The sequence below is a fragment of the Falco cherrug genome, chromosome 7 (assembly GCF_023634085.1).
Source record: "Falco cherrug isolate bFalChe1 chromosome 7, bFalChe1.pri, whole genome shotgun sequence".
Lineage (NCBI taxonomy): Eukaryota > Metazoa > Chordata > Aves > Falconiformes > Falconidae > Falco > Falco cherrug.
In genome coordinates, this window is record NC_073703.1 from 41,916,175 (window position 1) to 42,164,458 (window position 248,284).

The 248,284-nt window shown below is 43.2% G+C and overlaps 4 protein-coding genes and 1 long non-coding RNA gene across 7 annotated transcripts; 2 read left to right on the forward strand and 3 right to left on the reverse strand.

Moving 5' to 3' along the window:
• Positions 1-1,241: 1,241 nt before the first annotated feature.
• On the reverse strand, positions 1,242-5,059 carry LYSET (lysosomal enzyme trafficking factor). The gene is made up of 2 exons (XM_027804908.2): positions 4,886-5,059; positions 1,242-2,812 (listed from the first exon to the last, which is right to left on the reverse strand). The coding sequence occupies exon 2, from the start codon at positions 2,794-2,796 to the stop codon at positions 2,401-2,403; it is 396 nt and encodes a 131-aa protein (XP_027660709.1). The 5' UTR covers positions 2,797-2,812; positions 4,886-5,059; the 3' UTR covers positions 1,242-2,400.
• Positions 5,060-16,793: 11,734 nt separating this feature from the next.
• Positions 16,794-166,875, forward strand: ITPK1 (inositol-tetrakisphosphate 1-kinase). Of its 3 annotated transcripts, none has more exons than XM_055717210.1 (11): positions 16,794-16,933; positions 17,279-17,479; positions 50,815-50,839; positions 92,732-92,857; positions 102,324-102,441; positions 144,378-144,476; positions 146,323-146,363; positions 151,047-151,212; positions 153,425-153,492; positions 154,963-155,125; positions 160,310-166,875. In XM_055717210.1, exons 2-11 carry the CDS (start codon positions 17,385-17,387, stop codon positions 160,630-160,632), a joined length of 1,224 nt encoding a protein of 407 aa, XP_055573185.1. In that variant the 5' UTR covers positions 16,794-16,933; positions 17,279-17,384; the 3' UTR covers positions 160,633-166,875. The 3 variants fall into 3 exon arrangements, with proteins under 3 accessions (XP_055573185.1, XP_055573186.1, XP_055573187.1); XM_055717211.1 differs by having other exon boundaries at positions 16,794-16,914; XM_055717212.1 differs by lacking the exons at positions 153,425-153,492; positions 154,963-155,125.
• LOC129736562 (uncharacterized) lies at positions 17,515-41,226 on the forward strand. Its single transcript, XR_008733343.1, has 3 exons — positions 17,515-24,405; positions 36,600-36,979; positions 37,299-41,226. It is a non-coding gene; the product is annotated as an uncharacterized LOC129736562 (long non-coding RNA).
• Positions 166,876-169,083: 2,208 nt separating the features above from the next.
• CHGA (chromogranin A) lies at positions 169,084-182,802 on the reverse strand. The gene is made up of 8 exons (XM_055717257.1): positions 182,578-182,802; positions 182,037-182,083; positions 177,362-177,455; positions 176,873-176,941; positions 174,635-174,733; positions 172,498-173,016; positions 171,578-172,041; positions 169,084-169,622 (listed from the first exon to the last, which is right to left on the reverse strand). Exons 1-8 carry the CDS (start codon positions 182,621-182,623, stop codon positions 169,539-169,541), a joined length of 1,422 nt encoding a protein of 473 aa, XP_055573232.1. The 5' UTR covers positions 182,624-182,802; the 3' UTR covers positions 169,084-169,538.
• Positions 182,803-227,507: 44,705 nt separating this feature from the next.
• Positions 227,508-245,852, reverse strand: GOLGA5 (golgin A5). Its single transcript, XM_055716582.1, has 13 exons — positions 245,702-245,852; positions 244,290-244,905; positions 241,300-241,521; positions 240,011-240,230; positions 239,332-239,455; positions 238,300-238,503; positions 236,959-237,129; positions 236,169-236,297; positions 234,122-234,220; positions 232,391-232,616; positions 231,087-231,192; positions 229,782-229,845; positions 227,508-228,151 (listed from the first exon to the last, which is right to left on the reverse strand). Exons 2-13 carry the CDS (start codon positions 244,852-244,854, stop codon positions 228,071-228,073), a joined length of 2,211 nt encoding a protein of 736 aa, XP_055572557.1. The 5' UTR covers positions 244,855-244,905; positions 245,702-245,852; the 3' UTR covers positions 227,508-228,070.
• Between the last annotated feature and the right edge of the window lie 2,432 nt (positions 245,853-248,284).

Sequence of the window (248,284 nt, forward strand, 5' to 3'; positions counted from 1 at the left end):
TTTCCACCTCAAGCTCAAACCCTTACAGACACAGCACTTGCTCGAATTAGACTGTGCGTCTTCCTGTAGTTCGTTGTAAAGCTTATGCTTGTCAACAGCTTTAACCCAAAAGCAGGGTTCTGATGGAAGAGTCTACAAACACAAACCTCTGTTCCAAAGTCACTGCTCTGCCCAGCACATGTTCCACATCCAGACAGCTTGGCTCATCACATCAGGCACGCTGATGAATTTGCTAAAGGTCACATGCTTGCACAACAGAAACAGGCAGTTCTCCCTAACGTTTTCTATTTTTGATGCTTCCTCTTATGTTGCTGCTCTTTAAATAATTCCATCTAGACACAATGTAAGTGCTCGGTTTAAAAATTACAGCACCAAGTTAAAAATATAGTCCAGCCAGAGATGCCTCACTGTTACACAAAGGTAGAGAAATGACAAAGGGATTTTTATCCAGCCACCCCCAAAATTTCAGGCTAAGGACAAATAATTCAGGCAGAGAGCATAAAAGGACAACAGAAAAAGATCAACCAAACATACCCACCGAGGGAAGGACAGGAGAGTAAGCTACAGCAGCTGACTGCCAGCACCGCTATCTAGCAACAAACAAACATACACAAAAATAAAAAGCCATTGGTATGTATCTGCATTAATAGACTTTTGTTTATAAACATTGAAAAGTTTTTATTTTTTAGATAAATAGGACGGTGATTTTTAAAGTTAGGAAACTACACAACTTAAAAGCTCCGACTCTCAAAGATACTACAAGTCAGAGTTTATATTTTATTCTTACTCCAGCATATTAAGATGGCAGTTTCCTCCTTTTCATATTGCACTTAGAACTTAAGACCTTCTTGTACAGGCTACATTGTTTGCAGGTCCTAGCACCAATGCTGACATTAGAAACCAGTGTCTCAAAATACCTCCAAATGCATACAGAAAGTTTCAGGTATTGTAACTGCCATACTTAAACATAGCAACACTGAAAAAAAGTGTTCTCTTTCCAAAGCAAGAGAAAGCAGATATTCTCCAGGATTCCCTTGAAGTAGTCAGAAATGGATTAGCATTTGTGATGATTAGATACTGACAATCACATACAATTGAAATTATAACCAAGGAGTTTAGTTCATCATTGCTTTGGGCCTACTGCTTTTGAAGAGTGAATTTTGCACTGTTTTCATGTTTGGAAGGTTATTTCCATCATAGCTGGCTCAAAAATGTAGTTATTCTAAGAAGAAACAAAAAAGGACAAGAAAGAACAGATTCAATATTATTCAAAATACACAATCAAGTAGTTAGAATTAAAAACCATAGCACTGAAAAACAGAGTTGAAACTATGGCAGGAAATTCTAATGGAATTTCAGTATGACTGAAGAAATTTGCATTCATTGCATGAATGAGAAGAAGGTATCTTACTTTTCAAATTTCTGGAAGAAACATGATTATCTGTCTTACAACCTGTCTGTAGCACACACACCCCCCCCAACCTAATACCAGTTAACTGTCCCAAATACAAAGTTTCTCCTAGCATATCAGTGCTCCCTGAACACACTTTTGCATCATGTCTGGACTGACATTAGAATGGTAGTAAATTCCAATCACTTGTAACTTTAATCAAAGTAGATTTTTATAGATAGAAGAAAACACAAATGAAGTTTTGTGCAGACCACAGGCCAACACCAGCATAAGCTACTTTTGACATCATAGGAAAGAGAGTTTAAAACACCAACCCTCAGGCCATTGCCACTCCTCACTACCTACCTACTACAACATGGTAATGCTGCAGTCACTGGAAAACAGTATGCTACCATGGGAAAAAAAAAGTACCTTTTTTCCTTTAAAGGTTCACACAAACTTTATTCTTTGCTTCCTGTATTTATATCTAAACTTACTTTTGAAAAATTCATTAAAACTAGTACTGATGTAGGTATTACTTCAAAAAAAAAGAAAAAGCAAAAGAACTGTGTTAAGTGCCGTTTTTATAATCGTGTTCTGATTTTTCTTTTCACATTTACCACAAAAGTAGTATCTTCTCATTGATTTTACTCCAAGGGAAAACATTGGAAATCAGTTTTTTTGCACAGAGGAGTAAAGTCACAGACCAGAAACTTATTCCCCCACAGGATGTTTCAGATGGAGTGCTGCAATTTTGCATCATTAAGGCAAAATGAGGAATACTTCCATCAAGTGTCACACAGGACTCTCCCACTCTGGCCATTCTGATAGACCCATATTTAAAAACCTTTGTAGTTAACTTTTTTTTTAAATAGAAAACAGTCACTCTCTTCATTGCTTAACAGTTTGAAAGAAAAGGCTCTTTCAAGCCTTCACTCAGAACTTCAGTCTTATGATTAGATCAGGCATATGCAATTGCTTCAGAACAGCTACGGAAACTAGAAATTGAGCTAAGTGTCAATCAGTTGTAGTCTACTGATCTGATTAGAGGCCTTCACAAATGTTTGATGACGATTGCAAATAACAGCCAAGCAGATAGGAATGATGCAATACCCAACAGTTTTGGGGTCAGCTCTCGTACAGGAATAGAGAAACAAGAACATCTGTAAATACGGTATTAAAAATATTATAGTCCACAGCCAAAAAGGCAAGGATAGCAGTCGTACTTTTAAGGAGTGCGTCCATGTGGTTCCTTCCTGTGGTTCCTTAGGGTGTTGCTGAATGTGCTCCAGTGCTAGTTTGTTGTAAGTCTCATTGATTTCAAAGACATAATAAAAAGCTGCAGCACTCGCTAACAAGTACAACCCCACACCAATCCATCCCATCCTCTGGCGGAAGTTCATCATTCTCCATGCTCTGCACCTGGAACAAAAGGCAACATATACATTCAGTACAGTTTGGCGAAAGGGACACAGATGAAGCTTGGTGTTTGTAAGTTAACTTTTATAACTTTCCATTACGCATTAGTAAAAAGAGCGCACACACATTTTTGAAGACCCAAGTTCTCTCTACATCAGAGAAAACCATACTATTAGCCTGTTGTTGGCACAGTGGTAATTACATACAATGCTCCAGCAGTGGCTCTGGCTAGTTTAGGGCCTGCTAGCTATCAAGTTATACCAGGCTATACTCAAGTACTGTGTGAACAAAACAAATTACGAATTAGGTAAGTTACCCTATCTGCCCTCGGTGTCTCTTGCTGCAGGATGAGGATAATAAAAGACTTTTTATAAACACAGAAAGTTTGTAAAGTTCTTCGAAATCCGCAAGACAAAGATGCTACTAGCCAGCCAATAACAGGAGCATCACTGCTTGTCTGTGGTGTAGCAACACTCAGTTTTATTAAGCTCTAGCTAAGTGCCCATCTATGAACCATACAAACAGATGTTTTTGATTTGAACGCGAGAAGATAAGTACTGAAGGTATGCATTCGTACACATGTGTTTGCACACATGAAGATACTATAAGCATGTTACTTGCACCTAACTGTATTTGTGCTCTACCTGTGTCAACAGTTGCAGTATGCCTTCTGGAGGAAAAGAGATGAACATCTGTACTAGTAACTGACTCAGTGCAGAACAAACCAGACACCAATCAAATGGCATTTTTCAGAAGAAGTACAAATTACTGAAGCACCACAGACACTACTGGGCTTGATTTCAGCTGCTTTAAGATCTCCAGCTAGCCGTATGGGTGTAGGTGACCTGAAACACTCTTCCAACTAGTCACAAACACTGTAGCTGAAGCGCTTCTGCTCACACCAAGAAGTAATCACCAACTTCCCTCAAAATAGCCCTTGGGCAGGGCAGAGAGAACCGCTGCATCACTGCAGCTGGTTAGTTCTTCTAACAAATACGCTTTTTCAGATGGTTGCAGTTTTACCTTTCCTACCTTTTTTAAGAGAGGGGCAAAATTAATTTATGCAATACTATTTTAAGAAGCTATTTCAGGCTTTAAAAAAAACTAGGCAGAAATGCCTATTTAACGCATACAGAACAATAATTATTAAGTATCAGAGAGAACCATTAATTGATAAAAAAATCACTACACCTTTCTAAATCCCCCTTCCTGAGGCCAAACTAATCTGTGTTATTAGCAATCTCAAAAGGCTTCCTGATTTTCCACATCTGAAGGATATCCTCAATCCTGACCTGACAGAATGTGATCAGGATAGCCCTGCAGAAGTGGTTCTGGCCCTCACACTGCTGCATTTATGGTGGCTAAGAGTCAAACATATAGTGACAGTAAATACTTGAGAATGCCATTAATTATGCCTGTGTCAGTTATTTGTTGTTTAGCTTATCCTTCCATATCACATAACAGTATGTTTCCCTTTAATACACTGGCTTAATACTTTTAGTAGGACAATGGAAATACTTGTGTAAGAAGTTGTTGATCCAGTGGGTAAGATTTCCAGACGCCGTGTTTACCCAACGGCTAAGTCACTGTCCGTTCTTTCCAGTACTTGGGCATTTTAGAGATGGCTAACAAGTAGTCACCTTCAAATAAAATAAAACTTCAAAAGGAATGCACATATTGAAAGTACAAACACTATTACAAACCGCAGCAGATTTAAGATTATAAACATTAGTTGTTTTCTCTCCTGCCCTTGCTAGGCAGCAGCAGCCAGAAGAGGAGCCTCAGCTACGGGTTACACCGAAAGAGGCCGAGATAACGCAGAGAGATTTCTCGTTACTTTCCGTCTCAAGACACTATTTTTACTGGCAGCTCTCGGAAATACCCGCAACGGTCGTCAGAGTCATCCACCCCCGTTCCGCGGGTGCTTCGGGACTCTTCCCCCGCAGCAGGGCGCGCTAAACGGCTGCCGACGTCGCCCACAGCCCCCAGTCCCCCAAGCGCCGGACCCGCGCTCCGCTGCGAGACGAGCTCCGCCGCAACGCGACGGCTCCTTCACTGACGCCGGCAGCCCCTTACCTCCCTCTGGTGGAGAAGGAGGGAGCGGGAGGGCGACGGCAGGCGGCCCGCTCCCCTCAGCCCGCGCCGCCGCGCCGGGACGCGGAGGGGCCCACCGGCCCGCCGCGCCGCTGCCGGCCCGCTGCCATCGCCGCCCGGCCACCGCTCCGGAACCGCGGCACTTCCGGCATGGGGAGAACTACTTCCGGTGCGCGCCGTCTGCATCCGAGCCGGGGCGGGGCTGAGCTGGGGCGGGTTGGCCGGCAGCCATCTTGGCTCGGGCCCGCGCCCCTCTGTGGCGTGGTTGGCCTCGCCCAAAATGGCGGCGGCGGCTCCGCGGCGTTGTTCGTCACCCTTAGTCACCCTCCGGTTACTGGCGGCACGGCTGTGGCTGCCGGCCCCCAGCCGCCGTCGCTTGAGCGCTAGTGCTGCTTCGTGTGGTGGCGGGGGCGCGCAGCGCTGGCCCCAGCATGCCTTGGCGGGCAGGCCTCTGTCCCGGCTGGGCTTGCACTGCCTCTTCGAGGGCATTGCCCAGGCACCTGAGGAGAAAAGAAATTTAACAGGCGCGCTGTTAGCCGATAAACAGTTGGCTGTGTTAGCCAGGTGCAATGCGTTGAAGGCAATAAAATGGCGACTGATTATGTGTGGAACACTCTCCCAACAGCTGATACATATGTACATAAAAACCAGTATATATTTATAGGTAAACCTGTCTTACTGGCTTATTTCTATTAAATTAAATTATTAGGAAATACAGTACTAAGAAAAAGTCTTCACTAAACCCAAAAGATTACCTAAATTGACCAAAAAAATACCTGATTTGGTCAGATGTACGCAGTCACTAGTGTGCATCACAGTGATCTTTGGAAGGGTTACTTGTGCGGAAGGTGTTTCAACTTGTCTGAATTCAGCAACTGTTTAACATACACTTCCTGTGCTAGTTAAAAGAATTCTCTAGCTGCATAGCATTATACATAAAATGGAAACTTTTTACTGTGTTGTTGTAACCCCGGGATCATATTGCTGCTGGGAACTGCTGTAACTTCTTACTGAACTGCTTCACAAATTGAATCAACTATGAGCAAGATGGATTTCAGATCCATTTGATTTGTCAAAACCATGACTATTAACTGTCTGTTAGCATTGAAATGACTGACTCATTGGCAGTCAGCACTGAATTCTGTGCTCTGTAGAGAAACAGTGGTGGCCACAACTGACATGCATCCAGCTATAGTTAAAAAGAAGGCTAAAAGATAATTTAAAAGGGTGTGTCAAATAAATGAAAGGTGCTAAAGCAGTGACAGCTTTGTTTGGGTGTAAAAAAATACAGACATGAAGTATTTTCTGCCGTTTTTCTTGGGGGATGTAGCAGGATGAGGCAGTATATCAAAGCTGCTGCAAAATTAGATTTCTGATGGCTTATCCTGCTACGTTTGTTGTTTCAATGAAAAATGTTAGAAAAGAGTGTTTTGGATTATATTCAGGACAGTGAATGACTAAATGCACAATGCTGCAGATATCATTAGAGAAAAATGACACTGTTGAGAGCCCAGAAGAGTCAGAAATAAGTTCCGTGGCACAGAGCAACTTCACCTTAAGACTTGTACTTTGGTTGGTTTTTTGCTTTGATGGTCATCCAACTAATTGCTCCTTGCCCACTGTGGGGACACTAGATGGTGCTCAACACCACAGGCAAAGCCAACCTTTCGAGGCCCGGTGAAACCCTGACTCAGTTCAGAAGTTCCGCACTTCAGTTGAGTGAAGATTTCATGATCTTTCATGAAGTTTAAATAAACTGTTAGTGTAGTTCTGATGAAAGATGTAGGTATGAATAACTGTACAGCTAATTATCCCTGGGACACTGCTCTTGACTAAATGCCATTCTTCCCCTTCTTACAGGTGGTGAGGTCCCAGTTGATCTAGAAGTGAATATAGCTCCTGGATAGCTGACAAACCTACTCAAGTATGGCTTTATTGCATTTTCTTATATTGGGGTTAGAAGTAATGATAGGAAATGGAATAGCCACCACATAGAGCCTACTTCTTTTAAAATACTAACCTAGATGTCAAGGAGAAGGGTTTCAGTCAGAATTAATACATGACTGTGAATATATTGCTTGGCAGTGGATACACATGCTTAGTGTAAAGCCAGCAGTTTCACTTCAGATTCTGAAGAAAAAGGAGTGAAATGTGGGGCATATTCCTCCTACTTAACAAGTCTGTCCTCTGAAGGGCTGGAGTTGGAAAGGGAGGATGGTTTAGGATTTAACCTGCTTGGTTTAAGGGTCTTTTATTCTGTATTAATCGCAGGCCTGAAATTATGTTTATGAAAAGAAAGATCTAAAAAATTTGTGGAGTTCTTATAGCAAACACAAGCTGTCTTTGAAAGACAGAGTGATTTGTAGTATCTTTGGTCTAGATCTCAATTTGCATAGATTCAGTGTTATGCTTAACCTTTGGCAATAGTATAGGAAGGGACACAGCAAATTCCTCAGCTGAAGGTTTGTTTGGGTCTTTTTAGCAGCAGCCTTTGTGGGGGAAAAATAATATCAAAATTAGTGGAACAAGAAGCAACTATTCTCACCTTTAGAGGGGTTTCAAGCTAAATTCCAATCACCAGGGCTGGTAACAATAAGGGGGCAATAGCTCATACTTTCCATATTGAAATGGGCACACCCCCCTGGTGAGACCCAAAAGGGTAATACTCAGTTTGCGAACAGGAGGAGAAGTCAGAAGTCTGATGAATCAAAAGGAATTAACATTTAATGTTCAGGCCTAGAATTAGAGGGTTAATAATGGGATTTTTAACGTTAAAATAAGTGTTTCACTTAGTTTTGACATGCAAGTTATTGTTGGGATTACTGGGTTTATTTTGAAGGCAAAACACAAAGCATCAGGAGCAGTGAGCGCTGGCTGTTCCATAAAGGGCAGGAGCCAAGCATGATAACACAGGTGATAGGACAGAGCCTCACTGCCAGAACCCAGTCTCACACCACCCAAGCAAAGCAAGCAGGGCACACCAGATTCAGCCGAGAGTCCAGGTCATCAGGCAAGTAACGAGGTAGGTCCAAGGTCAAGCTGGGAAGGCAGCCCACAGGTTACAGTCGGGCCTAGCAAGGATAACTAGGGTCAGACATAACCTAGTGATTGCCAGGCAGGTCCATACTGATAAGAAAAGACTGAGGTCAAGCTAGGAAGTCAGCCTGTAAGCCTGGATCCAGATGAACGTGGCTAGATATAGGCACAGCTGAACTGGAGATCCCTACTCCTACATTTGGAGTTTGGGCTGAAGGCCTAGGGCTCAGATTAAATGGGGCTCCTGAGGCCATGGCTGAGGAGCACATGAGGCTTGTTAGGGTTATTAGGTCCTGACAAAGTACACAGGACATGTGAGGGCTTGACAGTAGGAAATAGAAGGGTTAGTTGTAATCTTTGTGTCAAACAAAGTTTTCATAACTTAGTATTAAAGGAAGATCTTCACTAAGCTTAGATTTTGGCCAAAATACAAGAGCAAAGGTAGAAGACCTAAGATACTTACCAAACCAAAATTAATTTGGCTTCTAAATGGAAGACAGAAGCTGAAGGACAGAACGCACCATGCATTCTTTGTGTAGATGAAGATTTACCATAGTCATAGGTAGGTTCTCATTATTGATAAGTAACCAAGAAGTGAAAATCTAACAGAAAAAATCTAAAAAAAAATCTACAGAAACGTTTCTTTCAAGACAGTACATGCCCTCCACTTTTTCAGACACCGATTTTTTGATTCATCAAGAATACCACATTCCTAGATTATTTTTTTCCATCTTAATCCTTTTAGACTAACTCTTGGCTAGAGATCTGGGATCCATACAGAGTCCATATGTGTTGGGATTCCAAGAAAAAAATTGGTGTAGGGGAGGAGAACGGCATGAGCCTATGTGCTGGTGCTCTGATGATCATACCTAACCTTAACCTTGAGAGTCTTTGACTAGTTTTAAGGTAGGGCTAAGCTTCTGAGGCTTAGCTCCTTGAAAATGCTCACTTGCTGGCTTGAGGAGGAAGGCAACTGACAGGAAGACTTTCTTCAGACCCAAATAGGCTCCCATCTCTTCCTTGTACTCAAACGGTAGGGCACAGAAGAGCAAACTGAAGAACTGCTGCTTTGATTGGGGAAAGAAAACACATGTGGAAACCCAAGCCTCATGTGGCATCTGCCTTTAGCTCCAGATGGGCAAACTCCCTTATGTGTTCAAGAAGAGTTAGTGCTGTGTCTATGAAGAAATACAAAAGGGAAAGGTTTTCCAGTGAATCTTAAGTAACACACCCGAAAAACTGAGGAGGCATATTGGGAAAAAAGAATGCCTTTAGGGTTGGGGTTTTTTGGTGTTTTTTTTTTTTTTCTCAAAACAATGTTTATAGTGCTCATGTGAATTTTTATCAGTGAGTGAATGAATGCCCAGTGTTTTCGCAGCTTGTAGCAGTTTTGTTTAGTTGCTGTGAATTTCATAGTATCCTGTTTTGGTGTAATAGCTTGTTTTGATCAGTTTTTTATCTTACATTTTTTGTGAATCAGAAGCATTAGTTTCCCTCAGCTTCAATTTCATATGCTTTATTTCAGATTTTATGAATTCTTGTTTTGTATAACTTCTTAGGAAAGTAAGGCTACAGTCTTCTGGTTCCTTTTTTGTTTTCTTGTTTTGTTTTGTTGTTGTTGGATCGTTATTTTGCCTTTACTGTTGTCTTTCTTTGAACTTCTCTGTTGGAAATGTGTTTTCTTACAGGGGGTAGCACATCAATATTTTGGGAGCATATAAGACACTTCTATATGTTGGCATTTTTATATTTTATTTCTTCTCATTTCGAATTGAAATATGATGTTTGTATGTTTTGGCTACACTGACTACATGAAGCAGAGGTATTCACTGAGCTGTGTAATCCATGGTGATCTTTTCCTCCTTTGACTTACTTACCATACTTTGAAATGTTGGGACCTTAAATTACCTTGATCTTTAATTCTCTGTTCCTGAAATTCTGCTCTACTTTTTGTTTCTTAGCAGCAGCCACATCTGAGTTAAGCTTCAGGCAATCCTGTTATCCAGGTTCTCCAAATAGCAGCCATACTTTGTTCTTGGTTCTAAAAATATTTACCATATTTCCAACAAATTTTTTGATACTTACAAGTTGAACAGCTATCTCATTACCCCAAATATCTACAGTACACATCTGCCAAAGCTAGAATTACACACTATTACCCTTTGTCAGAGTGCCTCTAAAGAACAGAGTCTTTTATGAAGAAGGTCTTTGGCATTTTAGACTGAACTTTTAGACTTTGTTACGACGCTTCTTGTTCTTTAGTTACCACTGAGTATAAGCTTCATGTCTGTGCTGTCTGCGGTCAAAATAATTCTGGCAGGAAAGAGGTAAAATCTTTGCTTTTACCTTCTGTTTTCAGCCAATTACAAAGTGGCCTCAAAGTTTAGCAAGAGCTGACAAAACATAGTAAAAGAATGCCAGCAGAGATGATGATTGAATATTTCTTTCCATGGCATTTATTTAAACAGAGGACAAATACAATTTATGAAGAAGCAATGCAGGTATTGATCTCACAGCTCCGGCAGTATGACCCAGCATTGTACTGATCTAGAAGGAGAGCTATCCTGCAGAATTTTGGTCAAGCAGTTTTCAGTTATAAACTGCATTTCAGCAAAAGCATTATTCATTGGAGTTTATTGATTTTTAACTAAATCTCCACAAATAATATACAACAAAAAGTCATTTCCAAAGCTGGCATTAAACTTCTGAGAAATCTGCTTTTTCATCATTTCAGCTAAAATCTGAATAGTCTGCTCATACTACCAGAAAGGAGCAGTTATTGAATTTCCATGCTGAGTTTGCTGCTGCTGACGTGTTTGTTCATGTAAACAAGTGAACTGAAAAGTCACCCATTTAAAAAAGAAAAACAGGTTCACAACCAGGGGTCTGCAGGCTGTGAAAATGCTGGCTTTGGTCAGCTGGCCTAAAAGTTATTTTTCAACCATCAGCAGAAAAAAAAAAGTAAAAAAAACCAAACCCAAAAAACCTTTCTCAAGGTCACTTATTAGCGATATGCACTGTCCCTCCTTCCCTCCATGTACATATTCCAAGAGAAACATCTGACCACCCAAGGGAGTGACAGCTCTGTCCTTGTGAGAGGAGGCTGTAATGACGCGCCTGCTTTTTTTTATTATTTTTCACTAATTATCTTCTGTACTACCTTTGTGAAGCAAGTCAGTAATACCATAGAATGACTTTAAAGAGATTTAGTTATTTTCTTTTCTGAGATTCCCAGTTCCCACGCTGTGCCTATCTTGCTTAGACTGTGAACTGTGTGCAGTAGGGGATATCTATATTTAGACTTTCCTGAAGCACAACTTTTACTAAACAAACACAGAGTGAACACAGTTTGGATTAGGCCTTTTCCCACGTTCAAAGAACCCCAGCTTTTTTGCACAGATCAAGATAGAAGTTTGGTGGTGGTAGAGAAGATATAGTTTGGGATTTGCTAAATCTAAGCTTTCATTAAAAAAAAATAATTGTTACGTACATGTGTGTGTCATTTTGTAGGAACGTCTCCCCTGTGTCCTGTTAGAGCTTAGGTATTAGCACATAGTTAGCCACTTCTGAGATGTACTGGAAGAGTCATGCGTGTCAGACATCCATCCATATGATGTGAGGACTGATAGGTTCTTAGTTACCTAAATGTTTGCATACATTATAAAAAAAACAGAACTCCCACTTTCCTACAGAGGTATCAGTGTCTCCCTTTTTCCATCACTTAAATTCATTCTGTTCTTAAAAGCTTTATTATTTCTCATTCTCTAGAGTACTTCAATCACCTAGTATTTAGCCGTTTCATAACATTTTATTATTTGAAGATTTTATTATTTGAAGATTTGAAGGTTTGTCTCTCAACCATCATCTTATGTGGTTTTATTTTCAGAACTGTTCTACGTATTCTGTGCCTATTCTTAAACTCCACAGTTTAGGTTTTGCATGTAAATAATGGAAAGGATTGTGTTGGGCACTTGAGAGTGACTGGTGCTTCATAACATCACACAGTCAGTCCCATTTATTGATGGTATTTATTTAGTCTAACCAAACTGATAGCTTATGCTCTTCTAGTAAACTCCACATTTCAGTTGCCTGTAGAGCTGCCCACTGGGTACAACGGGTGTCCCTTACAGTTCTCCCATTTTTTGGTCTCAGTATTCCTTCAGAGTCCCTAAAGAAATAAAATCTAAGCCTGGATGAATAAAAGACTTGTCTGAGGCAATGGAAAATCATTGTCAGAGGCAGGCTGAACGGCAAAAGTTAATCCTAGCATCAGACCTGGAGAGCACCTAGTTACTCATTCAAGTGTACACTGAGAGCTGTCAGCTCAACTGAAAGGCCAGCATCTGGGTGGGGGGCTCTCGTATAAATTTCATCAACTGGAAGTAGATCTTCATCCTCTTCTGTAGGGAGGGCTCGTTGTTACAGACTTTTGTGGAAGATAAAAACCAGTTCACTGTAGTCATGAAGCTTTTAAGTACTCACCTAGCCCTTACCTGAATTTGTTTTTTTCTGAAGCCCATGCTAGAGGTCTGTACCAGAAGTGGGCACAGAGACCCAGAATGACTGAAGCATTTGAATGGTGCTGTTAACAGCAGATGATGGTTACTCGCAAAGGGAGAATTTAATTAATTTATTAGTAAGTGATATTTGCATAAACATGTGCATTACAAAATGTGCATTAACAGAAGCACATTAATCAGTATTTGCAAATCTTTAAAATAAAAGGTTTTCTATATTTGTTCCTTACTGTGAGGAGTTTGTAAGCTGCTCCTCTTATCACAGCTACATGAAATTACATTTCAGGCAGTAATACCTACATCATGTTCTGTCATAAAGTTCCAAGTGAATATTTAAATGTCTCCATCTTAGCACACTTACTACCACATGAGCACTTGGGCTGTTGCAAAGGAGCACATGGCAGAAGGTAAGAACAAGAGGCAGTTTTTTGGGGAGACCGCTTCTCTAAACAGCAATGCCTGATTTACTTGACTGTAAAATGAAAGTTTGATTTCTAGCTAGCGAGGCAAATCCTCCTGTGCAGTCCCTATGGAAAACAGGTCATTTAGAGAAATGAAGCTGGGCCAAATCAGCCACTGGGGGGGCCTCTCTCCCATGAGCCGCTACCGGAACCCTACAGTGGCTGGCTGAAGTTTGTCTCTTGACTTGTTAACCTTTGTGATTTTGAACAGAAAAATCAGAAATAAGCTTTTATTCCCAAGTACTAACTTTCACTGGTTTATCATTTAAAAGCTGCTGATCTACAGTACCTTCATTAAAGTTTCCAGGCAGCAGCTGAGATTAGAATGTGTTTTGCCAGAAGTTAGGCAAAAAACAACCATAAACTGGAGAAGCTCTACTTCGCTCAGACATGTCCTTTAGTGAACCACTGTGAAAAGAAGTCATATCTGGCCTCTTTATGAATCTTGCAGTAATGAATCAGTTGTAGATACAGCAGAGACCTGAGGAAATGGTATCCCACAATGCTTCTCATGCCTTTATAGCTGCCTCACCGGTGATTACTAGTCCCAGATGCTGTGCGGCATCAGGACTCTTTAACTTTGAGTCTCTCAAAGGCAAGAAGCGGCAGTGAAACACATGCGTGGCGTTTTCATGCTCCCTCCCACCTACAGCCTCATTCCAGCGTGCTGCGTTAGCACAGGACCCGACTTGGCAGTTTGACCAAATGGAAAAAGAGGAGCCCTGCCCTGATATGGAAGGCTCAGCCCTTCCACCTGCCCATCTGCAGCAAAGTAACACCTGTCCTGTAATAATAAGAAATAAAAATAATATGTAAAAATCTTAAACTATAGGCAGTGAAAATTACCTTCTTCTTTCCATTCATTGCAAAAGATCCTATCATGACTTTTGCCAGGTGTTGAGAAAATTGCTCTTAATCATTCACTGAGAAAATACACTTTGATAACTAACAAATGAATGGAGATACCTCATCTTATTCTAAAATGAACTTTGATGGAATTTCACTAAAAAAGCGTCAAGCCTTGTTGAAACCCCTCTATTTGTTGAAAGGGTTAGAAGACAAGGTGTGAGAAATTCCAGCTCAACAAGGGAAACCTGCTTTGACCTGTAAATCTGAAGCTAAGATGAAGAGGAAGATAGTTCTGATTGCTGGAGGGCTCAAGATCTTAATCAACCCTCACCCCTTAATTAGCATGAAGCAGCTCATGAGTTGCAGTTTATAGCACTGGGCCACAAAAGTCACAGGAATGGTCAACTTGCTCCTGATCAGAAATTGGGTAAACGTTACCCTGGGGCTTCATGTGGTCACAGGTTTGGCTTTGCCTGAACTGGCTCTGCAATGTAAACAGAGGATTATAATTTATTTAGCAACATTGTGTAGCAAAACGCAGTACAGTGGCACAGCAGATGAGATGTTATTTCCCACACCTGAAATTTTTCAATGGTTAAAGATGAAAAAAAAGGTAGTTTAAAATAAAGGAATTTACCAGCTTTCTCCTTCCTGAGGTTGAATCTGGTCTCTGATACGTGTCATTCAAGTTTGTCTATTTTGAAGCAAAGCAAATTCCTCCTTTGTAGCTCCTGTGCTTCATTTCTGCACGAGCCAAGAATGTTCAACACCTTTGATAACCTGCTTTCCCGTATCTGGAATGAAATTCATAAATCTTTCTGCTCTTCAGACTGTGTTTTAGATTGGTCTGAAACCAGGACTTTTCTTAAAGAAAAAACATTCAGAAAGAAGTCATTTAGGAAGATGGCTTCAATAATGTCATGTTTCAAGACATTCGTATTCCATTCTGATGCAAATATAAATTTTGAGCTTAATATACTGATGCAAATTTTAATAGTCTAAAATAAGTCCAGTGAAATGATAGCTGAAATAAAGCACTAATATTAGCAAAATAAAACACTTCGAAATAGGAAACCCAGATCAATTTGTTTCAGGATTCTTACTTGATTTTGATAATGTTTGATCAAGTCTGTATTTGCACCTTTGAGTTACAAATTTTCCTGAAGTGTTTAAATATCAGTGTAACATTCTGCAGCAGGAATCATGCTATCAAAACATGTTTACTAATTCTAGTTACATTAATGAATTGTTTATAACATATCAGTGGCAAATAATGTAAGATGAAGGAGAAAAATATTTATTTCTCAAAGCCACCACAAATGGAGAAGAAGTACTATTTATATACATTGTCAAAAGACATTGGTATAAGCTCTTTGCAGGTGATTCCACTCCCCACCTACTTTCTAATATACTCTTGGTTTAGGATTACCTCATCGTTCATGTAAATAACGACAGGAATGTAAAATGGCTCTACCTACTCACTAGGTCAATGACCTCTTTCATATTTCTTAAGGTTTTCCCCCTTAGTTCCTTCGAATGGACGCTTCTAACGCCTTTTTGATACTCTGCTGAAGTTATTAAACCACGTTTGTTGTGGCACTGTGAGTCAGCACAACAGTTTCAGCTGCACGGGACTTCAGGCGTGGTTCACAGAAAGCACCATCACAGCGGCAGCATGCCAGTTCGGGACTGCAGGTACTGCCAACCACTCTATGAAAGACATAATTATTATAAAAGCTACACTTTTAGTTCCCAGAGAGACAGAGAAAAACATTCAGGCTGGGTACGCTCATTTCAGATGAAGGGGAGAAGCAAAGATGGGAAAATTACACTTGCGCTGAGATACCACAGTAATTCAGGCTGAAACATTCTTCCTCTGAAATGATGCACAGAACAGCTGCCTCAGTGTTTCAGAATGCACTGCCCAAAAAATCGGAATGCCAGCTCATGCTGGCATCGCCTGCCTTTTCCTGCCTCCTGCAAAACCGTTAAGGAATAGCTGTTGATGAAATTTATGTTAAATCCTTACAGACACATGCCAAATGCTGGAAGAAGGAAGCTAACATGCTTTTGCAGTGAAAGCTCTTATTTACAGGAACCTTTTTGCTGTGAAATATGTACACCTTTATACTGAACTACGAGTTTTAGTATCTCTAATAGAAATACAAGTAGCGGTATAATCGGTGCTTCCTTTGGAAAGCAAATGGAGATGGCTCATCGACAGGCCTCCCAGCCGGAGTGCACTGGGCGCCTCCGGCCCCCCTGGCCTGGTGAGCATGGTGGGACACACGGTGGGACACACGGTGGGACACACGGTGGGACACACGGTGGGACACACGGTGGGACACACGGTGGGACACACGGTGGGACACACGGTGGGACCCGCGCCGGCGGCAGCCGAGCAGGCAGCCCCTTGTTGGTGGGGGGGGGGGGGGGGGGGGGCGGGGGGGCACGGGACCCTCCCCGCGGGTTCCTCTCGCGGAGCAGAGGCGGGAGCTGCCACCCGCTGTCGCCTGGAACCGTTTAAATCTCCCAGGGACAGCATCTCCCTGGTTTTTGATGCGGACAGCCGAGCCCGCTTTTTTCCTTTCTCTAGGCTGCCGCTTTCTGTGCGAGGCAGCGGGGCGGGGCGGCGCGGGTCCCCTCGGCGGTCGGCCCCGGGCCCTCGGCCCTGCAGCGGCTCCGGCAAGGGCCGGAGGATGCCCCCGTCGTGCCGCCGGTGGGCAAGAGCCGCAGGGGAGAGCGGCAAAGGCGGCGCAAACACCGGCCCGAGCCCAGCCCGGGCGCCGTGACCCCGGCGGGGCAGAGGCCGCGCGGCACAGCCCGCCGCTAGCCGGCCATCCCGAAGGGGGCACGGTCTCTTTAAGGCGGCGGCGCGGCCCGGCCGCCCCCTGCTGGCGGTGGCAGGCGGGCGGGCGGGCGAGGTCCCTCGGTGCGAGCGGGGCCGCGGCGGCGGGCGTGTCCTGTAGTCGCTCGCCCGCCCCTGTGCGGTGGGCTGGCAGCGGGGAGAGGCGGGGACGAACCGGAGGAGGAGGAGGAAGTGGAGGCGGCTGCGAATAGCGGGCAAATGGGGAGCTGAGCGGCTGCAGTAGCACGGCAGCCGCGCAGCAGCAGCAGCAGCGGCAGCAGCGGGCGGGCGGGCAAGGAGGCGAGAGCTTGGCGGCGGGGTCCGTGCGGGCGGCGGCGGCCCGGGAGAGGGGCGGCGGGGCGCTGAGGCGGGTGTTGCTCGGCGGGCGGCAGCGGCACGCTTGTTCGGCTGGCCGCTTTGCGGCTGGCAGCGGGCGGGCTGGCGGCGTAGCGGCTTCCCCGCCGGCAGAAGCGCCTTCTCCGCCGGCCGCGGTGAGCTGCCTGCCGGTGCGGGACAAGGCCTGCCGGGGGCTGCACGCCGCTGGCCGCCGGCGGCGGAGGCTGCGCCTGGCTCGGTTCAGCGGCGCAGGGCGGGAGGGCGGAGAGTAGCGCCGGCGTCCTCCGCGGGGAACCGACTGATGTTCCTTTCTCTTCTCTTCTTAAAGCCGTTGCTTCGCAGGCGCCGAGTGCGAGCGGTAGCCGCGCTGCCCCCGCCGCCCCAGGCTGTTCCCCCTCCTCGCGGGGCGGCCGCCGCCTCTCCGGGCCGGCACCATGCAGACCTTCCTGAAGGGGAAGCGGGTGGGTTACTGGCTGAGCGAGAAGAAGATCAGGAAGCTGAATTTCCAGGCCTTCGCCGAGCTGTGCCGGTAAGGAGGCGGCGCTGGTTGCGGCGCGGCGGCCGCCGAGGCAGCTGGGGCGGGCGGCGGCCCCGGGATGGGAGCGGGAGCGGGGCCGGGCCGCCCCGCGTTCGGCCGTGGCCTGCGCCGGCCTTCGCGCGAGTTGTGCTCGGTGCGTGATTCCCCGCGGCCGGCTCTGCCCGCCGGGACCGGGGGGAGGCCGGGCTGGCCGGTGCCCTCGGGGTGGCCCGCCCCGTGCCCGCGGTGCGCTGCCCGCCGCTCACCTGGGCGGCTGCCGCGGGCCCGGGAGCCCCGGTGCGGGGTGGGTGCGAGGGCCCGGCGAGCCCGGCCTGCTGCCCGGCCGCCACCCGCTGCCGCCGGAGCAGCCCCGCCGGGGGCTCCGCAGACCTGGCGCAGGCGGGGAGCTGAAGCAGGGTTACCATTAGGAAGGGTCAGACTGCTGGGAACAGCCTTCCTTCGTGTTGTGTGAGGGGACGTGAAATTAGGGTACGTGAGCCCCTGGGCCAGCCGGTATTCGCCTGAGACATGAATGAGAGGTCTGGAGGTGTCTATTAATAATAAACTGTCTCTATTTTCTGCGGTCCCAAAGGTAAAGGTTAGTTTGATAAGCTGCAATTAGACTTTATCTGCATAGCTTAGAGGATAATATATGCAGCATATTACACAATTTTATTATTTAATTGGAAGCGTATACGCCATGTAGGTCCAAGGTCTTGTGACACACACATTACAGCTTCTGATACTGAATAACAGCTTTTTCTTATTTCATTCTAATAGTAAGCTTATAGCAAGTATATGAAATCAGTTCCTGGTAACTGAAAGTATTGTAAGTAACTGGGGTTCTGGTTTCTGTGACGTTTGTTCAGACTTTGAAGAATATATTTTACGAGACTTCAAATGTACTTCATTAAAGTGTGTCATGCTGAAAACACCAGTCCCTGTGAAATTTCTGTTGGCAGAACTTGCTCCTTCCTGTAAAGATGAAGGAGGCAGAAGAAACAGAGAACTATTTCAAGAAAGCAACAGAAGCTTTTACATCAGCTTGTGTTCTTGGTGTCCTGTATCTTCTCCTGTCAAACTTCAGCAAAACTTAGCAGAGTTTTTTAAAGTATGAAAGAGGGCACAGGTTCGGGTTTAATATCTCTTTAAATTTCATGATTCTCCAAACAAAATACTGCAGATGCATAACACTAAGCTGTGACCTTACCTAAGAGACTTTTGGTTAGTTTTTGTGACGCTCAAAAGTATGCTTCAACCTCTAATAAGCATAAAAAAATTTGGGGCTTTGAGGCTTGGTGTAGATTGGGTTTTGTGCCCAGAAATTAAGGGGAATCTCCAAAAACACATGAAAATGTTTTTTGTAGTGATTTTTCTTTCATTCTTGGTATTACATGCTGTAGATTCTTACATGTTTAGGAATCTCCAAAACTGACTTTCTGTCCTCTGCTGTCCTTGTTTCTCTTTTTCACTAGGTTCTTTGCTTCATTTTCTTCTACTTCAGAAATTCCTTACACTTGTGTTACATAACATGGATCTACAATTTCTTTGTGTACTGTGTAAATTTATTAATAGTTCTAGGTCCTTGCAGTGCTGTGGAAATTGACCCCAAAGTGTCTCTCTTGTTATACTTCCCTAATTTCTTAATGAAAATTAGGCTATCGCATTCTGTACAGGCTAAGCTCACTTAGAATAGCATTTGCAGACATTGGATAGATGTCTGTTCAGTCATGCTTCGATATTTTAAAAAGCATTTAATATTAGCCTTTCCGTAGAAGTGGAGTTAAGTGGTTGGTTTAAAGATCAGTATAGTCGCTGAAGCAGGTTGTGCTGATATCTTGGATGCTCCGTTTTTTTCTTCCTGGTAACTTTCATTGACACTGGTGGGAAGCTGTATTCATTTAGCAAAGATTTCAAGTGTTTTATGCGTAATATCTACTTGATTACTTGTGTGTTTGTAAGCTTTTTGTTGCTGCAGGAAAAGTGGTGCCAAGCTTAACATATATCTTAGCAGAAATATTGTCTATGGTAGGAAATAAGGCAAGCATACTCATTCCTGTATAGTGATTCATGTGTTAGAGTGGACTATGTGTCTGTCTGTCTACGCTGTGTACTTTATGGTGACTGTTACTTGGAATTTATTTGCCTGTTGCCTAGGGATATACTTTCTGGATGACTACAAAGTTTGGTTTTGTTTGTACAGGTTTGCAATGAAGCAGTTATATAATCCAGGAAAGTAAGAGAAGCATCCTCATGAGCTCCCACAGCATGCTGGGTTTAAGTGAGGGGTATTGTTAAGATGAGAAGAATCCTAATTTCTTTGCAGTGTGCCAGTGCATCCACTTTTAGTGCGAAGCACTGGTGTCCTAATAGGGAACATGGACAGACATTTCAAAATCTGTTTGAACCATCCTCTGAGAGAGTGAGTCCAGGTGTTGAACGGTTTTCTTAAGAGTGGTTCCAGGTTTAGTCTCCAGCAGTCCTTCTAAGCTGCAATGTTGTTGTCTCAGCTGCAATGAGACATGAGGGACCATGCAAGTGGACCAGCAGTTAAAGTGCTGCCTTGGGATATAGGCAGACGTGGCTTTGGCTTTCTGGTCCACAAAGACTGGGCAGGAACCTTAAGATAGTTTCCTCATGTTTGTACCCATCTTTGAAGTGCAGCCTAGGCTGCTGGGTTTCAGTAGGTTTCCCTGTTAAATTTTGGCATCTGAATTCTTCCAGTTTTGTTACTGGAGCACTTACAGACATCTGCCTTTTCTTGAAATTTTCACGTGGTATGTAAAGTTCTGGTAATACGTGTGACTGACATGGCAGCTGTCCTGCCTGAACACAGTGTCTTGGGGCTTTTGTCTAAGCTTTATATTCACGAAGTTATCTTCCCTGTATCAAAGGCCTTTTTGCTCACCTGCTCTTCTGGTCCTCACTGTGGCATGCTGGATGTGTCCTGCCTGAGCTGTACTCTTTGTACAGCATAACAGCCTTGGCTGTTCCTTCCAGGTGTAGACTAAGCAGATGAAAGCAATGCCTGTGGTGATACCTACCTCCACGCTTAGCGCCCAGACCAGTAGTTCCTGAGTTACTGGGTCAGAGCTCTCTGCAGCCCTTAATGCAGATTCTGCATCTCTTCCAGGCTTCTGAGCGGTGTGGTGAGCAAGGAGGCATTATGGTTTCACAGGCCTGTTGCAGAAGATCAGTGGTCCCTGGATAGCAGCATGAGAGCTGTTGACCTGGAAGATGGAGCACTTGGCCTGGCAAGTGGGAAGCCAGGTTTCAAGCCTGCAGCTGGTGTCTCCCAAGGGAGACCGAACCTGAAGATGGGCCAGGCTTGCTCCAGCCCTCTGGCTGAACCTGCCACTGTGTACAGAGAGAAATGTGAGCTCCCTCGCTAGTGCCAGGATAGCCATTCTTCCATGTTACATCTGTAGCACCATGGCAGGGGCATTTACTTGGGATGAGGTGCCTTCTCAGTTCTGGTTTCTGCTTCCCACAGCAGCGTACAGTTCTGCCCAGCAACTCCTTTATACATAAGCTGTTGATAGAATAAGGCTTTTATATTCTTTTCTGTGCATCGGTACAGTTTCATGGGGAGAAGAGAGTATCTCTCAGCCTTGCTGATATGAGGGCATTCCTCTTTGAGTTGGGAGGTGGAATTGAGCTCTTCTGTGTGGGCATTTGGTACAGGCTTCTTGTCTCCTCAGTGTATTTATTAGTCAGGAGGCAATTTAAGGAGCTACTACTACCAAGTTGTCCTGTGCTTTTAAGTGAAGCTGCTAGGACATTATGCTTTTTGTTGAACTCTGTATTATCTGCTTGCTAGCATATATGCTTTGGTTGCAGTTCCCTGTGTAGGGCCCCTTACGGGGCTGCAGCATCCAAATGTCTGGTTTGTGCATCTCAGGTAGACTTTCCTGTGAGCCTTTTACACTCTGCTCTACCAAGGTGATGGCACAGTCCCAGAGCTTTAGGTAGCTGGCTATTGGAAAAACATAGAGTATCTATAGCCTGATAAAATGTAAGGCAAGGTTTCTAGGGACTCCTGACTGAGAATTTAGGAGTCTGTGGTTTAAGTGTGTTTTTCTGACACTGTCATGTGTCCCTGCCACTGCTGAAAGGAACAGTTCCTCCATTCTGTAGCTGCTTGGTCTGGTCCCCTGTCTCAAGCAGGGTTTAGTGGTTATGCAGTTGCCAAAGAGGTCAATCCAATCGGTTCCCTGCTCATCACATTGACCTTGGAATGATTGTCATTGTGCAGGTGTGCAAGCATTTATACAAGGTTAGGGAAATGAAGAAGCCCTATTCCATTAGAGAGATGACAGAGCTGTGGTATGAACTGCAGATGGTGGTAAAGGCTATTGGATACCCATATTATCCTTTTGTAAAATATGCATAGATGTACTGCTAGGTCTCTTTAGACTTGTGCATAAAAAGACTCCTGTGCATGCCATATGAGAAGTGGTGGTGGTAGTACAGAAAAACGCATATATTTGTTCAGCAAATGAGTTGTGTGTGTTTGGCACCACTTCAGTTTAATGAGGTGCAGCCATTTACAAATGGCTGTTGGCTCTGTAAAAACCTTCGTTTCCCTGGTAGTTGTTGAGTATGTCATCTGTTAATATAGTCTCTTCTGGAAGCCACGGAGATGCGAGCCAGTAAAGACAGGGCAATGTGAATATGTTACAGTGATACAAGCTAAAGTGAAATATGCTTCATTGAAGAGGAGGTAATTTAAAGTCATGCCATTCTGAATGATAAGCTACTTCTCGGTTATTTTGGGCAAAAGCATTCACATGTGCAACTCACAAAATGGTAGCTTTTCTGTGTAGCTATATATGTAATGAGTCAGAATTTTCTCTTCATATTGTGTAGAAAATGAATAGTAAAGGAGTTGAAGAGTTGCCTGAATATGTAATCCATGTCACGATAAATCCTGCAGTTTGACAGACAGAAGAACTGTGCTTCTATATCTCTAACAACCAGATTATCTGTGGTCAGATTTTATTGTGTTGCAGTTTTTTCATAAAAACAGGGTGAGCATCTGGGAGGTAAACGTTCTCAGGAAATTACAGAAGTTCTCAGAAAATCAAATTTTGACCACAAAAGTAAGTGGAAATGAGGCAATTGAGAACGCCTTTTAGTAAAGCCCGATTTTCTTGATTTTTAGTGAACAAGCCAAATTGTCATCTTCTCTCCTTGGGAGATCATCCATGACAGACTGATGGCATTCACTGACACACAGGAAGCTAAGGCTTCTTGGTCTGGTTTAGGTTCCCAGGTGTTACCCACTGCTGAAGACTCTTCTGAAACTTGAGACCATGTTCTTGAATTGCTGCCTGCATCAGTTCAGCAGGTTTTGGTTTTATGCAAGGGGATGTACTTTTCTTTGGGTATGTAGCTCCTGTTAGAGCCTACGTCATCTGTGCTGAAGACCATTTGGGTATGACAGATCACTGTGGAGGGTTGGTTTGTTTTGTTTGCGGGTGTTGGGTTTTTTTTAATTGTTCTTTATTGAGTTGTGATGAAGCTGTTTTGATGCTGATTCTAGATCAATCTATTGAACATACCAACCAATGATTTTTTTCCTACCAAAATATTAGTATGCCTGATCTAGATTTGTGTGACTCAAACTTGTTTGTTGTTTTCCTTTTCTTTAAGCTAAATTGATTCTTCAACTTCTGCCCATTTAGTTTCTGTGATAGTTAAGCCTTCTGTTAGCACCTATGAGAAGGTACTCTCTTTACTAAATCTACCATAACATGGTAAACACTATTGTCAGGTTGTAGATCTGTATGGCTTTCTTTTTCTCTGCTTATCATCTCTTGTGTGCCGTGGCCTGTGCACAGGAACCTGTGCATAAGCATGAGTTTTAAGATAGATTTAAGAATAATGCTGGTTTGAGGGTATTAAATTAATCTGTTTCTTTATATAGCAGGCCATGAAGTATATTGCATATTTTTTCCAGGAAGAACTTGGGGGATTTTCTTTAACCCCAATTCCTCACAAAACCCCCTAAATACTGCTTTTGTTAAATGTCTGGCTTATGCCAGTTAGCTTTTACAGCCTTAAAAATAAAATATACATGTTTGGATCAATAGCTCCTATTGTTGCTTGTGTCAGTCTGAAATACTGTATCACAAGAAGTAACTGGGGGCGGGATGGGTGGGTAGGTTTCTTTAACATCAGCTCTAACAAAGGCAACTAGCTTAATGGTAGAAATTATACTAAGCCATGGAAGTGTTGATGGTAGTAGCAAAAAACCTGTGTATTTCTTGGAGGAAAAGCGCACTGTATTTCTGGGTTCCAGCTACTTCCAGTAGTCTATAGAGAAGATTTTTACACCCCAGAAGAACTGGATAGATGTGTGTTTTCTTAATCTCTGAGAACGCTTACTGGTAGGCATCCTTCTGACGGAAAGCCTACTGCATTGTGCTTGCAGAACTATTTCACGGGAACATGGAGCACAGCCACTAAGCAACAGAAGTGACTATAACAATCACCCTTTCATAGCCTCTGTTTTGTGGCCTAGCAATCATTTACCTCAGGTTCAGGAAGTTTGTGTCATCCCAGTGATAGCACGTCCCAGTGGATGTCATCTTGGGGTACGTAAGTTGGAACAGAACCTGCAAGGCACATGAAGTAATGCCACCATTCTGCACAGCACTGATAAGACTGCTGCTGCAGTAGCCTCACCTACTGCCTCTGGTTTGGGGCACAGCATTTCAAGGAAGAGGCAGATCAGCTGGAAAGTGCCCAAAAGAGAGCAGTGAGAAGGACTGGAGGTCTTGAACATTGTAAAAAGCTGTTGTAGGAGGAAAAAATAATATTACTCTGCCCCCCTCCCCCCCCCCAAAAAAAAAAAAAAAGTGTATTCCCCAGTGTCATTGTAGGTAGAACAAAAAGTAGAGGGCTTCGATTGTGCCAGGAAGGAGGCATGCTAGGTAAGTGGAAAAGATACTGCAGTTGTCTAGGTAGGCAGAGATACTAATTACTTGAGACTTCTAAGACCACGCTGGACAAGCATGCTGGGAATGACACGGGCTTGTGGTCCCGTTTCAAGGCAGAGATGCTGACCTCTTCCAAGGTCACCTGGTTTGGTCCAGTCTGTAATAGTGCAGAAGGTACCTGAGAAACAGTCCTTTGTGTACATTAAGTAGTTTGAAGCCCCTTTACTAATTTAGGAGTCATGACTTGGGAAGTCTAGGCACACAGTCAAAATGTGTGTAGCTCTTTCAAATATATAGGCTCAACCCGAGAGGGGTGTCAGAGATGACAGAAGATGTTTGCTCTGCCTTAATGCACTGCACCTGGGAAGTACTGATTGACAGCCTATCGCCTGATACTGGCCAGGTAACTGTTGAGATGAATAGAACATTGACCCTTTTTGGTGAGGTGACATTCTTGAACATGTCCCAAGTAACAAGGAAGCAGAGCATGTGAAACACGCTAAAGTAAGTGTGATAATAGATAAAATAAGCACCTATGCTGAGCACATCTGTGCCGTAGTGCTGTGGAACAAACCCTTTTCTCTCTGGTTATCTTCTTTTTCTCCTTTTCGAGTTCTGTGAAACAATGAAACCATGTGCTTTAGGAATGGCTTTCAAAATGACTGGGTTTCAATGAGGGGGATATCCTTTAGTTTCAAGTAAAATGTTCTTAGTTGTGGTTCTCTTCCTTCCAACTGCAGTGCTTGGGCTATTTCAGCCAGGGTGCGATTGCCACTCATACAAATTCTGTCAAATAATTCCTGTGAATTGGCAACCAAAGCAGGAGTCTCTTTCTCACAGCCAGGCTACTACCTGTGTGGGCAGGAGGGTGTGTGCTCATTGAGGTTGCTTTGAGGGCTCCAAGAAGTCTGATCTGTAGCGTGGAGCAGGTCATGTTTCTAGATCTAATGGCTTTTATAGGAAAGTAATTGGCAGAGCCAGGCCTGGAACTTGGAAGCAGAGTCAGTTCACGTTGAGCTGTTTAATCTCCCCTTGGATGCCAGTTGGTGAAGTGTCTTGTTTTGTCTTGTCACATACTGCTGAGTCATGCTTGTTTGCTTGCAAGATTGTGAAGTTGGTCCTTGGTCTTTGAAAAAACAGGCTTACTTTTGTTCTTCATAATATTCCTCACAGGCTCTTCTTCCTCCTTGTCAATAAGCCATCTTCAGTCCTTTCCCTCTGTAACACGTTGGTTCTGCATGTTTGGTCCAGGTCCTGAGGCACTGCCTTGTGAAATTGAATTCTCCGTGGTGCCACTGGCAAAGGAGGGAAAATACTTCAATGAGACATGTCTGTAGCAAAAGACAAAATGCTAAATCTTGAGCTGGGATGCTCCTGGCCATTGCTCTGAAGCCCCATGTTTGTCCCATCAGACCACACCACAGACGTGTGTGCACATCGAGGGAGTCTCTCCCCCTTGAAGAGCACTAACAGGCTGAAAATTGGTGCTTTAAGAGACCTGGTTTGACTTCAGTGTTTTGGCTTTAAGAAACATAGTTGTCCTTTTCTGAAATCACATTTTAAATTGCTGGTGACTTGAGGAAATAGTTTAGAGGATTCTTTGGGAAAAAGGCCTTTGGCACTGCATGTTGTAATGCTTCGTAATGACTCTCACTGCCTAGCCTTGATAAAGTTATCTACGTGTTGGGGCAACTGGTTAATAACTGATAGAACAAGTGATGTCTGGGGTGATTAATGGCACTGGAAGGAAATGATATCATAAAGGTCCACTTGTGACATGCCACGCCTGCCCCACTGGCAGCCACAACACTGCAGTCCTTTCTTCCTGACACTCTGAAATTAGTTCCGTGGTTAAAAGAATTGGTGTAATGACTAGGCTTATTTCTTATCTTGTCAGCTAGGTTTCTCTACAAGAATGGAAAGTGTTGTCATTTGTATAGGTGGGCTGTGAAGCACTGCCTGCTTCAGCAAGGTGCTATGCTTTAGCGAGCCCAGCAGTGACCACTTAAACCCCATTAGGTATGTTAGTTAGTAAACATGTCAGTTTCAATGAGTATGTTGGTTATTTCCTTGTAGTTAGAAAGTCTTTTAATGCATTTTTGAACTCACTTTCATTTCTAACATCACAGGAACGTAAGGAGGCTTTTGGCGCATGTTGGCTATTCTGTAGTTTTCCTGTAAAACAAGAGAAAAGATAAAGGTGCTTCTGCTGTGTTGTGGGTATTTTTGGGGTGGTTTTGGTGTGGGTTTTTTTCCTCCAACCTGTAAAGGAGCAGGTATTACTTATTTTTAGACATGTGTATACATGTTCATTTTACTAAAACACCCTGGCTCTTGACCAGTGTGTGTGTGTGGGGAACCAGTCAAGATGTCGTAAGAGCTTCAGAAGTCAAAAGTGCTTCCCCAAAGAGAAAAGACTTTCCTACTAAAAATAAAAAAGCTTGCAAAAGAGGGAGAAGGAGCTAAAAGCTGGGTACAGCTTAGGAGCTAGGTTCTAAGTTGATCTAGTGCATGCTAATCTGTGACTTACAACCAACAGCGGAAGGTTTTGTGGAACCTAAAAGCCTCTTGTAAGTGAAGGAGTGTCCAGATCCACATTTGCTGCCTGACCAGCTTAAGTGGCAACATAGCAGAGGAGCCCTCCCCAAAAGTGAACTACAGTAGTAGTACTGCAGCAGTGACAGAAGCCCTTTCGTGATGTTCAATTCATTTTGAAATAAAATCTGCACCCGCCTTTTGTCTGATACTGAGAGCATTGAATTTTTCTGGTCTTTCTGTTGGTTTTCAATTAACATTGCCTTTCTTTACTTTCAAGTATGGCTTTAAGAGTTGCTTTAACTCAGCATTCTTTCACACTGTTGTCTAAAGACTGTCTGGGAAAGAAAATAATTTTAGAAAGACTAGCGACATGCACCTGTGCCAGACAGCACAGTAACTCTAAAACCATGAGCCGAGTCCGAGCGCACGCAAATGTGTTGACTCATGATGTTTCTATCAGGTGTGGCTTAACATTAATGTCCTATGAGATAGTCTGAGTAAACCACGTTATCAGAGACTCTTTACAAGGTGCTGTATGGTATGACAGAGCTGTGTACGAAGCTCAGCATTCAGATATTCTTACTAGCTGGAGGAGTGGGAAGAGGAGGATAGAGGGAGCTTGTTCTGAGGTTGCCTGTGGTGCTGCTCTTGTTATGCTGACAAAGAGGGAGCTTAATTCACTGGAGCTGTCAATCTGGTAGTTTTCAAGCACTGAAAGAAAACTCCTGTAAAGTGTATGTGAGGGAGGCAAATGTAGTATTTTGATGAAAGGCTGATGGCGAAAAGAAATAGTATTTGTAATTGCTGACCTGCACCCTGTATCTGGCAGAAAAGGGGAAAGCGTAAGAGTAGAAGGGGAGAAGTATTGTTGCTGGCACGTTGGGTCAGAACACCATGTGCTGTGTAGAGTACGTGATGATAAAATCGAGCAGTACCCGTTATCAGTCAGTTTTCTTTTTCAAAGCTGCCACATTTTAAAACTGGTTTAATCTATGGGGAGAAAATGGTTTGTGCTTGTGCAGTGCCTTCAGCTGCTCCTGGTTGCTGGGACTGTAGGAGGAAAAGGCATCTATTTGCAAGCGGACAAGTGCTGGATGGGGTTATATTTTGACTTTGGGGCTTGACATTTTGGTGTAACCTTTTCTGCTGTCTCAATGAATAGATCAAAGTCTAGAGACTGTCCAGGCTGGAGTGAATTTTGAAGAGAGTGGGATTTTTTTACCCTTTTCCTGGCCTTTATAGGACCAAAATTTTAGCACGCTTTGAGGAATAGAAAGTACAGGCTTCGTGCTAGATAGGGGCTTGAAGCTCCATTTTCTTCTTTTTCTGATGTTATTTTAGGCCTCCAATTCTCAGCACCTGAGAGAATTTTTAAATTTTTATTCACAATTCAGTAGGGTGAAAAATCTTTGGTCATAGCCATCCTCAAGTTTAAATTGCTTTTGTTTGGAGCTAATTTTGTTTCAAGAACTTTTTCTTCTGATTCTTTTGTTAGTGCAACATGTCTGTAGCTTTACTCTTCATATATGCCATAGGGCATTGATCTTCATCACTTATGTTACTCACTAGTGATGGATTTGCATTTTTTCAAACAGCACTGCACCTCAAGTTAGGACTTTCTTGTGGATCAGAACTTGCTTTTTTTGTAGTAAAACCTGTGGATCTTACTATTGTCTGTTATAAATGTAATTTAAAGTATCTCTTGGCTATCTTTTAAACTATATAACAGGTTATCACTGGTTCTGGGTAATGTAATCAAACCACATGGACCTTTAGCATATAAGCTTGTATCTCCCTGAAAAGGCTATGGAGGATAGAGAAGACTTTACTTGATTTGTGCTGGTCAGCTGCTGTGTTTTAATTGTGAATGTTTCTAAGAGACTGGTGGGATATAAGTGGTCATTTGAGTCAACTGGGAATCTGATATTTGGAGCCTGAAATGATGCTGGAAGGAACCAGAAGTGACTGAACGAGAAAGGCATAGGGTCTTCGGAGAGTTCTGTCTCTTTTCTCCAAGTAAAATAAATTGAGGTGCATAATGCAGAATTACAGTTGCAGCAGACTTTCACTTACATGTGTACTGTGCTGACCACCACCTTTTCTAGTAAGACTTTTTTCTTATTCTTGTGCTACTGTGTTAAGCAGTTTCCTGATCAGTGTAAGTGCTGCATCTTGGCTCACAATAGTTATTGTTTGAGTGGGGGCTGGCACAATATTTTTGTGCTGTGATATGATCTCTTGTTTGTCTTGAATAATCTATCAAAATGTAATGCTTAATCCCATTCCTTTTTGGCAGATTTTCCTCTAGTATTGTTGCAGTGGTAATTAAACAGTGTAGCTCTGATTGCAAGAGACCCCTGAAGAAAAACAGTATTTTAGGCTGTTTCTTTTCTGTCTTTGGTTATAGAATAGAGAGAACAGCCACCCTGCAGGCAGAGTAGGTTGGACCTTTGGTCTGAGGTGCTGTGGCTGTTCACAAGTAACTTCCCTGGTTTTCCCTTGTTCCTAGTTTCTCCTGTTTGTCGTTGTGAAAAAGGTCTGAAGAACCAGACAGAAGAGCTTTCTTCAAACAGGAAAATGTGTTTCTGAAACCACGGAACACAAAGCATTTACTACAGCTAATACGTTTTTTTGAAGTTACTTTTCTTTCTTTGCCTGTCAGCTTTGGTACCAGTGCACTGTGGAAAAGCGTATGTCCTCCCTGCCCCCTATCCCAAACTACACTAACTGCAATTAGGTAAACCTTAATTAAGATGCTTGCTTCGTAGCTTGGGCAAAGAATTTGGAAACAGTCATTTATTCTAAGGCAGCTTTACCACAGATTTCTTCTAGGGCAAAGCTGTTTCCTGATGTGTAAGATCAAGATCTCTAAATCTGTTGTTCTGTAGACAAATTAGATGAGGGTCAAGTTCTTTGTACTAGTGCTTACTCCTGAAATAGTAATCCTTGCATATGAATTAGGCTAAGATTCTGAAAACTCCTACTTGTTAAGGTACTGAGTTTTCTTGACCTTGGTAATAGTTGAGCACATTTGCAGACCTTTGCCTAATCCAGCTCCCTCTGAAACTGTTGAAAACTTATGTGGTTGGATTCTTTGGGAACTGGATACATCTGTTGGTCATTTTTATTTATTTTTTTTCAATGGAAGGCCTGAGACAGGGATGGAAATTTAACTTGTTCACAGTAGCACAAGTTCCGTGGCATATCTGGGATCAACACATGGGCTGCTCTTGCTGGTTTGTTCTTGCTTTGTTGTACCGTAACTACTGAGAGCAGGCACTTAAAAGATATAATGGCTTGATAACTACGATTGATGGCCAAGAATCAAAAATGTGGTAGGTAGTAATTAAATCATGCAACCACAATGCCATTGAAAGTTCTCCGAATGCCTGCTTGGCCCAGGGAAGTATCCAGTAGCGTAATTTGAAATGTTTTTGTAGGACCAAGTATAGTATTTGAGTTTCCTGTTACTTGTTAATGCTGCCGCCACCTTTTCTTACGTTGACTGATATGTGGGTGTGAAAGCTCCCTGTAAGAATAGATCTTTAGTACACTTGCTGCTGCTGGTAGTGAAACCTGAAAGACAAAATTTTTGTTTCGCAAAAATGCATGTGGTCCCTGTAAAATCTCCCTGTTTCCTCTCCTGCTAAATTGAAGTAGATTGCCAGTTGAATGGGGCTGATCCAGGCAGAGTGGAACAGCCTAGCAGTGCTGGTGATATAGTAAAGGAAGGCTTGTGCTAGAGAATGTTTTTGGTTAAATATTTTTTGGTCTTTAAGACAGTAATGCTTCTGTGTGTGTGTGTTTTCAGCAGCCACTTCAGGTTCGAGGGGGTAATTGTTGGAGCCTTCTATAAGAACAGTGTGAAGGTTTTCTTTCAGTAAAGTCTGACCTCCTTTTTATGAAATAAAAACTACTAAAGTGTTAACTTTTTTCTTCCCATTCTCTGTATGTCTTTGTGAAAATTCTTTCCCTGGCTTTTTCCCTCCCTGCCAACATTTCAGAAAATTGTTTATTCAAAATGTCTTCATATCAGTGTTGGACACCTGTATGAGCTCAGGAACTTAGAGGCATTCCTGCAAGGCCAGTCCCAAAAAAACTTGAGGTGGCTCTTTCCTGCTGTGTACTGTAAATAGTTTGTCTACGAAGTTTGAAGCACATTGCCCAGACAGCTTTGAAATATGAGTAAAGTTTAAGTACATGTAAATGAGCTGCAGACAATTGAAATGTGTTTAAATCTTGCTGTCTTCCATCTATTCACTGGGGTGGGGGATTGTACAATGAGTTTCCAAGTTAAGGAATAATCTCTGATCCAAGAGAGAGAAGAGAAAGTCTCCTGAATCAGGCATAGGCCTTGCAGATAAAACAGGCTTGGCTTTTGGTTCTGTAGTAGGCTTCATTGCAACTTAAGCAAATCCGTGAATTTCCCAGTATAATACCTTTCCTACCTGTTAAATGCAGAAATAATACAGACTTGCCAGTTCAGCCACATATCAGCATTCTGAATTCATATCGTTCATAGATCATTGGATCTCAAAGGAAGCTAAACCATTTATTACTTTATTTTGCTGTTTGTCAGCAGCTCTTAATTTGCATGTGTCTGTTCCAAAGCATGGTTCCAAATTAAAAATTCAAGTTGTTAAAATTTGTCAGCTTGGTGGTGATTTCTGTAAAAGTCATTGAACCCAGTTGCTGAGGACCCAACATGTTTTAACAATTTTACCTCTCTCTTAAATACGTCTGAGAGAGAACGGCAGTTAACGAGTAAATATTTTCAGTTTATTATATACAGAAGAACAGAGAAACATTGGAAGATACAAATAAATTTGAGCTTGAACCTAAACCTGCTGCGGCTAATGGGAGGGTTTTTTAGTGATAAAAGTTTACTTAACACAGGAACTTTGAAAAAAAACCCACAACCACATGCTCTCAAAAAGTAGGAGTCTTTTGTTCTTCTTACAGGAGCTTATCTAAGAAGGTGCTGTGTAACTTACTCATCTAGCTGTGAGCTAAAAAAAAATCGCTTCTCAGAAGTGATTCATTTTCTTTCACATCTGCAGCTTGTTTACAGGACTGGCTCTTCAGGAAGTCTTTACTCCGTTGTGTTTATTATACACAATTTTACTTGTAATAAACATCTGAAAGACTCCGATGATTGGCTGGCTGAGGACTGTATCAGGAGTGGGTAGCAGCTTGGTTTTGTCATGCTTATTTAAAAATTAAAAGATCAGGTATGCTCTGCAGCAATTTTTCTGAAGGAATCTGCTGTTTACCATTGTACCAAGAAACTATTTTTTCTCCTCTAAATGAGGCCCTGGATCTCCTAGGAGATTTTAAGGCTCCCAATTTATTTTTCTGAAAAATAGGATCATTTCATGTGTCTTCTGAAGTGTTGCTTGAGAAGTAGCAGAATAACTCTTCCAAGTGACCAGCAGGCAGCACAGGCAGCGTTTTGGTGTTCCTTTACAGGTGAGGATGTAGCCGTGAACCACTGGCCAGATCATATCCTGGCGGTGAAAGTGGAGGAGTATAATATAGACACTCCCAAGAGAAAACAAGGGGGGCAGCTAACTTGCTTTAGATGAAGCTTAGTATTTTAAGGTGGGTCTCTCTTTATGTTGGTTGTCTCATCTACAGGACTGAAAACAGTATGTCAGCGGAACATACAGTTCATCTCTCTCTGTATGTGAAAGTCCCAAGGAGTGGTGTCTCTCACAGGAGAGAAGAAAATGCCTGAAACAGAATGAAAGCTATTTAGACTACAAGGCCTCGTATCTCCTCTCCTGGTTGCTTTTCAAATGGACAGCTGTGAGCCACTAAATCTAGGAAAGACGGCTGATGTCTTCTTTCTCTAATGTAGTGAATATGGTTTCAGTTGATCCGTATTAGGTGTGTTCTATGGGACACTGTCAGTCTGCGCATAGAGTAAGATTTCCCCTGCTCGTGACCAGTGGGAGGTTGTCTTTCTGCTGTCTCTGTCTTGCCTCTGAAGTATGGTTTTCTGCTGGTGGTTGTTGGTTTGTGAGGTTTTTTGGGTTTTGTTTGTCTTGAATGTGAGGAGATGTTTAATGTGGTCTCCTTTTTGGAAGGATTTCTGTATGGTCCTGCTTGTGTTGAAGAAATTAAGCAGAGCTGTGACTGCTTTATGAAATTCAGGATTGTTGTTGCTATGCAGGTGCCAGTTTGTGACAGGCAATGTCCAAAATAATCACTGGCCTCCAAAAGCTCACTATTGGTTATCTTGGGTATGAAAATGTGATGCTCCCTAGCAGATGTTTTTATCTTTCCTCCGAGGCCACCCTGCTGTGGAGGACAGAAAGGGCAGGACCACAGCTGCCACCTTGTGTCACAGGACCAAGTCTTGTATCACTGGAGTGAGAGTAGCTGGGATGGTTAGAATACCTTCCCAGACAAGGACTGGGAAGGCTGCGGACTCTTCAGCCTGCTGTCTTTGGGTCCCAGAATGAACAGAATAAATGTTCAGCTTTTCTAATAATGGCAAATGGAGACAGTGGGTACTGCAGGATGAGCATAGAAGGATGGAGGAAGAGAAGTTCTTTCCACACAAAAGGAGTGTAGGATAGATGGGTCTTTTGGGGTGAGATGCAGAAGTGGCCAGGATAACCATTGAGCCAGAGCCTGTGGGAAGCAGCCAGTGGAAGCCCCACTGCTCCAAGGAGTATCTAAGTGACAGAGCAGCGAGATGTGTGGGCATGTAAAGAATAGCATCAGCTGAAATAATGAGGGCCAGCATGAGAGGCAGAGGTTGTAGTCTAGCCTCCTGTCCCTGGGACGTGTTCTGATTGAGGCATTCATAGAATCATAGAATGGCTTCGGTTGGAAGGAACCTTAAAGATCATCTAGTTCCAACCCTGCTGCCATGGACAGGGACACCTTCCACTAGACCAGGTTGCTCAAAGCCCCATGCAGCCTGGCCTTGAACACTGCCAGGGATGGGGCATCCACAGCTGCTCTGGGCAGCCTGTTCCAGTGTCTTGCCACCCTCACAGCGAAGAATTTCTTCCTTACATCTAATCTAAATCTATCCTCTTCCAGTTTAAAGCCATTCCCCCTTGTCCTATCACTACATGCCCTTCTAAAAAGTCCCTCTCCAGCTTTCTCGTAAGACCCCTGGGTGTACTGGAAGGTCTGTTATACTGCTGAAAGGTCTCCCCGGAGCCTTGTCTGGGCTGAACAACCCCAGCTCCCTCAGCCTGTCTTCACAGGAGAGGTGCTCCAGCCCTCTGATCATCTTTGTGGCCCTCCTCTGGACTTGCTCCAATGGGTCCATGTCCTTCTTATGGTGGGGGCCCCCAGAGCTGAATGGGACTCAGTATGTTCTTTTCAGATATTATCAGTTTGGAAACCCATTTCATATGAAAACTCTACATTGAAGCTCTTAAAAAACACCTTTTTATGTGGGCTCAGGGAACAAATACAAACTTCTGCTATAAAAGAGTTTCCAAGAGGAACAGCTTGACTACTTTAGAGTAGTGCTCTGTAGCTTCAGTTCTGAATGGTGTCAATTCGTGGAAAATCTGCTAAGCTAGTTATTCAAGGACACCTTGGAGATCTTCTCCGTAGCTTAATTACTGGGAAGTGACTGTCATCTGTTGCATGTTTATGTAAAATGTATATAGCAAGTGGAAGCCTTGATGGATAGAATACCACTGTTCGTATGATCCTAATGTGTGCAGGTGGGAGGAATAGTTTCCTGAGTAAGACTCACTTCCAGACAAATCCAGTTAATCTCTCTATACTGGTATTAAATGACTTACAGAAATTTTGCTTTTAGTGTCATGGAATCAACACCCGAGAAAGATTGCTGTTACCCAAGGTAAAGCAGCATGGCACTGTGATTCCTGTGCTTGACTAGCTGTTTTGATAAAGACTTACGATGAGATATGATAAAAATCAGAGGGTTTAGCATATAGTTCTGCCTTGAGTGTGGTTTGAGTAAAAGCCCTTTGGTTCTGGTGGGATCTTACTGAGGATAGAAGCCTGCAGTGTTAATCTTGCAGCTGTCTGATACGACAGCAGATCTGTGCCTTACATCTCAAGGCGCAGTGCCTTACAAAGAAGAGCTCATGCAGCTCCTCTCCAAAACCCAGAAAGGAGGTAAGAAACAGTAGTGCTGTGTGAAGAGTCTGTGATGGCAAGCTTCATCCGCAGCTTCTGTCACCCGTATTCTCCTAGCACATTTATCATCAGTGGCAGTGTTTGGTACTTGGCAGTATAAGCATGTCATACACTACTAGAAAGGTGCAAGACCAGTGATGTTTGGCTTGGTGCCATTAAATTACAGCACAACAACTGTATGGCAGTAGGTGAATAGAGACATTAGATAATAAATGTATCTTGAGCAATCATAGCACCAAAGCAGTGGTAAAATTTGGGGAAGAAACAGAAACATGATCTTTGATAGTATGTTCCCTCTGTAGTTCTCTCTTGTGTATGGGCAGAGGAAGGAGTTCAGTGGGAGGTTTAGCATGCAGTTTATCTTTAGAAGCATCTGTAAGTAGTTTATTGTTAGGTAGGATGCAAGACTTTACGGGTTAGGGCCATAGTTGCAGTAAACAGTTTAGATAAATAATTGAAAAAGAGAAATCTCACTGCTTTTAACAATATTAAAATTTTGTTTTGACATAAGAGCATTTTCATTCTTTCTGAGTTTATAGCTTTAAATGGCCAAAAATGCAGTTTTAGATCTTTCTTTCATTTCCTAATTGTCTTATAGTTTTGTTTTTTCTCCCTAGTGATGTGAGTACATTCACCAGGGAGAGTCTTCCCGAAAAAGTTTAGGTATAACCTTACTGGGATTTTTCTAAGGAGAACATCACAGTGTGAAAACAGTGGAATAAAATCATAATGAAATGGTCTGTTAATCTTTCAGGCATCACTCCTGACTGTATATCCTGAAGTAAGACAAGGATATAAGGCAAGCTGTAGTATACCTCTGTGGTTTGAAAGTGCACTGGTGCACTTAGCTGCTGTTGTAAACTCCATCTGAAATTAGTGATCAGAACTGTAGGTGTTATGTCTGACCAATATGCAGGCTAGTGCTTTTGCGGATTCAAAAAATTTGCACTTTAGTACTTTGTACTGAAAATCATCTCTTTTGAAGCCAGGCCTTGAGAAAGGATTCTGGTGCAAAATCAGGGCTGGCCTTGATACTGTTGGAGTGACCTTGGTGGGCTGTTGGTTAGCTGTGCCTTATGGAGGGTGCTGGGTGGTCTGCAGGCTGGCAGGTCTGAGAGCTGTCAGTGGGGTTGGGGTGATGTTTGTCTGGTGACCACCTTGGGGCAGTGGTGAGAATGGGGGCTAGAATTCTGATAGAGGAAAAAAATGTAGGTGTTCAAGTTAGGCTTGGAAAAAAATTATCCTGGCAATTTTTTTACTTTTATCTGTAAACTAATTAGAGAAAATAATTAGGGGTGATGTAGTATTTCATTGAGATGTAAGGGAGTAGTCCAGATAAGATAACAACAATTTATGGCTTCTTGGACCGCAACTTTTGCAAGGTTTTGACTTACCAGTTTATAACCATCACAACTTCATTGTTCTGGAGGACTGTAATGATTTTGAAGAGGAATGTTTTTGCTAAATTGGAATAGCTTCTGCCCTTAAGGTGATGCTTGTGTGTTTTGCAGCTTACTGTGGCACCTTGGATTGTGTGCTGACCCAAGCATGAAACTCCCCAAGTACAAGTAGGCACGTAATACCCACCCAGTGTGAATGAAGTCAGTGAGACTGAGCAACTGCATGCGAGGGGGTTACGTAAAAGCTGGGTGTGGAGTAGCCTCCTTCTTTATGAAGCACGGCTGATTGCAGGGATCTGATGTGCAAAGTGCTGTGAAAACATGCTGCCTGGGAAAAAAAAAGACTTTTGGGATAAGAAATCCTGTTGTTGCAGATGTGCTAGTGGGGTGAAAAAGAAGATGCTTGGTCAAGGATTTTGTTTTGCCTTCACAAACAAGAATTCCTGGAAATATTTTGAGCAAATGTTATTTTTATTTACTAAGAGATTGAGGTAAATGTGTATGTTTCTCTGTGTGTAAAATTCTAATGGCATTATGTGGTTCAGGTGTTTTCATTAACTGTTACCTGATAACTCTTCAGTGACAGCAAATGGCATGCACAAAAATAACTTTCTTCAGCAGATGTAATTCAGGGATCAGTCTAAGGCATGCAGAATTTTCATCATAATTTTAAGTTATTTCACACAGATTATTTTTTTTTTTCCCCCAAGTGTAATCATTCTTCAAGTCCTTGTACTTATTTCAGAATTACAGCAGTTAAAAGGTTGTAACCTTTCTACAAGTCCCTTTCTTTGCTGCTTGTGTCTCCAGTTAACCTGTGATGTCATTCAGGCAGTATCTTTGACCTCATCTTGTGTATGACACCCCCCCAGTCAAATGTGAAAGCCCTGAAGAGAGAACACGGGAGTTAGCTGTGTGCATCTGAAGATGGGCAATGTGGAAAGCAACCTGAAACAGCAGAGGAATCATCAGCTTCTCCTTGCCTTGTGTTGTGCAGTCACCTATAGGTTTGACAGCCCAATGTGTAGTATAGCATCATCTCCACAGTTCTTATCTCTTATGTCCACAAACAAAAGAAGTGAGCAAAGAAAATGAGTAAGCTTGTTGAAGGGAGATCTGTTCTGTGATCATGGTTAATCAAACATGTAATCAGCATTTAATCAAACATTTAATAAACTGCTTGCATTTTGCCTTCTAATTAGTTGCTGCCAATTATTGGGACTGAAGAGTGAGTTTCAAGGCGGACCTGGACAAAAATAACCCAGAGGAAAACAGCTTGTGTGCCTTTGTGTTTGCCTTTCCAGCTCCTACTCAAAAGCTGGATCGGTTTATCTGCCTCCTTAGCAGTGGTAAGGACAGTGGTAATGTGATGGATTTGAGTAGAAATTTAGCTTTTTATTTTTCCCTTTAAGAGGGATTTATCTTGTATAACTCATCAGCTTGTTGTGATCACACCAATGTTGTAATGGGGAGGGGCAGGTACCAGAGAATCTGGGTAAGTCCATAAAGGGAAACAAATGTAAAAGATGTAGCTGAACTGTTGGCCTTAGGCTTTTTTTCTGGAGAGAGGGAGTGAGAACGAACCTATGAGTAACAGAGCTCTGATATGATAGTATGATTTAGCTTGTTGAGGCAGCTTCTGCAAAATCTGAGGAGGCCCAAGAAATTGTCTGGTTCTTCCAGTTATGCGGTGTGGCAGACCTCCCAGCAGGTCTGAATCTGGGCTACAAGAGAGTGTGGTTAAAAAATGCAATAGCATTTGGGGGGTTGTATATCAGCTCCTGCGTGCCCTGGCCAAATCTGGGAAAGTTGTAGTCTTAAACCACATGTGCTCTGTCACTGATGGAAACTATGGGTGTAACAGCTGCTGTCCAGGATAAGTTACAAAAAAATAGGATTAATTAGAGCACCCTGTGTGTGTGTACCCCACTGTGTCTTGTGAGAGATTAGTAGCAGGATGTACTATGGAAGGTCAGGGATGTGGGAGACAGCAAGGCACACGCTGTGGGTGTTGGCACTGCTGGGCAAAGTGGTGCCTGCTGAAGCTGATCAGAAACAATTGTTTGGTTCAGAGAGATGCAATGCTCTAAATTTCTTGTAAGCAAACAGGATTTACATTGAAGAACTTTGTCATTCACTTTACCTGATGGAGGGATGTGCATTTTGTCTTTAACACCTTGGATAAAAAACAGGCAGTAGTTGTGTTTTATGATTTATAAAAGGTGTGTTGTTTTTTTCTTTTCCCCTCTTACTGTGCTGTAAACAATCCACTTGAAGCAAACAAAAAAATCGGTATTCTGTCAGACATATACATATGCTGCTGCTTAAAGCATATGTATAAGAAACCTATGGGCTGAAAGAAATAGGGAGAGTTTTAATCTTTCTTTAACAGCAAACTTCAGCGTAATGTAAAGCAGATAAAATGCCTGATAAAATATATGTTTGTAACACACATATAGATGGCATTTCTCTGAAGTGTTCTGTATGCCTGGACAGGGAATTTTCACCAGCTGGAGTGGAGATTTCTTGGAGATACAGTTTTGCTCTTTTCAGATGCAGAAACTATCGTGAGTGATGAAGACATTTTGCCTTGCTGTCTGATCTCTGCTCCAGCTTCAGGTTTGCGCGTTATGACCTTGGCTGGTCCTGTGCAAAACAATCCTATGTCCATTTCTGCCCAAAGCTTTTAGTGTATTTCTATGAGTCTTCATGACCTACATTGTCTTAATATTAAAAGGTTGGCAGCAGTACCTTCTTCTGTGTATTGTATTTCCAAGCCCTCAAACTGCAGCCCCATCCAGTCGGACCAATGGAAGACTCTGTTCTCTTATCTGAACTTTTGGTAAGGTTTTTGCTCAGGGTGTGTGTCTGTGGTGGTTTTTTTTTTGTTTATTTTTATTGCCCCCTGCCACTGTTCACATCAGCTATTAATATTATTCTGCATGGTGTATAATAAAAAACATTTATTAATATGCTGTCACTTCATTTAGATCTTTTCTTCTTGTAAGTAGGACATACTCAAATATTGCATGTTGCAGGCGTTTTATTTCATTTCAAGGATCATGTGTAGTTTGTGCAGATCACCAAGATGATTCGCTGCAGCGCTGTCATGCGCTCTATTCTGTTGCCTCTTGGGGAGGCTGGCCATTTGTCAATAACTGGAATATTTTTCAAACAGTATGATCATCACTTGCCAAGCTTTCATTTTATTGCAAGCCTCTCTAGTGATGCTTCCAAATAAAGTAAAATAATTTTTCTTTGATCTGTTTTGCTGTAAACTCAAGCAGAATAGTCAGTTACAGGGAAAGGAGATGCCCATTATTGGTATTGGCATCTGAATCTGTTCAAATGGAGAAAAGCAATCCAGTTCACACTTATTTAATTTGTACCGTGTATTTTCTGCCAAACATCTTTTTCTTCTCCAACAGGGTACTAGGTTGCAGAATTGCACTTTTCAGGTTCCAGGTGCTCTTGTTTGCTGTTGACATGGTTCGTACATGTTTGGGGGGAGCTGTGTAGCAAAATAAAGGTGAAACCCAATTTCAAATTATATTGGAATGGCTTTTAGCCAGCTTGCCAGCCTGTCCTCTTTAAAATAACAGCTGCATTTGTAAGTGTCCCAAACTGAGGGCTGAAAATTGAAATGCATCTCCAAAGGAGCAAAGAAAACAGAGGAACTGACTAGAATAGTTATGTGACACTAAACTGATGCAGAGTTTGAGGAGAAAAGATTTCTAGGAATGTCTTTTAATTATGTTACGCTAAATCTTTCCATGGATGTCCTTTTAACCTGATGAAACATTGGATTGGTATCTGTGATGGTGTGTACGGCTGGATGCAGTATCTTCTCGGCATAGGATCTTGTCAGTTATGTCTATGAATCTATGAGTCTGGTTCCATAAATGAAGAGGAAAATTTGTTCCTTGCATGTGCAAGCGGTGGTCACTTGGTGAGTGTAGGAGAAAAGGAGTCACAAGTGCTCTCGAAGCTCATGAAACTTGAGGGAGACCTGGTGTCTGACTTGTAACAGTGCCAAAACATTAGGGCCATCCTTTATGGAGGGGGGAAAAAAAGTTGCAATGGTTTTTTTTTTCAGTGAGCAGACATGTTAAGTTTCCTGTGTTAACTTTCTCTTGTTTGTATAATGAAGTTTTGCATGAAGGAAAAAGCCCCAGACACCTATATATCTTACTTGAAGCTTGGCTGGAGATGAATGAACTCATTTTTGCGTGGCAAGTTGCTGAACTTAAATACATCTCTAATTTCTGCCAGAAAAATGCCCAGTCTCTTTTAGAGATCCAAGAAGTGAATAAAATAATACTGTGTATTACACATTTCTCATGTGTGTCTCAGTGGGTGTCTGGCCTGTATAAAAACTCCCAAAAGGTTCGTTTAAGGCTGGTTGCCAAAGTCTTGGAAAGCTGCAGTGGATGTATAACGTTTGGTTTCAGGGTTAGTGGATTAAAAACCATTTCTAGATGAAAGCTGACTTGGCTGACGTGCTTTTCTCCCTGCACCCCTTGGTTTTAGTAGCAGGAGACCTGTAGAACCTGCAGTACCAGCCTGGGGCCCAGCAGAGCCTTGTCTCACTGGCCATGCTGGACTGATGGTGTGGGTGCAATATGGTTATGTTGAAAATGAGAGCAGCTGAAGCTGCTTCTCAGAATGTCAAAGCAAGCCACTAGAGTGTTTTTATTTGAGTGAAAGGCAAGAGGAATCCAGGTTAAGACTTGTTAAAGTAAATGGAGCACCGTGTAGCATGCTGGAGAGAGGTGAGAGGGAGAGGGCAAAGGGAGGGGTGTGGAAGTGGCAGCTTCTAGCCTCTGTACAAGTCTGCTTTAGGTACCTTTATTTATTTATTTGTTTTTGTTCAAGAAACTAAATTCTGAGCTTTGAATGTGTGAGAATCTAGCAGATGCAGAGGGCTTTTTAGGTTGGCTTGCCATGCCTACGCCCTTTCTACAAATGCATTTGTAGGAAGGAGATTTCCCCCCAGATACCCATAATTCTTTATTGGCATTTCAATGATTATGACAAAATTTCTCCTTCAAAGCCTCTACGCTGTTACAACAGATGCTTCAAAGTGGTCTTAATATGCTGAGCATTAACTTGATAGGTGACCTGCAAACTCTTTGCAAACCTTCCAGACACTTGAAGAAGCCATACTGTTTTCTTGAATTTTTCTATTTATTTTTTTTCTGTCAGAGTTTACTTGCGTTGTTAGAACCCCAGAGTGCTGTGTTAGTTCTCTGGGTCAATGGTGTGGGATGCTTTCCAAATGCACTGCCTAGAGGGATGATGGTCTAGTTAGGATGAACTGTGGATAGTGGTTCTGGTAAATTATTGTGTCTAATATGGTTTCTTTTTCTGTATGTTTTTGTCAGGTAGTTGTGTGCAAGCCCCAACGAGATTGTTAAGATTGACTATGGCAGATATGTAAAACTAAGAGAAGTCCTGAAGGGGTCAGATTCCCAGAAAGCAATTGCGAGACACTTTCAGAAAGCCTGCTTACTGTAGGCTTATTGTGGGCGCTCAGCATTCCTAAGAATGAGCTTAGGAGACCAAACCAGTTCACCTTTTGTCATTTTTTTTGTTCTGTTCTTTCACTTTCCTCCTCCAAAAAAAAGTTAATTGCTGTCAGTACAGTTATGCACATTGTAGGTTAGCTTGCCAAATATGTTGCACTTCTTCAGTTGGAATTCTCCATGTCCAAGTAGAACAGGGAGGAGAGTTGATAAGAGTAATACAAAATGTGAATTTTTAGAAGCTTGGTTTCAGAGAATAAAATTTTTAAGTGTTTTATGGTTATAGTACCAAGAAGTGTTATCAACACGTGCAGAAAATGTCTGCCTCAGTGCGACAGCTAATTGAACATATCATGGTACTGGAGAGCAAGTATGTAATATTAAGCATTAAGATTGTAAACCTGTTAGTGTGAGGTTATTGCTCATTTTGTAAAAATGTAAATCGCAGAGTTGTAGAATGGTTTGGGTTGGAAGGAACCTTAAAGATCATCTAGTTCCAATTCCCCTGCCACAGGCAGGGACACCTTTCACTAGACCAGGTTGCTCAAAGCCCCATCCAGCCTGGCCTTGAGCATTCCAGGGATGGGGCATCCACAGCTGCTCTGGGAAACCTTTGCCAGTGCCTCACTGCCCTCACAGTGAAGAATTTCTTCCTTACATCTAATCTAAATCTATCCTCTTCCGGTTTAAAGCCATTCCCCCTTGTCTTATCACTACATGCCCTCGTAAAAAGTCCCTCTCTAGCTGTCTCATAGGTCCCTTTTAGGCGTGCTGGAAGGTCTCCCCGGAGCCTTCTCTTCTCTGGGCTGAACAACCCCAACTCCCTCAGCCTGTCTTCACAGGAGAGGTGCTCCAGCCCTCTGATCATCTTTGTGGTCCTCTTCTGGACTTGCTCCAGCAGCTCCATGTCCTCCTTGTGGGAATCTCCAGAGCTGAACCCAGTGCTCCAGGTGGGGTCTCATGAGAGAGGAGCAGAGGGGCAGAATCACCTCCCTTGACCCACAGTCATGTTTCTTTTGATGCAGCCCAGGATTCAGTTGGTTTTCTGGACTGCAGGTGCATGTTGTCAGGTCATGTTGAGCTTCTTGTCCACCGACAACCCTCCCTCCCCCCCGCCAAGTCTTTCTCCTCAGGGCTGCTTTTAATCCATTCTCTGCCCAGCCTGTATTTCTGCTCGGGATTGCCCTGACCCAGGTGCACAACCTTGCACTTGGTCTTGTTGCATTTCATGAGGTTCGCATGGGCCCACCTCTCAAGCCTGTCGAGGTCCCTCTGGACAATTTGGTGCCTCATGACCTTAGAAAGACCTTTTGAAAGGGATGGGTCATGTTAACACTGGAGTGACCAGGGTTGTGGGGAAACAAAGGGGGCTGGGAGCAGAAAGGACATGCACGCTCTTTGCAGTGCTTAAGGAACCAAGCAGTTTATTGAAGCCAAAGGATGATGCTAGAACAATTTAGCCTGCAAATTTGAAGGACTCTGACCTTTGGGAAATAAATGTCTTGTAATGGAAGATACAGTGCCAAAACAGCTTGGTTTGAAGATGGTTTTTAATAAGGTTATAAAAAGATCACATGGTGTGGCTGCCTGCCATAGCTGGGAACTGAATCTGATAATGTCTGGCAGTGTAAGCGTATGGCTGAAAGCTGAACCCTGCCCAATTGCTTATAATTGTCATCAGGTACTAAATATGCCTCAATGTCTGGTAGGACAAATAACTTACTGCCTTTAATAATTTTTCTGTGCAGCTGTTAATCATTCCTTCTTCCCACTGGTAGCTCTTCCTTTTTTTTTTTTTCCTTTTTATTTTCTTCCCCCTCAAAAGACTGTGATTAAAAGTTTTGTGTCCCTGCTGGGAAAGCAGTGAGTATGGGCTCCCAGAACCAGGGGTCACCAGTTCCAAGAAAAGAGTCTGGCACAGCTCAGCACTGATCAGTCTTAAATGCCTAGTATAAAAAGAAAACAGATCCTTTTGAGTTTATATTTACTGATTTTGTGGCTTTTCTATCTTGGGATATATAGATTTTTATTGCCACAATACCTGTTTTTTAATGTTGAAATTAGTAGCCCTGTAATGTTTCATTAAACCATTACTGAAACTTTGTCTTAATGTTGTGACTAAACACAGTTGATTTCCTGTGGTTACTGCTTACAGTTTTTCCGTGGCTTTTTTTCTCCCTGCTATTTGAACCTCTGAAGTTGTGATGTTGGATGCTTCACTTCTGTCATTGCTCTCTTGCAGGATAAGTGATTGGTGGGTTTCTGGCTGGATCTTTGCTGTGAGATGCTGGCAAACATTTGTGTCTGTTGCGGTGGGAATTTGTGGCATGTGGAAGCATTGTGGTGCCACAGGTTGTCATGGTTTAACCCCAGCTGGCAACTAAATACCACACAGGCACTCACTGGTATATGTCATACTAGAGTGATGCTGCTGCTGCCCTACCAAGATCTCTAATTTTCCAGTCCCTTTCAGGGTGCTTTGTTCTGATGCGGCACTCTTAAGAAGCACTTTTATAGCTGTAAATGGGGATGATATAATGCTTTGAAGATGTGGAGAAGATCAGATGGTTCTACCAAATGCCATGTATGAATGGGAAGGTGGTGTGAAAATCACTTATGGTATTGTAGTGTCTGATGTATGAGGGCTGCTATTGCTTGGCCCATTCTCTCCTTATAAAAACATGGACAAATGCACAAATGGGGCTACCCCCATAATTTTTTTTTCTACTTAAAAGGTTCTCTGTGGCAGCCCAAAGTCTCAGCTCTTTTCAACCCCTTTAAAGAGCACTTAAAACTCTTAAGTGAGACCTTTTTCTCCCCCATACTACAGTATCTGTTCCTACCAGCTTATAAAGGTGCACTTTTATTTCCCTTCTGCTTTGGATCTATGGTGCTTTACAGACTGAGAAAATGGAGGACTCCCTTCCCCAAATGCAAACTTTTGATCTATTTCAGTCATAAATCTTTCCAAAATACTGATTACTGAGGAAAAGCTTGCTGAAAGGTAAGAATAGTTGTATATAAACTGGTAATAATAACTCTGATTAATTGCCTGCTTGATAGTCTGTGTGCAAAAAACCAAACCACAAAAAATCCCCTCATTACAGCTCAGTCTTGCAAAGTTGCAGATGCCCTCAGTTAACTTCTGCATGCACTGATGGCTGTGGCTGCAAGCTGTCACCCCCGGACAGTGAGCACCCCTGTGCTGAGGTTGCCAGTTGGTTACTTCCCTGGTAGACAAGAAGATGGAGTTCATCAGTGATGAAAAATAATAAAAGCAAGGCTCCTCACAAATATTTAATAACAGAAATGCAGGGTATTCTGTTGATGGAAAAACTTCAGGCAAATGACCTGAACTTGCCTTTGCACCAGGAGGAGAAACGGGCTGTCTGCAAGGCTGTGGATAGCCCGTACTGGCTGTTTTTCATGCTTTGCTTTGGTATCGCTTGCCTGGTGCCTTCCTCAGTGTCTGATAATTATGGTGTGGCAGAAAGTCTTATGGCTGCAGGTGTTTGATTTATTAATATTTATACAGCTTCCTTTGACATCAACGTACTGCTTTTCTGGGAAGATGCTTTTATTTTTTATATCGAAGCAATACATTATTATTATTTTCCACTTATGTAGGAAATTCTGGAGGTAAAACGTTCTTCTGTCTGAGAAAATGAACCTCACTGCATGCACTAATAACTTCTTAGGCTAAAAGATTGGCTTTTACTTTGAAATGGTAAATTCTGTTAGGCATTTTTCGATCTATCACTCAGACCAGACAGCAAAAATATGTTACTTAATTTAACCATAGCTATGATACTTGACCTGATAGTCATTTTCTCTTTTAACTGTCATTCACTATGTTGTTCAGGCCCTAGATGCTTGTGGGGGTCTGGTCCAAGCTGTTTACTTTGGATGTTAAAAAAACCAAACACAACCCCAAAAGCCAGCTGTTCTATGTAGTTTGAGACTGTGGTAAAACATCAGTCCCAAAACACTAATTTGTGTGTTTTCAGTAACTTGATATTGAACTCTCCTCTGAATCCATACATCATTCTGACTTTAACCACGAAGTCAGCTTGCATGGTGATTATTTTAATTGCTACTGCATATGGTGAGGCTTGCGTTATCCAGTAGTTCACTAGTTTCAGGCATAGAACAGTAAGTCATAACAAGCTTCTGGGTTATATTTGGTATTGCAGGCTAATGCAGCGATTACTTAAATGTTTCTGGTTTTCCTTTAAGTGTTGCAATGTGTCATTCAGCAGAGCTGTGTACTGAAGGAAGGGAACATGCAAAGCACCAGTCAGTAATTTCTGCTGCACCTGAATAGGTTCCCATAGCTTTAGGTGTGCTATGCCAGTTGAAGACACTGAAGCTTTTCTGTAACTTAGGTGTTTAGTTTTGTCACCCTCAAACACTTTTCCCCTTTTCTTCCAGAGGTTTTCTAATGTTTGCTAGTAATTTTTTTTCTTTCCCCCTGGGCTCGTGATTGGAGTACAAGATTCTTGTCTAGGAGAATTAAATGTATTTTTAAAACAGTGATCTCTGGGTATTCCTGGTTTAGAACTGATAATTTTTCAAACAACTGTTCAGTGAAAGCAGGCAGACAGTCTCTTTTTGACCCAGTTGTGTTGCCTCTTTGGAGGGAGAAGGGAAATACAGCTAATAGTGATCTATCTTTTCCTTTCGGAAAGGGAGACTTGCTGTGGGTTTTGTATAGCCTATTGCCGATACCGGGAGGCAGCCAGGCCTTCCTCTGATAGGCAGTGGCTTAACAACAAGCTGCATGGGAATAAAGAAGGGTCATGTACAACACTGAAGGACACAAGAGTGGTGGTCAGTACTCCAAGTGAAATAGCCCTCCCGCCCGCACCCCCAGGGGACAGCATCTTTGACATAGGCTTTTGTAGCTCTGGAAGCATTCTGCCTAACCTGGACAGGATCTTGTATCCCTCATGTAATTTTTCTTCACTGTCTGGCTTGTCTGCAGCATTTCCAGTTCACTGCTTGTGTCTGAGCCACAGTCCTGTACCCGTGCAAGCCTCTGTGGTTTACGCTGGGAGAAGAATTTGTTGTAGTATCTCATGTATGTTAAGTGCATCTGTGGTGCATGTCTTGGCATAAGTAACAGAAAGCCTGTTCTTTGCTAAAGAAACAGCCCAAAAGAATGTACAGCAAGGTTGTACATGTATTTTTTCTTACTAGCTTTCTAAGCACCACAGAATGAAGTGGCGGCTGGTCCATGGTGCTGTCGGACTGCAGAGCAGTTAATTCAGCCACCGTCTTGGTCCATAGTGTGTCCTGCACAGATAGCCCCTTGCTGGGGAATTATTGCTTGTGGCCCACAGTCTGCTTCATTCTCTCTTTTTCCTTTTTTTTTTTTTTTTTTTAGCGTCCTAGAGTTTCTTGTGTGTAGGATCAGCTTTCAAATGTGATGTCAGGCAGTTGGCGCAGTTAGATGCTATTGCATGCTTGGTTGCATAAGGGATGTCTTGCTGCCCCAGCCTGCAACTGTGACCTGCTCAGCTGAAAAGCCTGGAGTCACTGACTTAGGAAATCTTTGAGGCGGAGAATGAGCTAATGCTAGAACAGAGGTGCATGGTTGCTTGACATCTTGATCGTTTCGATAACTTTTGTTTTTAAAATAACTTATTTTCAAAAAAGCTATTTCAGTAGAGGATCTTTCCTGAATTAACTAATCCTCAAAATCCACATACTTGAATGGTTTCTTGTCCCCTTTGGTTACCTGAAAAATGAGAACTTTTTAGTATAAAAGTTTAGTATAAAAGTATATATATTTTTATATATATACTAAAAAGTTGTCATTTTTCAGGTAACCAAAGGGGACCACCCCCACCACCCCTTTCTGAAAAAGGGGAAGACCCAGCAATACATGCCAGCCTTGGTAATTGCATCTTCCTTCCAGCAGCTTTTCAAGCACGCGTGACTTTATGCCTAACAGCAGGCACCCCTTCTCTCCCTGCTCGTGTGCTGGTCTGGCTTCTTCCCTTTTGCTGGGGCAGTACAATTGGTTTCAGTAAGTCTCGGTAAATTTGCGAAGTCCATTTTGGGAGGATTATAGAAAACCTTTGGACTGACTGTGTCTCAAGCAGGTTTGGCAACCCGCTTGCGAGTATTTTTTTTTCTTCAAAGTAGAACAAAGCTTATTCAGTGTGTGTGCAGGCATGGCAAGAAATGCAGCCCTTGCCACTAGCCTCTATTCTTCCAGGGGCTCTGGAGCAGTCCTGTCTAAAGCCTGGTGTATTTTAGTGGCAGTTTTGAGTTGTTCTATTTAATCCAGGGTAGACACAGCAAAAATATGGCTGGTTTGGTTATTTTAAGTTTTAGCTTACAATACTTGGAATGCTTCTGAGTAGGCTGTGCCCTAATTCAAAAAAAGTATTTCCCACCTAATATTTCTTATTTATCTTGCTTAGCTGTGTGAAAATTATGGTTTCAACAATTTGGCTATTAACTCTATCTCTACAAAATTTGTATTTTCTTCTTAAAACACAGTTGGAATGCATCTGGCCAGCCTCAGATGATGGTCTGCAGCAGTGCTTCCCACACTGTAATGGCAGTATATTAATCACTCACCACTTAACATCCTCTTGCAGATAACAGTAGCCTTTGAAATTCTGCAATAGGTGCTTGGTTTCATTTTCTTTTTAACTTCCTTGCTGAACAACGACAAGCTCTCTGTTGTGGCTGTGCACTGCATGCTGCTTCTAGGCTGGAGAAAACTCCAGCCTGGTAAAGTGGAAGAAGGAAGCAATTTGTGTCATAGATGCTGATTGATTGCCTGTCCCTCTGAGCATCTTTGTAATGGCTTCCCAAAAGAAAGACTTGCTGTATTGGGCAGAAAACTGGAGGAGCCATTGTGTATTCAGCAGTGTGCAGCACTTGCAGCTATGGGCAGCACCATGGATGCTCTTAGAAAAGTACTGAGGGCAGAGTTAAGCAGTCTGCTCTGTGACCTCCCCAAAAAGGATCTTTAGTTTTCACATAGGGAGTTAGGGAGACCAAAGAATAGAGATTCCAGTCTTGTGCTTGCTGAGGTGCTTGATTTTTAAGTTATATTTCCTGTGTCTTCCTATGTCTATATTTCCTATGTCCAAGTGAGGAGAAGGTTCTAGCATATTTTAACAGCCTGCATATATTGGGAGGATGGCATGGAGCAGGGATGGCTGGGCTTTGTGCCAGGGATTCAGTTCTGTTCTCAAGACTAGAGCAGAAATAGTTTGTTTTGCTGGACAACTTGTCAAATGCAGTGACTGAGCTTTGTCTGGCTGTAGGTACCTGAATCTCAGCTCTCGTATCAACAGAGGAGACGGCCATCTCTGCAGATATGCCTAATTTGGCTCTACCAATTGCAGTTCTCAACATTTTGGTGTATAATTAGCAGGCCTCTCCAGTCTCTTATCCCTGACATTTCTGGGTCACCAAAACTATTCCCCAAATGGTCAAAGCATCGTTCAGAGGCTTGCGCCTTTCTGACAAACCCCGAGTATTCGAAGTCTGCTCCTTCAGGAGCCAGGCTGACTGCAAGTCTCTGAACTGAAGTCCAAGTGTGTGTCTAAACCGTGTGGCATTGCACTCTCTGGTGTCCCCACATCCAGACTGCCTGCTGTCTAGAACAGTGTCACAGGAAGCTGTGTCCGTCTCCCTGCTCACGTACTGGGGTGTGTGTCCCTTTCTGTCCAAAGGAAATGACAGCATTGAGGGCTGATGCGCACACAGAGTCCCATCCCAGCCTGTAGCTTGATGCTTGCTGAGGCTGGAACAATGGAGCGTACTCACTTTATGGGGTTGAATCTTAACGCGTTTTGTTGTGTGGCTACTTGTGGAATTAATTAGATTTTCTTCGGGCATAGCTACATGATGTAGGGGTTGTTGCCTCTGCCTGAGGTCCACAGTTAGATCCATCTGACACAGTACAGTCCTAATCACCAGCTGGAGTTTTAAATAATTGTAGTTTTGAGGCACTGCTTCCAGAATGGATAATCTGTCTTGAGCGGTGGATCTGTGGAGATGTATCTGCAATGGAAGTTGCAGCAGGGTGACACATCTGGGCAGGGTGCTCCAGCTGCAGGGCAGTCTCTCTGTTCTGGACCTGACCTGTGCCTGTACCCTTCCTCTGTCTGCTTTCCTGCTCTGTTTGCAGGGTTAGTCTGTGGAGCAAGCCTGGGTGTCTTTGTGCTTGTGATGAAGACAAGCCATGGGACAGCTTCAAAGTTTCTTGGCAGGGGTTTCAAGTCACTGTGTGTGTGTAGCTCTGGGAAGCGTTCTGTGTACCAAGATGACTGGGTAGAACAAGGCTGTAAGTAAGAGGATAAATAGCTGCAAGGTGCTCTGTTCATTCTCCCTGACATTTATGCCTGTATACTTGGATCAAAATCAAAGATCTGTCCATCATATGGGATGTGCTTTGGTGCAATTCACACACTCTGAGGGCAGATAAGAAATGAAGAGCAAAGTAGAAGTGACTAAAATTAATGCACATCTTCCCTAACATGACCCACCTCCTACCTCTGCTCATCTGCAGCTGTATCAGTCCCAGTGGTGTGGCTGCTTAGTATGCGTCTTGGGTCACTTCTGAGGCCATGATCCAGAGGCTGCCCAAGTGCTTCCTAGGCAGGGAATGGAACTGAACAAGTGCTTTCCCAAATTTGAGTCAGGCCCATTAGTGCAGATTTTTATTGTTTGCGTTCCAGTATGAAGCAACCCTTTTCCATTGGTATTTGTTTTTAGATATTCCCTACATTTCAAACATTAATGATTCCTTTTTTTTTCCTTTTCTTTTCCAGGAAAAGAGGAGTAGAAGTAGTACAGGTGAGTAAAAATGATATTTGATTTTTTTTTCCCTCCTCTATTTTCTTGTAAAGAAGGTTTACTGATTTTTAAACGCTGTCATTTGGATGTCAATATGACCTGGGCTTAATTAATTTTGTTTTCTTTTCATCCAATTCTCCGATATGGATACTGTTTTTGGAAAAAAGAGGATCCCCCTTTTGTGAGGCATGTGTTGAGCCCATCTAATCTTAACTCAACAGGTGCCCTGGTGAAAGTGGGAATGCAGTTAGACTCTTCTTGTGTCTGTTAATTAATAAGATGTGGTAGTTGATTACATGATGTTACTCTGTGTTTATTGCATTCACAGTCAGGCTTAACAGAAGCAGGAGCTGGCCTTTGAAAAAAAAATACGGCTTAAGGAATGTTCTCTAACCCAGTGAGCAGAGAAACAATACAAAGTGCCTTCCAGTTGTAGCCCATGTACAGCGAAGTTCAGGTGTTGGCTACATTTGTTCTTTCCCGGGTCTGAATGGTCATATTTCACACGAAGTGTTACTTAAAGGGTGATGGCAACTTGGGAAAGGAATTATGTTACCGTGACAGCTGTAACATAGAGCATTATAGCCCTAACAGATCAAAAGGGAAGCATACTCTTTCCTTCTGGTTTATCTTATGTACTTAGAAGAGCTGTGTGTCACAGGTTTCACTCTTGCTGATGCTTACTGAGTGCTCGTTTTGCACTGTGGGCAGTGTGTTCCTCACACTTGTTTTCTAGTACCTCAGAGATGAAACTGCCTCAATAGAGAGGAGGAAAACGGGGTGCTAACCACTGATAGTTGAGGCTGCTTGTAAGTCCATGTGAAAAGTGCTTCTCAACAGCAGCAGGGAGTAGGAGAAAAGCTCAAAAAAAATTACAAATGAGGACATGTTATTTTAAAGAATTCACTATCAGAAAAGGCTTAAACAGATTCTTTTTGCTACTTACCTGAAAGATATATTTTCCAGTTTATGTGCTTGGTATCCCCAAAAATATGGGATACTGCATGGTATTACAATGAAAAGGGGCATATACTTTACTGGCTGCGTTTAACCTTTCATCAGTACACCATCATCTCTTACTTGTATCTCCTGTTGCTCAGAGCTAAGGAGCAGCTTCTTTTGTGATAATAGCGTCTCCAGATAGATACTTAGAAACCAGTATTTGCAAAACACAGCTTCACAAGCAGCACAGGGAGAAAGCTGTTTCACTGTCCAGGGGATACTGTTATTTTAGTAATACCCCAGCACATTATATTCTCATGTCTGCATTTGCACCTACGCTGTATGTTTAAGCAGCAAAGTGCTCATACGAGATCAATTCAGTGATGCACTGACCAGCTGAGCAGCGGGCAAATTCCATGTTACTTTGTGGATAAAGTAGTAACCTTCTGTGGGTTACCTGTTAGTCTTCTGAAGTCTGTGTAGCTTAATGGGTAGGCATCAGACACAAAATAATTGGAAAGGATTTCTTTATTGGAATAGCATTTTGGGAAGCATTTGGACAGAACTACAAAGGACTTTGTGACACAGGACTTTGTGCAAAAGTATTTTGTGGTCTCAAATGTCACAGTATAGTTGAGATGTCAGACTAACCTATACTGGGAATTTGTGCCCCAAAGGCATACCCTGAACACTGATGCCTGCTGCTTTGCTAGAGAGAGTGGATGGCTGTGTGTGATCACCCCTTGCCTATTGCTTGTGTGTTGCTTCCTTCATATATGCTGATGCGTGTACTTGTAGCCAGTAGGGGATGTATCAGAAATGGGTTCTTTCTCCATTCAGCATTCCTTAGGAAGCTTGCTTGAGTCACCTGACATAATCAATCCTACTAGCCCTGCTTCTAGATGGAGGATGTCTTGGTGTTGACCTGCTGGGCAAAGTTTATTTGATAGAGGGAATATTATTTTCCTGTGTTAAGCAGCAGTGTTTCTTGGATTTGTTTCCCCTTCCCCTTTAAAGAAACTATACTGTTCAAGAGAAACCAGCTCTTACACCTGACAACAGAAAGTAACACAAGCTGCATAAATACACAGGCTATTTATCTATTTCCTTCTCTAAATACATTTTTTAAAAATTCTGAATTTAGATGTACTTTCCAGTAATAAGTAGTGAGACGGAGGGTAAGATTCAGTTAATGACTACTAGATAGCAAAGCACGATGGACTGGTATGTGCTGACTTCTGTGAACAGACATCAGATTATTCTTTTCCGAAGATGTTTCACAAGAGCAGGAAAGAATTTCCTGCTACTAAAGGGAGAAGTCTTCAAATAAACACCTGTGTGACTTCTGTTTCCTTCCTGCAGTAGGGGTTTAGGATGGTCCTCTAGTCTTCACCTAGACCGATGAAATCCTCTTACTTTGCTTTCTTAAGGCTAATTGTGCTGGGCAGATTATCAAGCAAGCTGCTGCTAGACAGCAATTAACATTCTGTGATTTGTGTTCAAGTTCTGTGTTTTGTCTTAGACTTTCAGTTCCAGTAAAAAGAGTAGTTCTAGCTTTCTATTCTACTGAGTGGGGAAGCATGCGCATCCTCCAAAGAGAAATATTGGAAGAATAGGACTGGCAGTGGGGTGCTTAACAGGCATATTCCTTGATCCAGTGGTAAGACATTATTCAAGCATCGCATTGAAAACAAACAAAGAACCTCTCAAGTTGTCTGGTGATAGGTAATTGGAATTTTTTTAGAAATATTGATTGAATTCTTACATAGTGAGAATTCATTGTGAACTCAATGCATAGGAGCTGAAATGCATGATGTTATATAGTACAATTGAGTAACACCCATCAAGCTATCTGGCTTAAAAGATAGTACAGTAGATGAATTAATAAAAAGCTGTCAAGGTTATGAACTTGCAAAAGACAGTATGAGTCTGAGCCTGCACTCAAACACTTGGGAGCATTAACAGGTTAGCTTATTTCTCTTTTTTTTCCAGTGGCCAGTGGCAGAACTCTGAATAGCAGCATCTTTAAGATCTGGCAGTCTTTTGGAACTAGATTTGCTTTTTGCTGCTTAAATCCAAGTCAGTGGGGCAGCTACAAACCAGTGTTACGTTGCAAGACAAACCCATGTCTTCCTGACTTTTAAATACGGGCTCTTAACAGAATACAGTGTTGTATCTCTTACCTTGTAGCTGGTCATTTGCTTAATTGAAGTAGGCATCATCCTAGTATCAGGGTGTTTTCTGAATTAGGGTGCTTACTTGTTTGTACCCTGTGAGGTAAGGAAGCACTCCTGCTAAACTGGAGCAAGAGGGAAGACTGAAGGATGTGCCCGTGCTCCCCTAGGGAGCCTGCCTGTTGCTGTAGCAGCCCCAGTGCTATTGGGAGCTGTGCTGGCAAACCTGGGTGGCCGGGGGTCTAGCTGCAGGTGCCTCAGAAGAGGTGTGGGGCCATGCACTGCCCAGTGTTGGGGCTTCCCCATGTTGTTGTGTGGCACACAAAGGGAAAGGAAGAGCAGCTGAAGGTGGTCAGCAGACCTGGTGTTGCTGGTTTTCATCCAGTGAAAAACAGCACCAATTCAGCTGCATTTAAAGTATTCTGAATGAAATGCTCTTGCAGTTCCTGTAGCAGTTACTTACCTCCTCTTTCTTGCCAGGTCTTCCCACCCCTCACAGCTGCCTGCTCAGCTGGAGTGGTGTGAGCTGGTGGCCAGAGGAGGGGTGGAGATGCTCTGAGCAGGTGACAGACATGACCGAAGCCCATCTGCTGTGGTCTGCAGGCAGTTACTGGGCAGGCAGCAGCTGGCAAGGCTGAGACAGAGCAGCTCTTGCACTGGCATTGGGGTGACTTGCCAGTAGATACGTAAATTAAGGCATTTCTTAGTAAATTCTTTCCTCACCCTTTCAAGGGAAAGGCAGCCTCTGATGTTATGCAGTGGTTGTCTGATGAAGCATTTACCATTAAATAATTATTTTCTATAATGGAACCTAGCAAATAAGGGGTTTGGGTAGTTTCTAAAAGCTAAAGCTGGTTTTAATGTTTTTTAGTAAAAGCTTGATTTTGTTCAATTTCACCCCTCCCTCCCCCAAATTAGCATAAGGCCTAATTTAGAACTGAAAATTGTTGGTGGTTCTTCAGCCAGTAAAGTATCCATTTTCTTATGACTTTGCACGCTGGCGAGGGAGAGAGAGAACATCCCCATCTACCTTGTTTTTCAGGAAAAAATCTGTTTGGCTTAGTCTGAAGAATGTAAGATTGAAAACATGTGCAGCGAAGTGGAAATCATCACAAGTACCTCTGATGGGGACATGCATTTATTTTTGTTTCACAAGTTATGCAAATCCTGAATAATTAGCTGCAGCCCTTTGGCTTCTGACAAATTGCCAGTTTGGTCTTTGTGTGACAAAGTTTGGAGCCTTTGCATTTCTCACAACTTCAAAGCCGTTTTGAGCACTTCCACGCTCAAGTTTTCCTAGAGCTTTTGCCTGCATTTTTTTTAATTATAAATAGCGATTATTTCCTATTTTTGGTGGGTATTTTTGGTTCAGATGAACACTAATCTCTTTTATCTTAGAAAGATGTTCTAGTCAGTTGGCTATAAAAGTGGGATTAGTCATTGTATTTCAAGCTGCACATTTTTTAATAGCAGTGGGATGGGGAGGACAACATGTTTTCCAATGTGGAACAGCTGATTGTAGTAGTTACAATGGTCTCGCCTGCTGTTTTGTTTTTCCTTTTTCCCCCTACTCCCTCCGAATTGAGATATTTTAATTCTTTTTTTACTTTGGAGAAGAAAACTGTCCTTTGAGCTGTGGGTTTTACTGAAGCCTGTGAAGGAGAATTGAAGATCCCCTTCTCCCTTTTTAATTCTTCAATCAGAGTAAAATACTAATGACAACAGTTCCCACTAATTGTTGCCAGGGAACTGTTGTTTTCTTGAAATGGAGAGGTTTATTTTCACATGAAGTATTAATGGAATAACCTTGGAATAGCAGTGTTCTGAGAAAAGGAGCTTATAAAATATATATCCGATAGCATATACAGAAAGATAGGACTGGAAAGCTTCCAAAGCAAGCAGGGTTGTTGAGATGTTGGAGAATTGGCTGTCTAGTACAGGGAGAAGAAAGTTTATTTTTACATGTATGCCAGGCCCTCAGTAAAGTGCATGTTGTCCTGGGAATGGCAGTCTGCTTTGCCTTCAATGCATTTTTTTGGAATGATGCTACAAAAGCCCTCTAGCCCTCCCCAGTCTGGATTGTGTGAGGTACTTTGCATGTGCTTGAAGGTGAGGGGCTGCTGGTTAAAATCTTGAAAACATTCTGGTACTTCTTAGCATCAGCACTACGCAGAGTGTGCTGAGAACACAAAGTGAGGTCTTCGAAAAAGGTGTAATAATCTCACCTTTAAATCCAGAAATAGCAGGACTGTGGAAGAACAGAACCCTGAATCCTCTCCTTGGCCCTTCCCAGTAGGGGAGGTCCCTCTGTGTGAGGCTTCTTGGTACCCAAGAAGCAGCATTGCCCAGCAGGAGTGAAGCACGGGTTCCAGTGCAGGGAAGGGGGTTTTTGGCATGCCGCTGTATATTGCGTCAGCATGTTGGTCACTGAAGTACAGCGTGGCCCTTTTCTGGTCCAGTGGGGAGGAAGGATAAATACACATTTGTTGCAGCAGGGGAGGAAGACAAAACTACAGTACGTTTTCACCACGTGGATTAAGCAGATTAAATAAAAAAACTGTTATTCTTAAAAACTGGACAGAGTAAGCCAAACAAAAATGCATTTAGATCTGATTTATTTTCACTCTTGGTGAGTGAATGAGAGAACCATGAAGAAATTTTTGTGGCTCAGAGAGCTATAGGCTCTGCCATCACTTGCAGAAGTCACCTGGGTGAGTGAAAACATGACTAAGATTTAGAAATCTGTAACAGATACGTAATGAATGGCTGTCAGGTTTGAGCTTGTACTGCTTTGGCCCATGGAGCCAGCTCTGCCCAGCCCCTTTGTCTTCTCTTGACTCCTTGGTATGTACTGATGAGGCAGTGAGTCCTAACTACTAAAGGCTGGGAACTGGGATGTCCTGGGGTGGAAATCCAGTCTGCATGGGACCTCTGCCAAAGATTTTGATGACTGTAATGGGACCGAGATCTCAGTGTGGAGTTGCCTCACTTTGTCACTTACTGCAGACACTTTGGACAACTCCCTTACAAATTCTGCCTCTTGTTCCTAATGAAGGTAATAATATTCCATGTAGTAGAATGCCATTTAAGTTGCTTTGAGATGCCAGAATGGAGGAGTTGTAGAGTAAGATGAGTGTGTGAAGGAAAATGGGACTATTAATGGGGGCTGGTAATTTCTGCAGTTTGCTGTGTGTAATACTCCTTTAGTCATCAGCGTATAAGTGCCTCCCCAGATACTTTTGTGAACTGCAAAGCTTCATAATGCTTCCTTAGGAAACAGTGTGGGTAAACATAAGACCCTGACAGAAATGCTGGGGAGTAAAACTCTGTATTTGCCTCCTTTTGACTAGGAATATTTTGCAACATACAGTCTCAGTCTTTGCACTAAATGACAATTAGACATTGCATTTATTAATCATGATTATTGCAGTGGTGCCTATGGGCAACAAAGACTGGGACTTTAGTTTTGGGCTGCACTAAACAATAGGATTATTTGTCTCGCTGGAGGCAGATGTTGTGTTACAGTATCAAGGCAGGGCAAATGCAGTGTTTTTGGAGACAATGTGACTTGGGAAATGCCATATTTTAAAGCCAACCTGTCTCATCTGCGGTTTGCTGAAACTGCAAAGTCTGTGTTGAAGTACAAATATGCACATGGCTCTTTTGACCTTTTCTGAAGTTTTTTCTTGGAGTAGGAAGAATGGGGAGTTAGTATGACCAAGGGTAACACTTGTCTCTGACCCTAGTACTGAGGTGTCCTCCCAGCTGAATGTCCCATCGTTTGTCTGTTTTGGGGGCAAACTCATGCAGTTCTCAGCTTAGGCAGAGCTGCAAGCTCATTCCTGCAACAGCAGTTGTAACCCTGTCTTCAGTCCTGGGGTTTTGTTCCACTGGGACAACAATGTTCCTTTGGGATCAATGACTCTGGTATCCACCATAGCTCAGACTTGCTTCAAACCAAAGCTTTGTAGAGAGGATATTACCAGAACAGTAAAGGAGACTGTATGCCTGCCTTTCTCACTGAGCGTGGCTGGTAGGCATGAACTTCCAGAGGACTCTGCAGAACATCAGTGGAGTTTGTGGAAGTTGTTGTAGTGTATATTGTTGACTCTGCCTTTCTCCAGCTTCTGCAAAAGTTATTTACTCCTTTGGTCTGGGCTGTGACCTGAGATAGTTGTATATGGAGATCATTGCATGCTTGTTTGCTCTTCTGGCACTTCACAATTAAAGGAGATAAATGTATTCATATCACAAGATGGAATGGGGTTCCAATAAAACCTGGTGCTTAAAGACATTAGGCCCTGAAGTTTCTTAAGTTAGAGAAACTCTTAGCACACGTACTTCAGCTGCCCTTATATAAAACAGGGCACATTCAAACACAGTGAAACCTGGAAATGGTTTGCTGAACCTGATTGCCTTCATGGAATTACAACAGAAGAAAGTAGAGTGGCTTCAGCTTAATCAGAACAGCCTAACTTCTCCTCCACCCGCTCTGTTGTTTTTTCTTTCCTGAAGGGACACTTTTAAGAATGATGTATCTTGCTAGAAGGAATATTTATTATTCACTTTAACTCTGCATTTCTGGTGAGAGCAATACACTGGTGCTTTGTTTTCTTTGGTGACAGCATAGACCTTGTTTTGCTGTATCTCTGAAGGTAGGCAGATCAGACAGAAAAGCATATGCTGTAGATGTTTTCTATGCCTTTGGTTGTTGGTTTGCAGTATCTCTCATACTGACATAGCATATCAGTGGAAAACACTCATGGACTTTTTGACTGTTTTGAATCACTGTCTTTGTCTCGTTTTTGAGCATGTTTACTGCTAAAATTGATTTTGCACTGCTACCAAAAGCTGTGCAATTAATAGCTTAGAGTGGGAATTGTTGAATGTAGGATCTCAGTCCAAGGAAGAAAGGAGAGAGACGCGACAGTTAAATGATTACGGGCATAGTTTCTCTAAAGTGAGGTAGAAGTGGGTTATCCAAAATTGTTTCTTTAGCATAAGGTCAGATCTGTGGAAAATTTGAGAGCTGTAGTATCTTAATTTTTCTTTTCATCCTTCTTTCCTCACGTGACTTCTCCAAAAGGAGACTGCTGCTGCAGCTTCCTAGATAAGATTACTGTGGTTCTCTCCTGGCTATGCTGGGGGCAAGGGTGAGCCAACCACAGTTGTTAAATGAATCAAAATAGACATTGGATACCGAACGGTATGATCTGCCGTAAGCAGTCACTTAGCAATTGGTAGAAATAGAGCCCCTCCTTTTCGAAAGCTTTTTTTTTTAAAGAGAAGAAGTTTGAGGGCAGGAGTTGACTTTCTTCCCGTAGATTGGGGGTGGGAGCTGGAGACAAGGCTTCTCCGGCAGGTGTATATGAATATATCTCTGTTGCTCAGATTTATACTGGGGATGACATTGTTGGTATATTTAAAGACAGTGTGCTAGTGACATAATACTGAAGCTGTATGAATCTCAAAGCCAGAGGAGCCACAAAAGCCAACGAGCTTTGTCTGTGCAGTGCTGCAAGGCAGATTCATCAGTGGTCGTCACACCCTGTGCTCTGCTGCTTCCCCTCCTGCTCACCCATCTGTAGAGCACTGGGTTTGTTCATAGGAGGCTTTGTATCCATGCCTTCTGACTTACCTGCACATTTAAAAGCAAAGGAAATCCAAGCCTGCCTTTGGTATACAGCATAGATTTGTCACTGAAATGGTGATGCCATAGTATATTTTACTTGTTCCCTTCTTATGTTAAGGTTATTTTTCTAAAGGAGTCAAAATATTTTATTGGTTGCTCCTATTACAGGTCAGCAAAAGCATGTCAAGAGAGCTTGTCCTCTAGATTTGCTTAAAGTTTGCTTGTTGACCTGTAGGATCCTAAGGCAATGCTGTCAGTTAACCAGTCATTAAGATATCTGACATTCCAGCCACGGGAAAAAACCCCAAACCAACCTAAATTGAAATGTGGGTGGTGCTCCTGTGTCTTTGAAAAATGACACGACAGAGATTATGAGTAGGAAGGCAGAAACCACACCTTATACTCTTCTTTTAGCATCCAGGGTAGTTCAGAGTCTTACCCGAGTTCACTAGTAATTTTTTTAACCTGAGATTGCTCTGATAAATTATATCTGCCTCATTTAATTTCCCAACTGGTGTGCTTCCTTGAACAAAAGGTGTTTTGTATCTAATGTAAAGTTACTGTATAGGTTAAGTTACATGTATATTCTGTCCTCATTTGACTGTTTGTTATGAGTATTCAGTAGTCAGTAAGGACATTAAAAAATAATAATAATAAATTCCTCCTGGTACCTTGCCAGAGTGCAAACAAGTTATTTACAGTGTTTTGACAGAATCATCTGAAGACGAGATGGAAAAGATGCCATTGGGAATGAGCTAATACTGTAAGAGACTGAAATGTAAGGGAAACAACTGTTGTAGAGGAATTTTTGGCTGACTTTGCGAACTGAGAAAAGCTTTTTAGCTTTGTTTTTGTAGTAAACTGTTGGCTGGAGCCAGAAGCTTCCTTTACTCAAAGGTCTAAGTGCGTCTGAAATTGTTTTCTTGTACAAGAAGCTTCATTGCACAACTCCACTGTCCTGTAACCTCAGCAGCACAGTTACTGTGTTAAAATTGTTCATTGAATTACTGGTAACAGAGATTAGAGGACAAAGTAACTGCAGTCTATAGAGAATTTATGTTGATTGCAGAGAGATCGTTTGTGCTTTAGGTTAGCTTAGAAAATGTTCTTTCCTGTGACCTAGATGAGCTTATCTTGTAATACCCTTTCCTTTATGATAACATCCTTAAGTGGCTGAAAAAAGAACAGCAGCTATAAAGGGGGGGGGGGGGGGGGGGGGAAGTACAAGCAGTTTGAAATGGAGTCAAAGCAGATGTAATCATGTTCATGAGCCTGCTGTGGTGATGACTTGCATACCATTCAAGGCCTTTATGGCTGGTTATCATTGAACTAAGTGACTGAAAAGGAGGTAGAGATAACTTGCTCCCTGCTGGTGAGTGATCCTCCTACCTGTCCCTGCTCCTGATGGTTCTTCCGCCTCTGAGCCAAAACGGGCAGGTTGGAGTTGCTGGTGGGTTTCTAACAATGAAGCTCCTGCATTGACCAGAAGACCTTTTTTCTTGCCAGTCAAGTAAGTGCACCACCCTCACACTGCTTTCAGTTCTTGCTGTGTGAGGAAACTACACCCCAGTTGTCAGTCTCGCCTAACGGGTGTGTTGAATGCTTACTTTTGATAAACACCATGATGACTTGTCTTAGATGTTACTGCCTGCTGGGTCTCTTCTTAGATTCTTCAACCAGCTTGTATGGTTAGATCAATGCATCTCTATTTTTTTCTGTGCTTCCTAAAACCTGGGTATTTTTGATTGAGCCTGTAAAAGTTGATGCACACAAAAGTTGTGTTGGCTTTGGAGCAGTGTGCTGCATGGGTGTGCTGCTGCTTTACCTGAGCTGGTACGGCTGGCCTCTGATTTGTACGCAGCTGCCAGGGCTAGAGCATGTTCAGCGTATCCAGTACGGTCCAGGCCTTGCAGTGCCTCTTAAGGGGTGGTTGGTGTAATGTCTTTTTACTGATTTAGGGCAGTTAGCCCATTGTACAGCAGCTCAGTGGCTTATATTTACTTCTCTGTTAGGATCGAGTAGGTCCAGCTTCAAGGAAGGAAAGAGGATAGCAACATACCCTGGTGGTCAGTGGGTAGTTAGTTTGCATTATGGAAAGCTGGATAGCAAGTGGAAACGCATTTTCCCAGCTGTTACTTCAACTTCTGCATTGTCGTGTTCCTTTTTGCTTAAACGGCAAAGTGCTGATTTAGTCACTCAGAAGGTTTGAGTGATGTTTTCAGCAGGTCTGCTTTCATCATGCTCCTGGCTTTGGTTTCCAAGTCCCTGCTCTGCCAACCAGTGTACCCTCTGGTGTGCGAGGAGGACCTCTCCAGACAGCAGTGGAGGAGGGAGTGCCTTACCCAGAGGTTCCCCCAGCAAACCCCCAGGAAACCAGCTGGAAGCACCATGGTTGCAGCATTGCAGGGGGACTTTGGAGGGACTGAGCTCAAACCAAAGGTGCTTCTAGAAGACAGGTGTGGCCAGCCCACTGCCTTTGAGCCACCTGGGACTTGAAAGCAGTTCTCATGCAGCTGCTATGCCATGGTCATGTCCCAGGAGTTGTGGTAGTCCTGAATCAGCTGAGGTTATTGCGGGGTGTCCTGTTCTTTCTTAACAGCCAGAAAGGGCTCTGTTGTGTGTTTCTGTAGCTCTCGGCTCTGTGTCTCTTTTGATGTGTCCTTCTGAAATCAATGAATCTTGACTGCTTTTGCCTTTTCCTTAGCGCTGAATATTCCTAGTTCTTGAGGACTGTTTTTTTGTAACTATTGTTCAAGAGTCTCCTGGGATGGGTACAACTTAACTCTGCTTACAGCGTAAGTGATTTGCAAGTAATACTAGGCTGTCTTCTTTGCTTTGTGTAGGGAATTGCAATGTAAATGCTGCATAATCATGCATGAAAAATAATCTGTCCATGGAAATGCTGTCTTGAAGGTCGTCATTATTACTGCCCAGATATGGCTGTCTGTGGCCAAGGTTTGGTGCAGTAATACCATCAAGTTAATGTTTAAAAGAAGAGCTAACAGAGTTTACTTCATCTTCATTAGACAGGAGTACCAAGCGTAGTTGCTGATGATTAGGAATTTTAATTTCTTATAAATTTTCTTAAGCTTGATGTGCTACAACTTTTATTTATTGAATCTATCAGGATTGTTTATGATTCTGTCTGAAGAACTTTGTGTGTTTGCAGAGGATAACTTAGCAACAGCCTACAGCATAGTGAGGTTGCCTATGGCATGCTCACAGTAGTACGATGAACCGTAAAACAATGAGGAAACACCCAGGAACAGCAAGTAAATAGAACTTTAAAGCAAAACAAAGCAGTTCACTTACTGAAGAGTTCCATGTTTCTGTGGGGCACTGTTTGTAAAATTCTTTGCTTTTCAGTCTTTACTTGCATGTTTGTCATCCTGATCTAAGGATACTCTCTGCCTCTGTAGGTGTTCATGGTATGTCTGCAGTTGTTGTAATGGAGCATCTCCTGAGTATTCAAAATAGAAGCAACTATATGGTATTAAAGCAACTCACACTTTAATCTGCTAAATCTTCTTAATTAGTGCTTCACCAAGCTGAGGAATAAAAGTTTGCTGAAGGGGTGTGGGATCTAGGCTGGTATTCCAACTTTAAAGCTGTATGCTAATGTTGTAAGACTGCTGTTTCTAATAATCAACATTTCTTTTCCTGAGAGTGGTAGGGTTTTTATCTTGTTTAGGGTTTGGGTTTAGGGATTTGTTTGTTTTTTTTTTTTTTTTGAGATCGAGAGGGATTATAAATTCAAGTCTGAATATCTGCATATTTCAGACCACTTATTGTTGTATGTTGATACTGATAACTCGCTTGACTTAAATGACTTGGTTTGCATTGGAGGTGAAAGCTGAATGCAGTGAAAAAACATTTTCTTTTTTAAAAATTGTCCTCGGGGTCTGAGGTATGGACATGAAATACATGGTAAATACCCCACGTCTGTGTTTGGTAGGCAACAGTAACTTGACAGGAACATAGCTGACATTGTGGTTATGGATTTTACTGGTTCAAGGGGCACATAGTAGGTGGGGAAACATTGAGTGTTGAAAAGTCATGCTTTATTTTAACTATACTTTCAGATTCTGGGATGTAGGGTGAAGAAATTCTACCATTTTTTGAGCTTTTCAAGAACAAACCGAACTGCAATATTTGCATTTAGGTCTAGTGTTATCTGAGTTTTAAAAGAATTTGAGTATGAATCTACGTTTTAATAGAAAAGGTGAGATTTCAGTAGAATTCAGGTTGTTGCTGCTGGTATTCCTGCAGTCACTTCAGATTCTTCATCCCCTGACCTTAGAATCTGGTGTCTTCAAGGAGAAGAAAACAGGGAATGTTATTATTTTGCTCTGAAAATATCCCATGTAAAACAGACTTTCATAGTAAGGAAAGTATGACAGTACAGTGCTGAGCATGAGCCGTGGTACTTTCTACTAAAACAATGAGGCTGACTTAGTGAAAGACCTCAGGTCTTCCCTCTGTTGCTAACTTACACTGCCATACAACAGTTGGAACAGTTCAACATAAGAACAGTGCTGAATTATCTCTGTTTGTAAAACCATGTCTATAATATATTTTAACACTAGCTGTCTGAGATCTTTCAGTGTCGCATACTTCACTGACTTGAAGGCTGTCATGCTTGCATGCTTACTTCGTTCATAACACTACAGATGTTGAAAATCATGCTTCACTGTGTTGTCAAGGTTTATCTGAGATGAGCCAGCTATTAAGGAGGTAGGGCAGAGTCATGCCTTTACACATGTAGTCTGTTTGGGGCAGTCACACAGTTTGTTTAACCTGATGGGGTAAGTCAAACTAAACCTGTCTTGGTTGTCTTGTTCTGTGCATGGCATAAAGAGATTATCTAAGGTTGTGCTGTCCTTTGTCCAGATGCTTGCAGTAGTCAGGGATTTGAAGAATTTACATTTGATGGGAACAAGAAACGATTAATTGTGGCTAGAGCTTTCAGTTAAGTGCCCTCATTGCACTTGTTTGCATTTAAAAGCACATGCAGCGTTTCCTGTCATTTCAGTCTGATTTTGACTTTTCTCTCCTGTCTGTTTTCTGTGAAAAACAATGGATACTTACCTACTTTAATACCCATTGCCTCATGTTTGTCATTTCACCGATTCTAAAAGCCATACATTTGATGAATAAACGGGTAAAAGAATAAACTCTATACAAGCTAATTCTAAACCTAAAGCCCATGAAAATACGTTAAACTACATATATAAAATATGTAGAGTTAGCCTTCATGAAAACATTAGATGACACTTCCCTGTGTGTTGTAGTTTTGGGATAAAGTGCTTGAAAGAAAGCCAAGGCATTTCTACCAAAAAGTTTGTCACTTAATCTCCATGCTGAAAGCATTGTTTAAGTCAAGGTTACATAAACCTTGCTGGTCATAGGTTTGCATTTTGTCCCTTATTTTGTAGAGTTTTACTGTCTCCTTTGTTTAAGCTCTGCATATGGGACTTCCTTTTGAGCTGAATGTTTCTGCAGTTAGCATAAGCAGGTTAAGCCTAAAGGACAGAGCTTTTGAAGAGCAAATTTCAAACTTCAAACCACTCTTTGCACTGACTCGGTATCCTTCTTTGTTCCCCTTCACAAATGTCTGGGCTGTGGTGTTCAGAACAGGCTGTACTGAAGGACGTATGTTTAGGGCCTGTCCTGTGCTTGAAGTTGGCTGGAGGCAAGCCAGCTCTTCATTTTGAGGTTGCAGAATTGTGCTAGTGTGGCAGAGGACTGGCTTTGTTTCTCCATGGGACTTACTAGCCTCCTGAGCCCTGTGCCGTGCCAGTGAGGCCAGGCAGCATCCCTGGTAGAGCCAGGTTATGTCTGCTCTGCCTCTGCAAAAAGAGGCAGATTATACGTGTCTCTGCCCGTATGTGACCACAGACCTAGCCAAAATCCATGAATCCGTGTGAGTACAGTATTTGAATGACTGTTTATGTAGAGAGAGCATTGATGATGGGAAGCCTCCTGCAGCATGATGAACTATTAGGATAGTCCCCTCTAAACTGCTGGCTCCCTTCTGCTGCTTGCTAACTAAGTACCAGCTTATGCTGCTGTGTTTCTCGCAGCTTGTTTCTTGCACCAAGACAGGCAGAAGAGTGCTTTGTGACTCACGTGTTACCTGCAGCACACCCTGGGCTGTAAGCTAGGGGAAATGATCATTAAAAGATACTACTACTTACCAAATTAGCTTCATAGTTAGTTGAAACTGTTTCAAATCATGATTTTTGTTATTTTCACAAAGGTGTTTTGGCAGATTATCACTTTTGATGGAGGTCATGGTGAGGGGCTGGGGCTTGGGCTGTAGGACAAAGCATGACCATATTGGTCCTTCTTGTATCTGAATTCTGAGGGTAAGTTACTAAGTAATGAACCTGCTTTTCAAAGGTGTTGAGCAGCTGCTTTTAAGGTTCATGAAAAATGCCAAATACTGCTCTAGCTGTTTCCTCTGGGTGTAACAACGAAAGCAGCACTCCACTCTGTACAAACTTTTGTGTGTATGTGCGAGGCCCATTCTGTCTGTTGTGTCTGTGTTGTATCGTCCTGTTCCCTCCCCAAATCTTAGCTGAGAAATTCTTCTGAATGAACAGAATACTGCTTGTACTTGGGTTGATCTAGACCTCTTTTATTAGTTAATGATGTAAATGTGCATGGGTGACTTACAGTTTTGGGGTACAGGAAGGAAGAGCCTCTTGGGTCCCTCTGCTAAGGCTAATCTATTGGTCCTCCCCTCTATGAACATTCATATAAATTGTAGTATTTGGCCACTTTTGAGGGACTTTTACTTTTCTAACTTCAGAGCAAAATACACAAAATCACACGTGCAACAGCTTGTGTGTCACGAGCAGAATTCCAGTCTGAATGAGATTATCGTAGTTATACTTTGCAAAATAGCGTGATTTTGGTATTTGTGTTTCTTATGGCTCTATTAAAAAAAAATTACATTTGTAAATCTACTACTTAGTGGCAATGCAGTAGACGAAAGCTAAAATTACAGGCTTTTAACCTTTTATTTCCTAGTAGCTTCACAGAAGAAGTTGTTTCTCTTAATGTTTCAGTGTTTACACTGGTTTTCCTTTGCAGTTAATGAGATACTGCCATACGCAAAAGGGATGTGTACTCTATATGCATTCTAGTTACATGGGGGGAAAGGAGGCAAGTAATAGAAATTTCAGGATGAAAATTTTTTTTAAGTAAAAGGTTTTCCCCAGAAGATGAGATACTTTAAGTATTCAGTGAGGGACTTTGGTTCTGTGGGAACTGGTCAAATTATAGCAGACATAAATATAGAAGCCAAGTAGCATGGCAACTTGCCGAACCCCTGCCCCTATAAAGAAAAAAACCTGAACACCAGTAGCTTATTCCTGCACTTTTAATATGTTTTTTTGAAGGGGTGAAAGATTGCTCTTTCCAGTAGTACAGAGACATTTCTTGCCTGAGCACCTCTTTGCAAGCAGGGTTTCAGACCAGGTGAGTCAACACCAGGGCATGAGAAAATTAATAGGAAGGATCTGAAAGCTGTTCTCATTGCATAGTAGAGTTTAACATTTTAACTTATCCATGGCTGATATGGGTTGTTGCTTAGTTTTGTTTGACAGAGGGAACTAGGCCAGTCAGGTAAACAAGACAAGCTTTAAAATGCCAAGATCCATATCAGTTAAAAACCTTTTCTGTAGTCTGGTGCGTCCTTTGGTCAGAGGCGGTGGCTCTGGGCAGGAGCTGTGGCAGTGCTCCTGCGGTGTAGCTGAGAGAGTGGGGTTGCAGGATGAGCCATTATGGGTAGCAACAGTGGCATCATTTCCACATGGACTGTTTGAATCTGTTGAGGAGCATAAAATACATAGTTATGTTGCTGATCTGGACCAAATCGATGCCACTGTGTCCTCCTTTGCTCATTTTCTTAGGAAGAATCAGGCTTTTGAATGTGGCTGTGCCACAGCCGTGTCTCCTGTTACATTTGAAAATACCACGTATGGTAGACAGAGCAGTCCCAGACATGTTTTTAAGGATACTACCCATTTTCTCTAAAACTCTGGACAACTTTCTGATTCTGAAATAGCAAACTCCTGTCATGAGCTTGGTATGTCTAACATAAAGACTGGGAAAGAGAAGTTTTATTACCAAGAAAACAAAGGTCACCCCTCCTGCAGGCACAGGATGAACAGGAGAAACTTTATATTCCCCGGTAAAAATAATTATCTTGCTTTCTAGTTGGTTCCTAATGTAAAATCCAACCAAATAAAAGAGCCCGGAATAAGTCCAATAAATTGTTACTGTGCTGCTGCCACCTTTGTGTAGTAGGTTGTTAGCTTATGTCTAACTGTTTTTTGTCAATCTGATATATAAATAAAAATTATAAAATGCAATTTATTGCATGGGCTGGAAATTAATTGCTGTTAGGTCTTAGTTATTTCTCATCATGCTTGCTGGGAACTTTTCCGTAGAAGGAGACAGCTTGAAAGGCACCCATTTTTCATAAACTATTTTTAATACTTAAAAGTTACTTGAAGCACTTACTTGAGACATTTATTTTTGGCAGGGAAGAAAACAGCTGAATTCTCCTGTATATGTTCTTAGTCTCCGCTGCAGGGTGAATCTCCCTTCTTTTTTTCCATTCTTTTTTTTTTTTCCTTCTCCTCCTTGACAGGCTCTGTCTGTATTTCTGTCTCCTGCTCCCACTTGTCTCATGGAGAGTAAGAATTTGGAAGCTTTGCCATGAGAAGGAGGCAAAATGTGCTGCAACTTCCTATTCTACACACTTCTTGCCTATTGATCCCAAACATACAGGCATAATCATGGTTCAGGTTAACCAGGAGGACATTAGGTGAAGCATTTGGCAAGTTGCCTTTTATAAGCTTTAGTTTCTTAGCCTTGCAAATGCAGGGTTTGGAGTGGAGGTGCCTCTTTCAGTGACTTGCAACCTACTGGAGCAGAAGGGAAAAAAAGATGGGGGAAGTGAATGGCTGGGAAAGCTGGTCCCTCTGCATAGCGGGATAACACAGGAGGTTTCTGGAGGGATCGGGCTGGCTGGCTTGTCTGCAGATTTTATAGTTCCCTGGAGAGATGGCTGGCTAAAGGAAGCAAAACGAAACCCTAGCCACACATGTTTTAAGCCAGTTTGTGGTGGATATTCCAAGCAGTTAAAATACCTGGGTTTGTTCCCACGTTGGAGACCGGATTATTTTTGGGGGCCTTAATTTGACCCATTAGCAGTATTGGTCTGTATTTCATCAGGGATTTAGGAGCTTTTAACTGATTGAAGAGGTTTTAAGATCCTCTGAGAGGCAGTGAAACACTTTTCTCAACAGAATTATTACATAGTTTGAATTTTATATTTACCCTCTACTGCTTGGCACACCTTTGCACGATGAGAGCATATTTTTCCTAGTTAATTTACCATATCACCACTTGTTGCCTAGTTGCTTAGATAAAGACACAGTTTTCCTGCATCGCGGGCACTGGTCTGTTAGTGACTGTGGGACAAAGAGGTGACTAGAAGTGGCTATGAAAAGGAGGGAATTGATCTATTGGGGAGGAAAGCTACAGTGACACGTGGGGCTAATGGTCATCTGGGGTTTTCTTGGCTTAAAAACCCTTGCTGCAGAATTGCTGTCCTTCATTCTGCAAGCACAGCCTGTACCATCGGTGACCTGTGCAGCACAGCCTGGCAAGTGCCGAGCGATGGAGAGAAGAGCTGTTTGCTCCTTGCCCCTGCCTTCAAGCACTGCTCGTTACACTTGGGCAGCTGTTTACAAAGCCCGCTGCTGCGGTCGTAACTCATCTAGATTGCAGTGCCTCAGCTACACCAGTGCCGACTGCCCTTTCTGCAGGAAACCACCTGATTTTCCATTATACCAGCCTTGATGGTTCCAGCTGCTGCTTTCTCCTTTTCTTGAGTTCTGTTAGTTTTGCATGAAATCTCACAGAGCTGATGTTGCAAACTCATTTATGTTTTAAGAATGTGCTCTTGCAACTGTAGCTGCCTGAGAAGTTTTCTCACATGCTGCACCCTGCTGTGGGTGTTACAGGCCATGGTTAATTTTTGCTCTGGGAGGGTTCTACCTTTCTATTTTCTTGGTGCACCACTAACCGTGGCAAGTGTAAGTAGGGTGAATCCAAAATAAGCGTAAGTAACTCTCTAAAATTTTCTGGATAAACCTGTTCTCCTACTTTATGTTATAGGATGAGCTACATTAAAGGAGAAGAAAAAAAAGCTTGACTTATCTTCTATGTGTACATATGTTGTGTTGATTTTAATCATAGGAACAATTCCTGCCACATATTACTGTGATAAATTTAATGGTATTTAGCATGTTTTAGCTACCCTTCTACTTTGCTTATGTCTGCAGGCAGTAAAATATGTAAAACTGAAATTCCCACTGTTAGCAGGAAAGCCAAAGGTGAGCCTGTCCACAGACAGCATAGTACTTGTTGCCAGTGCAGTCTGAAGATGAATTGTTCATGCTTGTGCTTCCTAGCATCATCCTGGGTTGTGGGGTGAGGAAAGGGAGGAAAGATGACAGATTTCAGTGAGAAAAGATGACAAGCCTTGAAGTCTTACTGTCGGTTACTCATTGCAGTAATGAATATGACAGGGCATCCTTTTCATGACCTACCTTCATCTCTTACAGCATCTTTATGGGATGTAGATGCCCACAGGGTTGAAGTGCCTAACTTAGGATGTGCTGTGGAAGTGCATGTTCTGTAATCTTTCCTGTCTAGCTACTGGTGAACCAAGAGTGCCTCTGAAAGCTGGTCAGACAGTAAATGAAAAGAGTTGTGTTTGCACAGGGCGTTTCCTAACTGCACTGGTAGCCTGTTTGGTGTCAAAGTACACATGCTGTAGACACTATGAACTTGTCAAATATTAAAAACAGTCACTTCTTTAAGTTCCTTTGTGAAGGGAGAGCCTTTTGTCCTTTTGTGAAATGAACTGGGCTTTTAAAAATCGTGGTTGTTGGTAGTTGATACAAGGAAGTGCCTGGAACCACAGAGCACATTACAGCACTCACCAAAATACATTTATATTGGTATGTCTCTTTGTAAATAGCTATGGGTCACAGCTAATAAACCAGAGGTTACTCAGCCCTGTATGGCTACAGGCTAGTTAATGGGCTGAACTCTTAACTACGATAGGTTTTTTTGTAGTATTAGCATACTTAGATGTACTGCTGTCTACTGCATTCTGAATGCCGCTGAGCTGTGTAAGGGCTTTTTAAACCTCAGAGCAGATTTATTTGGAAAGCTCTAGTTAAGGCTTGAATGACGCATGTCTGTAGTAAGCAATACATTAATATCCCAGAACACTAACCCTGCAAGCCTGCCTTGGTCAAGGACTTGGCAAATGTCTGCAGTCACTAGATAGTGGATTCAGTCAGTCATTTTCAAATGCAGGAGGTAATTTTTATTGGTCTTACTTTCATGTCTTGCAGACCTGCATGGTCCAGAGCTGACCGCAGGCAACACAGGGATCAAAGCTGGGCAGCCTGTGGACGCACAAGTGGTGCTGCCTTACGGAAGGGGACAGGCCTGCTTCCCTTTCTGGGAGCAAAGCTGCTGTAGCAAAGAAAGGACCCAGTTATAAAAAAACCTGCGTAAAGCTTTTCTGGTTGGTTGAATTGGGGAGGGGGGCTCCGTAGATGCGGAAATACCGATGCTCTGTTTCCCTGAAGTGCAGGATTCTTTCCTATGTTTTGTCTATTGTTTGGTTTAAAAAGCTCCAACCGATTCAGCTTTCACCAGTTCCTGTGGGAAATTGCTCCATGGTCTAACACGTTTGTCTGCCAGGAAGTCTTTCTGCTAATCAGCCCATATGTTTCCTTCTTTTCGTCCCATCAGTCCTAGTTAACCCATTTTGTATGCTGCTCATCTTAAGCATTCTCTGTCTTCTAGGGCAAAGCTCCTTTCAGATGCTGATAGTCTTTTACCGTACTACCCGTTCACCTTGGCTGAAAGTAAGGTTGCTACGCAGCTACCTGGCTTCAGTGCTGATGAGCTGTAAATCCACAGACTTTATCTTATAGTAACTTGTTTGCTTAATTGTAACCTAAGAATGCCTAGGAAATTTACATACCTAAATAAGTTTAGCTGTGACCTGGGAACCCGAATCCTTATGTTACCTTGGGTATCTTAGCTATGTTTAGCTTTATTGATGGAAATCGAGCACTTTTGCCTGTTTTTTGTTGCTGGTCACCACGTTCCTTCCAGTGTTGTAGTGCCCTTTTTCCTGGCAGCCTTGAAAGGTGCAGAAAAAGAAATTGTTTCCATTCCATGTCATTAGCAAGGATATTGTATATTGACTTAATGATGTTTTCGAAAGGGCTATAATTTACTTTATATAAAGCTTGAAATTGTACAATAAGAAGTTTGTTCTCCTTTTTCTCCTTTCCCTTCGGTTTGCATTTCAGAACACTCTCCCAGTTTAGCTCCCACACCCCACAGCAGAAAAGCTTCTTGTATTGCTGATCTGGTCCTTTTTGCATGTTTGATTGTATGACCACGAGGGTGTATTGCTAAGACACCTACACTTCTGCTTTCACTTAGCATATTTGTTTTGAAGCAGCCATGTGGGGAGTGAACTCGGGTAGGAAGCACAACCGTGTTTGTTACATTACAAAGCATGTAGTGTTGTGAAGGATTTTATAGTTTGATTCCAGTCTTATACCTTTCCCCTAAAAGTTGATTCTGCTGCGGAGCAGGTTTACAGGTGGTATTACAACACTAATTTCAAAGTTGATAGTACTAATAAAGAAACAATCAAATACCAATGGCTTGCTGGATTTCCATTTCTTTCCCCTGCTATGTTATGAAATGCTCGAGACATTTTCTGCCACTCTGAATTTCCCACTGCAGTGTGTATTATCATCCTGCACACTCTGGGGAGTGTTTCAGAGGGTTCCCATTCACTCTTAGGAAAATAATCTGTTTTCACAGAATACCATTTGGGCATCTTCCTTGTTTTGGGATCTGCCCGCCAGTGTTTCTGAGCAGGATTTCAGGCTGATTCAAATGAAGCCTTTTGCATGTCTATTCATTTTCACTCTCAAGTGAATTTGACAAAACTCTGTTGACAGTTTTTTGCATCCTTAATTTTCCTGCTTCTCCTAAAGAACACTCAGTCCCTTTCTGAAAAGGTTCTCAAAGGCCATTCATCTAACTTGTCATCTCTTATTCTTCTGTATTGCACTGCTCATGGGAGTAATGCTCCAGCTGTAGTGTGGTGCTATTTTACCCCCACCCCCGAGTGGCATCCTCAGCTGCTGCTTGCCTCTGGCAAAGAAGACAAATAGTTATTGTTTTCTGGAGTCATGCCAGGTCTTCTGTGTCTGGCTTGGTCAGTATTGTTGTGTTTTATTTAGGATCTAGCAGTGTTCGAATTACACTGGTTTATTTTGAGCCCTCCCTCCCCAGCCCCCACTGATTTATTTATTTATTTATTTATTGTCTTTAGAGACCTGTAGTTATTGAAGAGAGACAGCCTAGCCCACTGAGCTCCTTAGTAACCTAAGAATAATACACATTGGGCTATTTTTCCTTCCTTATGTTTGAGGTTTTATAATAATTGTGAGGAGAATGTCTAGTCTTCTGTAGAAATTTCTGAGATGATTATGTTTTTGTCTTTAGTTCAACTATCAGGTTCAGAAGAGAAATATTACTAATTTTGAAGTAAATTGTTGAACCCAAATTTCACTTAGGAGTATGTAACAAAGCAGCTCAGCCAGACTTTTATGTATACTGTTTGATATTTGTTTCAGAGCAAACACACCCTCATCAAAAACTACTTCTGTTTTTTCTGTCCACCCTTTTACCCTGTGTTGGCAACCCTTACTTTGACCATGCAAACAAGGCTTCGGCTGTGGTCCCTCTTTCGCTACTCTGAATAGCAGCTGACTTTACAGGACTGTTCCCCTTGCTGCTTAAGGTTGGTTATCACACACACACTGGTGTAACCCCCTTCCTTGAAGAGCCTGTGCTGCTGGAGTAGTGATGTGAACCGTGTGGGCAGTTGCACAAGCAGCTCTCACGGAGTGTGCTCCTGTCTTCTCTTTAGCCAGACCTCGTTTGACAGTCGTAGCTGTAAGTAACGACGTGGCCTGGCTAAGGGTGTGATTAGCAGATAGTCCGCTCATTTTCTTAGGAAATTGGGAATGTCTCTTGGCCATCTTCTTAGCCATAAATTAGAGAAATTGTTTCTGTGCCAGTGTTGGAAAGGGCATAGTTGGTCAGCATATTTTAAATATTTCATGCAGGATGTGAAAAGCTTTAAACAGCTGAAATAACTGGAAGAAAAAAAAAATGGAATAGTGAAAGAAACCAGAATGTCAAAACTCAGGATCCATTGATAGTGAAATGACTTTGCTTTTTTTAAATTGCACAACTGAAAATGTCACATTGCAACAAATATGCTAAATGTAGTTACAAGTTTTCTGTCTTTCTGTCCTAAGGATGTCTGCTTATGGCTGTGTAGAGATGGGAAGGGAGCTTTCAAAAAGAGCTTTGACCTTTACCTGAACAACAGGTAATAGACATAGACAGAAATACCTGGTCTATGCCAGCCAGATGTTTTAAAACATTTTTCACTTCTAGTTTTAACACCATAACATGATTTTAAATCTGTGTTTACCAGCAGCTTGAGCTCAAATTTGGAAGATGCTCCATAGACCAGTGTGGTGGGTTGACCCCAACCAGTGGCTAAGACCCCAGGCAGTTGTTTGTTTGCTCAGGTAGGCTCAGCTGTCCTGGCTGTGTCCCCTGCCAGTGTCCTGCCCGCCCCAGACACGGGTGCAGGGGCGGCTGTGGAGGCAGAGAAGGCCTGGGCACTGTGCAGGCGCTCTGCAGCAGTAACTGTAACATGGGTGTGTTATCAACGCTGGTTTTGTCACCATTTAAAAACACAGTGCCATGCAGGCTGCTGTGAAGAAAATTAACACTATCCCCACCAAACCTAGTAGAACCAGTTACTGTGCTAAGCAGTCTGCTTTTTCAGAGATCGGTTCCCACTGTCTTGCCAAAGAGGGAACATTTAGTAGCTGCACTTAACGATGTGGAGCTTTGTCACAGGGAAGCAGCTCCAAAGCTTTCAGCATCCTTGGGGAGCTGGTCAAAGCATGAGGACTGCAGGATGGGGTTCTCTCCTTCTCTTTGAGAACATCCACTGCAGAAAGTTGCATTTCAGAGTCATCTAGTCCTGTGGCTTGTTTCTCATAGGAGAAAATGGTAAAGTTACCAATAAGTGAAACAGGATATTGTGTAGACCAAATAACCAGTGCTGAGAGGTGTTTTTGCATTTCTAATCAACCACAGCAGGGTGAGTTAGCTTATACTTTTGCCATGCATTTGGGAAGTAGTAACAGACTCTGCTCCTGGCTAGTTGCAAAAGTGGAGTAAACAAGTTACACTAAACACACCACTGTAACAACGTACAGAATCCTTGACTTTGGCTGATGATCCAGAGACCTGAAAAATTCCAAGAGCTGAGACCTAATAAAAGAGCCTGGGTGTCACCTCTGTTCTTGTAAGGCTCACAGCTGCTGTAGCTTCATAAACAACTCTCTGATGTCCTGATCCAGTGTTGAAATACCAGGTAAAATAGGTTAATGATAAAAATGCATGGTGGCAAAAGTAACTTGGAAGGGCTTAAATGACCTCCTGGATGGTGAACTTCCAGATGTGAGAGCACAGCAGGCACTGTAGCTTAAAGGAAGCCAGTCTGCTAAAACTAATTAAGGTAATGGTGGTAGTAATGGAACAGACACCAAGTCTTCTCAAGGTGAGTATGATGCCTTAGGGCATAGCTTATTGTGTTTCAGGTAAAATGTTGCAACTCGACCAGTTATAATCCTAGTATTTTTCCTCTGAAGTGCTGCTGTGTAGAGTAAAAAAATCCTTTAAGGTTGGCACTGAAGGACAGTCCCGGTGCCTGCAACCAGGCCCCACAAGCTGGTCCTGCTGTGGGGCAGTAGGAAGCCGGTATGGAGGATGCCTGCATTATTTTTCAGTGTTTGTGTTTTTCTGAGGACTTGGTTTGGGTTCAGCACTTCAGGACATGCATGCAGATCCTGCAGTGCTTCCTGTTTGCTAGCAGTTAATTCTCACTGCAGTGTAGCTCTTGTACACGTCAGACACTATATGGCTGCAGTTGCATACCAGGCACCAGGAAGGTTTATCTTTGGTTTTGCATGTAGGCCTCTGCCTTTCTCACACTGCCTCTCCCACACCCTGCCTCTTGCCTCCATGCAAATAGGAAGAAATAGGGAGAAATAATGGAAAGTTGCTCTTTATTAGCACAGCTATGGAAAAAAGTCCTTTATTAATGTAACATACATCCAAAGTTTCTTGACACAAGCAGCTTTCTGATTCATAGTTCTCCAACATCCCCTGTTCCAGCTCAGACAAGTCGATTGTTTCCTCCCACCAGCAGACATAGACAGGAACAATTGGAGCTGTGATAACATTATCTGTAATAGGGGCCAGCTGGGTCACACACCTCGCTCTTTCCTGTCTGTAAACAGCAGTGAGGGATGGCCCTGCGGGCTGCTGGTGGGGAGCCCCGGCTGCGAGAACTGACTGAAGAGGAGGGAGATGCAAGTTCAGCAGCCATGCTCAGCTGCCAAGGAGGGGTGGAGGGAAATAAAGGGGGCTTGTAGAGAGATGCAAAGCAGCGGAGAGGGAGGTCATGGTCAGAAAACTTCTTTGTTCTCTCCAGTAAGGTGAGAATCAGGAATTGGGCAGCTCTGGATCCACTGCCTTCTGGTGGGAGTCCCTGGCCAAACACAACCGTGCTCACATTGTAACACAGCTTAGAGGAAGCGGCCTTTGGAAATTGCCTTACTAGGCCCTGCTGGGAAGCAGTTAGCTTTTTTTTTTTACACTGCTGCGATGTACAGGGTAAACTTCATCTGCAGGAATGCTTTTTGCCAGTCATCTGAGTTTTTTAAGTCTGCTTTTCTGTGCTAGGGGATTGAGCAGGTGCATTAAGTCAGGGGATACAAAGGGGACAAATTCTGCCTTTTTTTTTTCTTTTTTTCCAGCACGGTCCATTAAAATCCTTATTAAATAGAAGTTTTCCCCGAAGTTTTATGAAGCTGATTATGTGGTAGTTGCTATAAATTAAAATGGGAAGTTTGAATTTATGGCAACAACTTCTGCTTTCAATAAGGAGAGGGATTTTCATATGGAAATTGAGATTTGTCCTGAAAGTTTCAAGTGTGCTTGCACCTGAAAGGTTTCAAGATACTTTGCTTAGACTAACAGTGAAGACCGAACAGTCGGTCAGGAAGCACATGGAAGAGGTTTTATCATCAGAGGCCCTTTTTTTTCAGTTGTATGTGAGAATTTCTGGGTGTAACAATTGTGCCAGCAAAGATATGTGGCTTCAGTTTTTTCTGCTCCAATGGCTCAAAGGTGACTGCTTGTGGTGAGGTGCTTGGCTTCAGAGTGTGGGACAGGCAAGGGAAAGAGTAAGTGCTAATGTTATAGCTCAAAGGGCTGGTGTTGGAGAGTACCTCCGGTTAGAGGTGATGTTAGTTAACTGCATTGGAATGGTTTTAAGGTCCCTTTCCTCCCCCAAATGCAGGCATTTAAATACTAAGTGGTGAGAGCTGGCTATGGGGAAATGCACAGAAGCTCACCATGAGCTCTCAGTTTCGGAGGATGACTTAGAGTGACAATGTGGTGATTTCATCTGTGCCATATCCTAAGTGAAAGTTGCCTAGTTGAGAAGGGAAGGAAAGGAAGAAAACGTGTATGTGTATTGTCTCTAACAAGGGCTTTTGGAGAGGTAGGAATGAATATATATATGTAAAAAATAAGTGCATTATGTATTTTTTATTTTTATGTTATACTTTTTTAAAAAAATACTTTTTTATTGGTCAGTGCTCTAACTTCAGCTGAGGCGCCTCTGAATGTTATTCCACCCTTGGGAGTTCAGTGTGTCTTCCCTGACTGCGTGGGAGCTGTGCAGCCACGTTAATTTAGGTGCAGTGTCACACCAGTGCTCTTGTTTCTTTCTCTGTATCTGTGTGTGGCCAACCTGGTAGATGGAGTTAAATAACCCTTCAGAGAAAAGGCAGGAGAACTCTGGGGGTTTGGCTGTTTTAGAAGTGACTTTATGTCCTTCTGGCAAAACAGGAACTGGAATAAGGGATGTGAAGTCTAGCAGTGACAGAGCTTTGTAAATGTTTATGGCAAGCTTCTCTGAAGTAGAAGCAGCAGAACGGAAGAAAATGCAAAGGCAGTGGTTGGATTGTTGAAGCGGGCAGTGGACGTTGGCTTTGTGGGTGGGTGAGAGGTGGGAGAGAATAAGCTGAAGAATTTTCAAGGTGAACAGGGGAGGGCTTCCCTCTGATCCAAAAGGAGGGTGACATGGTGAGGGATAGAAGAAATCTGGAAGGTCTGGATTACAGGAGGAGGAGAGCTTGAGAGAATTGATGATGTCTTCTAAATAGCAGGCCTGGCAGCTGGATGACGGTGGTGTTCAGGGAGACTGACAGAAGGTGGGAGCTCAGAGAGCTAACTGGGACAGGAGCCAGAGCAGAGGCTGAGGAAAAAGCCAGAGGTAGAAAAGCAGAAACTAGGATTATGAGCTTTGAGGTTCAATGGTTTACAATGAAAAGCAGAACTGAAGGGAGGAAGACCGAAGTGTCAAAAGAGAGGCTGCTGGGGATGTCTGGTGGAGTGGACGCCTCAGGGGAGATGGGAGCTGGGCTCAGCCCTTTCTGCCAGTTGGGAGGGTGCATCTTGCCCAGGTGAAAGCAGTGCCAAAGTGAAAGTGGGAAGGAGTTTGGAGCTAACCCTGTGTAAAAGAGTAGAGAAGGAAAGAAAGCAAGAGCAATAGAAGCATCATCTGTGCTGATGGATGAGTAGCAGCAGAGGGAGGTGGGAAGTTGTGGTGTCTTGACAGACCGCTGAGTGGTGGTCAAGACAAGTGCCTTGCTATCAGAGCTCAGGGAGAGAGCGTGTACAAACACACTTAGAAAATGAGGTTATGTGAAACTTTCTAGGAGTTTATCTGGTTTTCTCTGTCATGCAGTTATAAGCAACACAGACAGGCTTTTCACACTGAAGCTGTGATCTTATATTGTAACTATTTTCTGCTCTTCCCAGCTTTGCCTGTTAAAATTAGTATGAATACTAAGGATGGGATTTGGTGTATGTGGAAGGCATACCAACAACTTACGGACTCTATTTTCTGAGGATGTTTTACCTGTTGCTGTGACAGGAATGCTTGAGATTCCTGTAAACAAAGTTGAGTGAGGAATAAGAACTACAGTTTTAGCTGTTCTTATTCTAGCTCATTTAATTACCACAGCACTCACACCTTCCCTATTCAGCAAAGTCATTTTCCTGTTTGCTTGTAAGTCTTTCAAACAGCGAAAAGGAAAAGAAAATGGACAGTGGAGGGAGAGTAATGTCATCTTAAAGCCCCAGAATTCAGATGATAGGCTTGGGAGATAGCATCTGATACTATTATTAACCAGTTAAAATGATTGTCTGACCTAATTTTGTGTCACTGATATTCCTTTAAGTCAGTGCAGCCATCTTAGCGAGACAGGGTATCTGCAGGATCCTTGCAGAAGTCCAGCGAGGCCTGGGTGCCTTGCCAAGGAAGGAACTACAGCTTCCTTCTCCATCTGGTGGGGAAGGCTCGTCAGTCAAGGTGGGTGAGGAAAGAGCCTAGAATTAGGGAATGTGCCAGACTTTATTTACAGCTCGATGACAAAGTGCTTCTTTGCTGCTTCTTTCTTCCCGAGTGATATTTCTGATGGTCTTTTTTTAAGTCTTGCTTGTGTGCTGCTCACTTAGCACTCTGTTTATGATGGAAGTGAAATGTGAGTTTGAATAATTTGAAACCTGAGATTCTTCTGTGTGATCTCCATTCTGCATCTCCTAGTTCCTTTGCTCCTGAAAGAATATTGAGCAAACTCCCGGACCATACGTGTTCTTGGGTAGCAGCTATCTCTTTGTACTGCACACCCCAGAATGCCCATTTATAGCATGAAGCGTAGCAGTACTCGAGTGCAGCCGCAGTATTTATGATTATGGTAAGCTTTTTCTTGCCAGAAAGTGGTTAACACTCTTAACAATCTGCATTAGCCCAAGTGCTCCTATTCATAGTTTTTTAAGGACCCGTGACCATGGGATCCAAGTGTGGCAGGGATTTTCTAGGCTCTTGAGCTGTAACTTACAAAGTTTGGCTGAATTCTTAAGCATTTATTTTGATTTTGAGTTTATATTTCTAGATACAGATGCCCTAAACTGGGTGCAGCTGTTCATGGGGTGTGTGTGTGCTCAGTAGTGCCTGCTATACTGGCTTGACTCTTACAAACCTAAAATACCCTGATCCTGGTGAAACAGAGTTTTATCTTTGTCATAGTCATACTTCAGCTACTATACTAGCATCCTTCTCTGAGCATAGGGCAGACTTTTTTGCACCATGAGTCCAGCTACATGTAGCTTTTCATTTTGTGTTTAGTCATGTCCTATTTCTGTTTCTCCCTTCTGCATGATACTTTTGTCTGGCTGCTGGTGGTCACTTACACTTCTGTGTAATTGTTAAGGTCTGTCGGTAATCTACTTACACTGCTAAGACCACTAATGAAGATACTAAATAAAACAGTCAGAAGACTAGTGCCTGAGGAATGTACTAGTGCACAGTCTCTGGTTTGCTTTCAGCATGTAAGCCTTTGACATATTCTCTTTTATTTACCCTTTAATTCCCCTTCCTGTTCTTGTTCTGGTCCTTGTCTTTCCAGTTTACCTGACTGCATGCTTTACTGAAGGCTGAGAAAATAGCTTTGCTGCATTTTCTTTGTCTAGAGAATCGGTGGCCATACAGCCAGTTAGATGGGTTTGATACATCTTTTGTAGATTCATATCATGTTTTACTTTTTGTTGTTCTTGTTGTTTACCTCTGGAGATCTGGTTATTTTTCAATATCTTCAAATATGCTGAAATGCTTGCATTGTAGTAGGTCAGATGAACAGTCAGTAGCTGTCATTTCCCCCCCTCCTACTCTTTCCCTAATATAGTTGCTTTTTTTTTTTTTTTTTGATCCTTGGGAAGCACTCCATAACATATACATTCATTCAGAACTCTTGTGTGGCCATCCTGTTATTTTCTATACCATGTTTTGGTTAATTGGATTTTGTTTTCTAGAGGGTGTGGGGTTTTTAATGGTTTTGTTTGTTTTGGTTTTGTTGTTTGTTTGTTGAAGTATCCGGTTATGGGAAAGAGACAGCTTCCTCTTATCACAGCACATTAAACTATTCGGTCATCTGACGTGTGCCACTCCACTAGACTCCCTCCGATCAGGCATGTTTCAGGTGCAATTCCACATATCCTATAATATGAATGTAAAGCAGGCTGGATGATTTTAAAACTTCAAGGTATTTGTTCATTTCTCTCGGACCGCAAGGAGAAGCCTGAAATTACAGTGTAGTTATTAACTCTTTAAAATGAGATGAAGCGAATATCACTCTGAGTTCTGCTTTGACTGCTGGTACTCATTGATATATCTGTACCCCTCACTGTTTACCAGCTTGCCTTGTTCTCATGGTCAGCATCTTCATTCTTGCTGAAACCCGAGGCCAAATATCTCTGTAAAAGTTTGCGACCATTCCTACATTATCTTAAATACTAAACCTTCACTTGCTGCACTGAGATCCAAATTTTTCTTGGTTTTTATGTATTCCCGAAATGAGTTTCACTATTTGGCATGCCTGCAAGAAATGCCTAGCGTTCTTTGTGATCAAATCCTTGAGCTTTTCACAGCTCGGCAGTCTTTACTAATTACTTCTTTTAATTTATCAATTTGTCATCCTGAGATCATTAAAAAAAAATGCTTAAGCTGTACACCATTTTATCCTGTAATTTAAACTAACGCAGCTTGATGTAGTATTCTTTGTATTGCTAAATTTTATGTTAGTTTTCCTGCTTTGGAATAGCTGGGCTGTAACCTCAGTCCTAGTGTTTGTTCTCGTGAGTTTAAGAAGCTAATCTCCCCTAATGATACAGTTCCTTTCATTTTAATTCTCATTAATATCTGACTATGTCCAAATAATACTGTGGGATTGTCAGACCTCCTCAGCACAGCAAAAGCAAAACTACTACTCTCTCTTGCTTAAAGGGAACTTTGCCTAAAATGTCCTGTACGTGTTGGGCAGGTGCTGTGTTGGAAGGTAGTTCACTTGGGTGGAAAAAGATGTCTGATGTGTGGTTGAGCCATGGAACACTTGCAAGGACTTTGGCAGACATGGTAGAAAGTAAAAAGCAGAGACATCTTCCAGTTGCTGAGAAATGAACTGTTGGCCATTGTGGTTGCCTTTGCTATGCCAGAATGTTTGCTGAAGCAGTGAGTCAGACCTGCTGTACTCCTGTTAGAGCTTTGCCTGTGTCGCAGCCACCTTCTGCTGCCTTCACTTTCTGCCTCTTTCTCCAATGCCTTCTAGCAGTGCAGCACCTGAGAGGGTGGTCCATGGTGGTTGTGTTCTCCACCAGTTACAAATGCCTTTAAATTCATCCTTGGAACAAACAGCTTCATCATTTTGTCTGACTGGGAGCAGTGGTTTCAAGCTGAAGTAGTACTTTGTAATTGAAAGCCAACTACATTCTCCCATACATACTTGTTGGAACAGGATGGAAGGGAATGCCACGATGTCTTCTGTCTTTTCACGTTGTCTCTTCTGATTTCTGCTCATGTTGTGTAGGGATACAATACAGATCAGCCTAAGCGTGGCCTTCTCTTTTTTAAAAAAGCAACCTTACTCATTTTTACTCATTTTTATTCCCCTCTTAGACTAAGTCTTCTAAAGGTTTTGTGTTTCTTCCCTGTCGTATTCCAGCGTACTTTTCCCTTCTCCTCCTCTATCCTTTGGAGTTGCAAAAACATTACTTAGCTACCCAGTGTCTGTGAGCAACACTGTAAGAATGTGTTCAGCTGAAGTGCTGTAAAAATGTGTTCAGCCGAAGGAGGATCTTTTGTTGAGAGAAAAATGTTTCAATTTTGTTCTGCTTTTCAGAAGGGATCCTAATTAGTGTAGTTAGGGGGCGAATAAAGAGCATAAAAACTTTCTACCCTGACAGCTATTGCTCTCTCCACGTGTATTTAAACTCCTTAGTATACAATAAAGACCACATAAATTCAGCGAAGTGATAAGTAGACTGGATTAAACGTACTTGGGGTGCTCTGCATCATCCAGAGTCTCTTGAGAAAGGGAAATACACCTAGAAATTCAGCTCTCCTGGGACTGGTAGCTAACAGAAGTGAAGAGGTTGCCGGCAGCCTGGCTGTGCCTCTGCTCACCAGCTGGGATCTTTGTTGAAGGGAAAATTACAGCAGAGACATTAGCGATCTCTTGGGAAGTGCAGCCCCGCATACAAGAGCACTGACTGCTCTTGATGTTTGACAGGTGCTGCTGAAGAATTATCCTTAAAGCTGAGCCTGAGCTGTGTGGTGTAAGTCCAGAGCTGAGCTTCCTTGGCCCTTAGGATAAAGGGTGGTAGCCAAGCTTTCTGGGGGATGTTGCTTATGGATCAGCTTTTCTACTTACCTAATCCCACAGCCAAAGGGAGGGAGGTTATGCAGTGCACGTTTATGTGGCTTTAAGAGAGACTTTCAGAAGAACACGTTTCATTCATCTTCATTTTCTCTGTATCCAGTAGTTAATAAAGAAAAAAAAAAAGTAATTGTAGTACTGTCAGTTCTTGATATTTTGAATGTTCATATGATGTTATAATTAAGCACTGAAAGTTTTGGAGAAATGGAGCCCTCTTGCCCTCTTCCCTTTGCTTACCCAGGCTGTACTGGCTGTAGTGCTGCAGTATTTCTGTGTTCTGGATTAGCTGGAGTGTTCTCCATGGATGGCTTCTCCATTCCAGTCCTCCTTTAATGCCTGCTCTCCTACAGGATTGATTGAGTTGTCAGTTTAATAACTGGGCTACATCTGATCCAGTTTACTCAAAGAAACATTAAAAAAAAGTCTTCCTTGTGAAGTCTTTTTTAGATTTCTGGATCTCATTTGTCTGTTCCAAAGCTTTTAAGTTCAAGAAGTGAGCCAGAAATCTTGTGAGCCACTTAGTAATTGTCCCATACTTTCCACTACTCAGATTACCCTTTTAATCTGGTATACTTGAACACTGTCTTTCTGACAGTTGCACGAGGTAAAGCAAGGCAGTCTCAGCAGCAGGTTATGCCAACTGCTTTTTCTCCTGGGTTCTTGTTTTTCTGTAACTTGATTTGCTTCTTTGGAGCGTTAATCCTCCCATGTCACACATTCACTGTTCAATTTTCCTCTTCTGCTAATCTCTGGATTTGTTCTGCCCATCCTAATCCACAGGAGCCTTGGTAACCTCAGGCGACACCCTTGGCTAGAAGCTTTTTGGATTTGAGGAACATTGATTATTCCTCCTGCAATGCTGAAAATCAGCAATTGCCTTTCAGACCATCCCTGAACAAGACTGAGCTGCTTAACCACTTGCCTACCAAAATCTGCTTGCTGTAGTCCAGCCCTAATGAGACATGTGCTCTCATTTTGATACCATGCTCAGAAACAGCTGTGCCTACATCTTCACAAGTTCTGAAAAGAACTGCCTGCAACTGCTAAATTATTGTACAGGAGATAAGGAGATAAACCAAGCTGAGTTATTTAATTTCTAGAAATTTTTTTTTGCATTGGGCTGTAAGTCAAAAACAATACAGTAACAGAAGTTCCGGTCTTGGGTAAAAAAACTCTACTGAAAAGAAAATAATTTCTGTGAAGAGCTTTAGCTGTAGCCCAAAGATGGGATTTCTTGTTTTGCTTTTAAAGAAGTGAAAGGACAAAACTTGGTGCTAACAGGAGGGTAATGCTCAGTGGAGGTTTATATGCCATGGCAGAGGAGTGAGGAGCAGGGGCAGCAGGCGAGGTTTGAGTAGCTGAGGTGCAGGAGCTTACCCCGGCGATTCACGGTCTGTCACTGTTGCTGCACAGGCAACAGCAGTGTGGGCTCACTGTTCGCTTCTGTCGGAGGGTGCAGGGGAGGCTGTGGGGAGGGGATGCTTGCCGGGGTCCTGGGGGATTGTGTGGCTGCAGGACAAGGTTTGCATGTGCGAAGACTAGTCAGTTTAGGTGGTAGCTGGGGAAGTGATCCATAAATGGTGTCCGTGTGTGTTAGTACATGTAGGGTAAAAAAAAACATCTATGCAGTTCCTTTTATCTCATTTTATCTAGAATACAGCTAGAAGTGAGAACTTCCCAGACATTTCGGAGATCATACCTAGCTTCCAGGGGAGCAGCAGCATGCGACTCCTGAAAATGTGCAGTGCGCTCACACGTACTTTCTGGCAGCTTGTGCCAAGCAGAATGCAAAGTAATCTGCTCTGGCACCAGTGCAAGAAAATGCAAAGAAACCATCTGTTAAGCCCAGAATGTTCTCTTCTGGTGTTAAAATAAAGGTATCTGAGAAAATGGGAACCCAGCAGGGCTTCATAGCTTATGTTGTCCTGCTCCTCACCTTTAGGCATGTCTCACTGCTTGGGATGTCACTAGCATGTGAGATTCTGAACGATGTGTTCTAGTGTGGGACTTGCTTTCCTTCTCCTTTGGTGGTTCTCTTAAACTAGGCTGGGCAGAACAACAAAAGATAACCCGCAGAGTTAGCATCGTGCAGTGGTAGAAAGGTGAGCTCTGTGGTTGGTCTTTTAATTTCCTTAGTTCAGAGAAGACTTAGCAAAAAGGTAAGGTATTTTCAAGCTATGTTTCCTTCCTGCTCGGGAAGGAGTTCCTCTCCGATGTGGTGGCTGTCACCGATGCTGCGATGCCCTCTCCTCTTGTCAGTGTGCGGGGAGACCAGAAGAGCTGAGAGGAGGGGGGGTTTTCCTCACCACAGCGGATTTCCGTTCCCAGATTGCTGCCACTGCTACAGGACGTGCAAGTTAATTCGGTGCTAGGGAGGGGGAGCGTGGAGAGAGAAAATAAGGCCTCTTGGTGAACTTGTTGCTCTTTCATTACAGCTTTTGATGGTCAAGTCCATGTTTGCCCTTTGCAGTGGGGCAGAGGTGGTGTTTCTGTTACCTGGGGGGCTTGTGTTCTCCCTCAGCATCCCTTGGTCACATTAGCAGCAGCAAGCGCTGAATACTTGCACTAGCTGTGCATGGCGACAGCCTGGATCACTTTCTTCCTTGGTCAGAGAGATGAGGAGGAACTCTCTTAAATATGTAAATGTTTAGTTTGAATATGTGAATGTTTTGGGAGCTATGGAGAGCCTGTGTATCGGTGAAAATACCAGGTAACATAATGTCTTTCCTCATGAGAAAATGTGTATGGATACATCCTGTCACCTTCCATGGGCTTTGGCTGGCAGGCAGGCATTTGTGTTGGTTTTGCGCTTGCATAGACCTGACCGTGGGGTTTGTGGGAGTGTAGTCCTGGTGGAGGGACAGGACTGGACTGCTCCTGCAGGATTTAATTTGGGAAAGGAGGACATGCTGGTCTTGTTTGGTCCTGTGGATTGCCCCTGGTTTGTCCAAAGAGCAGGCAGGCTTCTGCGCCGTTCTGTTCCGTTGCTTCCACACAAGTAGGTCTCACATGTATGGATGGACATGTGCAACTGTTTACCTGATTTCTTTCAGGACACTTCCCCATTTTCTTTCAAATAAAAGCACTTTCTCTCCTGTAATTAGACTATCCTGTGTATTTTTGTTTACTTTTTACAATAAAGTGAATCCGTGAACTGGACAACATGGATTTTTGCTGCGTTCCTTCCCTCTCCAGAGCACTTAAGATACATTTAAAGGCTTTCATCTCTGAGGTTTTTTTGGGGAGAGAACAGTGTCCACCGATTCATCAGCTGTCAAGGTTTAGTTTCTTGAAGACTTGGCTTTCCAACCCAGAGCTCATGGCTTTTTTTCATGATGACTTGCTCAGCATTGATGCACAGTGAAGGGAAACACTGGGGTTGGGGAAAGAAGGGGAGAATCTGAAAAGCTTTGTTTTACAAGCCTTTTGATATAAATGTTGTGAGGAAGGTAAAGGACAGAAAATAGCTCCAGGAGAGGAAAACGATGACTAAAAACCTAAAGGTCTATGTACAGTGCAGTTTAAGAAGGTGAGTTAAGGTTGAAGTAAACCCCACGTGTTTTGGGGTCAGTGCAGCCATGACTGGGTATCTGGATAACAGGATACAGTAGATTTGTGTAGAAAATTCCACATACAGCCTCAGGAGTCAGGGAGCGGAGAGGTCGGTCAGGCTGGTGCTGTATGTCCAGTTCACAGGGAGGAGAATAGTTAAATTACTGCAAAGGGACTTTTGGACTGTGATTTCTGAAATGTGTAGCAGACCATTGACAAGTCCCTACCAGAAGACTGGACGGATTCTTTTTCTTTTCTGGTATTTTATTAAGCTTTCTAACACTTGAGATAATGTCTGATGATTTGGTGGTTACTGCGTAGTGAGACGGCTCAGAACAAACCTGTCATCTCAGATGATTTTGTCCTTATCTTCATTTACCTCCTTCAGGTGAAATTTTGAGCTTTTTCCACCTGCAGCAAGACCGGCTGCTGTGGAGGGACATGCACCCCTATTCTTCTGTTGCTCCAAAGCAGTGCATCAAGTAAAAACTGAAATGTAGCAAGAACTTAGTGCAGCATCCTGGCGAGTGGAGTTTGTTAGTCTATTGGAGACTGTGAGGAAAATGCTTAAACAATAGATTTTTTTTTTTTAATGAAAATATTTTAAGAGAAAAGTGAGGATAAAAAGAAATGGGAATCTGTGTTATAAATTCCTTAGGGATATTGCTGTGGGCAGATCTGTCTTTAGTTCAGAGAACAGAACAGGTTGGTATTAAGACTTCATTTCATGTGTATGATAATCCGAAAACTATGTCTGAAGAAGAGCTTTTTTTTAAAAAAAAAACAAACAAAAAACACAACACAAATCCTGCTCAGCCAGATTCTGAAATACAGTTGATTATAGCATGGACTGGAAACACTGAATAAAACAAAAATACAAAACTCTTTTTAATCATTTAGATAAATTATATTTCTTTTTGCTAAACGCAGCATTAGCAGTTGTTCGGGTTTTTTTCTGAGTGAACGAATCCAGGGTTTTTTTTCACTTGGACGTAGTTTTATTTTTAAACACTGCTTCCAGAAATGTGTGCGTGTGGGATTGCAGTTGGGACCAGTGGAGAGCTGTGGCACTCTGCCAGGCTCATGCTCTGTCCCTGCAATATAGATGGATTGCCAGTGTTCTGTACAAAAACAACCCCAGAACTTTAAACAAATTATGCTTAATGGAAATAAACTTTTTTTGCTCTCCTTTGTAATGATTTGGGTAATAGACAGTGCAGGCTGTGTGTTTCTGGAGGACAGAGGAATTGGGAAGGGGAGAGGAGGGCAGAGATGGAGCTCTGTATGCCTGTAACTTGCTCTCCAGTGGATGCTCTGGGAAGTCTGTAGGGGGGAACTATGATGTATCTAAGCGCAGAGCATTTTTTTTTAATTCCCAGATAGTATTTCTGTTAGAAGGTGAGCAGGCTAGCTACAGCCAGCTATGATAAAACCATTTATCTAGCAGTTGTTTTCTGCCATATATGGATTTGTAAGACCTGGAAAGGCATATCAAATCACAGAATCGTTTAGGTTGGAAAAGACCTTTAAGATTGTAGAGTCCAACCATTAACCTAGCACTGCCAAATCTGCCGCTAAACCACATGTGGTGACTCAAGCGTGGGCAACTTCTTCCAATGCTTGACAACCCTTTTGGTGAAGAATTTTTTCCTAATATCCAATCTAAACTTCTCTTGCTGCAACTTGGGGCCGTTTCCTCTTGACCTGTCACTTGTTATGTGGGAGAAGACACCAACACCCACCTCGCTGCAACCTCCTTGCAGGGAGCTGTAGAGAGCGATAAGGTCTCCCCTGAGTTTCCTTTTTCTCCAGGCTAAACAGCCCCAGTTCCCTCAGCTGCTCCTCATGGGACTTGTGCTCCAGACCCTTCACCAGCCTCACTGCCCTTCCCTGGACACGCTCCAGCACCTCAGGGTCTGTCCTGCAGTGAGGGGCCAAACCTGGACACAGGATTTGAGGTGCAGCCTCACCAGTGCCCAGTACAGGGGGACAATCACTGCCCTAGTCCTGCTGGCCACACTGTGTCTGATAGAAGCCAGGATGGCCACCTGGGCACACTGCTGGCTCATGTTCATCTGGCTGTCTTCCAGCACCCCCCTGGCCCTTTCCCACCAGCAGCTCTCCAGCCGCTCTTCCCCCAGCCTGTAGCGCTGTGTGGGGCTGGTGTGACCCAAGTGCAGGACCCGGCATGGAGCCCTGTGGAACCTCATACAACTGGCCTCGCCCCATGGGTCCAGCCTGTCCAGATCCCTCTGCAGAGCCGTCCTGCCCTCCAGCAGACCAACACTCCCCCTCCCTGGCAACTTGGTGTCATCTGCAAACTGACTGAGGGTGCACTTGATCCACTCACTCAGATTGTCAATAAAGATACTAACCAGCACTGTCCCCCATACTGGGCCCTGGGGAACACCGCTTGTGACTGATTGCCAGCTGGATATAACTCCATTTACTACCATTCCTTGGGCTCAGCTGTCCAGCCAGTTATTACAGCCAGCAAAGAGTACAGCTGTCCAAGCCGTGTATGTGTCTTGTACCTGGTGTTCTTTGTGTACAGCTTTAACACTGTCTTCCATGTCATTCACTTGAGCTTTCCTGGGTTTTGGTGGTAAGTGATAATGACATGAAAGCAACACCTGATTGTTCTGGTTTTTTGGTAGCTTTTTTTTTTTTAATATGAAAATGGGCAAGCAGGGTAGGCTATAGCCTGCCTCACAGAAGAAAAGACAATAGCCATATCTCTCTGTTTTTTCAGGCTGGTATCGATAAATCTTTTCTCTTGCTTCTGTTGCTATGGTGTTAGTTCTGTGCAAAAACAAACCTTTGGGTGATCATGTAAAATTCAAAGATCGTTTGGAGAGAGAGATGCTGAAAGAGAAGGGAAGTAGGAGGGCTCAAATTCCAGTTGATGACAAACAATGAATCAGTGTTTGTCTCAGTATAGGGCCATCAGAAATTTTGTACTCTGCTTTTACTGATTTCTGCTTGGGTCTGATACACGATTTGAAAAGGTGGGGGTTTTTTGTCCTCAAAATTTTCTTTTCTTCTACGTTTTTTTCTTCTTAGTATACAAAAGGAAGGTGGATTGCTTCCAAATTCCACACAGCCCAGGAATATTTGCTTTCCGCAGCATGCCCCAGAACACAGAGAACTTATTCTTGTAAATGGCTTGATCCTCCAATCCGCAAAATACTGGATCAAATTTTGAAGGTTTGTGTAGTTGAAATGTACCTGCTGTCCTCATTGAGCCACTTGAAGTGATCATTGAACTTCCTACTGGAGGAGCTGCCTTACGTGCTGTCATTTCTAGCATAGCTTTCCTGGTGAAGGGGAAGCAGAGCACTGTGATGGGGGCCCCTGCTTAATACTTTCTGATGTGCAAAGTAGATGCATTTGGTTTCATTTTCAAAATATGCCGGTCGCTTTTAGCTGGCACAAGTGTTGTGAAGATGTTATCTTGCCTAAATGTCTTATGCTTCTGGAAAACACTGCTGAAAATGCCTGGATATGCCTTGAAGGCTTATTTCTATTCTTGGGTCAAGGCTGAAAGGGAGGACTGTTTTCTTGATTTCTGAATGTTTCTGTGCAGATTGAGCTGCAAGTGCAGGGAGAATGTAGAGGGGTAACCAATCTCAAATACTTATTTGGTTCTCACTGTTTTTCGAGCTGGAAGTCCTGAAAATGGATTAATTCACATTTTTGTCTCTTGGCAACTGGGAACTTTGTGACCTAGTTAAACAGACACTTTGTTTTGCTGTTTCCTTCCAGATGTGATAGGCAGATGAAGAAACCACAGGAAAAGCAGTGTGGTCATCTGAGATTTCTTTTAAGGATAGTAAATGATTTTTCTGGAACTTGGTTGCAAAAGTAGATCATCTCCTTCCATGTCCTTAGCCAATCTGCAGTTCACTTCCTTTTGCCTTAATTTTGCAGATGCTTGTGCTTGCCCTTAGCCTTTGTGCTGCACTACTTGTGACAGTAAAAATGCAAGTGCCAGGACAGCCAGACCTGTGGATTGCCTCATCCAGATGCAGCTTACTCATCACTGAACATCCACATCAAGTCTGTCTTGTCTTTACCATTGCATAATCTTTGCATATAGAGTCTGCTGCCCTGTGAACAGTGCCTCTGTTGGTCTTCTTGGAAGACAGCTGCACAATGTTTTCCAGTTGAATTAAAATCTATGTAATTACTTCAAATACAGTACTAGAGCCTCAACCTGTAACTGTTAGTAGGAGCATATAGTAATGGGTAAGCAAAGGTGTTTCTGTTGCAGAGAATTTTCAGTCTTTCAGTTTGCTTTTGCGCCATGGGTAACTTAAGTTATTCTGCTCAAGTAAGCCTAGCCCAGATAAAAGAGTGCTTACAAAAGAAAAGCAGTTCGGCTATGTGGATCAATTAGATTAGCAATTGCAAGTTATTAGAAGGCTGCTGTATCTCTGCTGTTGTAGTTTTATTGGTGCTTGAACTCCAGCCATCCTTCCTTATTGTTACCTTCACAGGCACTCCTTAATTCAAAGCAGGGCCATTTCTGTAAGGTGGGAAATTTTATTAGGACAAAACTCAAGCTCGTGAGACGGTGAAGACCAAGCTTCTGTTGAAACAGAGCATCAGCAGCCTCTTGTGCCCAGCCTTCCTCTCCCTCCTGTGCCCCCTACCCCCTTCTCTGTCAGAGTTGAATAAAAAGGATAGCAGCAATTGAAAAGAGCATGCATGTAACTGTAAAATCAGGTGCTAACTTCAGTTTAGTGAGCACACATCTGTTTTACATTTCAAAGATGTTCATGTTTTGAAGTTTGCAAGGTTCAGTTGCCACTGATGCGGTAGGTCTCACAATTTGTCGAAGAGCAGTGCTTGATAATGTGGCAGCTTTCGTGCTGTAGGAAGCCTGGTGTGTTGGCTAGGACATGAACCAGTTCTGGTACTTAGACTGTACAGATTTTCAAATCTGGTAAGTAGCTTCATGGGGTCATGGTTTGGTAGGGACCTTAGGGGTCCGTAATACATCATCAAAACAGATCCAGCATTAAATTCAGACTAAGTTGCTTAGGGCTTTGTCCAGTCATGTCTTGAAAACCTTGAAGGATAGAAATTCTGCAGCCTCTGTGGGACTCTGCTGCAACCAGACTGTCCTCACCGTGGATTTTTTTTATCCTGCTTTAGTTAGAATCTCTACAGTTTTGAGTTATGTCCTGATAAATCTAAGCCCTCACAATGATATTGGCCACTTCTTTTAGTACCCTTGCATACAGCCCATCAGGTCCAGTACCTTTTTTGCATTAAGATTTCCTCAAGAGATCCCTAACTTAATCCTTTTCCAGTACAGGTGGTTCCTCTGTTCCTTGAACCCTTTCTTGGTACCAAGGACCAAGCCCTGTGACACATCACCACCACTTTTGTGCCTTCCCATGCTGTCTGGAGCAGAGTTTCTGCACACCCCACCCCAAACCTTAGTCCCCTATCCAGCTAACTGCCAAAGTCTGCTAGTGGGAGTGTTCTGGGAGCCGTGTTCCTCCTTATCAGCTTAATAGCTGTCTCTGCAACAGATGAATTTGCGAAGATCCTGAGTCACTTGCTTTTGTGTTACCTGTATTACTGTCCTGGGTGCTGTTTTGTGCAATCCCAGAGGGCGAAGGGCACAGCTGACATTCCTTTTATTAGTTGTGATAATCTTTGTTGGCCTATTCCTTCTGCATGTATGTCTTAAGTACCAAGAAAGAGAGCTGAAGAGGGAGATGTTGTCTCACGGTGAAGCCCAGGGAAGTGTTTGGATGAAGGATGCTTGCCATTGATTTCGCTGCTTTTTTATGGAATTAGATGTACACTGCTGAGGAATAAATGTCTGAGTAATTTATTCTGACATTTAGTGAAATGTAAATTCTCAAGGATTTGGGTAACATAGCAAAATAAAGGCAGCATGTAAAGTAAATGCCTTTTGTGTGGCAGCAACACCTTGGGTGGTGGCAAGGACAAGAGCCTCAGATCTTCCATGTATTAATAAAAGGTTTCTCTCTGGTTTCTTCAGCTTGACCTCACCAAACCCATTGAAGATCAGGGCCCTTTGGATGTGATCATACATAAACTGACAGATGTCATCCTTGAAGCAGACCAGAATGACAGCCAGTCACTGGAGTTGGTTCACAGGTTCCAGGTAAGTGGTTCTTTCATAGTCCTCCGGCATTTCAAGCAGGAGGATGATCTTGGTGCAGCAGATTCAGTCTGTTTGCTGTGCAGTTGGCATAGTTTGAAAAGAGCTCCCTGGCATACTGCTGCCCTGCTACTGATAGCCCAGCAAAAATAGTTTTCTTAGTCTGAAATAAGCTTGCACCTTTGTATAGGTTTTATGTTGTATTGGTAAGGTTAGTAAGAACTGGTTTCCCACCAGATGTTGTCCTGATGTCGGTCCAAGTGCATGAGTGCTATTCACAAAGCGGAACAGGTGTTTGCAGAGTCCTTTACGTGCATCTCTCCATAACAGAAGCCACTAAATGAATTTGGGCCAGTTCTGTCTAGTCTTCCCAGATCCTGGAACGCTTATTTCTGTAACATCAAGGTTACTGTGAGTGATTCTGTCCTCTAGTGCTGAGAATCCTGTTCTGTTAATTATTTTTTTTCCCCTCAAGTTTACATTGAAGGTCAGAAATACACAGGGCATAGTGGTACAGAGAACTCTTTTCCCAGAGAATTCTTTGCAGTAGTTTGAATGCCAATGAAAATGATAAAACAACACTTCTATCATTTTAAAAGGTGTTGCTTCTGGTGGGTAACTGATCAAAGCTATATTCTTTTCTTCTTCAAAGAGAAGCAACATTAAAAAAAGATACCAGAATGTTATGGAATGTCCTTATGTCAGATGGAAAACCGACTCAGACAAATTCTGCAATTTTGACAATTTTGCTTTCTTGGGAAATGATGTTCTCTTTGCTCTGCTTAATGTCCTACAACTTGTAATCCAGAAAATATTTTACTTAACAGAGTCAATATTCTCTTTGCTCTAGTTACAAAGCTTTTTTTCTTCTTCCTGCCTGTGTATTACTGAAACACACAGAGGAGACAAAAAGGTTTGACTTGTGGGTCTGGCCCTCTGGCACCATTTCTCTGAACAGTAGATGACTGTTCGTCACTAAGTAGTGCAGGCATCTGCTTTCTACAGCACTGGAAAATTGTAAATACCTCTCTCCACAGTAATGCGTGCTCCATATATGTTCTTCCAGAGCTCAGGCAGTAGGACCATGTGGAAGTGAGGATAAGATTGAGACAGTCAGATGGAGAAGAAATAGTTCCTTGTCTCCTTACTTGCTGAACAAGTTCTACTGTATTTACTAATCTAACAGTATGAACTATTTATGACGGATATAAATCTGTGAAAAGCACCCTGTGGATACAGAGCTTTGTCTTATACTAGTGTCTTTTGTGCAGTGATGCACAGTGTGATGGTGGTGAATTCTGCTCATTCTTTGAGAACTCCTCTAAATTTTCATCTTCATTTCACGCCTCTGTTGATGTTGGTTTTAGTCTGGTTTTGAACGTTCTGCCTAATTCCAGTTTAGCATTGCTGTGTTCACAACAGCAAGCTTCAGCCAAGCATACTCTAGAAAGGCTGTTGCAGGGCTACACTAAGAAACTTGTTTAATTCTTGCAAAATGCTTAGATCCAGCTGGCTGGTGCCTTCAAGGCCTTCATTTTTAGGAATATTAAATTTAACCACAAAAGAAAATAATAAAAAAGCCAAGAATGTTAGAGGAGAACTTAATGTTCTTTCTTCTCTCCCTGTCATTAGTTCTTGGTTGTACGGTAAACACCATATTATCTAATATATCTATTCTTTTTGAGGATGCCATCTTCCTGCAAATAAGTGCAATGTAATGCCTCAAGAATTAGAAGGGGACCCTGGAATGTGAGTGCAGTCTCATGCTTTTCCATAGTTTCGGTATGTGATACGGACCATCCTGTTTGCATCTCTATGCTTTTGTTTTGCAAGCTGTAAATTAAAGGGAACGGTATTAACTGCCTTTTGAGATTAATATGAGAAGCCCTTTAGGTCAGCTCAGAATGGTTGTCATAAGGGTTTGTTTGTTTCTGTGTGGAGCTCTGGTATGAAATTGTAGTAGCTATGATGACATCAGATTAACAGAGCAAGTTACAAGTCACACTGATGTCTGATGATCTGTCTTTACAGATAGTGTTCTTTAGCATAGCCCAGTGGGTGACTTGTCCACAATCATGTAGTTGAACTAGGATGTAGGTTTCCATCTACTGGACTACATGTATTTCTGACTGTGGGTATGGAATCATAATCTCTCAGTATCTTCAAAGCTCATGGATTAAAAAAAGATCCTCTTCCAGTGCCTTCCAAACTGGCAGAGGATCTTTTTCTAGTGAGTGGGATAGAGGGCAGGGACCCCTGTGAGCAGGCTGCTGAATGATACCCTCTCCCCAGTAAAGCAAGGCCTTGAGCTTCTGGTTCTGCACATGTGACTGAGCTGTGCTACATCACTGGCACACAGGAAACTGTCCTTGTAGTAAAACATGTACCCAGGAACCAGCGGAGTAGTGGAGAGGCCAGTCAGCATTGAGCTGCATGCCAAAGTATGTTTAAAGGGTATACTCAGGTAATTTTTTATATGGGGCAGAAACTGGCAGGAAGTTACTGCCTGTCTCCATCTGTCCTATATTATTTCTAAGATACTGAAGACTATTAGAAATGAAGAGAAATATTCCCTAGAAAAAATAAATGGTAAGACTCCATCTGTATAAAGTGCGTGGGGGGTGGTTTGGTTTGTGGGGTTTTTTTAAACTAAAATCAATGAGCAACTTCAAAAATGTGAAGTGACCACCTTGCAAGAGAGCTACTTAGTGTGTGTGATGTTGCATAAGCACTGTGGTATTTCTGGCACCTGCACACAAGTGGAAATAGTGTGGTTCCTTTACTGTGCATTTAATTGACCAAAAAAGTTATAATGATCTTAACCAGACCAAACAGTGCAAAATTCATCATGCTAATTTTCCTGCTATTGAATATAAACATAACAGCAAGATCATACCTGGCACTGTTGGCTCCGTAAAGTAGTCTTCCAGGAAGCAGGGGCAAGGGATCCTTGACCGCAGGAGGAGGAATGATATGCCAGGCTATATTTATGACCTTTGTAAGAATAACTTTTTTTTCAGAGCTGTATTGTAGAGGCCTTGACCATCTCATCTGCAAGTGCTGAGGAGGAAACTGGTTTCACATTTACATGAGTCTGTGTGCCTGCTCTCTGGAGTCTCTGATGAACTGTTGCACGGTCTGGTGGGAGAATGGTCATAGACTAGGAAGTCTCTTAGCATGCCCTTTTAGTCTTGCTGTTTAATGACTGTTCTCAATTGCTTTGTAAATTGCCATTACAGGAGACTCTGAAAACAGCAAGGAAGAATTGCCTGTAGCCAGTGGGCTTTTTAGCTGCAGAAGACCTTTAGGTCTGAACTTTCTGAGGTCTTCGTGCTAGCTGGATGTGGTCTGGGCTGCAGTTTCTCAGGAGAGCATTGGTGGGTGGAAGCTGCTCTCACTGCGTTGAAGATCAGTGATGAATGCCTAGTGATCTCATCCAAAGCCCAAATGAAGACTGCATGCAGCACCTAGTGTAATGCGTGAAGTGCAAAGTAGAGAAATCTTTCAATTTCCTTCATAGGACACTTGGATCCTTACTTTGGGGATGATGATTATTTGTAGAGATGATGAAGTCTCCCTACCCACTGTAACACTTGGCTGAACTGACTGAACATAGTTTATTTGTTGCCTGGCAAAAAAAAAAAAAAATTGTTACAGTCCTTGGTGGTTCCTTCTTGACCATTGGAACATGAAGAGAAGTCAGGTGGGAAGAGGCGTAGTCCCCAAGGGTCCCTTTCACTTGCTGGTGCTCCAGTTCCTGTCATCTTGGTGGGAAAAAGAACCTAACTATGCCAGTTCGTGCCTTCTAGACAAAGTTTATGACTTTGAGTATGTTTTAGTTTCTGTAAGACATTGACTGGGAGATCTTTGTTATGTTCTGATCAGAGCAAAGTACTGTCTGGTCAGCTGCTAGTCGTAGCTGTACAGGGGCTTGAGTAGCTTCATTCATTGCAGCTTCACACTAGTCTGTTCCATTCAAAATGATGGCCTCAGTGATGGAAAATCAGTAAGGTTATTGATTTGTCTTTCAGAGCTTTTTCTGAACAGCTTCTTTTTGTATTAGCTTTCTTTAAAAAAGATAATCAGAAACAGGTTTTATTCCTAGGCTTCTGCTATCAGGTAGATGAAAATTTAAGGTGTCATGTCCCGCTGCCCCCAAACTATTGACTCTCCCACTCTGAAGTTGTCCAGGAAAGGCTCTTCTATTCTTGATTCAGAAGCTTTCTTAGAAGGACTTGAGACTGAGAAGAAAGAAAACTAGGGAGATACTTTGGAAGGGAAGGAGTTAGGGCATTGTTCTTGCTGCATTGCTTGCTTTCTTCAGAAGTCTCAGCTGTGAGAAGGTGATTTGGGTACATACTCAGGGAGGTTATGCCAGTAGATTTTTAATGCTGCTTTTTTACTAAAGATACTAGTCCATTCTGTTTCTGGTTTTCAACTTCGTACTTGCAGAATACTTACACATTTCAAATTTCTTTTTGCATGCTCTGCTGAGAAAAGGCAAGTGAAAAATTAAAGGAACCATCAACTCTTAGTAATTTTTTTTTTCTTATTGGGGGTACAGGGTGAGACACAAAGTTGAAATAGTCTGTTTGCACCTGAATTCACAGACCAGTACCTGTGTTTTTCCCATTTGAAAAATAACTGGTTTACATTTATTGGAAGAGCCTCATAAGGAGGCAAAGTTAACTAAAAATTTGGCATTCAAGTGCTAACTGGTATGACAGCTTCCTGTGGGTAGATATTTGCAAGATGAAGCAGTGGTGGACCTCTAAAGGCAAACCAAGGAAGCTGAATACTTAGAAAGTTGCTTTGAGATGTACAGTGAATAGAAATTTAAAACAGAGGAGATTTGTCCCCACTTCCCTTTGCTATACGCCTCATCCCTCCCAGCCACTGCAGGAACCTCCTTTAAATTTAGAGAAAAACAATTTTGAGATGAGTTCAAGATCCAACTTGCCTACACCTTCCCTTTTGGAAGGAGGTGTCCATAGAAAGAGACCAGCAGAGCCCAAGACAGAAAAAAGGAACTTGTAAGTCTGAATCTGATGCAAACTCTTTAGACAAACTTGTGTCTGTCTTTACATATGTTTCCCCTTGTTGCAGTCTGTTGTTACAAGCAGTCAGCTTCATGTTTCTGTACATGTAAAAACACAAATCCAAACGCTGTTATTGTTTCATTTGCTTTTTTTTTTTTTCTTAATCTGGAACTTTTGTTTAGTATTAAACGAAAGATTATAGATGTTTTATTACTTAGTAATTAAATGAATTCAATGAGTCAGTGAATCTCTGTGATTGTCTAATGACCTAATATTTGCAGTAGATACTATTATCAACATTCTGTTAAAATACATTAAATAAATAAATAAATCATGAGCTACCTTTTTGGATAAAAGCACAAAAACCGCTATTCTCATCTATACATGGGCTTCTCAGGAAAAGTTTTTTTTTAAAAAAATCTCTGGGTTATATCCAGAGGTATTTAATAGGGAACATGAAATATTCAGTCTCTCTTTGATTTCAAGTTACATTGCTGGCCTTCTGCCAGTAAAAGGGCTGGTACAGAGCAGGACTGAACGCCAAGCCTGGAATACAAACAAAGGAGGATCTGCTAAAAGTCTTTGTTCTTTCTTGTTTGCTTTTATTATGTCAAAGATTGTAAAGAGGAAAAGATAGACCTTGTCTGGGTCAAGCTGAACTGCAGCCCAAGGACAGAGCCCTTTCAAAATATCGTTGGGAAGCCTAAATATCCTCCAGACTGTTGCCTGCATTTTTGAGTCTGCTGTTGGATACTAGTCTCTGGTAAATCCACCAAAGGAGAGCACAGAGTTGTTTTGTTGGACTGACCAGAGAAGATTTGAATGTTCAAAGTTGAAAGACAGTGCTGTACTGAAAACTATCTCTTGGCTTCATTGTTTCTCTTTTCCTTCTGTAGCTGCTCCATTTTTGAGTTCATGTGTGTAATAGCTCATCTGCTATCCAAATTCTTAGACATAAACCTTTCATGTTTATCCAGATCTGTATTTCTGGTAGCGGAGCCATTCTGTGCCATGGGAAAAGGGCTGCTACTTAGGCTACATCAGCATTAACATCAATCTGTTAAGTGATCTTCACATTTATATATTCAATAAAACGTGATGCCTGAGTGTGCAGCAGTTGCTAGTAAAGAACCAAAGCTTATGAAAGGTTTCTCATTGGCTACCATAATTGTTCCTGTGAAGCGAACAAAATTGATTTCTTCTTATTGTAATTTCCTCTTGGGAATTGGTTTACGGTTTGGATTCTTAAATTCTTTACTTCTTTTAAGTAACTTTCTGTGCATAGATATTGGAACTCTTTCTTTTGCGTATGCTGGTGATGTATGGATGTGAGGTGTGGGAGACCGGTAAAGTGTTGGTAGCATACGTGCCCAAGGGGAGGCTGTGTGATTTGCTTTGGGGGGATCCTAGTGCAACTTGATGGTTCTGGATCTGAGTGCAGAGTCAATGCTTTTGTGATGGAAATCAAAGCAATGCACAATACATGAGAAGAGATGCAGAGCTGTAAGAGTTATAATTCCTGTGCCCTCTGGCTGGCCAAGTACCTAAGCCTGTAAATGGAGAAGAGCTCTTGTGTGTGTGTGTGAAGGGGCTGTTGCCTTATGCTCAAGTGCAGTTCTTCACCTTACAGTAATTTGCTAAAGTCCTCCAGACTCTAAATGGCTTCTGGAAAACAGCACCCATGTCCTTCATCTTCATCAGTTCTTTCAGGTTTGCCTTAGAGAGCTTTTTGAAGGTTCCTTAAGGCAACAGGATGAGAAATCAGTCACTGGAAAGTCAGCTAAGATGTTGACTTCTGTTGACATGTTGCCTGGTGGAGAATGGCCTTGGGATCATGCCTTCATTCCTGTTAAACTTTGTTATGCTGTGTCAAGCTTACTGCTTGAATGATCTTTTAATACGATTTAGAGCTATTATCATTATAAAGGACTGTGAAGTTCCTTAGAGAAAGCATAGAAAAGCAAGGCTCCCTCTGGAAGTATTTAATGTGAGCCAAGATAACGAGTAAAACCCACCTAACCCAAGGATGTGAGGATAGTCCTCAGCGCTGAGGTGAGCATTAGGAATATTTGGGAAAGGTGCACAAGGAGCTAGGAGAGGGAAAAATCATTCCCTCCTTGGAGGGGAGTGAAGGGGATGGAGGCCACAGGCAGGTTGAATGTATGCGTGAGGTGAAGGATTAGTATGTTCAGAGTAGGGGCTGGGCCAGGGCGGAAGTATGGAAAGCTTGATTTCTAGGTGAAACCAGAGACCGGTTGAGGCAGAAGGGTGGTCAGCACAGTGTGAAAGGAAGAGCTAGTACATCCATTAGAAACGCTGCAGGACCTTTGCTGTCAGATCTTTGCTGAGGTCACATTTTGGAGCTGTGGCTTGTTCAGTCGTTACCGTGCATGCTTACCTGCTGCCCCACCAGGCTGTCTGCAGCTCATCCTCTCAGCGTGCTCACGAACATGCACACTGTGGTAGCTCCCTATCTTTTGAGCTGAGGCACAGAGGGGCTAAAAGAGCTGTCTTGTTTTGCTTTAGATATGTTGAGATACTCAACGCAGTTTCATGATCAGCAAGTTTAAGCTAGTGCCATCATCACTGGATAATCCTAACTCCACAAGGTGTCCTTTAGCTGCTGCGTAAAAGGGCACGTATGCATAAACGTAGGAGTTTAAGATGCATTAGGTAACAAGTTTCTGTGTCTCTCAAAAAAAAAAAAAAAGTAAAATCTCTTCTGTACTTCAAAGCTGACTGCTCTGCTTGAGACTCTGGAAGTACTGGGGGGAGGGGACTCAGGAAAACTGTTCTCTGTATGTTCTGGGTATTAATGACTTGAAGCGAACTCGACTTCTGTGCCAGTGAGCCAGAGAGGCTTTTTATCCAGCCTGCACTGCAAGAGTACAACAGCAGGGTCTCACAGTTTTGATGACTGACTGTGCAAAAGGCTCTGTCCCTTATTTTCCCCAAGTGGTAGCAAGGGTGAGCATGTCTTTGGGGAACTGACTCTTCTGTGTTCTGTGAGGATGATTAAATACATCAGGTACACGTATTACCACTGAAGGGTGCCTCATGCCGTGTCAAGGAAAGCTATTTGTGTGCTGTGGGTGATGCAGTGGGTTCATTAAACCCCAGTGCTGGATCCTCTTTGCCTCAAAAGAATAATCCCTTTTCTGCAAGCCATCAGTTCAGACTATGTAGTCAGAAGAAAGCAACAGTTAGCCAGTGCTAGGATTAGCACGAGGAAGTCTGCATTTCCAGTCAGTCTAGAGCAAAATCACTTGTTGGGAACAGATGATGTCGTTCTTTTCTCTTCAGCTCAGTATCTAGCAAAGCGTGTCTCCTCAGGCCACCTCATACTCCTCTGAAGTATCTTTTGTAGTATGTTTTGTTCTCTGAAGTAACCAACTTAAGGGAAGTAGGACCTGATGGAAGTCCATGACTTGCAGGAGCATTTACTATGCATTTGCATGAATGGATTTAAAGAAATGAGTGGAAGCATAAAGATGGCTTTGGGAAGTTGTGTAAAACGAAGGCAGATGCTAGCTTTGGAGATATTTGATTTTGGATAGGGTAAGATGGATGCTTGTTTCTCCCATTGACTTTATGGGGCCAGGTTGGGTCAATGATGAAGGAACTCAGCATCTGTTCTGAGCAACAGAAGGAAGTTTTGTTGGGTTTGCAAGGGCAGTGCCTCGCAGCTGTGTCTGTGTTCATAGCCAAAACGCAGTGGTGCAGTCATGACCTGAGTGAATGGGGAACTGAGATGAAGATCTATGAAAACACTAACTTTGTTTTGTTCTTGTAGTCAGGAGAGTATGAACTTAGAGAAGTAACAAGATAGATGCTTTCAAAACTCAATGAAGACACAGTGAAGCAGCAATCTCTTCAGCTCTGCCAAAAAAAATTTCAGCCCCTATCGTCCAGCTCTTAACACTGCCTTCAGCCCAGCTAGAGGACAGCAATAATAATAACATTAAAGAACCCAGATGTATTTCTGAGCTTAGTTCAGATAGTTGTGATGTCCATGTACAGTAATTCAATGCAAGGCTGACCCCAGGATAGCAGTGTGTCATTTTTCTTCTACTAATTGGTTTTCTCAGCCTTGCTCACAGCTGTTACTGTGGCACTTTGCCATTGGCTCCCTTCTGAGTTGATGTGGTTGAAGAACAGGTTTCACTGCTGATGGTGAGTCCACAGGAGAAGTTTTCCATCCTAAAACATGACAGTTAGATGTCATGTTTGTGTTTGTTTCACTTGTCAGTGAACTGTCAGACTGGTGACTTCTGGCATTGCCAGTGTCTGCTTGTGTCCCCTTGAAAAGAAGCTGGACACTGAGGTTTTTAACATTGTCTATTCTCTTCCTGTCTCACAATTTTTCTACAGTCTTCAGCCAACCTAATGCCTTTTTTTTTGTTTTTTTCTCCTATGTACTTGTTTTGCAGGAGTATATTGATGCTCATCCAGAAACCATTATCCTGGATCCTCTTCCAGCTATTCGTACGCTTCTGGACCGATCCAAGTCTTATGAGCTAATTCGGCAAATAGAGGCATACATGCAAGGTAGGCCAATACCTGCTCTCCCTCAAGACTTTTATTGTGACTAGAGAAAGAAACAGCTGGCTTCTGGAGGCTGGATGTGAGGTTTCCAATAGTAGTTTTGGGCCCCTTGCATTCTGTCTCTCCATGGGAGCAAAAACACTGAAGCATTCCTGTGTCACACGATTGCCCTCTGGAATCCCATGCTCTTCTTTTTCTGTATACACAAAGGAGGTTTGCATCTTGTTAAAAATACGATGTGGGTTTAATGGGGAGCATATTTACTACAGTGAACACCAGCAGAAATCTTCTGGAAAACGTTGTCTTTTTGTGCATATGCTGGTAAATGGAAATGACTTTACAAACTTAGCAGCTTGTCATAAGAATCCTGAGGCCTGAATTTGGGGGAGGTTTATGGAAGAAGAAAAATTGGTTTTGGAAAGGACTGAAATAAATTAAATTGTAAATAGAGCTAAGGTTTTTGAGAAGCACGGGAAGCCGGTTGCACAAGTTAATTGCTGGGGGGAAAATAAATGCATTTCTGGTGCTTGCTAGTTACCTGACAGAGACTGCTGCCTTTAACTGCATCATTTGAGTTGTATTCCCATGTTTAGAAGTCATGCCTTTTCAACCTGAATAACTCTAGTATCTCTCATTTTAACCATTGTAACTGTTGGGTTAAGTTAGTCTTTCATTCCCTTTTTACTTCTGTTACTGTCATATTCTTGAAACATTTATTGGCTTTTGAGTTTAAATCTAGGGTAGCTCTTTAAGTAACTTTCATATGTTAGATGACGGTGCTTAGGGGAAATTGCATTGCTGAACTATGTTCTAATGGGGTGTTGTTGGAATTACGGTTGTGTTTGTGTTATCACTATCTTGATAGGCCGATAAGAAGCTCATCAATTTGTATTTTTATAATTGTGGATTTACAGACATACTGTTTGCATCTGACCTGCCTGACCCCATTGGCTGTGTCTTTATATAAAAATAAGACTAATAACTTGCAGCACTCTCCCTTGTCTTTTGCAATCTCTTCAGGAGAAAATGTTCAATTAGTTTAAAAGGATTTTGTTTTGGAGTCCTTAATGCTGTCTGTGAGTGGGAGAGAAGTGCCGAGGGAAACCTGTGCTCTGAGGAACTATTGAGATTTTGTTTAGCAGTGGAGAGATTCAGTAGATTTTGGGTTTTTTCCTTAAATTGCTATCAGTACTATTATTGTTATCTCTATGAGAACAATATGCTTGGGAGAGCATCCAGTTTTTGCGAGTAGTTTGTCTTGTGCACATTTTGGCCTCCTCTGGTCAAACTGATGAGAAAAAGGAATAAATGCTTAAGGAAGAAAAAAAAGTAGGTTTGTATTCCGTTAAAACTGACACTTTAAAGAGAAGCTGTTAATAAAGTTGAGGAATGAAGTAAGGAAAAGCTTCACCTGTTCTCACTGGCTGCTGCAGCGTTAGATGACCATATTTCCCTGTGTCCCCCTGTGCACCACCACCCCCAACTTATTTCTGTCTCATCATCAGAAATAGCATAACAGAGACCTTGAACCAACTTTGTATTTAGCAGGGGAAGTCTCAGGAGAGCTGAGTAGTTGGCTGTCTTCTAGTTCTGGCCTAGTGACCAAAAAGTTATGTTCCTTTAGACAGTGTTTTTTCCCCCCCCTCCTTGTTTTCACCTGCTAAATCGTATTTTGTACTTTGCAGCTGTCATGGCATATCCCAAGGCATGAGCACTTAAAAAACTCAAGTAGGAATACGTCAGTGATTAGCACTGCAAGTCATTACCAAGAAAATAATATTGTAGTCTTTAGCTGTAACTAGAAAGCCCAGTTTATCATAGGATACCAAAATGATGTGGTGGGTTAAGGTCAGTGCAAGGGATTATCTCTTCCAAAGGAATGCCATAAACTCTGGAGGGTTGAATACAGAGAAATCTGCTGTTGAAAGTCTTTCAAAAGAAAATTCAGTGTTTATTTACAGACCAGTTTTGGATTCAGGTGATCACTACCTCTATTTGAATTATATTGAATTATATATAAATGAAGTATAGTCTTTTTTTATGATCTTAAGTTCACATTTCATCTCAACCCTGTAGACCTTACAAGAACTGTATAACTAACAATTTGTACCAGTTGGGTTAAAGGGAGAATGACCATGTGCTCTGCTGACTCCAGTGTGTATGGTGCTGAATCCTTCTCTGTCTGTGTTGCCGGCACCTTTGAAAATGGCAGATGTTGCTGAGGAGAGTGTGTTCTGCAGCAGCAGGGTCCCGTGTTCTATCAACAGCTTGATTTTAAGTATAATTCTCTTTCACAAGTCCATGTTAATAATGCCTTGCCTGCCCTTTTGATAGTAAATTCTCCATGCTTCCTGAAAACGAGAATCCCTATTTGAAGTGTCTAAAACTGACCATCTGGACAGCATCAGGCTTTCTGAAAGTCCTGTAGCTAGCTCTTTGTTGAGTCAAATGTCTGAGCGCGAAGTACTCCTGAGAATGGGCTGGAAAGACACTTGTGCCACACTGTCTCTGTTACCAGTCTGTGGCCATTAAAGGAACTGAGGTGGAGAACTAGTAACAAGGCAGAAGTTGTATGTGTAGTCTGAGGGAAAGCATGCGGCTGTGCTTGGCCTTTCCATGTCCTAGACTAACCCTGTAAGCACCCAGGCCTTGCGGAAATAAAAGGTTCACAGATTTGCAGAATCACTGAGGTTGGAAGAGGACCTCATGAGAACTCATAGTCCCACTCCCTGTTCAAAGCTGGATCCTCTAGAGGAGGTTCCCCAGGTCCACGTCCAAGTTGGATTTTGTATACTTCCACAGATGGAGATTGCACAACCTCTCTGGGCAACCTGCTCCAAGGTTCACCTTCAGCATGGGGTGCTAGCATGCCGCTAGCAGTTGCTGGAGGTGACCTGCAGAGATTATTTTCTTTGGTATAGGTAGTGATATCTCCCTTGGAAGAAAGTGGGACTGTCTTCTGAAAAAGCAAAAACTTTAAGAGATACTGCAGGATTGATTTTAATGGATTCTGTTTTGGAAGCAAGAGTCTGGCCTTCCAGACTTCCTCTTTTTCCTGTTCTTTGTTAATTTAAGTGCAACCTCTAAAAGAGCTAGTCATTCTGAAATCTTCACTTTGGAGTCTTTTTTAAAAGATTTGAAAAAATAAAGGTTACATTCCCAACTTGCATCTTGCATAGCTGGCAGGTCTATCTTGAAATAAATCACTGAATAGATTTCTTTTTTTTTTTTGTATAGCAGTTGAGTTCCCTCAGCAGCTGTTATTGCTTTGTTTACTTAGCTGTGAAGAATTGCTTCTGATATAAAAGTGCTCTAGATCAGGTTCTGTAATGTTTGGTGAAAGATTAGGAGCATTATTCAATGGAAAATTCAATTTTAGCAGGCTATTGTATGGTTGGAGCTGTGCCAGCCTTTTTTAAGCTTTAACCTTACAAAAGATAACTGAATTCTCTGATGCTGTGTTGAAAAGATGTGATCCTACAGCCTCAGAATTCAAGACCTGACTTAAAATTACACTTAAGATGGTAATAGAGTGACTAGACACTAACTAACCTTTTTATATTATATTTTTAGTTTTAGGGTTAAAAACTCTTAAAATTCCCTACCTATCTTACAAATAATAATCTACACTGAAGGAATTTAAACCAAAACTGAAGTAAACATGCTACACGGTGCTCCACCTAGTTAGTGTTCCCATCTGCCACTCAGCTTCCTTTGCTGTCTCAAGTGACTTACAGGTTTCTTTGATAATGTTTGAACTTCAGATATTGCAGACCCTGGAGTTAATTTCTTTAACCATTTCCACCTGGCTTTTTTCCATGATTTAAAAATCTTCTTGTTCTTAGATTCTTAAATTTAACTCCATATCTGAAATTTCTACTGAAACTAGTCTCTGCAGAGTTCCCCTAGAAGAGAGAACTCCTGCGTGAGCCAAGCTGCAACTCCTGAATTTCTTTCTCCTAACAGTCTTTTTTGAAATATGGGAACTATTCCCTCAGGTCTCTAACAGCATAAAACCCTTTAGCTGTGATATTTTCATCCCAGCATGTAATCAAAATCATTTATGTTTGATTGCTTACTACTTACATAAGATGCTTTTGCTGCTGTGTGCACTCCTGATTTTGGGGGATGTTACAGAACAGATCATAGTATCTTTCTGTTTTCTCTGGGTTTCTTCTTATCACATTCTGTCTGCCTGTCTTAGAAATACTCCTTGAATAGCTGCATGTATCTTTTGTGACCAGGGGAGAGGCTCAGCATGATGCAGTGGATCAGGGTTTTCTACTTGGTGCTAGTTCTGACTTGCTGCATGACTTTGGGCCCAGCATTTCACCCCTTTGCATCTCTTTCTTCTCTTAACACTCACCTGCATGTCTCTTTCTTTGAGATACCACATTTTTCTGGGCAGAAACCTCTTTTCCAGATACACATACTCTTGATACAGTGAGTCTCTGATGCCAAGCAATCTGCGTAGGTTTGTTTTAAAAGAAATTGTAGATCTCTTCTTGAGTAGAAGACCGCATTTTTACAATTCAGTGCCAACGCAGGTAGTCAGGTTTTATTTTCTGGAAGTTTCGGAGCATGTACATTGCTGGAGTGATGCATACCCGGAACTTCTCCAAATCAGGCCACCCAGTTAAAAGCACCTGAAAATAGCTGTATATATGTAGCTCTAGGCATTCATCTTTTGAAACTGTGGCCTCTGCTGTGTGGCCTACTTCTCATAGAAATTTTGGTCAGAGAGGAAGGAGAAGAATAGTCACACAGGTCAACTTCAGGCACTTCTATCTGTATTTGAAGCTCCCATTAAAATGAAAAATATAGTTTTAATTTAAAGGCTCTAAATCACCTGCCTGAGGCTCACTTGTTCATGTAGGGACATACCAGTAAAGCATCTAAGTTAGAGGGCTGATGTTAGCTACTGCAAATAACTGTGTCAGTTTTTGGATGCAAGTGTCTCCCTTGTTGATTGTATGCTCTCTTTCCACCAAGAACACATGCAAACAGATATCTCATTGCCTCGCTCCAAGTGTTGTGTGTGTTCACTTACTGCATTTTAATTTCTCTCTGAAAACTAGCATACATGTGTGGAGGGAAGTAATAGGAATTGAATTAATATTCTCTGTGACTGGAAGGAGTTTGTCCAAAGTGCACCAGCACACAGCAGTGCTGCACGTGGCGCTGCTCTGTACCCCAGTTGTCAGCACTCGGTAGGTCTCAGCCCTGCTCTGTCAAACTGGAAAGATTCTGGGACTTTTGACCCAGGGAGGTGCCACGTGACATCTTTCTCATAAAAGCTCATTCATTCATCTAGGAGGGGGTTGACAAAGGGACATGGATGTGTCGGTGTTATGATAAACAAGCCCTGGCTTTGAAATTTAAAGTAGACAGCTGCTTCCAAAGGACTAGATCCTACCCTGAGAGAGGTGGCAGGAAAAGAAAGCAGGAAGCTCCGAAGGGAACCTGGAATCTTCTTTCTTGTACCATTGCATGCTCTTGTTAAGGTAGTTTACAAAAGGATTTTCTAAGGTAAAAATGCTGAAAGCTAACCACTTCTTAAACAGAAAATGCAAACAGACTCTCCTTTCCCTTCTTGCCTCTCCTCCCCCCTGCCAGGTTTTCATTATTTTGAGCTGTCAGCTCTGTCCCAGTGCGGGTAGGAGGGACCAGAGAGCTGGGGGCCTCTGTGGAAATGATGGGCACAGTCCCTGTTCTCCCAGCCAGGAGGGAGCGTCTGCTGGCCTGCTGCTTCTGGCCTGCTAAGATACATCAGCTTGGTTTAGTTCAAGCTGATAGAGCAGTCCAACAAACAGAAAGCCTAGAAAATAATATAGAAAATATTTTTATCATTTTGTCTCACAGTGGGCCAGTCAGAACTCCTTGAACCAACAAACAATCTTCTCCTTTAATCCTAGTAGTCCTGATGGTTACTGAGCTTTCAAAGTAAGCCTGTCTGTAAAGTTCAGATGTTACTTTTGGGTGCACTTAAGTTTAATCTTAAAATCTTGCGGGTTTTTGTGGTCAGATATGGGCAGTCTGCATCTCACTTTGTTTAGCTGTATCTAAAAAGAAACAAGACTGGACCTTTTATCCATTTATTTCATACTAGTGTTGGAGACTTTTGGTTTGCATCTATATGCATCTTTTCAAAGCATTTGTGTACTTGATAAAGCCAAAAACATGGAAAAGTTTATAGCGATTGAAGCAAGATCTTCTATGAATTTTGTGTTTGGGGCTTGCATGGATCTGAAGAATGACCAGATCTGCTTTTATGGGGTAAACATATAAGTCATGACTGCACTCTGTTGTCATGGGGCTTTCCTATGACATCTCCAAATTGGGTTTTAAGAACAGAACATGGATTAATTCTTGAGAGTTACTGTCTGTCTAGAATTAGGAAAGGAGGAGCAGGGATTCTTCTGGTCATGAGGAAGTCTTTGCTGAATAAACCGGATGTTTTAAATTCCAGCACAGTTGTGTTTCAAGTTATTCTGATTCTCTTGAGTAGAAATTTCCTTGGCTGGCATCCAACAACAGAAGATACTTTTCCCAAGTATCTAGGTGCTAGAAAAAGTAAGGAGGGGGCAACAAAAGATAAATTGCTTACAATATCAATGTAAAACTTACCTGAGAGTACCTTTTGCAGTGAATGGCTTTTCCCCTGATGTTTCTACTCATACTGTCATAAGATCAGAAGTCAAGAAAGAAGTCTGGAAAAAGACAACCTTTCTTCTGAATTGGAAACCGGGGCTCAGCTGCTGGAACATTATTCCAGTTGTGGCATAATGTGTTCATGTCAGTTTTGCTGCTGAAGAAGCATTTTATGTTAAGATGTGTTACAGTAGTATAACATGGACAAGAAAAGTAGCATTCCTCACATTTCCTCAGACAAGTGTCTAGCCAACATGTGAGACCCCTGATTAGATTCTAACCCCCCTCATGAAGAGTCCATCAGGACCTTAAGTCTTTATCAGGGTGGCATGGGGCCTACTGATGATAACAGTAAATGAGAGATTCGTGAAGATCATGCTTTCCTTTGCCAGGGTCACTAACATCTAGTCTAAAAGCACTGTCACCTCCTGTTTCACTTTTCTGCTGGCTTTGTGGAACTGTTACGACATCTGGGTGTATCAGCAAAGAAAATATGAAAGCTTTTATGTTCCTTGATGTCAGTAGTTGATTCAGTCTCATGAATTTTCCAGGTGGCTTTCTGAAGTTAGAGTAGAAGAGGCTGCAAGTGTAAAGGTTGATGAGAGGGACTTGAGACTATCTGAATTTCTTGTATAGTTTATGACTGAGTGGAATCAAACCTCTGTGGTCAGGTGCTTGATAGTCTTCCAAGACAAGGTTATTTACTTGTCGTTTGGTACCCTATACCACTAACATCTTGCTTTTCTTCTTGTTTGGCTATGCTTCTTACAGTAGCAATTGGAAAGTGCTGGGTTTTGTTTTTCTAATGTGTAAATGCTGTGTATGGGGTGGAAATAGATCTATATGCATCTGTAAGCTGGTATGACTGTATGGACACACTCAGCTCTCCTGGGTGTGTCAGTAATTGCAGTTCAGGTCACCATACTGCATTTGTGTAAAAGAAACAAAACTGATTCTGCAGGATACAGCTTAGCTCTGTGAAGCAGAAGGGTGCTACGCTAGAAGAAAGAGTGGTAGTGTTACAGGCATATGTTGCATTGTTTCATTCCATGTTTGGTGGGCAAGGTGTATGTGGAATATGTTTCATAACTCATGGTATTTGTAGGGAAATACACAACTTCTTTAGTTCTGTACACAGAGTGAACCACTGCTTGTTAAATTGCGTTAAAATAGTCTGAATAGTAGAAATTGTGTCCCTCAAACAGCACTGTGTGGCCATGTTGCTTAAGTTGCCTTTAGGCCTTCTGTCCTATTAGAGTTCTTCAAAGCTGTCAGCTAGAGATGGATAGCTGGATACAAGTCAGAACACTGGAATAACTTTCCAAAAAAAGAAAAAAAATTACTCCTCAGAGGGCAGATGTTAAGTAAACTGAAGCATCAGAAAGTGTGAAACAGAAACCAAAGGCAGATAAATAAACTGCTTTCAATGTGGCAAGTCAAGCATCCCATACTAGTGGCATTCCAGGACATTTATTAATAACTCTGGAAAAGGTGGATGAACACAGGATGGCACATATTTCAGATAAATGCAAATTATTTAACTTTTTTCCAGACAGTGGGAGACAGCAATATCAGAGGGATCTACCAAAAGTCAGTGAAGAGTCAGCATGATGATAGATCCAGTTTATTGCAGTCTCTTGGGACCATAAAGAAATAATATGGACAGCTCATGCATTGTTAATGTCTACATTGACTCACTGCTCAGGAAAGACCTTGGCGTCACAGTGGGTAACTCAACTGGAAACTTCTGCCCCCTCTGCCTCAGTAGTCAAAAGAGAACATGCCAACAGAACCAAACAAAAAGATTATGGTGGCCAAAAATATCATTGAAGATACTGAGCATACAGTTATGGAAATAAAGCGCTTTCTTTCCCAGTGAAGACTGTTTTCAGTTCTGCTTTCCTGAATTTAAAAATATGCATTAGAAATTAAAGGAATCCTGGAGAAAAAGGACACGGTCACTGCCAAGAGACAGCCACACAAGGGGAGAGTGAGATCAATCTGGGGCTAGCAGAGGTGGAACAAAACCTGAGAAAATAAAATATGAATAAGTAGAGAAACATTCCCAATTTTCTCTTCCCTGCCATGTCAGAGTAGAATTTCACTGAGTATCTGTGCAGTTGCCGGAACATGTCAACTAAGATCATAGCTGGACTGAAAAAAGTAGGATACATTCACAGCTAGATTTAAAAGATTTACAGACCATCGTGGTTGGGGGTATATGGTACTGACTGGTTGGTATTAGAAAGAAACTCCATTTGTGAATGCTGAACTCTGTAACTTGGGATATGTTGGGGGACTATGTATATTCCCTTTCATCTGATTTGAAATCCACTGCCAAGTAGCAGCAGTGGAGATGATACAGTATCAGCTGAACTGTGGTCTTACTTGGTTTTGATTATTCCTGTGTTCATTTCTCGTCTCCCAGGAAGCAGGAGTGCCTGAAACTGCAGTGATGATGTAAAGTATTTTCTAGTTCTGCATAATGTCCTGGTACAAGTAATAACGTTTTGGCATTTTTACCATATTGTGAATAAAGTCTTGAGATTTTACATTAATTATTATGAGCACTCCACATGTTAAATGGGAACTTCAAATACAGCCTGATTTGTTAAAGGCTGTTGTTCTTCCAGAAATATGGCTGGATGAGTTTATTATGAGTGTTTTCTCTTTGATAAGAGCACTCTTCTGCTATAGTAAAGCCCCCACAAGACCCTGTAGAGTGAGGCAAAGGGGTGTGCATGTGGGGACAGAACTGTGGCACAGTGGGGCAGACACTCATAATACACAGCAGGGACTTAATGGTACTGAACGCCCTTGAAGAAGTTTCTGTTAACTCTTGTTCTTCTGAAGGGTCAAGGAGCTAATCCTCCAGACCACGCTGGTGCGGTGTGTGACACAGGGAGTTACTTAGCACACTGGGACTTTTCAACTTTTAAACCTTTTTTTTTCATTTCCTCTTTGCTGCACAGCAAAATCATGAGGAAGACTGACTAGTTGCGAAATTCATCTCCCATGTCGATACAAAAGTGATTGAACAGATAGTGTTCCGCTGCCCTAACAAGCCTGCTCCATGGTCAGAACAGCTGCAGCTTTTCTGCCTTGCTGCAGCTCAGCTGCCAGCTTCTGTAGTGCCTGCCAGGGCCGGGAGAGAAGCGAGCACTCAGCTGTTCCTGAGTGTGTTAACTTTAGATGTGGCATCGGGATTCTTCCACAAGCACAGTGTTCATATTCCAGGTCCTTTTTAATCAGCTTGAGGATGTTTGTCTCTGATTGAGTGCTGGTGAGCAGTCAGCAGTGAAATCTGTCCTGCAGAGATGCAAAGTGTCAGTCTTGCAGATATCTACCCACCACCCCTCTACTGACGAAGGGTGAATGAATATTGTGAATGAGGCCCTTCTTTTGACCAAGGGATGCTAAACATACTATGAAGGCAATGGAAGATGTTAACATACAGGAAGACCTTTGTCCTTTCTGAGTTGTATTTTATTAACCTTTGAAAATCCACTAAGATCTGCATCGTATGGGAAAGTTCAGCTTCGCTGAAGCAATTTCTTCACTTAAAACTGAGAGCTTATTCCATCACACCAGCTTACTTAGTTGCTGGTGTATTGACAGGATGCCCGTCCAGCTAAGAAGTAGGTACACTGAATATAAGCCCCATCCTGTGCCAAGTCCTGGTTCGTATGTAGTACAACTAATGTACATGCAGCATAGGCAAGGCATAGGTTAATATGTCTCTGAGATTTTAGGATCTATAATGCCAGTGCAGTTTCATTTCAGCCAAATTTGAAGGGATACTTAAGTTTCTTTAATAGTCCAGTTTGACTTACATGACCTAATGTTTCTGAACAAGTCCAGCACGTAGAGCCTCAGGGCTAGGAACCACGCATTTTTGATCTCTGTTGTTGAGATTCAGGGCCTTGACGACAGCCCTGCTTACTCTCTTGATCTCTGAAATGCCAGCCAAACTTCCCCGCTTCACCAGGGGAACCTTTTGAGTATTAGTCAGTACTTGGGAACCCTGTGAGCATGCTGTTTGAACACTGGGAGGAGGGTGTAAGTAAGATAAAATTTTTGGTCACAATGCTACTGTAGTGCTGGGACAAAATAATGGAGTAGTTAAGAACCTCCTGTACTGGAGGTTTTAGGAACACGTTAGGTAGACAAACACCTGCCCGTGTTGGTATTAGAAGCATTTCATTTTGCTGGAATGCAGTGGGACTGGGGAAGGTGACCTTTTCAGACCAGTGTTTTCTGATGTTGACTGTCTTTCGGAATAAAAAAACATCAGCTACTGACAGCTTGAGCCAGGGAGCTTAACAAAGTCACGCTAAGATGTTAGTAGATAGCTGTCCTGCGTGGGCCCAGCGTATCTGCTTACCTGTGCCGGCATAAGAGCTAAGCAGTCTGAGTAGTCGTAGGCTCCCAGTGGGGCTGTGCTCCCTTAGAAAAAGTGGTATGTTTTAGCTGGGGACAGTCACATTACTCCAGCTACATGACTTCTGGGCTGAAGCTGGCTTCATTCTGCTTTTTCAGGATGCCGAGAGAGGAGCTGTGGGCTGGCTGCACCTGTTCATGTGGATGTGGCGCAGCAGGAGCAAGTATTTCTTCCTTGGTGGAGAAATCTGTGGAATGAGTTTGTCACTTGCTTCACAAGGGTGAGGCAGTTGAGTGATACATTCCTGAATCAGCAAACTCCTCTTGCCTTGCGGCGTTAGGCAACCACACATTAAATCTAAAGCTATAAATTGTATAATTTGCATAAGATATTAGGCAGAAAAGCACAATGGGACAGATGCTAATTGCTGATTTGGGAATCCTCACAAGCATTTGCTAGGAGATAAACTGCAGTTACTTCAATATTGGGCAATTAGTGTTGGTTTTCTAGAAGGGGAGAGGTGTATCACACCAACTGATTTCTTGTACTGTGTAATTTACTGATGCTGTGGTTGCTCTTGGGGACAGTTTTTTAGTTCCTATTTAAGAAAATATTTTGTAAAAACCCTGTGAGTTCTGGCAGGAAGACAGGTGCAGTTCAGCTGGGGTACTTCCACCAAGAAAGCTAGCCAGTTCAAAGGCACTTTCGTTGTATTTTGCTGCAGGGAAATTAATTCTACCATAAATTCTTTAGCATTCCATAGATCCATTCTGGGTGGTTATACAGGTATGCCAGACTGCAGATGGGTTTTTGGTTGGTTGGTTTTTGCTGCCTTTGCAACCTGGAGTCTGGTGTGAGTTTGGGGGGTAAAATTGACGCTGACATTTTATTGCAGTTATCATGAATTTTGACACAGAGTTTTCTAATCAGTTGTTAGGCTGCCAGTTAGTTAAACTGCTAAATCTTCAAATGTGTTTACCTAGATAGCAGAAGTACTTAAGGAAGTGCAGAGCTCTACATTTGCTGGGTTTTGTTGTTATTCTGAGTGTTGTGTCTTCCAACACTGCCCCAAAAAGTTTGCCTTCCCATTTCAGTCTGTGTATGAAATACAGGCAATTTTGTAAGCATGATGATTGCCTTCAAGGTCCTGTGTTATGGGAAAGTAAATGTCCTCAACACTGCAGCTAATTGTAATTGCTTTGGGGTTTTAGTATTCTGAGAGAAAATAATGTTAGAAGAGATCAGAAAATACCCATTTTATTTTCGCTGAATAAACAATTTTTTGTAATGAACCTAAAATGGGTGGTGAGGAGAGCAGCATTTTTGAGATTTCAGATTGTGGATAAGAGAGGAAAATGTCTCCTCTTTTTCTCCCCTTCCTCTCCCACGCTTACTCTATAGCTTGCTTGTCCAAGAGTCCCTGGGAGAGAGGTGACTTGTTCTTTTAGACACCTGTATGAGGTGAGAGTAAAGGAGCTCTGCTTTACGCTTCACTGAAAAGCATCTTGCTTCATACCTGTGATGAAACTGCAAACCCTGTTGCAGGCAGTTTGGCTTGTCCATTTGTTTTGAGCTTATCATTAAGGACTGTAGCTGTAAACTAGTTATATGCAAAAGTAAAACATAAACTGCTCGTGCTGGTGGGGGGCTGGCACAGGAGAGTCCCATCTAGGAGGGTCTGAGGGTTTGTCTGCATTAGGTGTGTTGGTTTTCATTCCTTCCAGTACATGACAGCTCTGATGTGGGTGCTCTTACACAACTTCCTGCGTGGGCGGAGGGATGAACTGCACCAGAAGAAAGCACGTTTATAGTCTGGGTAACTACATCCGTGCAGGTGTTGGGGCAGGGTTACCATTCCAGATGGTAATTGCACTTCTGGCAGGAACTGCTCCACGGATGCAGCTCTTTGCAAGTGCACGCCTGTCCTGAGCCAAGATCGTGCAACACTTTGCCTCTTCTCTCTTGACTTACTCCTTAGAGCGATTATTTTCAAAGACGCTGTTGTGAATTAGGACAAATTCTTTATGAACAGGCACAAGATGTGTAACTAGTGCCATTATCTAAGTGGTTAGAAAAGCTTTTAAAATTGTTTATGGCACAGGGGAGCTAAAACTATAGCGATACCTATGCCAAACACATGCATACGTTGCTCTCTGGAGGCAGGTGTTGGTGGTTGGTTTGTGAAGGTTTGTCTGCCTGGGACGGGCTTCATGCACCAGGTGCAGCAGTAGTACCACCACTATTGCTGAGGGGAAGATAGGGAGTCGCTGAAGCAGCTTTGACAAGTGATACACTTGTGCCTGTGAGGCTGCCTCCCTCCCCCAGGACACAAAAAAAGAGACAGACAGACTGGTTACACACACCAAACCATCCTTTCTCTTTGTTCTTCCTATAAGGAAATTGACTTTCTGTGTTAGTTCAGTATCCAGTCTTATCAACACACAGAATGTAGCCAGGCTTACCGAGTCACAGCCTGCCCGTTGTAAGCACTTTATCATCCAGCCCGTTCCAGAAACCCAGGGTGAGCCAGTGGGAAGAGGAGTCAGGTTATCCCCCTTCTCACCTTTTAGAAACATTAGGTTGGCAAAGACCCTTAAGATCATTGAGTCCAGTTGTTAACCTAACAGTGCCAAGTCCACCACTAAACCATGTCCCTAAGGGCCACATCTACACATCTTTTAAATACCTCCAGGGATGGCGAGTCAGCCACTTCCCTGGGAAACCTCTTCCAGTGCTTGACCACACTTTCAGTGAAGAATATTTTTCCTAATATCCAATCTGAATCTCCCCTGGTGCAACTTGGGGCCGTTTCCTCTTGACCTGTCACTTGTTATGTGGGAGAAGACACCAACACCCACCTCACTGCAACCTCCTTGCAGGGAGCTGTAGAGAGCGATAAGATTCCCCCCTGAGTCTCCTTTTCTCCAGGCTAAACAGCCCCAGTTCCCTCAGCTGCTCCTCATGGGACTTGTGCTCCAGACCCTTCACCAGCCTCACTGCCCTTCCCTGGACACGCTCCAGCACCTCAGGGTCTGTCCTGCAGTGAGGGGCCAAACCTGGACACAGGATTTGATCACTGTCCTAGTCCTGCTGGCCACACTGTGTCTGATAGAAGCCAGGATGCTCTTGGCCCTCTTGGCCACCTGGGCACACTGCTGGCTTGTATTCAGCTGGCTGTCTTCCAGCACCCCCCGGCCCTTTCCCACCAGCAGCTCTCCAGCCGCTCTGCCCCCAGCCTGTAGCGCTGTGTGGGGCTGGTGTGACCCAAGTGCAGGACCCGGCATGGAGCCCTGTGGAACCTCATACAACTGGCCTCGCCCCATGGGTCCAGCCTGTCCAGATCCCTCTGCAGAGCCGTCCTGCCCTCCAGCAGACCAACACTCCCCCTCCCTGGCAACTTGGTGTCATCTGCAAACTGACTGAGGGTGCACTTGATCCACTCACTCAGATTGTCAATAAAGATACTAACCAGCACTGTCCCCAGTACTGAGGCCTGGGGAACACCGCTTGTGACTGGCCCCCAGCCAGGTGTAACTCCACTCACCACCACTCCTTGGGCTCAGCCATCCAGCCAGTTTTTTACCCAGGGAAGAGTGCACCCATGCAAGCCGTGAGCAGCCAGTTTCTCCAGGGGAATGCTGTGGGAGATGGTGTCAGAGGCTTTACTAAGGTCCAGGTAGACAACATCTATAGCTTTTTCCTCATCTACTAAGCGGGTCACCTTGTCACAGAAGGGGATCAGGTTAGTCAAGCAGGACCTGCCTTTCATAACCCCATGCTGGCTGGGCCTGATCACTTGGTCGTCCTGTACAGCTCCCTGCAAGGGTGATGGCACTCAGGCTGATCTGCTCCATAACCTTCCCTGGCACCCAGGTCAGGCTGACAGGCCTGTAGTTCCCCGGATCCTCCTTCCTGCCCTTCTTGTAGATGGGCATCCCGTTGGCTAAGCTCCCACCTGCTGGGACCTCCCTGGTTAGCCAGGGCTGCTGATAAATGATTGACAGTGTCTTGGTGAGAGCTTCCACCAGCTGCCTCAGTCCCCTGCTGGATCCCATCTGCCCCCACAGACTTGTGTGTGTCTAAGTGGTGTAGCAGGCTGCTGGCCATTTCCCCTTGGACTGTGGGGGCTTCGTTCTGCTCCCTGTCCCTGTTTTCCAGCTGGCAGGTGGCTCAAGAGTCTGGATACTTTGGTTGAAAATCCCTTGTAATTTCAAGTCCAAATTGATTCACAGTCAGGTTTACTCACAAAAAGAAGTACAACCTCCTTTAAAAACACAGATTTCTGTCTGTATTAGCCGTTTCTCCTTTTGTTGGAGACGGAATGTTGATGCAAACAAAACCAGCTCATATTGAGACAGAGCTGGGGTTCAAAGAATAATAGGCGTTTACTGGATAAGAATCACATCTAGACATGCACACACTTCTCTGAAGCTGGCAGTGCTTGTCTTATCTCCCCTGTTTATATCTGTGATTTATCGCAAGAATTTTATCTTTAGGGAAAAAAAAACCCAGTCCTAGTTCCCTATCTAATCCTACAATCACATTTTTTTTCCTTCTGTCTTACAAATAGGAAAGAATCTTTAAAAAATATTTATCTCCTAGATAGAAATATACCCAAATTTATGTATATTTTTATCCCTGTAAGTTAGTGAATTTTATTGGGTCATCAGTGTATAGTTGCAGTGAAAGTAAGAGCCTGCCTGGAACTGAGGAGTAAAACAAATGCATTTCTTATTGAATTTAATGTGTCTCATCATATGCAGCTGGTTTTTTTTCCCTCTGTGCTTTCATGCGGTCTTTGTTTTTCATATTATGTTGTCCAAGAGAAAATATTTTAATAACTTGCCATACTTGGTTAGACTTTATAGGAAAATTAATTTTTCTTTTTGTAGAGGTAGATCCACAGGCACTGAATGTTTATTCAGGCTTATAGGGAAGTTTGTTTTCTTTGAAAGCTAAATGCAAGTAGGCTTCCTCTTCTCTTCTTTTTTCACTTTAAGAAAACAACTGATTTTTTCAAAACATTTTCTGGTTTGTGTTCTGGTAGCATGATTTTTTTTCCATACTGCAGCTTCTGAAGACATGTGTTTTTAGTGGCTGTAGGGCACATAGTGTTAATCTAGGAACTGCACCGTCATTATCTCCATTAGAGGAAGAGTGCCATGTCAACCGGGAAAGTACAGAGAGAGTTTTGAAGTTGTACAAGACAAACCTGTAGAAGAACCCCACTGTGCTGGGGTCTGAAAGGCTTGATCCTGTTCAAGCCTTTCTGTTGGTGCTTGGGTAGGTATTAATCTCTGCACCCCCTTGTTTCTTCATTTCACACCTCTGTCCTTCATTAGTCCTGTTTGTTTGGTTTGCAGCTTCTCCTAGAGAGACGCTACCTCTTACCATGTGTTTTGCACAGTGCTTAAAATACCTTCCAATGCCACTGTAATAAAAATGATCCTACAATGTTAGGGAAAAATAAGGCTTCTACAGTATCCACATAGCTTTTACTTGTAAATGTGTACAGAGGAAGCTCTTTGAAACAGCATTTAGCGAAAGCTGAACTCCTGAGCTATGACCTGGTTTCTTTAAACATTCAGGTTTTGTCATTATTTTGAAGTCTGCAGTATCTGATGCTAAAAATACTGTGCTGATCTTCCTGTGTGTATGTAGTTACATAAATCTTGCCATAAATAATAGTTGTTCACTCGATCATTATAGAAATGTCTTGGCATGCAATTCATAAGGGATTTGCTCAGAGCAAATCAAAATTGAGTAGAAAGACACAAATTAGAATGAGAGTTCCTAGACCTTTTTAGATCCTGCTTTTATAGCATCATTTCAATCATTTCTTGGCTTATTCTGTCATTTCTCCAGTATCTAGACAAATTGGAAGAGTGCTAAGGAGAATCCTCCTTAGTTCTTCAATCAGATGTGAAATGTGAAGGGTTGGTACTGCACCTTTACAGTTGCATACCTTAAAAAGGTTTAAGCTAAATATCTTAATAGCCTGTCATTGTGTTATGAGCATAAGCATAGAGTTGAATGCTTGAGTTCTTTACAGTTTGGATTTCACAGCCATTTTGTAGAAAAGCTTGAGACTATGAAACTTAAACGCTGAGTGGTTTGAAAGACTTGGTTGTTATGTTGTAGTTATTGGGAGAAGGTGTATTTTGTAACCACGAGGGGAGAAAAGCATAGACAAACTGTTGGTATGTGAGGCAGAATTCATCAGGCTGGCAAGACCTGTGCTGTAGTCAGTCTCCTGAACCCAGGTATCTTGACCAAACAAAAAAAACAACCCACAATTCTATTTCTAGACTGAAATATTCTGGTCACAGAAAAGTCCAAGTGCATTTGAACTTAAAAAAAACCAAAAACAAACAAACAAACAAAAAAAGTTTGGTGCAGAGGGGATTTATCTGGCCAGTGGGCAGTTACAAACAATAACTCCTAGGACATCACATATAACTTGCAGTTATTACTATAGCAAAACATAAATGTAGAAATTAGTGTAGGTGCAAGCTTGTACTAAGCGAACTGAAGTCAGGTGAGATGGGACTGAGTGGTGCAGCAGAGCTCAGAGAGGGTGTAAGTAGCAAGCACATGCCAGAAAGTCTTACTGGGTTCTCAGCATTGATTTTAATTAGGAAGAGAATGTTTTGGCTCAATTCTCAAAAATGAGCAATCCCTACTTGAATGTATCCCAGTTTTGCCTTAGGTTCTTCTGTCATCAGTGCCTGGTCTACCAGTCCCTCAGCCCAGTCAATTACCTTCATGTGTCTTAGTTTATTCTGTACACCCTGCTTTGAGTTGAGAAATAAGATTGTAAAATCATCATACCAGGAATTGTTGTGCATTTTGTTTCTGGAAAGGAACAAAACTGCAGCTTAATAGACCCATTACTAACAACCAGCCTCTGTAGAACCTAATTCAGACCTTAAAATAAATGTCAAGAGTGAAGAAAATTACAGTTCACAGAACAGCAAGACAGGAATGCTCAGACAGCTCGGGAGGGGTGAGACCTGTCTCCCGTGAAGGGTGGTGGGGCTTTTGGTGCCCAGCTCCTTCTGTCCCCAGAAAGGCCAGCCTGCCTGCTCCCTGGGATCCCTGCAGAGCCTTCATTGTGCTAGGGCACTGGAGTGGGAAGGAACATGTATTGATTTTAAGAAGCAGAAGGATTGCAGTGTTTGTTTTAAAAATACACCATTTTCTTGGGGGTCTCAGATCTCATTTCTGTGCTGTACGTGAGGTCAGTGTTGTGGTGTGTAGCTTTGCGCTGAGCTACCTCTGGTCTGGGTGCAGGAGGGGTAGCGTGTTGTTTTACAAAAGGCAAATGGAAGATGAATGGAATTACTCAGGGCATCATGGTTTACCTCTAGCACTTCTCATCCAGATGATTTGATTCTAACTAACATTCGTGGGTCAGATCTGTGAGTTCACTGCCTTTTGGTCTAGAATGATGAGGAAGATTTTCAGTTTTCTGACCTTTTGTTGTTCTGTCATTTCTTTGCCTTCCATTTCTCGTTCCGGCTACGTGATCTATGAATGTAAGATTGAGCAGGGATCTTTTCTGAGAGAATACTCATCTGTTTCCCTTAAAAAGGAGCATGAGTGAGAGAAGGCAGATTCAGAAGAATAGGAAATTCAGGCTGCGTAATGGGGTTGCATTAATAATCATGAGAATAAATTGCTAGTCCTTGTACTGCTTTTTGAAAGGGATATTGCAAAAGAAGTCAGTAATTAAAATTTAAGCAGTTTGGGGTATTTGTGAAGCTATTTAAAACGTAATTATTCAACAAATTATTTGATAGAACTTAATGCCAGTTATTACAAAGTAGTGGGAGGACAGATTCTCAGTCGACAGAATTTTGATGTCAGGGCATGACTGTGGCAGTTAGACTCTTAGGAGAGCAAACAGTGAAAAAGACTGTTGTTTGTTTGGTTTGGTGTTTTGGTTTGGGTTTTTTTGTTGGGTTTTTTTTTTAATCATCTGTTTTCTCTGTCCATATCAAATAACATGCTGAAAGAGGATACTAAGAGCAAATGAAACAGGTTTTGATTGTTTATCCTCAGTTTCAGCTGTCACCAGTGCTGGAAGCAGCTCTTCTCATACTGCGGCTCTCTTCTCACTCTAGTGAGAAAAACATGATTAGAGAACATCTGCTCTAGTTCAATGGATACAAGCATCAAGCAAGGTTATTTATAAGAGGACCTGAGGCCACCTGATTCTAGGTTGTACACATGTACAAGACTAGAGCATGAATTCTGCTGGAGAGTGTTTATTCTTAGAAAAAAAATCAGACACAATGTTCCAATACCTGAATGCAGGTGCTTTACCTGCATACTAAATCTGGGTGTGGAGCTTGACAGACACTTTCTTCTAAAGTGTCTGGAAATGTGTGCCCATCTCTCCCTTTCCATTTTATTAACCCTTGGTTGTGCCAGGGCCACCAGTATTTGCCAGGTGACAGTGACCTGCTCTAGGCTCTTGTGAACACTGGCTGCTTGAGCAACATCCACGCTACATGCTATGGCCGTACGCACATGAGGTATTCAAACTGAACATCCCCTGTGCCTCGTCCCAGCGTGTCCCATTGCTGCAGTCACCTGTCTGCATGGGATGTGGCCCAAGGCTGTGCAGTTCCAGGGTACCATATAACTTTTTCAGTTACTGTTTTCAATAAAGAAATGTATTTATAGAAGGATCAGGAAGACCGTAGCACAAATCTTGACAAACTGATAGTGTTTAATAAAAATTTAGGATTAGTTTTAGTTTGCATCTTAACAGGAAGTTTATGAAGTAGCTGGAGTGAAAGTGAGGTCCAGATCTAACCCAAGCCTGCCACAGATTTCTGTGTTCAGGCCATCTGGTTAAGACTATACTCTGAGTTAACTACCCAATCTGCATGTGGCCTTCCATACCAGTAGTGAATCTGTACTTACTTGGTTGCACTGTATTATGCACAAGGTCTAATGCCTAGTCTTTTATATTTAGTCATTCAGACAGTGATGTTTGTCTTACCATTGCAGAGTACTTCTGGCAAGCAAGAACAATGAGGAGAGATACTACTTAGGCTTCAGATGCCAAAGTCTCCCAAAGTAGCAAAAATCTAAAGCAGTGGGGTTTTTTTCCCCCATCCTCATCTGTCAACATCTCCAAATTTGTAGTGTCCCATTCTTGTCTTTAGAGCCCTTCTCTATTCAATTTGCCTCAAGCCAAGTAAAAAACTCAGGTGTTTTATATGATGTAAAGGGTGCAGGAGACCTGGTGGGACCCCTGGCTACCTGTCTTCATCTTCTGATTTTCAGTGATAAATTAAGGCCAGTGTCAGTGCTGGGCTTTGTTGACTGTTGACAGAAGAGGGGTTATGGAAATTCAGTACAGATTGTCATTCAAGCAATATAAGACCTATTTAATAAAAAGAGCCCTGGGGATCAAGAGTGAAGAAATTTGCACAATGAAATGCTTTTCTTAGGCTCACTGTCCACTCCAACTCACTCTTCTGCTTCTCCAGCAGTGAAAAGTACTTGTGTGCTTTCAAGTTTGATCAGATTGCAAGGAGCAGCCTCTTGGAAGAAGGGGTCAGAGAAAGATTAATATCGCTGGGAACTTGGTGTTTACTATTTCAGTGGTGCGACTTAGTTTTCTCCTTTATACTGATTGTCATTAGGGTTAAATAAATGTCATGGCTTTTAAAAATAGTCGACAAGAGAGACACTGCTTTGTACTTTTGAAACAAAACATATCCTTAAGGCTGGACAACATATCTAGAGTTGAGATAGCATGGTAATTAAAATTAATGATAATTTAATGTAATGATCCTTATCCTGTAGGAAGACTTGTCTGCACAAAGTGAAGTATTACATATGCTAAAGCCAGAGTTTGATGTAGGGGAGGAAAAGTCCGTGGGCTGGCGATATGTCACCAAATGTTGTTCAAATAAACCAGACTGTATATTTGTTTTTTAATTAAGCTTAATATATGTGTCTGTGAAGGGTTGCAGCTAAACTTTGGTAGGCTGAGTTGGCCAGAGAACTGCTGTTCCTAAAATAGGATTTATTTGTTATTTTTGTATTGCATTTACTATTTGAGACATCTCTAGCTGATGGCTGGATAAGATAATATCGGGATGGGTCTGCTGTTTGTCACAAGGCTTCCTGAGTTGTCTTTTGCCAGTGCTGACCTTCATGGTACAGAACAATGGTACCCTTACTGAAGGGTTTTCCACAGGGGGAAAATGTCCATTGGCCAAATTCTCACCGTCATCCTGCAGACAACTCCGCTGAGAACCAGCACCTCTGATGTAATTACTAATTCAAGTGATATTACTGAGATTGGAGACATTTGTTTGCTTTGGTTTTCAGTCTTACAGCGTCCTGAAATACTATGCCTGGCTGTAGCAGGTGAAGCCTAAAGCAGCAGAAGCCTTCTGTGTTCACTGTGCAGAGCGTGCTGTGTGGCCCGTTGCTGGGGGCAGGTTATTTCTGTGTCATGGTTGCATTTAGCTATGAGCATTGCATGATGCAGGAGAAACATACTTTTCTTCCAGGCTGTATCTTTTTCCCATTAATGGGTAGCTTTTATTGCTGAGCATCTGTTAGCTCAGAATCATAGCAGCCTCTGCGTTTACAGCTCCTTTTCAAGGTAAAAGGAAGATGATGGGCTATGGGAGTTACACAGATCTGGTTCCTTTCATGCTGCAGCATAATGAGTTGAGTACATCTCCTCTGGGAGGGGGGAGTGAGAGTTGTATGGAGTTTCTCTAGGATTCAAACCCAACATCTGAGCAGCTTTCTGATTCTTCCAAGATGAGGCCCAAACCGGACACATCTACTGCTATAGAATGAATACAAAAAGAATTCAACCCAATCCAGCTATAAAATCTGATTCTTGATTTAAAGTTGACCTGAAGTTAAAGCTTATTTCCAGCTATGTTATTGCCGATGTTCTTTATTGGAATTGATGAGCAGAACATGCATAGTATGGCATTTTTTATTTTAAATGAGGCAAGTGGGGTTTTGGAAGGGTGGGAGTGTATGTGGTGTATCTGGGCAGTGGGGGGTGTTAAGCAAACTGATTCCCTGCAGGTATCATGCTTGAACGTTGTTCCCTGCCTACCTGCATACTAGTCTTTGAAAATTCACATCTAGACACAACTGTGGATGAAAGTTGGTCAGACCAGGACTACCAAATTCTGAGCCGGGCCTGCAGTGCTTTTTTGTAACAGAGGAGTCTTCTCCCTCCTTCTGAATTGCAAGGGTGCGAGGATTTACAACCTGAGTTAACTGCATAGGTACTACAGAATATCTCTTTGATGGCCTCTGGTTAGTTTTCTAAATCACACAAAAGGAATGTGATATATGTTTAATGCTCTGTAACTGCGTAAGCACAGCTTCTAATCTTCATTGCAACTGCTGCGATGGGTTCTCTTCTGAACTAAGAAAATTTAAATGAAGAGCTAACTGTAAGGATTTCATGGTCTTTTTAGAACAGTTTCTAGTTCTTAGTAACTAGGCTTCATGGTTTAGTGCACTTCAATATGAGAGGTGGGGACTTTTTGTAGGAGACTGTGTTCAAAACCTGACTTGCATCTACAAGCATAATATTCTCTTGTGTATCTTCAAGTTCTTCCAACCAAGAATCTGATTTTTCTTTCAGTGTTACTGCTGTAGCCTTACAAGGGCTACGTAATAACGTGGTACATTGAAACACAATCTAAGTAACCTGAAGTCCCAAATCAAACTTAGGGAAATGTGATTTTTTTTTTCTTTATTTGTTTTTTCCCCTCCAAGTCTTGTGCAATGAATACAAGATTATCTGGTTGTCTGTCCTGTTTAGTCTCTACTAAAGATCCAGCATAAGTCTTTGCAGGCAAAATCAAAGATTTTTTTTGACAGAAACTTACACTGTGTTAGTGAACTGTTTCACTACAGTGGCCAGACCCGTTCTTTTCTGTATAGTAGCTTCACTGGCAAAGAATTTGATCAAACTGAAATGTGGAACTCAAAACTTCTTGAAGCAGCTGAAAGAGGAGCACAATGGAGGCCTCTGTGAATCAGGAGCAGCATGCTGATGACGAATGGGAACAGCAATGTGTTGTTTCTTCTGGTAAATATGAAAGCAGTAGGTGGTAAGCTTAAAAAAAATCAAAACATTTTCACTATCCTATACTGCATAGCTAAACAAGGAGACTCGGTGCCACGGGATGTTGTGAATGCCAATTTGTGTGGGTTTGAAAAAGCAGTGAGATTGATGACAGAAAAACCTATTGAGAATGGATAAACCCTTTACTTCCCTGAAGAAGTCCCTAAGTGGCTGCTGCAATGGGATATGACATGGACAATGCTTTCTGTGGTTTTATACTCTTCCCTAGACGTGTACCACTAGCCTTTGTCTCTGCTGGTTTGTCCTGTTATGATCAGGTGTCATCCTGATGCTGGAAAAAAAAAAGAAATGCAAAATAAATGAGCAAGGGATGCTGCAGGTTTGCCTGGCAAAGATCAAGGAAAAAGTGGGGAAACTGAAGGAAAAACAAAATACAGAGAAACAAAGTGAATACGAGGGAGCAGTTTCTATGGGAGAGTGTGAACACGTACCCCATCACTACAAATCTGCATCTTAGTTTCCATCCTTTGGAAACATTACAGGGCTCTGCAAGCCTGGAATACAAAGGATGAGCCTCATTCTGGGGAAGAGAAACACCTTACTGATCCCAGTTAGATGAATCTTTTTGGTCTCTTAGACCACTCGTCTCTTGTGGACTAGGATAAGCCTAAGGGCATAACTAGAAACCCATGAGCTGGTGCACACTGTCCCATCCCCTCTCATTCCTCCTATTGGTCATACTGTAGTCAGATGGGTATTGAAATAAAAAGCCAGCTGACATCTTTCTAGGCTTCTCTGATGAGCATCTGGAATGTAATGCATGTGAAGTTATTTTAAAGGGGTTGGTGCTGGTGCCTGCAGGTTGTACCTGCTGGCTGAGGTGGTATGCTGCCTGTGAGGACCCCACTTTGTGCTGAGGGGTGGCTTTTGAACCATTCCTGGGCTGTGTTTGCCTGAAGAAGTGGTCTGAAATTTGGCTGACTGTGTTTTATCCCTGGATTTTGGCAACTTTATGTAAGACACAACATAATTGCTAGACTCATGCTGCAGAATGTAAGTGCTTTTGAAATGGGATGCAAAGGTTAAAGTGAAATTAAAATCCTTAAGTGTTTTTTGAGGAAGGCTGAAGTAAAATGAGTACAGGGCTGTGCGGAAGTGATCATAACCTGTAATAAATGAAAATCCTTTAAAAATCATAAGTTGCTTCTTAGAAATGTGGATTCTGAGACTTCTCTGGGATTTCTTGCTTAGTAGCATAAACAGGAAGGGGAGAGGAAAGGGTGGTAACTTCATTCATACCTAACTGTCAGACTCTTGCAAGTAAAGAAATTATAATTGCCCAGTTGGCACTAATGTGTTTGCAGTGCTTCATTTTTCACTGTGCTACGTGAACATCTAACCTACTATTTGCCTTTCATACAGAAAATTAATTTCTTCTTGTCTGAGATAGACTTGCAAAGTATTTATAGGGGAAGAGCTATAAAAGTACACCAATATTGCGGAAAATAACATGAGTGTATTGGCTAGATGACAGGGATATATTTATAAAATACTCTCTACTCGGGCAAACTTAAGAAAACGGCATTGAGGACAGGGTATTCATTTCAGTAACAGACCAGTAACCATTGCCAAAATGAACATAATTACTGCTTCATGGTATACAGAGCAAGGGTCATCCTGCAGATTTAAAAGCAAATTCAAATAAGCACGTAGCTCAGCCTCACAGGGGAAGAATAAGAACTGAATAAAGCACATAGTGTAGAAGAGTTACGTTTTCAAAAAACGCTGAGTTACCAGCTGTGTGCCCTGAGTATGCCCTGGCTTAGACGTGTCTTCTGTTTTGTTTTAGCTAGCAGAAGCTGCGGCAGTGCCCTCCTCCTCAGGATCCCGCTTTGTTTGCCTTCCGTGGCCATGAGGTTGCATCCTTTGCAGTAGGATTCTGTCCTGACGCCACAGGAGGATCAAGCCCCTGGCTCCTCCAGCGAGGTGGCTGCACTGGTTTCCCGCTGGGTGTTCCAGTGGCACATCCTCACACTAATTGCTGTACTGTCATGGATAGCTTAGGGTCAAGTATGTCTGAATGTCACAGGTGTCCTGTCCTCTCTTGGGCTGTGGGGCATGCTTGCCTTCTTCCCCAGCCTCACACCAGAAAAATGCAGGTGAATGAGGAGGGCTTGTCGGGAAGGAAGGGGCCTTTCTGGTTTTGTGGTTTTCCTCATTGCTCAGCTATAGAGCAAATGTTTACCTTCCGTGAGTCTGTTGGAGTTAAAGCCCGTGTCCTTGTGCTCTAAACAGGGCTAACAGAAGGAAATGAAAGACTTCAGTTCTACAGGCCCCAGAAGTCCAGTGTTAACTGTGTTAAGTGCTCTGAACCCAAGGTGACGTCCTCAATCTCTCATTTAGGAGCAGCAGGAAATGAGTCCTGTTAAACTGTCTCATCTCTGTTTGTTCCTACCTGGAAGCCTGAGCTGTTGCTGTCAGATGAATGAAGTACTCGGAGTGCCTCGCTCCTTTGTGTATTGGTATGAAAGTGGTCTGCAAAATCAAATAGCAGTAGTGACAGATTTTTGCATGAGTGAGGTAAGTTTACTGCTGTGTGCTCTTTGCTGGTACCTTGTCACCTTGGTTGTGGCCCCCTGGCAGTTTCAAAAGCCATGATAGCTTAACCACTATCAGGATTGCGGCTGTGTCCTTTGCAGCATTACCCAATGTGCGGTCATCTTTTTTTCACAAGAAACTTGGAATGTTCTCTCTTCCCCTTTTAGTAAAGCACCAAATCTCCTGGCAGTTTCCTGCCTTTGTACTCTGCTGTGCAGACAATTCCTAAGGAACCTGAAGAGACTTATTATTAAACCCTTGATGGAGAAGCTTGAAATGTTGATGTTACATGTCTGAAGGCTGGAAAATACTGGCACCTGCTGTGTTTCTCTAGTTCTGAACACAGATTTATTTTTTTTCCGCTTTCCCAGCTCAGCAGTATAATCAATTCCTCTTCCTGTGGAGACGTTGCAAGGAGTGCTCAGGGCATTTCCTCCTCTGTTCTGCTAAACTAAGGGTTTCCCAAGGACAAGTGCGTTGTCAGGCTGAGCTGTGCTATGTTCCTGCCTGCTTTCAGGTCCTGTGTCATCTCTGACTCCTGGTACATTTTTGGAAACAAAATATCGCCCCTACTCATGGAGTGAGAATCTTCCTCTGTAACTGGCAACAGGTTGTGTTTTGGCACTGGATGAATGATTTTCTGGAATTGCCTGTACAAGTCTGGTATGTCGTAACTACAGCATTCGGCTGCTGCAGTCGGTGCATACATGTGACTAATAGTCAGACTTACTGGAACAAAGCAAATGCTGGTACTGCCGGGGTGGTGTCCCAGTACGGCGCTAACAGTCCTTGTTTGGCATATGCAGCATTCCTTCCCAAGTGTTTTCCTCTTCTGGCTGAGCTGAATTCAGCAGCACTGGGAAGCCACAGCAGTACCCTCCTCCACACTGCAACTCAGAGAGAAGCTGCTGAGGTCAGGTTTTGAAGGCTATTCCCCATGAGACAGAAGGTACATCACTCCTTTTTAGCAGTATTGAATTTTACAGCACCCTGTCCACAGTAGTCTAATGTCTTCTGTTGCCCTTGTCTCTGGTAATGTGAAGAAATTACCCAGAAAAGCTGTATGTACTCTGCTTTGCTGCTTAACACGTGGCACTTGGGTTTGTGCTAACAAATAGCACCAGTGCAGGCCTCAAGGAAGAGGAAGAAAAGCTAGAATGTTCTTGTCAGGGCAAATCCATGGTCTCTGAAGTCTTGTGTTTGCATAATCTCATCTCCTCCAAACAGGAGTTCAAGTTGGGAAGAGCAGCCTCCCCACCCCAGAGAACTGATGTGTTTGTACAGCACGTGTACTACTTGTTTCTGAAGTGCTGTGAGTGCTGACGTGCAGATCCTTGTGTTTGAGAGGCTCTATAGCACTGAGCTCATCTGGATACCTCTGTGGTGCTGGTGGCACAGTTACAGTTACGTGAAATCGTGCGTGGGCACACAGGCCAGAAAAGCAATTTCTAGTAACCACAATAAAACAAAACAAACGGACAAGGAGGATTTGAACTTCCAGACACATGAGGAGATCTTATGTAAAGCTTGAGCTATCTGTCTGTGTTATGTATCTTTGCAAATCCTAGCGTTATTTAGGATCATGTTCTGCATTCTCGGAATAACCTAAAATGCTCATACTCATGTCCAATGTGCTGGTCATAGTTCTACAAACATTTTCACTGCACTTCAGTATTTGTTTCCTTTCTCTATACTTAAATGCCTCGACAAACATTGTTCAGCTGTTGCATTGTGAGTGGCTGGTGATTCGGGATGGATCCAGGAACTGGTAAGTTCTTGGTTCAGACAGGCACAAAGGATGAGGTTTTCCACCTCTGTCCACAGGCTGTCTCCTGGGGAGTCCTTCTAGGATTTTGTCTCTTGTTTTCACTGTCTGTAAAATGGAGTGGTGATGAGCGCTGCCTTTGTAAATATGGAAAGATCTCCAAATGAGATCTGCTGTATGACAGCTTGGGAGAAATGCTGGTACATCCTGAGCTGGAGCCTGCTGCTGAAACTGGTCGTTGCTTTGGTCAGTTCACTCAGGTTCTGCTTCATCTTTGCTAGCAGTAAAATGAAACCCCCATTGGATAGTCCAGGGATGCTGAAAGAATCTTTGGTGCATGTGAAACTTTGTGTACTTGAAAAAGTTTGTGTAAATGCAATGTACATCAGTAAGAGAGGTCTGAATTTTCTATGAGCATTCTTTTGCCTGCATTTTAGCTAGTTGAAAAATTTCATCTTAGCATTTACTCTGTGGGTTGTTTTTTTTAATTGTTGCAAACACAAGCTAGTTCTTTTCTTCTGCTAGGAAGTAGATTAGTTAAGTTTTGACCGAAAGACATGACTACATGTCTCAGAAATCTACTAATTGCCCTAGAAGTATTTAGCTTCCCCAGACCTGTGGATATGTTCTTCATTTTGGAAATGCTCTGTCTCTAACATCTTCTGTTGGCCCTGACTTTGCTAGACCCTTTTCAGTCTGTCAGAAAGAAAATGAGTGCCCGGATTCCCGAAGCCTGGAAAAAGGTCATTAAATAGATCAGACAAAAAGGAAATAGCATGTCTACTAAATCAAAGATGTTTTATACAAACCATGATGGGTCATGCTGAGAGCTGTCTAGCTTGTTGAGCTTAGCAATGATTCTCTCCTTGAAAATTAGCCAAGAATTTACTCTTTCCATAACTTCCTAATCCACCTACACAGCAGAGTTCAGATCCTACAACTGGTATGCTATGAACTGAGCATTCTTCTGACTGGGTAGTCTTTCATGCTTCGATTACAACGTAATTAAGAATAGTTTAGCCTGTGGTTTCACTTATCCTGTTAGTAACTTTTTAATTCTTTCGTGCAGAACATAACTTATGTAGAGCACAGGATTTCAACATACTTTTGCAGCATTGTTGCCCACCAAAAAGTGGATTGGAAGATAGTCAGCAAGTGCAAATGAAGTACTCTTAAGTCTTTGCAGCTATTTACTTCTCAAAGAAGTGTATGTCCTGAAGACACAGGATGTTCCTTTTCCTTTGGGAAAGGATCTGGTCAAAACTGGAAATTGACACTGAACAGAAGGGGGGCTTTCCTCCTCACTGATCAGATACTCTGAGCCACAAAGCATGGTGGTGTTTTCTAAATGGATGTGTCTGTGTGACTCAAGGCGTCTTCCAGAGGGTCCCTCTCTCAGTCACTGTCGTGTGCCCTGTCACTGGCTGTTGTGAAAGGGGAAACACTTGTTATTTCCTTACAAACTTGTAGTGCTCTCAGCCCCCTTTGTGTTGAGTAGCCAAGGGGTGGATAGGGCAGAGTCATCAGCTAGAAGAGCAGGTGGGACTCTGGAGTGGACAAAAAGGACAACCAGCAATGTGTAAGAAGACCTGTGGACAGTCCTTTAACGAAAGGACCCCCAGGATGAGAGGGCTTAGGCAGTGACTGTTCTGCATTCATAAAAGAGAGGGAATCAAGAAGAGAGTAATTAAGAAGTGGCTATGACATGTAGAAAGCATAGCAATTTTTAGAATGTTTTGATTTTTAGGGAAAGCATGTCCCATGTACCTTAAATCCTGATTAATTGGTTTTTAGACATGACAGAGATAGCTGTTATGTCAGCCCTTAAATGGATAAACCAATGGGGGGAAAAAAGTGTACCTCAGTATATTCGGTCCTTATGTCAGTAGATGGGAACTACTTGCAGAGGCTGGTACGACTCCTCCTCCAGCCCAATGCAGTACGATGAGTTACACAGAAAAAGATACCCCTCACTGTGTGACTTCATACCAATCAGTTAGGCCAGAGCAGAAGCTGTAATCCAAGGATAATATGTTACAAGCAAAACATTCAATAAGCAGCAGCAAGCCTGTGCTGACGAGCCCAAGATGAAACCAGGCACGCTCCAGGTCAGGTGGACCAGGGTGATGTTTGCTCTTCCCTTTAAACAAGTAAAATTGTACTAGTAAGTTTATCTGAGAGCTAACCTTTGCCAAAGTGGTGAATATAATTCAGGGATCTATTTGTCCTGGCCAGTACTGCTAGATGTAAACTGAGGAAATCGGCCGCAAGCTCTGTGACCTTCCTGGGCTTCCCTTCAGGGCATTTCTGCACACGGACATCTCCTCTGCCTTTGCTGTTAAGCTGCTTAGACAGGAGATGGTAGCAGGCTCATGAATTAGGAGTCAGTGTAGTAACTGAAGCCAGAAAATTCTATTTCTTTGTGTATTCAGGCTATACAGGTCAGCATTGTTCCCGGCAAGACAGGAATGCACATTTCAGGAGGATTACTTTGCAGCTACCTTTGTGAAGGTAATTGTCTGGCAGCAAAGGGCAGTTCATTGCACCTGACATGAAACTGTCTTTATAAAAGGTAAAAGTTACACATATATTCAGTACCAAGAGTCTACATTTTTCTTCAGTGAGCAGAGATAGGTATGTCCAGAAGTTATTAATCTTAAACTATTGAATGTATAAATCGCTGTCCGCATGTGCCCATTTCCTCTAACTACACTGGTACACAGACAGCTCGCATAGATAGACAAGTTGGCTGGCGTTAGGTGAGATTAATTCCCCCTTCCCTCACAGTTATCCCTTAGCACGTGGCTCCTGAGAGCTCAGAGCCATACCCAGCAGGCTGCTGTTGCAGGGTGCCTGGCTCCTGGTGCTGCCGTGTGTGCCGGCATGTCGGTCAGGAACTCCGCTCTGGTGGAGCTGTCCTTCCTCCCACTGCCCTTTTGTTGCCATATCCCTCCTGCCCAAGTGTTACCGGAGGAAATCAAATGCTGGACTTGATGCTTTGAAGCATTGAGGTTTTCAAAAAGTAAGAGGCTTCTGGCAGCTGTTAGCTGCTTTGCATGCCCAGCATCAAACCAGGGACTTGGGCACTGACTGCACCAAAGAGGGGGCCAAAGACCCAGCCTGACAGCACAAGAGAAAATAGAAACCGATTTGTTCTGGATACTGTTAGAGGGTCTGCGTCTTGGTAGATGACATCCACAGAAATAGCAAGCTTGGATGCAGGCCTCTTCCAGTTCAGCAGCCACTACCTTTTCTTCATGGTGCCAGCCAGAATCCTGGTGCACAAGATTTCCTCCTTACAGGCTGTCAGCAGCATAGAAATAGTGTCAGCTCCCTAAAACAACATGACTTCAAGGTAGCGGTTAAGGACTGCTGGTCCTTGCCTCCCAGTATCTTCTCACAGGCATTGCACGGTGTTTTGACCGTTTGGGAGCCAGCGTGGGAGTGCTATTCGCTGCAGTATCTACCCAGAGTGTTTTGCAGTTGTTTAGGAAAAAAAGTGTACGGGCTGTCTGAAGACTAAGACTTTTTAACGGAAGAAACTAATCCAATGTAAGCAAAGTGGTGTGCGTGCATTCCTTTCTAGAGTTATACTAACATAATTATAACAGGAAAACATACACCGACAAAGCTTTCCCATGTAGATAGGTCTTTGCTCTTTTTCTTTCTGGTGTTTAAAATAGATGTAGCTTGTTTGTCTCAGGAGTTACTTCTTGTAGGTTTCAAGGTGAGCCCTATCCACCTCACTTCGGAAAAATCATCAAATCACACCAGTCCCTGCAGTGAGCAACAGCCTTTTTTGGTGTGCTGTACTTCAGTTAAGCTGTCACAAACAAGTGTAGGAGCAGAGTCCTTCGAGGCCAGAACCAGCGTTTCACAGTTACAGTTTTCCAAAGTGTTTCAGGATTGTCTACAAGTCTTTAAGATCTTAATTTGAAAATACAAGATGTTTCTTAATAAAAAGACCTCTTCATCTGCTGGTGTTTTTTGCACACCACAAAGTGCAAGCTCTGAATGATGAGCAGTGTAGAAGATAAAAGCCCCCATATGTTAGAAGAGTTTACTAACACATGCAAAGGCAGTGTTAGGACAGGGCATTACCTCCTTGTTTCCCATGTTACAGGTAAACTCGGGACCAATGATTATTTGCATATGTTATTGAGTTGGTATTTGTCTCTGCTTAGGTTTCTCTGTCCTTGTTTAAACATGTATTTGTTTCAGATTAAGCAGTGCTTTCCACTGTTTTTATTGAAATACCATGTCCTTATGTTTCATCCGTGATGCAGGAAGAAGGGCATTGCTATTGTATGGCTGTGTTCTGGGAAGCTGCTTTACATAATGAAACTCAAATGAAATCAGTGGTCACCAAGTGTCTGGAAAATCCTTTTGACCTCTCAGCACAGACCCACAACATAGTAGACTGGAGATGCTCAGCCACAGGGCTTGCTGTCAGCCCTGCTCAGCAGCGCAGTGGCAGTGATATGCCTCTCCTACTATTCAGTGTTATCCCAAGGTCTTGCTGCATTTTGTAGATCTCCATGTAACCTTTTGCACTTAACTTTGCGCTCACATATGCAGGAGTTGGTAAAGTAATGAAATAGTTCTTCATGTTTCCGCTGGCACTGGTGGCATGGTCTGAAGCAGGAGCTGGAAGCCCTTTTCCTCCCTGGCTCGAGCTGCAGCACAGCTGCTGCAGGAGTCTTGCTGTACTACAGAGGCTTTGGTTGATACCGTTGGAGCCCCTTCCAGCATATCCCTGAGATGCCTCTGTACCTTTGAGGGAGTTTTGTCACTATTTCACACTCCTTATGTGCTGCTACTTTGCTTCTGACCCAGCATGTATAGATTGGAAGTGGTATTTACTGAAAGCATGGGACATGCATTGTTTAGTCTCTCCCAGGATTTAGCTTCCAAAAGCTCATTAAACTGATCTGGTTAAGGGCCATCAACCCTCTTAGATTAGAGCTATGAAGAGCTTCAGTGGGCTCTACTTTTCTGGGTGCATTAATGTCTGCGAATGAACTCTGTCATGGACAAGAAAAAGCTGCCTGCATCATGTCTGTCATCATGCCCCTTACCATGCATATACTCACTGATGTTTTTCTTTTTTACTACGTAGTATCTTCTGTATAAGACACAGAGAGACTGATTCTTCAACTGCGAGAAAGTAACTCACTTAAGTCAGTGGAGTTACATGCAGATAAAATCAGTAAGGAATTCAGTATTGGGCCTTCAAAGCTTACCTTAGATTCCTAGGTATGATTAGCATCCCACTGCTTGGAGCAAAGTGGTGCTCTCCCTGCTGTGAATTTCTCATGTTCATCAGTTGGTTATGAGCAATTTTGGTGCTACATTATCTGATCAAGCACATGAGGGCCCTGATGCTCACACCTTTCCTTCAAACTCCAACATATACTATATAACAATATTATTTGCTCCAACTGCCTGGCCATTTTCAGGCTCTATGTGTTTATACAGGGAAGTGCACACCACTATCTGTTGTTCTCATCCACCATCTGGGCCAGGGGGATACACATCAGCATGAGACCAGCTCCTGTCCTGGAGGTGTGTAGTCTGCAAATTGGGAGTTTAGCTTGGAAATGTTTTTGTACTCGTCTCAGTAGTTTCTTAGCTCAGTATTGTGGAGAGGAGGCATGAGATCAGCTGCAGGGGACCATTAGATGTCTTTTGTATTTCACAGGAAGGAGTTGTATTTGGACACTGGCTCTTGGGTCCGAGGCTCATTTATCATTCTGTGTGCTAGGGTAGTCCATGCTGGTAAGAGTACTAAAATCAGAGACTTCTGTTGCTTCAGGATGTCAGTGCTAATTATCATTCCTTTATCCAACATATATGGGTAAACATAAGAAACAGCAGATAGAAATCACTGTTTAGAGACAGTTGAGTTGGCTTTAATCAGGGTTCAGGTATTCATCTGGAACCTGACGTTTGCCTTTTAATACAGAGCAGACACGCAGAGGCGATTTTGCATTGTCTGTCTTCTGGAAATGCCTTTGGGCTTTCACAGATATCGATACTTTCGATGCCATGGTTCCGAGTGGAACATTATTGGAGTAAAAATGCAGATAAAGTCTTCTTTGACTTTCATGTCTTTTCCTTGATGAGGAAAATCGTTTTCATTCTTCTGTAACATTGGAAATGCTCTGGCCTGTTAAGTGATTCCCCAAGTTTTGATACAGCTTCAGTGCTCTAAGGAATAAATGTTACCATGTCAACAAGTCATTCTAACAGGTTTTCTCCACCTTTTGTCATTACTTGTCAAAGAGTTTTGCCTAACACAGAGGTAACTTCTTTGCACATAGTCTAAGAAGCACTAGAAGTTTTATTTCCTTCTCCTGGGAAGTCAGTCCATTTGCCTCCCTTCTCTGTGGTCAGAAGTGCCAGAGTGCCTCCTTTAAAGCCTTTGCATGTGATGCTACTGAGAAACGTGTATTCATCGGAGGAGGATGAATTGGAGTTGGTAGATAGTCCAGTCTCTTGGGTAACACTGTCAAACTGCAGGAAATAGGCTTTAGGTTTTGTGTACGGTAAGCATGTAGACATAACCAAAGTGCTGCTTTTTTCAAACGCCTAAAGTCATGTGTTTTAATAGTTGGAGTTGTGCTGGTTTTTTAAATTCAACTGCAAAGCTTCCTGTCCCTTTCATTTGCAAGGTGGTGAGTAACTGGTCTTACCTACTGAAAAACGAGGCTATTTGATAATGAACACACATATCCTAGCCCTTGCTCTGCCTCCTGCATGAGATAGTCTTTCAGCTCTTAACTTGCTACATTGCCATGAGCTTGCTTTATCAGCTGTGTCAACGAACGTCTTTCACCACAGGTCTGTTTTAACTGAAGGCATGTCTGTAGCTGTACTCCTCTATTGCCATGTACCCGTGAGGCTCCATCACCATGAGAGCTGAATGCTTGTTTGCAAAACGTGCCTCTTTCAGCCTGAGGAGCCAAGAGATGAGGTGGATTCCTTTCTTAGGAATCAGAAAGGAGCGTTTTGCTTGCTGAGGAAAGTGGGCATAAAAGGGAAGTGTAGATCTAAAAGGTAGAGGATGATTCTGTACAGACCGTAGCTTTGTCAAATGGTTGTCTCTGAAGAACAGTTCAGCTGGGGGAAGAAACTCCATCAGGTTGGCTTTACTTTGACTTTTGCTTTTGTTTCTTCTTATCTTTTATAATTTCTCATCAATCTAAGCTGAATTCATCATGTTCAAAAAACGTAATCAGCACTCCTAAATTGCATGGAAATGGCAAGTTATTGCCATTTTTTAATAGGTTTATTTGAACTATTTTTTAAGAATAGTTAATAATATTTTAAGAAACTATTTTTGAATAGTTTCCTACTTATATTGCATTGTGAGATTTCCTCACTCACTGACCAGATGTTTCAAAATCACTACTTTATTGGAAATGGAGACTGTTGCTCTGCCGACGTTCCATTTAACGTAGATACTCAGTGCACAATTCCTTTTATGTCAAGCTAAGGTAAAGTTAAAATGATGTCCTCAAAGCTGTGTCTGCTCTGCCCTCTTGTGTCTTTGGAATGTGCTGCCACATGCTCCCCAAATACAGCTGTATTATATGAGAACTGGAATTTTCCCCCCACAGACGTAGGGGTAAGATGCAAACGCATGGGTATTCAGATATGGGCTGATTTTTCAGTGATTGACATACGTTTGAACTAAATCTGTTCTGCTGATATTCCTCCTGCACACATATGTCTGAGGGGAAGGGAAAACAACTTGAGAGTATTTTTAATACAGCTCAGGAGTGCTAAAATTAACCTGGTTGAACACTCTGTAAAGTTGTGGGGTTTATGAATAAAGTTGTGCCATTTACGAAGCACCTACCTTAACGTTACGACGCACACAATTACCTACTAGAGGAAGGACTGAGAAGGGGGTTCTTCCAGATGACAGAGGCTGAGCTGCTATGAAGTTGTGGGTTGGTTTAGCTTGGCTGACTCCTTGACATACCAATTTTTAACCTTAGCAGAAGCGACAGTTCAAAGCTATGGTAAGTTTACAGTGATTAAAGGGATTCTGAAGGGCAAAAAAAACCGGTCATGCAGTGATTTAAATTAAGATACCTTCAAGGTAAGTTTCAGCAAAAAAAAAAGAACCTGCTGGCTTCTCTGTGTGGTTGGTGGGTTGGTTGTTTTTTTTGTTTGAAAGGAGACCGGGGTGAGCTGGAAGTTCAGGTTTCCTCCCCTTATTGTATTAGGAAAATAAGACGTTGTCCTGGCTGTGCATCCTCTCTGTCCCCCCAGGAACAGAGTGCGGGAGTGCAAGCTGGTGGAAGGTGCAGTGAAGCGCAGTTTACTGAAAATACAGTAATTTTTAAAGAGGCTTAAGCATTTTTGAATCAGAGAGCTAACTATTCTAATAAAGAGTGGCTTTTCTCAACAAAGTAGGAAGTTCAGAGTTTGGTATCGTGTGCTGTAAATCTTCCAGATAGCTTAAGGCTTAACATTTGCTCTGTGAGTGCTGGATGATGACTGACCTGAGACGGTCCTGACTTCGACGTGGATGTTTTCTCCTTATCTTAAGAGTGTTTACAGCAGAGACCAGCACTTTTCAGGAACAGCTTTGTAATTTCTCTGGATAGAGCATTGTACAATATGAAGGTTGTGCACCCGGTTTCTTCAGAAATAATTCTGGCAGCCTTTCCAGCCACAGAGAGCAACTCGGGCAAAAGCTGTGCTCCATTTGTAATTGCTAAGCAGCATTAGGGGATCACGCAGTGATGTGCTTTGGGCCATGTCTTTTGCACACCTGTGGGATTCCAGGCCTTATCTTGTGCTCCTTTGACAAACTGCTCCTTCCTTCATCTGTTTCAGAAATTCACTGAACCAACTTTTACCTTTCCCTTGTCTGTCCTCAGCATGCCTCTCTTTTGGTGGTCTTGTAACATTCTGTGTGTAAACAGAGAAGATGCTGATAATGAGACAGTACTGGGCCTGGTCAGGGGATAGGATATTCTCGAGTAAAGACCGTATGTTTTATGTTTTCCCAGTAATACTCAGGATTTCGGTTGCTGATACTCAGACTGAAGCTTAAAACGGATAGTTTGTTCAGCTGTTGTAATGATCCCAGTAACATCAAAAAGTGTTTTTTTTCCTGAAACTCCCTTAAATCAGCTCCATAAAGCCTTACCTCGCCAAGGGGAGGCGAAGCCTTCTCCCCACTTTGCAAATGGGAACTCAGACACAGGACATGTTTGGTAACCGGGTCGTGGTCTTGCGGCGAGAGGGTGGTGGTGCTGGGAATAAACACTAGTTCTTCAGCCTGGCTGTTCTGCTTCCTAATCCCGATAGTGAAGGATAGTGAATTATGACGCAGGGAGAGTTGAGACTGTAAATCTGAAGTTTAATAGGCAGTGGCCTCCTCATGGCTTTTTTTTTCCTGGCCACAGGTTTTGAGCTATCCTCACAGATGGCCATAAACTCTCTATTTAAGCTCTTTTTTCTGAAGACAAGGAAATGCAGTTTGTTGATCTGTGAATGCAGAGTATTGGATCTGCAATTTGTTATTTGTTGTCTTACCTCTCCAAAATCGTAAGGAGATAAAATAGGAAGCTATTTTTTGGTTCTTCTGTACTTACAGTTTATTTTTTCCCCACAGTGATTCACAACTGTCCTCTGTGTCAGTACTTCTCAAATTTTTGCAGTGCAAGGACTATCTACCTTCATCAAAAACCATCCAGGGACTGTCTTGTACAGCCCTGACACAGTGGTTTCCATTAACTATCACCAAAGATTTGGTTCAACTGGGAACAGCCGTGTATCGCTCTTTACTTTTCCTCTGTTTTGCCCCCTGCTGAGTGGGAGTGTGTGGTTTCTTGTGCCTTCTTCCTTAGGGAGGTTTGAGTATCCTGTAACTGTTTGGCAGCCTGTCTGCCGGCCACCAGTGGTGCATGAGCTCTGGGTGGAGGAGCACTGCTCAACACCTCTTACTAAAGCAGGTCCTAAGCATAAAGATTTCCACCAGTTCTCACTGCCAGAAAACTTTTTTCCCCAGCCGGTATTTAGTCTGCATCTTCCCCATCTTCACATCCCATTGCTCCTGTCACTACTGTTGAACTTCATCCAGAATAATCCCCTCCTTAACACCAACATCCTGGTTTGAGTACTGTTTCACCTCTCTCTTGTTGGTTAGCTGCGTTACTCGTCCTGTAAACTGGCCTTCATCAGTCATGTTTCCCACCTTCACAATAATGTTGTTGTGCCATGGGAATGGAGCAGAGCTCTGACAGAGCTCACCCCAGAGCAGGATGTGCCAGAGCTGACTGCCCTGACGCTGTGTGGAGGGAGGTGGTTGCTGCCTGTCACCCACGACCTGTTAGTGCCAGCTTCCCTGCTGTCTTCAAGGTCCCACTGCATGCTCCCCCCCCTGCATTTGCAATGAATGTGATCCTAGCTGTGATCTCCGTTCAGAGGTGACAAAGGGTAGGTAGCAGTGAAAGAACAGAAATGACAGTTGAAAAAAACTTGCATAGAGAAGAAACGGGGATGGGGGTGAGAAAAAAAGCAGAAGGTAACAGAGAGGAGAGAGGGAGCTCCCTGTGAGAGCAGAAAATCTTGAAGAAAAGGGAGAATAATTTAAGGAAAATATAGAAAGCAGACATCACAAAGTTTGTGCCAAGGCATACAATAAAAATTAGGATGAAGACAGGGGAGGAACACAGTGACAACATTTTGACTTTTAAATTTAATTATGATGTGTTGTTTCAAACAACAGAAATTCTACAAATACTTTTGGTACTTGTCTGAGGTGAGAGCTGAACCCTCTTGAAATCTGAAGAGTCTTTCCTTGTTGCTGTTAAGTTGGCAGTCCTAGACCTGGCATGGTCCATCTGGAGTCCTGGCTGTATTTCAAAGGCAGGTCTTTGAGACATTACCAGGCACTTAAAAAAAGAAAGAAATGCCACTAAGTGTGGCCTGTAAAAATGTACAACCTCTTACATCACAGCAGTCCTTTGGCTTATGGAGAGATTTTTCCTGCTGATATTATTCTGTTCAGTAAAGGCTGCATGAAGATAGGGTTCATAGTTATGGTTATCTTTTCATTGTGTCTGTGTGAGGTTTTAGTTTCAGATCCAAAGTGGAAAGCATAGAAATTGCATTTGTAATCATCTCTTAGGATTTAAGGGAACTTGTACATAGCTGAGGATGGAAGATGAGGCAGAGTCTTTTCCAAATTTGCTGGTTTAGAAGACATCTCTTCCAGTCAGTGGCATCCCAATGCATAGCTCAGAGCTGAGTACTGATGGTAGAAAAGCCACAGTGTCAGCTCCTCGCATGGGTTCTGGGTTGTGTCAGCTCTGGGTTCTGACACAGAGTCACTTCTGCTAGCGGTGCACAGCTATTGCAGCTCTGTGGGTGTCATGCCATAGTTGTGGCCTCATACTTTAATAGTTCTCAGACTGCTCTTCCAGAAATGCTTCATCCACACTAGGTCTCTCTGATTCAAGTAAGAATATTGCTTGGTTTTAGATTGGAGGGTTAGGCTGTAGTGGCAGTGCAAACGGTCAGTGGTGGGGCAAGACTTACATTACCCATTCTGAACTCTAGACTGTTACATTTATTTTTTTGTGTATTTATTGTTGTCCTTTTGGGCAGTGGTTTCCCTTGCTGACAGGTCACTGCTGGTTTGTAAATAAACAGTGACAGTGGCCAAGGGTCCAGCGCTTGACAGCAGCTCAGTAAGATCCTGCTAAAGCAGCTTACCTTAGCCAGAGGAGAGGGGAGGGTTCAGTGTAGCACTGGGTGTTCGTTTGCACTTTGTGGGTTGTGTGGTGTGGTTCTGTGCTGATGTGGAACAGTACTGAGATTGACCCTCAGCCACTGAGTTAGGTCTGTCCTGGACCACAGTGCAGAGAAGGTGTGCTGAGACGGTTATCGCTGGTAGCAGGAGCTTGGTGACGAGAGAAAGCTTCAGCATGTTTGCCGCCCTGGGAAGGAGGAGCAGATCGTCACTGGCAGCTGGAGGACTATTCTTTAAGCCTACAGCTGTCTTCAGAATTGCAGCGTGTGCGATTAAACTCAGAGCAGCAGCTTTCTAGCTGTGGGCTGTGCTGAGATCTTGTGTTGAGCAAGGTTTTGTTTGTCCTCAGGTCTGGCTGTGAGTTAATGGTCTGGTTTAGAGGCTTCAGTGGGCTGGAATTACCTTCTTGGTGGAGAAAATGCCAGTGCTGTGCAAAGTCAGCAGGAGCAATTTGAGATGCTAAGAGTTTTCTCTGCTACTTTCTGTTGATCCAGGTGGTCTTTTCTAAGTTAAAGAAATTACTGTTTGCCCCTTCCTTCATCTCCCCATGCAAGTGTCATGTAATCTGCAGGAACACTGAATCCTCCCTGTCTCCCGTTCCTGTTTGCATGGAAGAAAAACGGAGGGAAGTGAGATGGAACCATACGTCTCTGTATCTGCACTCTGAAGGCAAAGTTATTTGTGAGCCTTAAGCATATGGGTGGGAGAGCTGCCAAGCCAAAGTTGTTCCCAAGTATCAGTAAACCAAATCTGATGCCTTAAATTCGTTCAACTAAGGAACTTTTGCTCTGGCAAAGGCTTGTAAATATTACAGTACCTGTCACTTTTGGATGCTGCTTTCTGTTTTCATAGCAGCAAATTGAATGCTTTGAAGTCTGGGATGTTTTGTTTAGCTTTGTAGAGGTTGACCTCAAAGCATCAATCTTTCTGCTCCTTTTAGGATGTTTGAAAATAGTCTTTTCACAGAAGATTTCAGTATTGCTAATGGCCAGAGTTCTCAGATACTCTCAGAGCATTGACGTGTGCATTGAGATATGTATATCAAAATGTAGAGAGTTTTGCCTCTCAGTTACTTTCAGTGATTCAATTTTCTCTTCTGTGTGAGGGAACATGCATAAGCATTTATTTATAATGAAGTGAAAAGCATTAATCTGAACAATGCTTATGAAGTGGTTTCTGGATGCATGGCTCTCTCAGAGTATATAGTTAGTTTTGCTGAGTTTACATGCACTTTTCAGTTTCTGCACCATCTGCACAGTGTACCCTCCACCTGTTTGGATTCCCTGTGTTCGCCAAGATACATATGGGTGGTAATAACGGTCACGTTTTGCTTATTTTCGAGACACATTGCTGGTTGATATAAACCTGTGACTTAAGTTTGCCAGATATAGTTGCATCCACCGTTTGTACTGGTCTCCAGTTGCTTCGTGGAGAAAGGTGTCATGCTATTTCTCTTGAAATTAATCTTAGAAGTGAGTTTTGGCAGACCTGTTCTGAACTGCAGTTCAGTAGTGCACAGCTGACTCAAGTTGTGACTTGTTTGTGACTCCAAAGTTAACCTGGCTGCAGCTAAAACTCCATGGAGGCAGTACTTTTAGGACTACACACACTGAGGAGTTAAGTGGGATAGTTGCTCTTACTTGGGTAATGTTCTGGCTTTGACTTTGTCAATGTGTGCACAGCTTTTGTCTGAAAGTGTTGGGGCCCGCTGACTTGTCCCAGAGCGATGGCTGAAGCCAAAGTTCTCTTTGCACTTGAAATTGCAGCCCAGCCCTCTTTGAGTGGTAGAGTTTTATGCTCAAGTACTTTTTAAGTCCTGCAGTGTAATCCCCTTTCCTGCTGCATTGCTGGGGTAATCAAAGTTCTGCTACAGTGAACAGGACAGGAATCCTAGAGCGCTTCAACCTACCGAATCACTAAGACGGCCAAGTTTTAACTCCAGCCTTCCCGCAACCCCATGTGAACAAGCACAATATGAGCAGAAACACTCCAGAGCAGAACTGCTGTTAAATTTTGTTGTCGTTCCCATGTTTTTTCTCCTTAACCAAAGTCCGTTGAGCAGTCTTGCCAAGGTGTCTCAGTGTCTCAGCAGTGTTCTGACTGGCTTTGCCAGCCCGAATGAGCACTGCTTTCACGGTAGAGAGGTCCCAATGGACAGTGGGATGTATTACATGGCTGGCATCTTGGCCGAAGTATTCCACACTGGAATCTGCCACCTGAGCGGCCCTACAGTACATATGGTTTTGTGAGACTGCCTACTCCAGCCACGCTTGCTGACCATTCAGGTTTTTGTAAAATGCTTTAGGAAATTGTGCTTGAAGGCATAACGTTAAGAGCCAAGATCTCAATTGCTTTTCACCTCACTGGCTAGGTCTTGTGCCGCTACATATTCCTAAGCAGGTGATCATTCTTGCTGCCTAACTCTGGAAATATGGGCTTCATATTTCCATTTAGATTATCTGAAAATTGGGGTTTTCATCTTCTGAAATGTTTTCAGAAACGTAAATTCAGGTCTGGCTGACCATCTTTCTGGTGCTTTAATATCAACTTTTAAAGTAAAGCTGACTATCAAGAAGCACTTGGAGAGAGCTGGTAATGATGCAGCTGAGAAGCTAAATCCCTTATCTCCATTTGAGGTTTTGTGTTTTGTGGGGTTTTTGTCTTGCAGATGAGAGGATCTGTTCACCACCCTTTATGGAGCTGACAAGTGCCTGTGGAGAAGATACCTTGCAGCTTATAGAGAAGAATGGACTGGCATTCCCATTCAGTATGTACATGAGCTTTTCCTTGGTACTTCTAGTAGGTTCTGAATATTGCACATGCACCCCCAAGACATAGCCAATGCTGTAGGAGCATAGGTTTCATTGCCGAAGTGTCAGGGATGTTAAAACCTTCCTGAAACAAATGCTTTGAAGCACTCTTCTTGGAATATGGAACAAACCCCCTCCCTATCAGCTTTTACTTTGCCTTTTTTTGATGTTCCTTAATTTAGACACCTCACTACAGTAAACGTTCATTCCTGGGAAATGCTAATAGTTCTAACAGAATTAGCCTTTTGCTCTGTACTTGTGCAAGAAGTTTTTTCTGCCAGCTGCATTCATTATTTTTCTTGAGAAAATTGCTGCCTTGCTGACTGCCCCCTTTTTTCACCCACCCCTCCCTTTCCCTGGTCCAGGCTAGAAATACAATCTTGGGGAGTAGAAGAGAATGTAAAAATCGCCATACATAGCAGGCTCCAAGGGCCCACAGCCTCAAACAGCTGCTATGAACTGTTTGTGCTTTGTAGCAAGTTTCACTGTGGAGCTTGAGCTTTAATTCGTTCCTTTATTTGATTCCTTGCAGTATGAAGTGAGCAGAATTGGTTAGTCAGTGTTTGTTCCCTTGGTGCTTGCCTCATTTGTAAGGTCCAGGGGTAAAGTCATGTGGAAGAAGCATTGCTGTCCCAAACGAGGCAGGCCTCCTGAAACTGGATTGTGGAGCAGTAATTTAAAGCCCACTGAATGACTTTGACCCCCGCCTCCCTCACCCATGCACATTGTTCTCTTGATACGGGCTGGCTAGTGCTTAGTAGACAGCAGCATAGTCCATATATTCAGAAGGCCAGAATCAACCCCTCTAAATAACACTGAAAATTAATATAACTGTATCGTGAGACTGCTTTTTCTGTCTCCTCTCTGGTTTTTTCCCCCCCCTTAAAGACACTCCTGCTCTCCAGAGCATGTGTCTGTGGGACATCATATACCACTTCCCAAAATTTCAAGTTACCAACTTATTTTGGACTCTAGTGCAGGTCATCTGCCTTTCGTAGCTGCCTGTCCTCTTGCCTGGCAATTTGACTCTTCCAACAACTCTTCCAAAGAAGCGTTATTCTATCCACCCCCTCCCTACTTGAAAGTCTTCATCTCCTTTGCTTGACATAAAAGTAACATTAGCTCATTAGCTCTAGTCATTGTGTAGGTCCCAGGGTCTTCAGCTCTTCTCAGGTTTCATAATTGCAGGAGCATGTTGTTTCTTTCCTCTTACTGGTTTTAGGATGGAGATGAGAACCAGGATATACAGAGCAGGTGAGGAATATGAAGGAGCTGGGCTTTTACTACTTTTTTTGTCCCCCTCTATGCCTGCAAAAAATATGTTGTATCTTAGTTTGGTTCAGCCCATTCAGTTTCCTGCTCTTCCCCAAAACTAGGAATGTAGGGAAAGAACTTGGTTTCCACTGTGTTCTAGTTCCCTTGTTTTCAGGACAGTGGCGGGTTTTGGTACCTTTAAAGTAGCTCCAGCCTCAGCCAAAATCACATACTTGTGATTGCAGGATCGCAATACCAGTACCTGTACTAACTTGACAGCTGATGCTTTGCACCTCTGTCCAGTCCTAATAATGACCTCTGCTTGCACCATAGTTACAGGGAGGAGTTGAGAGAGCAGGGCTTGGAGCAAGCCAGGCTTTGCAGTGACTGAGGACACTGTTCAAGCAGAGACTGTCACTTGTGTCTAGTACAGTCAATGCCTTGGTCTGGTGAACTCCAGTGTTTGCACGTGTGGGTGGGAATGGATTTATAAGGGGTTTGTGTGTCCTGTTTCAGTGGTGCATTGTTGTTTCTTTTTTATTTACCCAGTATGTAAAACCAGAGTGGCCCATGGAACCAACTCTCACGAGGTGAGTTAAAAAACTTTTGCAGTGTCATCCCCCTGCTTCCCGTCCACCCATGGTGGTTTGGCTGGTCCTTTCTGATCCTGCAGTAGGCAGAATGAGGGCTATGCCCAAATGACTTCCCTTCCCCCACCTCTCCCTCATGTTTAATTATGGCATTATTTCTTCAGATTTATCTGAAATTAAGTTAAATATAACTTTGACCTCTTGACGTGGAAGTCCTTTCTGGCGGTTTCTAGCTTCTGTCATCTAGTTACTTCTAGCAGTTTGCAGTCTCCAGTCAGTTCTGTCTGTAAGGAATCTCCTTCAGCCTCTCCTTTGGTGGGAGCTCACACTAAGTGATGCTTCCATCCCACCATGTTTCTTTTCCAGCATGTGTGTGGTACAGGTGAGAAATGGTTTTGTGCTGCAGATGAAGCAACTGGTTCCTCTGCTTGAGAGGAAGAAAATAGCAAATAGAGACAGTTTCCAGGCCTGTTCACTTGTAATAACATGGTTGGAGCTGCGGGGAGAACAGGACTGGTAGAACTATCTGCCTTCCCTCCTTCCTGTAAGGCAATTGCAGTTAAAGTGGTTGTGTATTCCTGGAAGGCATGCATTCCCTATGAGCCTAGCAGCCTCTAAATTGAGGTGAGTTGAATCCTGTTTTAATTCTTTTCCATTTGTGCTTCCTGCCTTCCTGCTTACTACAGCTTAGTTTTGAGAATCCAGCCCTCACTGCTGGCTCTCCTAATGCCTGGCTTCCTTTGTTAACAATGTGGTTATCGGTCCAGGTTTCCCAGCTGCTCCTGAAACATGCAGTATGTTGCTGCAGCATCTCTGAGCACTGAAGGGTCTGAAGTAAAATGTAAATCCAGATGAGCAGAATGGCTACGGCTGAAATCTTTAGCGACCAGCATTTCCTTTTAAAAGTGCGAGATTTTTCACACAGACCTTGGTTTGGATCATTTTACAAAATGACAGACAGTCCCATTAGTTTGCCAGAGCAGCTGCTATAAATTTTTGCCATCATTCCTGAGGACACTTTGGCACTGGATTTTTAATAAATTTAAGACTCCAGCTTCTCTGCTGAGTTTTATGTCAAGTGCTCCTCTGCAACTACAACCTGAAATGCATGAACCTTTCCAGTGCTTGGCCAGTCAGGCTTGGACTTCATTTCCCTGGTGAATCTTTCTTTGCTCTTATTTCATACAGTGCAGACATAACTCAGCCTCCTGCCAGAATTCCATTTTCTGAGCAAAAATTACACCAAAATTTGTAAGCTGCACTTTATCATAGGAACTTATGACTAGAACCTAGGAGGACCCCTGGAAAAAAACCTGAAGTCTTGTGTGGTGCTTTACATAGTTAGTAGTAGTAGTCACTTCTGGAACTGGTGAGTTCTCAGGAGCGATCCAAAAGTCTTACTTATGATCAGAGAGGAAATGTTTTGTAACTGCTGTTTTATGGTCAATAATAGTAAGGGAAGTGTAGAAGAAAAACTCTGCTTCAGTACAATCTGTCTAAAACATGGACCATACATCTAGAAGCAAGAAATTATTGCCCATTTTATTAATGACTTCTTTGGCTTTTGGTAAATTGCTTCATTTTCTGTAGAGATATTCCCAGTGCAGAGCTGACACTGGAACTAGAACACAGACTGACCAGAAACCTGGTTTTCTTCATAAGATGACTGTTCAGAAAGCTCAGGTACTGACTAACAGGGACAGGTGGAGGTGAAGGCTTGAGTTTTGGTTTGGTGCCAGCCAAGGCTGGCAGGCTCTGCATTTTGCAATGAGAACACGAGCTAGTTAAGCCAGGATGCTGTTAGTCGTCTTGTGGTGTCCCACAGTTCTGCATGGCCTCTGCATCAGCCAGCTCAGCGCTTGAACCCCACTTTGCCAGCACCATTTGTTAGACTTCAACAGAGATGATGCCTGGGGGTTGTCCTTCCCAGCTGCCAGCAGGTCAGAACATGTGAGACAGCACTGAGACCCATAACCTGAAAAAATATGTCTAGAATGACTCTTTTTCTAAACGCTGAGGAGACGGGAAATGAAAAGGCAGAGAGCTGCTGTACTTTTGAGTCTGAATTCCTTAGGGACATTGTTAGTAAAAATTCTTGGTGCCAAACGTGGTTTTTTTGCCTTCAGAAGAGCTCTGCATTTATAATAAGGAATGCTATTTGGAAATTATGATATAAGGTATTGTTCCCATGTTAACTGCAAGACAGCAGGTCTGTGCTAGATGACAAAGAGCAAGTGCACCCTGCAAGCAAATTCTTGGAGCTGTATTCATGCATGCCAAAAACCATGAGACATCGCAGTGAACCAGCATAACGCAACACCACAGGAGTTGTATGGGTTGTGTGCTTGGCCATGGGGCTGCTGGCACAGAGCTTTGCAGAAGAGAGGTTTCACATGGTTTCCAGTAGCCTAGATCAGTTCTGTGCCAAGAAGATAAACTCTCTGGGTTTCCATGCTTCTAAAATAGGATTATAAGTACCTGCTCATCTTATGTTTGCGGGGATTAATTAACAAATATTTGAAGAGAACACTATGGGAACAGCACAGTTCTTCCAGTATGATGTTGTAGCTACTATAAAGCCAACAGCCTACACAAGAGGAGGAAGAAAGCAGTGTTTCTTGCCACTGGTGAGAGACAAATGAGGTACGATGTTGTTGCTGTGAATCATCTTGATGGATGATTCTGCAGGTTAGAGTAGGTTTTTCTTGCACAGGTTGTTACCACTCACAAATTCACTCTGTGCTATCAGGTAAGTAGCATCTGATGTAACAGAGACAGAGTAAGAATATCATCTGCAAGTAGGTATTGAATGCACGCGTTGGCTTGAACTCAGAAAATGTTAATCTACTGAGTCATTGTGCATGCATGCAGACAATTATGTGATCTAATGTGGTCTACCAGATAAGGAGGAATAAGGACAGAAATGTGCGCAGACTTTTAACTATGAGTATGTAATCGCTACATTATTTACCATGGCTATGTTTTTAAACAATAAAACCTATTGTATTTGCTATTTTTATTACAGGAATAAACTAAGGCGTTAGCAAAAATTCAGTCTGAAAGTACAGCGTACATCAGATGACCAGCTGATCACATATAATATGTGAGAGAGAGCATGAAAAGTGGCACAGTTTCTTCATAAACTCCTTCCAGTGACCCTGACTTCACTAAGATACAGCTAATCTCAGAAAGCATGAAAACTGACAGGAAGCATATGGAAAGAGCAAACAGTATAACTCATCTGCACCGTGCTGAGGCAGGAAGCTCCAATTTTATTCTGTATATTACTGTGGAGTCACTGCAGGACCCAGAGGAATTCTCTTTAATTTCTCTGGATTGTCTTGCATCCCAAGCAAAACAGTAGGTCTAGGCAGGCCAATGGGAAAATATTAACAGGCATAAGAAAACTTGTGTTTCAGAGCTTGGGAACTTTTCTAGTAAGTGTTGTGCATCCTGCACTGACTGAGGTAGGTGGCAGGCTCAAGGCTTGAATGATTAGCTGATGTCTTCAAGGCTTTTCGGAGGGGTAAGTTGCACTAACCAAAGCATCCCTACCTGTGTGAGGGAGTTTTGCCCAGAGGAGAGGAAGATGAAATGTATGTCAGGTTCTCTGGCCTTGAACAGTCGTTACTCATATTCACCTGACTACCAGCACGCCCTACTGCCACTGTGGATAACAAGGCCCAGCATCACAGCAGTAATGAAGAGAGGTCAGTATTCAGATAACTAGAGCATAGCTTTTTCAGGGCCTTAAGGATGGAGAGCAAAGCTGAGTTTATGCTCGCTTCTGTGTAGGGCAACACTGGTTTAATGTAATTTCATCACCTGTGCCATGATGGTGCTTACTGCTGGTTCTGCGTAGGAGCCATGTGCATCAATACTCCCAACAGCAAACCTGCAAAATGGGGCACCGCTGTTAGGATAATTATATATGCATGTAAGCATGGTAATGGAGGAATCAATGGAAAGAGCAGTGTAACTTGTGGTGAAGGTATGCTGGCTCATCAAAGTACTTCTGTGCATCTACCAGCAACATTTCTGTGCTGTTTGAGGCAGCTGTTTTTCTCATTCAGGCCCTCTAAATGCTTTCCTTTTTGGCGTATTTGTTCCGGTACCTTCAAGAGGATTATCCATTTGGAGTTAATGGGATGAAATCAAGCCAAGAAAATGATTAGGTCAGCATTTGCTAGCAGTAAGAGCTGCTAGGGTCTGAAAAAAGTTCTCTAATGATGTGGGTGAAACTCTGGTGCTTAGGCCATTGCAACGGGACTGAACCAAACCATGGGAAATAGAGTTGCGGGGAAGAACTTGTACAGTTAGTACACAGAGCTGTTCCTTCTGTGTTCTCATGGTACACACTTGTATTCAGTACAGACTTTGTCATTTGTGTTGGTCAAATGTTTTACCCTTTTATTGTACCTGCAGTTGCAGCAGCTTCCCAACTAAAAGCAACAAATGAAATTGCAAAGAGCTGAGAAGAAAATGTTGATTGAAAATGAAAACTGCACTGCCAGTAGTATTTGGAGGGTTGTGTGTCAGTGAAATGAAACTTAATGAAATAGGACTAGCTGTTGAGAAGGAATTCACACATCCACTAGGAGATGTTCCCCTCACTGGTAGTCGAGTGGTAGGTAAGCGTGAAAGTATTGAAAGACTTGTGCACAACTGTGTGTGTATTTCCAGATGGCGATCATCTTCAACCAGGAGGGCCTGAAAGCTGTTCGCCCCCCTTGCGTCATTCAGAGCTTCATCAATCACAATGCTGTGCTGTATAAAGTCTTCGTGGTTGGGGAGTCCTACACAGTGGTGAAAAGACCGTCTTTAAAAAACTTCTCTGCGGGAATCTCAGGTACATTGTGCTGATTTAAAAGGAAATGTCAGTTCTCAGAGCCTTGGCAGCAAACAGCTCAAAAGGATAATACCTTTGAAAAGGCTGCTGAAGGGAAGGCAGCTGGATCCTCCATACCGTGTTTCCTTTTCTGTATTATTTCAGTAGGAAGGGTGATAACTCATCTGCTCTGGAATACATACGAATGACATTCATATAGTAAATATTTAAGCAATGGTAACCTGAACCTTACCTGTTGGAAACAGTGTTTTATGTCATGTGGAAAGGGGAAGAGAGAGGGAAATTCTCTCATTCCGCAGTAAGTTCATATGTCATTTGTTCCAGAGTTTGTTTATAAATGTGATTTGGAGAGAATTTCCTGGATTCCATCATTTCAGAACTTTCTCTCCCTATTTTTACCTTGACTATGTATGTGTGTTTAAATTAAAGATCACTTGTGCTCTCCCCTAAGTGAACCTCTCTGTTCATGTGAGACCTAGTGTTGTAAACTTTGGTGGGAATTGTCCTTTGGTTCATAGATACCAGCTGTATTGGGGGGAAGGAGAAACAGACCTGTCAGTGAGGACAGTGATCGTCCTATATGTCACTAGAAAGCAGCACTTGAAGAGTTTGAATTAATGATTACTTAAGTTTCCTTTATGGAAAAAAAGCTCCTTTCCAGAGAATTCCATTCTGTGGCCCATCCGAAGCAAAAAGGAATTAGCAATGCAAGGATGGAAGCATGATCTACCTGAAACTGGACAAATCCAGGAGGTGGGGATGGGAGTGGAGGAGGTATCAAAGTGAAGGGGAAGGATGAACAAGTACCAGTTTCTTGTCACTTTTCTTAGTGGTTCCTGCTGATCTTAGTATGTCCATGTATGCTCACTGTGGCATATATTCTGCACACAAATACGTATTTTGTTAGTATATGTATTGTAGGATCCCAGTAAAAGTCCTTGTCCATAGGTGTGTATGGCAGTATTTACATTTATGCCTGCTCTATAAGTAGCCCAGAATCTGTGTTCATATAAACTATTAGTACAGTTGGTCTATATTTTTGCTGGAAGGGAGCGTTTTAAGGCATCTTTCTAAGAATGCCATAGCTAATGTCTCATCTTTAGTGTAAGACTTGAAAGTTGTCTGGAAGCCCAAATAAAAATAAATTTTGTGGGCACATATAGGATAAGTGTCTCGCTTTCTTACCCGCATCAGGAGAATTTAAGGGGCCCATGCTACAGGCAGCTCACTAGGCACATCTGATGATTAAGCAGATCTGGCAGCTGTGAGGCACTCCAGGAGCTGACTGTCTGAAGGTACAGGGCCTGTCTAAATGGGAGGAAAGGAAGAACAGTGTGTGGTGGTGTCAGACTGCAGCGTGGATTTGGGTTTGCTTTTCACAGTTCCTCCATGTTTATTGTACGTGGCCCTCTGGCTGCTCTTAGATGTCCACTCAGAGAGACAAGCACAGCAGAAATACTTTATTACTGGTGCCACCTGCATGCTGAGACTTTGGTCCAGGTGTTCCCATGTGAGTTGTGTGTATGATGCCATCAATCTCCTGCAGTGGGCATCCCAAAGGGAGACTTGTTGTGGTAGATTTCTCCCCACCAGTAAAACCTCTAGCACAGAGGGAGTGGAGCGCGAGGTGCTGACAGAACTCTCCCCATAGTTTCCACTGCGGTATGTTAGTGGCTTCTGTCACCTCAGCGTGTCTCCTGCATTCCTGTGGTGCCTCCAAAAGAAGGACAGGTCCTGACTGTCAAATTTACTGCTTTCCTCCATGGTGACGGTGCCCTCCCCAGGTTCGCAGGGATCTCGGTGTACCCTGGGTGCTATGGATCTACTGCCTGCAGTGAATGCTGCTTCTCCCTTCTTTCAAACACCTTCCCATTGGAACTGACACTTTGAGTATAGCAAATTAGTAGAAATCAACTACATTATCTTACTGAACTTAATCGGCTTTGGTGAAGGAAGGGAAACCGGTTTCCGTTAACCCCGTGCAGTTCTATTTATCTGTGGTCCGAGGTGTGAAAACTGTGGGTGACCGGGCGGTGGGTCCCTGCCTGTGCAGGCAGCTGAGTGCCAGCAGGCAGGAGAGGGCCTGGGCGGGGGGTTGAGAGGGGGTCTGCCCAGTATGGCTCAAGACTAGATTCCCTGGGGCTGCAGTGCCATCTACTGTTCCTTGTACTAATCCTTTGGAAAGTTATTTACAACCTGCTTTTAATTCCAGACAGGGAATCAATATTTTTCAACAGCCACAATGTTTCAAAACCAGAATCCTCATCTGTCTTAACAGCAGTAAGTACACTTGGTCTTTTTTCTTCTACAGCGGCTGGAAAACTAGTCCATTCTTACTGAAACACAAGTAGCTAGTGATGCTCCTTCACAAGTTGCCTGCTTCTGTGTTGCAGGCTGAGGTCTGTTCGGTACAATGAACCAGCATGACCGTGTCCCCACTCTGGTTTTCCTTACCGAGCTCTGGTGAGGAAGCACTGATGCAGCAGGGCTCTGCTGCTTGGCAGGCCTGAACTCCCCCAAGCTAATCTAGGCAAAGGGACAGAGAGGTTCTGAATGCAAATACCTGGCCTTTTCCTGTCCAGAGAGCTTAATAAGCATGAATCATCCTTCGAGGATGTGAGAAAAGACAAGTGGTGAGTCCAAAAAAGCAGGAAGACAAGTGGAGAAGTCACGTTGGGCAGGGCACAGAGGGTCAGTAGCCGCCTGCCGTGCAAGCACGGCCAAGCTGTGACCACGGGACCATTTCTGCCTATCTTCCAGGGCTGGCAGTGGCAGCACGCTGCATAGGTGCATGCTTGCTTTGCCAGTTAATAAGCTTTGCAAGTATGAATCCTAGCAAGTTCTCGGGTACTCAGCTGCTGAGCAAGTCACTTTACAGGACTGGGTCCTTTCAATCTCTGAGTCTCCAGATTCTTTTCTGTTTCACAAGCTCTACTGGGGACTAATTTTGTAGTCAGCGATGATTAAATTTTGTGTACAATGCTGATAGGTATGCTAAATGTTAAAACTGTAACTGTGCTAGTCATAAGTCCCTTTATGGCTAAATTTACTTTAAAACTTAAGAGAGTGCTCCTGTGGTTTACCTGCCATCTCTCTCATACATTTATGTATTCCACGCATGCTTCTGTAGGCAGAGCAGCACACTTCTGGTGCATAAATGTTGTTCAAAAGTAAAGAAAATTACATATTCTAGTCATAAATAACCTGAGCTATTCACTGTAATAAATGTTTATAGAATAATTTGTACATGAAAACCTGCATAAAAGATATGCCCTTTGAATTAGCTTCTGCCTTGAACAGCTGAGTTGCATTGTGTGGCTCAGACTAACCACGGGAGTCTGGTATCAGCCCTTTAACATAGGCCTTAATCTACACTGAAATAACAGAATGATATCCAAAACATTTGTAGCACAGGGTTAAACACCCCGGCTGTATTTGTTTTTTTAAGGTGTAGATCTAGCACCTTAAACAGCAAGCTTGATTCTCCATTGATTCCTACACTGCTCTGTCTCAAGGAGCTGCACCAGTATGAAGAGGAAGAACTAGCTGCTTTAGAGCAGGTGAACTTCCAATATAGGAAGGATTCTGCATTATGAAAGCAGTTTCTCTTTGGTGTCTTTCTCTGTTTCATGCCACCAGTTCACTACAATTAGATTCAGTGAATATGCACCTGGAAACCTCTGAAATTCAATCTTTCCACTAAAAGGACTGTTTCAGCGTCCCTTAGTAATGTGTCTTTTTCCACTGTAGCTGGATAAAATCGAAGGAGTGTTTGAGCGGCCAAATGACGACGTCATCCGGGAAATCTCTAAGGCGCTGCGGCAAGCTCTGGGAGTTTCCCTATTTGGAATTGATATCATCATTAACAATCAGACGGGGCAGCATGCGGTCATTGATATAAATGCATTCCCAGGTGAGAAAGGCCTTTCCACTCTTGCTTTGTGGAAATGGTGCAGTGCATGCTTCGTGTGAAGTTCTACTGCTTTTGTCTCACATCATTGCTTCCCAGGTCAGGGACAGGAAAGTAGCAGCCAAATTGTTCTGAGATCAGATACTGTTCAATCTCAGAAGGGCAGAACCCTTATCTAGATATGGAATGCACTGCTGAAATATCAGCTATAAGGAGGTACAGTCAAATTTTAATAGCCAGTTGTAACACAGCTGTTATGCCCTTCCCTGAAAAGGGATGCCCAGGAACTGAAGTATGGGACTGAGTGCTGGGACCTGGCCTTTCTGGACCTGTCCCTCATTCTGAAGCCAAAAAGAAAAATAGTAAATTCTATTTTAGGAGAGCGTTCTAAGGTTTCTTTTTTCCCAGACTCTGTGCCATTAAAAGTGTTGAGGGGTGGAAGCAGTAAACTGTCCCCTTGAAAATCTCTTCCTGTGCAAATTGATTCCCCACAAAAAGACATTTGTGCACGAAAGTGAAAACACCAGGAATACGAAGGTGATGATAAAATTACATGTGCCCAGGAGTTGCTGTAAAGAGTTAAATATCCTTGCAGGTTCTTGAAAGAGCATCCTGGAGTAAAATAATAGACTAAAGCATGTGAAAATGGGTAAATTTGTCCTCTGGGGGTTTTTTAGTACAACATGGATCTCGGAAACAAATAAACAAGCTTGTTGCCCACTGAAATTGTTAAAAGGAGTTTTATAAAGTGTTTATACGGAGAGGCAATAATGGTCTGTCACTTGTACTAAATTCAGTAGCCTAGCACAGGAACAGAATGCATCATCTCATGTGATGCTGTTTTGCATGGGGTTTTTCTCTTTGAGAATCTCATTTTCTTAATAGCGATGTTTGTTTCCAGAGACATACACAGGCTGTTACATAGTTTGTTTAACCTGTCATTGAAGACTTTGAGTTTTCAATCTTTACATCTAGAGATCTTGCCCTGAGCCCTCAGTCTTCTTGATCTTTCAGTTCAGGTCCTCAGTCCCACTACTGCCCTGTGGTGCCTTGCCTGTCCATCTCCACAATGACTGGCTTCCTCTTAAAACTCCAGCCCTGCTATTCTCAGGTCACTTTGCAGCTTGGTTCTGCCATATGGTGTTGATGGAATCTGAAGAGCTGTGAAAACCATCTTCTGCCAAGAGCAATGAAACAACCTAAATTGGGTGTCAGATGGAGCCATATCAGTTTTGTGAATGGGATTATATTTCAGACACTGGGTCCTGAAGTCAGTGAAGTAGGACATTCTTTTGCAATCCTGCATTTTGGTTTGATATTTTGGGGGTTTGGGGTTTTTTTTCAAGTATTTTGGATTTGGTACTTTGCACGGACTGAAATTCCCCTTTTCATGAAATGAAAAAGTCCAGATTGGGGAACAGCTAGTGGCAAACTTAACTATTTAAAGAGTAGTAATGCCTTCTTGTTGTGCAGAAGTTTGCAGAACTGCTTTCAGCCTTATGCGCTGCTGTCCTTCTACCCTAAGGCAGAAGTTTTCAATATTTAGCCCAAGTCCTGTATTTTAGTCTGCACAGTAATCGGTCTTTGAAGAGACATTGAATTAATAGAGTGTTCTAGTCCTTGCAGGAGGCTTGAGAGCACGAGGAAGCTTCTTATGCACAGGTCTACATTGTGTCTCACACAGGACTTTATTAGTGGTGAACACATGGGTCGGTGAAGGTAGCTACTAGCTTTACCACCATGGGATGGGTTGAAGACCAGCTGGAGGAAGTCTAGATAGAGGATAGCAGCAGGGACCAGACATATGGAAGAGAGAAAGCTGGGGTAGACGAAACTGCCTTCAGATTTGTAAAAGGTAGCAGAACGGAGAGAGATGAGCAGCTTTCAAGGGCTGCTGAGGTCGGAGAAGCAGCAATGAGGTAAAATACAGCAGAATAAGAGCTACATCTCAACACAGAATACTGTTGCCCAAAAGCATGTTCAGCCCAGGCAGCTGCATCTCCCTCCAAGGGCCAGTATGATTCAAAGGGTTCATTGATGGAGCCAACACCTTGCCTAATGTGAAGTTCAAATTCAGCCCTGCTCAAAAGAGTCACCGATGGGCTGCATCAGCAGTGGGATCTCACTGTTCCTCTCTCAGTCCCAGGAAAGGGCTTTCCCTTGCTCTTCTTCCTCAAGTCATCCTGTCCTGGAAGGGTTGCAGTAGAGCCAGACTGAAGCCAAGTTAAATGCTTCAGGGACCTGCTACATCATCTCTGCACCACTGCTTTGGGGAAGGGACAGGAAGAGATATCCTTTAAGGAGTATTCACAGCCTCTTTCATGGAGCTCAAGCTACAGCTTGGGGCCAGGCCAGGCCAAAGCCTTGTCCAACCGCCCAGAGGCTTGGCTTCCTTGTGTGCTGTCTTTTTTTGTTTACCTGGCTTGAAGCTTATTTGAACCTGCCACTCTGCAGATGTCATCTTGACGGTAGTTTAATGTCAGAATTGAGAGCAGTTGTACCTGTAGGAAGATAACAGATGACACATGCTTCAGTAGCACCAGCAACTCTTCAAAAAGATTTTCAAGGTAAATGTCTGAAAGGCCTATTGTGCCTCCTGTTCTATGGGAAATGACTGGGACTCTTATTTAGCAGTGGTTACCAGCTGAGGTAGTTAACTGTTGGCACAGTCATATAGCATGTGGGGTTTATGTTTGTCTGAGCTCAGGTAACTGAGAGAAAGGGCTCTGCATAGCCTGGTGTCCTGCTGCCACGGGTGAGCTCACCCAGCCTGAGAAGCAGCTTGTGCACATGTTCTGCAGCCCACCGCCAGTATAGGTGAGCGGCTGGTTCTGTGTGCGTATAGCTGGTAGCTGGAAGCATCAGATCTGAATGTGCACTTTGTGTGTGTAAATACACTGCCACAAATGCAGGACATGGGCTGTCCATTCCTCTCTGCCCAGGGGAAGATACAGAAAAGCAGAATGTGTGCCAGATCAGGGAGAGTCTCCAAAAAATTGGGCAGGTAGCATCTCTAATGCTAGCTTAAAAATGCTCATAGGAATTTCTTGACTCCACGAAGGTCAGGGGGGCAGGTACTTGTTTTCAGATGTTCTCTACCTCCCTTCCTTGTATTTCTTATTTACAAGTGTGTGAAGTTTCTTCTGAGTGACCAGGCAGAACTGCTTGGGCCTTTCCACCCAGTGTGCAGAGGGCTTACACAGAGGAAGCCTGCCTGATATGTACAGCTTCCTTACACTGTAACATCTGATGATTGCAGGACTGAATAACTGGCCATCTAATTGCCATTAAATACTTAAAGCAACTTCTTTGTGAGTTTGCCAGGTGCCCTCAAACAAGGCTGGTTTGTTTTCAGTGAGCAGACATGAAACACTCTAGGGTACTATGGATCTCCTCTCTGAATATTAAAGCTGTTTCTATGGAGATGGCTTATTCCTGGGGTGTTTGAAACACTCTGAGTAGATTTGAAGGCTAATCCCATGGCTTTTACATAAGCAAGAAAGTGTAACAAGCACCTCTGTCAAAGTGCTGGAGATCTTGTTCTGGCTCCCATAACTAGCCATAAAAGTCCTAGTTGCTCCCTGCTGACCGTTGGATTATCGTGTGGGGCACTGGGAAACTTGACATTTTTAAATAGCAGATTTCTTTGGTGAATCTGTTTAAGGGCCTTTGAGAAAGGAAAACTGGGAGCTGTTGTCTCACATTGCTGGTGTTTTGTATGACCTCTTAAGTATCTAGGAGAATTGTGACCAAGTACAATAACATCCAAAGCAATGTAGCAGCCTCAATAAGTGTCAATTAGTTAATATATGTGTTGTAAATACACCATAAATTCACCACATTTATCTTAAGGTGAAATTATCCTCTTACCTGATGTTTTTCAGGAAGTTGAGATTTTACTGCCTAAGGAAGTTGGTCTTTACAGGAGAATGGAGATTAAAATTGAATTATATATGGATCTGAGGGACTCTTCTGCCCTGTGACCAATCACTAGAGTGTTTTTAAACGTGCATTCACTTTGTGGTCTCTGATTCTGCTCATGTGCTGCTGTGTGAATGTGTGCTATTCACATGGGACTGCTAAACTTACTTATCGCTTCAATTTCCTGTATTAATATCAGATCACCTTCAGAATACTTTTATAGACATTTTAAAACAATCAGCCTATCCCATTAAATACACTGTATGTCATATGTCACCTCTAAATACTAAATCAGATTGATAATTTTAGGTAATGCAGTAGCAGTTAAGATCCATTTCGAGATGATGTACCAATATTGCATGTGTGGTTCAGTTTTAAAAGGAATGTGATGATAAAACTGTGCGTGTACTGGTGTTTAAAATAGAGCCAGAAGCTTTGCACACCCACTGCCACACTTCTGTGTCACCAAAAATGTCATGTCCCCTGGTATTTGAGTAACTGTTTTAACTAGTAAATTTGTTGTTAAACTCTGCATTGTAAATTGTCTGGAATCGCTTAACAATACATGGTGAAAGGTAGTTTCAGTACTGAAATAAAAGGTTGATGTTTCTACCAAATACTGTACCACTGATACATGTTTACTATCCCTCTAGTGTTTTTCCAGACATTGCTCATAGCGGAAAACGTGTTTTAAGTACCAAGTTAGGTTAGATAGATGAGCATCACACTGCTTCTTACACAGTGGGAAGCTGCCTTTTCTGTAGGGCATAAAGCCAGCCCCGCTGTCTTCTGAGGTTTCCCTAACTGAGGGTATTGCTGGGCAAATTTTAGAGAGGGTCCAGACCCTTAAGGAAACTCTGCACTAGAGATACTTTCCATAGTAAACCTGGAAAGAGGTTGTGAAAGGTCAGTGTTATACCAGAGTTTGTAACTTAGGGAAAACTTGGACTTGGCAACAAGTGGTAGGATATATTTAAAATTATGTATACACAAACATATTTGGGAGGAAAAAGAAACAGAAGATCTGAAAGGTGACAGTTTTTCTTATTGAGCAAAAGTATTTTTGTAGCAAGGGTCTTTGCTCCTCTTTATGCTAATCTGCTTTTGCAGTCACTCAAAACAGTGTCATGGAAAAGAAGCCTTTTTAGTATTACTTGGAGGCCAAGGACAGCCCAAGAAATAAACTGGTAGAAAAAAGCTTTCAAAGAAATTATGAAAATTACTTAATTGCCTTTTCTTTTTCTCCTTCATTTTCCCTTTTTTCAGGTTATGAGGGTGTTTCCGAATTTTTCACGGATCTCCTGAACCACATAGCTGCTGTCCTGCAGGGTCAGGCACCTGAGGTGACCCAGCTAAACCACAGCAAGCTCCTGGCAGAGCAGACCGGTGGGATCATGGATGAGCGGATATGCTGTGCTAGCACAGGCTGCCTCAGCGTCATGGGAAAAGACTCCTCCTGGATTGTGGAAAGCGAGACCAACAGCTCAGTAAAACTGCAACACCAGAGACTAGGCTGCAACTCAGCAGTGTCCCCCAGCTTCCAGCAGCACTGCGTCGCTACGTTGGCAACAAAAGCTTCTTCTCAATAACTTGCCAATGCCATGGACTGAGAAAGCCACAGGGATACAAATATTGGTCCCAGAACCAGATCAGGCTGTAACAATACAATTGTGAAAAATGGGGAAAAAAAATCAACACAAAACACAACACAAAAAAAATCAAAATAAAAAAAAACCTTCCATTTGATTTAACCTGATTTGCTGATGAAATGGACTTAAAGGGCGAGGGTGAGAAAGTGATTCAGATCCATTTCATCAGGTTCCAGTTGCAAATCTATAGTGAGTTTACACACACGTGGGTTTTAACACTAGTCCTTTCGTTGTGGGAGGGTTGCTCTTTCATTTCTATTGTTCTTTGTAATCACTGGTGACCAGCATTTTAAAATCTGACCTCATGTGGTATCAAGAAGATGATAATGTTGAAATGCAGTGTCTGAATGTATCAGTGCTAAAGATTTCTGCCTAAAATATTCCGTTTCCTTTTTCCATATAGGCCATTGCAAAAGAAAGCTAAGACAACTTCAGTATCACTAAACCAAATCTCTTGAAACATTGAGCAGTCAAGATGTTGACAGGTAGCTTGCTGCAGAGCTGTGGCACTTTGAGTAGGAGAGAGCAGACTAGCTGTTCAGGGTGCAAAACCAAGGTGATCACCCCACTTCCAGCTTTGCAGTTCTTCCCCCAGGCCTCATTGCTTCTATCAAAAGCAGCTTCTAACCACGCTCGCCAACAGCAACACATTTGACCCAGACAGGGTGCCAATAGTTAGACTGAGTGATTTAGTAGATTAAATATCATCCTTTCAGTCGTCTGCTAGTGGTGAAATCCTATAAGTTAATGGAAGCAGCTCATCTCTTAGCAGAGAATGTAATTGTCCCTCCATTGCACTTGTGAGGTCTGTAGGACAGCTCTACAAAAAAGCCGGCAGAGCTGTGCATTTTCCTTGGAGCAGTGCACCTGATCTGTGGATCCTAAGGAGTTGCTGCCTTCCATAGATCCATACTGCTGTGCTTTTTTTTTTTTTTTTTTATTTTGCAAATTAAATATAAACAGAATTGTGTACCTTTATATGAGGTAGAAGTACACAGCAGCTTCAGCTTAGAGACCACATTGTGTTGCAAGCTGCTGGATGAGGCTGTGTGGTAATTTACAATAGTGCTTTATACTGTTTTTAAGCTATTTTGTATCTCTTGAGATGCACAGTAAATCTACAGTGTTCACCCTCTGTTGCATCTTCTAGCGTGGCAGCATCTTCTGCTGTTAAGAATTCCTGTGACTTTTGCCAATTCTGAACACTAAACTGGAAATATCCAAGTCTGTCAGTGCTAACAATGGAGACACTATTTCAGTAGACAGAGTGGCCTTCCCTTCCCCATATAAGCCCTAAAATATGTTTTAGAGGGGGGGTGGTAAAGAAAATTGCCATAGTTAGGCTCCTAGATTGCAGATGCGGGAATTTCTGTCTTTCCATAGCAGGTTTTCAAAAAGCATCCATCACTGCAGCATTTAATGTTTGGCTGGTGTCATGTGTTAGATATCTACCCAAAAGGAAGGGATCTAGAGCTTAAAGCCCAGGTAGACCATGGAGACAGGATTAAACCAGGTAAAAGGTGTCACCACCCTACCTGATGGTACCAGTCCTGGAGGGCAGAAGGTTTTGAGGAGTGTTGTGTAGCAGTTCTTTTGTGTAAACCATGTTTTTTACTTAAGAAAATTAAGTAGCTGGGATCAGATTTTCAAGGATGATTTACACAAGAGAAGATTATTTCACCTCTAGAGGGGTTACTAACTTTAAGATATTGCTATAGGGACTGGAAGGACCATATGAGTGTGGTATCTGTCAAATTCCAGGGTGCATATAAATGCAGCCAACTTCCTTGACTACTGCAGATCAGTTCTGAGCTGAGCACGCTTCACGACGCTTGTATGCTTTGAGGCTGCTGGATCCCATGTTGTCTGCAGCTCGCAGGTCTCGGGTGGTCGTGGTATAAGTCAGATGTACATAGGTAAGGGTTTATAAAAGCATTCACGATAGACCAAACCTTTCGTAAAGCCATGACTGAAATCAAATTGACATCTGCAGTTTGGGGTTTGTTTTTGTTTGTTTAAAATAAAAAGTGTTTTTATGTTACATGTGTAACAAAAGATACCCTCAGGAAGGAACTTGCCAGTGCATATTTTTGTATGGTACTTTCTTGTAACCAGCTGGTGGAGTGTTTGTAGACTTGCCTTTTGCTCCCTTTATTACAATGGCTTGGGTTTTGGGGGGTGGGTTTTGGGGTTTTGGTTTGGGGGTTTTTTTATTGGGTGGTGGGGAAGAAGCAATGATGTTAAAACTGGGTTAGTAACTCAAGACCTTTCAAACTAAGTATGTTTACATGAATCTGAGTGTTGGATCCAATGGAAATGTCTGTATGCTGTTTCCTAGTTAGAACATCAAATAAGAACTTTATTTTCCTGGCTGCCTTCTGAATTTTGGTTGGCCTATTTTGCACTGCTTTATTTCTCCGAAATAAACTACTGAAATATAATTGTGCATTTTAAACTTGTTTACAAATGATTGTTAGAAGTTTATTTTGTAATTCTCTGAAGGCTTGCAGAAATACTATATTTAAATATTACTCCAGACCTTGGCAGTAACTAGAAAAACAAGTTTAGGTCATTGGTGTGAGCAGTGACATTTTTCCCATAGTCTGTAATTTATTTTTTATTTATCAAATGTATCGGTATCACTTTAATTTACCAGGTGCAGATATGCAGGTGCCTGTTGTGATGTGGCATTACAATAGAGTTTTCACATAAATTACCATGCAATTGCTGTACTACTATATTTCCTTGCAGAAATTATTGTTATGGCTCATGTAATAGAATGTTGCTAAATCACGGGGGCAAATTGGGAGACCAGCTTTTAAAAGCCAAATCTGTAAGTTACCAAGTATCCAGACATACAGTTACGTTATTGCAAAACATTTGAGCATGCGTATGTTATTAAGCCTGTGCTAAAGTGCTTTTCTGAATTGCTGCCTCATGTGGTAAGTTCAGGATAGTTTTGATTTAAGATAAGCTTCACAGTAAGTTAGTTGATATTCTGTAGTCTTGTCGTTTTTTGTAAAAGTAGGGGGGTCTAGTAATATTAGACCATACTGGAATGCCTTTGCTTTTAAAATTGCAGACAATCTAAGGGGGATTTTCCATAATGTCTGTTTGAATTATTTGAATTTGTTATTGTGGGTTAGGAAATGTTCTGCTGTGTTTTCAGAGGCATAGCTGTTATTGCTGTTGATGAGAGCAATTCTATTAAAATTACATGGTCACCAGTTAGCTTCTTAGGGATCTATTTCTGTTCTGCTTCACTGTTAGAAATCCACAAGAACAGCTTGACTGGAATTTCTCCAGGTTTTGTGTCAGCGCAATAGAGGAGATGGGACTCTGGTTTCCACTGTAATTATGTAATCAGGTTCAGCAGGTGAAGGTTTTTTCCCTGTCGAAGAGAACTTGAGCGGTGGTATTAGTGCCTGTGATGTAAAGTCATTGCCATCCTCTTCCCCCTCTAGCTGACTTTGCCGCGTTATGCCTGGGTTTGTAATGACCATACCAGGACATCCTGACCGTTGCATGAAAACCATCTGCAAAAATGCAGCTAGCCAGGAGCATTGGTGCTGATGCTGGTGGTTTCTGTAATGCAGAACTACCGCAGGGCCGATGCTGTTTTGCCTTTGGTTAACCACATGTCTGGCTATTCAACCTTTGTGCTGTAGGAGCCGACTGACCAGGCTGGTCAGTAGATAGATGCACTATTTTTATTAATACTACTCAGACTTTTGGAGTGATAAAGCTGTTTGAAGGTCTCCATCCTCAGTGTGGGAATGTTTGTGCAGAGGAGGTCCACAGCAGGTTGCTCAGATGGAAAACTGCCAGTTTAATTTGTTTTCATTATAGATGAGTACAAATCAAGAACCCGACCCTGAGGCTTCACAACGTAACAAGGATTGCTCAAGTTAAAGCCTCAAGTTCTCCAGATTAACTGTGGGCTGTATCCAGCCAGGGAACAGCCAGGTGGATAACAGAGGCAAGATACAGCCCAAAGGCACCAGAATACATGGGCCCAGAGGTGTTTGAATTGGCTGGCAAAAGAGAGTGAGACAAAGGAAAAATGCTTCTGTTGTTTCCATCCTTAAAAAAAAAAAAATATCCAGGCTTCTCAGTTCTTAGACTAACACTGGTTTCCCAAAGTCTTTGCGTGGCAGCAGTGACAGGTGAGTCAGGTTTTTTCATGCTAGCTTGCAGCCTTGCCTTCCACAGCTGTGCAGAAAATCTTGGGTTTTGGTTTTTTAGTGAATAGAGTCTATTTTGAGTTTGTAGCAGTCTCCCCATGTGCACACTTGCAGGAGTTCACTTGCATTACCCTGCTAATATTCTTTTCCTCTCTCCTTTTTAGTAAGAGATATATTGATTTCTGTATTCAGTATACAATTACTTTATGGTGTTTCAACTCTGTGTTTTGTAATTAGGAGTATGTGAAAATGCTTTTTGTAGATTAAAATATTTCCTTTAATATAATCTCCTCTTGCTTTCATAGATAAATGGACACACCATTGCAGATCACATTGCTGATTTTATTTGTAATAGTGCTTTAATATCTATTTCAGAGGAATGTAACCTCTAGAAAAGTACTTTCCATATCTTCACTACCTTTCCTTTCCCTGTTCACTCTGTAGATCCAGGCCATCAACACTTGAGCTTTTGACCAGGTGGGTTTCAGATCCTCCATGGATTCAGTCATGTTTACATGGCCACAAAAATTATTAAAGATGGTTGAAGTTTGAGAGGATCCAGGTATAAATTGAGATGTTGGATTCCACAGTAACACAAGCATAGCAGCACCTATAGCAAGCAAAGGGAATCATTCTCGCTGTGTGCGTGCAGGTGGCTATTGGGGTCTGCTGCTGGGGCAGTTTTTCCTGTGGAATTAAAAAATCCACTCTAAGAAATCATCCTGTATCTGTGGTGCAGAAGTAGGGCGAGGATAGGTAAGGGTTTGGGAGTAAAATCTGGCCAGTGGACATTGTGATACCAGTGGTCTAGAATTTCACTCTTGAATAGCAACCTGGAGAGATGTCTTCTCTTTCTCCACCTTTCTTACCCTGAATCCACTGAGGCTGATGTTGGCGGATGCCTGTGGGCCGCATGAGCCCATTAGCAGGTGACCTTGCCCAGCATGCCATGAGTTTGCAGAGAGCTCCTGATGTCCTGGCAAGTTTTTGTTGATGGCCTGGAAATCTCTTAAAACTACGGAAATAGCTGAAACAGTGGAGTTCATTAAAATCAGGTCTTCCTCTTCCATCCTTTTTAAGGAAAGCCACATTTTATTTCCTTCTTCGTTCCTTACACAGTAGGTTTTAGATATAAATTATTTTAACATTTTTTGTGTGAAAAGTCATATATACATATATAAAGTTTTTAAAAGGTTGAGTATATGTTGAGTATAAAATAGTGACTTTGTTTCAGATGTTAGCAGCCCCTAAAAATCAGTTGTTTATCCTCTTGTAAAGTTAGTGCTGTAAAAAAGAATATTAAAAATAAAAGATGTATTAGATGTATGTTTTATTATTTATTTCTGATTCGGTATTTGATATAGTTCATGTATACCCTTGTGAGAACCATATACTAAAATGCAGTCGTTCTTAAAATGGAGTAACAACAATTCCGTGGGATCCCAACAATTTTGAGAAAACTGGCCCTCCGGGTGTGAATAATATTGGATATTCTCTTTCACTTTCCAGCATTGCTCCCCACCGAAGCATGGCTGAATCTTGGGGACCATTTTGTGTGTGTGCTAGGTTTCGCAAGTCCATTGATATCTGTGTTCAAATCCAGCTGTACAGTGTTAACAAGTGTCTTGTGATTTGCTTCAGCCCGGTTCACTATGATTTCTGGAACATGATTCCCATTTTGTATTTAAATTTGTATAGAATTATATAAACCCTTAAAAGATCATGGCTTACTGTAAAAACCAAAAATACTTGCTATTTGGCGTCTTCAATTGCATGACTGATCAGATCTGACAATGAAGATGGTGCTTTCATCTAACGGCGTTGATTTCGATGGTGATATATTAATTTTCTTTTCATTTTCCAAGCACCTGTTTTGGACAATGTTTGGTTTCAACAGTAAAGCAATATGCAGTAGGTATTGTGGCATTATCTCTGTAATTGGTTTGATGACAGAATTGTCCCTTTCCAACACGTAATGAAAATAAATGCCTTATAACAAGTTCTGCTTTGCTTTCTCTTTGTGAGTGGGTAGGGCAGCGAGGCGAGCAGCATGTTGGGGGAAGCCTGTTTTTGTGAGAATTTGGTTTTCACATCCTTCCCCAGTGCAGCTGTTAGCAGTTACTTTGGACCTCCTTGTATCAGGAAGATTTGATGTAATTTCTAACAGTAGTGGGAAGTCGGCTATTTTTATTTTACTGTGTAACACAGCTAAACATCACTGGGATTTAGGCTGCTGCTGGACATAAGCATTTATTTCTAGTGTTGGCTTCTGCGCATATTCTTCCTTCATCATCCTGGATAGGGAATTCTTGATTTCTCAAAACCTAGCAGGATTTTTGATCAGGATCCTTTTGTCTGGTGCAGGAAAGATGGATGTATCACACCCAGTAGCATTACATTTTGCTAAGCAGCAAGCACTCTTAGCAAGGGCACTCATGTAAGCACTGCCTGGGGATTGGCGCTTGGTGTCAGCCCCAAGGCCAAGCCCTGCAGTGGCGAGCTGAGAGATGCTGTAGGCCAAGAAAGTCCTTGGGTCCCAAATGTTTGTGCTTACTTGAATATCCAATTAAAACAGTATTTATAATAGCTCCATCAAGTAACGTTATTTTTCCTCTTGTTGATTTTGCAGCAGCAATAGACAAGTTCTGTCTGTTGCCACCATCTTTTGTGGAAAAACTTGTCTAATTGTTTTGGAGGTGGCTGCGTTTCTATGGTGCTTTGTTTGGTTTCTTGGGTTTGGGGTTCTCTTTTTGGTTTGGGTTTTTTTTTTTTGTTTGGGTTTTTTTTTGGTGGGGATGGTATGGATAATTGAGGGTTTGTCTGAATTTATTGTGACATGTAGACGTGAGTTTGCAAGGGGTTGTATGGGTGATGCTAGTGGCAGAGACTGCCACGAGGAAAAAAAGGAGAAACTGAATACTCAAAATTTAAATGAAGATTAGTATGTAAAAATTTTACTTTTGCACTTGGATTAACTGACATTTTAGTACTGATTCTGTGGAACAGCTTTGGTTTCACTTTTGTTCCTGCGTGTGTTTCCCTGAGGTTGATGAGAGCATGATCTCCTCAGCATGGGGTTGGGAGACTCGCACCCTGCTCCGCTGTGCTTTCCCCAGTCAGGCTCTCGCCCTGTGCCTTGTCCTGCCTTGTGCCCTGTGCCAGGGCAGCTTTCGGGCCGTGCCTCAGCCTCACCACCACCTCCTCCTGCTGTTTGGCAACCCAGGGCTGGGGGCAAGGGGCACTGCCCACCCAGCAGCAACTCCAGCCCTCCCGGGGAAGCTCACCTGGTGGTGATGGACAGCTCTGGACACCCAGCACCTCCTGCGCCCACCCACCTCCAGTGCAATTCACTCTGTGGGCCCACAGCGCTGATGTTTTTAGCAGAATAAAGGAGTATGTTGAGTTCAAAGCCTGGCAGCCATTCCCCGAGTATCTCAGCTGTTCCGTGGGCTGCAGGTGGTGGGAGACAGCTGAGCTTTGAACTGGGGGTGGGATAGAGCCCTGGCAGGGGGATGCTCTTTTCCTCTCCTGCAGATACATAGAAAGTCTGAGGTCTGATGATCGGTGTTCAGAGCCTTTTGGGGCAAGCTTCCCCAGCCCAGACACCACCACTCCTGCAGCTGGCGAGTGGCCTGAAGCCCAAAGGCTGGGGAGGGTTCTGCTGGTTAGCGCTGTGCCAGCAGGCCACCACAGTTCCTACAAGCTAACGCGCAGGAGGGGCATCCCCTCAGGACCAGCATTCACCTCTGGGGGAACACAGACCGCTAGTTTTCTCATGACTAGCCCATTTGTTACTTTTATTTTTTAACCCGCTCGTGCATCGTCCAAATAGCTTGACTTCATCAAGTATTGCCCCAGTGTTTACACTTCTAAGCTGTTTTCTCTCTGGTCAGCCCCGTGTTCATAGATGAACTACGGACGTGCCCCATGTCTGACACCCAGTGCCAGGGCCGGGCTGTATGGCACGGCTGGGCACCGGAGGCAGGGAGAGCCCCCAGCACCGGGGGCCTCAGGGAGGTGCCCTCGATACGGGCCTTGACAGGCAACAGCGCTGGAGCCTAAGGAGGGAAACGCCATCACCGTAAGTCTGAGGCGAGGGGAGGCCTCCATTTCCCCTCCCCTCCGCCAGGACCATGCAAGCCCTGCAGCGTGCTGAGGACCGAGACTAAAGCTGCCAAAACAAAGGAAGGAACCCACTGCAGTTTTATTTTTCCTTAGATAAATTTTTTTTTTTTATATAGAATATATTACAGTCAGAGTTCTCAGCTTTTAATCAAAAGATAACAAGTTATTGCAGTTTTTTACCCAGTGAAACTACCGGTGGAAGGAGAACTTTCTAGAAAGCTGTCTTGTCTTTAAAAAAAAAAGAGGGAAAAAACCCCACCCAGACAGAAAATACACGTGTAGGTTGCACTTCGCAGCCACTGGCGCCCGGCCGGGCAGGTGGGCATCCCTGTGGACAGGGGAGTGTGAGGTGAAGAAGCAGCGATGGACACAACACTATGGCGAGGGAGGCAGGCCTGGGCACTAGCGAGGCCGGTTTCCTAGGCACAATGCTTCTGCTCCGGCTTAATTGCTTTTAAATCAGGAAATGAAAATGCGGTGAGGAGGGAGGAGGGTGGCGGTGGCGACTTTCACCTGTGTGAGGGAGGGCTGGGGCCCTCAGCCTCGCCTCAGCTCGTGCAGCTTGTGGGCGACGCGCTCCAGCTCAGCCTCGATGGCAGCCAGGCTCTCCAGCTCCTGGTCCTGCAATGAAAGCCCATGGCACCCGTCAGCAGCTGCAGGACGGCAACCCTCACCCCCTAGAGCTATGGAAAACCTTGCCCAAGGCTGGCTGCCCATGGTAGCACAAGCACAATTAAGACTTGGCTCATCCCTTCAGTCTGCTCCTGCGTTTGCCCCTCTGGACAGGTATCTGTGTGCAACACTAATTAGTCCTGTCCTAATGTTAAATTGCTGCAGCTGGATATGGGGACAAGGCAGGCAGCTACCGTCCTTCCCCAGCCCTGCTGCTGGGCAGGATAGCCCCAGTGGGTCTCTCACTCTGGAGTGTGGGACTGGAGGGAGATGGCTGCTGGGGAGCTGGGGCCGGAGCGGACACTGCCAAACGACACTGGGCACCGTTGTTGAAGCAGCGGTATCAAACTGGGACCAGCACAGGTACCTGCCATACGTGGCAAGTGCAGTGCCCTGCTTGTGGAGGAGATGGTGGCGTCCCATCTCCCCACGCTATGCTGGGTGTCTGCATGTGCCTCCAGTACAAGAAAATGCTTTTCCATTTAGGAAAATAGGGACTGGGGAAGCCATCAGTTCAAAGGCTCAAGCTGCCCATTGCTTGGCGGCCTTTCTGTAGTGGCTCCTGTATATCTATGCCATTACCTGAAGCCATTTTATTTAGTGCAGGTACTCAAAAATCATAACTGTGTGGCTTTGCCTCAAGCCTGGTCATATGTAACTGGCCCCGTCTTGCTGCCAGCCCCATCCCTGCCTGTCCCTCATAGACATCACCTGAGTCTCACTGCAGATCACGCACCCACCCAGCCAGCAGCAGGCTCTGCAGGAGCAAACTTGGGGCTGTTGGTGCTAAAAGTGCCTCTTCCTGTCAACAGAGCTGAGGTGACGGCCCCTCTCCTGTGTGGAGGGAGCAGAGCCTTGCTGCTGTCTGCAGCAGCCACCAGGCACAGGCCAACACTGAGCCACTGGCCTGTACTGCTTGTGGCTGGTGTGAAAAAAATACCGTAAAAGTCATCTTTCTCATCCCCGAGCTATTTTCCTGAACAGAGAAAAAGGCACCCTGGCCCTCCACAGGGCCCTTGGCTCAGCCCCTGGGAAGGTTCTAGCTACAGCAGGGTGCCAGCACCCAGGGGAGCCAGACTGAGCCCAAGCGGCTGTTCCAGCGTGCTTTGTTTGAAGCAGGTCAGGAAGCAGCAGCTGAGGCTCACCTTGCTTGGAGGAGAGCTTTGCCTGCAACTGGACACCCCAGAAAGCAAGAAAATAGTGCTGTGCTGAGATCCTCCACAGCACCCAAAGAGCAGAGAGGTCAGACCCCAAGCACTGCCTCACACAGTACCCGTGCGCCCTGGCTCGCTCCTGCCCAGCCCCACAGGCTGAGCCCCAGTGAGTGCAGGGGACAGCACTTTCAGCTGCTGTCTGTGCCCGTGCTTGTGCAAGCCACAAGGCCACATGGCTTGAAAGTGAGGTCAGGGGACAGAATGGCTGTTGTTCTGGCTCTGCGCCCTCCCTTCCCTAACCCTCTCCAGTGCCCCAGCTCTCACCATGGCTGTGCCCCTGGTTTACCTCTGTAGGCCTGACACTACCCACTCCAGCCCTGAGCCAGGGAAAACATTGCCTTTGACTTGAAGGGCCTTTGGGACTCGAGACCCATCCCCAGGCTCCAGATACAGCTCTGGTCACCACACAGACCAGCACAAAATTCCTATTGCATTTTTAAGACTCTCTGGAGCAGGGCATGTTTTTGCACTAGTCACTAAAACAAAGATAAAACCCAAAGGCACGGCCAGGTGCAAATCTCAATAATACCTAGAGCCGAATGACTAAAAGTTCACCAAGCATCTCCTTAATGTCACAGAGAACCAGTGCTGGCTACATAATGCCAAGGTACCATCCACATCTCCAAGGATAGCTTTGGATTCCCAAATAATAACTGGGTGGGATTTATTCTTAAGCCTATGTACACCAACCTCTGTTCTCCTATTAGCACTGCCTTCCTCATCCTTCTTTTCTTCAGGCATGGGAGCAAGCGGGAAGCCTCCCTCACTGCTGTCCTCCTTCGAGTGATGCTTCCATGACCTTCTCACATCTTCCTCTGGACTATTGAAGTCATACTTGTGGGACCTAAATGCCATTTTCATGGACCTGTCCGGGTCTTCCCCACTATCGTTTTCCTCCATGCGCTTCTTTGATGTCAGCTGCTTGGCCAGCTCATCCATTTTGTTCCACCTCTTGGAGTCTTCCCACTCCCTGGAGGACTCCTCCTCCATCTCCTCGCTTTTGGCATCCCTGGGCTGGAAGGTGTCCTCCTCCCCCTGCATCCCCTCATCCTCCAGGCGATGCCTTCCTCCTCTCAGTGCCCGGGGCTGCTCTTCCTCCTCCATCTCCTCAGAGCTCTGCCCATCTTTGCCAAATCCCAGAGCACTGTCATTATCTGAAAGAGCATTAAACACAACAGTGAGCACAAGTGTTAACCGGTTATGCTTCACCTTTGTACCGAGCCTTCAGGGACAATGCAAGGTGGCTTTCCTGACTTAGGCCCATTTTCCCAGGATTCTGGAAATACCCATTCCCATGTCACCATGTCGGTAACAGTACTCGAAGGCAGCAGTCAAAAACCACATTGGAAGTTCAAGAAAAAGAAATTAGTTGGCCCCAGGTACAATGAAAATGGAGCAGCAGGCAGCGAACAGCAACCGGGCCTGTGTTACCCACTGTGTGTGGGCCCACGTGGTGGGAGCTTGCAGGGGGGATCTGGGTGGCTGTCAGTGGGCTGTAAACCCAGTAAGCATCTGCCTGAACTTTTAGGCTTTAAAGCCTCTTATTCATCTGTCTCAGTGCTCTCAGCTAAGCCCCAGTAGGTATCAGTGCAGTCGTCTGGGATACGTACTGTCATCTCCCTGCGTCTCCTCAGCCTCCTCGTCCTCCCCAGCCAAATCAAGTGACCTCTCTGCTTCAGTAGGGTCCTCCTCTGCAGCATCATCTCCTCCATCATCCTCCCGCTCCACACGCTCCCCTGCTGCCTCCTTGCTGTGCTCCCTGCCCTGCCTGAATGGCTGCTCTCCCTCATCCTCAAATTCTGAGCTGTCCCTGGGGCCTCTGGGTTGCTCTTCTTCATCCCCTTGCTGCTGCTGCTCATCCTCATTGAAGTCTTTGCTGATGTGGTTGTCCAAAGCTTTGTCTCGCTGTGCATCCTCCGTGTCCCCAATCTCATTGCTCTCTGCTTCCTCTTGATCCTCCTTCTTGCCCTCCTTCTTGCCAGGTTCGGCATCCCGTGGTCTGGGCTCCCTCTCCTCCAGGCTGTTCTTTCCCTCCTCTCTGGAATCTTCATTTCTCTGGGTTTTCTGTGCTGCCAGCTCAGCCAGGGACCCTGTGGGCTGCTCCTCTTCAGGGTGCTCCTCTGCCGCATCTGCAGAGGGAGGAGCAAGAAGCAACACCTCTCCTGAGAGCTCATTTCACAACCAGTGAAGCCCATGTGTTTCTTAGGGAGCTTCAGCCCCATTCAGCAATCTGCTTAACCAGCCCATGGATCCTTTCACAAATCACTTCAACACATGCTTGCGTTCAAGCAAGCTGATGCTCTCACTGGTGCCTGCTCTCCTGGAGAGACTCGCAAGGCTGAAGTTAAACATATGCTGAAGTGCTTTGCTGTGGCACTGTCCTCATCACCGTCTCTTGAGATGCCAGCAACAAACTTGCCCCACATGAAACCAGATTGCATGTAAAACGAAATGATTTCGGAGTGTAATACAGCACTTGCACAGCTCTCCCTGCTCTAAGTGCTGCACTAACATCACAGCCTTTTTTCTCCCACCAAACTGAAAAGTCAGCCAGCACTGTTTCCAGGCAAGCTGGAGGGAGGGAGGGCAGGCTCTGCTTCTGCAAAGCAGCTACTCAGCAGGAGCTTAATGTGGACTGGGTATTTGCTCTTGCTTATGTCAGAGACTGGCCATTTTAACATAATGAGCCATAGAAATCACTTTGCAAAATAAAAGATGGGGTGCTAAAGAGCAGCGGGAAAACTAGATGGGTATGGAAAGGTGAGCACAGTGCCAAACAGGGCTGAGGAGTGTGCTAGGGTGAGGGCATGCAGAAAGCCAGTCATGCAGGGCTGGTGACCACCAGTGGCACTGCACTAGTGTCACTGGGCTGCCTGCCGGCCTGGACAGCCCAACATGGCACACTTCATCCTCATACAGTCTCCACACTGCTGGAGGAAGAGGTTCAGGTCTGCCGTGGCAGGAGGGAGACCCAGTGCCACCCGTCCTCCCCATTGGTTTTTGGCCGCGCTGGCTGCAGCAGCAGCCTCTGGGCATATCACTCCTCATCGCTTTGGGTAGCTTTGGGCTGTTGTTGCAGCATCACTGCACTGCCATAGCTCAGCCACACATCCCAGAGCCTGCTCAATACCCTCTGCAGGGGTGCTGCTGCTGAACAAGAAGTCATCTCACCCCACATTGGCATTGTCTCTTCCTGATGTGAAAGAGAGAAGGGGCCAAATCCTCTTTTTTGCTACACTGCCTGTCTCTAGCCAGGCCACAGAACCAGAGTGACAAGGGGAAATGCCAGCTGAATATGGTCTTTCCAAGATGCAGGGGTGTGTGCACTGTGTGCATTCCAAGTTCAGTTTTCCCTTCAGAGACCCACAACCTAATATCTTGGATGCTCAGAAGCACAGGCAGCAAGAACAGACCCCGATTGCTCTTGCCTGTATCACTGAGTACAGGATTTCCGTGGCTGTGACTCATTTTAAGCATTAGGAGTGAGCAATGATGTCGGCAGCAGGGTGGAAAAGATCAGTATCAGTTTGGTAACTTGACCATCACCAGTTACTATGGCTCAGAAATTACCTGTTGTTTAAGCTGGTAAATAAGAATAAAGCAAACACAGTGTTGCTTGTGTATGTAAGCGGCAGTATCAAAGAAGATGCCTAAATGAGAAGCAGATGGACATATCAAGGCTATTAGAAAGAACATCCTTGTTTACAGCCTGACCTGGATTTCTGGGGAGGGGAGGCTGACACTGACCTCTCTGCTTGTTCTTGTCATTCTGACTTTCAAGGACTTCGGAAAGTTCATCTTCAAAGCCACCATTTTTCTTCTGCTGCTGAGTTCTCTCATTGGCACCTGTGTGAAGTAACAAAAAGTAGGAAAAAAGCAGCCCCTTCTGTCTTTCAGAACATAGAGGTAGGAGAATAGTTTTGTGCCCTTTATAATTATATGTGTATTTTCTACAGTGGACAAATCTGCCAAAGGGCCGCTGAGAGAAGTGAGACTGGAGAATCGTGAATCAACAGCAGTAACAAAGCCATCATCAAAAATATCACCTGCAGGAAAGCAAAAGGTCTCTAAACAAACAGAGAAGCAGGGTTGCTAGGAAAGCTAATATTGATGGAGAGCTAGGGAATAAGAGATGCTGAACTGCACACTGAGGCTAACAAAAGACTTAAGCATTGGAGTACTGAAGGATAAAAATCGCCTCCTGCCAGATGCTGCCCACGTACCTCTGTTGAAGTGAGCACTGAGAGACCCTGTGTCCTCTGGCCTGGTTGTGGAGGCCCCTCTCCCCAGGGCACTGGGAGGAAGAAGCAGCATTTATTTGCACTCTGGGGATGGTCCAGGGCTCCAAGGCCCCACACCTTAGCCTCTGGGATTATGGAGCCAGCTCAACAAAACTAACACCCTGGAGAAAGGTGTCTGAAGGCAGCACAAGCTGAAGTTCAGAGCACAGCTGTCCTGGCAACCAGCACTCCCCCGGCAGCCCCATCCCAGTGGGATCTGCAAGCCAAGCAAACCCTGTCTAACCCAGCTCATGCCCTGCTTCTACACCTTAATGCAAAGGCAATAGCCAACACTGCCAGCCCAGTTCTCTCTAGCCCTACACTGGGCAGAGCTGAATGGTGTGGGCTTTCCAGCCTGAGCAGGACCAGCTGCAGCCAGCACAGAGGAGATCAAGATAAACATCTTTGCTTTTCCCTTGGGCTACACAACTCTCTCAACACCAGTCACTATCATCTGCAGATTAGAGCTCATGTTGTTACCCTGGGACAAAATGGTGTGATGGGCCCAAGCCAAGGAAACCACGGAGCAAGATGCACCTCTGTGAAATGAGTACCTTCATGTGGACCCCATGCTGTACGGCACAGCCTGTCTGACAACTGAGCACTCTCCCTCACAATCCTGGTGTTGTGGGCAGCAGCATCCCAGCACACTGAAGAGGCCCAGGTTTCTTTCTTCTGGATCATCTGAGCATCCACAGAGCCCATCTGAGGCCCCTCCAGCTGGCCACGCTCCAGCCCTACAGCTGGCATTTATAGTGACTGAACTATGGCTTTGGGAGCTTCATGAGGCGCTCTCCCACACTTGACTTCCTGATTTTTTCCTCTCTCTTCTCTCTGTTGCCTCTGTGGCTTCCCTGTGCCGAAAGCAGACTGGTGGCACTGTCTTCCAGCCGTCCCTGGCAGCCATGCCACATAGGAACAGGGCATAGGGACACCCTGGCAAAGGAGGGCTGCCAGCTGGGTTACCCCAGGGAGAAGGAGGAGGGCAGACCAGGAGCTGCTTTCCCTGCAGCCTGGGGAGAGCCCTATTGCAGCCTCAACCAGACCACCAAGGCAGAGGGACCTACACTGGTTTTGAAGTAGCCTTGCCTGGAACTGTAGCTCTGGGCACCTAGGCACCTGAAAATAGCCCTTTTCCCTCTTGCACACCCTTTGCACAGCTCTGTGCTGCTGCTGCTCCTACATCATCCTGCGGTAAGCAGCCTGCACCTCTCCAAACCAAAGAAACTTGCATCTGAGCTAAGGAAACCAACAGAAAAATCCCCATTAACTCAAAGATATTTTCATGGGGTCTTTTAGGTACAAGGTTCACTCGATGCTCAGTAAGACTTCCCATCAGCCACACCAAGGTTTAGTGCTAGACTCCAGCACAGTGAAGATTTCATTCCAGTTTGGGACCTGGTGGTTACTTGTTGAATTAAATTACAGTATTTTCTTTTAGGGTTCTTCACCCACAAAATGCCTATACTCTGCATCACCACCAAGTTACACTGACAGTCATTTAAATCATCACATTTTATTACAAGCAAAAGTCCTGCCTTCACTCACCCAGTGTCTACTGGAAGTCCTGGAACTATATTTCGTAAGGCACATTTATTTGATGTCAGATTAATGTAAAACACAAAAAAAGCCAAACAACGAAACTGTGCAAGGGGCTACAACAGATGAAACCCCCTCTTCCCAAATAACTACAGTGACACTGTACCTTCAGCAGCAATTTCCTGAAGTTCCTTCAATAAATTTTGGTGGCGAAGGATAGAAATGATTCGTTCATCTGCAATAGGGGAGACAATACAGAAGGTGGTCAAAGACAACCTCCCCCTGCCCTCAGGAAATGGAAAAGAACCCCAAATGCCACCTCCCTCTTCCTTTACTCTTTTCTCTCCCTTGGCCTGATTTGCTGCCGCATCTCTTAACTCTGGGATTAGATGACAAGGAGGTTCCTTGAAAACCAGGCAGCTTCATGTCACTCAGCACTCCCCTGGCCACAGTGCCAGCATGATGGATGGGCCTGGGCTGAGCAGCGGCTCTGTCCCTGCTTCTGGGACTTTGTGAAGCCCAGTGGGGTGACCGTGGGGAAGGAGAGTGTGTCAGGGACATTATGTCAGGCACTAAAGCATGTGTCAGTGCAGGACCAGCCCCTGCTTGCCACAGTTGCTCTTGCTGATACCTAGCATTAAATCTAAGCCTGTACCTCCTCTGAGTGTTTCTAGGCACTCCTCGCTGATTGGCAGGGGGTTTGGCTTTGATAAAGTATCAGAAATGACCTCTACAATGCACTTCATCACCTAGAAAGAGATAAAAAAATGAATTAAAACACTGATCTTTTGTCTTTTTTTCCCTAAATCTATTTGTTACCAACGTTAAAATACAGCAGACGATGGCACAGATCTTCTTGCTTCTCTGGTTGAGTCAGAACTGAATGTTCGGTTCTTGTTTTACCTAATGTAGGAACAGAAGGTGCCTCCTGAAACTGAGAAGTGAGCAAATGACACATGGCAATGGAAAGAGCTTCTTCAACATGACACACGCTTCAGCTGCAGATCTCACGACTCCAGCCCATCCCAGAGATTGGGTACATCAGGCGGTTATAGGGGATCTGGTTATATACATAGAAAGCTTCAAATCATCCTCTTTTAAGTCAATATATCTCAGCCTGCATCTCATAAAAGGGCTCAGTGGGAGGCTGTAGAGAGAAAAAAGTAGTCATAGCTCTTCAGTAGGCGACCTTGAAATTTTGCAATCTATTTGAGCCCATAGTTAGACTGCAGCCAGGCATGGAGGGGGAGGTAAGGCAAATTGTACTCTCAAACACAGATGAGAAATACTGCTTTCAAGCCCTAGAGAAGGACAAGACACTCTGGATAAGTGTTTGACCTTGCACTTGAGTGTTCAAGTGATTATAGACTGGAAGAGCTGTACATGGAGGCAGGTCATCTGAAAGCAAGGAAGTTCCCACACTTTCCTTGGAAGCATTTGCAACTGCCTGGGACAGCTTCCCAGGCAGAGTGAGCTCTGGGCCTGCCCTTTCCAGCAGCCCTTTTCTTTGGTGTGAAATGAGAAACATTATTCATCTAGTTTGTCACCTGTACTGAGATTGCAGGCCCAGCTCCTCACTCATGCAACTGCAGCACCACTGATCCAACAAGGATCACCCAGTGCTGTATGTGTGGTGGGAGAATGAAAGCCAAGGCAAGAAGGCAAGTTGGCACCTCAGGGAGGGGTGAAGGCACCCTCACCGCACTGAGGCACATACCCAGGAGTCCTGCTATGTGGTCATGGTATACCCAAATGGTCACATGGGAGAGAAAGCAGCATTCCCTACAGTCTGGTGCCGGTTAGAAGTGCAGGAATCAAGCTGTTTAGTTCAAAAGGATGATTATAAAGCAGCCTAGAAGGTATGCAGGGCTCACAAGTGCCTGTGGAAAAAGAGAGGCTAAATTGAAAAAAAGAATACAGGTAAGCCTTGGGGGGGGGGGGGGGGCAAAAAATTGACTCACGGAACCTCTTTCTGCTGACAATTTTCACAGGCAGCCCTGAGAGCCCTGACCTCCCTCACAAGGTGCTGTTCTCAGGAGAGCAGTGCGCTGCAGCAGAAATTAAACACGTTAGCAGTTCCCAGTCATCTATAATGTTGCTCATTCAAGCAACTGCATATATATATATCTTGAACAGGTGGAATGGGCAAATTTTTGCTATGTGTGAGTAGAGAATTCTGCTTTTGCAGATCACAGCCATAAAATGCTGAACTTTTATAACTACTTACACATTCTGAGGATTAAACTGAGTGCTGGATTTAAAATTACAGGAAAGATCTAACAAAAAGAGAGCAGGGAAATTTCCCTGGTACATTCTCCTGTACCACAAGCAATCAATTAATATTGATTTTAGATGACTTTGAGTCAGTTCATTCTACTATTAAATAGAACAAACCCCAGATTCTGATACTTTCCTCCCACATTTCCCAAACTCTGGAGCCACTTATTGCAGCAGTATTTGATGCAGCTTCACAAGGACTCTCTCAGAATAAGAAGAATCTTGTCCAATGAAATACTCTATACAAGCTTTTTGAAGACTTCTAATCTGATTTAAAGCCTTTGAACACAAAGAAAACACATTGGTCACGACAAAAACCAGTCAGATCTGTGTAGGAACTTTGCAACATAAAGAAATGAAGGGTGCAGTCATTCCACAACACTCCACTTTTTGTAAGAGCAAGTCTTGCAGAGTGAAGCTTCACAAGGTCATGAAATAACAGCGTACATCAGGAAATGGAGGCGATCCTTTCCAAATGAATGTAATTAATCCAGTGCAGAAACTCAGACTGGAATTTTGCCATAGCTATCCTCTAACTGTGAGCATGTAACTAAATCCTTAAGAGCTGCTCATGCTGTACTTACACAGAAATCTCTAAAGGATCACGTCCTCACAAGGGTAGTGTCCTGGTTTCAGCTGGGATAGAGTTAATTTTCTTCTTAGTAGCTGGTGCAGTGCTGTGTTTTGGATTTGATGTGAGAACAATGTTGATAACACACTGATGGTTTTAGCTCTTGCTAGGTAATGTTTATACTAAGTCAAGGACTTTTCAGTCTCTCAGGCCCTGCCAGCCAGAGGGTTGGAGGGGCATGGGAAACTGGGAGGGGACAGAGCCAGGACTTTAGCCAAAGGGATATTCTATACCATATGATGTCGTGCTGAGTATATATAAGCTGGGGAGGGGAAAGTGTGTGTGTGGGGGGGGGGGCACATTTGACATTATGGCGTTCGTCTTCCCAAGTAACTGTTACACATGACGGAGCCCTGCTTCCCTGGAGATGGCTGAACAGCTGCCTGCCCATGGGAAGTGGTAAATTAATTCTTTGTTTTGCTTTGCTTGTGTGCACGGCTTTTGCTTTACCTGTTAAACTGTCTTTACCTCAACCCATGAATTTCCTCACTTTCACTCTTCTGATCCTTTCCGCCATCCCACTGTGGGGAAAGTGAAAGAGTGGCTGCACGTTGCTTAGTCACTGACAGGGTTAAACCACGAGAGTTAGACATTATCACGTTTGAGCTCAGCTATGCTCAGACCCTTCTGAAATGTATGGGTGCAAGTGGGAAATAGTGTCCTTTGAGAAAAAGAGTGGGCAAACACCAGCAATACTGTAAATGTTTTGGCCATGTTCAGCTCCCTGTGGAAAGCTCTTGGTGTAAGAAAAGTCTGATGAGCTGCCCAGGAAAGGCCTGCAGGTTCTGACTACAGGACACAGCCCTGAACCACCCACAGATTCTGGTGGCATAAAGCATGGTGTGTAGGAAGAGCTGCAGTGCTCACCACTGTACCCATGTGATGCTGTTCCTGCCCTGATCTGTCCCGTGAGACCAGGACATCCTTCATTGAAATGCTGTGTCTCAGGGAGAGGATGGTGAAGGCAGAAAAGCTCTAATGGCTCTGTCCAATTGCAGCAAATTCAAATGACAGGTGTGGACTGATTTTGCTCTTAGCTAGAGCGAGTGTCAGTAGCACCCAGGGAGGGGACAGGCTTGGGAAAGAATCCTTCCTTGTTGGAAGCATTTCCATGGAGTTGCACCAGCTACCACAAAAGTGCCAGGTTTTACACACAGAACATATTGGGGAAAAGCTCCCACAAGGTAAAATGTGGAATTAATAAATTGTCCCACCAGACACCCAGTAAGCATCCCACTCTGGCATGGCCAGTTCAAGGGGCAAGTGCCTGTCCTGAGTCCCCTTTCTCAATTAGCAGCACACAGCCTGAAGCAGCATTCAGTGGCTCACAGCTCATGGCTCAGCCCGAGCAGGGGCTAAGCAGGCTAAAAGTCTTAACAAAGCTACAGCTCCCCAGGCCCAGCCACAACAGGAGGCAGGAAGGCGTTGTGCAGGGCACTTGCCCGGCAGGTAATGAGCAGAGACACTGCACAACGCAGCCTGTGGCCGAGACTGACATTAACGTGCCCTCCCCTACTGCTGACTGGGGAAAAACATTATGTGGCTAGAAGATTTTAGGAAACAAAGCAGATAAAGGGCTAGGGGGGAAAGGGCTGGAGTTTCCTTTCTGGCCATTAATTTCTGTAGAAGTCTTAATTTGGGCAGCTAAGAGACCAGCTCATCTAAAAGACTATAGGTACCATAATATCCAGGAGGGAGGGGTGTGTGTATCTGTCACAGGTCAACACAGGCCAACACACCTATCCAAGCACATTTAGGTGCCAAAAGCCCATTGGGAGTGCACACAGAGAGGCATGACACAGAGGTATGCACACAAGCCTATCAAAGAAGGCTGGAGAGGTCAGCCAAGTCCTGCGCTGCTTGTAGCCACCCAGACAGGCTGAGCAGTAGCTGAGGATGGATTAGCAATCTGAGAGTAGCCTGTTGCTTATTTTTCAGGAACATGTAAGTTTAAGTAACACACCACACACATAGATATACAGATGTATACACTCCCCCCCCCCCCCCCCCCCCCAACCACACACAGTTCCAGCAATACCCATTCCTGAATCACATCTCCCCCCACTCTCCCCTGAGTCACCTCCCATTGGGAGCTTTGAAAAGCTGAAAGTAGGAGGACTAGGGAGAGTTATACCCAGCCTCCATTGCCAGCCTCAGCATTCTCTAGACAAGCTTGTTTGATCCCTCTGGTAATCCTGAGGGACTTTCCTCCTGCACAGGTGCCCAGAAGTGGGTTCACAAAGGGTAAATCCTGGTAGGAAGGGAGTGGGGATGTATCCTGCTGTGAGGCGTCTCATGCAAATCCCTGGCACTTCCTACAGGTTATTTTAGCAGGAGCAGCCAAAACCTAACCAGCTAGGTGGCTGCTAAACATCACATCCTTCACCTTCACTCACCCCCTCCACTGCAGGCCCATCCTTACCTTAGTGTCTCCTTTATTCATGTCGTTTGTCACGGGAAGGGAGATGGCTGTAAGGGGAAGGGAAGGGGGGGGGGGGGAAAGAAAGGTTTTAATTCACCTCCTCTGGGAGACAAGCAGAGAAATCCTATCCTGCTAAAAATGGGAGTGGAGAAGAGGGGTATCTCTCTCTGGTAGAAGTGGTTCCTGCTTGCAGCAGCTGGAGGAGGGCATTATGCCTTCCCCAAGGAAAAGGGGAAGGAAAAGGGGAAGGAAAAGGGGAAGGGGAAGGGGAAGGGGAAGGGGAAGGGGAAGGGGGAAGGGGAAGGGGAAGGGGACGGGAAGGGTCTCCAGGCTGGCAGTGCCCGGTGGCCCGGGTCGGGCCCGGCGCAGCCCGCGGGCGGTGACCTTGCGGCGGCCGCTGCCCGCGGTGCTGGCGGGGTCGGGGCGGTCTCTGTCCGCGGTGCTGAAGGGGCCGCGGCGGGACCGGAGCTGGGGGCAGCGCCGCCCGTGGGCGGAGGGTCCCGGGCGGAGGGGCCACGGACCCCGGCCCGGCACCACTTACCCGGCACGGCCAGGAGCAGGACGGCCAGCAGTCCTGGGCGGCTCATGCTGCTGGCGGGATGGAGGGAGGGAGAAGGGGGCAGAGGGTGAGTCTGTCCCTGGTGTGAGGGCTTCAGGTGAGGTCCCGGGGGGAGACCAGCACCGTGCGTGCGTGTCTGCGCCAGTGCCCTGGCTGAAGATCTCAGACGGGGCACTGCAGCAACCGGCTCGTTTATATATCTCAGCCCCTCGGAAATGGCGTCAGGAGGAAGCCACCTCCTCCTCTCTCCCCCCTCTCCTCGCACACAGCCTTCCCATCAGCCTCCACCACTCGCCGGGCGCTGGAGGAGCGGCCAGGATGCTCCCGACCCGCCCGGGTCCCGCACAAAGGGTTCCAGCAACAAGGTGTCAGTCTTCTGTTGCTCCACCGTCCCACACCCAGCAGGTGCAGGAGGCTTGTGAGCTATGTTTCCAGGGTATCACTTTTCCAGTGCCTCAGCCAACATCAGCAATCCACAAGCACTGTGCCCTCTCTGTACCTACCAGTAGTCAACAGTGAGAAGTAACCTTAAGCATCCCAGCCAGCGTAGCCACCTGGAGATGGATTTTTCCTCTGGGGTTGCCCTTATCTTTCACTGACCACAGAAGTTTTTAGATGCCTGTTAAACACCTCCACAGAGGATAGAAGTGCTTGTAAGACTGGTCAAGAGCCAGAGAACTGGTCACCATGATATGGGTTTGCTGACAGAAATTATAAGTCCCAGCTATTTTATGAGAGATTTTTAAGTAGTAGGATATCATTTCAGATAAACAGCAAAGGCTGGTGGGTCTGTTGCTCAGCTTTCGTGACTCTGCAAGAAAATTTTAATAGGTTGTTATCCTTTGTTCTGTGGTTAGTAACAACCTAGAACATCACGCTACGTGCTCACAGCTAAGCACTCTGAAGCTGAAGTAACCAAGATCTCCTGGCCACTAGTTTCCATTGACAAGGGAGAGAAAGGAACAAATTGTACCATGCCCTTAGTCACAAGCATTTCCATGCTCTTGGCAAAATGGCTGTCTATTCTTTGGATGGAGTGTCTGTCAAGACAGCCAAATGGATTCTCTTTTGAAAGTGACTCCAATGCTTCTTTAGGAATAGCACCTCTGCTATTCCATGCTATCCCGCAAGCAGTTTCAGAGGTCACAAAAGCCAGGGACTTATACTAGAAAACCAAATTCAGAAAAATGCATTGTCCTTCTTCCCCACCCTACCTTACTCCACTCACTGGGGAGTCCTGCACTGCACCCAAGGAGCTAGAGAGAACATATTTGTTCTGTGATGAAAACTTTTCTATGAAACCAGGCAGTACCGACTGCACTATAGTTTTACACCTTGTCTTTCCATACACACGTGGAAATGTGCTCCCAAATGTAGTTGTCCTATCATGTCTATCTGATTCAAATACATGCTTCAAAAGGCACGTTTGGATTGTAAAAGCCCACTTATGCAAAATCAAAGCTCCCCTTCTCTGTTGCATTTTCTATTTAATAGCAGAGAAAAGCTGGAAATAAATTGATCCTCTGAAGAGTGCTCTGTGGATGACATTGATTGATGGTTACATGTTTATAAGACTATGAAATGAACACTCATGACAGTTCTTGTTGCACAGGGACCTTCCATCCTCCAGGAACAATATATATCCTTCCTCTTTGATTGTTGAGTTGGGGGTTTTGTGTGTGTGTGTTCTTGAATTATTTATTGGGGAAAGAGAGAAAGGGGTGATATACAATGGCCTTTTACTCCTTCAGGATTCACCAGACCATTTTAGTCTGAAATACTGAACATTACTAAGCTTATTAATTCCTACATATTCCTAAGAGGTAAACAGATTGATCTGCTTATCAGGCTATGTTTAGCTAGTCAATATTTACTTATCCTTACATACAAATGTTGATCTTATTAGGGCAATAAATTATCTCAGTTCTAATCCAGTTCCTTACATGAAGCCCTTTTCTTCCCTGGGACTGATTTTTGAGAAATGTAACAGGATGTGTAGTACCCTTAACTATATTTTTTTTTCTCTCTTTCTCAGGCTGTGGTCTTGCATCCATTAAATTCATTGCAAAGGAGAAACTGACTCTTTTACAGGTATGGCATACATTCTCCAACTATAGTAGCATATGATGGATGATGAATTTTTCTATTTCTTGCCCCAGGAAAATGGACATGAAACTGTTAATCCAGCAATCAGTAATTCTGCTATTGTAATTTGTCTCATTAGGCACAGCTTTATTAGGAACTGTCAAAGTAAAGCACCTCAGGGAAAGATTTATGTCAAAAAGCAAAAGTGATCAAATAAAAAAGTGGAAGGTATGCTGCCACTCAGAGGAAGGCAATGCCAGACCTAGACTTCAAGGGAAGACCAGGTTTGTGAGCCTCTGAAATACTTTACATTTTAGTATATGGGGGAGTAGGTCTTTAGTGGGTGGCAAAGTAACAAAGATGGACATTTCTGACCAGTTCCAGTCCTATAAAAAAGCCATTTATGGCTGTAGAGAGAAATTTCCTTATAACTTCCCGATTTCTAGTGTGTGAAGTGTGGTGAGAATGTGGAGAGCCATATACCTTTACCTGCTTGCGGTCACTAACATAATATGTGCAATGGACAACAACACATGCCTTCCTAGCCTGAAAAGTGATTTGAGAAGATGGCAATGTCTGGATGTATGGAAGCAGACACCCAGCACTGTTGCATTAACCGTGCTCTGAGCTGAGCAAACAAGAAGGCCAGCCTGAAAGCCACATTGATATATGAACATCTTCCTATGCATAAGCTCATTTGTTCAAGCAATCATGTGGCTCAAGTGCTATTCTGAATCAACGCATAAAAGTAATTTTTTAAATTTTATTTCAGACTTCAGGAAATTAAACAAAAGGATCTAAGGTTATGGCTCTGAGCTACTCTGAGAGCTGTGTCCTCTAATTTCTTGACTGAAACTGGGCTGACAATTGACTCCTCTCCTGTGGTTGGAAACACTGACTGCATTTCAGACTGCTGTGATTTTACAGATCTGGGGACTGAGACGCAGAAAGAGGAAAGGTGTCATTTTCATGAAGGTATTAAAAAGACCTGAAGCCAAGGCACAGCTATTACCCAGACCCTAATCAAAAATACCAATAAGCAAAAAATAGGCAACAATTACCTTCTTGCATATTAAATCAATTGATAACTCTTTGACTGAAAAACCTGAATGTAAGCTCACAGCCAAATTAGCAGCAAAGTCTATTAAAACTCCCACATCACACCTTTTCTTCCTTCCCACGTGTTAGTCAACTGCACTCGCCTCTCTGTTCCCTCATACAAGCCTCGCTTCTCTGCCTGTAAATAGAAATGAGCTTCAAAGCTCCAATTGCAGTTATGAATATCCATCTATGCTGTTAAAAGGCAGTCCTCTCTCTTCTTTTTCAGGTCAGATGCAAAATGATGATGAGTTGCTTTGATTTTCTTAGTCTAGACTGTGCTTGCACCAACCTGAAATTGATTGGTTTTCTTGTTCAAAGATGTATTTACACCCCATAAAAAAGCTCAACATTGTGCCCAATTCTGACAGGAGCTACTGCTCTGCCTATCCACGTTCATCCTTGCCTGACATGCACAGCTCTTACTGGGGCAGGTGGAGTATGTTCTCTGTTGGGAGAAGAGAATTCTCTGTAGCAATCACAGAATACCATCTGGGCACACTTACAAATACCTTAGATCTCAGTGTAATTTTTCTAAACGTTATTCAAACACCAATCTGGAAAATGTCATACCCTGCAATACATTGGTCAGTTTACCTCGCACTTACAGAAAACCCTCGCTGATTCCCATGAGCACCACTGAATCAGCAATAAAAGATGTAGAGGTGGAGGCTCTTCCCAGGCATAGTGACCTCAAGCAGCCTCCTCAGGAAATTACTGATTTCTCCCTTGGATATGGCTTTATTTGACTTTTGACAACAAAGTCTGTGTCATGCTAATGTACATATTTAATAAGACAAAACAATTCTCTGAGTCCTAGTATGGTCTAAAACAAATTCATGAGAACATCATTGATATTGTTTGTTTACCTTCAAACTTAGAGACAGATAGTCCTATTATTGTCCTGCAGGCACTAACAGGGTTCATGAGTTAAAAAAAAAAAAAAAAAAGAAAAAAAAGATATAACAAGAGTGACTCAGGTCTTTGGACTAGCACTCCTCTTCTGGAGTTCTGTAAGCTCACCAGACTACCTGCAGCTCATAGCTAAGACAGCGACCCTCAGTCAGCATCACCTCAGGTTCCGTACATTAAATTACTGTCTAGTGTATTTTGTATCTTATTCCTCATATTCTGTCTTTAAACACCCGCTCCTTCATTCCTGAAGTGTCCCAGACTGTCCAGGCCAGTTGCTCAATGAATACTAAATGAGGCACAGGGGTACATGGCTCTCCTAGGATGCCCATATGGCCAGAGTTCATATACTGATCAAATGCTGTGAGCGTGGTAGGGGTCTTTTTTGAAATGTTAGATGCACTTGTGCTAACCTTCCCAGTTCATGGAGGTGAAGTGACAAAAACCCTAATTAAAAACAACTACAATTAAAAAGACATTTTTTTTCTAATGGCAAGGTTTAGGCTTGTAAATATATATAAGCACTTTCTATACTAGATGCTTTCCTTGATGTTCTTAGCTCACATTGGAAATAATGCACTTGAAGAGGTGAAAAGAAGACTGAACACAGCCTGCTTCCCTACCACTGTTGTGGAAGGATGGAGGAAAGGGGTGAGAATCTGAGCATCTGCTATCTACAGCCCTCTGTCCCCAAAAATACCAGCCACAAAAGCCGGACTTAAGGACTTCCAGGGCACTGATGTCCCCCAAGAATATTATTCTCCAAACAGTGGCAATAACACATCACTGGACACGGCAATTGCCATTCTGTGTTGGAGCAGGGAACTAGGATCCAGTCTGAGACCCTGGGGCCTCCCCCAGAGGCATAGACAGGGGCTGCGGACAGGGCCTCTCCCTGCCTTTGTGCCAGCCTAAATCCCATCTTCCAAACCTCCCAAAAACCAGGCATCAACCTTGATGTTTAACAGTGCTCCACAATGTTTTAGAGCTAATTAGAAGCAGCTGGTTTGTCTCTCTGAACAGTCTCTCCTCAAACTTGGTACCTTCTCAGCCTGAGGATTTGTGGCATTAAGCAACACAGCTAGCCTTAAACAGTACAAAAGTATTTCATCTCTTGTTTTTAAATTGCCTCTTATCCTGACGTTAAAAGCTAGCAAAACCAAAAGTCCTTCTCTCTTCCCTAGTCCAGTAAGGCTTCCATGGATATTTACATTTCTCCCCTCCTCATCTCTTTTCCAAGTGAAACAATCCCAATCATCTGGCTCCCACGTGGCTCCTTTAAACCTGGCTGCTAGCCAGTGAGTCCTGCAGCCTAATTGCCTATAGCATATAATTACCTATAGTGTAGTACAAAGAGATCCAGGTGTATCCTGTTCTCACTAGAAGTTTTTTATTTTTCACTTAGTGTCCCAGGAACTTTCTAGGGATACCTGAAATAGGTGGTTTGCATTTTAGTAATGACAGTACAGAGATGTCTCAGTATTCTTCAAGATCTATTTATTCCCTCATATAAAAGACATTGTGGAGAGGATAGGGAGGATGTCTGGAGGTCTTAGACATACTCCAGCAGCAAGTCAGTAGTAGGATGTGGTCCAGCAGTAAGTAGAGAGGGGTCTCGGCCTGTATTAAGCAATCTGACTCAGCCTAGATGAGGCAAGGAAAAAGACTGCCACTGTGGCTTCATTTGTCTCAGCTGGCACCTTGGTCCCTTCCCTCCACCCATTCACCCTGGTTTGGGTCAGGCTAACGTCCACACAGCTCAATCAGAGCTGCAGGCATCCTTTGCAGTGCAGATGGCTCTTACCTCAGATGTTCTGTTGATAAGGCAGTTTTCGAACTCCAAATTGCATGTTAATGCCAGTTAATGAATTTTCTCTTTACAGGCAAAACAAACCTTTTCCTTCTGTACAAAGCAGAGAACAGGAGGAGGTAACCTTTCGCGTATTAAATTGCCTGGGAGCATCAGCACAGAGCAGCTTGAGGAACAGCCACAGAATCTTAAGTTACTGTTTCTGGGCTTTTCCTCACCCCGCAGGAGCTCAGGTTTCTTTCCTGACCAATGCTTTTTCTTCCCAGGAGACAAGGGGCTGCAGTGCCTGTCCTTGGGGAGCCCCAGTTACCTCCCTCTAAACAAGGAACGGCAGCACAAGGCACCTTCAAATGCAACAGAGCCTTTGCTGAGCCCACTTCATCCACATGCTCTGCAGACAAAATGGTCCAGACAGATTCCTCTGCATAGCAGGATGAGCCCAAAGAAAAGCTGGAGGGTCCCGAGAGAGCTCTCTGCCCTCTGGTTTGCTCTGTGTGGAGGGAAGGGTTTGGGCTTCTACCACTGACCTTGCAGAGATCTCCTCTCCATTTGTACTCACCTGAGTTCAGACTCAGTCTCTGCTACTTAACTGCTTGTGGGCATGTTTCAGGACAAACCATCCTTTCTACTTTGCTGGGAATTACAAAAAAAAAAAAAAAAGGGGGGGGGGAGGGGGGGAAGAAAAGCCCAACCATGCTTTTCTCTCTTAGGTTTTTTTACTGAAGCAATGTCTTCTAGCTGTCAGCAGCTTTTTGTGTTAATGGAGGCAGCTAGGTAACCACAAACACTGTGACATCCTTGTATGTGTTTTGTGCCATGTAAGAGGCGATCGCTGCCATGTGTAACCCCAGGGGAGCAAAAATGGAAGGGTTTCCCCCAGGCAGAGAAGATAAATGACTACTACACACACTTTGTATTTAGAGCTGCAGTGAGCACGTGACTTTCTGTACTGAGGAGAACATTGCAGCTGTTTGGCTTGACGTAGATTCACATAGTGAGAAACTGGAAATGTAAGGAGCAAATCTGTTATTTGTATTTCTGAACAAACTGATTATTAAAAGCATGAACCCAATGTACTCAGATCAATAGAAAGACTCCTACCTTTTCACCAAGTTTTGATTTGAGTCCTAGACCTGGCTTCCTTCCCTGAGTTTGGGATGTATTTTCCAGAGGCAAAGTTATCATTAAAGTGTACTCAGGCAAGGAGTAAAGGTAATAATGAGGATATCAGCTACAATGGGGAATAACTGCTGTCCAGAGGAAGTCTTTAAAAAACCCCACATACCTGTCAATTACCCATCACCAAAAATAAAGATGGAAAATCAGTTTGAATTCTGCATGTCTAACAGCAGACTCAACACTTTATTCCCTCTGAATATCAATTTAGACCCACCAAAGACTGACCAGGTTTGCTTTTCTCAGCAGAACTAAACCTGTGATATTATAAAAATTTTGGAGAGTGAAAAGCTCTATAAAGTCTCCTGATTGCCCAGACAAATTCTGAGCAGAAGCAGGTTCCTAATTACTGGAGCTGCATCTTGTGGTGGCCGAGAAGGGTCAGTTTTCCTGGGTCTCTTAGAGGGGGAATGCTAGCTATGTCAGCCCCTGCTTATTAAGCCTGATAATTCCTCATTTGTGAGCAGATTACTTGGCCCAAGTCTTGGCAATGGTTGCTGTAAGGGCCCTTTCTGAGAAAAGGCTTTGTTCATTGTCTAGGTGCCAGACTGCAGTGATTATGCCTTACAATGTAGTGAGGAAGCAATTAGCACTAAATCTGGCTCTCTGAACTCACCTGCAAATTAATTCTGTGCACACCTGTCTGCAATGAGGGGGTGCTCAAAGCCTCCCACAGCTTAAGTACTGGGGAAGAAGAGACCTCCTCAGATGAGTATGGAGGGAGTAAACAGCTTGGTGGAGTGTGAGCTAGTTGCAAAGGTGCTTTGCTGCAGGTAGGTATGTTCCAGGGCAGAACTTGGGTGGATAAGCGATTGTATGTAACCAGCGCTTATATCTGCAATAAAAGATCTCGCTTGAGGTCTATGCCTTCATATGTCACAGCTGCAAAGCATCTAATTGGATCCTTACTGAAGGTTTCCTATACTCTTCTGTGGAAGGATGCAAGCACCAACACCCATGGGTCATGGGAGTTTGCCCTGGCCCTTCTTCCTTTGGTAGACTCTTGGGAAGGGGGCTTCCGAGCTTGATTTTTATGCAGTCATGTTGATCGGACTTTGAATTTGAATGGTACAGGAGCAAACCCCTTGTAGGTATAGATACTGGAGGAAACACTGTTACTTATATTGGAAAGCCAGAATAATTTATAATGTTTCAAAAACCCCAGAGCAATGCTTCATAGGTGGATCAAAGTGGGAGACCTAGTTTTGCTTTGACAAGGATTGTCAGGCATCAGGGATCATAGAAACATTTAGGTTGGAAAAGAACTTTAAGATCAACCAGTCCAATCATTAACTTAACACTGCCAAGTCCACCACTAAACCATGTCCCTAAAGGCCACATCTACACATCTTTTAAATACCTCCAGGGATTGTGACTCAACCACTTCCCTGGGAAACCTCTTCCAGTGTTTGACCACACTTTCAGTGAAGAATATATTTGCTAATATCCAATCTGAATCTCCCCTGGTGCAACTTGGGGCCGTTTCCTCTTGACCTCTCACTTGTTATGTGGGAGAAGACACCAACAGCCACCTCGCTGCAACCTCCTTGCAGGGAGCTGTAGAGAGTGATAAGGTCTCCCCCGAGTCTCCTTTTCTCCAGGCTAAACAGCCCCAGTTCCCTCAGCTGCTCCTCATGGGACTTGTGCTCCAGACCCTTCACCAGCCTCATTGCCCTTCCCTGGACACACTCCAGCACCTCAGGGTCTGTCTTGCAGTGAGGGGCCAAACCTGGACACAGGATTTGAGGTGCGGCCTCACGAGTGCTGAGTACAAGGGGACGACCACTGTCCTAGTCCTACTGGCCACACTGTTTTGGACACAAGCCAGGATGCCGTTGGCCTTCTTGGCCACCTGGGCACACTGCTGGCTCATATTCATTCCACTGTTGACCAATACTCCCAGGTCCTTCTCTGCTGAGCAGCTTTCCAGCCACTCTTCCCCAAGCCTGTAGTGTTGCATGGGGCTGTTGTGACCTCTGTCCTTAGCAGCTTCAGTGCGGCCTTAACTTCTGCCTTGCAACAGGATAGGGAGAGCCACATACTGGTGCCCTTCTCAGCTGCTGCAAGAGCTGACCTCTCCAGGTAAGTACTTCTGGCCTTCCCTGCAATGATGTGTGAGCTCCTTGGCTTTCAGGAACCACTTGCTCCTTTTCAACTTGCTTTACTTGGTGCCAAGTCATACAGATGTTCCCTGGGTCTTAGAGGTCCAGTAACACAAGGCAAAGAGCCAGCTAAGCAACACAGCTCATTGAAGGTTGTGTTTTATGAAGAACTGAAATTGTTTCTGATTTGAAGCAGGTTTCTGTGTGACTAGGATTCACATGTGGCAGAGGTCAGTCAAAGACCTGCAGAACCGCTGTGTATAATACAGTTTTAATTAAAGAGGCCATTTGCCTCAGGCTGGTAGCAAGTGCTGCTAGAAGGGTGGTCCCCACTGCTCCCTCAGCCATGCCAGCCATTGAGAAGGACACCTGTTGCTTGCCGAGCCTCAGAGGGCCATGCCTCCACACAGCTGCCTCTGTGAGATCTAGCACAACTTTCTTGCTGACAAATACTACTACTGTGTTCACTTGGGAGCTGGAAGATGATGATATTTCCAGGTCTTCCTTTATCTTTGAGTTAGGGCCCTTCTGCCATCTGTTTGGCCTTGTGTGGAAAAGGGTAATCTCTCAGCAGTTTTCATGAGAAAGAGTATTTCCCGCCTCCCACTGTTTTCTCTGTGTGATACGGGTCCTGCTGCAATAATGTAAGCCTAAGCTACATTTTATGACAGCTACAGCTTTTTCCAGCTTTTGCAGATGTGAAAGCAGGAAGCCCATGTGAAGGACCTGAGCATCCTTCCCCAGCCCCAGCGCTGCTGCAGTCATACCGTTACTCACTTTCACTCCGATCCATAAACAAGTGGCATGTGCTGCAGCTCAAGCTCTCCTGCAAAACCTTAACAGGAACCACCTCCTCCTTGAAAGAAACAGTGACAAATCAACACATCTGCCTGGGAACTCTTCCATGATTTCAGAGATTAATTTTGGCTTAACACTGCTGTCAGTGTACATGTCGGCCAGGTTCTCTTTCCTCTGCTACCAGACGTGGGGACGGTGCTTGCTGTCCACTTCAATAGATTCAGCTTGACAAAATCATATGCCTTTATGGCTTTGAAGCTATGAAATAGCAACAGCTGATGTTACAGACTTAAAATTGGTATTTTAGAAGTCAGAGCAATAGGAACAATATATGTAGATGCAGATCTCACTTGCTTTGAATTTCTTGTGAAAAGTGGAGAAACAGGTTAAAATCTAACAATGATAAAGATGCCCCAAATCATTTCTGTAGAAACTCTGCAGGATCGGTGCCTCAGAGAGGAACACAGCTCCCTCCTTGAAAACTGTCAGTCCATTTTACAAGGTTTTTGATCAATACAAATTGTCAATACCTATTTTGATTGTATTTTTAACAAATGAAAACAGAAGTGAAATGGGATATTTTTGTCAAACATTTTTTCAAATATAAGACAGCATATTTTAAACCCTTTGAACTGAAAACAACTTTGGTTCATTGAAATATTTTGCAGAAACACTCGTCCATATTTTAATCAGCTCTATTTATAACTGTGCTAAAGACCATCACTACACCATCAACTGGTATGTTTATAGCCATCTGGATCACAGGTTACTCATGTTTTTAATATGCTTAATGCATCTATTGATGATTTGTTAACCCGTTATAAACAGCAGGTACACACTGTACAGTAGCCACAAAGAGGAATCAGGTGCTCAGCCCTGACCTTCCTACCTCTGCTCACACACCCCTGGGTATCCCAAGCACTCCAGCTTGATTTCATTTTCTTTTCTTTTAAAATGTTACATCTGAATGCTTCAAATCATCAGCCTTCTGGGGTTTATTCCTTGACTTAAGCAAAGAAATTAAATTTTCATATTCTGAGAGCATCTTCATTAATTGGAAGAGTTAGGTAAGCAGAGGGCCCCATTGGAAATTCACACTGTAATCGGGGAACCATATGCAGAACTGTCTCCTGCTCTGCTCAGAAGATGCTATCAGGAAAAGCAGCAGCCCTGGTTGCCCTTGCAGTGGGCCTGAAGCACAGCACAATTAGAGCAGCTGCTTGTATTCTGTGGTTAAAGAAAGCTCTCAGGGGACAATGTATTGCTGGTTGATTGGAAGAGCACTCAATTGTCTAATGAAGCTGCTACCCTCTTATTTAGCCAGAGATGAGAAACGGAATTCTTTATGTATCATTCCTATGTAACAAAAAAGATAATTAAAGAAGTCAGACCCTTAGGGGTAAAATAAACCACCACAGAACAAGGCAGTGGTGGCAGTAAGTTAGCAGGAGTCTTGGCTCAGCTACGCCAGCTGCTCTGTTTACACAGCCCAGAGGCTGACACCCACCCTGTGCCTCGCTTTGCGCCCTCCACCAAGAGAAGGTGCTTCCCCATTTTCGAGGGATATTGATATTTTTGTATTCCATATTAGAAGTATCCCCTTACCATCAGTAATTACCTTGGAGTATATTTACTAGTATTGACAAGATCATCAGGTGACTAATGAGAAGCTTGATGTTCTATTTAACCCCCTTTTTTGTTAAACCGTAACTCTCGCATTCTCTCCTGATTTCAATAAGATCTGCGTGGACTTTGGGATGACCCAGAAACAGGCCCTTTGCTCTGGCAGGAGCAATGGGCTTTGCTTCAAAACCCTTAGATACGTATTAGGTGCTCTTTCAAGAAAATACAGAGCTCCTCCGTATTACCAGGCTGACTTTGCATGGTGTTTCTACTGCTACTAACATCCTAGGATGACACTGCCATTTTTCTTGTATGGATTAGTTTGAAACTTTTCTTTGGATTATTAGAGCTGAATGATGAGTTTGTACTCCTGGGAAAGTTCATTTTGCAGTGACTGAATGCTTACAGCCAATGGTCCCTTCTAAAGTGATAAATGGATACTTAAAATACAGAACTTCCCAAGATAGGCATTCATCTAGCAGCAAAGCCTCCATCTTACCAGCAGAGACTACGTTTATGAAGTATTTTTAACCCCTCCAGTATTAATCACTCTTCAGTTATCTTAATTTCGTACCTCCAATATATAATAATATTTTACTTTTGAAAAAGAAATGAGAGGGCACAGAGTTTTATAGATGTCTATTGAAATGGACAATAGGAAGGGCTGATGGTTATCCTCAGTGCTATAGGAGGTTGTGCGATACCCAGGAATTGTGCTGACCAAGGGCCATGTCATCCACAGATGCTGAGAAGCTGAGCAAGATCATCCACGCCTCTCTGTTTTCTTTTAATAATGCCTATTATCGATGTTCTCTTCTCTCCCTTCCAGCAAATCCTACCTGACATTCTGTTTGCCTTCTCCCTACTATCTATCCACTTTTCTTTAAAATCCCTGACCCTGTTCTTTGATTTTTATCCCAGAGGGCTTAATTGCACCCTGCACTTACCCTGAACACTACATCCTCATACCATCCTCACCAACATCAGATAAGTTTCATCTACTTTAATATGCAACTTGGAGTGTTCAGCTTCACACACATGCCTGCTATAGGTATCCTCTCTAACCTAAGAACAGTAGGTACAAAGACCCAGCATGGCTCATCCAAGTCTTTGTAGGAGATCTGCAGTGTAAACAGGGACCCAGATCAGGATTTTTGAGCTTCAGATTTATCACCTACTCCAGGAGACCCCCCTGGACTCCAGTCTGCCATCCCTTCTGCTGAATATCCACATATTTTTCTGTTGTGCTTTGCTAGTAAGGGGATGTCTCAATAGCAGCCTCAGCAGAGATCTTTGTTTTCTGCTTAGTATTTCATTCCCCTACGTCTGCCTGCTAGATTGCACCAAGGCCTGATTTCTTACCGTGAATGCAGAGCACAGCAGCCTAATACCAACCCTTATCTTCATGAGGATTTCACATGGGAAATTTTGCTCGCTAGATCCCAGGTGTTCCTCACATCCAGCACTGTTCATGAAACCTAACTCCTTTTATGAAATTAGGTCTGCATTTGCCTCTGGTTACATAGCTTGAGCTGCAGATGGTGAAGATACCTAGAAGTCTTGTCTGTTAACCTAATTCCCTCTATGGCCTTTGAAGTAGCTGCTAGCAACACCTGAGCTGCGCCATCCCTCAAGACAAATATTCTCTCTTCCTAGTGACAGTACAGGGAAAGAGCTACTTAACTCATCTCCGCACTGTCAGAAACTTGCCTTCTATTTTCTAGTGAATCATACAGCTTGTTTTTCCTTTCCGGCAGTCACACAGACTTTGCTTCTGTTCATCTGCCAGCCAGCAGCTCCTACAATTACTGCCAGCAGCCAGACCAGGGGCAGCAGCATCAGGCAACAAATAGGTGTGAAGGAATCAGGCAACTTATTGCACAGCTTGGGTCAAACCAGCACTAGCAAAGCTGGCAATGTGTAAGGTAATGGACATAGTTAAACTGGGGACACATTTCAGCCTATGATAAAAGCTTGGGGACCTGGTTTCAATGCTCAGCTTTGCTGTTTCCCTCCCACATGAGCACTACAATGCATTTAACTGCTCTGTGCCTCAGTTTATCCTTGACAAAATCCCAGTGATACACTATGTCTTTGGAGAGGGCTCTGAGACCTAGGAATGAAAATCCCAAGAAAGCACTGATTGTTCATTTTCTGCAGTTTTCCTGCTCTAAATGGATTCCTCATCCTGTCTTTTGGTCAAGAGGTAAGGCAAACCCATAAACAGTTTTAGTGGCAATTTTGGTACACCAAATGTTTCGGGGAGAGGTAACTTCAGTCCTGCAGGCTTGGATCAAGCGAACATCTTTTTGCACTAAAAGGAGATTTTCCTGCTTGTAATCAGCAGGACGCAGCTCCCATGGAGGAGAAAGAAGAGGAACACCTAAACTTTGAACTACCTGTGCTGTATCTCTTGCTGCTTTTTGTGCAGCCTAATTAATCTAACTACGGGCTCTGCATTCCAGCAAGCGGCTCTATTGCATTTCTGCAGGACTCGTGAAACAGAAACCTTTCACGCCCCTGGGAGGGCTTCTCAGCTGCAATGAGTAAGTAGAGCACCCCTGAGGTGGAGGGAGCTTTGCCAGAGGGCTGCAGGTGAGGATTCACCCCTCTGGATTTTGAGGCTTGAGGATGGAGCTGACCGGGAGGGGAGTGCAGAGCACTTTGATACATATCATCTCTGACACCACAGTCAGCCATCTGTTCTGAGTTTATTAAAAGTGATGTACTCTGCTGGGAGGATCAGGAAGCATCTGCTAGTGCATTTACATTCAAATCCTTACAGCAATCCCATCCATCCTCTTTTTTTAATTAATCAAACCCACTTTTTGGTGAAACCACATAGATAAAAGCTTCCTCTCTAAATGGGAGCACATATTATGCTAATAGCATTAAATAGCTAATACAGAGAAAAACAATTTAGTGCAAGTAGCAGCATCTATCTCAGGATTTAAGAAAGCTGTTCTGACAGAGATCATTCCTGTTTAAAGGGATCACCATTTAAACCTGGCTTATGTGGCAGTGCAGTTTTGGTGCTGCAGAATTGCTAATCAACAGCTTGGGCAAGAGTGAACCCTGAAGTGACGAACTGAAGCGCACGCATGTTGGGAGCCCATCTACAAGGGCTGGGCCATGCTGAGGGTCCCAGGTCCACCCCAGCAGAGCAGTAGCCCGAGGAGTTTGGAGGCAGATGCTGCAAAGCAAGTCTAAATGCTGTGTGGCTGGAGGGAGAACAACAGGATGCTCTACCCACATGGTAGCACTGCTTTGAAAAGGTGAAGATGTGGGGATGCTTCTCATCACAGTCAGATTCTCTGAGTAGGGAGGAAAAAGTTGGTATCGAGGCTGCTGGTCTCTTTGTTATCTTTGGTTGACATTGGGTGCCCATGGCAGGGATGACCATCCCCACTGGAGCTGCTGCCTGCACCAGTTATCCCTGTTAGTTATCCCTTATCACCTTGTTTAGGTGCACATGCAGTCACCTACCTGGGTTTCCCCAGCAAGTTCAAAGCTGGGCTGCAGCAGCAGGCAGGGGCACCACCACCCAGGGTACAGTGCAATTTGCTCCACAGGCAGGAATCCCTGTTGCACATTGTGCTTAGCTCTTGGTACAAATTCCTCTCCTAGGAGTCTCAGGATCTCAGCACCCTCCCGTCCAGAGGGGCACCTCCTGTGTATGGGGAAAGGTGTCTGAATAAAATGCAGTGGGAGCTGCTGGCAGAAGCTGCCACCAGACAAGACTCTGGTAATCTCTAAAGCAGGGTGGCTGTTGGGTCTCCAGGGACTCTCAACAACCCCTTTAACCCAGACAGCAGGGAAAAGAAAGTCCCTTGTACGTCCCAGCCTGTGCCCAGGGAACATGCCTCACTTGTCATGGAGCAGTGGAAAGGTTCTTCCAAATTAACTCTGAGACACTGGTGGCCAGTCTGTGCTTTTCCTGGGTGCCTCGAGCAGCTCTAGCTTTTCCTAGTGGAGACACGATGCGCCCAGCACTTCACTGGTGGCTTCAGCTCACTTTTCCCATGATCTGGGAGGACATGGCTAGCCTCCAGCCTGTGGTTTGAGGGACCAACCAGAGCTGCTGCCCCCATCACATTTTTCTTTCCAGGCTGTGTGTCACAGCACCGAGAATTTGTCTGCAGCCAGTCTCTGTAATGCCTTTGTAACCAGGCCCTCCAAGTGAGTGAGGGGGGTTTGCTGTGCAGGGGGACGGATCGACCTTCCCCACTGCTGTACAAAAGGGATCAATAATGTCAATGGCAGCAAGGAAGGTGCTGAAAAAACAGCAGTGCCAGTCCTTGGGGCTGTGGGAGTGAATTAGTACTCGTGATACAATCTCATCTCTTGCTTAAATGGAGTATAAGGGGTAGAGGGGGTTTCTGTGCCCTTGGGAATTATAACCATGTCCCTCCACACAGTTATTGTTAATAGCCAGCTGATATACAAATTAAATAGAAACCTTTTACTCCTCAGCATATTGTTCCTTGTCTTCTTACTTTGGCTATGTTCTCCAGGCCTTTTTTAAACACAACTAGTTATTTTCCAAATCCCCTCATAATGTTACAAACAATAACAACGGCTGAAGCATCTGGAAAATGTAAAGTGCAGTTGATCCTACCCTTCCCCAAATGCTCAGCTTCTGGCAGGCCTGGCTTTTGCCATGAAACACCTGCTCCCACAGTGAAGCCCTTCTCCCAAGTCAGAGGCAGTATGTTTGCAATCCCAGCCTTTGTCTCCCATTAGCATAAAAGGGAGTTGCGGCCGCCTAAACCAAAGCATGCTGTGAGCCCTCAGGGAGCCATAATTTGCTTTTTTCTTTCTATTATTGAGGTTGAGTATTTTTTAACTTACATTCTTTAATTACAAACATGGCTGATGAATTTACAAGGCTGCAGTCCAGAGACTGGGCAAACAGCATTTGGGTAACTAATGGTTGTTGGCCTGGTAGTAACTGTGGAGCAAATAAATATGTGCATGAAGTGATATTTAGCAATTACAGGGCTGGAAACGGCATTAGTGACAAACAGCATGATTTAATGAGCAATGGGTCTTGTCAGGCTCAGACCACACAGCAAGAGATGTGTTGATAAGGACAACTGTCACGCACTTTCCTCAGTGCCTCTCCAAAAGGGACTCACTACCCACAGCACACTTTGAGCGAACAAATTGTTCTGTGAACAGTAGCTTTAACAAAACCTGGGGTTTTCTAGTCTGCTCTAACAGCCTCACCACATGATCCTGACTCCAGAGTCTTTGTCACTGGTGATGTGAGTGGTCCAAATGCTTCTACAGCAGCTGCCACCGCACGAGCCTGTGCGGCATCAGTGCGCTGTGAGAGCTGTGGCTTACCTCTGGTCTCCTGCAGCCAAAGGAGGCTCAGAAAGGTGCTCGGTGACACCCGGGTGCTGGGGATCTTCCCAAATACATTTTCTGAAGTTGCCTTTTGTGGGAACTGTGTTTTCAATCTTGACCGAAAACCTCTCCTGGAGTAAAAGCAACCCCCAAAACAGTGGCAGTATATGTTATTCAGGAAAAGCAGCTGCTTTCTGCAGTCCCCTTGTACTCCCCCTGAATCTATCTTCAGCTGATGGATTAGCAATGACAGGTGGCACATTCCTAACATTACCTTCTCTTTTTGCCATGCCATTATCTGTATCCTGCTGTCCCTGGATTTACCTGGTCCCTTTTTGAACCTGCTGGTCCTGTCTGCCTCTGCCAGCTCCTGTGGCAGAAAGCTCGAGAGTTCATGGCCGGCTGTGCAGAGAGCTACCCTACTGGCTTTAATGCAGTCTCCTGCTGGTTCCCTAGAGACCCTCGACTTCTAGTGCCATTCACCCTATCCGCCATCTTCATGATCTTTTGAATCCCGCTCCTATCCTCCCATAGCTTTCTTCCCTCTGAAAGTGTCCCAATCTTCGTGTTTCTCCTGCCTCTCTCAGATGTTCCATCCCACTGATCATTTCTGGTGCTTGTTGTGGTTTAGATTATTTTTCCCTTAGCTGCATTACCTGTTTTATCTCCACTGCAGCTCATCTACCACCTTCTTGTCCATTCACCAGCTCTGCGAAGTCCCTCTGAAGTCCCCTGCCATCAGCCTGACATTTGACTACCCAAAACAGCTTAATTATCATCACCTGCAAACCTGGCTATTTCACCTTCTGTCTTATCTGCATGTACCTCCTCTGGGGTCTTGTTTCAGCCTTCCCTTACCAACTCTTTAACAATACTTCTGCAGCTGCTTGCAATGCAGCTCTGTACACCTGGGCAAAACAAAACCAGTGAGGGAAGCAGAGCGGCTGCAGAAGAGCACTACGCTGCAGGGGGTTTGCCCCATTCTCCATGCAGTGGTGAGCTCTGAGTGAGAGCACAAGCGGAAGGGCACATTCAGAGTCCATGATCCCTCTTAAAAGTCACCAGCAGGTGACTTCTAATCTGTCTCTAGTTCTACGACCCCTGAGGTAATCGGGGAAGAAGAAAAATAACAAGATTTTCAATGCAAAACCTGCCTGTATTTGAGGGGGTAGTTGTAGTGTCTGCCTGTGGCTGCTGCTGATGCCTGTTTGGGATCACCTGGGCAGCTGAGGGGCAGCTGCTTTTGCTTTTTCCCCCTTATGACACAGCCTGTGGTGGAAAAAGTCAGGAGAAGTGTCTTCAGCTTGCTGTGGTTATTGAACATACCACTGATTAAAGAGAGAAAACTTCCACTTCTTATAAAGCACATCTGCTGGAGCTGAAATCTTCCTTCAAAGGCTGCGGGAAGAGTAAGTGTTGTGGATGAAACAGTGTGCTTTTTGTGCAACAGGAACGTTCTTGTACTATCAGGGAGCTCAAAGCGGAAACCCAGTGCCTGCTTCACCTTCCAATTAATGACCTCTGAATAATTAGCAGAATAATCTTTTTAGAAATGCTCCAGTAGCAGTGCCCCTGATTGTCAGATAAACAACCTGCTGGAGAGGGAAAAAGCTGGCAGTGATGAACAACTGGTTGAGGGAGCAGCGAGGTTACCAGCAGTCATTAAGCTGGGAGAATATTCTTCAGCCCATTTGAAGGATCTGGCAAGTCAGAGCCTTTTCACAGGGCAGGCTAACTGAAGGAAATTGTGTATTAGGTGAGTGGACAGAGATCATTATACTCTGAAGTCTGGTGCTAACACTCACTGTATTTTCAGTCTTGCAAACAGTAAAACAATCATTTTCTCTTGACAGTCATTTACTGTTAAACCCTGGGTACCACCTCCTCCTGCTCCACCCCCTCCCGAAACTTTATCCTCTGCGTGGGAATTTACCAGGGGCAGTAGCAGAACACTCTGACTGTGGGCACACTTGCTCTGCCATCTTCATCACACCCATCACCTTTTCCCCTCTCATTTCAACACCAATTATTACCCTTCCAGGAGAATTTGTTTAAGGTTGATGTGGCTTTGAAAATGATTTCTAACACACACAATAATTCTTCAAACTATGTCTAAAAGAAAATGGTGAAAGAAGTACCATGTTCTTGCAGCCAAGGACTGAGAGTGTATTGGAGTTTTACTGCCTGTGGCCCTCTGGTATGTGAGCAAATTTTGAGAAATACCACCCGATGCAGCTGTGGGGATCAGAGGAAGGTAAACATTCACTCAGAGTTCACCAGTATCTCTCTTATTGGTATCATCAAGGTTTCAGGCATATATCACACAGCTTCACTGATTTTAACAAGACTGACTCAAAGAAGCATCAGGCTGAAGAGATGCCTCAAATAGCATTGACCTGTCCATGATTTCAGGGTGAATTAGGTACTGCAGGACCTTCCTGCCACAAGAGTTGCCCCAGCCACCCGTGATAGTCACATGATAATAATAGGCACGTGAAGTCTTCCACTTAGTGAGACCTTACACTCAAAGGAGCTCATCTGAATGTTTAGCTATCCTTGTATTTTGAAAGCACTACCTGCTCTGTGGCTATTCTGTGCTGCTGTGAGATTGCTATCTATTTCCCCAGCCTGCTTCCCAGTCTTCTCTGTTGAAATTAATCAAGCCTCTTCTCACAGTCATGTATTTACCAAACTTTTCATTTATGTTGAGCTGTCCTGGGTCTTTCCCATCTCCTGTCTTCCACAAAGTAGGTTCCCCAGACTGAAGACAGCAGCTCCAGACAAAGTCTTACAAGAGCAGTGTAATCCCACTTTGTCTTTCAGAGAAACAAATGAAAGACATTAGCAAGGGAGCTCCTGGGTCACCCAGCCTTGGCCTGTGCTCCTGCAACCACCTTTAATAAGCCCTGCCAGAAATTGTTCAGTTCCATCTTGAACCCAGTGAGGATTTCCTGACCTATCCACATCTATTAGAAAACTGTTTCAGATTTTCATCCCCTGATACAGATATAATTCTAATCTCCAGTTGAATTGTTTTCATAGTTTAAAAAACCCTTTTTTTTTCTATAGCTGCACAACATCCCTTCATACCCAGTTTGTTGCTACTATTTCCCTTGAAACTTCTTTGTGGGTTTCTATGTAGTTGTGCACTGATTTCCCTTTTCTGCTTGTAGTAATTTGCTCTTCTTCTTGCTCAATTTCATCTTGAGGATTTCAGAGCACTTTTCTTAGCCATCAAGATTATTTTGAATTAAGGCCTATCTTCCAAATGTCTTGCAAGCTCTAACAGCTTGGCTTTATTCAGACATCTTGTAACTGCATTCCCTTCACCATCATCCATTCTTTCTCATGCTGGTCAGACGTGGGCTGAGCATACCTCCCCTGGGTTTTGCAGTGCTTTGGCCCACCTTTTACCCTTCCAGTTTATCAGGGTAGCTGGACTCTGTTCTCACAGTGGACTCTAGACCTGGTGCACACCTGAGCATGTTCTGTAGGAAAGTGTCCAAACTCTTCTTAGTATTAAGTCAATTTCCCTTAACCACTAGACCAAGGAGGAAAAAATGAAATGAATTGACACAGTATGCTCTTGGCAAATCCCTGCAGTGTCTCATATCAACTGACTAACCTGTGGCTGATTATAAATTGAGGGTTTCATAATTGGTTCTGGCAATCTTTCCAAGAATTAAGATTAGTCAGATTGTTTTAAACTCCTTGGCTTTCCCTGCAAGGCAGGTACTAAGCATTTCCCTGTTATTCCTATCTTATTCCCCAGCTACTCAAAAGCAATAGCTAATAGCTCAGAAATGGCTTTGGATGAGTTCTTAAGCCTTTGCAGACGAATTTTGTCTGGTTCTGCAAGCTGGAACACATCTCACTAATCTAAATATTCTTTAAGCTCTTCTTTCCTTATTCCGTTCTGTGGCTCCAATCCTCTTGTTATATTTGCATTCAACCAATTGCATTCAACATCTGGTTATAATCAACCTTTCTAGGAAGTCTGAAGCAGAAAATGACAGTGGGTGTTTCAGCCTCTGCTGGATCATTACTTCTCCAGAACACAACCTTTTTCTTTTTCTTTGTAGACTATGGTGCCATTAACCTTTTCCCTATGACTTCCTCAGATCTCCTCTCAGGACTTAAGAAAGGTGCAATGTTAATGCAATGTAATAGAAATCCCACTGTTTTGTCAATACAAATGATTCAGAAAAAGCCAAAACAGTTTGAGGGTCTACCCTTCCTAATGCACCTCATACCCCTGTCTTTAGGCTCAGCGCTATATGTAGACATGATCTAAGCAAGGTGCATATCTTGGTGTTTTTTATTATATACTGGCTCCAGAATGAAATCCAGAAGATAAAGTTTGGCGCCTGATGTAACTTAGGGATTGGGGTTAGGTGTCTAAGAGGGGGATGTGAAGCGTTGTCGAGAGACTCATCCTCGAGTCAGTTTGCAGACCTCACTCAGGACAAAGAGGACCATCTGCCTGCCTGGGCCTCAGACCCTGCATCATCTCCTCAAGGAAGGTACCTATTTGTGGAGAACACTGAACAGGAATCACAATTTCATGTTGAAAACAGGAGCCAGCGAAGTACTTACAGTGCAATGCGTCTTTCCTTACAGGACAGTATTTAGAGCACTTCCCCCTCCAAAAAAAATGGAAAGCAGTATTTTAATGCCTCTCTTAGTTTCATAGACTTCAAAGCCATGATTCCCACCCCCTTGAGAGTCTCCTGGCCACAGGAGGCCAGGGATACTCCAGCCTCACCTTTCTCTGAGCAGTCACCAATGCAATTGGAGCCTGAGTGAATGAATCAAGGGAGAATGTACTGCTAGTCTACTCTTCAGGGCACCTGGAAGGGACAAATGAATTTGACCCTCCTCATCTTGCAGACATGACTGTGGCTGCTTCAAACTATGACACAGAGGATGGGCACAATCTTCTGAACCAAGCTCCTGAGAGTGCTGGTTTTGGATTTGACCACTTCAGAGAAAGGTGGCAGTCTCAGTGGCCTAAATCAGGAGCCGAAGTTCAGCAAGCACTTTAGAGTAAAACAGAAGTCTCCTCCAGACCTCATTCAGGTCTAATGCCTAAAAATAAGCTGTGTTCCAGGCATGGTATGGCACCAGATGGCTTGGCGATGAGTTACATTTCTTTGCAGGAATGCCACCGCAGAGGTTATTTAACACAGGGAAGTGGATTTCACACTTTCATTTGTTTTATTGTACTATACGGTAAAATTAAAGGGGAACAAAAGCAAATATGTGAATATATGTATACATGGGTGAATTGTGGAAGATCAAAACTATAAGTTAATTTGGGTCCAAAAGTGACTTGAGGAACCCTAAGAACTGATGACATGGAAATGTGTGTGCAGGGTGGAGGGGAAGGAGACAAGAATAGGTGGCTTGAACTGCCTTTGTGCCAAGTGTGTCATCCATAGTACTGGTTTGTCATGTATGGGCCCTCTAAGGATCAACAGCAACCTAGAACCTGGGAGGTGGAGTGGATATAAGTACAATGAACAAGTCTTAGGACTTAAAAAACATTGCCAATTATGAAAACAATGTGTTTAGCAGGTAGGTCACATGAGCTTGAAGGAATTTGCTCATGGAGGAAAGCAGTGGGTGTATACATTCAGAGAAGCTGCTGCAGAGGGAGAAAGACCCCATGTATGACATTTGTATTGGGAAGGCAGCAGGAGCTGGATTTAAGAACAAGAAGAGGAGATAGAGGCATCTGCTCCTCTTTACTATACTGTGGCAGGTGTGAGTATAGGTGCACAGATGTCCTTGGAAAAATCACTGTGGGAAGAAGCAGTGACTAGGTGAGTCATTCCTCCAGGTCCTACAACTGAGATGCCTCAAGGTCGCTGAGTGACAGGCAAAAAGGAAACTTGAGTTTATGTCTGATCATATTACCAGGAACCTAAAACTTGAGCTCAATCTGGTGCTGCAGTCAGCTGGTTCACACCACCCTCTAGTAACCTTGTCTCTGATTGTGATGGAGGCTTTGACCTTCCTGTATGGCTTGTATGGTTTCTTTACCTTTCAGCTTGCTTACTGTTAAAGCGAGGCACGTTATTTCTGTGGAGGTAACAAGACCAATTTAAGCAGGTGAATACAACAAATCCAGTCACCCCTGGGACCCACAGCCTGTCTCCTGATCATGTCCATGTCACGAGGGTCCCTGGGAGAGCTGCTGTGATTCCTGGGCAGGGGCATGCCAGCAGTTCCCCTGCACAAGAAGCGGTTGTGGAAAGGCAGGGCTTGGCTCTGGGCATGCTCTGTCTCCAAGCTTCGTACCAAGATTTTGAAAAAATTTGGTAGAGAGTCGTAAATTCAAATTTGACTGGGGTTTCTAACCCTCCTTAGCATTCATAGCTGAAGATCTGAGAAAAGTCTCCCTGGTTTAAAACGCTTCAGCTAAAACTAACAATGCTCGTCATTAGGAAACTGCATACAGTATTTATTGCAAGATGTCTCTTTTATCCAGACTCTGTGTGTCTGATCACAAGGCTGGATGCACCTCTTGGGGGAAAGCAGAGAGCTGGGCAGGCGTGTTAGCAACCTCTCTGAAGCATACACGTGAAAACTGTACCAAAAGCCTTTGTTCATACAAAATCATCCAAAGAACCATAGAAACAGCTTCTGAAACTTGCATCCCAATCACTCCCTTTGCTGTAAAGTTTAAGCTTTAAGATCTTTGAGGCACCGTGGCTCAGGTGCAGGGTTGTTATAACCTCATGGAATTAAATACAAGCACACCAGTAATAAATCCATCCTAGTAGCTTCACTTTTGTTTTGTTTCTAATAAGATAGGGCAGGGTCTTTTCAGCATACATCCACTTCCATATTTTTTTTTCATTTCATATACAGTAAATATCAACTAACGGTAAGGAACATCTAATTGAATCTTTTGCTTTATGAGTATCTGTGAAATTAATTGTGGGAGTGCAAAGAATACATAGGAACTTTATTGCTTTTCAAAAGTGAAGTCACTTGATTTAATCTACCTTTTGCAGTTTCTACAAACTGTATCAGTGCATGTTTGCCCAACAAGCCTTTCAAATTCAATAGTTACCATACACTTCTAGTCAAGCAAACACACAAAAAGATTTTGAGGAACTAGGGCAAAAATTTCCTTGATAACTAGTCTGATGCGTTTATCCCAACCTACGTCTCATCAAACATTACCTACCACAACCAAAGCCTATTACAGCAGTGGCTTTGCAGTGTATTGCTGTGAAGCTGATTCCCAGGTGGCAAGCAAGCAGAGGGGAAGGTCTACCCATGTTTTAAACAAGCCAGTGCCTGGGAACACCTGTGCCTTCTGGTTCACATGTGGCTATAGGTGGCATCATTGGAGGTATGCCAGCACCAAAACTATGCTCTGAGAGACAAGCTCTGTTCCACTACATGCCGTTCAGAGGGAGGGTTAAAATAAGGCTACCCACAATTAAATTTATTTAACCGTGAGAAGTTTGGATGACCAGAGCTGAGCTCCTGCGACAGACTGCATTGACCTCCACACTCTTATGCAAGGTGCGCTGCATGTGAGGATGTAGCCAGAGCTATTGCTATTACATCAAATCTCCCTTCAGTGTGGTGCAACTGTGCTGCGGAGGACACTCACGCTTTGTTCTTCAGCAGATGTTCTGTAACTATATCTGGCTACAGCCTTCCCTGAACCATGCTGGGCACTGCAGGTGGTACACCAGCGGCAATAAGGAATAATGCGTTTCAAAAAGCATATCCGTATTAACTTTTTAATGCTCATTTTCCCTAGCACCAGCCTCATTAGATCTGTGTGTGTGAAATATTTGTTTAGCCAGGTATTATACTGCTAATCATGAAGACTGGCTTGTTGCTGGGAGACTTCACCCAAGCCACAATGTCATAGCTACAAATGCAGGACTGAAAAACAAGTCATTCCTTAATCTTCCAGATTATCTCACTATGCCGCTCCCTGCACTGCAGGTAACTATATTTCTTGAGCAACACAAAATGAGCTGTTGCTACACGTGATGTATCCATGAGAGATTCAGGTCATATTTTAAATTTATTATTCTGAAATTGTCCTTTCTAATTTCTCTAAAGTTTGAAATGCACTTCCTGAAATGAAACAGGTTCTTGAACATCAGTGGTGTAATACAACAGTACTTAGCCCTTTGTACTTTTATATAAGCAGGGAATTTGCTCAAGCTCCCTCTGAAACGAAGAGTTTATACCCCAGTCCTTGTCTGATAGAAGGAAACAGAAGGAGGTTTCCATTCATACCAGCCCTCCATTGACCTTATTTCTACATTCAGATGCACCAATTTGTAGCCACTTCATTAGCTAAATGTGAGTGGTATCAAAAAAACAAGTGGGCTCAACAAGGGGAACCTCAGACTACTGGGCTGCAACTACGCCATCCTTCCCTAAGATGCCTTTGGAGGACAAATGCCATATCATCCCATCTGTGCTGCCCCAGGGACAGCGTATTAAATTGCCAGATTCCAGATTGCACTGGAGAGTTCTTTACGCACCTTCTCTTTTGTTACTAGCTTCAGTGTATCTGGATATACATTTTTCAGCAAGGTGCTTTCCCTGGACAGTGTTGTCCAGCTTCAACAGGCAGAATGACTGAAACACCATGAGGGACAAGGAAATGTTCTCAATGCACCATTCAAATAGTCTTTAGGTATACTCAGCATTTGGTCCTTCAGAGGCTGATCCAGGCCTGATCTCATCTAAGAGAAGACTACACTGCTATTCCAGCTCATGTTTTTCCATAAAGCTCATGTTGTCCCTGCCATTCCCCTTCACAGATGTGTGAAACTTTGTCGAAGTCATTAGCCTCGTAATGGACTTACTGTTTATTGCCCTTATAGCCATTTCTCCATAATTAAGAGCTGTGAGCAGTGATGACCTTCATCTACCCTATGCATATTTTCCACTAATATGCACTTGAGTGTTCCAGTGAGGTAAGATCACTGCCAGGGTTGCCCTTTAGGAAGAGTTAGCTAAGGGATAATATAGCCTCTAACGGCCTGCAATCTTCACATCAGAGCATGTTGCTCTAGAAAGCACCTCTTTTGGGACAATGCTGAAGGTAAATTTCCCGGTATAACTTTGGATGGGCCCAGAAATGGAGGAGTTTTCTGGTACAAATAAAAAGAAGTCACACGCTGGATGGGGAAGGGCAATGGCCAGTCTTCGAGATGTAGGAATCTACATTTTTAAGTAGTGTGGTCTGCTTGACTCCTTGATGCTTTGGAAGAGCAGACGAGACATTGTTCACCCACCCTGAGAGTATGGGTCAGATGTGCACAAAACAGATGCAGGGTTTCTCTAGGCAGCCCAGCACATTTGGACTCTCGCAGGGCTTGAGAGGCAAGGTTTCCCCAGGTGTCCCCAGGTGCACCTCGTGCTGGGGGAGTGGGTCTGTAAGAGCACGATTTGGCTCCTGCTCCTTGTAGAGAGAGATGAGGGGTGAAGGTGGCCGCAGGGGCTGGACTCTGCACCCCCGGCTGCCTTTCCAGCTGTGTTCTTTACGCTGGCAGAGGCTGGGTGCCCATTCAAGCAGGAGCAAGCTCATCTGAGGAAAGGTCAGTCAAGCTCACATGTTAAGAAGAGCCTGACAAGTCACTTGATGACTTTAAAATAGAACTGCGTGGAAGAATGAAAAAGAGGCTATAACAGCTTTTTCTCAGCAGCTGACAAGGGATTTCTCAAAGTATTAGACAAACCCCACCTCAGGAAAGCCAGGTATAATTTGCAGATATAAAATGACCCTTGGACAGAGGCTCTACGTTTCCCCACATAACTGACAGCAAATAACATCTCCTCAGCACTTCTCCTGACTCAGCTACAAATTTAGTGTATGAGGCTGGATGAGCAACTCAATTTCCCTTTATACGTACCTCTACCTAGGACTCTATAGAGCCTATGAATAAAAGGATATGTTGATACACAGACATATATCCCCTACTTGTCCATATAATACAGTTCAATATTTGAATTTTTAATGTAATAGGATTCAATTCTTCATAATGAATAAAACACAGAGCTGTATCAGTGCTCAGTGTCCTTGCAGAACAGAGGTGTCCTAATGCTTAATTCATGTTTGCACAACAAACTGAGGTCAGAGGCTGAAAGATGCCAGGTGCTGAAGACTTTGTTGAAGGTTTGATAGCAAACGGTTTTGTGGTGGCTGTGTGTCCACAGCTCAGCTGCTGGAGGATGCACAGCATGCCTTCACCTGGCTTCTCTCTGCCTGGAGGAGGGGATGGAGCTCTGTGTCCGAGCCCCTGCGAGAGCCAGGAGCCCCAGCAGCAGCACTGGCAGCACTGAGGGCTTGGGGGAAGGTGGAAGGTGAATGACCAGCTGCCACTGCTGTTCCTTGCCACACTGTAAAGGGTCATCTCGCCACAGGCCCAAAAAAGCTGAACTAACTCCACCAGTGGCTGATCAAAATCCCATTTCAACAGGGCAAAACCCTCTCCTGATGAAACGCGGCTGCATGCTGAATTAGCCGTGGCCCTGGAGCGATGTTTAGAAGGAAACAGCAAATGGGAGTGTGCTTAATTAAAGCTGACAGTCATAATGGCACTGCCTGTAATAGTATCAGGAGATTATCGGTTACAGGCCAATGCTACAGGCTGGGTGATGTCCCTGCCAAGGTGTGACCCTTATGTCAGCCCTGTCAGGCCAGATCTTAATTTCTGCCCTTTAAGGCTGAACATCTCGTGTTGACAGGGAAGTGAAAATAGCTTTTTCATTCCCCGTCTCCATCTCCAGCTGCTCTCTGTACCACGCAAGCAGCACTTAATGAGAAATCTAAGTTAGGGTTTATCTAACTGATCTGTAATAACAAGTAAATGAACAAAGGTTATAGGAAAGACTTTAGGAGGGAGGAGAAGAGATGTATCTTCCTCTCTTCTGACTAACTGGTTGAGTATTTGTATATTTACTTATTTAACCTATATCCAGGTTAAAGCAATGGGGCATAGGCTGTCAAGCTGGTGTATCACTTCTGCCACAGATCGTCAGGGAACGCAATGCTGTAAGATGTGCTAGGAGGCTGCATGGGCACAGCACCTGGCATGGCCTGGGGCACCCTGCTGGCATGGCAACCCCAAGGTGCTGCCTGCTGGGGCTGCCTGCCACAGCTGCTCTGTGACAGCCACAGCTGCTCTGTGACAGCCACAGCCCACCCCAGCTCTTCCCCAAGCCACCTGCAGTTCCAAGGGATAGTTTGGAGCACCAGGAAGAAACTCAAATCAAATTGATGTGGAATAGTGAGGGATCTCAGCGAGAGGCTACAGGGTGTCAAATTATCAATTACATTTCTGCCACCTTCTGCTGTTTCAGATGTACTGCTCACATTTAATGCCCTTTGCAGCCCAGAAGCCCATGCTGGAGGCACATCATTCAGCTTGCCTCTGCAGTCTCTCCACTTCAACCACAAAGCCTCTACAACACAGCCTGGTTCTTGAATCAGTCTGCATAGTCACTTGTAGAATTCCTTCCCATTGCACACACTGCACTGGTAAACAGATGCTCCCGATGCCTGTTCAGAGAGGCTTGCCTGAATGCAATCAAGTCCTCTCCCAGTACCTCTATTGTGCAGCAGAACGTAACACACTGGAGGCAAGCACAAGCTTAGAAAATGAAGGAAAACCCAATGCTTCAAGAAGTCTCTCTGAGACACGCTTCAAGACCTCAGCTGTTGCACACTGTAGTTTTCCCCTGAAGTCAGCACTTGTTCATGTGACTGCCCTGGGTCTGGCTCTGTAACTTGCTTCCAAGCAATCAATGATGTGTGTTGACCATTGCTCTTCTGACTTGGCAGAAAAGTCGAATGTAACTACTGCTTTTTAAAGAAGCTGAAAGCAGGTCACTTTCAACCTATTTTGTTTCTACTTTTTTTTTTTTTTTTTTTCCCTCAGAAAGCTCTAGGGTCTTAATTACAGCAACATTTCCCAGTGGAATGAGAGCACTCTGATTGAGTAGGGTAATGAGGTGCATGAATTAATAGTGACATCGACTCATGCCTCCAGTCAATACCTTGATATCTCATCCACTGAAGTAAGTACATTTAGACATCACTCTCAGCAGAATTCGGTGTATGTGTGCTCTGCAGTCAGAAGATCCAGCCAGATGGGTTCAAACCCTGCCCAAGGAACGTGGGAATTCAAGTGAGAAAGGGATATTTAAGAGATTCTCAAAACAGATGTTCATAGCTTTCAAGCTGGTTTTAGCACTTCCTTGGAAATGCAACGTAGTTCCCGCGGATGAGAAGTTCTGGGTTTTTTTGGTGACGTTCAGGATTCCCAAATCAAATGACTAATGACAAAGTGGGAAAAAGCATCAGAATAAGCTTCTTCCTGGCACAGCAGGTAAATGCTGTGTTTGGAAATGGAATCATACATAGAAGAAAGGGGGGAAAATTAGTCCATACTGGTAGAGATATTAGCTGGTTATGTGACTATATTGATGATAATATTCTAAGATTATATGAAGATTTTAAGTCTATGGGATTCAAAAGACCCTAAAGCTCTCATTGCCCTTTTACATCCTCATCCAGATATGAGCAATGCAGCTGCCTTTGACTTTGATAAAGGGTTCAGAAAGACAGGCTGTGCACACTGCTGCGTAGTTTTGATAGTGCAGTAGCTGCCGACAATACCTAAAATGCTGTAACTGAGAGCATTTCTCCATTCTCATCCCTGGGGACATGCCCTAACCCATTCCACCTCCACTCTGGGAGCATGCAGGAGGGAAACCCCACAGTCCAAGCCAGAAAGGAGCCTTGTTCCTAGTGGGAGGAGAGAAAAGCAAGATCAGACAGGAGGCATTTATGGGATCAGGCACAAAAGAGAGCCCTTGGGCAGAGAGCTTGTTAGAAAGGGACCGGGAACCGTCAGTGAGAAACCTCTGTCCTGTGGTTTGGACTCAGTGGTGCTGTAGGGAGCAGGGCACTGGCTATATTAGCAAAGCAGTGGGACATGGCAGAGAAATGACAAATTCCGTCTTCAGTTCCTCCCCTAACAGAAACAACCTGAAATTTAAAAAGCCATTTCCCCCAACTTTCTGAATATGATGTTATTCAAATAATAATAGTAATATCTATTTATTCAAATAATAATAGTAATAGAAGTAGTAGAAGCAGGAATCCACCACATTATTAGCATGCAGGTACCACATTCCTTTCTGACAGATAGGGAACCTGGTGCAGAGGGAGTAATATAACTTAAAACAGATGGGTTTTTTTAGATCAGCCTTGATTATGGGTACCTCCATTTCTAGACTCTGTGGTCAGGACCACTGCTAAGTGGAGCCAGGCAGCCACCATTGCAGAGGAGATGGGCAGGAGCCTCCACTGTGCAGTCATGCTGATACTCAAGATGTGCACTTCAGTTGAGCACCACACATTAGCAAATTATCTTTGCCTGTTCTCCCCAACAACATGGGCATGAGCCTCTCAGCTCTTACCTTGAACACATTGCTGCAGAAATGGAATTTCATTAGAGTGTTTTTCCTATGAAAGCTCCAGCAGCTAAGAAGTGAACAGTTGTTTAAAATAACCAGGGAAGGGCTAAGTCACAGTCACAACTGCTCACATCCAGATCTCAGACCTCCTGGCACATCAGCCAGAGTGCAATTTCCAAGGCCCGATGGAACTTTTGTATAACACAGCATGTCAAGGTCTACATTTTCATTCATCTCTGCAGCTGTGTTAGTTTGGTAAGGTGACTTTACTGGGTGAGCATGGGACCTGATGGATGGCAGACCTAGAGTGCTGGTTAATGTGGGGAATTTGAGTGTTTCAGATGAGCTGCCAGTCACTCAGGTCCCTTCAAAGCCATGCTAGGGTCACTGCCCTCTGCCCCAAGAGTGGCTGCATTACCGTCAGTAAGTTACTAATGAGCTCATGCTTAAAGCGGTGAGTTTTCTTCTTTGCTTTAGCATTCTGGGTCTTACTTCTTAAGGTCGAAAGTGGATCCCAGCCATATAAAGCAACACATTAGGTTTACAGCCCCTTGAGAGCACAGCCTGATGGCTATACCCTTCATCCACACCCTCCTACCTCCTTCACTCCCCCACTGTGCAGCAGCTGCCCAAGGTCTGCCAGAAGCAAGTACTTAATGGGATAAGTGCCGAGGGGGGGGGGGGCAAACAACATGGCAATACCTGACACTGAGGCATGGAAAACCAGGAAGGGAGCAGAGCACTGCCCACTTCTGCAAGTGGTGATGTGCTGCACCCTTTCATGTTAGGAGGCCACAAAGCAGCTAGCTCAATGAGCCATGCCGAAAGTGGGCAGCTTGCTACTGCTGGATGATGAATAATGCAGCCACGTGGGACCTGCCAAATGGCTCCATGGCTGCATCTGCCTTGTAGGCAGAGTGGGAGGCAGGAGCCTGGCAGGGAGCAGTGAGTGGCAGGCAGCCCGAGGCTCTTCAGCTTTGCACATCTACACAACCTGTTCCACCTGCAGCTGGGCAGACTGTCTTGGTCTGACTAGCAAAGAGACAATGGTGCAAGTACAGAAATCCATAGTGAGGGCACAGACCCTTCCTCTGAGTTTGGGGATTGTTTCTTGGGTCTTTCGGTCTGTTGGCTTTGGGGTGGAGGAAAAAGGGCACTTCCAGCCTGAGCAGATGCCTTGGCCCTGGAGCCCAAGACTTTTCCAGAGTTGGTGCAGTGGTAAAGTGGCAAACTGATGGTCCCAGGCCACCACTTTGAGCTGCCATGTGGACAGGTGACAGTGTGACTTAAGCCATTACATCCACATATCACCACTGACTGCTCCACCTTTTTGTCAAACCATTAGGTTAGCTGTCACAGCAATGAAGGTGGGAATTGCTCTGCATTGGGCTTAAACTCAAGGACTTGGGCTTTTCCCAACTTTAGGCCAGACATAAGAGAGAGGAGTAGGTCACAGAGAGAAGCTGCCCCCACCATTAGTTCCAAAATGGTCTGATTCCCAGGCCAGCAAGCATCCATGTTATGTGGACTTTCAATACAGACACTGGCAGAATGGTGAATGAGAGTCTCTCTTTGACTTTTCCATGTACCCACACCAGCCCTACAGTGCTCCCTCATGCCCCTGCAAAACCAGAAGCTCCCTGAGAAACGTGGACCTCTTTCTGCAAGGCCTGGGTGCTGGACACCCTGCTGCAGCTCTGTCCTGGGGCCGGGCTGCCTCACTGCCTGCACCAGGGGCTTGCATGAGCAGCTCCAGATACAACCCGCAAGTGGTTTCAGCATCATGAACTGCATCCAACAGCGATTTTCTGCTGCCAGCTTCTTCACCCACCAACTTGTGGAAACACAGTGTGATCATCACACAGCCAGGAAAGACTGCAGTGCCTCTCTGAGTCACTACTCTCCTCATGCTCTCACAGATTTGTGAGGTGTAAGATGCTTTCTCCACGCACATGGCTTGAGCCATATAACACTGACATTCAGACTTGAAGTTGCCTGATGATCTGCATCCTTCACACTGCTCCCCTTCCCCTCACACTATTTGCTTCCCCAAGTAACCCAAGTGTTACCGTCTCTATTTTTTTCTCCATTACAAGAGTCTGAACCCAGATGACTATACACAATGAGATGCCAAAACTGGTGGCCGCAGGGAGCTGTGGGTGCTCAGAGCCCTGCAGAAGGCTGAGCAGTGGGGGAGTTTGGCTCCCTGCTTTCCCGTGTTTTTAGGCTGCCTGGTGAGCCAGGAGTGGGGAGGTCATGAGTCACCCAGCCAGTACAATAACGTTGGCAGCAAATTTTGCAGCAGATCATGGCTAGAGGATTAAGGCATGTGCCAACATGTAGGTGACTGCTGTTCAGTCAGAGCTGCTACTGGAGTTCAGCATCAAAGGTAAGCCCATGCAAACCTCCTCTCATGGACATGCCCCTCTATGTGTCGCTGCAATTGATGGCGGGCCATAAGATCAGCTTTCAAAGAAGATGAGTGCTTGGTATCAACTAACTAACTGCTTTCCATTAAATTTATTTAGATGAAAATATGAGCATCTAGCTGCATTTGCCACCACTGGTGCCTCTGCAGTAGCAGTGGCTATCCCGTTGGCAGAGCTGTCACAGACACACATGGGGCTGGTGGCTGCTCGAGACCCTGGAGGTCTGCACACCCTGCTCTGCCCTGCAACCAGGCAGCTGCCTGTTTGGCAGGACTTCACACAGTGCCGAGACCCACAGTAGCATCCTTGTTGTATAAGAGGAGCCTTATTAAGTCAATCCAGATACCTGTGTAGCTCATTATCCTGTCCCAAATACCGGCCAGGCAGGGAAGACACCATGGCCAGGCAGCAGGATGCCCTCTGCGTGCACTGACCAAGGGGCGCTGTGTTGCACAGCCTGGGGCAGCACAAACTCTCACTGAACAAAACCAAAGCCCCGTCCATCCATCCAAATTAAATGCTCAGGGAAATGTCTGAGACTGGATAACAACATGGTGAAGCTGCCTCCAGTGATCAGCAGCACAGAGGCTTCCCGCAACAGAGACAGGATTTCTTGGTTTAAGAGCCCTTGGAGGGTTTCTCTTCCAAGAATGAGTTTAATCAAATTTTGAAGCCATGTAAGCTTTCAGCATCCTGAGGAAAGGAGTTCTACAATTTACCTCTGCGTTGTGCAAAGAATATCCCTGTGTTAGTTCTGAGCCTTCCATGGCCAGGATTGTTGTATTTCTGGGTGAGAATATGGCAGGAAGGCAGGGACCTGCAATTGTGGTGCTGGTTTGGAGAGGCAGGATTCAGGCTAAGCAGTATGATGGTTGGGGCTATGGTATTCAAGGTTCAGGATTAGATGGGACTATTAAATGTGCCTTGGAGCAGTGGCTTTTAAAAATATTATGTAGGTCCCCCAGACTGGCTTCAGCAAGCCATGCCTATTTAAGACAAACCACCTGCCAGCGTTAAATGGAGCACTTTAAAATTAATTTCAAACCAGAACAGATAGTAGCAATCAGCAATAACATGTGCTTGACAGCCCTTCAGAAGAACATTAGAAGTCAGCTAGTCAGGAAAGTAGTGCTCCAGAATACCAGCTGCCATTGTCTCAGCCCTCTAAAAGAGCACAAGAGAAAGTCTGATCTCTTTGGAAGTGTATAATAATCTCACGCTAATCAAGTATTCAATGAAAAATATCTCTTACTGGAAAATTCTGCATCAAGGTGCCTATTAAAAGCATAGAAAGTCATGTCCATCCCCTGCCTCATTTGTATTGTTAAATCTCAGGTTCTGCAATACAGAAGACAGCTAATTTTCGAGATAAGGGACACGATTAAAATTATGACACTTAGGAGATGTTCACTGGTTTCTTTCAGCATCACGGGGGAACAAAGTTGAAATAAAGTCTGTTGAACAGATTTAAGAGACAGTCCATGTCCTTAGAAGCCTACAGTGTGCTGAGGCAAAGGTGAGAGACAGGTGATGTTATTAGTCAGGGATGAACTCAGCTTTCCAAGGTCCAGAGCACGTGGCTGGACTTTGGCCTCCAGATCATTATTTCTCTTCAAAACCTATTGCTCAGGCCTATTTGCTTCCTCAGCACTGCTCACCTGCCTCTTACTCAAGCAGAGGAGCGTGTCATACTGGGATTGCAACCCCGGACTCCTGATGACTATTGCAACAACACATCATCAGTAGGGTAAAACTAACCTGTCTCACGACGGTCTGACCAGGGACACCACACTTTCCTGTGTAGAGTAGACAAGACAGATACACCCCACTGAATTGTAGAATCACAGAATCATAGAAAAGTTTGGGTTGGAAGGGACCTTTAAAGTTCATCTACTCAATGCCCCCTACAATGAGCAGGGACATCTTCAACTAGATCAGGTTGCTCAGAGCCCCATCCAACCTGACCCTGAATGTTTCCAGGGACGGGGCAGCTACCACCTCTCTAGGCAAAAAATGTCTTCCTTGTATCTAGTCTAAATCTATCTGGTTTTCATTTAAAAACATCACTCCTTGTCCTATCATAACAAGCCCTACTAGAAAGTCTGTCCCCATCTTTCTTATAAGTCCCCTTTAAGTATTGAAAGGATGCAGTAACGTCTCCCCTCAGGCTGAACAACCACAACTCTTTCAGTCTTTCCTCATAGGCGAGGTCTTCCACCCCATGATCATTTTTGTGGCCTTCCCCTGGATCTGCTCCAACAGGTCCATGTCTTTGTTGTACTGAGGACTGCAGAGTTGGATGCAAAGGGGCAGAATCACCTCCCTCAAGCTGCTAGACACCCTATATTTGATGCAGCCCAGGATACAGTTGACTTTCTGGGCTGAATATTCTAAACTTTATCCTTTAACACTGATCCAGACTGAAAAATACAGGATCTGAAGGACCTTCAGCACACGTTATTGTCCCCTCCTGTGCCTTAAGTAATTCCTTTAGTTATTTAACTAACAGTTGCTGATTTTTTTTCGGTGAAAGACGTGATCATAAGGAGTTTTGTAAAGGCTGTGGTATAGGGGATTATTTTATTTTATTTTACATAATTTTGTTTAATTTTATGTTATTATTTTTACAAGCTGCAGCCCTCATGAGACCCAAAGATGACTGTTCAGCTTTCCAGCCCATGCTGGGCCAGGTTATTTTGCTTACCCTGGGCAAGTAGCCAGCTCTGTCTAATACCATTATATTCTTTCTCTCCTTCTGATATTAAAATATAGAATTAATTTACCTCACTGTGAATATTTAAAACCTTTGAGCAGCCAGAATGGTAATTTCCAAAAGATTTCAGGTCCTGCACTAAACAGTAATTTCAGTTGTTATTTAAACCTGTGTGGGAATTAAAAATATGTGCTGAGCGAACCCTAAAACCTTCAAAACTTGGAAGGAAATATTTTTCCCAGTCTCCTGGCTGGTAGACCATTGATTTTTTGCAGTGCTTGCTGTGGTGGTGTGGATGGCTTACAGCCACAAAACACCTGGGGTCTGGTCTGTGCCTGGGCTTCAGCCTTAGGAAAACACACACTGAAACTCATAAAATTTCAAGGACACAACCACTAGGAAAAAACCCATGATGCTGTGGCTTCTGTGAGTGGCCAGGGCTCACGGTATTGCAGTTGTACCTGAGGTCAGGCAGTTCACAACTGAAAAAGCAGGGTGCAAGTAATGTCCAGGCAAGCTGCCCCTACCCATCCCTGGGGCCTGACACCAGCTTTCATCCATGGACAGGACCAAACAATGACCCATTTCAGGTTATACCTTGGCTTCTGCTCTGACTGAAGAGGACCTGGGAGGATTCTGTTGCATGGTCGCTGGAGACATGGGATACAGAACAAATAGGTACCTACACATGGGTACCTATGGGTGACTTTCACTAGAACTACGGGTGAGACTTCTCCTACCTCTTTTCCCTTAGCCTCCAATAACATACAACATTTTCTGTACCAATAACTCATTGCCCTCCCAAAGAAGGTTTAATGCCAAGGGAACTTTGATGAGCATATTCGCCACTATATTCAAAGAAGCAGCCTGTGCTAAGGCACTACACTATCAAGACTTAAGGGGAAAAAATTAACAAAGAGTAGTAGCTGGTAATGCAAGCACCTAAATTTCCTATCTGTGCCTTGACAAAGCTGGAGATTGAGTCATGTTTCCTGACATATTAATAAAAATGTTCAGTGCGTGGGAAAGGGGGAATGGGTGGTGTTTGTTCATGCAGAAGAAAAACAGAGAAGCACCTTGGAGTCCACAGAATTTTCCAAGCCCATTCCTCTTTGTTTATTTAAGAGCTTTATTTTTTTATTAATAAAAGCAAGTTTACAGAGATAGGAAGACAATAAAAGGCAGTGCCATTTCCTAGCTTGTTAGTGCTGGATAAAGGTGACAGGCTGAACAAAATCATCCCTGTCCTTATAATTTTCCTCGTTTGATTGCTTACAAATAAACCAGTTTAATAAAGGCTTCGAGATAGAAATGCCACATGGCCATATTGACAGGACTGAGGGAAAGGAGAACACAATAATCACGTTAACTCTATCCCTCAGATTAATTACCTAGATAAAATATGCTTTTACCTCATTCTAGACAGAAAATTATAATTTACCGACCAGCAATTTAGGCAGGCACACTGTTGTTAAAAGCCAGACCCGGCTGATCCTAACTAGGTGGGAAAGGTGAGACCCACAGCCCTGGGAAGGATGGGCTCCTCCCCTCTGCAGCAGCAGCCCACCGTGGTGCACCCGCTCCTCCTTCAGCTCCAGATGGGAGCAGCTTCAGGAAACAGTGGATCCATTTTAGTCCCCCTTAAAGTATGTTTCCCTAGGACTCAGCACACCCATATTTTAAAAAGTCCACCCCAGGGGATGTCCGGTCACTGTGGTTTCACTGTAACCCACAAAGCTTTAGCTGCAGCAGAGGTCACAGCTGGAAGGTACAGCCTAGACCCTGCTGCTGGCATCCTGCCCACTGCTGCCTCAGCTGCCCCATCAGAACACCTCATCCTAAATGCAAACTTGGGTCTTACCTTGTCAGAAGTCTGTCACAGTTTAACCAAACAAGATCTGTCTTTATTCTCTGAAAAACTGTAGTTTCCAGGCCATAACAAATCATTGAACTAATAACACACCAGGTCAGCAGGGAGAAACCGACATACCTAGCCCTATCCTCAGCTCAGGTGAAATCACATGACATCAGATTTCTTTTCTAATACCATGGCATTAGTTGCTGAAATCAAGGCAACGCTTGCCAGAACTTTGTCATGGTCAAACATTGAGAAATATTTTTTCATGAATATAAGCTGTTACAGTAGGGAATAGATCAGCTTGGGCTTACCTGGACTTAAGATGATAAGGCCAAAATCTCAAAAGAATTCCTACCTAGGTGCTCAGACAATGCCTTGAGGTATTTGAAGTGCTAAGCCAAGTGCAGCCTTCCTGAGGGATCACCAGATGACATGTGGAGGAGGGTCTTGCTCAGAGGCACCTTGGGTTTCAGTAACTCCACACCTGAGGTCAGTGGGTCTGGAGGTTGGCGCCAGGTCCCCGGTGATGGTTTGGTAGGTGTGGTGGCTGAGGAGTTTTGTCTTCCTGGTGGCGAGGAGGATGGAAGCCCAGCTTCCACGGGTCAACAAGGATGCTGCAAACACCTTCTTGCTGCTTTGCTTGAAAGAGTCCAAGGGGAAAAATGTACAAGGAAATGGATACCTCCATACTGCTGCTGACCTAAACCCATAGCCCATGAAAAAAGAAGTGTTGTGCCTTCCTGTCATAAGGGAGGAGGCTGGAGTATTGTGTGGCCTTACAAGTTAAGGTAAGGTAATTTTTATGAATAAAGTGAGATTAAATTGGTAAGACTTAAAGGCATATATTTTACCTATAACTCTAGAGGTCAGAGAGAGCACCAGACACTTGAAACAGCCCGATTCATCCAAGTGGAAACTGAGGCAAAGAAAGTAGTAACTGCTGTGAAGCAGTGTTGCTGTGAGCTGGTCCTGACCTTCCCAGAAACTTCCTTTGTGTCACAGCCAAGCTCCTTTCAGCCTCCTCCCCACTCACCAAGTGCTTGACTTCGGGTATAACCTTCATGCTAGGAAAATCATTCATAAAACTATTGCAACGTCCCATGCCAAGCTACTTTGGGAATAACCTGAGCAGGTGTTTGATCCAACGTCTTCTCTCCCCCAGAACACGAGTTGTTCCAGGTTTCATACTAGAAAAACAGTAAATCAATACAGTGACAGCTACAAGCTTTGACGAGGTGAATGTTTCTGAGTGGGCGCATCGCCTTGCCCCACTGCCCACACAGCGCTGGTGGCGGGCAAAGCCAGGGCAGGGCAACACTCTATCCAAGAAAGGAAAAGTTAAAGCATCTCTGCTTTTCACTGTTACCTGGTAATGTTTGTTAATTTTTATGAAAAAAAACCCTTAATGTTGATTTGAGGTTTTCATCCAGCACGATCAGAGCACGTCCAAATCGTGACCGGCAGCTCGGGCCTCACGGCTGGCTGGGTCACAGCCTGGCCCCAGCTGCTGGTGCACAGGCCCTGCTAAAACTGCACTGCTCGCTTTCATTAAAGTCTTTTGTTGCATAATTGATCTCTGTGTGAACCCTTGGGAAGCAGCAGATGCAGGAAGTTCAAACCAATGCTTTCAATAACCTGGGATTAATGATAAATAGTCATGTGTAACTGATACAGGTGATCACACAGCTCCACTCTGTTCTGGCTGCAGAAAGAGGCCCCCAGTCCTTGGACAACCTTTATTTCCCTCCCTGACCCCTGCAGGCAGAGGCAAGATTTCTGGCTGGTGAAGAGGTGCCAGCTGGCCCTGGCGGGCTCAGCCCCTGGTCCGGCGGCAGAGGCAGCATCACCCCCATCTCCTCCACAGGCAGCGCTGCCGCCGCTACCAGCTTGAAAGCAGAAGTTTGGGCAACATTCCCTACTGCTATCCTGCAAAAATGCCATGTGCAATTAGACCTCCTGCCAGTCAAGGTGAGGCTTTATGGCCAGACATGTCGCAGATGAACCAGGTGTGTCTTGGTACTTGATATCCAAGCACGAGGCCGCCACTGCTGCCCCCATGACGGTGGATGGGGTCACTCGCATTTGCGATGCCCAACGGGCTGCCCACAGCTCGCCAGCAGCCTGGGGAAACCAGCCTCCCCAGGGACACAGCCGCACACTTGCAGGCCAAGGTGCTTCCCACTATCTGCCTGGCTCTCCGAAGGGAGCACAGATGTGGCTCCATGAAAATAGAGCTTTCATTGCTTTTCTGAAGTAAAGGCAGCGAAAGTTCGTATCTGAACAGCTGAGTGTCCCATAAAGGTCAAAGTCACAGCCCACTAAGTTGGCAGGGCCCAGAAGAATCAAGGCTTTCCAAAACAAAACTCAGACTCCTTCCTTCAGGTGCATATATGTTTTTAGGAGATCCCACTTGGGAAAGTCTCAATCTGCATATCCAGTTGCCAGAAACCCATAGGCAATTCAAGCTAAGCTGGCTTTATTGTACGGGGAAGCTTTGAACATCAGCATGAACAGCTGGGGAAATACTAATTTCTGCTGTTTCGTCTGCTGCATCTATGCAACCTCCCAAGCTGTCGCAGCACAAGTGAGACTGGGAGGCTCCCTCCCAGCTTGCCAGGGATGCTGCAATGGAGATGGGACACTCCCAGGCAGGGATCTCCTCAAGCACCTACCTGTTCAGGCAGAAAACTGGCATTTCCCACCTTTCATCCTGCGGAATATGTTTTCTAATTACAAATTAAACACTGACTGTGAATCATTATGTTTTCTTGCCACTAAAGATGTCAACATAAATGATTTCAACAAGCTTCTTAATTTTTTAAATAGAACAATTTAGGACTTAATTATTGCTTGAATTTGCATATGAAAAGTATATCTATTCCAGGTTGCTGTGAGGCGCTAGCGTTAAATTGATACTTTCTTTGTAACCTTTTGAGAAAACATAGCAAGTACATTAGCACAAAATGGGAGAAAGTGCTCGCTTTGATAATGTTCCCTTTCACTACTAATGCCAAAACAGACTCTTTTTCTGTGTGAAAAAAAACATTCACTCTATCTCATTCCTCCAAGCCCAGATCTTTCCTATATCGTATCAGGTATTTTGCTGCAACTGATTAATTACAGCTTTGGTAGCTATAGTAAATGAGAACACCAATTTCTTATCACAGTCCTTGACCAAACACACCTGCTTGATTTTGCAGAACATCTGGAGCCCACCCACTTGCTGCTACCGAGCTCAAACTCCTGCTTATTTGTGTCCTCCTCCACTTTCTCCTCAACAAATGTGGACTCAAAATACAATTTGCCTGATTTGAACTGAACATGCAAAGATAAAAAATTGCACATGCAACATCTGTCTGAAAGGAGTTAGATTTCAGCACAGGAAATGTCAATTTTAGACAAAACACCCTTCCATGCTTCTGATTCCTTGATTACAAAAGCCTAAGTCATGGCACAAGAGGGTAATTCTTTCTCTTTTATTATCTTTTATTTTCTCACAGTAAGCCTCCTAAATGAGATTTGACCTGTCAGACTTTTAACCACATCATTAGCAGAGTTTTTTCCTCATAAATCAGGTTTTGCTTTTTTCCTCCAACTTGAAAAAGTGTCTTTGCGCTCCCAGGCCAAGCTTTTTCCCCACCTTGATTCATTTACACCTTGGATCTATTCAGCAGCCCACCATCACCCCAGTTCCTTGAGCTGCCTGTAGTATTGGATACTTTCTCTGAACAGCTTGCACTGACTCCTTGATGCACAAGCATTTAATTCAAGCAATATTGGCAAAAAGCAACATCAGGTAGGGAGAGCTTAGAAGACAATTCCACTATTTGTGGAATTCAGTGGCAGGGTCTGGTTCTGTCAGCAGCCCAGCATCGGGTGCCACAAGATACAGATTGAATTATTGAGTGTATATCTGAAAGGAAGCTATATATCTAAAAGAATTATTTATATGAATGCATGCACATAGATGCTTGTTAGAATAATGCAGATAATTTGGGGAGCTACTATTCAAATCTCACAGTTTCTGGTTTGCTGGCATCTGTCTGCCTGTTTCCAAGTGAAAGCCTGCTGAACTCAAGATGCAAGGCAAGGTAGCAACATACAGAGGAAAACAATTGAAATTCTAATGAGTTATCTGTATTATTAATCAAAATTGCCTTACCGTTTCACGGGTAAATACCTAGCAACACATTCATAGCAAATCTTACAACCAGGCTGCAGTTGGTCAGCAAAGAAGGGGGGAAGCAAAGAAATCCATCCTTTATGGTAAAGCAATATCTGTCTCATCTATACTGATGAGCAATTAGTAAATTAATTACCATGCAAACCTGATTTCCCCCTTGTTAATGTTATCTGCAATCAAGCAATAAGTCACTTCCTTCATACAGGGTCTCGGTATACACATGGCTGACCTAGCACAGTAAATAAAGCACAGAGATCCAATACCAGCAAACCAGGGTGGCAAAGAAGAGCTTGTTACCACGTGAGGGCTTGTGGGTGTTCACACAAAGCCCCCTTTCACAGAAACCCAAATCCAGCACCGAGTACACCTACCTAACTGGACCTGTACTAAGATGACCGGTGTCTTAAAGAAATAGGCCTTTTCGAGGCTGCAAAATATCAGATAAACAGTAGTTTTGCTCTTGCTACCCATCCCCACCTCCCTCTGCAGCCACCTCCACCAGAGCAGCTCCCACCCACACCTGCGGTCTGCCAGCTGCTCCCCCTGAGCCTGCTGCCTGCCACCCCAGAGGCGATCTCCTCCCAGCCCCTTCCAGAAAGGCAGCATAAAGCACTCTGTCCTTCCACAGCGTGGAAACCGGGCACAAAGGGGGAGGGGGGAAATAAATATAAATACATAATCTGATGCCCCCTATCAACCCCCTCTTCCTCATTTCTCATCTTTTTGACTCTTTCAAGGTGTCTGCTTGGTACCTGGAGCAGTTTCAGTCCTAGAAGGAAGGAAATGAAAAAGGACATTTCTTCAGCCACACAATAGCCTATTATGCTCTCAAGGCAGTGAGATACAGCAGCTGCGAGACAGATTCCTATTTTCTGTCAGTTACTATGACCATTTATTTCTGGTGCTAGGCTACAGAGCATAGAAAGGTAGACTCAGCATTTGCAAAATATTTTTAAAACCCCTAACTTGCTATGTTGGTCTCTGAAGTTGGGGTAGTTTAACTGCCTGGTAGTATGATAGCCCCTCAAGAACAGACTTGGTACTTGGAATATCCTCCTGCCGCTTAAGACAGAGGCTAACAGAAGCTTCTTGTTCGCTCCAAAGCCATCTGTTCCGTAAGGCAGCTTCCTGACAGCATTAGGAGCTGCTTGTTGAAATGGTGTCCTTATGTCACCTTCGACCTGTAGCTGTGGCACACTTCGCAAATCTGTACAGATGACATTGGAGCCCAACATTGCTAATCAGAGGCAGGAAGTTATCTTACTGTTCAACTCAAAATTGGACATTTATATTCAGATAGACTCCATCGCATGGTCTTTCGTGTTCTTGCACCACATCGTGTGCAGCTTTATTAAAATGAATTATGAGGGCAAAAATACAGTGTGTTAAAATAAAAGCTTCAAGGAGTAGTTCTTCATTTTTCTTATATGGCTCTGAAACAGTTTAACACCATAATAAAGATGTTTCATACTCCCCTATGCCTTGAAAAGAGCTTTAAAGCAAGTTTTAAAGCTGTTTACATGAACTGTAGCATAGCCTTTAGCAACACAGTAGCATTTGAAACCTCATCCCATGTTAGTCTCCACAGTGAACACTCCTTTGTCTGGCAAGGATTCCTGACTATAAGCTGCCTGCTTCCAGGTTTTTTACTAGGTGAACACATACCGATTCACTGGTACTCAAACAGCTGTGCCCTTCTTTTCCAAGTATTGGGAAAAAAAAAAAAAAAAAAAGGAAAAATTAATAGATTGTAAAGATGGGAACTGAAGTTGCAACAAGAAAAGTATGTCATACTTCATTCCGTGGAGAAGGAATAAAAGCAGAAACATCTCAGCAACACACACAGAGGTCAAGAGCAGAAGGCTGATGGTACTCAAGTGCCCTGCACTAAAGATACTGTTCTCAACTCCCAGACATCACAGAGGTCAACACTACATAAGCCCAAATGGACACTGGAATACTGGAGTCAAGATCAAAGGCAGGACTCAGCAGGAATTTTCCAGTGCTTACACCTGTAAAAATTCTAGGATAAAATCTGGAAAAACGGAAGGAAAGAATACTAATCTCTGGTAAAGGGTTCTAGCACTGTAGTGGCTTTAGTAAGTTACAAAAAACCCAAAAAAACAGAAGGAAAATACCAACCAAGAATCTGTGGATTCCAAGAGGTGATCTCTGGAAAAAAATAAATAAAAATATACACACACACACATATATATATAAAAGGAAGGAAAAAGAGACAAACACAGGGAGAAAGGAAGCAAGAACAGATGTGCCCTTAATGTGATGTCAGCAAAGCTGTTAAGGGGTTTATACCAAGAACGTTCCCTCGAGACTGTCACAATACACTGAAGTATCCAAAGATTGAGGGGTTTGGAGGTTTGCAGTGAAAAAAATGCACATGTATAGAAAACGATTGCACAAAGGACCTTACCTAATCTTCAGCTCTCAGTTGCAATCAGCTCTCCCCAGGGTTCAAAAGTGCCTTTACTATCAGAATTGAAAACAGGCAACGAGAATTAGGTAAAGCGTAGCAAGTGTGACAAGAGGGCAGGGACACAGCTCACAGTAAACACTCTCTTTTATTACTTAGTTCATCAAAACATTCCAGTTTTCTCCGCAAGATCTGAACCAGTGCAGCAATACAGTCATTTGTCCACTGTAACATTTCCATAGGAGCTAGCCTGACAGACTTCATGCACAGAACCTAGTGCTTCGTGTGTTCAAGTCGCGTGAAAACTGAACCACATCCTTAAGAGCAGGAGTGACAAATCGCTTGTAGTCATCATTTCGTTACTCAGCTTCAAGCACCACGCAAGAAATTTCTTAGGGAAAGAAAGTGACCTTGTATTATTGTGTATTGATAATTCATAATTACAGAACACCACTGTCTTAACAATTGGAACTATTACAGTAGGCTTGGTATTATGGGTTAATACACTAATAAGCACAGCCAAATATTTATTGTATTTGCTAAGTGTTTAGGCATGAGAAATTTTTCACGTTTTGATAGATTTTGTATAGAAATAGCTTTAAGTACCCAAAGCTTTAAAAATAAATATTTCAGTGAATATAAGATCTGATTAAGACACATAGTAATGAGAGAGGTATAAGAAAATTTGGTCAAAATATATAAATTTCAAGTGCAAAAAGAAACACCCTTATTTCTAAAGAGTTTAAACTCACTTTCTCAAAACCATTTCTCTTTCTCTAATAAAGCTAAAATACCAGCCTTTACATAGGCAGCCTCACTATTCAGCTGGTAGGGAAGATACATCTATTGCACTACAAGTACAAAGCTAAGAAGAATGCATAATATTTTATTTTCAAACTTATTTACAAAAAGATATTGCACCAATCCATCATCCTTTTTTCAGTTTAACATGTTAAGGAAAAGCCTATTATTTACAAAGTTAAAAACAGAAGTGCAAAAGCAGACTGAAAGAAACCAGAAAGAATAAAGTTTATTTAAATTGCTAAGTACAGTTTATTACCTGACCATAGTCCACATCCACTATGATCTAAAATAATTTGCACTATACATATCTGTAATTTCAGAAATCTTTGCATTTCTCTCTAAGTGCCTTATCTTTTACTCTAATCACCAGAAGGTCTACATAAAATGTAAAAGCTAACCATAGCTTAATAGCTTTATTTCTCCAGGAAAGTGATGCTCTTTGAGGTAAATTGAAAAAGCTACATAGCATTGTACATGTATTTGAAAAGTAGTGATAAATGAGGCATGATGGTTTTCATTCTTCCTAAACACCATGAGGAAAAGTTTGCTGATACTTCGGGACTGATGATTCCAAAGACACTGCCAGTCCCAATTACATTAGCACAGCATGTGGTCCTGTCTCAGTCTATCTGCCACTGGGACTGTCATGGTGCATTTCTGGGGTGTAGGTAAGTAGAACAATCATGACCCAGAGATGAAGCAATGCCTGGGAACAGAAAAAGAAAAGAATTAACTTACCAGCACTGATAAACATTGTTCACAGCTGCAGTAACTATGAGAGCCCTTAGTAAGAGCTAATAAAACCTAGTTTTGTAGAAATATTCCAATTAAATGTTTTTCCTATTATTCAGATACTCCTGAAAAAAGGATTGTTATTTGCACAATGAAATGTTAAGTCAGATTCTGAAGAAGCCATTTGTAGAAAACTAAAGACTTTATACAAATGGCAAAAATAAAGCAGCCTGATTTCCTACAGATTTATGTCCTCTGGCTTCTCTTTTCCTCCATGCCTCAGTAACTCCAGCTGTTTTCTCTGACATCCAGCCCCCAGCCAGCACATTATGTGATCTGCCTTGAGTGACTGGTAAGCCACTACTCCTGTGCCAGCTGGCTGATACCAGACTGTAAACCTGCCAAGTTCTGCTTTCCTTCTCCTTACTGACTTGAGGCATCCTTATGAACTCTGTAGGAATGTTATTTCTCATTCAAATTGGCCGAAACTATACAATTACAAGTTGCTGGGGGTGCAACAAGGGAGATAACCAACAGAATACCTAAGTCACATTTCCATTTTAAAAAAAATTATATATATATATATTCAAGTTACAATAGTCGGTCAAGGTTTGAACTGAAAAAGGGTAACTGCCACTGGCTGCCCAACGTACAGCTCCTACGCAACAATCATTGTGTTTCACTTCAGCTAGCTGCTTAGGCAGTAGAAATCTTCAGTGTTTTGGTACAAAGCATTTTATTCATGTGTTGGCAAGTCTAAGTGATGAACAGGAGGAAAGAGAGAAGTTAGAAACTAAACAGCCCTGTTCCTTCTAGTACTTAATAGGCTGGAAGAAGCAATTGCAGGGGGAAATTGTAGTTTCCTTTATTCGTCATGTGCCTGCTTCATATCCTGAAATAGTGACAGCTGTTCTCGAAAACCCTCTTTAGAAGAATCATTATGGCTTCTCAAACAACATGGTTTTTTTTTTCATTTCAAAGACTCAACTAGTGGAATACTTCCAAGCAGGGTAGCCAGCGCACCTGCCTTGCCACAGGTCACTTCAACCGACAGACATCTGCCCTCCAGTGGGAAAGGGAAGAATTTCACTTTTATCAATTGCCAGTCTGACAATCTCATCTGGTATGGATGAGCAACTTTCTACTATTTGTTTAAGTCTAGCAGGAAAAACTTTTCTTGCTACTTTTTCAGCTACTAGAGAAGTGCTATTATTAAGACACTGAACAAAAAGTCAAGTGACAAATATTAAAAAAACCTGTAAGAGATGTCATCTTCCTAAATGCAGTGCACACAGGTGTGATGCATTAACCCTGGCAAACAGGTCACTATTATTCCAGATTTTACTATTAAAAGCCTACTTTTACAGTCTTTTAAATGGTAGTTACATAAATATCTTCAAGACTGCTATAACTAAGGATTCCTGGGAAAAACTGAAAACTGACAAGCAACATGACTCTAAAACACTTAGAGAAGTGCTATTCAGTCTGCTTTACAAAAAAATACATTGAATTGTTAATTATATAGCCTTATGAACATCAGAGATCTTGCAATTTAAGACTTATTACATAAATTAAACTTCTTTCTTTGAAGCAAGCTTACTCACCATGTAAATGATTACAAAGACTCTTGCTATTGGATACCGCCTTAGAAAGATTCCCAGCCGAATGCTACACAAGAGAAAACAAAATGCACGAGTTAACACTGAGCAATAAATTCCTGTTCCTCTCATTTCAGACCACAACAAACTCACAAACATCAGCTGATGTTATATACATGACTGTTTCTGACTTGAATTTTACTTCATGTATTCAAGACATTAAATGGAATCAGAAAATTCAGAATTCAGACCATAAAACATATTCTCCCAATTTTATCTGTTACATGCTAGGCTCAGAGTTTTTGAAAGAGCTAAGACTCAAGGGCTGTACAGGTATTTTGTTACCTCAAGAGCTGCCATGAATCTTTCAAAAGGATTTAAGCCACTAAAACCTTGGATTCCTTTGAAAACACTCGATAGATCATTTCTGTTCTTGAATTTCATTAGATAAAAAGAACATGGGGTTTCCAAGTTCACTACTACAAAGTATACTGCATTACATGCATGCACTGTTGCTCAGTAATGTCAGTTATAAAAATCCATCCGTGTACTGAAGTGGGTATGATACTGCCAAATGAAGTTTAGTATTAAAACAGCACATATAACAGGTCCCAATCAAGGAAATCCTGATATTCATCACAAGGAAATTAAAGTACCACAGAAGCACAAAGGACTTCCTATCACACTATCTTGCTTTCAAAGGATTAAAAAATATTACCTAATTTTTCTCTATTGGTATTTAATTCAAGTTTTGGAGCAGATGTTTGTTGTGAATATTGACAATTAACCTAACTGCTCAGAAAAGGGATCAAAGCAAGTCTGTGCTGGATCCAGAATGATTTTTGTTTACCAATTCCTCAGACAAATTGTCTTTCAAGATAAACAGCCACACTGGGTCAGAACCCAAAATCTTGATTTCATCAGTATGCCTAAACTGGACTAAAAGAATATGTAAGATATTCCCCCACTAATACACTCTTACAGTGTTAGTCAAAACCTCTGAGTGAAAAAGGTAAAGATGGTAACGAAAAAGGTTAGGTTTCATTGTACATAGTTTAGTGATTCTCTTGGATCAAAATCTACAAGAGTGTTAGTTTAAATAACTGACTATAATTTGTAAAATACCAAAGATATTAATATCATAGGAAAGCACAAGTGAACTACATCAGTATTTGGTAATTCATACTGTACTTCAGCTTTGTTACTTTTTACTTCTACTTTCACAAAAGCAATTCAAAACAGAAGGTGTGCCACTTGAAACCTGCAAAAGGATTCCACAAACTACAAAATCCGTTCCCTTAGAACACTTACCTAAACTGATCTATACTACTGGCAGCTTTGCGAACTCTCCCATACATTCCTGCCATGTTGGTATCCACGTCACTAAACAGGACAGGAACATTACGCATACGGGCACCTATTTGAAGGGAAAAAAAGCAACAAAACCTCCTTAGTCTCATTAGATAACTGTATTAAAAAGATGTACAGAACTAATACAAAAATAGTGATTAATCTGATTTGTTAGTGCCGTTTTGCTGGGGGCAGAGGAGTGTGTCTGGAGGGCAGAATTCTTGATAAACTTGAAATCAAGTCAGATACTTGTTCAGCTTAGTATGATTTTAAAATTTGAGCTTACTAGATGAATGTCTTGACATTCAATTATGTAATAACAACTCTATTTTTAGGTGTATAAAATCATGGGTTTGATACTCTCAGTTTCTCCATTTGCTTTTATTCCTCATGCAGTAAAACTTTGATAGCATTTCCAATACTAACATATATTCATAAAAATTCTACTTTATTAACATTCTTACTATGTATCAACTTCATTAAAAGAGATTCTCAGATGTTACCTTTGTGCCACTAAACTTAAGGTTACTGAAGTTACTTAAAAACAAGCCAAACTGAAATGTTTCAAGCCTGCTAGCTCTCCAGCTTTTTTTTTAGAAAGTCTTTCATAAGCAGAAAAATTAAAATCTGGATTGTGATTTTACACCTCTTAGTATTGTCCACTGCTGTTAAAGTTACTTACCATATATACAAAATTACAAACTTTGAAAAGTAACATCTTAAAACCATGGATCAACTGCTGAGGTTCTCCTAGAGATACAGGATGATTGCTACGCAGTACAGACAAACCAACCTCAGCAGAGCCACATTTTAAGCTGCTTTTCAAGAAAAACAGAAAGCATAGTTGAAACTGATTTCAACCAGAGTTCTGATCAGCTCTCAAAATGAAGTACCCCATTCTTGCTCACCTCCCAAACCCATTTTACAAGAGAATATTTATATCCTGCTTCTGACATTGTTTAAACCCCAGCAGACAGATTTATTTGCAACTGTCACAGGATTTGTCAATGTGATTGTTCCAATAGTGCCACAGTATCAAGAATTAAATTGGCTTTATTAAGTTTACTTAAAGTCATTTACACACAAAAAGGCACTAAACTATTTATGATACTGGCTGCTGTTGACAAGGTCTCTGGCATAAGCTGTGTATTTTCAGCATTTTTTTTTTCCTTATAAACTCAAGACTTTCAAGAAAAGGTATGAGGAAATAGAGAAGCCTGAACTGCAGAAAGGAGAGAGTTTCAATATTAAATTTCCTTATTTACCTTCAGCACCATCAATGCCTGCCATATTAATGGCAGGTCCGTTAGTACTAGTGCCTTGGATAGCCTTCAGCTGTTGCTCAAGTCGTTCCAGTTGATAGACAAGTGAGTTTTTCTCTGTGCTCAGACTCTCTAACATGGTTTGCTTCTGAATTAGTGTTTCTGTCAGCTGATGAAGACGATTTTCTAATTCTGTCTGACTACTACTACTTAGAGCCTTATTTGTGAGCTAAAAAAGAAAGCAAAGAAAAAAATTTCAGTCTGACCAACTAACGTATTACAAAACACTAAAAATCTAAGCACTTAAGGATCCAAATTACACCACGGCAGAATTTTTATGGGATAATATTATCACAATGATCACCAGTGAACACTAAAAAGAAGAAACTTTATTTTAACAGTTTCTAAAACAAGATTTTACATGACAACAAACTATGTAAAAATGTATTCCCATGTTTTGCACCTCTAATTATATGAACATTTCTGTATAATCACAAGTTTGATCACAAAAATCAATGTTATATCTCAGAGCTGAGTTTAAATGGTAGGCATGAAAACAGCTAGATAACCGAGCTTGGCTATTGTACTTGCAACTTCACAAAATGAGCATGTAAAATGTTTACAAATGAGGAAGGAAAAACTCAGCGCAAACAGGGAGAATCTGATGCCATGCTACAGGAAAGCTTGAATGAAAAAAATGGTGAAAATGTGGGATACATTGCAGAAGAATTATGGAGCACTGAGGCAGAAAACATGATAGTTCTAGCAAATAGAAACTGCAAAGACAGCAAATGAAGACATGGATCATGTCGTTCAATTTGCAGAAAATATTTAAAGCAAATGGGAACCTCTAAATTAGCCATATGTTCAATAGCTCATCTATTCAGCACAGTCTTGGACCATAGCCACTTGTAGCATCATACCACAAAGATGTAGCTTCAATGATAAAAAAACAGAATCATCAGGAATCAAAAGCAGTGAGGTATCAAAACCAGAAATTTCCTGAGCCTGTTGGCAGACGATTCCTCTGGTAATGCTGGCTTCAGGACCACGTGCATCTGACCTGGTTCACGCATCTAATTTCTATCACAACACAATTTCCAAACCCTCTGACACTATAACTACACAGCTGGCTCTAGATTATCAATTTCTCTACAGACACACTACTTTTTGTTATGCTAAGATAATTTATACAAAACAAGGCCTATGCCTTTATGCTGCCCAAGGAGACTGCAGGGGCTCTGACACCTATCAGAAGGTTCCAAAAGGGATTAGACTGATTCAAAGAAAATAGGTCCATAAGCACACTGGTGGGACTTGATAGGGACTTAAACACTAATGTCCCTAAATCAGCTGCTGATGCTGAGCAAGTACAAGGGAGTGAAGAAAGTGGTCAGGCTCACATGCCGGCCCCATTGACACTGTCCAATATAAGACAGTGGGCTGGACGGATCACTGAGTCTGTAGGACATTATTCATGTTCTTAATGTTCTTAAGTCCCGTTAAAAGGATCTCATCAGAAAAAGCACATGCAATTATAAATTCAGTTATTTACTGCTTCATGGTTCCCCTCTTGTACTCCCTCAAAACTCTACTCTGTATTGAAAATAAATTCACTGTAACTCATTAGTAGAGCCTTAATGTTTCTTTTGTACAGTTTAATCAAATTAATGGTTCTCATTGCTGTTTTCATAACTGAAAGTGATGAAGTTATTTTCTATACACACACACTACCTGATTTCTGAGCTTCTGAATTTCTTCCTCTCTGTCTTTTATTCTGCTTTGCAAAGTATTCTTTGTTCGATACAATTCTTCTTCAGTATAATGGAGTTCCTATAAAATTTATCACAATCACAAGATTTTATACATACATGTATTTTGAGACACATTCTCTTACCTAGAGTTTCACAGTAGAACACAAGAAAACAATATGCTGCAATCAAACAAACTGAAATTTAATCTTATTTAAGTGTCTGGCTAGGATGGGGAGAGGAAAAAAAAAAAAGGAATGGCTGAGTATGAAGACACAACGTAAAAGACCTACTAAATTCTTTTGTGGAGACTGACCTAATATAAATATTAATCCAGGCTATTTTACTAAGTTACACAATTTCATTGGGACATGATTTATCTTCCTTTCACTATTTATTATATTGCTTCCTTGAAATTATGCCAATAATGTAACTTGAGCAATTAGGAAATAACTTGGGAGGGGGTTATCTGTATTCCTAAAATAAACCCATCAATCCAAGATACCGTTTTTTAAAAGTTTTTAAAACCCCATGGCACAGCTACCTAATGCAGCACAACATAAAACTTCCTTTAAAAGTACAGAATAAACTAACATAACAGATGTGAAAGGGGAAGGATTATTAGTAAAGGACAACTTACTGAACAACAAATCTAACCACAAGTTTTGTTACTGCCATGATTTAGTGGCTATCTTAACTCCAACTTAAAAGAACTGTAAGGCTTCTTTTTTAAATTAAGACAGTCTTCAAATCACTGTATCACTCCAGCTGTCAGTTGCTACAGAAAACAGATATTCCTATTCTCTTTTCAAACCATCAGATGTACAAGAAATAACATCTCTACTTATTTTCCATCTTCAGTCTCAGAAACCTTATGGAAATAGTTCAAAGGAATTCCCAGACAGATCAGACCATAATTTTTTAATAATCAATGCACACAATTATTTTAAAAAGTACATATAAACTTATGCCATCAAATGGAATATTTCAGTTTCTGTAATAACTGATAATACCTTTTTTTTAAATATAGTTCACCTCACTTTTTCTATATGTAGTACTGAGTTAAAATACACCCTCAGAAGGGCAGGAGTAACACAATACAACCTACCATCTGCTTTGATATAATAAACATCAGCTATCCATCAAGAGCAGACCTCGACTTCTGCCTTTTAATTAGTTCAAGCTGCTAGCATCTCATTAAAATGTAATTTCTGGAAGGACAGATAATCCTACGATAAACTGTTCCTAGCAGGTACAGTGTATCCTGCTTTCCTCATTATTAAGTCTCTTTAACATGAGCTTTCTCCTACAGAGACATTTTTTAATAGGGTGCAAAGCATTTGTCTGATTCCTAGTGAATAATCCGTTTGTTCACATGAAATCAGTTTACCTTTTTCTTCCCCCTCTTTTCAGCATAAAACTGCTTAAATCAAGGGGGGGGGGTTGTTCAAAAAATGACACAACCTGACAAAATTCATTAACATAATTTTATCTAGCAATTTGCCTCATCAAGCAGTTTGGTAGTAACAACGTTTAGATTCAGGAATGAGTAACAAGTAGATCTACAATATAGCTATGAATGGGTATTACAGTAACATTGTTTTATGAGCTAAATTTTATGTAGAAATAAGAGCACAGGAAGTTCCACAGTAACCATTTTTAGTATCAGAGTCTCTTGATATAAATAAGTTACAAACGTTACTATATCACTATAGTTTGATTGTTCCCCTGCTGAATAAAATTCAAAAATCACAATCAATTTTGTGCATTCCCTAGGGTTATGTTTATTCTTTAATACATCAGCAAGATCTCTGTTTATCAGGAGTATCCAGAAGACCCTATCCATTGCTTAGTACCAGTTGAGCTTTGTTTGGCCTAGTGACATTAAAGTCCCCAAAAACTTCTTTGGAATACTAGACAAAAAATAAGCCAAATACTGTATGAGCTACTCCTTTATTAAGCCCAACGTTTTACTGATGACACCACATGAAGTCTAAAATAAGGTCAATCAGCTTTCAAGAATTCCTTACCTGTTTTTGCCGTTCTAGTTCAGCTTCTGTCTCTTGCTTGGCCATTTTATGTGCTGCTATCTGCTCTTGTAGGTCTTGAAGCTGCTCTCTTACTGACTCAGCTTCACTTACCTGCTGAGTTTCCATATCCTGAAATAAACAGAAATGTTACCATTTTACTAACATTCAAACAATACTGCTATCCGTCATAGATAAGAACAACAAAAAAAGCTGTATCTGCAATACTGCTTCAAAGAAAAACGAAGGTGAGAGTGTATTGAATAAACAGCATTTGGTCATTCTATACAGAATATTTTTACTAATACAGTAATAAAATAAATTCATTTTGTGAACATTAAAAGCCTCCACTTCTTCCCTTCTACTGTCTAGATGCTAAAACTGTGTAAAGTAGCCTTGCGTGCAACTGCTGGGTTGAGCCAATTATGCCAGCAGATAACCTGGATTACAGTTGCTTCAAGGATTAGTAGCCCTTGCAGGAAAAGATACAGATGATCTCTACAGAAAACACCATGCTTGTTTGGAGAGAAATGCTTCCCTCAGAAGGAGCACACAGTAGTAGGCAAAGACAGCAGTGCTACCTAGAGTACTCCTCCCACAATGAGCTGAAGTGGTAGGAGAGAACACAGAAAGAAACTGGGTATCAACAAGCATTTGTCTCACCTTGAGCAAAAGTTGGCTTATTTTAATACTAGGTCAAATAAACATTAGAAACAACGTCCCTAAAGTATACAAGAAACCAGTCCTTTGTGCATGGTTAACTACAAATATACGCACACGTAATCATAGCTACCTGCAGCTCTGTTCTCATCTGTTGTATTTGCCCCATCAGTTTCTGTATTTCTTCTCTCTGAGTGTCTCGCTCATGTCTCAGTTCTTCTAGTTCCATTGTGCTTGTAGTATTGCTATCCAGGCCTTCAATACCAGAACCTTCTTTTAGGCTGTTTATCAACTTTTCTTTAGACTGAAATAATAAATCAATATATTATTTATAGCAGTATTTAACAAGCACTCAACTAGAATATGCCAAAACGACTTTGCTCTGAAATTCAAATGTAGACATGTGGTAAAAGAACTGCTTTATCTTTATTTTAGCCAAGTTAACAACGACCTTACAAATCTGAAAATGAAAATGCTTCCCTACTGATAATTTTTCTGACTTCTGGTATGCCATGAGACTGCATTTACTAAAAGCCTGTGTTATCTGAGGATGAGCACAGCTCTTCTCTTTAGAAGTGCCTGGAATGTTAAACATGTTATGGATAAAAGTTTTGGCTTTCCAGCTACCACAAGAGAGAAGATGGACACTAAAGACAAAACTGACCCTCTCTCGGTCCATCCCTTCTCCTGCGAACAAAGCCAAATAAGAACCAAATACAGCAGTAACTCTTCTGGGAAAGAGGATAAACCATTTAATTCAGTCAACCTTGACTCTTGCATTCAGAGTTCAACATTGACTTCTGATCTCATGCTTTTTGTATTTATCAAGATGATTTAAAATCTGTCGTTGGATATCAGACTAAATTAATTATTCTAAACAGAGACCTTTTGCTTCAGCATTTTTCTGCCTCTTATAAACAAGACTCACACTGACTAAGTTTGGACTTGGTATCTTTGACAACTTAGTAGTATATAACTCTGCACAAAATACCTGATATTGCCCGTGTTTATATGTTGATCACACGCAACCTTTCAGAATATGCACTTTCTTTGGTTTACACGTAAGTATCCATTATATGCTATGCTTCAGCCTCAAGCAGAACAGAGCAATATTCTTGACTCAAGAACACTGGGTGTGGAACAAAGTGTAGATTACCTCTGTGTATCTATCTGCCTAAGACTGGACTCGTGAATATGGAACACACTGACAGATGTGGCATACTAAGTGCAACGGTTCACTTGGATTTTTCTTTAAGTTCAGGACCTGAACTTCCATTTAAATTACTTAACTCTATCTGTAAACTTAAATTTGCAAAATGCACACTAGCAGCTGTTTCGTATAGGTATCATTATAGATAGGCCCCAAAATATATTACAGGTCATGTTAAAAAAAAATCCACACATTAGATTAATCCAGTTTGATCTGTACACTTTTTAAGGTGTTATGCTTCAAATACTTTACAGAAATGCTTACTTGGAGTATGCGAGTAGCTTTCTGTTTATAGTCTGTCAGTTCTTGTTTTGCAGATTCTAGGTGGGTTTTAGTTACTTTGACTTGTTGCTGAAGCTCATCAGCTCGCCTCTTTTCATCTAAATACTTTCTTTCTGCTGCAGTTATCCCTTCTGCCAGGTTCTGACGTTCTGCTTCTGTTTTACTTAGACGAGCTGCAAACTCATTCTATTAGCAATAAAGAAACAATATGTTGTGTTTAAACAGTCTCAACTTTAACCTAGAAAGGGAAAAAGAAAGTTTAAAAGCAACTACGTGTCACAACACCTCATTATCTACCACCTCCAACCTAAAGACGCATTAGTGCTATGTGGAAAGAAATTCTGCTTGCTTAAGAAAGGGCTAAATAATCTCAGTAAACATAGGCATTTTCTTCCCTCACCAGAAATAGTGAGGGCATAACCATCATCCTATTTTTCACATTTATTTGGTAAACAAAAAGCAAGCTTTCCACTCAAAAAATATTATCAAATGTAGTCTGTCATATTTTGACGTATTTAAACAAAAAATAAACACCAAAATAAGATGCTGTTAAATATTTTTAAAGATGCTATTATCTGTAACAAAGATCAAGCTAAGTGTGGAAACCAGTCTCTAGCAATAACGTACTCACATCTTTACCAGAGAAGTGACTGTCCTGCTTAACATGCTTAAGCTCACGTATCAATATTGTGTAAGAATTTGTTGCGGAACAACATAGCATGGAAGATTAAATTGATTACTGATTTAGTTTTAAAACTTGTTTTAACATTAAAGTTAACATGAAAAAGCAGTAAACAATGTCAGCATCATTCCTCAAAAACTTTTAATCACAAAGCTTTCAAAATATAACATATAAGAGTAAACTAGCATCACAAGGATACTTAGCGCAGCAGACAGCCCATTCTTCCAAGCACTTAGTATCCTGAACAGAGACTGAAGTCAAGAGAGCACCACTGAAACCTCACAGATTTGATCTTAATAGTCTGAAACTGTTCCTTACTCTTCATATCTAACCTGCATTTGTTTGTAACTTTCTTGCTCTCGCTTGAGTGCCGAGTCTGCATCACGCAGCCTCTCTTGAAGAGTTTGAAGGGCTTGATTTTGCAAACTGCTCCCTTCACTATGGTCTTGTATTATCCTGAAAGAGCGATACACACATTAATTGAAAAAGAAGAAATCAAGTGTGATTTTCAGGTAGAAATACGACTACCTGGTTTTCAGACCAGCTTTTAAAATTTATCCAGTAAATTACTGAATACAGCTGACTACAGGTGTGAGGCCTGGAGTTAATGACTCTCTCATCTCCTCCCTGACACATATATTGGTGTATCCAATTGACGATTCATACCCCAGCACTGAGATAAGTCAGAAAAGTCTTCGTATTTGCGGCAAAGCAAATGCATTTTTGAAGACAAAAACATTTTTCCTGAGATCTTCAGCTTCAGGCCTCCGATACAAACAAATACTTTATACAAAATGAATTTCAATAATCGGATGACAATTGCCCCTAGTTAATGCTCATTTGCCCTGTTCCCATTGCCAGCTATGATAGAGCAGGCTCAGAGAAAACTTTAATCCTTGTATTTCAAATACTGATACAATCCTTTCCCCATTATTCACTTTATTCTTAAAGAGACTGAATCATCTACCTTGAATTTTCAGACTTATTACTATTTGCAGAATTATGAAGTACCGTGATTTTTCACTCTGCAATGCTTCCAAAGCTTCTGTCCGAGCACTTAAGAGCTGATCAGCTTCTTGCAACCGTACTTTCAGCACAGCAAGCTGTGAATCCTTGGCACCAACAGCTTCTGTCAGATCATCAACTCGAGCTCGAAGCTCTCTAACCATCCTGTCACTCTTCGAATGGTCAACATTCCACTTCTCAACCCTTTCCCGGGATTTGTTCAATTCTACAAAATAAGAATTTTCTTTGAAGTTAATAAAAGTAGGTATTGCAAGGTCTTGTAAATGTTCAGAATACACCCATCACATTTCTTAGAGAAAGAAATTAAATACAACCAAACTGAAGAAACACTGAACTTTTACCAGCTACTGAGAAGTAACAAATGCCAGACTGGCTGTCAGATCATGACCCATGAAATCTTGCAGGTGATCCCAAACCAGCTATTTCATTCTGTGTCACACTGCTGATGACAAATTTTACCTCCTCCACCCCTTGCAATGGCCTACTGTCAAATAAGTCTGTGCGAGAAAGTTTTTGGAATCCTTTGCATAAAGTATCTAGTTCAACTCAATGCAACAATAAGCTCAAGCTAAAACCAGTTGAAAAATACAGCAGTGTTGAAAGGATGCCTGAAAACTTAGAGGCGTCTGTTTTTAATCAAACATCATATATTAAACTTCAATGGAAATTACAATTCTCTGGCTCATATGGTTACTTTGAAAAAAATGCAGTCCCTCAGTTGTATGCCTAACAGTAGGGGTTTGCTCAAAGTTTTATCATTTAAGTGTTTAATTTATATTCACATTTTTTATATTTGCCATTTCATTTGGCTTTGAAAAGGCCAGTGAAATCATACAAAAATACCAAATTTTCTATTTTTACTGTCAGTTTCTAGGCATCAGAGATTATAGCCAGAAAGCAGTCAGATTTTAAAGTATTTAAAGGAAATTACTCATTTACAAATAAGTATTTCACAATAGCTGTTAAAACGCAGAAAAAGTATTTTAATGCTGGTAACATTTGCTAACACTATTTGAATCAGATCAGAGTTTTGGTACTAACTTGATCGCATCATTTTAATCAACATTTGTGTTTTCTTTGTAGTTGAACAAGTCTTTTAGTTTCTCCCAGCTCATTATTCTGAACTGAAGAACCATTTTGCTTGGTAATTCATATACGCAAATGTAACCACAAAGATTTTATTGTAAATACAAAACACTAACACAGCAATAGCATTGTTTTCTAGTTCACTAGCATTTTTGTAATGTTATAGTTGAGTTTCCAAACCACAGTACCTTCTTGCGTTTCTTTGGACCTCTGAATTAATGAAGCCATTTCTTGATTTAAAGATTGAACTTCATTCCGCAGCAGCTGATTCTCCAGGCGAAGATTGGATAGCTCATGTGACTTGAAATCATCATTAGCGGAAAGGCTAGGATTAGTTACTGTGCTTAGTGATGAATCCTTCACACCATTCCCTTGTGCTCCCAGTCCAGAATCTGAACTGTCTGGAGTTTCTGTAAAAGAGATGCAAGTTAGAACCAATATACGTATCTCCAAGTTGCTTTAATATAAACAGTAATTCCATGTTCTGCATCAGTGGTTAAATGTGTAATAATCATCATCATAATAGTCATAATCATCAAAATAGCTTATATTGAAATGGAATATGAAGGTGCTTCTCCCAACAGACTTGCAAAAAATAGGACTATTATACAGTATACATGCATCATGCAATGTTTTTGTTAATCTTGCAAGATAAGACATGGAAGTTATTTCTTATTACATTAATGTCAACTTTAGGATTTCAAAACGTTAATACTTTTTTATGACTGTGCTGCCCAGAGACGTCCTCAGAAGCTGAGACAGTAACAGAAGAGATTAAATATGCATAGCAATTAACTAAAGGAAATTTTAAAATGAGATCATTCTGGCTTTCTGTTAAGATTTTGAGTGCAAGGATGTAATTTAAAAATCTGTTCATTGTTGTTCAACAAAAATGTAAGTTGTTTTCATAGAAAACCTAAAATGTAACTCAGAGCCACACATTATAGTATCTTTAGCCTTTTAAGAATAATTTCAGTCAAAACATCATCTTACTAATAATTCTGTATTAATAATTCTCTCAAAATATTTTTCAAAAGTACTTTTACTATGAAAAACCAAGTGGCAGTGATTTGAAGCAGAAGCATGATCTCCCTCTCTCTAATGAAAAAAAAATAAGGTAGATGTGGTTAAAGTTTTCTGCCAATACAAACTATAATCTTCTAAATTATGGAAACCAAATGACAGATTTTTATTTTTCTCTCTCAGTGAGAACACTAAGGGAACTCCTGCCAGTATTCTGAACAACAGTCCCTTGCAGGGAAGGCGGAACCAACAGCCTTTCCCCATCATGCACAAGCACACACAGACCATCCTGAATTAATACTGTGAAATTGATACATGCACTGTAACAGCCTTGATTCCAGTGTGCAAATAGCTGGAAACTTTGCAGCAGTGTTAAGGTAAAATAACACAGCATGCAACGAGCAAACAAACAAGCAATCCAAAAATACTACTTCTGAATTTAATACGTCCCAGATGAGTAACTGCTGAAAATCCATGGGGACAGACTGCAATTAATTCCAAGCAAGACTGCACACAACATTATTAGCTGTTGCAACATTATTTACTTCACTCTGTGATCACCAACCAACCTGCACCACCTTCCTTGTTACCATTTCAACAGCCCCTACCACCGGGGACCCAAGGAGCTGTGGCAGATAATTCTGACCACCACCACACCAAAAAGTAGTAGCAGCAGCTACAGCAAGATTTCCTCCACATTTTCTCAAATCCCTTTCCTATTTTAATGGTTCTAAGAAGTGTCACCTTCTTCCTTTTGATTCATTTACACTATTTCCAAATTATCAGACAATTTATCCTCATTCCTTTGTCTGGAAAACTCAACAGGTGAATGAAATTAACGAAGCAAGAGATTAGCCATTTATACCACATATTAGATCATATCCATGGCAATGTACAAAGCACAATGCTAATCAGTTTTGTGCTAAATGCTATACAAAACATTTAAATTACACCTATACATCTATACAATCAACTTTGAAACCAGCATGCTATAACTGTGTGCTTCCTCATCTGGCAGCTCCACAATGCAAACTCCACTCAAAAATCCCTCAGAAGAAAACTTCACAGGCCACTCTGAGCAAAACATGTTCTTTGAGCACCAATCAGCAAGGCCATATAGTCAGGCCTAACGTATTTCAATTAGCAGCAGTAGTAGTAAACCTTACTGAAAAGTTACAAAACCAGAATTACAAAAACATTCCCATCTTTAGAAATGATCCCTTTTTTAAACCTAAAACTTTTCAGCATATTTAATGCAGTAAGTAAAAAACTGGCATTTACAATGCTTTACATGCTCAAAGTACTGAATAAGTAATAAAGTATTCTAACTACATCATTAATAAGATAACCATTGGCTTACATTTTATAGAATGAACAACAGCAAAATAGTACAGCAACAGCAGTGAGTATAGATCAAACAGTCTGATAGAGAACACAAGCTCCTGATGCTTCCCAGCCACACCGTCCTTCATGTTAACCTGAGAATAACTCCCAACTTTTGACTTATCTGGCCTGGAGGCTCTTTCAGGTGTCTGGATTTAGAACTTTTTTTTTTTCTTCACATTTGCAGTAATGAACTACTTTTAGCAAACCTGAAGGCTTTATCTAGCTCTCTCATGCCTGTAGCTCTGCAAAAGCCTATCCACATCCAACTTCCCACTCCGCAGGACAAGCAAGTTTCACAGCTTACTCCAATGGTGGAACGTAGAAAACCCCACATCACCTCACATGGTGCACTGTGCAACAGCCAAAACCACCTACCAGCTGGTGAAAGTCACTCACTCTCCTAGGTGGCAACAACAGGCAAGGGCCCCCGAGTGATCAAACAAATGCAGCAGCGCCTGTGCTTCTAAGTGGGGATGTACAGGGGCGGATGCAAGGTTTGGTCATGCTCAGGGAGGTCAAGGTGAACAGTAGCAATGAGGTAGACTGAGAACACAAAAGCTTTAGGTATGAATTATGCAGCTTGTCAAATTAGCAGAGTATCTAAGATTATCCCAGAGATGAAAAAATGTTAAAGACTCTGCTGTATTCCACATATCTGACACACCACTAGCACTAAATGTTTCATGAAGTGACAGTAAATCCATTACCTAGCCTTACCCTAGACATACTTGGGTTTTAAATATCTCTACGTTCAATACTATTTAACTACCGTTGCCTTGGCTCCTGATGGAATTATCTTCAGTAGTTTTTGCACTCTGTGTACTGGTAGACGCAGAACTAATGCTTGAAGTCCGAGAATGATTTTGAAGAACAGGTGCCTTGCTCTTCTCTTTTTTAGGGTCCATCCTTCCATTAGGCTCTTTCTCTGAACTGTTGAGAAAATCAAACAGCAACTCATCATCAGGTTCTGCCTTTTTTCTTCTCACAAAATGTGAGACAGCTCTGGGTGTGGAAACACTTTCTACTGGAGAAGCAACCTCCGAAGATGTCCTACGTGTTGGTTTAACATTTGCTGTTCCTTCTAGGATTGTGGCCTTTTGTTGTTTAATATTATCAGCTGCCGAAGAGATGTAGGCTGCTTTGGATGATGCCTGGTATTTCAGTTCTCCAGTATGCTGGCGCAGTTCAGAATATTCATTGGCAGAGTTCAAATTCTTATTATCATAAATTGCACTGCTTGCTGTGTCCTTCTTGCTCAGAGCTGATGCAGCTCCTTGATCAACTCTGTTGAGTAGATCCTCTGCCTTTCCAGCGAGATCAGCAAGCCACGACATGATGGATGTCTGTTGATAAACTCCATAAAATTAAAATTTCAGGACCACACACTGCAAAAGACATAGAATGATTACAAATCAGACTGGTGTTGATGAGGCAAGATGTATGGGTTACCTAAACAACTACTGTGTTAATCTATTAGTGCTGTAATAATTTTAATACTTTTCTCCTACTTGCTTGGTATTTGGCTGTTTTGATAACTGATGGAAATGAACCAAATCAGTTTCTGAGGAAAACTGTCAAAACCAAGGCTGAGCCATTAGACCACCATGTTTCTGGTATCAGCACCTGCTACAGAGCATCCAGCCTGCCACCCTAACAGAACATGAGGCCTACTCACTCCCAGCTGAAATAAACTAACGCAGCTGGAGGTCAAAAGCAGCCAGATGCTTATCACAGGAACAGGTAACAACAACGCCTTAGTGTTTGGCCTGTAGATTCATAATCTGAGTCAGACAGAGGAACTTCTCCCCAGAAAACTGTGAGGCCTGCTGTCCCTTTTGTGACATTAGCGGGGGGAGGGGGGAGGCAGGTGCGTGCCTACACTCGCCCTAAGGGCTGCGAGGCTACACAGGCCACGCTGGCCTCTAGCCCGACTCCCGGGAAGGGCTCGCCCCCCCCCCCCCGCCCAGGACAGCCTTGTGGAGGGTCCCTTGGCCGAGTACAGCCACAAACGCAGAGGCAGGCGAGGCCGGGCTGGAGGGCGACACCTGGGGTGGCCGCTGCCCCCCTCCGCGCCCCCCCCCCCAGCACGGCCGCCTGCCTCCGGCCCTCGCCAGGCCCGGCCCCCCGCCCCACCCGGCGGCCCTCGGGAGCGACGGAGGCTTCAGCACAGCCCGGCCTCACCTCCTCCCAGCGCGGGGGACCCCCGGCCCGGGGGGAGCCGTGAGGGGGGCGCCGGGCGGCGACGGTCCCCGCGAGGCCGCGGGCGGGCTCGGCGCGGCCCCACCTTCCGGCAGACGTGGCGGGCGCGCAGGCGCAGGCAGCGCCGGCCCGTGCGTGCGGTGTCGCGGCGCGCCGAGCCCCGCCCAGCGAGGTGGGCAGAGCGCGGGAAGTGCTGCGCGGGAGCGAGAGGCGTGGCCTGCCCCGCCGGGCACCGCCCGCCTTCGCCTCGCCTACACTGCTTCCTTGCGAAGGCAGGAGGAGCTCCAGCCCCGCTGAGGGAGGGGTCAGGGAAGGGCTGTGCAGTAGCTGTTAAAAACAGCGAAGTACCTTTCCTGACACGGGGTTCAAGTATGGTGGCTGCTGAACAGCAGCTTGACCTGACAGAAGCCGTTTCACTGACTCAGCCCCAAAATGGCGGCTGAACCCTTCAGGGTGGCCCTGACCTGCTCCAGGCCAGGAAGGCCCATCTCCGTGTCTCTGCAACCCTAGTCAGGATGGCAGACCATTATACAGGCCACCTAGGAGGAAAAAAAACCCAAAAACACCTTGGCCTTGATATTGCCAATAAATTATAGGCGTTTTGACTAGAACAAAATACATGGGGCATTTTATGTTCTGTTTACCACTCAGTGAAGATCTGAAGGGAACGGCCTGATCAAGGGCAACTATAACATACCAAGGAACATGGGACCCACCCCCAGATATTAAACCTCCACTCCATCCCTGCACAACAAATACAAATACCTAAAGGTGTCCTTTTAACCTGGATTCACAAAACTTTATCACAAGCTTTAATGTCCAGGTCCATCCTTACCCTGTTGGAACAATCCTTCCCATACATTTGTCCTGTATCATACTGCTAATATCACCTTGTTTCTGCTGAAAATACCTGAAAGGTGCTGTGCAAGTAAAGGTGACTCTTACTTGGGTAACAGACAAATATGCTAAGGTTGTCTTAACGTTTTTTTCAGATTAAGTTCACTTATCTTAGAAGAGACAGTTGAGGTTCACACAAGGGTTTCCCACATCTTTAGGGACTCCTTTATAAGAGAATACCCTGAGACTAGTACAGAAAGAATCTAAGCTCTAAAGCCCCAATTTTTTCAGTCTTGAGTTACCCTACCACAAAATCTTGCAGGATTTTCTGAGGCCGTTTTTGATAACCAATTCAAGTGGCCCATTTTCCTTTTCAAAGCCCCATGATTCGGAGGTTTGCATGACAGAAAAAGAGCACTTGTGCACACTCAAACCAAGGGACTTGGCATAAAGAAGGTGCTTAGCAAGCCTTTGGGATAGATATGCACTGTTGGGCAAGTTTTTCCTCCCCTCAAAGAAGAAAAAAAAAAGACTTTAAAAATTACTTTTTGAAGTGAAAACTTGTAACATCCTACAAGGAATAAAATTCTGGTCCAACGTTGAATGATACTTAGGAATATTTATTATCATTAATTATATACAAGGAACATTCAGGAGGAAGGAAGAATTCTGTTTTTCCTGACAGATAAACAAGAGACTTTTACTATGGCTTTGTGTGTATGGGGTTGAAGTAAACAGCAAGTAACTTTTAGCTTATTTCAGAACAGTTTTTACAGTTGAGTAAGAAGAAAAGAATATTTCTCCTGTGATATTTTTCATCTGTCTCGAAAGTTACTGTACTCTCAAGCTGAAAGGGGAAGTGGAGCCCCAGACATCTATTTTGCATATTAAGCACATGATGGTGAGGAAAGAGGAAGAAAAACAGGACTTTTGTTGGAAGGTTATCTCACAACCTCAGTTATCTGACAGGTCAGCTAAGGCAAAGCTTGCAAGAGATAGTTTCAGGAATATGGCTGACGCCACATGTAAAAGAATAAGAATGGATCTTTCACAATTGCTCAATGTTGGAACACATTGGAAGTAATAAACCAAATGAATTTACAACTTTCAGCTTCTACATCATGTGACTCAGCTGCACATAATAATTTCAATTAATGTGAATATATCACCTTCTCAGACATTAAGAAAAAAAGAATTCAGGACACTACAGAAGTCCAAAAAAATGTAAGGTATCTTCTCTTCATGTAGTACTTAAAACCCTAACAACCAATGTCACTGGTGTGGGATGGGAAGCTCATCTAGACCACTCAAATTAATCATAACATACTACAGCTAAAGGCATTTGTGGTATGTGGCAGGATTGTTTTTAAGTGTTACTGGTGACATCTGTTCAGATTTCAACAGGTAATGGCACAATAAATTTTCATGTAAATCAATGAGAAAGAAGAGGGGGTTTTAGGAGATTGTCTTAATTACAAATTAAGTCTAGTTTTATTCCACTTGTTTGGTCTTAAAAAAACCCTTAATGGAAAATTTACAAGTGATTCTGAGTGTTTGAAGTATTAGATCATTGAAGACCAAAATTACGTGAACAGATCTATTCCCAATGTTTGAAAGAAACAAGAAGGGCCGAAGCCAATGTCCTACATTATCTCTGTTTTTTTACAGAGGATATAGACAAAGCATATTTCAGTCAGAAAATATCTAATTACATCACTGCATCTAACA

What these genes read in the sequence shown, in the direction of transcription:
- CHGA (XM_055717257.1), bottom strand. Translation starts at nt 182,623, where the DNA reads ATGAGCCGCCCAGGACTGCTGGCCGTCCTGCTCCTGGCCGTGCCGG. An exon ending in TGACAAGAACAAGCAGAGAG is followed by an intron (nt 173,017 to 174,634) that starts GTCAGTGTCAGC and finishes CTCCCTCTGCAG; the next exon opens with ATGCGGCAGAGGAGCACCCT. An exon ending in GGAGACGCAGGGAGATGACA is followed by an intron (nt 172,042 to 172,497) that starts GTACGTATCCCA and finishes ATGCTCTTTCAG; the next exon opens with ATAATGACAGTGCTCTGGGA.
- GOLGA5 (XM_055716582.1), bottom strand. Translation starts at nt 244,854, where the DNA reads ATGTCGTGGCTTGCTGATCTCGCTGGAAAGGCAGAGGATCTACTCAAC. An exon ending in AACTAGAACGGCAAAAACAG is followed by an intron (nt 234,221 to 236,168) that starts GTAAGGAATTCT and finishes TAAATTTTATAG; the next exon opens with GAACTCCATTATACTGAAGA. An exon ending in AGTAGTATAGATCAGTTTAG is followed by an intron (nt 229,846 to 231,086) that starts GTAAGTGTTCTA and finishes TCTCTTGTGTAG; the next exon opens with CATTCGGCTGGGAATCTTTC.
- ITPK1 (XM_055717210.1), top strand. Translation starts at nt 17,385, where the DNA reads ATGCAGACCTTCCTGAAGGGGAAGCGGGTGGGTTACTGGCTGAGCGAG. An exon ending in GCCTTCGCCGAGCTGTGCCG is followed by an intron (nt 17,480 to 50,814) that starts GTAAGGAGGCGG and finishes TTTCTTTTCCAG; the next exon opens with GAAAAGAGGAGTAGAAGTAG. An exon ending in AATAGAGGCATACATGCAAG is followed by an intron (nt 102,442 to 144,377) that starts GTAGGCCAATAC and finishes TTTGTCTTGCAG; the next exon opens with ATGAGAGGATCTGTTCACCA.
- LYSET (XM_027804908.2), bottom strand. Translation starts at nt 2,796, where the DNA reads ATGATGAACTTCCGCCAGAGGATGGGATGGATTGGTGTGGGGTTGTAC.